The sequence below is a fragment of the Nelusetta ayraudi genome, unplaced genomic scaffold (genome assembly GCF_046127955.1).
Source record: "Nelusetta ayraudi isolate G7.1 ecotype Tasmania unplaced genomic scaffold, CSIRO-AGI_Nayr_v1 ptg000070l, whole genome shotgun sequence".
In the NCBI taxonomy this organism is placed as follows: Eukaryota; Metazoa; Chordata; class Actinopteri; order Tetraodontiformes; family Monacanthidae; genus Nelusetta; species Nelusetta ayraudi.
In genome coordinates, this window is record NW_027466120.1 from 3,723,000 (window position 1) to 3,971,008 (window position 248,009).

At 45.7% G+C, this 248,009-nt stretch overlaps 18 protein-coding genes and 2 non-coding genes across 37 annotated transcripts in view; 7 read left to right on the forward strand and 13 right to left on the reverse strand.

Moving 5' to 3' along the window:
• LOC142898604 (nuclear receptor coactivator 3-like) overlaps positions 1-25,991 on the forward strand; it is a 57,994-nt gene extending 32,003 nt beyond the window's left edge. For 4 of the 5 annotated variants that reach the window (XM_076041619.1, XM_076041621.1, XM_076041620.1 and 1 more), the window contains exons 2-23: positions 1,691-1,805; positions 8,452-8,559; positions 9,722-9,882; positions 11,923-12,026; positions 12,105-12,279; positions 14,229-14,411; positions 15,005-15,091; positions 15,226-15,366; positions 15,707-15,854; positions 16,190-16,800; positions 17,365-18,494; positions 19,247-19,379; positions 19,539-19,697; positions 19,828-20,058; positions 20,188-20,293; positions 20,389-20,560; positions 20,773-21,099; positions 21,358-21,468; positions 21,586-21,841; positions 21,932-22,106; positions 22,460-22,625; positions 23,290-25,991. In XM_076041619.1, the coding sequence (XP_075897734.1) occupies positions 8,471-8,559; positions 9,722-9,882; positions 11,923-12,026; positions 12,105-12,279; positions 14,229-14,411; positions 15,005-15,091; positions 15,226-15,366; positions 15,707-15,854; positions 16,190-16,800; positions 17,365-18,494; positions 19,247-19,379; positions 19,539-19,697; positions 19,828-20,058; positions 20,188-20,293; positions 20,389-20,560; positions 20,773-21,099; positions 21,358-21,468; positions 21,586-21,841; positions 21,932-22,106; positions 22,460-22,625; positions 23,290-23,298 (4,674 nt within the window). In that variant the 5' untranslated portion in view covers positions 1,691-1,805; positions 8,452-8,470 and the 3' untranslated portion in view covers positions 23,299-25,991. The remainder of the gene's footprint in view (positions 1-1,690; positions 1,806-8,451; positions 8,560-9,721; positions 9,883-11,922; positions 12,027-12,104; positions 12,280-14,228; positions 14,412-15,004; positions 15,092-15,225; positions 15,367-15,706; positions 15,855-16,189; positions 16,801-17,364; positions 18,495-19,246; positions 19,380-19,538; positions 19,698-19,827; positions 20,059-20,187; positions 20,294-20,388; positions 20,561-20,772; positions 21,100-21,357; positions 21,469-21,585; positions 21,842-21,931; positions 22,107-22,459; positions 22,626-23,289) is intronic. The other variant, XM_076041623.1, reaches the window with a different exon arrangement.
• A 1,719-nt stretch (positions 25,992-27,710) lies between these two features.
• On the forward strand, positions 27,711-43,206 carry rbm38 (RNA binding motif protein 38). The gene is made up of 4 exons (XM_076041740.1): positions 27,711-28,236; positions 29,550-29,673; positions 32,135-32,189; positions 41,030-43,206. Exons 1-4 carry the CDS (start codon positions 28,015-28,017, stop codon positions 41,385-41,387), a joined length of 759 nt encoding a protein of 252 aa, XP_075897855.1. The 5' UTR covers positions 27,711-28,014; the 3' UTR covers positions 41,388-43,206.
• Positions 43,207-45,841: 2,635 nt separating this feature from the next.
• mipb (major intrinsic protein of lens fiber b) lies at positions 45,842-47,882 on the reverse strand. The gene is made up of 4 exons (XM_076042215.1): positions 47,169-47,882; positions 46,775-46,939; positions 46,602-46,682; positions 45,842-46,511 (listed from the first exon to the last, which is right to left on the reverse strand). Exons 1-4 carry the CDS (start codon positions 47,526-47,528, stop codon positions 46,326-46,328), a joined length of 792 nt encoding a protein of 263 aa, XP_075898330.1. The 5' UTR covers positions 47,529-47,882; the 3' UTR covers positions 45,842-46,325.
• A 2,663-nt stretch (positions 47,883-50,545) lies between these two features.
• Positions 50,546-54,099, reverse strand: LOC142898655 (aquaporin-4). The gene is made up of 6 exons (XM_076041710.1): positions 53,524-54,099; positions 52,986-53,180; positions 52,326-52,487; positions 52,067-52,231; positions 51,706-51,786; positions 50,546-51,360 (listed from the first exon to the last, which is right to left on the reverse strand). The coding sequence occupies exons 1-6, from the start codon at positions 53,536-53,538 to the stop codon at positions 51,145-51,147; spliced, it is 834 nt and encodes a 277-aa protein (XP_075897825.1). The 5' UTR covers positions 53,539-54,099; the 3' UTR covers positions 50,546-51,144.
• Positions 54,100-56,443: 2,344 nt separating this feature from the next.
• baz2a (bromodomain adjacent to zinc finger domain, 2A) lies at positions 56,444-73,105 on the reverse strand. Its single transcript, XM_076041701.1, has 30 exons — positions 72,921-73,105; positions 71,469-71,592; positions 70,427-71,332; positions 67,809-69,635; positions 67,333-67,608; positions 66,865-67,221; positions 66,686-66,746; positions 66,306-66,414; positions 66,047-66,148; positions 65,708-65,930; positions 65,562-65,623; positions 65,269-65,334; positions 64,806-65,183; positions 64,217-64,471; positions 63,916-64,130; positions 63,726-63,800; positions 63,471-63,645; positions 63,304-63,366; positions 62,940-63,084; positions 62,260-62,843; positions 61,579-62,161; positions 61,078-61,233; positions 60,758-60,918; positions 60,110-60,175; positions 59,696-59,979; positions 59,473-59,608; positions 59,145-59,291; positions 58,756-59,054; positions 58,516-58,659; positions 56,444-57,918 (listed from the first exon to the last, which is right to left on the reverse strand). Exons 2-30 carry the CDS (start codon positions 71,590-71,592, stop codon positions 57,759-57,761), a joined length of 8,139 nt encoding a protein of 2,712 aa, XP_075897816.1. The 5' UTR covers positions 72,921-73,105; the 3' UTR covers positions 56,444-57,758.
• A 984-nt stretch (positions 73,106-74,089) lies between these two features.
• ptges3b (prostaglandin E synthase 3b (cytosolic)) lies at positions 74,090-78,187 on the reverse strand. The gene is made up of 8 exons (XM_076041714.1): positions 77,938-78,187; positions 76,509-76,622; positions 76,321-76,387; positions 76,087-76,185; positions 75,863-75,952; positions 75,408-75,464; positions 75,276-75,303; positions 74,090-75,192 (listed from the first exon to the last, which is right to left on the reverse strand). Coding segments are annotated over exons 1-8 (477 nt in total). The 5' UTR covers positions 77,940-78,187; the 3' UTR covers positions 74,090-75,172.
• Positions 78,188-79,346: 1,159 nt separating this feature from the next.
• On the reverse strand, positions 79,347-87,152 carry naca (nascent polypeptide associated complex subunit alpha). 6 transcript variants are annotated; one of them, XM_076041704.1, is made up of 10 exons: positions 87,078-87,152; positions 86,465-86,536; positions 82,156-83,537; positions 81,222-82,113; positions 80,726-80,811; positions 80,422-80,499; positions 80,150-80,296; positions 79,895-80,023; positions 79,676-79,798; positions 79,347-79,459 (listed from the first exon to the last, which is right to left on the reverse strand). In XM_076041704.1, exons 2-10 carry the CDS (start codon positions 86,532-86,534, stop codon positions 79,445-79,447), a joined length of 2,922 nt encoding a protein of 973 aa, XP_075897819.1. In that variant the 5' UTR covers positions 86,535-86,536; positions 87,078-87,152; the 3' UTR covers positions 79,347-79,444. The 6 variants fall into 6 exon arrangements, with proteins under 6 accessions (XP_075897819.1, XP_075897820.1, XP_075897821.1 ...); XM_076041705.1 differs by having other exon boundaries at positions 81,222-81,891; positions 81,934-83,537; XM_076041706.1 differs by having other exon boundaries at positions 81,222-81,558; positions 81,601-83,537.
• LOC142899083 (small nucleolar RNA SNORD59) lies at positions 79,530-79,603 on the reverse strand. Its single transcript, XR_012928687.1, has one exon. It is a non-coding gene; the product is annotated as a small nucleolar RNA SNORD59 (small nucleolar RNA).
• On the reverse strand, positions 80,570-80,643 carry LOC142899082 (small nucleolar RNA SNORD59). Its single transcript, XR_012928686.1, has one exon. It is a non-coding gene; the product is annotated as a small nucleolar RNA SNORD59 (small nucleolar RNA).
• Positions 87,153-87,636: 484 nt separating the features above from the next.
• Positions 87,637-90,872, reverse strand: prim1 (DNA primase subunit 1). Of its 2 annotated transcripts, XM_076041709.1 has the most exons (13): positions 90,637-90,871; positions 90,149-90,306; positions 89,942-90,048; positions 89,783-89,856; positions 89,537-89,673; positions 89,351-89,409; positions 89,110-89,221; positions 88,841-88,930; positions 88,589-88,721; positions 88,437-88,506; positions 88,244-88,350; positions 87,995-88,093; positions 87,637-87,875 (listed from the first exon to the last, which is right to left on the reverse strand). In XM_076041709.1, exons 1-13 carry the CDS (start codon positions 90,743-90,745, stop codon positions 87,856-87,858), a joined length of 1,275 nt encoding a protein of 424 aa, XP_075897824.1. In that variant the 5' UTR covers positions 90,746-90,871; the 3' UTR covers positions 87,637-87,855. The 2 variants fall into 2 exon arrangements, 1 of the variants encoding a protein (XP_075897824.1); XR_012928626.1 differs by lacking the exon at positions 87,637-87,875 and having other exon boundaries at positions 88,244-88,369; positions 90,637-90,872.
• Positions 90,873-94,454: 3,582 nt separating this feature from the next.
• LOC142898656 (rho-related GTP-binding protein Rho6-like) lies at positions 94,455-102,695 on the forward strand. 2 transcript variants are annotated; one of them, XM_076041712.1, is made up of 6 exons: positions 94,455-94,697; positions 95,416-95,503; positions 95,933-95,986; positions 100,107-100,216; positions 100,319-100,453; positions 100,588-102,695. In XM_076041712.1, exons 1-6 carry the CDS (start codon positions 94,578-94,580, stop codon positions 100,831-100,833), a joined length of 753 nt encoding a protein of 250 aa, XP_075897827.1. In that variant the 5' UTR covers positions 94,455-94,577; the 3' UTR covers positions 100,834-102,695. The 2 variants fall into 2 exon arrangements, with proteins under 2 accessions (XP_075897827.1, XP_075897828.1); XM_076041713.1 differs by lacking the exon at positions 95,933-95,986.
• A 4,917-nt stretch (positions 102,696-107,612) lies between these two features.
• Positions 107,613-113,657, forward strand: ddx23 (DEAD (Asp-Glu-Ala-Asp) box polypeptide 23). Its single transcript, XM_076041901.1, has 17 exons — positions 107,613-107,769; positions 108,463-108,620; positions 108,698-108,799; positions 109,052-109,142; positions 109,220-109,285; positions 109,366-109,504; positions 109,583-109,716; positions 109,881-109,993; positions 110,085-110,228; positions 110,316-110,541; positions 110,667-110,812; positions 110,905-111,082; positions 111,174-111,416; positions 111,506-111,657; positions 112,082-112,190; positions 112,450-112,624; positions 112,743-113,657. Exons 2-17 carry the CDS (start codon positions 108,463-108,465, stop codon positions 112,964-112,966), a joined length of 2,400 nt encoding a protein of 799 aa, XP_075898016.1. The 5' UTR covers positions 107,613-107,769; the 3' UTR covers positions 112,967-113,657.
• A 2,802-nt stretch (positions 113,658-116,459) lies between these two features.
• Positions 116,460-129,640, reverse strand: cacnb3a (calcium channel, voltage-dependent, beta 3a). Of its 3 annotated transcripts, none has more exons than XM_076042234.1 (14): positions 129,422-129,640; positions 128,561-128,653; positions 121,819-121,938; positions 121,166-121,288; positions 120,957-121,072; positions 120,778-120,857; positions 120,637-120,656; positions 120,208-120,285; positions 120,019-120,077; positions 119,818-119,918; positions 119,594-119,745; positions 119,422-119,517; positions 118,538-118,708; positions 116,460-116,970 (listed from the first exon to the last, which is right to left on the reverse strand). In XM_076042234.1, the coding sequence occupies exons 1-14, from the start codon at positions 129,500-129,502 to the stop codon at positions 116,548-116,550; spliced, it is 1,713 nt and encodes a 570-aa protein (XP_075898349.1). In that variant the 5' UTR covers positions 129,503-129,640; the 3' UTR covers positions 116,460-116,547. The 3 variants fall into 3 exon arrangements, with proteins under 3 accessions (XP_075898349.1, XP_075898350.1, XP_075898351.1); XM_076042236.1 differs by lacking the exon at positions 116,460-116,970 and adding an exon at positions 118,285-118,331; XM_076042235.1 differs by lacking the exons at positions 128,561-128,653; positions 129,422-129,640 and adding an exon at positions 124,037-124,120.
• Positions 129,641-132,514: 2,874 nt separating this feature from the next.
• On the forward strand, positions 132,515-164,894 carry adcy6a (adenylate cyclase 6a). 2 transcript variants are annotated; one of them, XM_076041625.1, is made up of 24 exons: positions 132,515-132,728; positions 136,166-136,408; positions 136,491-137,430; positions 154,191-154,340; positions 155,110-155,231; positions 155,844-155,955; positions 156,059-156,186; positions 156,303-156,461; positions 156,588-156,729; positions 157,600-157,728; positions 157,839-157,867; positions 157,951-158,098; positions 158,213-158,310; positions 159,178-159,265; positions 159,369-159,485; positions 159,626-159,784; positions 159,881-160,056; positions 160,355-160,381; positions 160,514-160,543; positions 160,644-160,776; positions 160,968-161,231; positions 161,350-161,554; positions 161,661-161,785; positions 162,073-164,894. In XM_076041625.1, exons 2-24 carry the CDS (start codon positions 136,389-136,391, stop codon positions 162,199-162,201), a joined length of 3,630 nt encoding a protein of 1,209 aa, XP_075897740.1. In that variant the 5' UTR covers positions 132,515-132,728; positions 136,166-136,388; the 3' UTR covers positions 162,202-164,894. The 2 variants fall into 2 exon arrangements, with proteins under 2 accessions (XP_075897740.1, XP_075897741.1); XM_076041626.1 differs by lacking the exons at positions 132,515-132,728; positions 136,166-136,408; positions 136,491-137,430 and adding an exon at positions 143,447-143,764.
• Positions 164,895-165,880: 986 nt separating this feature from the next.
• Positions 165,881-168,037, reverse strand: spmip11 (sperm microtubule inner protein 11). Its single transcript, XM_076042042.1, has 5 exons — positions 167,906-168,037; positions 167,573-167,715; positions 166,382-166,537; positions 166,112-166,235; positions 165,881-166,013 (listed from the first exon to the last, which is right to left on the reverse strand). Exons 2-5 carry the CDS (start codon positions 167,655-167,657, stop codon positions 165,959-165,961), a joined length of 420 nt encoding a protein of 139 aa, XP_075898157.1. The 5' UTR covers positions 167,658-167,715; positions 167,906-168,037; the 3' UTR covers positions 165,881-165,958.
• A 186-nt stretch (positions 168,038-168,223) lies between these two features.
• Positions 168,224-177,053, forward strand: LOC142898809 (glucose-6-phosphate 1-dehydrogenase). 4 transcript variants are annotated; one of them, XM_076042033.1, is made up of 14 exons: positions 168,224-168,260; positions 170,227-170,348; positions 171,394-171,420; positions 172,091-172,128; positions 172,251-172,359; positions 173,127-173,344; positions 173,635-173,793; positions 174,090-174,215; positions 174,379-174,472; positions 174,595-174,781; positions 174,885-175,120; positions 175,412-175,488; positions 175,751-175,843; positions 175,930-177,053. In XM_076042033.1, exons 1-14 carry the CDS (start codon positions 168,239-168,241, stop codon positions 176,018-176,020), a joined length of 1,599 nt encoding a protein of 532 aa, XP_075898148.1. In that variant the 5' UTR covers positions 168,224-168,238; the 3' UTR covers positions 176,021-177,053. The 4 variants fall into 4 exon arrangements, with proteins under 4 accessions (XP_075898148.1, XP_075898149.1, XP_075898150.1 ...); XM_076042035.1 differs by lacking the exon at positions 168,224-168,260 and adding an exon at positions 168,301-168,470; XM_076042034.1 differs by lacking the exon at positions 171,394-171,420.
• Positions 176,883-182,682, reverse strand: LOC142898811 (glycerol-3-phosphate dehydrogenase [NAD(+)], cytoplasmic). The gene is made up of 8 exons (XM_076042039.1): positions 182,525-182,682; positions 181,207-181,384; positions 180,830-180,970; positions 180,473-180,611; positions 180,068-180,180; positions 179,657-179,893; positions 179,195-179,301; positions 176,883-179,065 (listed from the first exon to the last, which is right to left on the reverse strand). The coding sequence occupies exons 1-8, from the start codon at positions 182,566-182,568 to the stop codon at positions 178,969-178,971; spliced, it is 1,056 nt and encodes a 351-aa protein (XP_075898154.1). The 5' UTR covers positions 182,569-182,682; the 3' UTR covers positions 176,883-178,968.
• Positions 182,683-184,327: 1,645 nt separating this feature from the next.
• On the reverse strand, positions 184,328-227,460 carry LOC142898834 (acid-sensing ion channel 1-like). The gene is made up of 10 exons (XM_076042075.1): positions 226,245-227,460; positions 222,561-222,756; positions 190,437-190,587; positions 190,221-190,348; positions 189,138-189,288; positions 188,976-189,032; positions 188,704-188,857; positions 188,062-188,153; positions 187,900-187,979; positions 184,328-186,469 (listed from the first exon to the last, which is right to left on the reverse strand). The coding sequence occupies exons 1-10, from the start codon at positions 226,604-226,606 to the stop codon at positions 186,353-186,355; spliced, it is 1,488 nt and encodes a 495-aa protein (XP_075898190.1). The 5' UTR covers positions 226,607-227,460; the 3' UTR covers positions 184,328-186,352.
• Positions 227,461-228,513: 1,053 nt separating this feature from the next.
• On the forward strand, positions 228,514-230,053 carry spryd4 (SPRY domain containing 4). The gene is made up of 2 exons (XM_076041936.1): positions 228,514-228,734; positions 229,438-230,053. Exons 1-2 carry the CDS (start codon positions 228,602-228,604, stop codon positions 229,977-229,979), a joined length of 675 nt encoding a protein of 224 aa, XP_075898051.1. The 5' UTR covers positions 228,514-228,601; the 3' UTR covers positions 229,980-230,053.
• Positions 230,054-231,593: 1,540 nt separating this feature from the next.
• Positions 231,594-240,762, reverse strand: gls2a (glutaminase 2a (liver, mitochondrial)). The gene is made up of 18 exons (XM_076041935.1): positions 240,454-240,762; positions 239,479-239,566; positions 238,643-238,764; positions 236,726-236,855; positions 236,563-236,642; positions 235,928-236,091; positions 235,585-235,643; positions 234,253-234,285; positions 234,102-234,160; positions 233,951-234,017; positions 233,796-233,846; positions 233,118-233,294; positions 232,887-233,018; positions 232,702-232,794; positions 232,545-232,606; positions 232,268-232,344; positions 232,120-232,183; positions 231,594-232,031 (listed from the first exon to the last, which is right to left on the reverse strand). Exons 1-18 carry the CDS (start codon positions 240,666-240,668, stop codon positions 231,887-231,889), a joined length of 1,818 nt encoding a protein of 605 aa, XP_075898050.1. The 5' UTR covers positions 240,669-240,762; the 3' UTR covers positions 231,594-231,886.
• Positions 240,763-248,009: the final 7,247 nt, after the last annotated feature.

The window sequence follows — 248,009 nt, forward strand, 5'->3', positions numbered from 1 at the left end:
ATCCACTTCTCAAGTTTTTGTGGTGAGGAAGGCGCTTTGCCGTCGCACCGTACCTCCAATGAAGAAGAAGGAAGCTCGCTTGTAGATGCGCCTCTCAGTCACACACACACACACACACACGGGCTGCGTTTCCATTAGAGTAAATGAAAGCAATGTTTGCGGTTTGCAGGTGTTTCCATTGAATGGCACATAAGCCGTAATTCTCGTCAAATCTCGTCCAGCAAAGACCCCACTTTGAGGAGGATGGAGGTACAGGACATTTTGAGATAAATCTGCATGGCGACGCTGTTTGCTGCTAAGAATGCTTGTGGTATTTTTTTCTCTTTGCTTACTTAAAGAATATTCCGTCTCCTCCTCCGTCCAAACGTCACTCGCTTGAAGTGAACTGGTCACGTGACCCCGTACATCACGTCCGCTGGCGTGCAAATGTGAATCGCTTTTGCGATATACCGTACCACTATATTGATACGTCTGAGAAACCGCCTCATGAGAGCCCCAAAACCTGTCAGCCATATTAGAGAGGATTTTCAAAGTTGAGGTGTTTCCATTACCAGTTTTTTGTTGCGATATTTAGGTTTTGCACAATTCTAGGGGTAATGGAAACGCAGCTACTCACACAGACATGCACACACGGGTGTGCGCACACACACACACACACTCACACACACACACACACACACACACACACTGAGGCACGTTGATGGATGGCTGAGAGAGCTGCTGGCGGCGGCCTCGCTGATGACAGGGTGTCATGAAGGCGTCCAGAGCGGGTCACCCCAACAGGATTCTCTTTTACGGCTATTGTAACACTTGAACTTTGGCAAAAAGTCACACACACACACACACATGTACGCACACGTAGACACACACACATACACACGAACACACACGCCCACTGAGTTTCTTATCTGGATCTAAATGGACACAAATTAGCCTATTATGTGCTTTTGGGATTAGAGCAGCAGATTTAGTCTAATGGGCCCTCTTTTTTTTTTTTTTTTTGGTGTGGGGGTGGGGGTGGGGTTGTTGTGTGTTTGGGGAGGGGGCGGGGCCCACGTTTGCCAGGAAAGATCCTCCTCCCCCTCCTCCCCCGCAGGGCTGAGAGGTTCACTTTCTGTTTGTTACCTGTTTCCAGTCAGAGCGCCGCAAACGGATGTCAACCTTCAGCTTGCTTTTTTTCTTCTTCTTCTTCGACCGTTTGGCTTCCTGTGAAACGTGTGTCACAACATCCCTTTTTGTTTGTGTGTGCGTGTGTGTGTGTGTGTGCGTGTGCGTGTGCGTGTACGTGTGCACATGGCAGACCAAGCCGTGCGAGTGTCCTGCGCGTCTGTGTGTTTCTGTTTGCGTGTGTGTGTGTGTTTGTGTGTGTGTGTGTGTGTATGCAAATGCACAGGCGTGTTTGCTCTGTTGACGCGCACCAGTAATGAAGACAAAAGCCCTCCCACCCCCCACATGCACACACACACACACACACACACACACACACACGCACACACACAGTTCCCCTCTGCTCATTAGGCAGTTAATGCAGCTTCCTGCGCACGTGTCTCCAAGCTCACTGATTAATAAACGAGTCCGGCTGCTTCATTAATATCTCCGTAATGAACGCGCACTGCGTTGCGGTCGTCCGCTAAACTTTTTTTTTTTTGTGTGTGTGTTTGTTTTCTCCCCTCCTGCCCCTCCCTTCCAGACTCCGCCCACTGACCATCCCGCAGAGGACCACGCCCCCCACCACCCGCTTCCACCGGAGTGAGCAGGGGGAAACGGGGGTATCTGATCGTCCATCATCTTGGCGCCGTCACAAGGTGGGCTCACATCCCATATGGTTGGCATGGTAACGGCCTGCTGGGCTTAGCTCGGGCGCTTTTCCCAGAGACAGTTTCTTATTGTTGCCGCATTCTTGCAACATCCTCCTGACCTGCACATCCACATCGCGTGCACGCATGTTGCTCCTCATTTATTTTGTTTCTTATTTTATTTGATTTTTTTTGTCACCCACACGGCTTTATCGGAGGCGCCCCCCGTCTTCTCGGTTTTCGGAATTTATGTGTCGGAAGGTGGAATAATTTAGTCTGGGGTGGGGGGTTGGAAGGGGGGGGGGAGACTGATGGCGTCGATAACAAGAGGGAAACAAAAGAGGGTCGAGCGAGATGAGAAAATGAAGAGTGGGAAGACGGCTCGGGGACGGGAGGAGAAATCAAATTATTCTTTGTGCTTTACCTGCCACAGACGCTCCGAGAGAGCATTAATCTTTTACCCTTGCCTGCAGGTGACAACAGCAGTGGTGGCTGGGCGTGCACGCACGCACATGCTCGCTCGCACGCACGCATGCTCGCTCACGCGCGAGCACATATGCACAGGCGGGCGAGAGCGTAGCCTCGACCGCAGCCTTCCGTTCACGTGCGGCCCCGCGCATGCTCTCGCAGACGCCGGAGTCAATAAAAAAAAAAAGAAAAAGGGAGCGAGTCAAGTTTCAGGGGAGATGGTTACCGACACTGGGAGCTCCAGGGTGGGAGGGAGGGCGCCGCCGCCGCTTGAATCCAAATGTGCAAATGTTTCGGCGAACGGGAGGAAATGGACGCGGCCGGGGGGGAGTGGGGGGGCGGCGGGGGGGAAACCGACCTCCGAAACTCGCCAACGCCGAGCTTGAATTCCTCCTTCCTGTTAACGCGGCACGTTTGAGAGTGGGCCGCTCAGTCACACACACACACACACAGGAAACTCATATCCTGCGTTCATTATGTTTGAAAGTAAACACGCGCTTGACTTTCTGCACTCTTGTTTTGTTTTTCTTGCTACCATGGGATGCGCAGCTGGCTGCTACGCCGAAGCCTCCGCACTGACGTCCCAGTCGGCGCTGACACTCTCGAACTTTCAGACCTGTGTTGGTTTTTCCTTCCAAAGAATACAAAGCGTGTGTACGCCAAACCAGTGGTTCTCAAATTTATCACGCAGTGCTCAAATTTAATCCACAAAAATAGAAAAATGTCGCAACACGACAGAATGCCTTCATCCAGTCATAATAGCCATGAAAAATAAAGTCAAGGGAAACAAACTGCCTACGCAGCCGCGAGCCGCTCGAAGCAACTCCGAGCGCCCACTTTTGGGTTTGGACCCACCGGTGGTTGAAAGTGTGTGTGAACCCTAACCAGCATTGTCGGCAGTCACTCGTAATGTCGGGGATCATTTGATATAGTGTTGACCGACTCAGACTTTAACTGAGTGAACTCCAATCGGCTTCTGGAGCCAGAGAGTTTTCAAAGTCCCAGGGAAAGCAGTTTGGGAACTGGTCGAGCTTCCTCTATGAAACATCTCGCTGCTCTCCGCACACATGGAGTAACTTTGTTATGGCACGGCACCGCACAAGTATAATTGATGCCATTCAGCCATTTAAGCACGGGTTGACGTGATTAATTAAAAGAAAGCAGCTTTTAGAAAACAAGTATCATGCTGCGTGCTATCGCGCCAGTGCTTTGAAAGAAAACAACCAAGGTTGCTTAGCGAAGCTTTGTTTACCTTGATCACTTTCTGTAATTGGAACGTTTTACTCAAGAGAGGCGACGAATCTGACTGATTCCTTTGTATTGTATTGGTTGTTTTTTTTTCTTCTTAAATAAATAAATAAATAAATAAATAAATAAATAAATAAATAAATAAAACTTCATAAAAGAAGCGTGTCCTTGACCCGTCGACAGAGTTGTCATGTTGTGGTCCAGTGCCGTCGACAAGGCATGGGAGCTTCATTCGGACAAAATAATGCAAATACTTTCTGCTGTTATCAACTATATCACATCTAGTGGATTTTAGGCTGAGTCGTCTGTTCACACAGGGAGCCGCTTGTATTGTTAGTCCCCCCCCCCCCCCCCCCCCCCCTCACTGTCTCGCTCTCTCATCATGCCTCTGCTGTGAGTTCTCATGTCCCAGGCCGGGGCTGCGTGCCTTTGTTTTGACAACACAGATAATGCCCGAGCGAGGTGGCAGAGCGGTTGACGGGTTTGGCCTCCGGCCCCTCCCCTCCCTCCCTCTCTCCTCCCCTCCCCCTCGGTGTCGCCCGGCAGCCAGCACCCTGCCCACGCCCTCCTAAAACTGGAAACAGACGTTTGGCAAACAAACTCACAGGAAGTTTGCTGGCAGCTGGAGTGTCGGCGCTTCTGTCCATGTTTTTTCAGAGGTGCAAACTCACCAATTTTGGCGGGAAACTATCGTCGTTTTGTTTTGTCTTTGTCATTCCATTCACAAACGTTCCTGCGTTCACCTTGAAGCTTTATTGTCCACAACCAGCCACAACCAGCCTTAACGGTGTCGTTTTGCCCCCCCCCCCCCGAGCACAGCGAAAATATGCAATGTATTATTTTAGGGGGTGATATCACGACAGGAAATAACTGCAGACACTTTCCTTTTAAAAAGAACACAAATCATCAAGTTTCCAGGCTGCGCTGCGTTCGCTGCTGTCGCCCCGTGTTGCTCTTTGCGACGCCCTCTTGTTGTTTGTCGTTGTGTCTCTGGTCTGGCGGTGGATGGGTGTCTCCAGTTTGTTTCCTGTCTGCCCGAAAGCCTTGTGTTTGCCAGACGCGTCTGAAAAAACTTGATTATATTGCACTTCTTCCCCTTTTGAGAAAATGACTTACTGAACTTAAACACCACCTGGCTGTGGCAGAAACATTGATGAGTGTTCAGTGGTTTTTGTGACAGTATTAATGGACTGTGTTTAATTTTTTTTTTAGTGAGTTTACTGAAAGTCTGAGGGAAACACGTCATCGTCCAAAACACTGGCAGTGCCAACTACCAGCGACCTTTAATCAGGATTTAAACCCTTCAAAGCAGCACATCTGTTTAGCCTCTAAAGCCGTGAAGTGTTTCCTGGTCAGCGGAGCCCCAGAGAGTTGACTTTCACCCTGTGTGTGTGTGTGTGTGTGTGTGTGTGTGTGTGTGTGTGTGTGTGTGTGTGTGTGTGTGTGTGTGGCTGAACTGTCAGCATGAAGGGGTTCGACCCCTTGGAGTCGCTCAGGTCACGGTCAGGGTTAAGAGGCAGGTCATACGAGGTGTGAGGGTCGGGAGGTCGGCCCACCTGCCGAGGGCACGTCAGCCGAGCAGCAGAAGACCACCCCCCCACCCCCCACCCCCTCTCTCTCCCACCTCCCCCTCCGTGACATCACAGTCAGCTGGGAGCCAAAACTCTCTGTCCTGCTCTGTGTGTTGGAGCTGCTGGTGATTAGGACCCTCTGTGATCAGCAGCTGTCGCCTCTGGCCCTGATTAATATCTGTGATTCGGTGCTAAATGATCACAGCGGATGAAGCCCAATCAGGATTTGCATGTAGGGTGGCGATTGGAACACCCATGGGTGTCTGGAACTTTCTAAAAGAGGGGAACTTCATTGCTAAACTGATGCTACAGTCCCAGGCACTGAAAGACACAACTAGCTGAGGAGGCAAACTTGTAAAAGAAAATGAAAAGACAAAAAAAGCAAATTATGAAAAATATTTGGATGAAATAATGCAATGCTGTGAGGCTGCTCAGTTTTGACAGTGCAGCCTCACAGCATTGCAGTGCAGCAAGTTAAACTGAAGATGTAGAGGTGATGGTATAGTTGGTCAGCGGTCTGGGAAGGAACAGGTTTTTATGAAGAAGAAGAAGAAGAAGAAGAAGAAGAAGAAGAAGAAGAAGAAGAAGAAGAAGAAGATTGATTTTTGAAAAATAACATTTATTTGCCGCTCTCATTTCCATTAATCTGCGGACGAACAGCAGAGGATGTTAAACAGAAGCAGCGACTGGGACGTTCACAGGAAGTAGACGGCGTTTTCTTTGGCGAGACAAAAGAGATTCACACCGTTGCTTTCTTCGGAAACACCGAGTTCAGCGACGTCACTCGCTCCGTTGTCCGTGTTCTTTACTTAGCGGCACCGTCCCTTAACCCCACCCCACCCCACCCCACCCCACCCACACACACACACACACACACGCCGCCCACACCCCCACCTCGCTGCCCTTCCGTCACCTTCTCCCCATTTTCCCTCCTTTTACGCGTCTCACTCCCGCCGCCCCCTGCTGCTCCATTGTGCCCACCGCAGCCCCCCGTTAGCCTCCTCCTCCTCCTCCTCCTCCTCCCCCTCCTCCCCCTCCTCCTCCACCGCCGCCACCAGGCTCCCCGCCGCCCGTGGCGTGTAATTGACTTTCTCCCTGGCGCTGGAAACTCGGGCGGCCCGCGCCAGGCTGGAGGTGACCCATTTCCCTCGGGCATTCAGCAGCCCTCCTAATCAACCATCCTCTGGGGGGCCGCCTCATTCACTCCTCACTCGGGCCGCAATTAGAGCACCCCCCCCCCCCCAACACACACACACACAAAAAAAGTCTGTCAATAGGCCGGCGGGCGGGTCCGAGCTCCAAAGACGGATTGTTTTCGCTCTGACGCTCCGACGCTTCGGCTCTTTGAGTCGCTAAAACCTGCGACTCTGCCGCCTCCATCCTCCTCCTCCAGGCCCACCTTCTCCCCCCCGCTGGTGGGGCTTTCGTCAGAGACCGTGGAGGCAGGTAGACGGAGGCGGAGGAGGGGGTGTGAGGCGAGGCAAGGCAGACAAAGACGACGAGACAGTCAGACACGCAGTCGGATGGGAGGCACTCGGGGGAGAGAAGAAGAACAGAGACGTTTGAGAGGGAAAAGTCAAAGCTTGAGGAGGAAAGAGGACGCAGGCGGCTTCACGGAGCCTCTTTGCGGAGGACGATTCGCGAGTGTTTCCCACGGGGGGTGGGGGGTGGGGGGGGTTGTCTCATGCGGGTGTGTTTCACCCGGTCTTTCACCCCCCTCCTCCCTTCTTATTGATTCAGCCTCAATTAGAAGGTGTGTTCGGAGCTCGGAGATCAGAACCGACCAGATCGGACGTCTTCCGACGCTGGGGCCGAGACGGAGCGGGCGCGCGCTCGCTCACTCAGTCTCGGGCGGGCGGGCGATTAAATAACAGGCCGGCGTCTCTCCCCTGCCGTTAGCCTGATTTGCATTGCAGCAGCAGACGCGGCGCTCTGGTCAGAGGATAACCATGTAATCAATGGAGTGAAAAAGCCGCTCTGGCTGTGAAGGTTAAGAGGGGCGCTGGAGGCTTTTCAGCCCACTCGCACTGCTCCCTTCTCTCTCGCTCTATCTCCTCAACACACACACACACACACACACATACGCGTTGGAAAACACAGCAGACAGTCTGGATGTTGCATCTCCTCCTCTGGCTCCTCCCCCTCTCCTCCCCTCTCACCTGTTCCCTCCCTCCTCCTCCTCCTCCTCCTCCTCCTCCACCTTCTGGCTGCCTCCGACGTGCCTTCATCTCTCCCTCCTCCCTCAGCCTTGCTTACTTTACACCGCTGCCGCCGCCCCTCTTTGCTCTGATTACCCCCTCACACACACATGCAAGCACACACACACACACACATACGTGCACACGCACGCACACATGGCCTTTTTATCCTTCCCCTACATTTTCTCCGCTCATCCTCTATCTTCTCTTCATTTACTCTTCTCCCCCTCCCCTTCCTTTCCTCCATCCTCCGCTCCCCCTCCTCTTCCTCCCCCTCCCTCCTACTCCCCTCCCCTCCTCCTACCTTTCCCCAGTGTCAGCTGCTGTCACTGTGGCAAAGAAAGTGACCAATCACAGCACACTCCACAGCGCCGGCGTCTCTCCCTTACCGGCGCATCTCCTTTCCTCTTACCCTCTCCCTTCTCCCCTCCTCCTCCTCTTCCTCTTCCTCTTCTTCCTCCTCACGTCCTTCCCTTCCTTCCCTTCCTTCCCTTCCTACCGTCTGCCTCTTCTCATCCCTGCAACCTTTACACAGCCCACTTCCTGGAGGAGAACAGACAGACATGCAGGCAGACAGACAGATGGACGGACGGACAGACAGACGGCGGTCTGCCGGGGTTAGCTGCGCGCCGCAGCTTATCATCAGAGACACGGCTGATCCGTGGGTGAGCGCATGCGCGCGTGTTCACCATATGAGCCGATGAACTCATCAATACCGAGGCCCACACGCGCAAACAAACAAACACAACCTCGCACGCTCCCATGCGTTCTCTCTCATTCACTCAAGAGGAGGGGGAGGGGGAGGGGGAGGTGGTATGGGGGGTTGGAGGAGGAGTGGGTGGCAGACGAGACGTGTTTATGTTGTCAGTTTTCTGGCAGGAGAATCAAATTTGCATTCTATAAGCACGTTTTTTTCCCACTGCTGTGCAGTGTGTTTTTCTTTTTTGTTTTAAATCTATTTATCTACTTACTTTTTGCGCCACGTCCGCTCTACAACCTCTCAAGCTCTTGGTGAACTTCAGGAAGGGCCTTTCGTTGCCGTCTGCTCCCCTTTGCAGCTGCCTAAACACAAAGTGCTAAAGGGCTAATAGGGAGTGTGTCATAATCCCTCCTCTGCCTCTGTTGACACCTGATTTATTGTTTCCGCCCGTGTCTGCTCTCTCCTCTCAGGCGCTGATATGTGCACACAATGAGCGGACTGGGGGAGAACTCCATGGAGTCTCTGAGCTCAGAAAGTCGGAAACGCAAGCTCTCCACTTGTGACACGCCTGGTTTGGGGTAAGTGTGGCCGGGACGTGCACTAAAGTGGGCTACTGGGTCAGTGGGTCCCGCTGTCCGCCTCGTGTGGCTTCTCCCTCTGCTTGAACCCCTGAAGAAGTCAAGTCTAGTTCTTCATCCAATAGAAAACATTTCATGGGCTCCATTTTTAGGTTTGATTTTTATGTGTTTTTTGTTCTTTTTTTCAGTTTTTTTTTTTCTTCTGTTGTTTGTGGGGGATTAAATCTCTGGCTAATTGGAAACGTAAACAGAGAAAATCTTAACGGCAATCAGTGAACAGTTTTGTAAGTGTAAGTGCTTTAAAGAGGCATCATTGCCAGCGGAACTGAGAAGAAAACCTGACATTGAAAGTGAAGTTAATGCTACTTTCATGTCTGAAAAAGAGAAGTTAAAGGTCCCACATTTGGTCTCTCAGTACATAAATGTGTCTCTATTGTGCCAGTGAGCTCCCTCCGGCTGAGAAAGCTCCATCCATTAATCCATTACACTTCACAGAAGGTGTGGAACCCGCTCTTTGTGATGTCACAAAGGGCACAGGTATCCTGCTGATTTCTCTCACAGGCCAATGACGAGGCAACACACCCAGCACCTCACAGCCAAAGCTATTTGAGTCCAGAACTTTGCATGCGGGTGCATCAAGAATCAATTTGCAGGAAGCTACACCAAGGCTGCAAACAACAGACTCGATATGTTGTTTTCTTTAGGTCTTAGGTTTTTGAATAACTAACAACTAACCATTAATTGCTCCTCTGCCGGGTCTGGGATCTGAAAATGTGTTAAATACGTAATCATTAGATGCTGCTTTGTTTTCTGTGTTTGTTTGTTTGTTTTTTAAGAGGCAACTAGCAGTGAGCTTATTTTGAGGGCCTTTTATCATGAAATAACTCTCAAGTGCAGCTCTCATAAACACCGCCAGTGTCCTCCAGCTACGACTGGCAACTCTTGTCATCTTTTCAACTAGAACATTTTTTTTTTAAGCCCAAAAGTTTGGAAGCAAGCAAACTTTTCCCCACACGCCCCTCGCAGCCACTCTGCGCCCTTTTTCCCGTTTATCATTATTTTCAGACGGGGGGTTGAAAAAAAGAAAAAAACGTCGGAAACAGTTCAGGAGGCGTTCGCTTCTAATCTTTGCCCTCCTCCACCCACCCGTCGCCGTCTGCAGGTGCGAGCGGAAGCGGCGGGAGCAGGAGAGCAAGTACATCGAGGAGCTGGCCGAGCTGATCTCGGCCAACCTCAGCGACATCGACAGCTTCAACGTCAAGCCGGACAAATGCGCCATCCTCAAGGAGACGGTGCGCCAGATCCGCCAGATCAAGGAGCAAGGTGAGCGGCCGGAGCCCCTCCTCCGCCCAGGGTGGGCAGGGGGAGGGGGAGGGACGCGTGGACACGCCCCCTCAGAGCCCGGGTGCAAGGGCGAGTCAGTCATCTGTCTCACATCCTCCATCCTCCATCCTCCTGGCAGCGCTCTGAGAAGCTGTACTGACCCACCTTCAAATCTCAAAACCCAATTTCTTTGAAAATTTGTTTGCTTTCCTTTAATTTCATGTACGTCTACATTTCTGATTTATTTGTAGTTACGTTTGTATGCGCTATACATTTACAATGTAATGTTATTATCATCATTATTATCCACGTGCGTCCGTGTGGGTTGAATCCGTGCACAGCTGCGCGCCGGCCGCTGCCAGGGACCGTTCAGCTGAGCGCTTCTGCAGGTGGAGGTTGGGTCGGTCCACTCTGCCAAGCTGCCAAATGATCAGTTCAACACAGTCGTCCTCCGTGACGCAGCTCTTCTCCCGCGACACCATTGGAGGAGCTGCCGCAGGTTCAGATCGGTCGGAATTTGTGGCCATCGGTTTTTTGTTGTTTTTTTCTCATTTCGCGGTTCAAGGTGAAAGTCGAGAGATCCCGGGGTTGATGATTTTTTTTTTCGTTTTTTTTTTTTTTTTCTTTTTTCCTTCCCCCTCCCCGTGTCCCCTGCCTGGCTCAATCAGCGTCTGCCACCTCGGCAGAGAGGGGAAGAGGCGACAGCTGGCCCTGACTGGCTGCTGACACGTTGCCATAGCTACAGGAAGTGAAGACAGGAACGACGCGGGCGTCTCAACCGGCGGCGCCTCGCTCTCTACCTGTTCCTCCTCTCCTCACTTTCAGTTGCGCTTTTCTGCCGCTCGGTCCGTCGCTTCTGCTCTTTTGTCTCTGCCTCACCTCTCTGGGCTTTTTGTGCTTTTGCATCGCTCCTCCTCCTCCTCCTCCTCCTCCTCCTCCTCCTCTTCCTCTTCCTCTTCCTCCTCCTCCTACTTTTGGGTTCCTCTGCTGCTTCTTGCTCCTCTTATTCTATTTTTCCCCTCCCTGTGTTGCAGCACAAGCACAATGAGTTGCAGCACCTTCACGTTTCCTCCCAGCGTTTTCGAAGAGAGCCGAGAGGAGTGCGATGTTGTGGTGCGGCTCCCCTCTATCTGCCTCATGCACGTGCTCCTCTTCCTCCTCCTCTCCCTCCCTCCCCCCTGCTCCCTCCTTCCCCTGGTCTGTCTTTGCCACAGCAGCGACTGGCTGGAGGAGGAAGCAGCAGTGGCTTATTTTTCTCTTTGTGTGGGTATCGGTGCCCCCTGGGAGCTAATCAGATAGAATGATTCCTGTAGCCGAGCTCCCGCCTCCTCCTCCTCCTCCTCCTCCTCCTTCTCCTCAGACCAAAACCCCGCATTAATACAACAAGAGGAGCGCCGTTGCTCTCTCTCACTCTCTCTCTCTCTCTCTCTCTCTCTCTCTCTCTCTCTCCGCTCTTGTCCCCCCTCGTTCGCCCCCAACCCCCCCTGCTTTACCCTCAGCCCCCCCCGCCCCCCTCCATTAATTCAGGTGCCTCGGCTCCTGGCCGCCGCGCGCCGCCGCGGCTTCCAGAAAAGCCTCTCTAGCTCTCCCTCCCCGGCGCGCCGCTCGCTCGCTCTCTCTCCCAGCAGCCCCAGCCTACCAGACAGTTCCTCCGAGTCTGACACTGAATATAAAGCGCGAGGACGGCTGCTACCTGCTCCACACGCGCCCAGCCCTCGACTCCTCCTGCCGGGGCTCCTCAGAGGAGCCAGCCTCTCCGTCCACCTCTCCCGCCTCACCTGTAGTTTATTTTTTATTTTTTTCTCTTGCATTTGAAATAATAATAAAGGGAAGGATGATTGGGAAACGCTGCCCCCTGCTGGTTTAGGTTGAGCAGTGAATGTCTGCTATCTCACGCCTCAGGTATCGTTGCACTCACCTTGCTGCTCTGTTTTTTGGAGTCGGGGAGGGGGCGGTCGGTTCTTCGCCACCTCTTTTTATCTTTGTCTTCCTTTAAATGCTTCTTCATCTCTTGTGTTTTTTTCTCTGTTTCCCTCACAGGAAAGTCTTCATACAACGATGACGACGACGTCCAGAAGTCAGACGTGTCCTCGACCGGTCAGGGGGTCATCGACAAGGACCACCTGGGGCCGCTCCTGCTGCAGGTTCGCCGCCGCCGCCACTTCTTCCTTCAGACAGCCAAACGTTGCCGCCGCTGACTACCTGTGTCTGTGTGCTCCCAGGCTCTGGACGGCTTCCTGTTTGTGGTGAACCGGGAGGGCAGCATCGTGTTTGTGTCGGACAACGTGACCCAGTACCTGCAGTACAAACAGGAGGAGCTCATAAACACCAGCGTGTACAACATTCTGCACGAGGACGACAGGGAGGAGTTCCACAAGAACCTGCCCAAGACCAACAGTGAGGAAAAACACACACACACACACACACACACACACACACACACACACACACACACACACACACACAGGCTCACATACTCTGGCACTCATAAAGACACAGGAAAGCTGGGCTGCAAACCCTGCCTGGCGTGTTCCACAGGGCCGGAATGCAAATCAAAACTTTGGAGAGGCGAAACGCGTCAATTCAAACTCGCTCACTCGTGCGTTTTTTCTTTTAAATTCACGCTTCTTCTGTTTTTAACTCTCTTCTCTCGTTATAATGAGGAGCTCGGGGGGGGGGCTGCTCGTGTGCATGAGAGCCTTTCAGAAAGACACACACACACGCACTTGCTGTACGCATCCACACACACCTGACAAAACACACGTGCGCTTGGGAGCAGCCGCCCACTCGGTGCGAAGCAGGCAGTGTGTAGCGCAGCTGTCAGTCACACTCACTGGCCCAGACAGTGTAAAACAGGCCGCAGCTCCCATCTGGAAACGACTGGCTGCTCAATAATGCGACCCCACCCCCGCCCCCCACCCTCCCCTAAATTAACTGTGTGTGCACTGTACATGCGAACATGTCAGTAATTTTGACTTTATCGTTTTGAGGGAGTGTGCGTGGAGCTCTATTTATAAAGCTGATTAATTATGAATACGTGTGCTCAACCGAACCTGCTAGTTGATTAACTCTACTGTAAGCATCCAGAGGAGGAGCAACACGCTTCCTGCCCTGAACGCTGGCCGTCCCTCCGCCTCTCAGTGTCAGGACTCGCCTTCGCGCCGGCCGAGTGTCCCTGGTGTTTCTCCGCTCTCGGCTCTCTCTCTCTCTCTCTCTCCCCCGCCGCCTCATTCATTCTTAATATGGCTGCCTACTAAGATGAATACTGTGGCTGCGATGGCTCCTCGGCTCCCGCCCACCCCTCGCCGCGTTTCGCTCTGCTGCACTGCCCCCTTCATTATCTCTGGGACGGGGGCTGAATGAAACTCTGCTCCCGCTGCACATTCCTGCGGGACGAGCGCTGAGCACGCCGGCTACGGTTAAACACACACACTTGGATGCGAATTAAACCAAAAAAAAAAGTGTTCAATGCACAGCTGTTGTTGCGAACCTGTGTGTGTGTGTGTGTGTGTGTGTGTGTGTGTTTGGGCGTGCAGGGGAGGGAGGGGTTTATTTTATTTATTTTTTGACCCCTTTCTCCCGCCTCACCGTTGGATAATTGCATCTGAGGGGAGAGGCGGGGGCCCCCAGCGCACCACCTTCTCCCCACGTCAAGGCCTCGTTAAGCCTCCTCCCGCTATCAGTGGACTGCCTCGACATCAACATGACCCCCACCCCCACCTCCCCACCCCCGCCCTCTCGTATCCTCCCTGCACCTGCCAGACAAAAAAAAAAAAAAACTCTAGCCGACTCAAGGCCCGTGATAAGGTTTCACGGAAACCTTGGACGACCACTCGGGCGTCTCTCTGAAGTTGGCCTCCGCTATCCTTCTCTCTCTCCCCCACGTGAAGGTGACCCACGTCGAAATGAGAGCGTGCGCGCGCGTCTGTGTGTGTGTTTTGCGCTGTGATGAGCAGTCAGGGCCTAAATGAGGATAGATGGCTGAGTGTCCCTGGCCTCTGCCCGCTGCAGAGCACAGTGAGGGAGAGAGATATTGGAAATCGACACCTCGGCTACATTAATCCCATGGTCCATTTAGCCAGGCAGGCCAAGAGCAGGAGATGCTTTTCCCTCTCAATTTGGGGGAAAAATACACACTGCTGTGTTGTTTGTTTAATTCATTCATTCATATATTTATTTGCCGTGTGTGTGTGGATCGGCAGCAGGAAAGCGTGTGGGCCGCCATGATATTTGATTACAGGAAATCCATTCGCGGCTGCTTGCAGATTTCGCTCCCCGGGGTTTCTCGTCGCTCGTTCCGCTTCCACGCCGCGGCGTCACCTTCGTTGTTTCCCCCCCCCCCACAGTAAATGGAGTGTCCTGGGGAGGCGAGACGGGCCGACAGAAGAGTCACACCTTCACTTGCCGGATGCTGGTCAAGTTTGGCCACGCCCACGGCCCCATGGAGGAGGGGCCAGGAGGGCCACGCTACGAGACCATGCAGTGTTTTGCTCTCACGCAACCCAAGGCCATGATCGAGGAGGGCGAAGGTAGGTCGGCTGGGTCTTTGCTGCGGTTTAGGTCGAAGTGGGTTTACTTGACGTACATTGCGTGTGAAATGCGTGATTGTTTAACTTCCCACAGGGCTGCACAGCTGGAAAAAAAAAATCACCAAAAATGGCAGAACTAGCAGATTTTACAGCAGTGTTGTTTATGTGCACTGTCCAAGTGACAATAACAAAATGAAATTAATATTTACTTTGTTTTTAAGTATTTCTTAACATCTTGTCATTTGCTTTTTCAACATGATTCTTGACAAAATCTTGAAAAAGTGACTTTGCAATACACTTTTTAGTATATCAAGAAATACCATGAATCACTCATGGAAGACTCGCAAATAAAGGAGTGATATATTAATGAGCATGATTGACCGCACGCCTCTGCTCCCTCAACATGCATTCATTTAGCACATCCAAATAGCCACGTTTCGAGCGCAGTGCTCTTCTTCTTAATGGATGTGCGCGACTTCTCTGATTTTTATTAATGACCGTCACCATCATTCTAATCTTCCTAGCGGGGAGGAGAGGATTTCTGACCTGTTAAGGACGTGGATTCCTCTTAAATCTCTTCCTTTCGCCTGCAGACCTTCAGTCATGTATGATCTGCGTGGCCCGCCGGGTCACAGCCATGGAGAGGACGGAGAGCTTCAACACCCGGCACGAGCTCTCAGGTGAGGCTCCCTCAGATGCGCCGCTTAATTTGCGCAAAAGCTGTGGTGCGACCGCTTTGCCTTCGATCGAGTTCCGCCTCGCGACTCTCCACTCATTTCTTCCCCCGTCTGCCTCGGTTCGTTCCTCCCGCCAGGTAAACTCATCCAGATCGACCAGAACTCTCTGCGCGCGTCCATGCGTCCGGGCTGGGAGGACCTGCTGAGGCGCTGCATTCAGATGTTCCTCCAGCACAGCGACGGGCAGCCGTGGTCGCACAAACGTCACTATCACGAGGGTGGGTCAGAGCAGAAAACACACACACACACACACACACACACACACACACACACACACACACACACACGTTAGCTTTGAATCCGTCAAAGTATCTTAAACTCTGTGCTTGTCAGGAACAAGAGGGCAAGATGTCAGAGATGTGGAGATGTTTTTATTTAGATTTTTTCATCCAGTTAGTCCCGAGGAGAGAATGACCTCAAGCACTGACGTGTCAATAGAAATATCACGCGTTAAAATGTCTTTGCAGCTCCCACATTGATCGCTCGTTTGAATCCCTCGCCGATCGACGCCGTGCATCTGGACGTGGTTGATTTGTCATTCCCTCCGTCTGTGTGCAGCCTTCCTGCAGGGTCACGCCGAGACGCCCCTGTACCGCTTCTCCCTGTCTGACGGCACCCCGGTCACGGCGCAGACCAAGAGCAAGCTCTACCGCCACCCAATGAGCAACGAGCCGCAGGGCTTCATCTCCACCCACCTGCTGCAGAGGTCAGGAGCCGGAAGACGCTGGCTCTTCACTCCATTCACGGGCGTCAAAAGAACATGTCATTTACGCTATTGACTAAAAAGCACTTTCAGCGTGCCTGTTTGAGGCAGCCGAGCCAGTCAATAGCTGAAGTAGCGGCTGAAGTGTCTTCTATGCGCCGACATCGGTGCGGCTTCACGCAGGGAACTGGTATTTTAGTTGTACGCTGAAACGCTGCCACTTAAGAATGCAGACTTGGAGCCGAGTGGAGTCAATTGGAGGAGCAGCCTGTTTACCTGGATTTGCATTTATCGCTACCGTTTGTTTTTATCACCGTCTGTCTTTGTTTTTCTTGCAGGGAGCCCAATGGATTCCGCTCGGCGCAGGGCGGCGGCATGATGCCCAACGCCATGAGACAGCAGACCATGGGAGGCCCCAACCCCAATGCGCAAATGAGCATGAACGCCGGGGGAGGGATGGGCATGGGGGGCATGGGTGGCATGAACAGAGGCTACGGCATGAGTGAGCAAGGCCACATGGGTCACATGGGTCCGATGGGCGGCGGCCCCATGTACGGGGGAGGCGGCGGTGGCGGAGGAGGAGGAGGCGGTGGCGGCGGTGGCATGGGCAACCGCATGATGCAGATGAGTCAGATGGGGCAGATGAGTCAGGTGGGCCACATGAACCAAATGAATCAGATGGGTCCCATGAATCACCCGGGGCCGCCCATGCAGCAGCACCCGCAGCAGCAGCAGCACCCGCAGCAGCAGCACCCGCAGCAGCAGCAGCACCCACAGCAGCAGCAGCACCCGCAGCAGCCCCCCTTCCAGAGCAGCGGAGGGTTCGGCCTCAGCGGCATGAGCAGCCCATCAGGGAGCCCCAGGATGGGCGGCCCGCCGCAGGGACTCCTGATGTCGCCGCGGAACAGAGGGAGCCCCAAAATGGGCGGCAACCAGTTCTCGCCTGGAGGTATTTCAGTCTGCGTCGAACCCTTTTTAGCGCCGCGCTAAGTGGCTCTTTTGCTCTGCTGTGTCGAGCCGAACTCTGTTGACTTCCCCCAGGCAGAGGTGGCAGAAGTGTTCACATTATGTAATAAAGTAAAAGTATGGATATTTGTGTCGGGAAAAAAAATACTCTGGTAAAAGTACTGATTCAACTGCTTTACTCGAGGAAAAGTAAGAGAGTACCGGTTCTGCAATGTATAAATGTTGTTGTTTTTTGTCATTACAACAATACATTGCTTTGTAATTATTCAAAAACATTCTGACAGAATGATTTGAACCAACCTGATCAGAGGTCTTGATATGTTACGCTAAATATGATCCAGTTTTACATTTAACTACATCACCGCAGAGTTGAAATAGCTCCACTTCAAGTAACAACTTTGCAAGGAGTAGAAAGTACATTTGTGAAAGTACATTGTGTACAAATGTAGGGAGTAAAAGTAAAAAGTCGTTGGAAAAAGAAATACTCCAGTAGAAATATTTGAAAAATCGACTGAAGCGCTTCATTCCTCACCACCTCTGCCCTCAGGTATGCATTCTCCGATGAGCGGCATTGTCAGCGGCGGAGGCGGCGGCGGAGGCAGCGGCAGCTTCTCCAGCAGCTCCCTCAACGCCCTGCAGGCCATCAGCGAGGGAGTCGGCAGCTCGCTGCCCTCGTCGCTGACGTCGCCCTCGCCGGTCCTGAAGCCCGACAGCTCTCCCAGCGTGCACTCCTCCTCCTCCTCCTCCTCGCAGCCCGGCCCGTTTCCCAAAGCAGGCCAAGACGGCTCCAAGAGCCCCGCGGGCGGCCTGGGGCCCGGGCCCGGTGACCATCACCACCCGGTGCACCACCACCACCACCATCAGCATCTCCAGGCCGAGAGCTCCGCTGAGCGACTCGACAGCCAAGCGGCAGCGGCGAAAGAACCCGGAGAGGGAGGCAACGAGGCCGGGGCGGCGAGCTCCGAGCCCCCCAGGAGGGTCCCCGACAGCAAGGGGCACAAGAAGCTGCTCCAGCTGCTGACCTCCCCGACAGAGGAGCTGGGCGTGGGCGGGAGCGGACCAGCGGGGGCCTCGCTAGCGCCGCCGCCGCCGCCACCGCCCACGAGCAGTGGCGCTACCGCCGGTTCGGACAATAAGGACCCCAGCGGAGGCATGACCAGCCCTTCGTCCACCGGGGTCTCGTCCTCTTCGGGCCAGCAGGTGTCCGGCCCAGGGGGGGTCGCCGCGTCCCTTTCGTCGGTCCACTACACCGGCTCGCTCCAAGAAAAGCACAAGATACTCCACAAGCTCCTCCAGAACGGCAACACCCCCGACGAGGTGGCCAAGATCACGGCCGAGGCCACGGGGAAGGCGTCGCTCGGGGGTCAGGAGGGCGCCGAAGCCTCAGCCGGAGGGCCGGGCGCCGGCGCCGGAGGAGGCGGCGGTGGCGGTGGACCTGGGCTGGCGGAGCCGAAGCAGGAGCAGCACAGCCCAAAGAAGGAGAAGACCCACGCCCTGCTGCACTACCTCCTCAACAAGGACGACTCCAAAGAGCCGGTGGATGTCAAGCCGAAACTGGAAGAGCTGGACGGGAAGATACCTCCAGGACCTGTCGGCGGACCAACCAGAGGAGGCCCCGACGCCGGGCCGGGACCCGATCATCCAGAGAGCAAGATTAAATCAGAGCCACCGGATGATGTAAGACGGCATTTTTGTTCATTAAAACATTGCAACTGGAGTTAGGGCTGAATAACCTTGAACAATTCAGCACAGTTTGCACAGATGGATGTTTCAGTTTGCGCCGTGGTCTGTGTGCATGTTATTTCTGACGCATTTAGTCAGTGCATTTTAAAAAATATAGAACGATGGAGAACAATGAGAGAGAAATAAAGAGGAGGCGTGCCAAGGAAACAGCTCAAAGTGTCAAATGTGTGGGATCATTTTGTGGCGAGACAACAGTGTTTGATTGTTTGTAACTTTAATCAGTGATTGTTGGAACATATGAGCACTGCAGTTTCAACGTCTCAGTCTGAGCAGATCTATGTTCAGGTTACCGTGTTACACAATAGTAGTGCAAGTTGGACATGATCTGGATGGAAATGGAAATCCACATTATTTGCACGTGAAAGCACAGCAGTCATTTATTTTTAGGGACTTTGCCTGAATAGAAACTCACAAATATGTGTCTTTATTCAATGAATGCCTTCAAATGGTACACACTGGCCCAAGGCTAAAGTCATTCAGTGGAAAAACAGTATTTTCCATTCAAACAATCATCTGACAATCTATTGGATAATCTTGATGTTACAAAATTGATTGTGCAGCACCGAGACGAATTGAAAGACATCGGGACTCGCTTAATATCGGGATGATGGAAGTAATGTGTCATTTGTGTGTATTTATATTGTATATTTACACCTAATTTGTCTGAACCTGTGTTTATTGTACAGTTGCACAACCTGGAGTCGATCCTGGGAGATCTGAGGGGGTCGAGCTCTGACTTCTACCCGGACCAAGCTGGAGGTGGAGGGGCCAGCGACGCAGCAAACAAACCCCAGGGTTGCCTTGAAGACGGCCTGCAGGGTAAGAGGCCTGAAGCCAATAATAATCAGAAAGCATAATAATTATATAGTCTGTCTGTATTGTTGACATGTTTTAGGTATCTGCGCTGAATGCTTTGATATAATGCTTCAGTGATTAGGCAGACAAAAAAATGAGTTCAAATGTACTTTTCCCACACAGGGAGTCCAGGCATTGGTCCAGGGCCTCAGGGTCCCTTCCAAAGGGCCATGTCCATGGATGGGAAGCCTCCTGATGGGCCTGGTGGAGTAGGTAGACGGCCTATGCTCATCAAGCAGGAGAACATGATGGGAAGCCCGGATGGCTACACAGGAAACATGGGTGTGTGTTTGGCCCTTTTTTAATTTGCAAGCCACCAGTTTTAGCGTCTTTCTCTCCAGTTTTTTGCAACTGGCTGTTTTTGATCCCACTACCGATCACTCAAACACCTCTGTCATGTGTCTGTTATCAGGCCCGATGAACAGAGGTATGGTTCCTCAGAGGTCTCCCATGGGGGGGTCTGGGGACTGGGGCATGCCTCGCTCCAGTGCCAGCCCCGTCGGCTCTGCAGCTCACCCCTCCATGATGCGGCCTGGCATGGAGTACAACAACAGCAAAGGAATGATGTCCGGCCCTATGGTGAGCCGCTCCAGCAGCGCCCCGGGTAGCAGGTCCATGCTGCAGCAACAGCTCATGGAAATGGGTAAGTCTTCAGTTATTGCCACATTCTTCTGTGTTATGCAACCATCTGCTCAACACCCTCACAGTAATGACTTCAATCCTGTCCAGCTGTTAGCTGCTTTAACTTGTTTGTCTTATTATGGTGTTCCAGGAGGTTCTGCTGATATGGGAATGGGCATGAGTCCCTTCAGCCAGCAGGGTCAACCCACCCAGTCCCCCTCCTGGCCTGATACAATGATGGGCATGGAGGGCGGCAGGTGAGTGCAACAATCCCCACGACCTTCACAGTAACTCCCTGTACCGTGCAGCACCGTGAACGTCCACGTGCCTCTCTGTGGTTTTCGCGCGACAGGCGGCAGTTTGGCAACACACTGGACGACCTGCTGGTGCCTCCAACCACCAGCGAGGGTCAAAGCGATGAGCGGGTGCTTCTGGACCAGCTGGACTCTCTGCTGAACAACACCGACGGCATCGCCCTGGAGGAGATAGACCGAGCCCTGGGCATCCCGGACCTCGTCAGCCAAGTAGGTCACGGGCAGAGACGTTCAAAAAGACGGATCGTCAGCGCTCCCTGGGCTCTGCCGAGTGCAAGGAAAAATAGAGGGATGATAGATGAGCCCTGAGATGGCCGTCCGCGCCGCTTAGAGAAAGACAATTACAGAGGCAACCAGTTGGAATAAATCAATTAGATGAAGAGCTTTGACAAACCTGTCCTCCTCTTGTCCCCTCTGCTCAGAACCAAGGAGCTGAGCCGCAGATGGAGGCTTTTCCCGGCCAGGACCCGTCCATGGTGATGGACCAGAAGCCCCTGTACGGGCAGGGCTACCCGGGACCTCCTGCCATGCCCATGCAGTCTGGCTACGGAGGGAACCCCATGCAGGGCCAGGCCCAGCAGGGCGGCTTCGGGCCCATGCTCTCTCAGATGGGCCAAGGTGGCAGCTTCCCTGGGATGGGTGGAATGGGCGGGATGGGACACCCGCGGGCCAACATGATGAGACCGCGGATGATGAGCGCCAACAAGCCCATGAGGCTCCAGCTACAGCAGAGGCTGCAGGGGCAACAGGTATAGAAGTTGTCCAGATTAGACATTTAGATTAGAGGTTGTTTTTTGTTTTTTACTAGTTTGCAGTTATAGAGGTGTTATAAGCCTAAAATAGTGGAAGAGTTTTCAACATTTTGCAAAGGAGGTTGAAGTTTGTTTTTGTTCGACAATAGATTGTGATTTTCATTCATTTCAAATTGAGACGTTATGGAATGTTTTGTCCTTGTTTTTGTTTTTTTGTTTTTTTAAATATCTCCATCACTCTATTTGCTCCTGCAGTTCATGAATCAGACGAGGCAGGGCATGGCCATGAAGATGGAGAGCATGGGAGGAAACCCCGGCATGAGACCCGGCATACAGCCAGGCATGCAGCCAGGCATGGGAGGACAGGTTAGCTGCCGCTGCTGCTGCTTGGATGCAAAATAATAACGATTGCATTACATGTTTAAAAGTTTGGATTGTTTGTACGCTTGAACCCGGATTTAAATCCAAACCAATTGTTGACAGCAGGGCTTCCTCAACGCTCAGATGATGGCGCAGCGCAGCCGCGAGATGGTCACCATGCAGATGAGGAGGCAGCGCATGATGATGCTGATGCAGCAGCAGCAGCAGCAGCAGCAGGCGGCAGCGGCTGCCGCCGCAGCGGCCGGGGGCTTCAGCCCCCCGCCAAATGTCACGGCTCCCGGGGGCATGGACAACGCGATGGGGGGGCCCAACATGGGCCAACCTGGACCCCAGCAGTTTGGCTACGGCGGGAACTACGGTGAGAATACAGCTCCTACTACCGCTGACTGTGTGTATCAATAAATTGCTCCCCTTTCCCTGACTGCTATTTTTCATTGTGTATTTGCAGGGATGGGTCAGCAGGGCGATCCGTCCTTTGGCCTATCAGGAGGAAGCCCTAACGCCATGATGCCCGGTCGCCTGGGACCTCAAAACCCCATGATGCAGCAGCACCCACAGGGCGGCCCAATGTACCAGGGCTCGGAAATGAAAGGCTGGTCACAGGGAGGCATGGGACGCAACAGGTATGAAGCCAGGCAGCCAGACCAGAAGTATTTCAAACAATATAAGAAGAGGGAAGGAGGGAAGGAAGAGGGCCGACATGGTTTTGCAGTGGTTAGCGCTGCCGCCTCAAGCGCCGCTTATGTGGCCATGCGATGAACTGGTGACTTGTCCAGGGTGTCACTCTGCCTTCGACCAATGACAGCTGGGATAGGCTCCAGCCGACCCTGGAAACTGGATGGATAATAGCGAAGAATGTTTACCTTTGCCTTCTCTTTTCTTTGATGAGAACTAGGTTGCTCAATTCTTGGCCCAGAAATGTGCAGGAACCATGAATGAAAACTCTCTTGCCTCCTGTTTCCCCTTCGCCCCCCAGTTCGTACCCTCAGCAGCAGTTTGGCCAGCAGGGGAATCCAGGCCAGTACGGAGGCATGATGATGAATGGCGGGATGCCAGCCGGCGGGGCAAGCATGGGCCAGATGGGAGGGCAGATGGGGATGAACCCGATGGTGATGGGACGCATGCCTATGGGGCCCGACCAGGTAGGTGCAGATGTTGTGGATGAGTGAGCGCTGCCAGGGGTCAGGGGGCTTCTTCTTTTTTTTTTGTGCAAACTAGATACAAATAAATGAGACAGGTACAAGTAGACGTCATCCACATAATATTTTAAACGCATTCGCTTCAAAAGGGGAATGAATGCGCCCGTAGCCATCACCGAAACCACATGTTTTTCATCATGTGATTTTAATTTTGCTAAACCCTCCGTGTTTAGTGATGACTCAACAATAACATCCGTGACCGCTTTTGATTAAAATTATTTTTGCACTCTCTTAACCATCACTCGAGCTCTCACAGTCGTCTCAGCCCTGTCGAAATTCAGCAAGCGGCAGCAGTTTCTATATTTTCTGTTGATTTGCACTTCTTTGGAATATTCTGTTCACTTGAACCTTGTGGGAAATATTCATTTATAAAAAAACTGATTTAAACCCCATAACGTTGTTTACTCTGAGCCTCAGAATGATGCTGGGACTTAATTTGGACGCAAATGTCTTTAGCTTGAAATTGCTTCAAGACGTATTTTACATTCTGTATCGGGAAGAGAATGATCACGGCAAAAGTGAACTGCTGCCTTGTTTGAATCGAAATGAACCTGTCCGGTGCCTCTGACTCACTCTTTTATTTTTGTTTTCACTTCCTTTACTTCAGAAGTACTGACGAGCTTCCTGACAGAGGGTCAATCTTCACTAAGAGTTCTCACAGCGCTGCGGCGCTGAGGCGTCGGGAGGACCAGGCAGTGTGCGTATGCCCGTGTGTGTGTGTAGTGCTGCACTCCCACCAGATGAGGGAGTGCACTTCCTTTTGGACTCGCTGCCTTGTATAATGGCATTCTGGGTAAGAAAACACACAGCGCTCATAGGAAGCAGAGAGGCCGTGGCCAACCAACCGCTCTGAAACACACGAGACAGAGTGAGATTGAGGTTTTTATACTCCTCTTTTGATGAGCCCCAGCAGTGACACACTCACCCACACACACACACCAGATGGACAGATATCACACTTGGACGTGGAAGGACGTGTCTGGACCTTGAAAGCACCGCAAAGCTGTGCTGACGACTGAAAAATGTCGGGATTTCCCTCTGAACTCTTTTTTTTTTTTTTTTTTTTTTTTTTTTCCATCCCGCCGCCTCTCGGCTGCTCTGGAGACGACTCCGGACGGCGAGCCGTCAGATTGTGACACTCAAGCCGAATGTCATTAAGCAGTAGCACATTGTCTCGTCCTTCAGGACCCGGCCGGGCTCAAAGAACGACTGAAATACTCGTTGGCTGATTGCACTTTAAGGGAAAAGGCCAACAAGGAAAGGATTGTTGCAATACAGAGGCCTTTTTACGCGAGACTTTTATCAATAGCAGCAGACATTTACCCTTTATTTTTCTTCCGTGCGTATGTGCGTGTTCTCAACGTGTTCCTCTGTGTCCGCTGGAAGTGGGCCAACCTTTGTTATCTTTTGCCCCCAAAAGCGGTGAACCATAAGACAGGCAGTAAGCACAGATCTTCCTCATCTGTCCGTCTCGTCTACAGCGATTTGTCTGAGTCAGAGACATTTTTAAATCATTTTAAAAGCAGAACCTTTGCGAAGAAAGAAAAAAGTCCAACTACAGTTATATTTATACAGATGCGCCAGGCGATCATTCCCAAAGGTGAAATTTAAATCTGATTAGTTTGGGCACTGCGCACTACAGATATGTTAATAAATTTGATTAGCCATCAGAATAAATTTGTGTGAGCCCACACTCTAGATGTCAGCGTGGGCAGCTCGCAGGTTTCCAGCAATAAGCCTTCCTGCTGGTTTTTCCTCTGAGAACAAAGCTGAAGTACCACAGTGTTGGACATGATGTACTGTTTGGAGCTCTTTTTTTCTGTCTGTCTGTCTGTCTGTCTGTATCTCTCTCTCTCTCTCTTTGTCTCTGTGAATATGAATTGTAAATATGCTTCAAATGTACTATATATAAATATATATATGCTTTTGTAGGTCACATACTGTTTTTTGCACAGATTGTAAGGCTTGATATTTAAAAAAAAAAAAAAAAGAAAAAGAAAAAAAAGTGAAATTTTCTTAATCCGGTCACAGGTCAGTTTTTATTTTTTCCAGTATACTTTCCGCATTGTTTGGAGAGGAGGGGGATCCTTTTTTTGTAAGCAGCACGTGTAGATTTTCTTACATACAGCGGCTTTCTTTCTCCTCAGAGAGCAGTCTTTTTCTGAGGTCTTAGCTAAAGAGGTGCTAGTGTGTGACTATTTTCCTTTTCAATAAATTATTTTTCTTCTTACAATGAAAAAACAGTGATAATAGAGCATTTGCCTATTAATAATATAAAAAAAAAAAAAAAAAAAAAAAAGAATTGACACATGATTGTGTTTTGGCTTCTCGGGGCCCGGATGTCTTACCAGAATGCACGTGTAAAATGGTCTGAACTGAACCTCATGCTTCCCTGTGCAATTTCTTTGAGTTTCACTCCAGAGTCTCCTTGTGCTCTGTTTTCTTCTCTTTGGCAGACTTTGAAAAACTGAACCCTGCTCCTGGCTTTTCACAAATCATGAGCTTTTATTGCGATATGCTTCATCCTCGAGGAAGCAGCAAAGAATCATCTGTCAAACTTGTGTTTTATTTTTCAGTTGAATTTTTACCTTTGTCTTTTTTTTTTCTTTTTTTTCCAATCTATATTTCCTGTGAAGCTTCTGTTGATGAATCTACCTTGGAACACACGCTCAATCCAAAGATTTTTGTTTGTCATTCTGCAGTGCGTACAAAAAAAAAAAAAAAACGGTTCCTGGCTTCGATCGTGCAAGTGCTCATGTGTGCTTTAAAACTGCTGCACATAAACTCTAATAATATACGTTAAACTAAATATGTTTAATTGCATATATTATATCCACATCTATATGGCATAGATTAGACATGAGTCTAGCTCTGAGGAGGTGCTTTGAGGTTGTTGTTTTTTTTTTTCTGCTTGTGATTGTTTCCTCCATTCTGTAGATTTTTATGGCCAGTTGATTTTGTGGTGCTGCAACAAACGGTTATTTCACAAGCGAATGTTGAGATTTTCTGAGCTTGGAAGGAAGTTTCATAATTGATGTCATTATGTCGCAGATTAAATAGCTCAGATTTGCTCTTTTAAAGTCAAGTCGTAAAGAAGATATGAAATTCTAACCTGCATATATTTAAAGAAAGAAAAAATGTCTGTGTGTTGCTTTAAAAGAACTCCTCACAGTGCATCAAGACAAAAAAAAAATCACATCTGGGGAAACATACAGTCATTATGACAGGATGTAAAATACTACTTCATTTTTCTTATCTCGTTTCTTGATGTTAATATTGTTGTAAATACAAATTTATATTTAAACATTACAGTGTGTCTGCTCCCCTTTTTTCCCCACCTTTCCAGCCTTCTGCAGCATCATGTTCGGGCCGGCTGAATGCAACCAGGAAATATTGTTGTTTGGCCATGACGTTGGTTCAACTGAAAGTTTCTGTTTCACCAAACAAAACCAGCAGACTGTGAAGGGCATCTGTGATCTCGGAAATTAGAGAATCATCTGTTTCTCGTGAGCAGGGGACTTTTTGCAGGGAAGTTGGAAATGTTTGGTTTGCACATTGCAGCAGCAGAAGGGCTCGTCTGAGTGAATCACAAGAATGAACCCTATTGGCAATAAGTGTGAGTGCTAATTTGTATTAATGTCGACCCTGTGATAAACTGAGGACTTGTCCACGGTGTAACCTGCCTCCACCCCGAGTGTGGGAGAAGTGGGTATAGAAAATGAACACACTCGATGGCTTCACCTGCCAAAGTTTAACAGTAAGGGTTTCCTTTTTGGCTCCTTATCTGCCTATAATAACGTTTTGTCAACCTTGTAGCTATTTAATGGTTTGTTTTCACATCAGTCACACACATGTATATATAAAAGCATGGTGTTTTACACCACCGGTTGACAGATGTTAAATGTGTGGTTACAATTGACAGTGTAACATTAACGTTTCACATCTTGCAGATGTTAACCACCCATTAGAGGCTTTAACCACCAAGAGGACCTTTTCTATTCTTTTTTTGTGTGCAAGTGAGAACACAACATGACATAATTTTTTTTGACAGCTGAGTCAGGGGGGTGAAAGTCAGTGCTTGACTGTGGCGATCCCCTTGACTTTCACCAGCAGGGCACTTGGGTTGGTGCATGATACATCTGTACTGAGCTCATTAGAAATAATATCGGCCCTTAAAGTATACAAAGGGATCTTTAATGTTACTCCACGGGGACGTTAAGAGTTGAAGGAAAAAAAAAAAAACGAGTGAATGCTTTCTCATTTTGTCGTGAAGTACAAACCACCTCAGAAATAACTGCGCACAGATCTAACTCTTTCTTCCATTTTCCTCTTGGTGCTGCTGAGATCGATAACATGATACATGAGAGTGGAGGTGGGGAAGTCAATACGCTTCCCTTTCTCTGCTACCTTCACTGAAGTGCTGCCCAAAACAAAACCAGTTTGAAAGACTCTCCATGTTGGGAGAAAAAAAAAATGTTCCGAGCTGTGTAAATGTGACCTGGGAAAAATTATTCAAATGTGTTTTTCTTTCTTTACTTGTTCTAAAAGAGGAAAAACAAAATCGCACTCGATTTCTATTTTGGTCTCTGCTGATCATTTTTCTCTTCTTTCCTGTAGCATTCAAAATCTGCCTTCACAATTAAAAGGCTGTGTCTCTGTCTTGCGAATACAGAGACACTTCAGCAAAGAAACGCAAGCCAGAAATGTGACGAAATGGGAAAATGTAGCCCCCTGTGATGTCACAAAGCTGCAATGTTGTAACCACACCCCCAGCTGAAGGGGAGTTGGAGTTCAACTCCCCTTCCAAACAGGCGGCGAGTTCAACAGTTTTTGCAGGAGGCTGTAAACGGAGGGCTAAAAATCGTGTTTGGCAGCACCGCCGGATTGTGGGGTGACGATTAAAGATCTGAGAAGGTGAAGACGGAACCTGGGGGGGGGGGGGGGAATACCAAGAAAGAAAATTCCCCCAAGTTGTCCGGAGGTGCTGCTCCTCTCTGGGTGGAGCTCAGCAGGAGGTGGGGCGCGCCGGAGGAAAAAGACGCACCGCTCGTCGATTGGAGCAGGCGGGCGGCGGGGGGGCGGAGCCAAGACGCGGCAGGCGAAGCTGAACGACTTCTCTTATTCCGGGACAGGAGACATGAGGCTGGCGGACACCTGTCAGGGGAACTCCACATCTACCTAAACCGCATCCGAGCCAAAGAGGGAGACTGTTTGTTTAAACCATGGACGCGCCGGCTGGGTTGTCATAGCGCCTCTGTCGCTCCCGTTCTCTTCTCTCCCTCTTCCGTCTCTTTTTATTTATTTTATTTATTTATTTTTTGGATCGATCCGCATGAGTTCGCCGCTGTTCCTGAGCCAGCTGGTCGGGGTCCCGTTAGAGATCATGCACCCCACCGCGGAGAAAGACACGACTCACACCAAGATCTTCGTGGGCGGCTTGCCGTATCACACCAACGACGCGTCGCTCCGGAAATATTTCGAGACGTTCGGCGACATCGATGAGGCGGTGGTGATCACGGACAAGCAGACGGGGAAGTCCCGAGGATACGGCTTTGTGAGTTCACCTTTGACTTGCTTCTTCTTGTTGTTGTTGTTGTTGTGTTTTTACCTCATTTTGCCACTTGTCGGAGGTTGCTGACGACCGCCCGGGAGGAGGGGGTGATGAGAACAAACAAACCCCTGAGTTCAAAGGGGGGGGGGGGGGGGGGCTTGGCTAATTTAAAGCACTTTGCCCCGGCGAAAGACTCGCCCGTTGTGTCGGTCGGTCGGCCGGTCGGTCAGTCACATGCTCGAGGCATGAGGAGCAGATTATTTCCTGCCAAGTGTGTCATCAATTATCCTAAAGTGCACATGAGCGCGCGCGGACCTATGAGAGAGAGAGAGTTGTGCATTACAAAGTGGGGGGGTCGGGGGGAAGATGCACACGAGTTGGTAATAAGCTTCTGCATCTGTGGACACCACATCCCTGTGTGTGTGTGTGTGTGTGTGTGTGTGTGTGTGTGTGTGTGTGTGTGTGTGGTCACAGAGGTGTGACATGTCAGTTGGCGGTGCAAGATAAGGCTGCAGCAGTTTCATTTTGACTTCCTCCCGTGCAGCCCCTCCCTCTCCGCCTCCCCCTGTGCCCCCCCCCCCTTGTTTGTATATGGCCATGACTTTGAGTGTGTGTGGTGTGTGTGCGTGAGTGTGTGCGTGAGTGGAAAAAACAGCCGTTGACATTTTCCCCTGCCGTCTAACCAGCCACCTAGCAACGAGCACACAGTCCACAGGCCCATTTACGTAGGTCTGATTTTACATCCCAGAATCAGCAGCGTGGAATCTCAAAAAGCAGAGAATTGAAGCGAGCAAGGTTTACTTTTAGCATCAGGGAGCTGTGGCGGGGTGTCACTTCCTCGTGTAGCTAGCTGTGTGTGTGTGTGTGTGTGTACGTGTGTGCGCGAGTGAGTGTTTGTGTCAAGGCTTATCACCCCTTCCCACTCATATCTGCCCACTCCTCCACTCATTCCCTCAAGGTATCACATCGCTGTCTTAGAAAACCCAAACCTGCCTCCTACATAAGCTCCAGCGGAAGTCTTGACTACACACACACACACACACACACACACACACACACGCTCACACACACAAACAGCTGCCTTCTCAAAATGGAGTCAGTGTCTCCTCACACATCCAGCAAGGAGAAAAAAAATGGAATGATTCAAGGAGAGGCAAGGACGGCACATTCCTCAGGGCCGCCCAGCCTGCTGCATCAGAGCAGCGGCGCTCCAGTTGCTTCATCCAGATTATTACGGGAAGGCGGCTGAAGTGGTTCGGTTTTAAATTTGACTTTTCGTTTTTTTTCCCAAACCTCATGCTGAACCTCGTCACCAGGTGACCATGGTGGACAGAGGGGCAGCAGAGCGGGCCTGCAAAGACGCCAACCCCATCATCGACGGCAGGAAGGCCAACGTGAACCTGGCCTACCTGGGAGCCAAGCCGCGCAGCTCACAGTCCGGTAAGTGTTGTATCAAATAGAAAAGAAGAAGAGAATAGAACAGAACTTTGTTGATTCCCCAAGGGGGGGAATTCATGTTGTTATAGCAGTTCAATTAGCACCCCCTTAATTGAACGGGGCACTGTTGGACAGATACCCTGTTCAACAAATACCTCAACACCAATATTATTTCCCAATCCTACACTGCGTCTGTGACCTGGAGTCTGGAGACATGAGTCCCTGACAAGACAACACACAGTGTGTTGCATATTGCCAAATTCCTCCAGCTGGGCTCCGCAGCTTTTAGGGAATTAATCAAAGTGCATTTAATGAACGCCGCTCTTTTGCCTGCAAATTCAGTGCCCCACCGAGAATTGAAGACAAAGTGACGGAGAGCGGGGATCAAAATAAACCAGAGTCCCCCTGCTTCATCATAATAGCAGGAAATTATCTCACACCGCAGGTCGCAGCTTGCATGTTCCAGATTTGTTGAAACGAGGTCCGGACTTTATTCCAAAACAGGAGGAAGTCTTTTTTAAAATTGATGCTCTGTCTTCCAGGAAGTCAGCTGCTTGTGTAGGCTGGAACAATCCTGGAACAATCCTGGAACAATCCTGGAACAATCCTAACCCTAACCAGTAGTTGCTGTTCACCACACTAAAGATCGTCTTTCATGGACTTATTGATCACATAAATAACCTTTATGTGTGGGATGTTTTAACATAAAAATGTTGGAGGAGGCAACTTACACGTTGTGTTGCAGTTGGTGGGTGTGGAAGATTAGAATGGTTGTCAAATCGTAAAACTAGCGTGGTCTTAGTTTCAATTGTCTATATTGGGCTCTGACAGAACCAGGAAGCAATTGCCATACGCATCCAACTAGCATGGATGCTTCAGGAGCAGAAGCTTTTTCATCGTTGAAGGGCATTTTTCAGTGCATTAGTTCTGTAGCTTTACTCCGGACTGGCTTAGCAACCAGTTTAGGCACTTGGTCGACTTTGAATGTGATTGACAGACATTCGGTCCAATGACTTTCCAGGATTTCTTCTGAAAGTGTCCTTCACAAAACGCTCTCTTGGGGCTTTTTTTCTCAAGACGGATGTGCAAAATCCATCCAGCCAAGCATCTTCTATACCCGCTTCCCCCTGCACTCAGGGTTGCGGGGGGTCTGCCGGAGCCGATGCCAGCTGTGCTGGGGCGAAGGCAGCTTCGCACCCTGGACAAGTCGCCAGGTCATGGCCGATGCGATAAACCTCCCGCTCGATGTGCCAGGTTAGCTGGCAAGGCATCTTGTTGTAACTTCAGACGGTGTTGCTTGTAGATTTCTCTTTTTTCTTTTTGTACAACCTCACCATTTCAAAAGAGGGTCGATGAATCTTTAAACCACAGGTCGCTGGTCTAAAAGATGCAAATACTGCTGGTGTGCCTCGTCCGCCAGCTGTCACCGCCATACGTTCCTGCTCTCCGTGCACTCCACTTAATGCGCAGCTTTCACGCCGCCGGGCTTCTCTGGCTGCAAACCACCGGAGCAAATGTGCTCCTCCCCACTCCTCCTACCCCCCGCCTCCTCGCCAGCGACGTCTCGGCGCAACACCGGCACCTTGACTGACTCGACTGGCCAGAACGCCGTCGAGTGTAGGTGTAATTGTGTTAAAAAGAAAAAAAAAGAAAAGGAAAGAACAACAACAGGGACGACTGTGTGTCCTCATTCCGAGGGGAGCGGGGATGCGACGGCGAACTCGCCGAGCTTGCAGCTGATGGGAGATGGCAGCGCTCGGTATTTTGTTGTTCTTGTTGTGTTTGCGAGAGCGTGCGGGAGAGGAAAGGGGGGAGGGAGGGCGAGAGGGCGAGAGGGGGGTTTCAGTGAGAGAGAGAGAGCGAGCGAAACGCTGCGTGTCTGTCTCCTCTTCTTTTGTGTGCCGGAAACAAAAGGCGAGCGAGCGCTGAGACGAAGGGAGAGAGGAGGACGAGAAGTTCCTCCCTCGTCCTGGGCTGATTCCTCACTCGGCCGCCCCGGAGGTCACAGGTGCCGGTGGGCGATGGAGTGCGGTGGGTCGAGGAGTGTGCGAGTGGAGTGTTGAGCGTGCACCAAGGGAATCACCGGCGACCTCTGATAACCCCCCCACCCCAACACACACTCCTTGTCTCCAGGTCTCCTTGTCTTCTTGTCCCCTCCTCTCCTTATCCCCTCGTCTCCTCATCCCCTCAACTCTTTTTCTCCTTCTCTCCTCGTCTCTTTGTCTCCTCGTTTCCTTGTCTTTTTGTCTGCTCGTCTTCTTCTCTCCTTATTTCCTCGTCCCCTCTTCTCCTCATTTCCTCATCCCCTCGTCTCCTCAACCTTTCATCCACTCGTCCTCTCCTCTCCTCAACTCCCCATCCCCTCATCCCCTCGTCCCCTCGTCCCCTCGTCTCCTCTCCGCCGCCGGAAGCTAAGACGTCTCACCCTCACTGCCGCCTCTCTCTCCTCTCTCTGTGACTACAGGTCTCTCTGTCGGAGTTCAGCAAGTTCATCCCACGTGGGCTCAAAGGCAATACGGGTAAGACGAGGAACAAGATAAAAGTCAGCCTCTCACCTGCTGCATCTTCCCACCGCAACACAAAACACAACCACCTCGAGTGCTCGCCGCTCTTCTCAAAGGTCCTGGCAAAGCAAACAAATCCGTGTCTGCGTCTAAGCTCGTGCATTCCTGTTTTTTTCTGTCTTTTTTCCTCTTCCTTGCCCATTTGACACAAGAATTCTCTATTTCAAACACGCATGACTTGGGCTTCATTCAACCAGCGAGTCATCCAGTCAGCCAGAGAAACAAACACGTCGATGTTGCCAGGAATATTTGTGTCTGTGTGTCCTGTCCTCCGCCGAGCCGTCCTTGGTGTTCCTGCGGGTGTTTCCAGCCTGGTGTCTCAACAGGAGAGGGAACGTTGAGCCTCCCAGACGTTGTCACAGTGGCCTTGAGAATAAAAGAAACGGCTCAACATTTACCAGAATAAGAGTCACAAGGATTTCAGATAAAGAATACACGCGCAGAGAAAACAAACATCGGATGAGTATGTTGACAGCAGTCGGTAGGCAGGCTCGGCTCTTCCAGTGTGCTGCTCCCTGTAGTTTTGGAGGTGTCTTAGATCAAATCAAAATCAAATGTGTCTCGAACAAGTCAGTGAACTGAGTATTGTTAATAATCTTTTCGGAAATATTGAAATATTTTCGATAGTGTCTCTAAGGGTTTTGACTGAAAATAATATCAGTGCACCTACTGATAGATTCCTGTAATAATTGAGGTTTGATGCTTTGCCATATTGATCTAATATTAAACCAAAATATGATTTGTTGAAAACAGACCATTTCATATTAGCGTTTGCAACTGGGTAATAGTTGCAGCTGTTGCAGCAATAGTAGACAAGATTTCCCTTGTATGGCTTTAATGCACTGTGCCGATCCAGATATTTCTGTATGTCTTATCTAAATCCAAAGCAGCTACATTTACAGATGTACCAGAAAATTGGCAAATTAATTTACCAGCAGTAGAGGCTGCATTCCACTCACTCCTAATGCAGCGTGAAGCTGAGTGTAGACGGAGGCATCATGGGAACCGCTTTAGACCTCAGTTTTAGCTTAGTTTTGATGTTGTGGGGATTTTTTTTATTATTTTCTTTTCAGTTTCAGTTTTACATGCGATAGTTCTTCCTCGTTCGGCCGTGTCCAGAGGTTCAGAGTGAAAATAAAACACAACCATGATGACTCGCATCCTGAGTGAAAGAGACGGAGGATGAATCACTGCCGGGCTGCAGATCGAACCCTGGAGATTCATGTCAGCATTGACTCACATATCTGAGAGGGTTTTTCTGTGAGGATTTTTGACAACTGGCGTCTCAGGCTCTCTGCTCTCTGTATGCAGACTCGCCGCCGACTCTGCGTCCTTACACTTTCAAGGCGTTTCCCTGGGCAAAAGAAAACATGGCGTTTTTGGGGGTAAAAACTTCAGGCCAACTCTCGGCAGGCTGAGGGCTCCTTTCCCGCGGTCAGGCAGAAATCCATTAAAAACCTCAACAGTTCTGAGTGCTATTAATATTGCAGTCCTCAATTTGTGAATGAGTGATGAGGGAATTGAGGCTGACCCAGATGAGTCTATGAATGAGTGATGATGGCTTGATTGAAAGTCTCGCGCAGTGAGGGGCGGACGTTGGAGAGAGAGTCTGTATTTTGTTCATCTCTGCTTTGAGGAAGCGCTGCTTTGACACCTTGAAAATCGAAAGAAAGAAAAAATCAACAAAATGAGGACGGGGAAACACACCCACAAAGCAAACACATTCAGGGGGTGGCCCACTGTGCATCAGTGTGGAACCGCCAGCAAATTGCAACAGATGCGTGTGTATGCATTGAGTCTGAGATAGATTTCTTTTTTTTCTGTTTGTTTTCTTGGTTTCAAGGTGTGGATTGAACATAATAATAATAATGAAAAAAGGATTCAATTAATTTGCAGATTAACTGATAAAGTTAGATAGAGCTAGAAAGTTGGAGAGGTCCTACAAATTTGCGAAAAAAGCAAAAAAAAAAAAAATGTTTTCATTGGTCATTGTGAATCAGAAGACTTTGTTTCAGTTATTGCATATTCCACTGATTTTAATATGTTTGATAGATTTTCATTATCGGAAACACTTGAAATCACATCAACCTCTCTAGACTAATCGATCAAAAGCAGGACTTCAGATTGTAGACCCCTCTGAGTGTGGACAGTGACAAATTCTGCACCGAACAACCTGTGTCATCTGTAACTTTACCAGCAGGGTCCACAGTACGATTGTTAGTATTTGTCTTCTGTAACAGACACACTAATATTTTTTAGATGTTGTCTTTCTGTATCTTTCAGGATTCAGAGTACTTGCTTATTTATTTTCAAATCATTGTCAGAGCTAAATTATCTTATCCAGTCCTTCATTCTGCTTCAACCGCTGTGTAAGCAAACGATACGCTACATATTCTACAGTGTCAGATCCTGCTGTGGTTGATCGACACTGTAACTAGATCAAACAAACATGTTCGAGGGGTCACTACCACTGTTCTAAAAAAAAAAAAAAAAAAAAAGGTTGTAGGAGAAGTGATACTCATTTTGTTTGCGCCACCTGCTTCAATCTCTGGGGACCTCCGAACCACACGGCTGCAGATGTTTCACTGTCTGACCTGAACCGGCTGAAACACTTTTGATCCGAGGGCTCGAGCTGTTAGCGCAACTTGATACGTATCACTCTATTAAGCACTCCGGCGAGGATCTCTATCGGAATGCAGCAGGACGACTAAAACGCAGCCTCCCCCATCTCTGTATTTTCTACTCGTCATAAAAAGCAAAGGCCACGTTTGTCCTGCACTGATCCCATGCGCTCCGGGGCGAGACGTCTTTGACGTGATCAGTATGACTGCCGTCACTTGAAGACGTCTCTTGGCCACAGGAAGGGCTTTCATTTTTATTTTAGGAATGTGGCGCTGGGCCTCTCAACATGCGGGATTTAAAAAAAAACGTCAGTCGGCGCCGACGTTCCGTGGTAATATTTAATATCAGCTGGGCTGTCAATCTGGTTTTGGCTGCCTGATTTTTTATGGTCAGTGACTTTTCTAAATCCTACAAAAACCAAAACACATCTGCAGCTCTTTTCGCCCGCAGTTTTCTCCTGCGGCTTCGGCATCGCGGGGCCGAGGGGCGGCGCGGGCGGGGCTGGGGGGGGCGGGGCTGGGGAGGTGTTTAGGTCCGGGATGAGCGTCTGGCTTCTGTCTGCTGGCAGACGCACAGCGAGAAGCAAATAACAAAGACACACTCAAACAAAGCACAACTCTGTCTGCTGCCTCCCGTGTGTTTACTCAGAGTTTTTAAGAGGACAGAGGGCGGGCCGATGCCAAGAGTGGCTTTGAGGTACAGCAGCAGCAGCAGCTCTGGGTGGAGGCAGAGGCCGGGGTGGGGTGGGGTGGGGTGGGGTGGGGGACATCTGCCACCCATGGCTGTCTGTCTGCTGTCTGCCTTCAGCGCCCAACATCAGCACTTGGCAGAAGTGAGATTGGCAGAGTGAGTGAAGCCCCTTTAAAAAAACACACACACACACACACACAGAAAGAGAAAAAAAACAGAAAGCGATCTGGTGTTTATTTTTTGAGACAAAGAAAGGAGAGGAAGGAGAGGGATGTGTGGGGAGGCTGCCGAAGGCGGTGGCGGCGGCGGCGGCAGCAGTGCCGCGGTGGGGGGCGCTTCCTGTTGAGGCAGTGGAAAAGAGAGTGGGAGGTGAAGAGGAGGAGGCGGCGGCGTGGAGGAGGGGCGGCAGCAGCAGCGGGCCAAGCAACGAACGGTGCACCTGTGGCTGCGGCTGCGTCCGGCGCCGTCTCGGTGTGTGAAGTCCATCCTGTGAAAAACCCCTGTTACCGCTTCACTTCCTCCTCCAAGAAAACTCTGTGTCAGAGCTTCACTCTCTGCTGCAAAAGAGCCACAAATGGTGTCAATCTTTCTAACTTGGGTAGCCAAGACAAGAAATCTGTCTATCTATCTATCTATCTATCTATCTATCTATCTATGTATCTATCTATCTATGTATCTATCTATGAAATGAAATGAAAATCTTTATTTTGAACTAAAAATCAAACAAAATAACACAATTAATGAAATCCACAGTATATAAAACAAAAAACAATTATGATTAGTGTTGATGATCAATTATGATTAGAGTAGGAAGTAAACACTTATTTACTTCTACCCTCTTAATTGTATAACAATCATGCTCCAACATATATCATATAATCCCATGATATCTTCATACAGTCTTTTGATATCTATAAATTATGTATGTGTATTATGTATTATGTAAATTATGTACATTAAATATACATGTATGTATTTAAATATATACATGTATTTTGCCCACATAACTATACATAAGCCACATCAAGTAGCCACTTGCTGTACGTAACTATATTATCTATCTATCCATCTGTCTGTCTGTCTGTCTGTCTGTCTGTCTGTCTTTCTATCTGTCTGTCTATCTATCCGTGTATCTATCTGTCTGTCTATCTAAAGTGCAACAGGTGACGTTTTGATCTTCAGTATTTTTCCCCCAGACTTTAGATGTTCTACTCACTCCTTCCACCGGCTTGATGTTGCTCTGCGTGTTCTCTCTGCGTCCTCTGCAACCGATGCACGCGGCCTCGGTTGTATCAGTATATTTCACTCGCTGACATTAGAGCTGAGTGTCCGGCGATGATCCCCTGGCCTTTTTCTATCTCTCACCCTCCCTGAAGCCGTGTGTGTGCATGCGTGTGCGTGTGTGTGTGTGTGTTTATTGTGAGAAGACGGACGGACGGACGGTCACGTGTGTGTGTGTGTGTGTGTGTGTGTGTGTGTGTGTGTGCGTGCGTGCATGCGTGCGTCTCCACCAGTGAGTGTGTGTTTGTCTCTTTGACTGACTCACCCTCCTCTCATCCCTGATCTGAACTATTAAAAGCGTGGCTGTCCTCAGGCATGAGGGATATGATGGCTGATCCTTCACCTCTCCGCGACTCTTCCTCCCACTCGCAACCTCGACCCCTCGGAGAGGGAGAGAGAAAAAGTGAGATGCAGATGTTGTTGGCTCGTTGTTTTTCCTTTCTTTCTCTCCTCCCTTTGATTTTATCCTCCCTTTCTCGCCGGCCTTGCGCGGCCGCCTTGGCCACGAAGGATCAGTGAGGGGGAGGAGAGAGGGGAAGCTGGCTGTGGGGGAGTCAGAGGCAGATAGAGGAGAGGGGAGGGGAGGGGAGGGGAGGAGAGGAGAGGAGGGCGAGTCGGTGGAGGTTATTCTGCTCTCGTGGGTCTGTTAGTGAGCATAAACCCCATGCAGCTGCGCCAATTAGCCCTGCTGCGCCTAACATCCCACACACGCACGCGCGCACACACACACACACACACACACACACACACACACACACACATGCACACCTTTCCATCCACATCCTCTTTGCACACGCCAACAAGTCCTTTTTTTCACTCATTTCTTGCGCAGTTTTTCTTTTTTTGCACACACTATAATGTGCATGCAGATGTGAGTGTGAGTTTGACAGCCAGCGACGATGCCAAAGCACCGGGAGGAGAGAGGCGAGGCGCAGCTCCATCTCATATGATGCCGCTGTCACATTGGATCAGTCAGGCCCCTGCGCAGGCAGGCAGGCAGGCTGGATGGCTCGCTGGATGGCTCGCTGGATTGCTGGCTGGATGGCTCGCTGGATGGCTGGCTGGATGGATGGATGGCTGGCTGGATGGCTGGCTGGCTGGCTGGATGGATGGATGGATGGATGGATGGATGGCTGGATGGCTGGATGGATGGCTGGCTGGCTGGATGGCTGGCTGGCTGGCAGAGGCACACAGCCGTAGGAATGACACGGCACTCCTGCTTTGGGAGAGAGTGACCACACACGATGATGCAGCGGGGTCACGGCTGCATTAAGCATCAGCTCTTCTTTGACATCACTCGGTTTTTTTCTTTGTCATTGAGATTTCTGGTCAGGCCAGTCAGAGATCTGAGCTGATTTTTGTTTAGCTGTTATATAAATAGAAAGCATCAGCATCGGGACTATTGACTAAAAAATCTTCTTGGATACAGTCACAGGTTACAAGTTTATTGTTTTCCATTTTTTGTAATTCATGGCCTGTGACCTTTGCCGCAGCTTCACATTTAGCACACATGCTCTCAAGTCTCATAGACTGTTGTGCAAATAAAATGATAAAGTGCATTCTTTTAACTGAACCCAAAAATCTCAACTATGTAAGACGGAGTTATGAGAACATTTAAAGGTCTGATACATAACTGCTGATATAAAAAAAAACTAGCCAAGCAGCAGGGCCATGGTTATAATGCTGCACATGGTAAATACATTGGTACCAATTTGTTTGCAATATCCTGTGGGGCGAATGAAAGTGTGGCTTTTTTTTTTTTTTCAAACGCATTGAGGAAGAATTTGCGAAAGTGGGACAGTGAGGTTAAAGTTATTATTACTGTCAGTGGCGGCGTGCATGCTGGTGTGTGTGTGTGTGTGTGTGTGTGTGTGTGTGTGTGTGTGTGTGTGTGTGTGTGTGTGTGTGTGTGCTGTGTATACAAGAGAGCGGGTGCAAAACAGGTTGGGCGTCTGTGTTTTTCGTGTAAGCACAACTGATCCCTGGCCAGATTCTGTTGTGGGTTAAGCAGCGACAGTCTGCTTCACCGCCGCTCGGCCTCGCTGACAAGGTTGGCCAGTGGCCTCGGACTGCAGGCGCTGATCACGGGAGTTGCAAGTGTTCTCGTTCGTGCGTCGGTGCTTCAGTTCCTCTGATAAGTTGCCAGTTGTAAGCGAGGAAGTTCAGGTTAAGTGGGCCGCCCCAGGCGAGGCCGTGACTGGATGGAGGACGACAGTTACACTTCTTCTCCCTCTCATTATTGCCGTGGCTGAGACTCTCATCAGCATCACGCTCCGTCTGTTGTGGCAGGTTGTGTTAGAGGGTGCACATCGGGGACCGCATTATAGGAGTGTGTGTGTGTGTGTGTGTGTGTGTGTGTGGGGGGGGGGGGGGGGGGGGGACAATTATTCACGCAGCTGCGATTGAAAGTGATCTCTCGCTACGTACAGTTTTGTCTTTTAATGGCTGATATTTCATCTGGAACAGAGTGGGATTTTTTTTCCTCCATTTTCCAGAGAGTGTGCTAATTAAACTGAAACACGAGGGAAAACTGTCTATTTTAAGGCAACAGTGCTGATAATTGCTTTAGAAAAAAAAAAGTCAAAGGAGGAGTAGGAGGAGGAGGAGGATGCCTTTGGAGGGTTTCAATATTGGGGATGTTCAAGGAAGGACACTTCTGAAGAATTTGCAGTCGCTTTGTGTTGCGTTCAAGAATGAAACTCTGTCCAGAAATGACAGTATGACGCTGAAGAATCAGAAGTCAGAGTATAATGCAGAGTAGCACCGCTAAGCCTGAACACACAGGGGGCGACTTTCTCTGGTCTTATCAGATATTCATGTCTTTGTGTTGCACAAATTGTGATGTGTCAGAAATAATCTGACGCATCGAAAATTTGAAATGCGTCACAGATCATATTTGAACCCAGACATAGTCCATAGTAGGTCAATGCTGAATTAAAAACTGGAAATAAATGCATAAGCAAATAGTTAAATATGTATACTTATAATGTATTAATATATATATATTTTTTTTAAAAGCAATTTATCAGTACACATGTAAGAGTTCCATGCTCCGTGTACCTGCACTGCACCAATGAACTCCTTGACACTGTCACCAGCAACATTAGAGAAACAATCTCACACTGTGAACGAGGTTCTTTGCTCTTTAAAAGATAAAGGACATCAACATTCAAACTGATGCAAGACATACAAACATTGTCATTCAATGAAAATACACTTTTACGTCATTTAGGGATTTTCATTTACTCTTAGCAAATAATAATTATAACCGTATGATATCAAGTACAAGTTAAACACCGAGCTATGTCAAAAAGGTGTATTTTTAATCGGTGAGTGACTGGTAGAATTTCTCTGCGACTCATCCGGCTCAATGAAAAGAACTGGAATTTCCATCGCTACTGCATTGATCTGATTTCATTACTGCTTTAGTTGACAGGTCAGAGATACTGTATGGCTTCGGTTTTACTGAAACAAAAGAGACCGTGTTCTTCAGCCAGCGTGAATGAATGGAATGAGTCAACCTTGAAGAACCTACTCAAAAAGATAAGAAAGTGTCAACAGTCTATATTTATGTATAAACACACAAAGAATGCCGCATCCCTGGTCGGCCCTCTTTTGTGTGCATTAAGTGCAATGTTTAAGAACAGTGGTTAAAGGTCCGGAGGTCCAGGAAACAGGTGCCCCTGGCCATTCACAGAATGTGTTATTTTACTTGTCTGTGTTGTGAAAGGTCTATTTTCTATCACACCTTCTCTCCATCTGGAGCTCTCGCCGTCGGTCGAGGCGGAGTTACACCCCGGACAAGTCGCCAGTTAGTCACAGGACCACATGAAGAGACAAACAACCATTCCCACTCATCCCTCATATTCACACAGCTTGGGACAATTTAGAGTTACCAGTTTTACCAGCTCTGTGAACTGTGGGGGAAGCTTGAGTACCAGTAGTTTGAACAGAACCCGCAGTACTCTTGCAATGAGTCAACTATAATGACTTCTAAGCACTGCACCGGGCCCGTTAACCTGGTAGATGGAAGTGAAAGTATGAACTAAACTTTCACATTTTACTTTCTGAACGTACCTCATTTTCGAGCAACACGAGTTCAGATCTAAGCCGTCTTACACGTCTCATCAGCTCCTCCCTGCGTTGGTTTTCTTGAGAGTCTCTTTCTTCTCTTTGTGACCCGTCTCCCTCTGTGTGCGCAGGCTGGCCCAGCAGTGTGTTTACCCCCAGGCCTTCGTGCAGCCCAGCCTGGTGCTGCAGTCCCAGCTCAGCCCCACGGCGTCGGTGCTCACGCCCCCCTACCTGGACTACAGCTCCGCCTACAGCCACTACACCCCCACCGCGCTGGAGCAGTACCCCTACGCCGCCTCTCCATCGCTGTCCGCAGGCTACCTCAGCTACAGCTTCTCCCCCGGCGCGCCGGCGCCTGCTCTCTCTGCAGCGTCCCCGACCCCTCCGGCCGGCATCCACCCTCCTCCTCTGACCACGCTGGCTGCTGCCCCAGCCCTCCCGCAGGCCTTCCTCCACTATCCACTGCACCAGCCCGACCGCATGCAGTGAGCAGCACCAAGCTGCGAACTCACGGGTGGAAACCGGAGGTCTGCGTACGGGGCCTCATTGTCAAGACGGGACTTGACCACCAGACAGGGATGGTGCGATGTAATCAAAAAGGGCTTTCGATGACTCGACACTCGTCCTAGTTTTTTTTTCTATTGTTATGTGTCACAAAAATGTTCTTTTGCAACTGTCATCAGCACACGATCTGAATGTCCTTCATAAGACGTCGAGGACCAGACAGTAAAATAAAAAAGGCCTGGACAGTTCTTCATTCCCTTCTGAGCTACAATACAGATGTTGCCGACAGTCCTCTGGAGCGGATGGAGCAGATCTGTGACTGCTTGACATGATGCTGCAACTGCAGTTATTCTTTTTTAATCTTGGAAGTATTCAGCAGAGAGTTGGATTTCAGCCAAGCTGAGAGAAAGATCTACTTTGAAGGGCAGGTTCAGGTTCCTCTTGGATTTCAGCCTTCTGCCTATGGCCTTAGAGATCCCCTCCTCTCTGTGCTCACTTTCTGTTTCTCGTTCAATTTTGTCTCTTACGTGGACTGAAATAAGGACAGAAAATAACTGTGCTCCCCAAAATCTGGAGCAAAAGAACGCAGCCTGTCAAAATCTGTTGATAGGCTGCAGATTAAGTTGAAAACAATTTAAATAAGCCATGGGACAAAATACATACTTAAAAGTCCACCTGGTTCACATATTTCCCTTTATTGTCATTTTAGGTAGTTCTTGTCATGATATATATTGTTCATAATCTATTTTATATCAAATATTTTTTGTGTTTTAAGTGTTTCGATGCCAACTCAGGCTTGAAAGGTGTGAGATGGGAGAAGCTGCGAAAGGTATTTTGGCTACAACAGAAGAATCCAGAGATGCATCATCCATCTTTATTTATGCCACTGGTCTCTCTTGTCCTCTTTATTGCATTCTCTATTACTATTCCTTTCACATGGCAAAACATGACTTGCTGATAATCACAGATGAACAGAATATGCAACTAGGTTGAGAAGACAGATTTTTTTTGGATTATTATTATTATTATTATTATTATTATTATTATTATTATTGGTACTGTTGGGACTTTTGAGAAAACTTCAGTTTCTGCTCGATAGTCCTCGTATGACATTTCATATTGTGGTAGGTGTGAGTGTGAGCGTGCCTGTTTGTGCGCACGTGCATATTGTCAACCCTGTAACCCCCCCCCACAACCCTGAGTGCATCATTAGCACTGACAGCAGTTGGATGGATGGATGTTCGCAATTGGTCAATCCAGGAAGCATCTCTTTAAAAAAAAAAAAAACAAGGGCAACAGTAATGCCTGTTACTCTGGCCGTTGACCAGTGTCAATATTTATGGCTTTAGTATGGTGAGATTTAGCAATTTCTTTCATTCACTTTCTTATTTAAACGCACCATGAAGCATTTACTTGTCACGTTTGATTTTTTTTTTTTTTAGAAAGCTCATTTGACAACATGTCCGAGGGACTTTGTGTCAAGTAAAAGTCTTATATTGTCTGAATATGCGTGGGCGTACTTGTTGTTTGTTTCTCAGCGTGTACAAGAGAGAGACGCTCAGAAGCAGAGCGAGGCGGTACCTGCCAGTGTCAGGGTCGAGCCACCCCCCCCCGCCGCCGTCCTCCCCTCGGCCCATTGTGCTGGTCAGAGCCGCTCTTTGTTTTGTTTTCCCAGCTGAGGGCAGAAGCACTGGCGACGCCGGTGGAGTCGCACTGCGTTGAGGCACCACGTCAGCCGTCACACACCAAGCCATAAACCGCATCTGAAGCAGATATGCAAAATAAATAATTAATATTTCTACAACGTGTTTTCATTGCCGTGTTTGATTTACAGGAACAGTGAACGGTACTTGCGGGAAACAGTAGCAGGAGCTGGGGGAGGGGAGGGGCGGTGTTATTTATTATAAATGGACTTGTGGAGACCACTGCTGGTTTTAAACAAACAACACAGAACTGTGAAGGAGGCCGGTAAGTCTGGACTGGGCCTGTTTAGCTCATCTCTTGACGATTACTCCCACATCATTTAGATTGTAAATATTACTGCAATGTACCTTACAAAATTAAATGAAATCACACTTTATTTACAAATGATACATATTTAAGTTAGAGCACCTTTAAAACAGCTTTGTAGTGTAGAGAGTGTGTAGGCTGCAACAAGACATTTTCTTACTCAACATGAAATAAAGTGAAAACTATTAGAATGTTTCTGTATAAATTAATTTATGCTTTCATTTCTATCTTAAAAGCATATTTCACTTTAAACACATCATATAATAAAATTAAAAAGATGGAGAGAGAGATGCCTCATGGTCTATGATTGCACAACAATTAACTTTGGTGGAAATATTGTTGTCAAAGTATTGTTTTTAAAATGTTGTTTTTGTTTTTGAAAACGTTACTGTTTACCGCTGGTCAGTTCTTCAGGTTAATTCAAACAAAACAGAGTGAGACAAACAATAGCTATTTCTGAGGTGTCACGACAAACCAGTGTGCGTCTCACCCTGGCCCAGTCCACACAAACGCTGTTCCAATCAGGTGCCTCAGTTCACGTAACCACAGTCTTCTGTAAAACTAGTATCTTAAGCACACAGTGGAGACATGGCTGCTTGCAGGTGAGCCAGCTGCTCTCTAAATGGAGGCTGCCGCTTGATTGGTCTGATTTTTCCAGAACAGGCTGCACCGATCAGTGCTGGACCACTGGCAACCCTACAGCCAAACCACAGTTCATTCTGCACAGCTGATTGAAGAGGGCTTGAGAAAGGTGAAGGACTTGGGGGGGAGGGGGGCTCACACAAAACTACAGTATTCTGGAGCATCATCATCATGTTAATCTAGCTAGCTCAGTGGTCTAGTGGTAGAGGGATGGAGTGGTTGTGCCACGCATGGGATTGGTAGGGTGTGGGTTCGATCCCTGGTTGGGTCATACTTACGACTGCATTTAGATTTGATACCGTTGCTCCGAAATTCGCATCCTTCAGGGTATGACGATCACTGGGACTTCGACTTTAATCTGAATTGATAAAAAAAATTCGCACGATGCAGACGCGCTTCACCGCTCTTAAGAACAGCGATTTTTCGGATGTTAAAGTATTTTTTGCTTTATTCTTTTATTTTTTTATTTTTTTTATTTTATTTTTATTTATTTATTTATTTTTTTTTTAGCGCTCACCCTCTCAAAAAAACGACGTGTATTTTTTGTCTTGGTGAGACCGTCTCTCTATATATAATATATATATATGTCTATAATAGTTAAGCAACTATTATAGGACGGTCACTTCAGTGACTTTTTGGCTGTAAAGTTTTTTGTTGTTGTTGTTGTTGTTTTTGTTTTTGTGTTGTTTACATTTTTGCCTCCCAAAACAAAACAGCATACTTTAGTAGGTTCTTCTGAACCACTGAAAAACGTTTCCTTTCTCTGTCATTATTCTTCCTATTCATTTCTGGCATGAGAACCTTTTGCCCTCTTGTGGTTGAAATACCTTATTACATATCTAGATCAGTGAAATTCAATCCTTAAAACACACACACACACACACACACACACACACACACACACACACACACAAAAGCCAAAACATGTTTCAATTTTTTAAATGTTTATTATTATTGAAATGTTTATTGAAACGCCTTGTGCTCCCAAATAAGGATCAAATAATAAAAGGAGACTCAATGAAAAGCTTGCACATCCGATCTGCAGTGGAACAGATCCTCTTATCAAAGTCTGAAATACAACATTTGCCTTGGATTGCGCTTGTTCAGAACAAAAAAGCAGATGGTTCATGTAAAAATGCATATCATCGCAAATACCACAGTGAGGGGAGGAGAAATGACCGCGTCTTAAAACTGACAGTTCATGGTACGAAACAGGAGAGTGGTAATGAAAAGAAAACGAAATAAAAAGTACGGTATCTGCAATCTTGGTCTCTCTCTCTCTCACTCACACACACACACACACACACACACACACACACACACACACACACACACACACATAAACACATTCACTTGCACTCACTTGCAAAGGCGCAAACGCAGACATGCACACTCACGCTCACTCGCTCACAAACTCTCTCTCTGTCTGTCATTCACACACACACACACACACACACACACACACACACACGCACACACGGTGCAGTGTGTCCCCACAAACACGAACCCAACAGATAAAATGCAGTGATTGAAAATAGTTAAAACCCTGGTAAAACCTAATCGTATCATACATCCACGTCTTGTGTCTGAAGTGCAGAAAACAAAATGAACCTAGAAGAAGAAATAAAAACTAAAATGGAGATAAATTCAGGTGAATATTTAATAAAGCATGCCCATCATCACTGGTCTAACCCAACTTTAAACAACCGTAAACCCAGAGTGTTGCCCTCTTCGCCCAAAGCCCACCCCCTTGTCTCCACCTGTACCTTCCCCAAAACCGTCTCACCCCTCACTCCTTCACCCTCATCCTGGCCCTCGCTCTGACTGCCCGCCTCCGCAACACCCGCTCCCTTCAACCCTCTCTGCTCATCTTCGGGATTTCACTCCTCCTGGTGGCAGATTATAAAAAAAGGCCTGGCTGGAAAAGGAGGAAGCGGGCAGGGTGGATGGTGGGAGGCGGTGGGAGTCGACAAGTTGCCTGCTGCTGTTTTAGGGCACGTTTATCAAGAACCATGTCCATCGCTGAGCGGACCGGCTGGGTGGAGGAATCTCCTTTTGTGCTGAGGTCAGAGGTTGTGAACCTGTGTGTGTGTGAGTGTGTGTGTGTGTGTGTGTGTGTGTGTGTGTGTGCGTGGGACTTAAAAAAAGGATCGTGATTCTTGCTCGAGTCTGTGCGGCGGCGTGTGAAGGCATGGGGGAGGGCAGGGGAGTGGTGGTTGGCGTTGCTCGGGGCCTCGTCCCTGATGCCTCAGCAGGGGTCGGGGTCGGGGTTTATAGGGCTTGCGTCTTGAGCTCGATGGGCTCCCCCCGGGTGTCCTGCTGGGTCTCGCTCTCAGGGGGCCGACTGCCCTTCAGTGTGGCCAGGCGCTCGGACAGACCCCTCATGCGTGGGAACAGCATGAAATCGTACAGGAGGGCACCCATGGCACCGCCTATCATAGGCCCGACCCAGTACACCTGCACACAGTGGAGATCAAGAGAGCACGGCATTGGGTCATTTCCGGTCCCTGCACAGTTTGAAAACTACAGAGTGCTTTGGGGTCTTACCCAGTGGTTGACAAAGTTTCTGAACAGCACAGCGGGAGCGAAGGACCTGGCTGGGTTCATCCCAGCACCGGTGTAGTACATCTACAACACAACACATTGTCGTCAGCATATTTTGCCATGTCGTGTCATCCCCAAATACCTTTTTTTTTCTCTTTAGGTCCAGGGAAGCTCACCCCCATCAGATGGCCAATAGTGACGGAGAAGCCGATGGACAGGGCGGCAGATCCCAAGCGTCCGTTTCTTCTCTCATCGGTCACGGCGAAGATGCAGACCACCAGCTGCATGGTGAGGAAAACCTCCACGGTGGTCGCCATCCCCACACTGATGCCTGGCTGCAGCTGGAAGTGGACAAGAGCAAGAACAAGAGTCAAAGTCTGAGAGATTGTGAGATCTGGCAATGGCGATTCAAGCCTTAATTTCACTTTAGAGTTGAGTTGACGCTGGGGGTGGTTGCTGATTTCAAAAGTCAACAAGGCTTCAGCTGTCAGTCCGGTGAAATCAAACTAAAAAAATCTCCGACCTCAACCATCATCGCTGTACCCGTCATGCGAATCCGGCTGTTCTTACCGTGTTCATTGCCATGTTGCCTCTCATGTTACCAGGCGTGACGCCGTACAGCACGGCAGCCCCGGCTACGGCGCCCAGGCACTGGGCGGCCATGTAGAAAATGGCGCGGAAGAGAGACATCTGAGAGCCGACAAGGTAGGCGAAGGTGACGGCAGGGTTAATGTGACCGCCGCTGATGTGGCCAATGGACTGGATGAGGGTGGCAGCAGCTAACCCAAAGCACAGGGCCGCGTGGAGGACGTGATGAGGCCCGGTGGTCCAGCGCAGCGCGGCGCCCATGCCAAAGAACACGAAGAACATGGTCCCGAAGAACTCTGCGAAGACCGCTCGCCAAAAATTCATGGATCGGAACTCCCACATGGTGACTGTTCGCTTGAGGCGCTCCACCAGATGAAGGCTCTTCAAAAAAAAAGAACGTTGAAAAAGGTAGACTGCACCTTAGGAGTCCTCTTCAAATGCCCTCCGGGAAAAAAAAACACAAAGGCACCCCCTCTTTGGTAGTCAGCTAATGACAGGACAAGAGTGTCAACAGACGAATCCACCTGACGAGTCTTTTACCGAGCCGCGAACTCGAGCTGGCAAAGTCAACTCAGCTGCCTTCGCTTGCCACCTCTGTCCACTTGTGACAAAGACATAGGTGTGAGATAGTGTGGGAGCGGAGGTCTCAGGTAGGGGCGAGCTGTCAAGAGGAGGTGGGCATCAACACTAAAGGGCAGTTTCTAAAAGAAGAGATGGGGAAAGACAGAGTGTCCCGTGGACCTTTTAGCCTCTCTGACGGAGTGGAGAGGGCCAGGCAGGGGCTTTATAACACCCCCCTAGGGGGCCCAGGTGACGCCATAATCCCCCCCCTGTAGGGCCAGGCGCAGGGGGTTACAGGGTGGGGGTGGGGGTCAACAGAGCTGGACATCCTAAATCAAACAAACTTAACCCCCTCTGTCGCAGAGCATAGCGGACCCGCGGCTAACAGACATCTTAGCGGACAAAGCAGCGAGGTGGCCCTTCAAGTGCTCTCGCTGAGCAGGAGATTCCGGCAAGAACGTGACGTCTTACACAACTCTTCAGGCTTCAACATTGAAATTAAGACTAAAATGTTCTTCTTTTTTTTTTGTCACATTTTTACGGGGGGTCACAGGGGCGTTTTGTCATCAGGAGAGCCAAAGTACAGAAAGCGCACACGCTTGCACAAAGACATGCCCAGGCGTACACATTTACGCACATTCAGATAAGACTGTTGGGGCCCCGGACGGAAGTGTCCTAAAGCTAACAGCTGCTGAAGTGACCCATACACTGAAAGGCCTGATCCTGTGAAACCATTGTCTGTCGCAAGCATGTCGGCTACGCACGGGCAGAGACAAGACAAAAATATCAACTCATAAAACCCTCATCAACTAAGTCATATTCTGAAAAGAAGAGAGCAGCACATTTGTGTCTTTATTATAATTTTGTTGACAAGATTGAAGAAAAGACGACAATCTGGTTTTGAGAAGTGTTTCAGGTGAGCGTGAGCACCGGAACTGGATGTGAATCCCACTTTAGAGTTGACAATGGCAGTGGTCATCAGCACAAGTCACCAGCGACGGGGAACAGAAAACGAATCATAACTCTTTGAACAAAACATTAAGATAATAACATATATCTTTTTTTTTTTTTTTTTTTTTTTTTTAAAGATGTAAGTGTGGAAAAGCACAGGCCCTGAATCAGCGAACCAACAATAAGGGTAATACGTAATGCAGCAGGTGGTGTCTCCATCTTTGGTGACCTTGAGCTTCCAGGTGTTGCTCGAACAGAGATTCGTACTGTGCGTGTGAGTGTGTGTGTTGAAGGAAAAGGAGAGGTTGAGGGGGAGGGGGGCGAGGAGGGGTTGTTGGGTTGCCAGGCAGCACGGGTGGGGGGCGGACAGGGGGGTCGGGGGGGCAACGCGCTGACCAGTCGAGAGCCATCGGCACGGAGGGGGAGGAGGGTGAATGCAGAACGCTGAGCCTGTGGTTTTTACTCCCTTTTATACATGTTAGAAAGAACACACACAATGCAAATTGCTGGCAGCACTGTGGCAGTTATGGCTATTGTGCAGGTGTGTGTTTGTGTGTGTGTGTGTGTGTGTGTGTGAGAGAGAGAGAGTGCACTGTGCATGTGCGCATTTAAATTAGACCGCCTACTGATACTGATTCCTAACACGTATCTTATTTAAAAAGCAGCAGTTCACTGTATGAACTCCTTGAATTGTCTGAACACCACACGGGAAAATGTTTTGTAAAGACAGCATTTATTTTAAAGGGTCAGTCTTTAGGAATTATAAAAAATAACACATGGTTTGCAACGTGCTTTGCAAAAAACAAATACATCCTCGCAAATTACAAATGTTTTGAGTTTGAGTAAAAGGTAGCAGTAGTAGTAGTGCGGAGGACCAATTTCACATCCGTCGGGACGTGACGATCAGTGGGGCTTTAACCTTTAACCTTTAGTATTTGGGTCGTTTGGGTGTTGTCTCTTTTCGAATCGAAACAGAGGAACCTTTTTAAGGGAGGCAGAAATTCCAACCAAAAATATTCAATTGAGTTTCAAAAAAAAAAAAAAAAAAAGAAAAGCCGAAATACACGATCCATTCGAAGAGCTACACCACCTCTCTAAAGAGACTCTTTCTGCAGTGCTACTACAGGTATGAAGGTCCATTTGAGCGTGAACAGGAGTGCGCTGGAGGCGCCGACAGGCACAGACGGCGAGACGCGGCGGAGAGCATCACTGGACCGGCGGCGCAAGGCGGCGATGACCTCTTTAGCATTTCAAAGGCTGCAGAGACGCACCGCAGCTGAAAATGGGGGCGTTTCATGCCCCCCCGCCCCCCCTTAACAGGATTTCAATGAGTCTCCATTATATATTCAAATGACGCGCAGATGTGAAAGCAGCAGCAGCAGCAGCAGCAGCAGTGCGCACCGGCCACATCTTGATGACAGGCAAATGGGACCTCAAAGGTCAGCGCCTACGTTCATTTCATCTCACATGTGCAACAAAGCAAGAGACAAAACACACACACACACACAAAAACCTTTTTTGCTCAGAATTCACCATGAAACAGGATTTTTTTTTTTTTTTCAAGATAAATAAGAGGATACTTAATCGTAAATACATGAAAAGTCCATTCAGAGGTGGCAGCTAAATGTGCTGAGGTGCCGTTCATTTTGTCAGCTCTGCAGCATGCGAGTGACATTTCCCGTGGTCCGTTCACGACAACACACGCGGCGCTGCACACGGAGGGTAGCTTACGCTGCGTGATTCCTTTTACCGCCCTCTATTGTGCCAATTTAGAACAGAATCTTTTGTCATGGCACCGCTACAGTAAGTCTTTATCATAACCTTTAGCAAAGACACGACATGTCATATAATCTATTTATTACACGTGTATTAATTGTTTGGACAATTTCCTATTCACAATAAAATTACTTTTCTGTGTTAAACGTGAATTTTGGATTAAACCACATTCATAATACTAAATGGGTTTAGGTATATAGTTTTTGGTTACATGGTCCAACATTTTATTTTTCACATTACTTACGTAATATACGTGTGACTTGTGGTGTATTGCTTTAATGGTTTGATCTTGAAATATTCATTTCTAACCATTGCTGACGTTTTAACGTCAAAGCGCAATTGAGAAGAAAAACTCGAGTTAGTCACTAAGGGGCTTTGATGCCGGAGTTGCAGTCCATCAGCCACAGTCACCAAGACTTTTCTGATGAAGTTCTGTTATTTACACTTTACACTTTACACATCTTCTGCGTATTTCTCAACTACACTGAACGATTTGGAAATACACAGACATGTTTTGAACGATTCAGCTCAATCATTCGGTGTATTTAACCCCGCCCCCCCCAAAAAAAAAACTATTTTAGAATTCAGTACACGGCTGCTCCGTGTCTTTGGTCCCAGGCCCAATATTGCAATATGTTTCGTGACTGCGGTTCTTTTTATGGCCGTGTCCTCAGTTGTTTTCCTGTTTGTTGTTCTGCTTGGATCTCATGGCGTTCTGTGTCACTGTGGACAGTGACGATCCCGTCATGCTGGTCGTCTCCACAAAATCAATATCCTTACAGGTCAAACACGCCACCAGCTTCTGACGAGATGCGCTTTGAGCAAAGAAGAACTCGTGGGACATTCCGGCCAGCACGGCACCGATCAACGGCCCGATCCAGTAAACCTGCAGGTGGGCAAGAGAGGAACACAAAAAGTAACACGTAAATACTGTGTGTTTTACATTTTTGTAGACTTTATTTCAGACAAGTCAGACAGACAAAAAAAATTACTAAAATGAATAAAATAATAAAAAATGAAATACAGAATGAAGCCCCAGCTGAACCTCTTGTCAGTCAGCCAAATTTCCGGGCGGGAAGAAAATTCTGCTTTATTCTCTATCTCTGTTCTATTAAATATTGGCTGGGCCTTATTCCCAGCCATTAAGAGCCCTAACATTTCTTCAGCTGCGTAAATCTACAGTGGTTATGCGTCATTTCATTTGGGTGTTGATGGTTTTAACGGCGCTCACCCACTGGTTCTCCCAGATGCCACTTATGAGGGCTGGTGCCAGAGAACGCGCAGGATTCATACTGCCACCTGAAAGCCGTGCCTGAGAGGGAAAAAATAATTCAGTATACAGTATCTCCACTATTGTATCACTGTTTTACACTGGTTTTCAATTCTAACCATATGTATTTTAATTCACTGTTATAACTGTTAATTCATCACCACCATTCAATACTTGAATTCAGTTTTCTGAGAAAGTTGGTGAAGATTCTTGTGCAAACCTGGCAATCTGACGCTACCTACACAGTCTCACAACCAACTGACTCTTTTTAATAGCAGAAATAACAACAAAAGAAACATGGGTGGAAAAAAGCCATTCTCACCCCTAATAGCACTCCAGTTGAATGTGCCAATCCAATGGCCAGGTTTCCTGGTTCTATATACTCCCTCCGTTTCTGGTCACATACTGCGAACACAGTGAAGACCATCTGGAAGGTGCACAGAACCTCTATGCCCAGGGCCTGACCTGCATTCAAGTCCAAGGGAACCTGAGCGAGGGGGTCCAAAGAATGGAAATGGTTACACGGTGCCGTAACGTTTCAGAAATACTGAAGGCAATACGCAGATCACTCATGAACTGACCTTGTTCACAAAGGTGTTGATGTGTTCTTTTCTCGGCAGGGCCAAATAGACAGCCCCGGTTCCCAGGAAGGCCCCCAGACACTGTGCAACGATGTAAACCAAGGCCCTCAGGCCGTTCAGGTTGCGAGTTGCAAACATGGCAAAGGTCAGAGCTGGGTTCACCTGATCACAAAGCACAAGACATTAAAATACACCATAAAAAAAAAACAACATAAAGCCTTGATGTGGGTGTGTATGGTGCTTGGGCCCACAGTTGCCTGATTAACATTAAACACTAAAAAAAAACAGTACAACTGTGCTTCATTAAAGTTGTTGTTCTATGCCTCCACTGCACCCACAAGCACAACCACTCCAACTTCATCAGGCTGCACTGACTGCTTTATTTAGGTTTGAATAAAGAGTAATGTGGTTTCCAGAGACAGTCTGGATGCACATTATATTTAACAGTGTAGCATTTTGGTAAATTTCTATAATCATGCGAGTTTGTACATCACCTTTAACTATCAGCACATATATATATATATACACACACACATATATATTCTTTTATTCTTATTGCACAAAGTCTACACTTGTAATATTGTAATATTGTGACTGTCAGTCAGCAGCATTTGCAACATTTGCGTCAAAAATAGGTCAAAGACTTTTCAGACACGTCACCTGCGCTCCACTTATTTCTCCAAAACACTGCACCATCGCCACAATCACCACACCCACTGCCACAGCTGGATATATGGGTCCGACGGGTACGCCATCTGACCCGGGCACCGTTGAACCCAGCACGGTGGCCACCAACACCAAGGTGGCAATGAACTCGGCGAGCATGGCCCGCCAGAACTGGCGACTCCGTAGCTCCTTTGAGAGGACGGGGACAGAACGAGGGTGGAGGGGGGGAAGAGTGGAGGAAGAGGGGGGGACACGTTTAGTTTGTCAAAAAGAGTTTGTCAAGGTGTGTGTGTTTATCTTGCTAATCAAGTCTCATGAAGGTATTCACAAAGCCTCGGAAAAGTCTGATGACTCACTTTGGTCACACATTGAGCTCTCTGATAAATTGATTTAAACATAAAAATCAGTTCACAAAGTATAAACCCTGTACGATAATACAACTCAACAAATGACACACGCAACCCATACCCTGCTGTTTAACACAGAGGACCATTAGGGATTAGGATACTAAAAAATAAATCAATGTGCTTACCTCTTGCCACCTCATTATTTCACTCACAGGGAATGCTGCAGGCTTGCGCTGTAGGTCCGTCCGCCTGTGTGCAGCTGTCAGGTTCTCAGGGGCGGCGGGGGGCTGCAAGGTCCCTGCCTAGTCCCTCATTAACCTGTCTGAGAGTCTGAGAGCTCCTTTGATTGGAGCAGCCTCCCCCCCCGTCCCCCGTCCTCAGTTCCTCTCTCCTCTCACGTCCTCAGCCTGCATCACAGGCTCTAATCGAGAGCCCCTTCTCAACCAAACACTGGTTGGTTGGCGCGACAGCTCCAAGTGCGTCTTTCCAAGGTTGCGAGCGTAAAAAAGCCTCCCGTTTTTTTCCCCCTTTCATAACATGTCCCGCCGACCTAGGGCAATTTGAGGCATCTTCAGAAAAGCGCCCGGTGCCTTTAATCTTCAAGCTGAAGTGATTGGGGGGCCACTTCAGAGGCCGAGAGACACAATGTTCACATGAAAGGTTGACACATCACAATGACCGACACCAAATGATGGAAAAGGGGACAAATTAATGTGGTCGCAGTTGTCGCTGTGACACAAAAGGCGGCGTTCACGACAGTAGTACTTCACAGCTTGCACACCATTGCCAAAAAATGTACATGCAGAGCTCAGTCGACCTACATTTCACTTTCAGGCTGCCAGTTCTCTGAAGTCAATCTGGTAGCAGAATATAGCCACCGTTTAAAATCCAGAAGTTTGACTCTAATCTTCTGATTGTGACTTTAAAAGCGGAGGCTGAATTCTGAGATTAAAACTCGAACCGCAGAGAGGCTCGCACGGGCGGCACCTTTGATCATCGCATACACACGCAGGTGAGGCTGCAAGAAGAAGAAGAAGAAGAAGAAATGGTTCATCCCCGAGCACATCAAGACTGTGTGTGGCTGTCACACATACTTCATTGTACTTGTTTGCCATCATGTCTCGAGGACCCGATACTCAAAAAATGATTTTCACATCATTTTAATGGGTCGCGAGCAACAAGAGCGGACAGCAGTCGGTGCTCAAGGCCGACACGAAACGTGAAGCCTCACATTGAATCTCGCTGGCCAGTTGAAAGACGCTGAAGGTGAAAGATGAAGGTTGTGAACTGGGATTGGACACGTCCAACACTGCACAGCAGCAGAAGACACGACGTGACTACTGAAGAGTGTAAAGACAAAATACTGCACGTTGTCATGCTCCCTTTACTCAGTCACTACCTCCACACACACACACACACACACACACACACACACACATACACACGCAGCCTGCGAGGAACTGATTTGATTACCATGGGGACAAACTCTTTGATGATGCCGTTGCCATAGAGTCTATTGTGATGCTGCGTCTGTGCACCTTTTTCTCTTTTTTTCCCATTTTCTCCCTTTGATACCAAACAAGCCCTCGATCTTGACACTGCGTGCGTCTCTCAGCATAGACACAATGTTCTCGACGGTGTGGAGGCTCTTGGACCCCAACTTCCCTGTTATGCCCACTCAGGGCTCATTTTTGGCACACATCGGGTCCAGAATGGACTGGTTGGTTGAAGTGGGGTCGGGAGGGTGGTGGGGGGGCTGGCATGGTGCATTATGTCGTGGATTACCCCCTCCGCCCCCACCCGAGCCCCCTCCCCACGACTGTTTCGCCGTGATCCCCCCTTTTGTGGGGCTAAACCCAACTGTGTGGAGCGGGACAGGCGGGGGGCACGCTGGAAGCCGCTGGCGTAGGGGAGTTTTCAGCCTCCTCCGCTCCGGAGTGCTGACACTGACACAATTTCACACACACACACACACACACACACACACACACAGGCACACAAGCTCAGCCAAAGTGCCAGCTCAGGGATTTGTGAGGGCAAAGGGAGAGAGGGAGAGAGGGAGAGAGGGAGGGAGAGAGATGGCAGACAGGCAACACGCGCTTTTCATTTTTAGGATTCTGAGCACATATCAATCTTTCACTTGTGTACAGTTGTTTCCTTTTTTGGCCACCGCCCCGAGACAAGTGTGCGAGTGTGACGTACCGAACACGCTGCGCAGCAGCTGGGAGTGATAGTAGGACGTTCCCCCCCCGCCCTCCCCAACTCCCCTCCACCCCTGCCCATCTCATCCCGAGCAGCATGTGCCTCAGACAGGTGTCTCCGGGGAGCTGCGAAGCGCCACCCAGAGACACTCCAGCCACTGCGCCGCCACGGAAAGCAAGCGAGGAGATGATGCAGTGCTTTGGCAGTTTGCACAAGGTAAAGAGGCAAAGTAGAGATTCTCTCTGGATATCATCTGCTAATTTTAGGTTAGGTTTGTTTTTGTGGTTAGGAGACTGAAACCACAAATTGTGCATAATGTGTTACATATCAAAGCATGTGTACTTTTGAAATCTAATTGTACTGCCCAAAACAGGTGCGACATGAATGGGAAAAAAAACCCAACAAAAGGAGAAAGTGTCTCCTAGATGTGGTTTTTATTCGTCTCACAGTACATTCTACAGATGCACACGTGTTACATCACCTTAATACAACAGAGTCCTGTAATACCTCCTCTTATAAATGATGAACTGGTCCTAAAAATATAAAGAAACAAATTTCAAGTCACCAAAACTGTACATTATTAAAAATTCACTGAACACCACATTTGGTTTTCATGTCTTTTTTTTTCTTCTTTTTTTTGAAAAAACGACTGTCCCTTGGAGCATAATAAGGAACATCAAAGTTTATTTCAGATAACAGATTTGAGTTCAGTGTAAGAAACGTGTTTAAATAAAACCCGAACTGTGGATTCCACCTGTCACCTTCAGAGCACAAAAAAAACAACAATCATCAATAAAAAGGAATGTAAGACAGAGATAACCAGACGGGAATGTGCCAAGTGCCTCATTGTAAGAAACCCATTGCAACTGTAGCATTTTAAAAGTGGTGGATTTTTTTTGTGTGTGTTTTTTTTTTATAGCCTTGCACATAAACCAACATCGAACGTGGTCGCCTTCTCGGACGAGGTACAAGCACGAGAGTCATAATCGGCGTGGATCAACAGCAAACACCATCTTGTCTCCGAGGGACAGTTGCACTACAGGGGGACTGGAGAGACTTTCAGTGTGAGCTGCGTTGCAGTAGCATCCTGACGGCCGCTTACAGTCTGTGACGTAGGTCAGGTGCGACTAGTGGGACTACGGACGAGGACAGTGAGATAAAAGACTCGACTCTTGACTGTTAAAACAAAACGACAACAAAAAAAAAAGTCCTCCAGTTTTTCTTCTCTAGAACCCAGTGTCTTTCACACAGCAGCAGAGAGTGGGTGTCTCGGTGAAGTGTTTGTATGTTTGTATGTGTGTGTGTGTGTGTGTGTGTGTGTGTGTGTGTGTGTGTTCGAATATGTGCACGACTTCAATCGGAGGTTACACAATATCTACTCGTGACAAGTCCGACGACAGATTCCTCGTAAGTTTCAACTGGCCTCTTCATAAAATGGTCTAGACATCTCTCTAAGGTAATCTGTACACAATGACTACAAGCTATTGCTATTAAATAATCCCAGCTATTGTAATCTTTATATATATTTATATATAGAATATATAATAAAAAATATATTGAGGGGGAAAAAAAAATTACTTCTCGGCATAAGACCACGTTACATGAAGTTGTTGTTTTGTTTTTTTTTCCCCCCCATCGAGCAGGGTAATGAGAAACAGCCCGGACGAGTGCGGAGAGTCTGGATCCGTTTTTAATTGGTGCGAGCGCCTCTGAACAGGTCCGGTGGGCACCGGTGTGAGCCGCACTTGAGCCTCCTCGAGAGCTGAGGATGGGTTTAGGGGAGTTGGGGAGGGGGGGCCCAAAGGAGGTCGGGCACCGGGGCCTCCGCTACGACGCGGGGATGAGGAGCGGCTGTGACTGCTGGAGGCCAAGAGGCGCTGAGGTGAAGACGCGTTTGGAGGGGAGAGGAGAAGGGTGGAATGGGGCTTTGGGGGTGCAGAGGTTGGGTGGGGAGTACAAATTCAAGCCAGTTCAGCTGTGGGCCTGGCCGCAAAAAAACAGGCCCCTGCAGAGGAAACAATAACAGACAAATAGCCAAAATCTATACATATATACCTATACATGAGAGAATACACACAGCTGGAGGGAGCTGCAGAAAGTCTTTGCGGAAACTGAGAGTGTGTGGCTGGGGACGGTGGCAGCACCAACAGTATTAAAGCCTCCGTGGTGGTGAGGCTGGCTGGCTAGCTGGGTGGGCGGCTGGACGCGACACACGTCCCTATTTGTCCTTATCCGAGTAGAACTCGGCCCAGCGGCTCTCAAAGAAGCGCCTCATGGCGTGGCCGGCCATCCCCACCTCCGACGTGTCCTCGTTGAACAGCTCGCAGTTGTTGAAGATGAGCTGAGCGTCCGCCGCAAACTCCTCGCAGCTGCAGTAGCTGAAACGGAGGAAGCACCGGGGACATTTAAGCAGCGGGACACCAATAGTTCCTTGACTTTTACATCTTTAGATTTACATGAATATTGGTCAAAGTGTCTATTTTGTATATCTGTATCTACAGTTATCTATTCATCTAATCATCATCTACATCAGGGGTCACCAATGTGATGCCCGCGGGCACCAGGTAGCCCCCCCCCCCAAGTACCACATGAGTAGCCTGCAGGACTGTTTGCACAACTTGTTGACCTGTGTCTAAATTTCCATTTTTTCCAACCTTGTTAAGACATTGTTGATTTTTTATTTAAGGCTTTACACTTTTTATATTGCAGTCATGGCAAGATTTAACATGGTTTCCGCTGTTCTGCACTGTTACTTATGTGCGTTTTATATAGCAGGATACAAAACTCCAGCAACAGTCAACGAGTTCGGCAATGTCAGCCTCCCTGGAAGCGTCTCATGTTTCCTACCGAGTGAAAACAGGAAAGAAAACGGAGCGACACAATACATTTTTCAACTTTTCCCTCACAAACGAGTGCACGATGCGGGGAAAGCTAAAGGGACGGCAACGTGAATCGACGACGTTGGGGGGCCTCACCCTCCCTGCAGCAGGCGTTCTCTCATGGTCAGGAAGTCCATGGGGCTCTTGATGATGCGGCGGTAGCCCGGCACCAGGCGGGGGTTGACGGGCTCCAGGAAGGGCCAGGCGTCGGAATGAGCCTCCATCTCCATCAGGATGATCCTGGCCAAGCAAAGAGAAACCAGATGCACGACGTCAACGACTCAGACTCTGGAACCAGAGGCGGTTTGGTGGCGCTGCGGGCGGCTGCAGACGTACTCGCAGAAGGTGAGGTCAGGCTGGTTGCGGGTCATCATGCGGCGACGTTTACTGCTGCTGCTGCTCCCTCCTCCTCCTCCTCCTCCTCCTCCTCCTCCTCCTCCTCCTCCTCCGTCTGCGGATGTGCGGGAAGATGAGGGCGTGGTCTCCTTGTGCCGCGTCATCATGCCGCCGCCGCTGCCTCCACCGCCGCTGCGTCGTGCCGTCGTGACGGCTTCGTCCTCGGAGCTGTCGTCCTCGTACCTCCTCTTCTTCACGCGGCTCCTCGTCTTGGACGAACGCAGCGAGCCGCAGTCCGTCTGCCAGGCGGGAGATAAAGGCCGTGAGACCACATCATTCCTGTACCCTCAGCGCATGGGGGGTGGGGGGGGGTGGGGAACGCCACTGACCTCGGACACGCAGTTTGGACAGAACCAGTCTCCCTCCGGCACCTGCGTGAGCTTGGGTCTCAGGCAGTACATGTGGCAGCCCCGGTCACAGCCATCGCACAGCAGCAGGCACTCGTCGTTGTCGCCCTTCTTGCAAACCTGGCAGGTCTGGAGGGGGAGGGGTCGCAGGAGTTGGCAACTTTTTATACTTTAACTCTCTCTTTTAACTTTTACTTGGTACAGAATGTTAACAGTTTGACGTGTCTGGCGTATTGCTAAACTCCATTAGAAAAAAAACAAACAGAAGCATGCTTCCTGCGGATGGAGTGCAGGTGAAGGAGTGACATACCACTTTGGTCACGGATCGCTCCCAAGCGATGGCCTTTTCCAGCTGAAGCAAACACAGACAGACCTGCGGGGCGCTGCGGCAGCGGTCCAGTGCCTGTCGCCACGTCCTCAGCCGGGACGTGATCTCGCTCTCCAGGCTGGAAGCGACAGACGGGACGATGAAGACGAGGGGTTCAGACCAGAAGGTCGCACAGTCGACCTCGGCGGCGGCAAACGAGGCTCACCTGATCACGTCCATGGGGTGCTCCTCCCCTGGCGTCGGGGTGAGAGGAGCGAGTCGCATCACCTCGGCCGGGTTCCAGAGCGGCTCCTTCAGGTAGCGCCGCTCGATGTTGCGTTCCAGGTTGGCCAGGCGCAGCACGGCCAGGTCCAGCGGGTGCGTGGCGATGCGCGGCAGGCCCGACCACTCCTTCTTTGTCCGCACGATCCAGTCGTCGTGCGGGTCGGCGTCGTGCTCGTAGTACTGCAGGTCGTCGCGCGTTAAGTCAGAATCCGGTATTGTGTAGGGCTACAGGGGGGGGGGGGGAGAAGGAGGAAGACAAGTGAGCCACGTGGTGCTTAGAGGTCGGCAATGGAGGTGCATTAAAATAGAGAGAATAAAGAGAAAATGTACAATTTATGCATGTTTTAAAATTTACCTGAAACTCTGTCACTGGCGTCTCTGTGCTGGGTTCAGCCTCGTTCACTGCGCCCTGGGGGAGAGCCTGGGTGGAGGAGAAAATACTCTTTTCTTAGCTTCTTGTACAAACACACAATATTTACTTCTACTTGACTGTAAGATTTAGATAAACAGATGACAGGAAAGACGGGATCAAGCAAGACTGATTGGATGCTATTAGTGAACCGCTTTGCTCACTCACTACTCTCATTATCATCTTAGCTGATCAGTTTCCTCAGGTTGGGGAAATTTTGGTCAGGATTTACTTGAATGGGTTTGCGTAACACTGACATGAAGCTGTCATAATCATGACATGACGCCTGTCTTGACATGTCATGACCTGTCAAGACACTTTATGAATGCTGATGACGGTTGTCATTAAATGTCATTTGGTAAATTGCGTCACTTTAAATGCCAAGTTGCCATGGTTGGAGGTAATTTACCGAATGACACTTAATGGCAACTGTCATCGGCATTAATAAAGTGTCATGACAAGTCATGTCATAGTGTCGTGTCATAATTATTATGTCATGTCTTATGCACACCCATTCGAGTGAAGTGTTACCAAAAAAATGCTATGCATTTACAATGAAAGTACAAAGTTGGAGAGATGTCAAGACGTCATCACCTTGAGGTGGAGATCGGCAGACACGACTCTCTGCTCCAGGTCCTCCACCCACTTCAGCAAGCTCATGTCGGCCTCCATCACCCTCTCCTGCACCTGCCATGGCTTCTGCAGCTCCTCCAGTAGCGTGTCCTTCTCCTCCACCTTCAGCTCAAACATCGGGTCTGTTGAGAGAGAGAGAGAGAGAGAGAGAGAGAGAGACAGAGACAGAGACAGAGACAGAGAGAGAGAGAGAGAGAGAGAGAGAGAGAGAGGAGCTTAGCTCGCTGTGAGCCGGGAGTTGCAGCGAGCGAAGGAGAGGAGATGCCCGAGGCGACGCTCACCATCAATGGGTTTGGTGCACATCTCCACCAGGGTCTCCATGTGCTTGGCCAAGTGCTTGTGAAGCACCTTCTCCCTGACGCCCCTCGGGTGGAGCGCCTGTAAGGTGATGTAAAGCTCCTCCGGATCCTTGATCCACCACCAGCCTCGCACCATCGCTGGAGGGAAGGAGGAGGAGGAGGAGGACAAAACACTTATTCACTGTTGCCTGCCCTTCCAAGTCCAAGTTAAAGGTTAACGGTGTAATGCTTTGAGATATTGAAGAAGAAACAGCGACATCAAGTGGTTACATTTTAGATTGCAGTGTCTTTCACCCTGTCCCCTTCCTGAGCTCGCCAGTGGACTACAGTAGCCTACGCACCCAAACCTGGATACCTTGTCCACTTTCTTCTTTGTTGGTTTATTTAATTAGAGTAATTAGAGTGGTTCACTCGAATTCCGAAACTTGCTGTCAGGTTAATGTCTTCAGTTATGTTAAGTCTTCCTGTTTCTCAACTACTTACAGGCAGGAATGGGCTTGACCACCAGCTGCGTGAAGTACTGCTGCTCCAGCTCCTGGAAAACGGCGCCGGGGGGCCGGCCTCGCCGCTTGGCCGCCGCGGCCGCTCGAGCCCCCCTGCGGGCGGGGCTGCTCCCTCTGCTCCCCCTCCTCCTCCTGCGCGTGGCCCTCGCCGGGGCCCGGGCCGGCTTGGCGCGGGCGACGGGGGCCGGGAGGAGCTGCGGGGGCGGCGGCGAGGAGGCGCTGGTCGCGTCGGCCGCGGGGTCAGAGTTGGGGACGGGAGCGGGAGGGGGAAGAGGAGATGCAGGAGGGGGAAGAGGAGGAGACGAAGAGGTGGGAAGGGGAGGAGGAGGAGGAGAAGAAGTGGGAGGAGGAGAAGGAACGGAAGCAATGGCTGGAGGAAGAGGCGAAGCAGGAGGAAGAGGAGAGGGAACAGAAGGAGGAGGAATAGGAGAGGAATTGGAAGCAGGAGGGAGAGGTGGAGGAGGAGGAGAAGGCGCAGCAGGAGGAAGTGTGGGCGGAACTTCCTGCGCTGATGAGTCAGCAACAGGGTCGGCAGGATCCGCAGCAGGCGAGAGCTGCTCCGGCTGGGAAGCAGCGAGAGACAACAGACTCATTATTAACACACACAGCCGAGCGAAGCATCACCACGCGGAGTTGCAAATAATTTTCTGCGACTCCATACCTGCACTGGAGGGCTGAGAGCCGGCGTAGGAGGAGGAACCGCTGCCGCCGCCACACTGGGGACCTGCGGGAGGAGTTCCGGCGGGGAGCCGGGCGAGGCGGGCGTCTGGGGCTCGGCCAGCGAGCTGTCGTCGCAGGGCCGCTTGGGCAGCAGGTTGAACCACTGGCCCTGCTTCTCCGCCATGGCCTTGACGCTCTCCTCAGGCCGCTGGCCCTCGGGCGGCTCCTCCTGCGAGTGGCTGAGCCAGCTCTGGAGCGCCACCTGCGTCAGGTCACCGCCGCAGCCGCTGCCGGGCGACCCCGGCCCATCCTCGCCTCCCGACCTGGCGCTGCTACGGCGCCGACGGCGGATCTTGGCGGTGCGCAGGTGGAGCTCCACCTCCGGCTTGATCTTGCGGGGCCTCCCGCGGCCCCTTGGCTGGCACATGAGGGACGCCGTGCTGAGGTCGTCCTCGGGCGAGAAGGGTGCGTGGGCGGCGGAGGGCGAGGTGGGAGGGGGGCTGAGGGCCACTGGTGTCTCTTCGATCTTGGGCTCCCTCTTGAGGAAGGTGACGGGAACCTCGGCGATCAGGACGTCTCCGGAGGCTGCGGGACGCGAGGCGAGAGGGAAAGCGACTTTTTTTCAGAACATTCTCCAAAAAAGAAAAACAAACCTGGCACTTTGTTGAACCCGTCGCTTACCCAGCAGCTCTTCCGGCCCCTCCACAAGAACGCCTCCCAGGTGAGGTAGCACCAAGTATCTGCGGCGGAAACGGTCCTGACCCAACAACGTGGCTCTCATGGAATGAGACGACTGTAGCAGCTTTTTGCAGAAAAACGCTTGGCGCTGCGGAGAAGGAATAGATCCTTAGCCTTCTGTTTACGGCCTCCAGTAAAATGTTTTTAGCTTCTTGTTTTATCTTACAAGGGACGGTTAAAGTTTCAGAAGGTGAGACAAATTCGCTAAATTCTTGGGAATTCGGCGAGACAGATTGTTTTGTCCATTCAGAATGAAACAGGACCTTCGAACGGTTTAGTTCGCTGCATACCTTTTGTGTCAACTTACCTTGGTTAGCTTATCTATCTGCCGTTCAAGTTCTGGAATGGTGGCGGTGGCGGGACTCTCGCCCTAAACAAATGAGACGAGTGTTAAAAAAAAATAAAATAAATAAAATAAAAATAAGGTGGCTGCGATTCCATTTCAGGACGGCGGAAGAATCGGCTGAGACGTACGTCGCTGAGTTTGGGCTCTTCCTTGCGGCCGCGCCGGCCGCCTCTCTCCGGCGACAGGCCGCTCTCCTCCAGACTGAGGTGTTCCTCCTCGGCCACCCGGGCGCTGCGCCTCCTCTCCTCGAAGCAGAGCTCTTCCTCCGAGCGGCCGGTGCGGCGCGCCAGCACCGTCTTCAGCCTGAGGAGGGACGACAGTCGGGGTCAGAGGGCGCGCGAGGAATTCCTTCCTTTGTCGAAGGGAAAACACGACAGTCTGACCTGCGCAGCTTGCTCTCGGTGATCCACTTGTTCTTCTTGTAAGTCGACATGTTTTCTAGCGTGTTGTCGATGTCGCTGAAATAAAGACGACACACAGTGTTAAAAAAAAAAAAAAAATCTGATGCTATTAAACTGTTAACGACTTTCTCTTGTCTTTTTTTTGTTTTTTTTAAAGAAACTCCTTGTCAACCTGGTCACTATGTTGCTGCCGTTGAGCTCTTCCACCAGGAAACCCAGGATTGCTGCCTTAGTGTCGGGCGGGAGCGCGTGAAATGTTTTGGTCCTCATCACGTTGCACACCTCCGTGTCAAAGCCGTGCGACTCCAGAAAAATGCGAAGCGCCTCCGAGACCGTGCTGCGCGTCAGCTGCAACTCGGCCAGCTTGTCCCCGAGGATCTTCACCGACTGACACGGAGCGGAGACAGAGATGGTGATGTGTCAATTGCGTTGACGGAAAAAGAAAAATGTCAGTAGAAGGGCCAATGGCGCACCTGGTAATAGGACGGCAGGCCTGGGTCGTGGAGTGCGGCCTCCGTCAGCTTGATCAACAGGTCCTGGACCTCTCCCTGGCTGTCGCTCAGGCCCAGCAGGCCTTCTTGCAGGGTGGCCAGGCTGGGGATGTCCTTGGGCACATCCAGACCGATCAGCTTCCCGTAGGCGTGCAGGAACTCCACCACGGCCAGGCAGTGTGCGAACGCTGTGCCGGATAGAACCACGCCGGGTATGCGGGACAACTCTGGTAGAGGCTACAGGAGGAAAATAAACACTAGAAATTAGTGGTGGTACCTGATTAAAAATATCTAATTAATTATGTAAATACTTAATCGTAATTAATCGCATATCGATATTAGAGTTTCGGTGCTCTGTAGTTATTGTTAGCTCCGTTGCTCGCACTAGATACTATGTACTTCATATTTAGATGGTACCGGAGGCTAATAACTGAATTAAAAAAATATTTTTTTTTGTGCTTTACTTATCGAATCAACGCGATAAAAGTCCCGGCCCAAGTAGAAATGTCACGCTGGTCCAAAGCCACATCAGTGAGAGGATATCATGTGTGTTGTATGTGCCACGGCTTGCCTTGTGGTCAGTGAGACACATGTCCTCGGCGGGCTTCTTCAGCTCTTCTGCGATCAGCTGCTGCCTCTTGCGCTCCTCCAGGCGCCGCTGAGCCTGCGCCCTCCTCTCCGCCGCCCTCTTGGCCGCCAACGCCGCCTGGGCCGCTGCCTCGGCCTCCGCCTGGGCTTTGGCCAGAGCCTTGGCTTTACTGCGGGCGCCCAGCACCCTCTTCCCCTGGGCGATCCTCTCCTCGTCGGTCTGCTGCGGAGGGGGAGGGGCCTGTGCTTTGGCTGACCTACGGCGGCCGGGCTTCTTCGGCTCTGCGGCCGGGCCTGGCGCCGGTGGAGCGGGCTGCGGGGCCACTGGGTCGGCCGTCTCGCTCTTCGCCTTCTGCTCGAGCTGGAGCCAGGAAACGGGGCGGAAGAGAAGGTGAGGAAGAGGCAGAGCCATCAAAAAGCGGAGTAATGTTGCTGCGCTGCGGTACCTTGGCTTTCCTTTTCTCCGCTCTCATCTTCCTCATCTTCGTATCCTCCCTCTTCTTCATTCTCGCCTAAATAATAAAAGCAGTGACAAGGTCAGAATTAGGGGCAAAGTGGAGGTCATGTGCTACTTATACAGAGCTACAATAATTCATTTTTTTCTCAATTACTGAAACCAAATCCCTATACATTTTTATTGATTTATGCATTTCAGTATATTAAGCTTTAACCAATATAAAAATCATAAATCAGGCCAAATGTTGCACACTGGACCTTTAATCACTTTCTGAATTCTCACCTTTTTCTTCATTTTCTTCTTGATTTTTGCCAGTTTCTCCTTCTCCTCTTCTGTGAGCGCTTCTACACAGGAGGGTCACAGACAATCAGCCGCACTGCAGACTTCTGTGCGTAATTCCTCAATCCGTCAAGAACCCTCCCGCTTACCCTTGGCCTCAAGTCGCTTCAGCAGCTTCGCGTCCACTTTGCTGAGGAGGTCGATCATGTTGGGTTTTGGGGGTCGACCAGGGCGGCGGGCCGGGCCTGCTGCCGCGCCGCGAACCCGACGGGGTTTCTCCTTGTCGGGGTTCGGAGGTCGACCACGGCGGCCGGTGATGGCTATGATCATGGAGGGGACTTCCTCGTTAGCCAGCATCATCCATGTTTTACCCTGCAACAAGTTGAGGGTGAGTTTGCAGCCATCGCTGACGTCAGCCATCAGCCGCATAGCCTAGTAACAATCCTTGACTGAGAATTCAGTAACAGCGGAGAAAGAACTCTGCCTACCTCCGGAGTTTCTCGTTCCTCATAAAAATCTCCGATGGGCATGCGTGGGCTGAAGCTGAAGTGTTCTCTGGTGACCACGCTGTCTGTGTGCTTCTTCAAGTACTGCACCCAGCAATTACAGAATCAAGAAACAATTTGGTGGAAAAAAGAAAATCAGACACATTTTTGACTTCATTAACACCACATCTGTTACATAGTTTGGATTTTTTTAATTCATTTTATTTCCGATTTCTATTATATTCTCGGGATGATGTTTCACCTTGATTATTTCTGGGAACTGCTTCATCCTTCTGCCACAAGGTGTGTAATACCAGGTCTCTCCCTTCATGCGGTTCTCCAGCTTCCTCACGCGGATCTCTCTCCGCCAGCTGCAACAGAAACAGTTGACAAATTAAATGTTGTCCCTGGTTATCCTCTGGCACTGGGTCGGACAGCCTGGCGTCTTCAGACCCGACTCGGCTCTTTGTAGCAGAGATTCAACAGGTTGCCAGAGACAGATGTGAGGAGTTTGTTGCTTTACAAAAAAAATGCCTGCGCCTCGATAAACAACATGTCATCCACGCAGGTAAAGTGTTGAGTAAAACAGGAATATACAGACAGTGGTCTTTAAGGAGGAAATAATGCAGAAGAGGACATTACCCGTGCTGCAGAGGAAACTGGACCTGCTCCTCAGTTGCAACCCTCCGTCTGTTCGTCTCACCTGTTCAGAAAAAACGCACACAAGACGATTGGCCTCACGCTGCCTTACAGCTGAATGATCTCAAACCACATTGTCAACCCCTCTCAGGACATTCCCTCCACCCGCCGCCTCTTATTACCTGCGGTGGAGCTGTCGTCATCATTTTCTAAATCATCGGCAGTTGATTTTTCCCCGTCTTGTTTCTGCGCGTCTCCTTGTTGCTTCTTCGTCCTCCTCGCTTTCTTGAAGGCCGAGGTGTCGATGGCGGCGGCGTTGGCCAGAACGGCTTCGATGGTGGCCATGATGGGATCCATCTCTTCCGTGGCGGTCGCTGCCTTCTTGCTTGCGTCAGGTGCCTCTGTGGCCTCTGCCTTCGCGGGCCTCTTCCTCCTCCTGCCCTTGGTGGGCTCTTCTTTGGTGCCATCCGCTTTCTCTGTCTTCGCCTTCTCCACTTTAGGGGTTCGAGCACGGGGCTTCCGCTGGGTTGCCTGAGAAGCTAATAGAGGAAAGAAAAAGACACGTGCCAAATACATGTTACACATTAAAAAAAAAACAAAAAACAAGAAAGATCCTCAACCACATTTTGAGTTTTGAGGCCGCTGAATACCTGATGCTTTTGTCAAGACTGCCTTTGGAGTTCGAGGTTTGCGAGGTTTCCCTGAACTTTTCGCAGGCCCCCCGTTGGCGGACGCAATGGGATCCGTTACTGGTTGCAGTGGGTGAACAGCTGGGCCATCTGCAGGGGTACTGAAGGCGATGAAGTTCTCGTCCCTCATCTTGAAACTCGGGGGAGTCATCGGGTCGAAAGCTGTGGTCGTCATGCCTGTGCGCCTGGCCGAATCTGGTGTATCGCGTCCTTGGGACTCCCACTCTGCTTTGGGTCCTGAAATGAAGCAGTGCGAAAAATAAAGTTAAAGGCCCAGCGAGCAAGACTTAGCACCATCTAGTGGCAAAAAAAGACTATTGCAAATGGCGTTCATTCCATTTCACAAGTATACAGAATAATGTATAACAATGCATAACAAACGTGACTTTATCAAACTACAAAATGTACATGGGCTGATTAACGTGTTAACATTATACCTGTGCAACTTGGATGCGACTGGGACACGTCACTCAAGTCCACGGAGGGCTCATCCATCCGAGAGGTGTCGTTCAAAGAAGTTTCCAGCATGGACTCGTCCCTCATCAGGCTGCTGTCATCGGGCTCTTCAGACTCCGTCGTCTCCTCTAGCCTGGCGGAGTCCATCGTGTCGTCTCTGGAGTCGTCGGCGAAGGAAACACTCCCTCCGGTTGTCTCGAAGGCCGAGCGCGTGCTCTCCTCGGCGAAGGTGGTGGAGTCGAGTCGGGAGGGGTCTTGGCTCGGGGCGACGCTGCTGTCAAAGTCACTGGAGGCTTCGGCGAGTGAGCTGCAATCGTCGGCAAGGGACGACTTCTCAAAGCTGGAGCTGACGTCAGTCCTGGACGGTGTGGTCAGTGCCGAGTACTCGCCGAACTGTGACGAGTCATTCCAACTTCTAGCTTCGGTCGCACTTTCCGCCCTGTGTTGATGTGAGGGCCTTCTAAGAGGAGTCTGGTCCAGGGCGGAGTCATCTGATCCACAGACGACGCTGCTTTCAAGGTGGGGCTTCTCCGAATCGCTCCGATTTCTCTCAGAGGTCCCGTCGAGAGGGACTAGGGTCCGGATGCGGTGGACAGGAAGCTCGCTGAGGGGTCTGGGTGTGTCGGTGTCAGTAGTCTGCCATGTGTTTCTTTTGTCCGAATCGCGCTGAGCGGGCTGCTCGTCGGCTTCTCTGTTCCCGTTACCATCTTCTGTGCGAACGTGCTCCTGCCGCTGGGAAGAAGACATCATTAGTGCACCAGGAAGAGGAGGACGAGGAGGTGGAGGTGGCGCAGAGTCCGGAGGAACCTCTCCTGAAGTCGCACTCGCTGCAGGAGGCACGGGAACCAAGGCTGGAGGAGAGGACACGGGCGCAGTCCAAGAGGCTTGAGTGGTTTGAAGAGGTAGGGTGGGCAGAGGTCGGGCTGTGGGGCTGCCATGGGCCACGAGGGGGGGCGGGTGCTCTGCTACAGGAGGTACTGAGGCTGGGGAGGCAGTGGAAAGACGAGATTCCGCAGCTGGAGGACTGTACAACTGACTCTGCTTCGGGGTGGCTGGGTCACGAGGGGTCTCCCCAGCTGCTGCCGCCGCCGCATGAGGTGCGAACAGGGCGGCACAGGTCGAGGTCAAGGTCGACGGACCTGACGCCGACATCAGAGCAGGAGCCGCCGCGGCAGACGAGAAGTTTGTTCCGAGGTTCGGGGTTCCCGGGCGGTCGTCCGGAGTGGCTGACGCCATCAGCAGCCGGTTGATGCCGTGAGACATCGTCTGATTGGGCGCCACGCTGGAGGGTGCCGGCACCAGAGCGGGAGGACAGAAAGACGGAACAGCAGGCGGGGGAGCTGAAGGCTTGTTCTGATGAGCGGCGGGTTCCATCGAAGCGGGGGTCGAGGCGAAGGGCGCGGCCGACTTGAGGGGCGACGCGGGTGGGGCGGAGGGAGAGGGAGAGGAAGCCGGGGACTGGTGCGCGGGCCTGGCAGGCGGCGCCTCCTGCCTCGGGGCCGGTGACAGTCTGTGGGGAGCAGGGGAGGGCACGTTGGGAGAGTCGGAGGCGTGCGCGTCGGGAGACTCTGCCACGGCGAGGGGGATCCGAGGAGGCGTCGCGTCCCTGGTGAGAGACGCGGCCGCCGGGGGAGGAGGACGGGGGGGCGTGGCCAACATCGGCTCTCGGCCGGAGGAGGCCGGGTCTGGGTGTTGAGGCGCCGGCTGTTGGTAAGAGTCGCTCGACACAGGCGGCATCTGACCGACAGGTGTCCTGTCTGTGCCGTTGTAGCTCTTATCCACCTCCTTGACGGCGTCTCTCGGATGCCCTGAGAGCAAGAGAGAGAGAGAGAGAGAGAGAGGGAGAGAGGGAGAGAGAGAGGTCACCGTCAAGGAGTTAAAGGACGACACATAAAAAGGGGAAGTTCAGCACAAACACACACATCCTACAGCACCTACATCCAACCAATCAGCCACAAATCAGAAGCAGAAGCAGGCCGTCCAGTTTAACGTAGGCACACAGTGGCACCTGCTGGTTGAATGTAGGTACTGTCTGGCACTGGCAATGAGTCTGGACTACTACTCCAGAGAAGTATGCAGGAAAAAAAATCTATGGCCAATATTTTCTCTTACAATTTTAAAAATTGGTTATATGTAAATTTTCCAGAGGTAAAAATAGTTTTTTGAATTTGTTTTTAACAGATTCACTGAAAATCTGAAAATGAGCAACGCATTTCATTCACTGACATGCATCAATTAAAAATTATACTGTGGGCTTTTGAATTCAGATTGGATTAAAATAGAATAGGTACAATGTAGCTGGTAATTATTGTAAGATTACTATTAATGTAAAATACTTAATGTATTTTTTTAATTGTGTTTTTTTTTATATATATGACCAGAGAGGAAGAAACCCATACGACTGCAGGGCAAATATAAATGGGAGAAATGAGCAGAAACAGATGACAGGGAAATAAAACTGACAGAGCTGCCTGCAAACAAAGCAGCATTGTCAGTTTTCAGAACTAAAACTTTAAAACCTAATGGCAACTGGCACGCCCCTTTAACAGTGGACAGCACAGAGCAGTGTGCATCGCGTCTGGATGAGCCGAGTGTTCACCTGGCATGGCGGCAGAGATCCCTGCGCTGCTCGCGTGCGGGCTCCGCTCTCTGCCATGACCCTTGGGCGACCCTTGGCTCTCCTGCGCGGCCTGCGGTGACATCAGCGCTGCCGAGGACACTCCCACGGGAAGGGGGCTGCCCGTGCCCCCTCTTCCTAGGCCCGGGTGCTGTGGGCTGCCGCGTGGTGGGGTGAAGTTCTGGGCGGCGGGCGGGATAACGGGAGCCTGAGCCTGGGCCTGGGCCTGGGTTGGCGGCTGGGTCTGCTGCGGGGGCGACGACAGGAGTGCATGCTGGGACTGATGCTGGTAGTAGGGCATCCCATTGGGCATCATCCCATAATGCTGAGGCTGCTGGTGCTGCTGGTGGTGATGGGATGGCTGACGGTGGGGATGGAGGTGCTGCTGTGACGACTGATGCGGGGGAGGCTGCAAGGGCGGCTGCTGCTGCTGCTGGTGGTGCTGTGACGGGGCCATCCCAGGGTGCGATTGACTCTGGTAGGACCCGTACATGCTATGGGAATTGTAACCTATCTGCTGCGGGCCCGGGTTGTTCCTGTTCCAGTACTGACTTCCGCCCAGAGGCATGCTTGGCGCAGCGGGGCTCTGGTGGGAGCCTTCGATGCCACCGTTGAGCTGGTACTGCCCGTGGCCCTGGAAGTGGTGCTGTGACTGGGGCCCCACCATCCCGGGCGTCGCAGGCTGCTTCTGGTGCATCCCGTGGCCGGGGGAGGAGCCCATGGACGGGCCATACTGGGGATGCGCCCCCCACAGGTAGTCATAGCCCATGCCGCTGCCCTGGTGGTGGTTGCCCATGTGTGGATAAGGGGCCGTTGGCGGGTGGGAACCAGGAAGGCTGGACCCGAGTACAGTAGTGGCGCCATTCACATTCATTTCGCCATTCATATCTGCAGGCGAGGGAGAAAGAAGAAGATATTTCCCGCACTTGTTTCACCGACACGTGTGTCCACTCAGGCACTACTGTCTTTGACAGAATGTGCAAAAAATATGCATCAACTGACTGCAAGAGACGAATATACTCACTCTTCCCCTGCTGAGGAAAACTCATGGAGGACCCGTTAGTATAAAGTGAATCCCCTGAGGAGAGTTTTAGTCCTGAGTTTGCTGAGGAGTGGGTGCCGTAGTTGAAATGATTATTTGAATCCATCTTTGAAAAAGAAAAACACATGTAGATATAATGGGAGACGGTCAATTGACACATCCAAATGACTCTGCTCAATGTTCATCTAAAACGCTCAGCAGTTATGTAATTGCAATACTTGGGGGAGAGAGAGAGAGAGAAAAATGCCCGTGCGCAACACGCATCAACACACCGCAAATGTATTATTTAATTCATTCCTATGTGCGTTGTGTGCCTCGGTTTGCCGTTTCCACGACGCTGCGCAACGGCTCGGATCTCCACTACGATATCCCTGTGATGTTGTGTTGGGAGCTGCAGCTTGTGGCAGCACCATTTCGTTCCAACAACAACCGTCAAAATGTCGCAGCCAGAAACAGCAGATGCCAGGCCCCTGACGACGCGTGCAATGAATGATTTGGTTACTGCGATGAGAGTATCGCGATCGCCACTGATGGGGCGCTGCTACCGGGGCTCACATCACCCCCTCAATCTTGCCACGATAAATGTCCGGCAACCGGGAAGGCACAGCCGCATCAACAGTGTTCCGTCAGCCGGCGGCCCGTGCCAACTAACAATAGTGGGGGATTAGCGAGAATATTTCACAGTCAGTGCGAGGCCTGGAGGGCTGTTACGGCTCGCTATTTAGCAGTCCCGCTCCCTCGTAATACGAACGTGCCGTCTATAGATAAAGCCGCTTGATTTCCTAATTTGTCAAGGCCGTTGCAAAAGCGAGCTAAGCGGCACTAGCTCCGTTCTCGAACGAACAATTTCACTTTAAAGCGACGCTAGTCAGCTGCGCTAACGTCAGGCGACTGTTAAGATGGTAATTCACGCCATCAGACAGCCAGAGTGCTGTACAGAAGGTTCACTTTGGTGTAAATCATCGGTCGGAAATGTTCACCGCACCAGTTCCAAGGTTATTTCGCCAAATCATCACAATAGAGTGTTGCTAACGCACGCTAGCCATACAGCTAACTTATAGCATCCTTGACGTTTAGCCGGAGTGTGTGCGGCGGTAATGCTCAGAAGTGAGCTAACAGCCAGGTACCGCTGCAACCACGCTGGGTTGGATTCACGGTGCCAATCAGCTATCGAGATCGTGGCGGATAATAATAAAATATCCCGGCTGGTCTTTAGATAATAAATGATGGCGACTAACTCCGACGTTGGCTGTCAACAGATGAAGGCGTGCTCCCTTTTGTTCCCCGGCTAACGTTAGCTAGCAGCCAGATGAAGTTACATTGTTTACGCCGCACGCACACAGGCATTTTTTTTTTTTCGCAGAGCATCATCTTCCTCCGCTGCCTCAATGAAAAAAGTTTCGCTGATGTACCCGTAAAAAAAAGCCAACAAACCTTTTAGACGTTGGATTCCGAAGGGGTAGACGTCCCTAAACCTTCATGTATATGGGTATTCGGGTGAAGATGGCACGGCGGTAAATAATAAACAACTATTCCCTAACCTTTGGGTTTTAAATTAGCAAACATGGCTGGTGTGGTCTAATGCAGCCATGATCACAGAACAGACGGACGGCAGCAGTGTAAACGTTCCGACAATAGCCACGAGTACATCCGGTTTAATTGGGAGAAAATGAAACTTCACAAGAAAATTCCCCCCAAATAACATATTAATAACATGTTACATATTTGGTGTATGATAACTTTACTATTTTTTTTTTTTGTGGTTGAAGAAAGCGTTTTATTTCGTTGTGCAATTAAATAAACTTATCTATGTATCCATTGCATTGTCTTAATTAAACCCTCCTCCTTGATACGGTACGTCAATGCTTTACTGTGCATGTATGAATGGAAGGTCTTGTATTCTATAGTGACGTAAGTGAATAGAACCGTGGCACTGAAACGTATGGAAATTAACGTATGAAAACATTGTTTGAAAAACACAAAGAAAATGTTCTAATTGCCGTCGTTGATGAAAAATACAAAATATATTTCGGCAGTAGAATATTAGTAGAAATTTGGGATGGAGCTTTTCATAAAACAACGCATACGATGTAAGACAACGTTTGCACTTATTTGAATTTAGTCAAGAGGGATAACAGGAAGTTCATATTACATAGCACGGTGGCCATCTGGGGAATAAATAAATAAATAAATAAAAAAACCAGTAGGGAAATCAGGCCTAAAGAGGAAGTATGTAAAATGTTCAGGGCCGCAAAGATCTCTGGTGGCTGGGTCCTAGCGCCGACCAAGAGCATCATCATCCTTATATTAGAATCTGTCAATAACAATATTGCTCATAGCGTGTTCAAACCATATGAGGAACACAAATTTACCGTTCACCCGCACATTAACTTAATCGGTGTACTATACGCCGCTTCCTACTCAAGCGCCACAGATGTACAAGCTTTAGTCCATCTTGACACTCGAGATAAACAAATTCCAAGAAAAAAACAGCAATCGTTTTTTAATATTTATGGTGGTGGCCATATCCAAGATTGTCTGTGGATTACAAAAATCTATAATGTGCAAATGAAATGTGAATTAAAATAAAAAAAAAAAGGCTCTTTTGTAATTCTTAAACAGTTTATTAGAAAGATGTAGACAATAAAAAAAGAATTTCCACTGTAATTTAACATCACTTGTCACTCCAAGCGTTTTATTGACAGTGCAAATTGGATTTGGTCTTTTCACATCGCCTAGCGTTCTGAAACCGCCTCACCTATGATTGGAGGCGTTCTGGATGAATACACGGAAACAAGTTGGGAAGATAGCAACAAACCAGAAGAGAAAAAAAAAAAGAAGCCGAGGCCCGATCAACGTCCGGGTCTCATCGACGGCAAACCCATTTCATCTTTCTTCGGCACGCTCAGGTGGATGTGGAGAGAACAGTTACAGAACCAAGTATTAAACATTTCATTTTGATTACCAAAGCAGGGAATAACTGGGATGGGAGTTGTGAACGCTTCTGCCATTGTTTTAAGTGTTTGTTTGTTTTTTTGTTTGTTGTTTTTGTTTTTTTTTAATGTACAGACATTAAACAGGCATTAGAAGTGAAGGGAAACAGGTACGTTGGATGGTTAGAGCCACAGAAATAAAATGGGCCACCTCGATGTCTAATTTACAGCACATGGAAGGCTTTGAAGGGACCCAAACATTAAATTTAACCAACTCTTCTGATGCAAGTAGCAATCATGGTCTTAACAAAACACTCTGCCATGGGTAACCTAAAAACACAACATTGGGCAAGAGTGGTGCGAGTATTTTTTTTAAATCACCATTAATTTGGAGGGCAGGGGCGCGAAAAATAAAATATAAAAACTGAAGATCTCATCAACATGTATTGCTCAGCTGAGGACACCAATACAGCTTTTCCAACAAATAATGTGCTTACTGGTAATATTGAACAGTAAAACAAGATACCCAAAGGTGCGTTACAGCAAATGGAAGTGGAGATAGCTGCTCTATACATTACCATGCATATTACCCTTCAGTGGACTGGTCGGCCAAGAGTTTGGAGCTGACGCTATGGATTTAAATATGGCTACTGACTCATATGTACACTCTTTTCCAGAACTGCCTTCAATTTCAAGATATACATGTGTTTTGTTTCCTCTTGCTCTTTTCTTTCCCACTTTCCTTCCAGTCTTCTAGTCCAAACCAGGAATGTCTGAGAATGGAAAGAATATTGTAAGACCCAACGTCACAACAAACGCCTTCAAACGAAAAAAATATAGCTTCTGGAGTACTTACTCTCATCGTCGCTATCTGCAGAGTCATCCTAAAGTAAAAAAGAGACAGAGCAAGCTGTAGCATTTGTACACAGGAACCATGTTTAAAAAACTAAATAAAAACAAACTCATGTGTAAAAAATAAAGATCTTACGTCATCTGCATCGTCAACATCTGGTAAATCATCTGCACCTCCCATGTTTTGCATCATCTGAAATATTTACCCAAAGTTAAATCATGTTCTCAAGTAATTATATAACAACCATACTACAGGCCAAGTGTGACTGAAATCTTCAAAATGTAGTAGCTGATATGTCTAATTCCAATTTCTGCAGCAGCAGATTCAAAGAGCCCTTTTAAGAAAACATCAAAAAAGTTCCAAGTCTCGATTTATAGCATAAAATAAATGTTTTTTTAAAAAATGGTCGGTGTATATCAGGCAGCAAAAAATAAATTAAAAAAATTATAAATTCACATCACACTTCAGTTTGATCACACATCAGGTACATGCAATATGGATTAAAGTGCTTTGTGGAGGATGTGGCTCAGAGTGGATTTAACAGTAATTGTAACACAAACTTCCTATTACAATCAGTATAAATGGCTTACATCTGAAAACTGATCAAATTTTTCATTCTCGTCGTCCGAATCGTCCTCCCAGTTTTTCCATTTATTGAAGTCAACACGGAGCCAACTCAGCTGTAAAAGAACAACAAGTCAGCCGTTAGTTGGTTCAGACATTTAACATTATTTAGAAAATAGACAAAATTGCATGAGACAGAATGACACCATTAACAATTCAAAGTAAACAATGTGATGTTACTTTCACTGACCTTAGCTGTTTCCTTTGTTAGTCTTGGCCACACCTTCCCTCCCTGTGCTTTTCGTAGAAAGCACAGCACTGAGCGATCTGTGCGTTTATGTTTGGATTCCTGTATAAAGAGAGAGTGAAATAAATGTTGAGTGTAACAGACTAGGCAGAAAGGTCAAACAATAATAAAGCTGACCAATGTGCCAATTTTGTGGTATTCCGCCAACAACATTTTTAATATTTTTCTTTCACTTACTTTTTCATCAATGGTTTCATAAAGGTCCATTTCATTCTCATGTTTGACATCAGTGTCTGTGAAACAACTGAAGAGACAAAAAAAAAATGTTATAAGTGAGAAGAACAATAAGTGATCTACATCATCTTCGACACAGACAACGTAGATCACAGTAGACAAATAATGAAGGACACCGGGGAAAATCATACCTGAAGCTTAACTTTGTTTTACCAAAATTCACTTTCACATCTTTGCTGTCTGCTACATTGAACTCGATGTAAACATAGTCCCTTGTGTCGTACCAAGATGCAGGTGCTGGTTGCCTGTGAAGAAACAGTGTGAGAATGTTAGCGCTTATAAGGAGCTATGAATAATTCTCCAAAAAAGTGAGAAACAAGGTTTGTCTTCATACAACTACATAGGATATGCCAATGTGATGATTAAAAAAAAAAAATACAATTTCTACCGATAACTCAGAATAAAAAGGGTTGCTGATAATATTGATGAGAGGAGAACCGAGGCACAACAGCCTGTTACGTGAAAAGCCAATGGCTCCGGTTGCCCGCAGCATCCAGTTACACAGTATCAATAGCTCTACAGGTAAAACATCTGTTCAAATTTGAATTTCCAATGAAAGCTAGGTTAGCTTTTGCATTACTCATGTATTTAAGTTTCGTGCCACTGAGTTAGCTTCTACGCTGAGAACTCAAATTCTGTATTTTATGATGTAATCTATTAGAGAGTTTTCATTTAACTATAGTATTAAGTGTTAGTCGGGGGGAATGGATGTGTGGGTGTTGGGGTGCAGCTCAAAGAAAGATGAGGATGGAAGGAATTTGGCCCGAGCTTGCATGTAGCCATTGTGGCCAGAAGCAAATTGAATTTGACGAGAACGCTGCCAGTTTGTCACAAACTTTGCCATCTACGAATACGACTACTACTGTATGACGTTGTGCGCGTTCTGTAAATTAATGATCCTTAAAAACAATATCCCGTTCTTGTGAAACTATTTGGATTTGGAGGTAGCAAGCGTGCTTTCGATTCCTTTTTGTATTTGCGTTTGAGTGATGCCACCATTAGTCAAATCCTCTTAAACATTATTCGAGCAACCCTTGTATGGAGGCTAGCTTGAAGTACAAAGGTTAACTATTAACACGCAGCTGTTTCTAAATCTAGTACCAAAAAAATAAGAACATTAAATAAGCTAAACCATATGGAAATCCAAATAAATGCTAAATCATAACTCCTGGCTATAACTCAAGCTAAACTAATAATGGCATTTACATGATCGGTACTAGCCTCTGCTAGTCGGGCTCGGCTAACAACGTTCACATTAGCCGCTTGCGATCGTAACCATGCGGTGCACCGTGCCCGATTCATTCAAAAAAAAAAAAAAAAAAGTAGCAAATGTAAACACTTTTCAGCTAATGCCAGGACATTGAAGATAGAATAAACAACACAATGCCTTATTTTACATTGTGATATGCTAGGTAGCTCGGAACAGCTAGTTTATACTTCAATGAGGCCAGGCCAACCTCCCGCCTTTGAAAAAGCATGTTGTCCCACAGTTACCGTTAGCTGGCTACACGAGATTTAAGGTTCTCCAACGGACACCCCGCACTAACGTTTGTCACTTACATGTCTTGACGTCAAGTTGGTTTCCTCGATGGACAGACTGATTTTTAAAAAACGACGAAAGAGTTGTATTGCCTGCAAAAAGGAGTGCTGCCACAAACAACCTGTGTGCAAACGCCTCTCTACCGTGACCAGTCCGGATCTCCGTTTCCGTATCTCGCGTCGAGAATTCCGGCGCAGACTCAATTCGAACGTAGCGTTACTCTAGACGTTTCTAGAGCTTTCCGGCAGCACAGCTGCGGGTGATGTGAATGAGGCAGCCGTGTAATCCGCAGTGAATCAAATGTAATGGGATCTACTGCGGTGTACTATAACCCCCGTTTGATCAAATTTCTCCTTACAAATATTTTAGATGTGGCAAATGATTAAACCGGATATATGGTTACAAAGAGTAACGTCAACAAGTCACACGGTAAAAAAAAAAAAACAACGGTCACAAAACCGATTTACTGAGGCGTTGTGCTGTGCCCAGCTAGATATACGAACGGCCTTTAAATTTGGAGAACTATTGACAAATTGGCTATGGGTATAAAAGTAATCTGTATTTAAAAAAATAAATAAATAAATAAAATAAAACTGTGTTCTTTTACTTCAGCACCTTTACACCGACTATTTAATAAAAAAAAAAAAAAAAAAAAAAAAAAACTCGCAGTAATTAACTTTACGGTGAAGTAGCTGTACCAATTAAATACAACATATTAATTGCGCTTTGAAATGGTTCCAAAGTGTTTAATCTTATTGAAGAACTTCATTTCTTTTAAGTGCTGTTAACACAAAAGTGGAACTCGTTTGTTTTTTTCATTATAAGATACACGCCAACACCACAATTAAAGATTTTATTATAGGGCAGAACATTGTGAGCTTGAATTTTTTTTAATTTATTGATTCAACTTCCGCTGGTGTCTTTATAAATCTTCAGTCAGCCATAAGCAAGGTCCAAGATACTCCCAACGTTTGACATCCAAAGTGTTGAGTAACCCCACGGTTTATTCGAAGTGAAAGAGGATGTGAGAACATTAACAGGTAACCATTTGGTAATTAATTAAAACGTATCGGGATTTGCACATTTGAAAAATGCAGTGCAAGGGTACCAACTGCACAAAAATAAAATAAAATTGCAAGTTTCTCAATTTTTGCAAGCTGTGCATTTCTTCACCCTTCATTGAGTGCAAAACTCAACTTTGTTGCAGGACTACATGACCACAACATACCTAGATCACAGCCATTTTCTTTGCAAGAGCTTAATATTTTCACTCTTAATTCCTTTAAAAGAAAAATGTGCATAACCTTTTGCAAACTCAAGTCAATGCAAGGTTTGAAGAGGGATTGGAACACACACTGTCTAGAAAAACACATTATTCATTCATGAGTAAATCCCACCCATTATCCAAAATAAACTGCACGACATCAACTTTTCATTTGTCAAGCCACAACTTTATTTCCATCTCGGGTATAAATTGTATAAATGAGGTTAAATCAGCAACCTTTCTGTAACCCTGCCAGGGTCCCCTCACATTGTCAATTCCTGCAAAGGAAATAAAATAAATGTTAGCATATTTCTTCAGATATTCTTTCTTTCAACTGAAGAGCTTTTCTCCTCTCAGTACAGAAATGTAGGCTTCATAAAACTCAGAAGAACGAAAGTCACTGTGAAAATCATCAAAGAAGAGGTTTTTGTTCCAGCAGATAAAAGTGAATTTAAAACTTTGGTAAAAAAAAAAAAAAAAAAAACACATCTTACCATAATAGCATTGACAATATCGTTATTATTGTTTTTCAGGGCCCGTACAGCCTTCGTCCGAGACACATTTGCTTGTGACATAACGAGTTCGATATCCTTCGTCTCAACTCCGGTCTCATCAACCTTTAAAAAAAAGGAAAAAAAAGAATTTGTGATGTCGTTTTATTCCAATTATTGCACCCTCACAAATAATTTGTCGGACTTTAAAGTCAAGATTACCTCTTCCTCTTCGCTTTCCTCCTGGACTGTTGGTGTCTGTGTGTTTTCCTGAATATTTGATACAGCTTCTCCCTGTACCTTGAATTTTTCTGCGGCAGCCAGCTGGGCTTGCTGGGAAAGATCTTCGATCTGGAGTAGACAGAGTAAAATAAGTAAATCAGTGCAAAAACAGCACAAGAACATTGATAGAACATTCTTGCTGGAATTTTAACAGAAAAAAGTCCCTTGCTGACAAACAGCATGTTTCTGACCTACCTTCGCTTCACCAAAGACAATATATGTGTCTGATGCTGGGCTCTTGTAGACGTCTGGTTTAGTGATGACAAACAGGATGTTCTTTGACTTGCGAATAGTGACTCTGGTTACACCCGTTACCTGCCTTAGGCCAAGCTTTGACATGGCCTGAGGGGTGGGGGGAGAGAAGGTACAATGATTTTATGCAAATGCATATAACAACGACAAAAAAAAAAAAAAAAAAAAAAAAAGATACTTTACTTTTCTTTCCTTCTTTTTGTTTTTTTTTTTACCTTTCTGGCCTTCTTTTCGCTGCGGCTCTGTTTGGCCTTGCTGACCGGTTCCTCATCTATTTCTGCAGCTGCTGCAAGCTATAAAACAGAACATCATATTAGGGCAAGTTGGGGGGTGAGGGGGTTAATGGTGATACAGCACATTTTCTCTTCTCAGGACAGAAAGGCTGGCTTCAGTATACTCAGAAGAACGAAAGTCACTGTGTTAATCATCACAGAAGAGTCATCTATAAAGTACATCTTGATTTTCTCAAAAATCAAGACTTTAAAAAAACTATAACAATAAATGAGGATGAATTTTCACCTGAGCTTGCTGTGTCTGTGTCTGTGCAGAGTCTTGTTCCTCCAGCTCAGGGACAGAGTCATCGCTGTCTGATTCTGTGCCAGATCCTACAAGACAACAGAATTTGTTTATTTTGTCAAACATACCACTTTATGTTTTGCAGGTCTACATAAATGTATGAAGCCTGCATCAACCTAAATGGAAGAAATAGGTCACAACATGTTTGTCATTTCTCATTAAAATACAAAGAATTGAACAATTTCAAAAAGGTCAACATGAATGACTTAAAAAAAAAAAAGAAAAAAAAAAGGAAAACATTCACTGTGGCAAAGAGTGCAAAAGGTTTTGATCTCAGTTGGCACTGCACGTTATTCTTCCAATTCTAGGCAAAGACATCCATAAAAACAGTGTCATAATACCGACCTAATACAGAAAAAAAGTGTACTCTAAAAAGTGCATCTCAGTCTGCAGTAACGATGCAGCAGACCAAAAAAAAGAAAATATAAAGTAGAAATACCCTTATCATTCTTGATCACAGGCTCCATCTTGGCTGGGGTTTTAACTGGAGTAGGGGTAGGTTTGGGTGACGAGACAGACTCAGAAGGAGTTGTACTAATTACCTCGACATCGGGTTTAACAGGTACAGGTTTGGCAACAGCCTCAGCAAATGTAAGTTTACGTGGAGCAGCAGGAGGAACAGTGGACTCAACGGGGGCAGGCTTTGCCTCAGGAGCTGGCTTAGCGGCATCAGCAGGGGCTGGCTTTGCAGCTGGCTTGGAGTCTGGCTTTACCTCTGGAGCCGGTTTAGCAGCCTTCACGGGGGCTGGCTTGGCCTCTGGAGCTGGCTTAGCAACCTCAACGGGGGCAGGCTTAGGCTCTGAAACTGGCTTGGCAACCTCAATGGGGGCAGGCTTAGGCTCTGAAACTGGCTTAGCGGCCTCCACGGGGGCTGGTTTAGCTGCGGCCTTGACGGGGGCAGGCTGAGGCTCTGGAGCTGGTTTAGCGGCCCCTACGGGGGCTGGCTTAGCTGCGGCCTTGATGGGGGCTGGTTTAGGCTCTGGAGCCGCTTTAGCAGCCTCTACGGGCGCTGGTTTAGGCTCTGGAGCTGGCTTAGAGGCCTCTACGGGGGCTGGCTTAGCTGCGGCCTTGATGGGGACTGGTTTAGGCTCTGGAGCCGGCTTAGCGGCCTCTACGGGCGCTGGCTTAGGCTCCGGAGCCGGTTTAGCGGCCTCTACGGGCGCTGGCTTAGCTGTAGCCTTGATGGGGGCTGGTTTAGGCTCTGGAGCCGCTTTAGCAGCCTCTACGGGCGCTGGTTTAGGCTCTGGAGCTGGCTTAGAGGCCTCTACGGGGGCTGGCTTAGCTGCGGCCTTGATGGGGACTGGTTTAGGCTCTGGAGCCGGCTTAGCGGCCTCGAAGGGCGCTGGCTTAGGCTCTGGAGCCGGTTTAGCGGCCTCTACGGGCGCTGGCTTAGCTGTAGCCTTGATGGGGGCTGGTTTAGGCTCTGGAGCCGCTTTAGCAGCCTCTACGGGCGCTGGTTTAGGCTCTGGAGCTGGCTTAGAGGCCTCTACGGGGGCTGGCTTAGCTGCGGCCTTGATGGGGACTGGTTTAGGCTCTGGAGCCGGCTTAGCGGCCTCGAAGGGCGCTGGTTTAGCAGCGGCCTTGACGGGGGCTGGCTTAGGGTCTGGTGCCGGTTTGGCGGCCTCCACGGGGGCTGGTTTAGCAGCGGCCTTGATGGGGGCAGGCTTAGCAGCAGCCTCCACGGGCGCTTGCTTAGGCTCTGGAGGAGCCTTGGCAGCCTCTACGGGGGCTGGCTTAATGACCTGCACGGGAGCAGGCTTAGGCTCTGGAACCGGCTTAGCGGCCTCCACTGGTGCTGGCTTGGGTTCTGGAGCTGGTTTGGCAGCCTTGGCGGAGGTCGGTTTTGGCTCTGGAGCCGGTTTAGCGGGCTCTACGGGGGCTGACTTAGCAACAGCATTGACGGGGGCTGGTTTAGGCTCTGGAGTTGGTTTAGCGGCCTCAACGGGTGCTGGCTTAGGAGTGGCCTTGACAGGGGCAGGCATAGGCTGTGAAGCTGCCTTAGCAGCAGCCTCGGCAGGCGCCGGCTTGGGCTCTGGAGCCAGCTTGGCGGCCTCCATGGGGGCTGGCTTTGGCTCTGGAGCCAGTTTCGCTGCCTCAACTGATGAGCAGTCACATTTCACACAAGCCTTCTCAACAGAGATTGGCATTTTAACTGGCTTTTCAGGTGGAATAAGTGGGGGGAGCTCATCCTCAGCAAGTGCAGAAACAGGGGCAGATTTTGCAACTGTTCCTGTAAATGAAACAGGAGCTGCAGCGGCAGGTTTGGAGGTTACTTTAAAAGCAGCAGGGGCAGCTGAAGGCTTTGTTGCAGCCAGTACAGGTTGCTTTTGCTCAACTGGGGAAGGTTTAGTTTCAAGAACCGTTTGCTTAGGACTTGTCTCAACTGGTTTTTCAGAGACTGCTGCGACTTTGCTCTCCACAGAAGCAGGACCAGGTGTAAATGCTTCTCTTTTTTTGGCCTTTCCTTGTTTACCAGCCTTCACAACTTTGGGGGCCGAACAATTCAGCAGATTAGCAGGGGAGTTGCCAGGCGTGGACGCCAAGGGGGATAGCACAGGTGTAAGGGGTGTGGAAGAAGCAGCTTTTGGGGAGGTAGGAGAAGAGGAAGAGGCAGACAAAGATGAACGTTTTCGTCTGCCAGGGACAGCCTTTGGGGCAGATGAACCCGGCAGATTCTTAGAATCTTTGCCTTTGGGCTTTGCAGGGCCAGAAGCGGCCTGCGGTTGCTGGGTAGAAGCTGACGCAGGAGGTGGAGCTGAATAGAAAGATAGTCTTTAAGAATTTTGGACGAGTTCCTTGCATGCAGGGTGAATCATCACGAATCAAGCCACACACTGCTTGCAAAGTGTTAGGAAAGACACCATAGTCTTGCTTTGATGCAAATTCTCACTCAAAATACACAAAGCCCATGACACAAAGTTAGATTCCTCATCAAGTCCAAACCACAAAAGCCAAAAATGTTTTAGTTGTGCATACATCTTAAATATATCTACTGCGAGACAACTATAAAAATGCTACAATTCTACATTTTTATCAACATTCTTTGACGGAGAACTTTGTCCCCTCAAAATTCACACGGTAATGAGATTAAATTGTGAACAAACCCCACAGGGAACAGCAATCCTATGATTTCTCTACTAAAATATAGAAGCCACCTTTGTCCTACTCACACAGATATAACAACCAACATCCTTCAGAAAACGTACTAGTGGAACTACCGTGCCCAAAAAAACAAATGTCTAGTGGTTTCACCCTATTAGATTTCTAATTGTGTTGACACGTGCGCAAAAATACAAAAACGTGTGGCATGTACATTTTACTGTGGAAAGACCAACCTGTCATGGGTTGCGTGGAAAGAGGTGGGCCATCACATCTGGCATTTCCCTCTGCCTGAACAGCTTTTGACAGACATGTAACAAGTTCTTTGTTTTTAGAATTTTTATTTTGAGTAGCAATATTGCCAATTAAATCAATTGGCATTAACTCATATTGAGTTGAAGCTTGCCCACAATTTTTTGATTCTTTTTTAGTAGATGATGACCCTGTTGCTTCCACCGCCACACTGGTTTCATTGACGTCTTTAGGACCACAATGTACTGGATCAGGTTTATCTTCAAAGACAGTTAGTTGCACAGAAGAATGCTCACTTTTCTCATTAATGAACTCTTTAGCACCCACAGCCATCTCCTTAGTTTGCTCTTCAACTGGGACAGCCTTTTCATTTGCACTGGGTTCTTCAGAGGAGGCATTCAGCATTTCCAAAGAAGAGACCGACTTCTCACATACCAGTGAAGAGGCTGACACCCCCACTGGTTTGTCACTCTCCCCCTGCTGTGCAACAGGTGATTTCAACAACCCAATCTCGTCAGTATGCTTGGTCAGGCCTTCATTTGTGGCAACACCATTTGGCTGTTCACTGGAAGCCTGGGTGCCAGCTATAACACGTGAATCAATCTCTTGACCAGTAACGGAGGGTTCTGTCTTGTTCACAGAGGGATCAGCCACATCAAGAGGGGTTGTGGATACGACTGCAGTTGATAGATGAGAAGCAAGTAAAGTAACAAGTCGAAGGGAAATTTGCAGTGGATGTTTGGGAAAACAATTCACTGAAAACTAAATCACCACGAAGTGAAAGAGAAAGTGCTCCACACATGAAGAAATGTGTTTGTGTAAAACGCACATACATCAAACTTTGATCAAATAAAGTAAACTTTGATGTGGAGGTTTAAGAATATCGCTCCATGCAGCTGTCAAGTGAATAAGTGAGATGTTCCGACTAGAGGCACGCACACCAATGGCAGCACAACCCTAACACAGTCCCAGTGGTTTAATCTAATTACCTTGACACTTGTGTGCTTAGCGCCAAGAAGTGACCCCTAAAACTCATGTGACAAGCATGCCATAAGCAAGACTAGACAGGCTCAGTGTAAGACATGCATATGTTGCAAAATTACAAAGTTTGAAATTTTGGGAATAAACTGGAAATTTACAAATTTGAAAGTTGGCCCTTTTACAAGGAACGTATTTAGTACTGTTGGAAATATTGTAGCATCATCTTAGCTGAAATAAAAATGCACATTTGATTCAGGGAAACTGGAATACCCTGCCATTCTCAGCAATGTCGGAAAATTAGTGAGCCACAGTCTGACATTGCCAGAAAGAATTTGGCAAAAATGTGAAACAGGCAAAAACTAGTAGTAAGACGCTTGAAAGAAGACAATCTTGTTTGACATGTTGAAGGAGTGGTTAGGCCAACAATAACTTAATGTGTGAATGGAATCATTTTTCCCCCCTTTCCGATTGACTGGTTGAGGGGATGAGTAATGTTACTCAACATGTAGGCAATCATTAAAAAAAAAATTCTCATACAATTACAACTTAATACAATTAAAAGGTTCTCAAATAAGTGTTAAAATGCCATGTTTTCTAATTGCATAGTTCTCCGCTTATTAACATAAAAAAATGTTTATGCTTGAATACGATACAGCTGAAGTTTGCTTATATCTCTCCAAATATCCAAATACTACTCTCAATTCCCATGAAGAGTTTCAATATTTCAAAATTGTATCAGTTTAACTTCAAATGGAAACATTCATGTTTGAATACGTATCTGCCTTGCTCCCAGTCAAACATTGCATCCAAATAAACAAGAATAACACAGAGATACATGAAAGTAAATTACTGCTCAAACGGGGTGGTCCATGAGTAATTACATACTAGTAGCAAACCAGAGTAGATCATGCACATATGTTCATTAGGAGCCATTTTATTAACCTTTCTCAAATCCAACAGGTACTGTGACAGTTTACATGTTTCAAGGCATTACAGTGCAAGGAAAAGCAATCTCACCAACATGCACTGTGCGACACACCCAGTTATCTCATGTCACACACTTTAGTGAGTTTGTGTAGTAGAAGAAGGGGGTCCTGGATTGCCCTTTTAAGCAGGAACAAACCACCTCACAGCCAAAAGGTCTGGGGGATGACGACAGGCCTAACACCAGAATCTACTCCAAACAGACCAGATTCAAGTTACCTAATCATTGAACCTAGTCCATTAAAACGACGTCTGCCCAACATGGGCGGCGTATTGCGTAACATCAATTGTGCTCCGAGCTCCAGGACCCCAGTCTTCAATACAAAACAACCAAAACGTGTATGGCAGAAAGTAGATCATACGCACCAGTCTCTACTTGAGGCTGCTGCATCTCCTGTTCGGTAACTGGGACAGTTTCTGTGGCTTCACTGGGCATGGCTGCGAGCAGAAAACAGAAAACACACAATTTGTTAATCACTCACAATGAAGCTTCAAGTCCGGTCGAACGAGTGTAATAGCGGAGACAGAAGACCGATTTTCTAGAGAGGACGAGGTGAACAGGTGACGAGACCCACGCTGTAACTTGTTAGCATCTCGGCTGCGGTGAATTTAGCTTGGTTGAGTTCAGACACACTAATAGCTACCTTTAGCTGCAGTGGGGCAGGAGTCCCCCCGTCTACAGAAACACTAAAACCTCACTCAACGCCGATGTGTAAGCAAACTAGAGAGGAAGTAGAAAAATCTTATGATACGACATGCAAGTTGTTGCGGCCATGGCAGGCTACAAGGCTCGCAACGCTGTTCCCCCATTTTGAGCTGGTAGTAACATCACTTTCGTCAGGAAACGGGAACGCAAAAAACCCGAAATAATCTCAACAGCCGAATAAACCTACTCCAATTTATAAAACGAAAACGTTCTTGGGGGTTGGAGTGGGGATAAAACACTGGATGATTTAAGATTAACAAGGGAGACACTCACCGACTCAGGACGCTGTATCCAAGATGGCTGTGAGAAAGAACTCGTACCACCACTTTCACGGTAATATCCGGTATACAATGATTTTCTGCTTCCGGGTTATTTAAAGCGATATTTCCATTTTCCCAAATAGCGATTACCGCATTATTTTTATTTTTATTATCGTCATTATTATTATTATCATTATTGCCAAGTGAATGTTAGTGGAAATTTATACTGTTCACTCTAGACTGATGAGAAATGTAGCTACACTGGTTGAAACAGGTGATTTTTGATTGTGAATAACAGTGATAATTCTCCACAATGGTAAAATATTAAACACATCTGGGTCGAGACATCATGTGAAATAGTTTGTTTTGCTTACACTAAATGTACATCTTAAATTATTGGAATACATTTAGTACAACTAGTTCTTTGGGCATTTCCATATTAGACACAGATGTCATCATAAGCAGTAGGAAAATATTTATAATATCCTGAGGTTAATTAAATGCAAAAACAACATATTCTCTAAAGTAACAAAATGCCTCTGTTAAAAATCAAACAGTCATTACATTGGAAAAATGATTAAAATACCTCATTTATTTTGACTGTGCAACATGTAGAAAACACAGCAGTCAATGAAATGCACTGTACAGAAAAAAAAATCAACTACCATGTTATATTTATAGCTTAAATATGAGTAGCATATCAAGAAAAGTTAATTTTTTCCAACATTCAACTTTATCCCCAAAAAATACAGAAATGGAGGGCAGTTTTTCACTGATTTCCGTGGGACACTTCAAAATTCTTTCTGAAGATCTGTAAAAAAAAAAAAAGAAAAAACAAAAAAAAAGATTAAATAGAAAATGTATTATATGACGGAAAGGAATTTCTGAAAATGTATAATTATGCAATGTACTTTCAACAATGAAACCCACCACTTTTTTTAAGAAGATCTCCTTTCCATGAACGGGCCATTCCATCCAGAAACTGATCCATGTATTTAATGTACTTTGCCAGGCTTGTTCGTTTGTAATCTGTGGAGAAAAGTAATGTTCAATGTTTAGGGTGTCTCATATTGCAATAAATAAATAAATAAATAAAGTCCTTGTGCTACCCCTTTATAACTTTGAAGAAGTGTCAAAGTTGTGTGGGGAACCACAGTAAAGCTGAAATTCAGATTTCACCTCTGATCTTTCTTTTCTCTGTTGTGTCTTTGTCATTCTCCTTCAGGTCCTCCGACTTCTCATCTTCTTCACCTGTCTTTGGTTGATCGAGCTCGTCACAGACAAAACTGAAAGAAGAACAAATATCTGATCTGGCAAGTGTAACACTATGCACACATTAGAGCAGCAAACAGCCAACACTATTATGACTAACCTTATAGTCGGGACAGCAAAAGGATCAAAGCTATCCAATTCCTTGAGGTCAATGGGAACTGAAATGCGGCCTAGCCAGAGTTTGATGGGAATAAGTTGCAGTGAACGTCAACATTTATCATCTTGATCACATGTTAGCAGACTTGTTGTCACCTGTTTTTGGGTGGACACTGAAGGGACTCTTAAGCAAGTGGTTGACCCCTTTGCTGACGTTGACATCAAGCCGAGGGTAACAGTACTGCAGCATGATTTCTTTCTCAAAGTGTTGGCCCTTTTTGGCAGTGCTCTGTTGGACAAAAGAAACGCTCCCTTTATTATATGTGTAAGAGTTCACATTTACCCCAGTGCTGTTCAGATAAACAAACGCCAACCGTATCCTACAGCATTTCCAGTTGAGTTACACACCTGTTTCCTTTTAGCTTGGTCCTGAATTGATTTCCAAAGGCTCTCTGGTTTTTTGTCATTCTGGAAATCCTGTTGCAGTTCCTTTCTCACATGTAAGCACCCAGTTAAGGTTAGGATTTTTTCAAGAAGGTGGCAACAAGGTAAAAATCAATTGCTATTTGTACAGAAGACTGTATGTGAAAACATCTATCATTTAGAAAGAAAAGCATCACAACAATTTTCTTTACTTTAAGCCCCTATCCGTCAATGTATGACACGGGAAAGAGGATATCTTCAGGCACAAGTGCCAGCACTTTTTCCACAGATTCCTTGCGACCGAGTATTTCCTGATCCTGTATTGCGTACCGAACAAAGTATTCCTTCACAACTTCCAAAGATTCCCTGTGTGGGGAGAACCAGTTTCATTTAAAACAGATTGCAGAAACAAACAACTTTTAATAAAATTGTATATAATATAACATTCAGACAACACTTTTTGTAGACACACTGCAACTTTAAACTAACTCTTACTTGATAAAAGGATGGATTGGATCACTCAGAACAACTTTCTTGATCGTCTCTTCACCTCCCTACAAGACAGCAGTAAAAAGCTGATCACAATGTTTGCATTAATGGGGGATTCTATCTTATGGCTGTTCAGTATTTTTTTAAAATCTGAAATGTGAGTGGGGGGTTACTGAATTAAAGTACGAGTACCTTCACTAGGCTGAGGTATTCTGCAACTGCAGAACGGGCAGCCACAGACAGCTTTCTGGCTGCTTCATCACACACCCAGCAATGCACTCCTCTTCTGCCAGAGTAAACCCAGAGCAGGTGTTGGAATCCAAAGTCATCTTAAAAAAAAAGAAAGAAAGAAAAAAAAATCAAACACACCCAAATATCAATAAATAGTAACTGCATAGAAGTGAACAAATACGTGAAATGTATCCATAAAAAGCAAACCTCGAAGGGCTCTATCCAGGATGCGAATTGCGATGGTCATCAGAGTCCAGCATTTAGAACAAATATCTGCAGCACTGAATAATAGAGTTTTGAGTCATCTCATTGAAATGCAATGAAAAGTGGCAGACATGGTGAAAATAAACGACTAAACTGTTTCACCTGCAGCAGCTCCTGACATCATCATAATCTGTCATGTCGATATCAAACACCAGCTCCTTCTCCAGGGCCTGGAATGTTCCTGACTTCACTGTGTTGTGCTGATTGGGCTGTAAGTGGCAGAGGGAACAATGACACAACAGAACAAACCAAAAGCACACAAGTTGCGTGACTGACACACAAACATAAAAGGAGGGTCCCTGGTCCTACCCTGTGGCTGTAGACTGCTCCAATGTCAATTTTGTAGGGGTTCATCTTTTGCATTTCCTTCTCCAGCTCGTTTTGTGTGGTAAACGACTGGTAGCGGACGTAGATGTCATCTTTAAGTGTGAAGGAGAACTCACGGTTCTGAAAGTAATTCTTCTGCACTGAGATAAAAAAGAAACGTCTGGTATAAATTAAATGCAAATTTGTATTGTCTCAGAAGATCAAAAATTAATAATTAACACATTGTCAAACAAAAAAATCTGGACATGTCTTGCCCCACAATGACAGGGGTATGTATACATTCTCAGAACATCTTAGCGTAGGACTCACTCAGACACCGTTTAAATAAATAACATATTATGCTATAACGTTACCTTTTTCTAATTTAAAAGGAAGTGCTGTAATTAATACATATGCATTGAGAGGCAATGAAAGATTCCGGTAAGCTATAGTTAATTTGGCAATCTGGTCTGTCTGCATGTGATACTTACATCCTCCATAGTTGAGCCATCGGTAGTACTGAGAGAAAGGAAACAGCCGGCGGTAGTAAAGCGGTAACAAGTCCGGTAGAGACGCCGAGTCATAATCTGACGACGGCATGGCCTGGCAGTACTGTAACAATACCCGGTGCGGACGACTAATGCAGAAGAAAACTCTCGGACAGACAGACACGCTAGTTGCTGACAGTTCGGTATGATGTTTTGCGACGGCAGCGCGGGAAAACTCTTGAGGAAAGAAGGAAACCAATAAGGCGTGACTTAATATGCCTACGTCATACGGAAGCCGGGATGTCTTTCGAAACTCAAAACGGCACCTGCTCTTTGCCATGTAAAAATAACAATGTACCATACGTCCGCATAAACTAAAATCAACATCCCTTGACACCTTCAAATTAATTTTAACATGCATCCTAAAATGAAGTTGAATGGGTACGAAAAGAGGCTAATGGGACCTGTAGTTGTTTAAAACTAGCGTTAATGTTAATAGACATTTTACAACAATAATTTAATAGAACGCGCATCTTCTGTGCGGGAAAAATGTATTTTATTGCAATACTGTAAAATATTATAAAACAATAATAATGGGTGAATAAATTGATTGACTGTAGTGTGTTTTTACACCGTTAGAGGGCAATGTAATATCTGGTTTGGCATTAGGACACTCTCAAGGAAGTTTAAACAACTATCTAATTTTTAGACGACTTTAATCTTTAAAAAACAAAAAAAAAGTTATTTCACGTCAGAAACATTCACAGTTCATAAATGAAACAGTCACTTACACAACAACTGTGTTGGTTGTGTCCGTATTCAGAAAATTGTCTTTTCTTTTTAAAATTGTCTGCCTATAAAACTTTTTTGTCTTTATTTTGGCTGTGGTTGATTTCATCTATACATATACACACATCAATACCCATCTTCACCTTCATCTCATACCTATCCATTCACAAACACATAGGTACGAGCAGCATAACAAATAAATATGACATATCAATATTGTCTCTCCACATGATTTTGATTTGTATCCTCATCCATTATTAATCAGCTTCTTCGATTTAATTATTGTCCTATAGGTGGGTGAGAGTAGCCCTACACCAGTGCATAATAAGCCACTATCAATAACATTCCTGTGGACTAGAAATATGTTAATGAGCACATAGCCTATCTTCTGTGCACCATCATTTCATCACACACCCTCAAAAGCAATTAACAGACAAGCATCACCAGTACATTTCCACTTCATGATTACACTTGTCTTCATGGTAGCGCTTTAAATCATTTTATAATCAATTTAATTTACATAATGAAACAGCCCTCAAATATGTTGAATCATACTTGAATTATGTAAATAATTTTTGCTGCAAGCCATTTGGAGATGTAATGAGGTTGTTTCATGGGTCCTGTCTAAGAAATTATTTGAAATGGATCCTTGATTTAAACTCAGCTGCCTACCTCAATTTTGTTTTATACTCTGAGACTCTAGTTTAAGTATATCTCAGCCTGAGTGCAACTCAACATTAGTAGGTTTGAAAGCCAGAATCCCGTGCCAAAATAATATACCTTTAAATATCCATACATCCACTAACACACACTGTTTTATCTCACTCGTTATATTTCACAGCTCATATTGTTCACTAACAACAATGTTAAATGTCAATGGAGCAAGACAACAGAGTAAAACAAGTAGGGTCAGTCAACCAGGATGAATGTAACAACAATGGCATAATGGTTTTTAGTTGCACTTGAGTAAAAATGGTTTACTTTGATAGTTGGACTTTTTAAAGTTAAAATATCTACAGAAAAATGTCTTTGTCCCTCCTCAAGTAGAGTTGTTGCCTTTTATCTGATAAACTTCTGTAAAATGAATCAACCCTGTTTTTCATCGTTGGTGTGATCTAAGGCTCCCGGCTGTTAAAATGATGGCCTTTAATTTACTCACATATTTTGCGCTGCTGATTAGGTGTTGTCAGCTTAACAGAAATAATCAAGGTGTAGATCTGTTTTGATGCAGAAGCGGGCACAAGAGAAATTGGCTGTTATGAGATTTAAGATGAAAACATGTAAACAGCTCCAGCCAGCTGCTTGTTTGTTTTAGATGTTAGTTATATGATGTTATACAATGAATAAGTAATAAAGCATATACCACATCTTTAGCTTTATTGCATCAAGTAGGAAATTGAGCAGTACAAACAAGATAATACTGAAAGTCAGCATACACCAATTAACTAAAGAGAGGAAATGGAGCAAAAGTGAGTCAAACATTGTGGCAGGTTGTGCCTGTCTGCGCCAGGCAGCAGGTGTAACTGATGTCTCAATCAAGGGTTTCACAAAATATGCGTTGACCGCAACCACTGCGCAGTATTCCCAAATACCGTCATCATTTCCCCTCCACATGGCACACACACTCAGTTATGTTTCAGATTGATGAACCCATCGGTCTTCTAGTGGGGTTAGAAACACTTGGACTCACTAACATCACATTATCTATTCTATAGACCCACTGACATATGTCCCAAAACAAAAATACAGAAAAGGCCACATCCTAAAGACGATCATAGTAGGATAGGATAGGACCACAAAAAAAAACACACAAAATAAAGGTATGCTAATCAAAAATCAAAATGCAAATAATAAAATCAAATGCTCAAACTGTGTCTTTCAATGAACACAAAATAAACATATCAAGCAAATATCGCTTTAACTTTTGTGATTGTTTTGGAAAAATGTACACTTCCAAACAACATTCAGATCAAAATGAAAACCTCCTCATCTATGTTATAGCCATTTTTGCAGAGAGTCTGTATTTGTACCCAGAGGCAACAGGTACAGTAAATGCAACAAGTTTTTTTTTTTCTGACAAAGGATAATGGCACACATGGCCCTCTAACCACAGTCACGTTGGAGTTTCCATGAAAGGACATGACAACACAGAAAACCCCATGAGTGGACTCCCACTATCATCAGTATTTACTTAGTAAATATGGGAGGGTTTATGGGAAGTCAATGTTTTCACTTTCCAGAATTAGAGTGCCAGAGTCTCCAATTACAGTTTTATTGGAATGGAAGAAGGGGATCAGAGTTTCCAAATTGTGGTCGGTTCAAAGTGTAGTTCTTTTTAGATGTGATTGAATGTAGTTCTTGTTTGTAAATTGGCGATTGATTTCCATGCAGCTGCTGTCCTGAAAGTTACTGTATAACATGTAAAACACTGTGATGGTTATATCAGTTCAATAAGACTTGACATTTTATAGTATAATAATATAATACAGCACTGGTATTTGAGAGAGAAATTTATCATATGTACAGTAATGACAAGAGCATTTCGGATGTATTCTGTTTAGTTCAAATGAACCTTTCCTGTTGTAAGTGTTTTGGATGTAAATGTCCATCGGATTTTTCAGAGGAAAACTCACCAGAAAGCTTCAGAATAGAAAGCCTAAAATATAATACAATATGTCTAAAACAAACAAAATGTTAGCTATGAACTAAAGAAAACAGATACCAAGTGGAACGGATTGGCTAAGAAGGAATGAAAGTAAAATGTGATATATTTTTTTTCTTTCTTTCTTTCTTTTTTCTTAAAGGTACTTTCTACCGGAAAAGACATGCCTCAGCCACATCAGCTGGCCATCCATCAAGATAAGTTGAGGCGTACTCCCGCTGCATTGCGCAACGCTCATTGGTTGGCGCCACAATATAAAGTTCCGCAGTGCTCCGCTCACTGGCACTGCTGCTGCTGCTGCTGCTGTGTGTGTGTGTGTTGACGTATCGAGTCTGCCTGCCTGCCTGCCTGCCTGTCTGCCTGTCTGCCTGCCGCACTGAATCATTCAGTCAGTGAACAAGACAAAGCTGGTGCCGGGGAGAACTTACACTTAAGACTTATCGGCATTCCGTTCATTCGACTCCTTTATCGTCTCGCCTAATTCCCGTCCAGCATGAAGGAAAGGAGACTCCCGCAGCCGTTTGTTGCGAGGTGCAAGCTGGTCCTGGTCGGGGACGTCCAATGCGGTAAAACAGCGATGTTACAGGTCCTGGCGAAGGACTGCTACCCCGAGGTAAGACATCTGCACTCATCGCAGTCGTGGCCATGCATTGCAATGGATGTCTGTCACGAATTTAAATCTGAGCGAGTTTATTTATTTACTTACTTACTTACTTACTTATGTCATTGGCGTGTGTTGTGTTAATTGTTTCCCTCCAGGGAGAATATAAAATGAATTTCATACTTCCACGTGGAACTTTTAATACGTAGTGAACGTGTTATTGTATAATCTATCTATCTATCTGTTTTCTAACTCACTTGATTACATGTGGGCATTAAACCTGGCATACACGTTGCTTATGTTTCATCATACACATTTTTATTGTAACCTTCCAGCATTATAGCTTGTTTTGATAAAAACAATTTTTTTTTATTGTAGTTGGGAGCCTCTGCCTATGTTCTCTTATGTAGGTATGAGAATCTGTTGCAACTTCAGCAAATAAAAAATATCAATGTTTAATGGTGTTATGATTATGGGTACAACATGCATTCTTTAAAAGGTCTGGATAGAAAACAGACTTTTCCATTAAGTTTTCATCATATTTATCATACTAGGTTGTAGCTCATACCACATGGGCAGCTTCTGATATTTTTTTCAGCAGTTTTTTTTTAACCATGAAACCGTTATTTGGTCCATGATGAGTTGTGAACACATTTTCGCAGCTAGCGGTGAAAAAAATGATTTTGCAATTTTAAGGGTCCTGACTTCTATATCCATTGTCTGTTTCTAGACTTATGTCCCCACTGTGTTTGAGAATTACACAGCCTGTCTGGAGCTGGAGGACCAACGTGTTGAGCTCAGCCTGTGGGACACGTCAGGTGAGGACGGCATTACAAAAAACTTTTGATGTTAGAGTCTTTATTATGGTGTACATCTCTATTGTTATTTTAATTTGTGGGTACCTGACTACAGATCAACTGCAGATAAAACAATTTCAAATTAATCCCTCTGTCCCCACCACATAAACATATGGTTGGTTGGTTGGTGTTTGAGTTTATGCAGACAGTAGACTAGTTTGAATACTGTATTCATGAGCTGATTTGTTAAGCTCCTTTAATCTCCCCACAAAACAGTCTGGACAGCCTGGAGTCGAGCTGCAACTGTAAATTATGCACCAGTCTCATTCATTGTTTTACAAACAGTGCTGTTGCTGTTTACCCAGACATGTCTGCCTGTTCTGTTTGGACACAGTTAAGTGGCTTGTCACTGGTGTTAAATCTGTTGACAAATCTCTCTTGGTGCCACAGTAAACACACAGTGGGGGACAGGCCTGAGCAAAGACCTCTCCTGGATACCCACGGGTCAGCTGCGTCCCCAAGTCGGGTTTTGCAGAAAGTCAAATGTATTGCAAAATGCAAATGTATTAAAAAGGAAATACAAAAAAATGCTAAAGACGCTATTGCAGACAATGGCCTCTGTGAAACATTTAAACATAATTATTAGAAAGAGTGTAATCTTTTGGATTAGCAATAAAACCAAGAGTAGGTGTGAGTCAATGCAAACGTTAAGCTACTGCATGTTTCCACACTTGCTCAGAATAAATCAGTTTCTCCTTGTGCATTATGTCAGTCATACGCATGCATACTATTCTATGTATATGTACATATTTGGATTGTAAAAATTAAACAGACATTCCAGTATTATTTAAATAATTGTTAATGCAACAAGGTTTGCAGTTGTCGGCGATGAAGCCGTGCAACAGTGACAAGAAGGGCTGGGGGTCGGGGAGCCGGTTCCTCTGCTCACCCATGCCTGAAAGAAGCAATAAAAGCGACCTCTTTGATGTCTCTGTGATAGATAAAAGATGATAAAATGCCCTGGAGGACCTTTCCAGAGGACGGAATGTGATGAAATGCATTAATGGTTGCCTTTAGAATGAATAAAAATTGCCTCACATGGCCAGCCTCTATGACAGTGTGGCCTATAATGGAGCAATTCCATATCCAGCCAAGGGTTCATCTGCCACACCTAATGTAATGATTTGTATTGATATTTTAGGGATGCATAATATATATTTTCTTCTGCCAGTACCCGCAAGCATCCATTCAGTGATCATTAGTGCTCCTACTAATACAAATAAATGTGCATTTCAAAATTCAAAATGAAAATGCAGAAATGTAGTGGTCATTTCAGTTTGGTATTTGCTCCTTAAAATTTGTTTTACTTGGTATCATTTAATTATTCATAAATGATAAACAATGATGGGAAGTAAGCTGTTTCAAGCCTAAAAGGCATCTATCTACCTGATATCTAATGAGCATGCATGTCTGTCTGATTAAAGTCGTCTGATATTTGATAATTAACAACGGCTAGCCTAAAAAACGTATCTCCTCCCAACACTACAACATTTAAATTGTAATTGTAATACAATGAAGAAAAAAAGAATGTAAATTGTATTGGTGTTGCTTCATGACATTGGCCACATTTGTAAACTCACCAAATTGAGGAGTTAATCTTTGACTATATATAAATAGTAGTCACAACCTGATTGACTCAGCCTAAATTCATTCTAGCTGATACAGAGCTCATGATTATATAATCACTCTGACCTCTGAAGTCTTTAGAATAGTAGTTTGTCAGTACCAGCGATCAAATGATATCTTCATCAGAAGGATTTAAGTAGAACTCAAGTTTGTGGTTCAAGAGGTTTTCTGCACAAAAATGTAATCTGATTAGTTTTAAATTCATCATTTTTATTTTGCTTTTCTGCATTATATAAAAGTTAAACTACATACCTCACTAACTGTAATATCACAACCGCATTAAAACATTTTGCAGCCAGAAAGATTAATCACCAAAGTGATCCTTAATGGATAAACATAAGTGCTGTTTAAATATCTGTTGTAAAACATTTTTAGGGTTGAACTAATTGTCTCATTGACACAATGACCCCAACTTTACAGAGATTATATAAACGCGATCAATAAGAGCAGCCGTGCGTTTCGATATGGATCCATTTCATAACAGCCTTGGCTGAGGCTTTGTGCTGGGAGGAAGTTGCACACTGCCAGTTGGCCCTACGAGGGGTTTGTTCCACTGGGGAGAGGGGGATGCCTCGTCCATGCAGGGGGTGGAAGTCTGAAATTGTGTGCGTCCTGCCTCACTGCGTGTGAAAAACTGTGCCTAGCGCGTGTGTGTGTGTGTGCGCGTGTGTGGCTTACACTGACTGTGAACAGAAGGCGCAAGTGAGGGAGACTGTGTGAAAAGATATGCCTGACCTCCTCGATGCCTTATGGCGTATGCTGCTCTTATGTAACCCAAAGCAGCTCTGAACTAATGCAGGTTTGTGTGTTTGTCTCCCACGGAGTAAAAACTTTCTGGACAGTCACCCTTTCCAGAGGAAACATTACATAAGGCCGATTTACATTTGCAATGCACACAAACAGACAAATCCCGCCACTGCTGATGCCCCTTTGCATTCTTCGTCGATATCATTTTTACTTAACAACAATTAAGCTCAGAAAAACATTGCAAATTAGTTGAAAACGAATTACTTGTCAGAAGATTGTGAGAACCTTTAAGCAGCTTTGGTGAGTTGTTTTTTTTTGTCATTTTTAAATTAAAAGCTAGAACATGAGTGTTTTTTTGCCTCTTACAGTAACCCATTGAATGATCAGCTTATCATCATTATTTTTTTGTAAGTAATCATACTGTTTATTTCTCATTAACATTGCAACATAGCAATTAATTATATTAATAATTCAAAATGAACTATTTTTCAGTCCGTTGATTATTATATATATATATATAATATATATATATATTATTATAAAGACACAATGCCTCGTCTTGTGTGTGTGTGTGTGTGTGTGTGTGTGTGTGTGTGTGTGTGTGTGTGTGTTTTCTTTTTTTTAGAAACATTCCAACTCCTCTCGTCCTCTGTCTGAATCTTCGGCTGCTTCGATTCACATTTTCACAACTGAGACCGTTGTGTGTCTGTGTGCGCAAGTACGTTTGTGTGTCTAGGCAGGGGGCTGCGAACGTGTGGGAGGCGGTGGGTGCTGCAAGTTGCGTCCTCCTTAGATCTCTCTGCCTCCTCTTTCTCAAGCCTTACATCACCCTGGACGGTTATGTGACAGCCGCTTTGATTCCCGTTCAAAAAAATGGGGGGAGGGCAGGTATTGATAGACGGCTGTTGTGTAAGTTATCCTACCTTTACAGATCTCAGTTTAAGATTTAGATGAACTGATTTAACCTGGGATTGCAGTGCATCATCATGCATCATCACTTATCAAGACAACACGTTTGTGGGTTCTGACAGACGCTCCTATCTAATGTTGGTATAATTAGAACCTTCTATATTTACAACTGGGGCCCCTGAGGAAAGAGCAGGAAATAAAATATGGGTGCTACTGTGTGGGGAGAGATAATATGGAGGAGAATAGACAATAGAGAGCGGACGTCCTGTTGTTTTTTTTGTTTGTTTGTTTTGTTTTTTGCACATTTACCTTCCTGAGAACTAAAACAAAAGATAGTTTTCCGTTATATAATTGTGAGGAAAATTTTGCTTCCTTCACATTGACCTCAAGCAAGGGTCACTCCTGTTTCTAATGCAAAATTAATTATATCAAGAGAAAAGTGGTGAATTGTTTGTTGAATTGTAGGTTGACTCATTGTCATGTCAGTGGATGTGTGATTTTTGCCGGGACACGGCCAATTACCAAGCGTAGTATGAGGCTGGAAAAGTAATTTGACATCTTCCCACTGTCAGCTTGTGGTTGCAGGTTTGTGGGTTCCATCCTTGGCTCTACAGCCTTTACCTCTTGCTTGAGTGTTTTTTCTATCTCTAAATTGTCCCTAGATGTGGATGTGAGTGCAGATGGTTATTTGTATAGGCATTTATATTTCTATGTGGCCTTGTGATAAACTGGCCTCTTGTCCAAGGTTTACCCCACCTTGGATTAGATACCGATACTAGATAATAGAAAATAGAAGCGTAAGAGTCTTGCAATAGTGGCCAAACCTTGCAGTTACATCATGCATCACTCATGGGTCCAAATGTTATTGGGCTATGTTGTGGTGCGTGTACAATAGCCTGTGTGTGAGTGTTCAGGTTTGCTATATTATGACATTTGAAACATTTTTAATACCTTTAAAGGCTTTTGGTGGCTGAATCCACCCATCAGTAACTAACATCATAATCATTAGTTATCTTAGGTAATTGTTGTGTCGTTATCGCCATTGTTGTGTGTGTAATTCAGTGAGAAAGTCACTCTTGACTGGTGCAAAATGTTCTTTTCTCCGGTCAGTCTGGCAACGGTGCATCTGACTCTTGGTGTTGGTACTGTGTGAAAGTGAGGGGGATGATTGCGGTGGAATATTAAAATAGTGTTGGCTGGTGCAACACTGCCAAAACCTTTTGCTTTTACTTCGCTAAAAAGTTTTCTGTTCGTGATCGTGAGCTGTGCTCTTTGTCTCCAGGCTCTCCTTACTACGACAACGTCAGACCCCTGTGCTACAGCGACTCCGACGCAGTGCTCCTGTGCTTCGACATCAGCCGACCAGACACAGTAGACGGTGCGCTGAAAAAGGTGCTCATATTATCTTTATTATCTTATGTCTTTTAACGTGACATAACTGCTTTTCTACATTGGACGACCGCTTACACGACTAACTGGTTCATCTGTTTGCAGTGGAAAGCTGAGATTCAGGATTTCTGTCCCAGCACACGCATTCTGCTGATAGGCTGCAAAATGGACCTGCGAACAGACGTGTGCACGCGCATTGAGCTGTCCAATCAGAAGCAGACACCCATCTCGCACGAGCAGGTTTGTCCAATGACAGTCTCTCGACCAATCTGAATAATCTTGCTGAGCTTCTTGTCTTCTGTCTAGACCTGTGGAAATCCCCTTTGCGCACCAGCTCACACTGTATTTTGGCTGATTTCTCCGTCAACTCTCAGGGATCGTCCATGGCCAAGCAGCTCGGGGCCGAGACCTACCTGGAGTGCTCCGCCTTCACGTCCGAGAAGAGCATCCACAGCGTTTTTCGTACTGCGGCTCAGGCCTGCATTAGCAAAGTGCAGCCTGCGGACAAGCCCAGCCCCGTGCGCCGCCTCTCCAAGAGACTCCTACACCTTCCCAGCAAGACAGAGCTGCTCTCCTCCACATTCAGCAAGGACAAGTCCAAGAGTTGCTCCATTATGTAAATACTGCTGAGACACAACTGGGGGCAGGAAGATTACCAAGGACTTGGCAAGAACTCCAGATGCTTCAGTGGGGTCTTCTTTTTTGCAGATTCCATCCCAGAAAAAAACCCCATCACTCTCTGTCACTGAACTCAGATCAAGGGCGCACAGTCCAGAGAACTAAAAACTGCTTGATGTTGATATTTAATACTAGTACCAAAAAAAAAAAAAATATGGGCACTTTAAGGTGTGGAACTGTTGTGAAGAAACGCAGCGCAAATATAATAATGACGTGCCTGTAAACAATGCATTTAACTGCTTCACCTTTGCTGAGACGCATTTAAAATTCCGATCGCCGTGCCGACGCTCGTCCATCTCTCCACCGGAATGGCTCTTTAAGGTCACAGCGCAGGCTGATCGAAGAGATGAATTGTAGAATCTGTCAGTGCCGCAAAGGGGTTTCACCAGAGATGAGTCGCGGGGAATTTCAAGCGGTGGTACTCGAGGACGTTATTCCCGCTGCTAACCCCTCGTGGCATTTCGTTTGGAAATTAAATCCGACAGTGCAGAAGAAAGGGGAGACAAGGGAGGGATTTGGCAAGCAAGGGAGCTCATTTTCACAAGAAAAAAAAAAGAGGCAGCGCTCGAACTGAGCGCACATGGGAAGGATCCGCAGTGTGACTCAGTGCTCACATGAGCCGTCTTATCAGTTTACAGAAGACGTGTTGTTACAAAAACCAATAAAAAAAAAAAGGAACCAAACTCCAGGGCTGTTATAAAAGGCCGTTATATCGCACCCTCGTCGCCACAGCAGTCTTAAGTGTTCAATGTTATTAACCATAACACTAACTGTTATCTTACTGTTCAGTGAAAAGTGTAATGATGACCAGTTGACACCATTCCAAGAAAATAATGATAAAAAAAAAACACCTTTTCAGGGTGGATTACTTCAAAATAAGAAAAGACAGAAAAACGCCTGAGAAGTCTTTGTTTCTGATGCCTCTGTTTTAGTCCTGAGTTCCAGCCTGGTTTGTTCTTGAAATGTCAGGAAACCCTATAGGTTGAATCACACAAACAGGCAGGTCCTGTGTGGAATAAGGTTTTTTTTAGTTCCCTGTTTTTATGCTTTAAAGATTATTTTTTAATAATTTTGTATTTCGCCCTGAAAACTCCCATTTTCACCATTTTCAAACAGATTCTTTTGTCGGGATGTTCTCACTTGCCTGTGGCTGTCTGTCTGTGTTTTTGTAGCCGTTGATGTTGTTCTATTTATTCACTTGAGTTCTCCGGCTTCAGCATTTGTTGACAGCTCCACTAATGGAGGACCAGATGATTAGTGGATCTGCAGCGAGAAGCCCTCAGATCTCTGGATGTACAGAACGCCAGAAGCCTTCGTGTTGCCTCGCAACAGTGCGAGCAGGGGCAGCCCACAAGCGGGGTCCCTGCTTCGCTCGCAGAGGGGCGGGGAGAAAGGTTCTCCCAAGAGGGCGTCTCTTGTTTTTATTTGTAGCATTAGAAAGAGGCCACCGCCGAGGTGAAGGCTGCGCATTTCAGCGAGCGGCAGACTTCTCACGAATCACGACATGGCAGCGGCTTGTTGGAGACAGAACATGTGGTCTGTAGCTCTGCTGAGTTTTCTCTTGATGGTCCTGTCGGTAATGTGCGTCGCCATCATTTGAAAGATTTGTATACAATTTTTGATTTTTGCTGTACATATGACCCTCCCACCTCCCCCCCCTCCCCATCCCAACCCCAAGTGAATGTGACAGAAGCAAAAACAAAGTGTGTCAAACAGTTTTCTGTAAATTTATCAAATGGATTCTTTGTTACTTTCAAGTGCGTTGTTGTTTAAATTTTATTTAAATAAAAATGTCTGAACTTTATATTAGACGTGGTGTCAGTATTTCTTTCAGGTTGGGTACATTAAGTCTTGTCCGAAGTTCGTAAAGACATAACATGACTAGTTTCCAATTAAAAGGTGAAAGGGCACAGATCACACAGTATTATTGAGACGTTGAAATGTTATACATAAATCATTTATCTTGTTTTTCAAAATACAAATCATATTACCATAGTTTCTAATTTAGCTACCAAAAAAATAAAAACATATAGGGAGTTGTAATATCACCAAGTAAAATTCTATCCAGTAAATTACCTTTATGTTTAAAATACCTGTATGAATTGTATTTATTCAATCACTCACGAATGGCAAATAATACACCATGGCAAAAGCAGGAAGTCAAAAGCAGCTGTTTGCAGCCCTATCAACAACTGATAATTTATTTTAAAATTCAATCATTCCTCCGGTTCCCTCAGAAAAACACATGCTGATAGTTTGGCTGTGCATTGTTTATTTTGTCTTATATTTCATGTCGAGGGCACAGTAACTTAATAAATAAATCTAAATAAGACCATGATAACACATCATTCAGTCATGGCACAAAGTGAGTTACTATTAGCCTGTAGAATAACATATAATAAAAACGGCAACTTAGCTACGAGATTATCTAGATTTTTATTCAAGAGCAAATATGGAAATGAAACTGATTGAGTTTAATTTTTTTACAGGTTAAACAACCACTGAGGCTACAGCCTTAGCTGACAGATGATGTTTCCTTCGCTCGTTCCTCTTATGTAAACAATCAGCTACCCGACCTCCATTACTATATTTGCTTTGTCTCCTGTGCTGCCTGATACGGCCTCTTATCAGACCCTCTCCCTGGCTACGTCCTTCCGTGACCCTTCACCCGCTGATAGCGCAGCACACATGAGGACAGTAGATGTTTGCCATTCCAGACCTATCAGACACAACCACAGGATGCAGCTCATGGCCTTCTTATCCGTCAGTTATTCACTAGGTGACAAGGAAACTATGTGGATATAACGTTGCATCCACTGTCTCTGATAAAAAGCAATCTGTCGCCTGCTCACACATTGATCTCGTACAGCTGAACATCTAAGGATCTTGTTTTGGGTAAAAATGGCTGCCAGCATGTCTGGCCCTGGCCTCATGATTTCTTTTTTTCTGAAGCTTGTCGCCCTGTCTTGTTCTCAGACACACATATATCATATCGCAATAGGTCCGTGCACAGTGGACGTCACCGTAAATCAGATAGCTTAGCCGCAAAGGCGTATTGAGCCTGTCATCCAGGATGCTCTGGGGCATGATTACAGCTCCATACAATATGATCGCAGCCGATGTCAAACTTCTGCACTGCTGATGGATGACAAACCTGCTACCCCAAGGCTTAAATCTATATCTCTTTGTGGTGTTTGTACCATTCTTTTCTACTATGTTGTTGCTGTAATTATGCAAATTTCCCCAATGTGGGATTAATAAAGGCTTCTATTCTATTCTATTCTATCTCACTCCAGCAAAAACCAAAGGTCCACGCACAGTAACCCATGAGGTCAATTGGCAGGATAAGGGCTCAAGCAAGGAGAAACAATTGAGGGAAGCACACGGAGAAAATCTGCAAAAGCAGACAAATGTAAACTATACCTTGTAAAAATAAACAAAAACAAACAAACAGGAAAATGCAAAACGGGCAATAAGGAAGTGGAAGCCACTAGAATCCACATGGCTTACGCATGGCACTGATGTACGTAGACGAACAAACAGGGTCAGCAGCAAGTGATCTGTGCAGTCTCGACATTTGTCTCTTCCTCTCTGGATGGATGGGTGCCTGCAGCTGAGACGGCGACACCGCCGAGGATCAGGAAGTGGAGTGAGGATGATTTAGGGGGGGGGCACGCTGCCATCTGAAACCCACTCAGGGAACTCGGGGGCGCAAAATGGTCGCAGTGCAGCGCGGCTCATTACCGCGTAAGCGCGTCATCTGTCAGACATGGCAGGGCAGAAGCGCATAAGAACACAAGCGCCACACCGCCTCGCACACATTCCCCGCCAAGTCAACCCATCACACAGTCATCTTCAGTGCAGCAGCAGCAGCAGCAGCAGCAGCAGCAGCAGACTTGAAGGCAAACAGGCTGATGAAAGGATGTGGGGATTTTAAAGCTATACTGCCTGCTTACTGATGAGCTATCGGCTGAGTGGCATACAGCTTCACTTACACACACACACACACACACACACACACACACACACACACACACTCACACTCACACACACTGTAACACTGAGCTTTGCCCCAGCTGCTCTGACAGAGTCGTAACTCCTGTCTCTGGGTGGAATAGAGGCCTGTGTGTCAGAGGCTCAGCTGGCGAAGGAGTCACATTCTCCAGTGTCCCATATGGGCGTCTGTCTCTTTGCTTCGTGCTAAATCACTATAATGCCTTTCCGTGTCATCTTTTCATAGAATTTGTCCAAGCATGCCTTCCAAATTCCTGTATCATTTTATTATTCTATTATTTATCAAAACAAAGGAAGCAGACCTCGTTTAACCTTCTTTTTTCTTTTTTTTTCTCCCTTTGCTCTGTCGGCGCGAGCCAATCATTTGCCTCCATCTCGGCCTGTCCTCTGTGCCTAATCTTGAACCATTTCCCCCCAAAACTGCCAATTTTTTTCCCAAATACATCTCTCAAATTCTCTGTTAAAAAACAAAAAAATAAAAACGTCAACTGTCAGAGCTGAATTTCCGTGATTGTGTTGAACTTATTTGTCTGAAGTGTCTTTCAATCATCCTGCTCCTCTGTGTGATTGTTCAGTCTGCAGCCGTGTTATACGACATGGTGAGACAGCAGTGCCGCTTTGTTTGTGTGTGTGTGTGTGTGTGTGTGTGTGTGTGTGCGCTCACTCAATAAGGTGCACATACACAACGCTCGACAGCACAAACCCTGAGGACTAACTCACATTAATATTAACCACTTTAAGCTGCATTAGCATTTACACAGTGGATAATTTCACGATAATAAAACACAGAGATGCTCTTTGTGATCAGTGGTCTTAGTCGCCAGCACTTCTTTCATTCACCTACATTTCTCTTTCTCATCCGTGTGTGACAAAGTGGGCCCATTATCCCCGCATATGTGTGTTTTGTGCGCGATTACTGCATTTGCAGCCATGGTCGTCCACGCGTGACGGCGTACATGCGAATTGGTGTGTGAATGTGTGTCAGTGTGCGTTGTGTATACTAAGCAGTTTATCTTGTCTGCTCTGCATATTCTCTCCCTCCCAGTTGTAGCGAGGTGAGCCACGTTCAAATTGTCACGCAGACACACACACACACACACACACACACACACACACTGCTTGGGTTCGCCTGTACCCCTTATGGCCCTGCCAGAAGTAAATAGACTCCCAGACGGCAACAGTAACCGCCAAGCCTCCTCACTTATCTCCATCCCAGAACCCTGCCCCTCACAAACCCTCTACGTTCACCTTCACCACATGGAAGCCTCCCTCACGACCACCACATACCACGTGGTCTGCTGGCACTCCCTGGGGGCATGTCAGGAGTCACTGCTCTCTTCCAGCGCTTTAATTAGACAACCACGCCTGGCACTGGGGGAACACTGGGGGGAAGGGAGCACAGTCTGGGGCACATAAGGATGCTTGGGATGGGGGTCAACTGTTGTTTAGTTCAGAGTTGGGGGAAGAGGAGTTACAGAAGGAGATGTGATGCGCACATCTGGCCATTACAAGGCCATTTCTGTGCCATCCAATCATGGAATCCCCAGTGGGTGGAAGTCTGTCACTAGAACTTATATATTTTCATTTTGAAGTTGTTGCACCCTCACATACAGTATGCATTTGTCATATTTGAATAAGTGTTACATATCATATTGATTACACACGGCCAGTGTTACCTGTCAACAAAAGTTAAAGAATGTGGGTTTAACAGTTTACCAAGAAGCTGTATAACGTCCTGCAACAGGATGCTGTTATACAGTGGACAAGGGTTTGTCCTTTCCGCATCAAAGACAGATTTTGACATCTAACCCAAAATAATAGCAAAGGTTCTAATAGCAGGTCAGCTCTGAAAAGGATTCTCTTCGTCACGTTTGGCATTTCTCTTTGCACATTAGCATTGATTGTGTGAAAGGAGTATACGTTTATGTGCAGCTTTCATCCTTTTTCAAATAGGGTTAGAAAAGACGGTCAGTGGGAAAAGAAAAATCCCACAGTTTAAGATGCAAAATAAACTTGGCTTTTATTTTCCAAGCTCTCATTTAATTTCTCCTCTTGTATCCTTCTCCTTTGGCCAGTTTAATTAAATTTTTTATACCATCAACTTTGATCTCCTCGCGGCAGCAGTTTCACCTTCAGAAGGTCTCTATAAATCACTCTTGATCTACCCCTGTGGATGAAAAAGGCAGGCCCAGCATATGAATCAGCAGTGAGCTGATGTGGACCGTGGCTGAGCAGAGCAACATCTAAAAGCGTCCTTTATCTGTCAGGAGAAGCACATACACAAAACATGTAAAGATGGGTTACACTACATGAAAATACAGTAAAATATTGATTACAGTGGAGGACGGTGCTTTTTTGATATTACTGTAAATACAGACCAAACATATAATTTGTATGATTATCGCCAACAATTTACAGGTGGCTGCCTTGCACTCTGCATTTTATATTAATTGATTCATTCTACCGTATATATGCGTGTCCATTTTTTTTTCTAATTCAGATTTCTGTAAAGCATTGACATAGCTCGGTCGGCAGGTTGGAAGGCCGAGATTGCGGTTGTTTAGTTCAGTAGCTATCGCACCATTTCCTTGCACGATTGCCCCCTTGTGTCTAAAAAACATCACTGCGTAAACCAGACCGTGAACTGTAGCATTTTCTGTCAGGCACTTAGAACATTCGGGGGCCTAATACAAGGACTCGGTTTTCTGGGAAGTGTAGTGCAAAATGCCCCGCTGTTAACGCTACAGAGAGAGCTCGATACCACGACACCCACAATCCATTTCTGCCTGCTGCTCGTGTGGTGCGATATGGCGACCGCTTAAAGCGTATACACATCGCAAGTGTTTTGCTAACAAGTAATTGAGGTAAACTTGAAATTTATACCTATCTTATGTGTGTGCAATGTACAAGTTAAAATTGTTTGCGCTGGACTTGGGACCTGTTTTATGTATGCAAGCGATCTTCCAAAGCTATATGCTAAGTTGATTAGCTAACTGTGGTAACGAGCTATCGTGTTTAATGGCCATAGCGTTCATAATTATTTTAGCACTTTTCTGATAGTAGTTGTTTTGTTTAATATCAGCCACTATAAATGGCTCTCTAAACCGGTCTGATTAGCAATCTACAACTTCCTCTAACAGTATTACGCTACATACATTGTTGCAGGGAAATTGTCTTGCCTCGATGAGAAACGCACTGTATGTTTATGGAGCAAAATATGTTTTGCAGGGCCATCTCTTGTTTTTCGTTGCTGTGAAATTCATACTTCATACTTTTTGTTTGGCATTTTTCGGCCTTGATGAAGTTGATAACTAATATCTCTTTTCGTTGATAAATAATGAAGGTTCCAGGCAGTGTTTCAAGTATAGTTTTATTGTTTAGTGCATTTAATGCTGAGACTTGGCGAACTATTTATGTGATTACCATTCAGCCATTTGGATTGTTTTAGGTATCCACAGTCATATAGTGTGCAGTGTATGATTGCATCTTGCAAGATGTTGAGATATGCGATGCATATGTGTACATTCTCCTTTTTTTCCCTTTTTTTTTTTTTGCAGATGGCTGCTGATTCCTCAGACAAAAAGGATGCTGAATCCTCAGGGACCAAAGACAGAGAAAGGAAGCGCAGCCGCTCCCGAGAACGGGATCGCAAACCTTCACCATCTCGCAAGAGGCATCGCTCTCGTGATCGGATTCGTTCTAAATCTGTCGAAAGGTCAAATAAAGTTATGCTTTTATTATTACGGTTTCATTTTGTACCTTTACACTGACTTTTTTGGGTGAACTTTTCAGGGTCCGACGGATGACCGACAGAGAGAAGGAACGTGACAGAGACAGAAGCCGCAAGGACCGAGATGGGCATCGACGGGATAAAGATCGTGGCAAGAGGTCCAGGTTTGTGGACCACACATTTTATTTCATTTTTAGCTAAAAAGTGGTCGCATGCTGTCTCAATACTTTTTTCAATCAACTAAATACACAAATTTTGTATGATATCACATTTGAAGTAGACAAACACAGAGCATCTGGAGCATCTACAGAGATTTATAAACCAGGCAAAACATTCTATACAGAGATTTTTTTTTTATGTTTGTTTTTTAATGGTGCAACAGGGGTTCAAATTCATTCTTTCATCCTTCCTAACAGAAGCGTCTCACCCAGGTCACGGGATTCTAAAATAAAGAGGGAGAAGGATATCAAAACAGAAGAGGAAGAAGATCAGAAGAAGAAAGAAAAGGTAGGCGTTGTTCAATTTCATATAATTCCTTTAATCTGGTTGTTTTTTTCTATTCACTCTCTGTTGCTTCTGTCCAGGTCCAACCTTTATCTCTGGAAGAGCTTCTTGCAAAAAAGAAGGCAGAAGAGGAAGCAGAGGCCAAGGTGAGAATGTTTCTGAGATCAAACCCTTTTGCCCTTTTTAAAACTTGGCAACGTCTCACACATCTATCATTGTTTTTCAGCCCAAGTTCCTGTCAAAGGCAGAGCGAGAGGCTGAGGCTCTGAAGCGCAGGGAGCAGGAGACGGAGGAGAAGCGGAAGTTGAATGATGAGGAGAGGAAGAAGAGGAGAATGTTTCAGGATATTGGGAGAAAAATGATGGGTGTGTATCAAACTTTTGAAATGATCAAAATGCTGATGTGAAAGTGTGACGAGTTCTAATTAACACCGCTGGGTGCAGAGGACCCCCAGGACAGAGAGAGACGCGAGCGCAGAGAGCGGATGGAGAGAGAGAACAATGGAAATGAGGAGGATGATGGCCGACAGAAGCTCAGGCAAGAGAAAGACAAAGGCAAAGAGCTGCAAGCAATCAAGGTGAGTCACGACTGTTGCTACTTGACTTCTTTATTTGGATTGGGTTTATGTTTTTCTTAAACACAATTCTGTTTTCATATAGTCATTTCTTCAACTTTGTGAGGAATTAAGGGTTGATTCAATTATTACACCTAGTTGATGAATAAGATGTCTCGTCTCTGCAGGAGCGTTACCTGGGCGGACTCAAAAAACGCAGGCGAACTCGTCACCTGAACGACAGGAAGTTTGTGTTTGAGTGGGACGCTTCTGAAGATACCTCGGTCGACTACAACCCCATGTGAGTGAGCGCAAACCCCACGGTCCCCCCGAATCAGTTGTCATTGCGTACGGCTGCTAATGGGTACGACGTGTCCATTGTGTCTCTGCAGTTACAAAGAGAAACATCAGGTGCACCTGTACGGACGAGGCTTCATTGCCGGCATCGACTTAAAGCAGCAAAAGAGAGAGCAGTCCCGTTTCTACGGTGACCTGATGGAGAACAGGCGAACCATGGAGGAGAAGGAGCAGGAGGAGTGAGTGATGCGACCAGGTCTTCTTCTCCAGCGCCAGACTCAAGTTTGTCTGACTTAAATGCACCCGCTGTCCATCTCGCCTCTCAGGACAAGACTGAAGAAGATGCGCAAGAAGGAGGCCAAGCAGCGCTGGGACGACAGACACTGGTCTCAGAAGAAGCTGGATGAGATGACCGACAGAGACTGGAGAATCTTCCGGGAGGACTACAGCATCACCACGAAGGGAGGCAAGATTCCCAACCCCATCAGAAACTGGAAGGAGTATTCGCTGCCCGCACACATCCTGGAGGTCATCGACAAGTGCGGTTACAAGGTCAGCGTCCCCCTCGACTCCCCGAGTGTCCATCCGTAGCTTTTACAAAGCAGAAAAAATTGATTCTGTTGCTCTCTTTCTCATTGTGTTTTGTTGCTTTTGTGTCTCGTCTGTGCAACTTCCAGGACCCGACGCCTATTCAGCGGCAGGCCATCCCCATTGGCCTGCAGAACCGCGACATCATCGGCGTGGCAGAGACGGGTAGCGGTAAAACGGCTGCCTTCCTGATTCCTCTGCTGGTGTGGATCACCACCCTGCCCAAGAGTGACAGGTGACCCTGCGAACCAAAGCGAACCCCCCCCCCCCGCTGTATTCCCCAAAGACCTGCTTTGCTCACGCATGTCTGTCTGCCGTCTCGCGCAGGATCGAGGACTCGGACCAGGGTCCCTACGCCGTCATCTTGGCGCCGACCCGTGAGTTGGCGCAGCAGATCGAAGAAGAGACCATAAAGTTTGGCAAGCCGCTCGGCATCCGCACCGTGGCCGTGATCGGAGGAATCTCCAGAGAGGACCAGGGTTTCCGTCTCAGGATGGGTTGCGAGGTGAAACCTGCCGTGCATTTTTTCCCACGTCGAGCGTCTAAATTCCCATTCCCACAAAGCCATAACGAACCTCTCAAAACGCTGTGGACAGATTGTGATCGCCACCCCCGGTCGTCTGATCGACGTGCTGGAGAACCGGTACCTGGTCCTGGGCCGCTGCACATACGTGGTTCTGGACGAGGCCGATCGCATGATTGACATGGGCTTCGAGCCGGACGTTCAGAAGATCCTGGAGTACATCCCAGTGACCAACCAGAAACCAGACACAGAGGAGGCGGAGGACCCGGAGAAGATGTTGATGAACTTTGAATCAGGAAAACACAAGTACAGACAAGTGAGTCAAACAGTCGGCGAAAAGCATTTTTACAAGCTCTCGGTGCCCCTGATGCAACTGTTTTTCACCTTTCTATTTCCCACCTTCAGACTGTCATGTTCACCGCCACCATGCCTCCAGCTGTGGAGCGACTGGCCAGAAGCTACTTGAGACGTCCCGCTGTGGTCTACATCGGCTCTGCTGGCAAGCCTCACGAGAGAGTGGAACAGAAGGTGCTGCTCATGTCGGAGGGAGAGAAGAGGTGAGACACGCGGCCTCACACACAGCATCCACGGCATCGCATGAGTGTTGAATCACAGCCAAGTTTGGCCATTTGTCAGTTTGGATCCCTGTGAGTTGGTGCCAAAGTAACAACTTCTCCAGGCCCAAATGTAAAAGAAAGCCATTCAGAAGTGAATGTAAAAAAACATTACAACCCTGACTAATTTACACAGGGTTTCTTGTACTTGTTGGCGCTAGAGTTCTTTCAAGAAATACCATTTTCTTCGAGACATTTGTCAGCTTCTGGTTCTCCTGTAGCTGAGTGAATGACTTTTATCCAGCTTGAAAACATCCCTGAATGAAGTTTTTCTCTTCTAACAGCAACACTAATCGTGAATCATTGTTGTTTGTTGTTGCAGTTGTGGTAGTGGTAATAATGTGTGCGTTTGACTCGTGCATTGCAGGAAGAAGCTGCTGGAGGTGCTGTCGCACGGTTTCGAGCCTCCCATCATCATCTTTGTCAACCAGAAGAAAGGATGCGACGTTCTGGCCAAGTCTCTGGAGAAGATGGGCGTAAGTCTCTGTTCTGGACTTCATTTTTATTTTATCGTGTTAATTTTTTTTATTAACAGAGGAACAATCAGGCGTTAGACAATTTATTATACGTTATAAATAATGAGCTTTTTTCTAAATTGATCAAGAGAACATTTTGCGTCATGCTCATGTACTCTTACTGTGAACATAGCAGCCTTCATTCCACTCTAGTAGCTGTTTGAGTTTAGTAAATTATAAAATTGTATGAGTTTGAAATGGTTGACAAATGGTTCCACAGTACAATGCCTGCACGCTGCACGGTGGTAAAGGCCAGGAGCAGAGAGAGTTCGCCCTCTCCAACCTCAAAGCCGGAGCCAAAGACATCCTGGTGGCCACAGACGTTGCTGGTCGTGGTATCGACATCCAGGACGTCTCCATGGTCCTTAACTACGACATGGCCAAGAACATCGAAGGTAACGGACCCTTTGCTTGGCTGCATCCTCGCTATTGTGATTCAAGACACATTGCACAGGTACGGTCTCCACCTCACTCTAAATGCTTCCCCTCCCCCTTCTCTTCCTCGACCCGCAGACTACATCCATCGTATTGGTCGTACGGGTCGTGCTGGTAAGAGCGGCGTGGCGATGACCTTCCTCACCAAGGAGGATTCGGCTGTGTTCTACGACCTGAAGCAAGCCATCATGGAGAGCCCGGTCTCCACCTGCCCACCAGAGCTGACCAACCACCCCGACGCCCAGCACAAGCCTGGGACCATTCTGACCAAGAAGAGGCGCGAGGAGACCATCTTCGCGTGATTCACCACAAATGATTTCAGACTCTTTTATCTGTGTCGGATATTCAGGATTTGGCCTGAATGTGATTAGAATTGTTTTTACTCCTTTTTTTTTTTTTTTTTTCCCCAATCCCATCGTGTCAGTTTGTTAAAATGGGAGCTTGGAACTGTGAGCTGGACCCGCCTGTCTCTGTAACTGATCTCATCTGTATGAAAGCTTAGCCATCAGGTGAGAAGTAGCCTACCCGCAATGTCAGTGTTGAAGAATAATGAGAGACACTTGACAACCTTTTCTCTTGCTTCACATGCATTCTTTGATTAAAATGACATTCTGCAGATGATGTTTGTATAAAGTAAAAAAAAAAAAAAAAAAGTTACTTTCGACTATTTTGTGGCTCGTCTCTCTCAATAAGTTATTGGGTGGTTTATTCAGAACACGTTTCTCTACAGACAGGTAATTTTTTGAGCCAAAGTGAAAAAAAAAACAAAAAAAAACTGTCGCTTCTGTAGCTGGTTACCTCACACAAAATTCTCTATGGTTCATTCAAAAACAAAGAACTACCTATATTTTTCCATTAATATTAGTTAAATGTATGTATTGAACTACTGTGGACTCAAGCATTGATGTAATTGTGCGGGGGAAAAAATTACAATTGTTCATCATTTAGTGAAGCACAAAGGACCCAAAGCGATTAAAAGTACATAAAATGTCATGTTTATTTAGTTGAAGTCATTTTTTTTTATTTTTTTTTTACTTAGCATTGTAAATCTATTTTCATAGAAAGCATTCTATACAGCATCAGGCAGGAAATGTCTCACTTTTACACACTTGCTGTCTCTTTTGATCGATAGAGGGAAGAGGTGTGTCGGGTCGCACCAGCGCGCTGCGGTCGTCTGGTGGAAACACGGTCATATTTAGTGCAGTTATTGCATTACAAAGCAACAATCCCCAAAAACAAACTAGTGCAATTTTTTTTTTTACTTAGTTTTTTTTTTCCCTACTAGCTCAAAAGAGGAAGTCCAGATGGTCTAAGGCGTTTTAAAGTTTTTCAATGTCAGGCTTAGTATTGCATACAGAATAAGACAGAGGAAAGAAAAAATGATAACCCCTTGTAGAAATTGTGCTTCGAAAATTGAAAAATCTCAACTGCTTTATCAGTTGCTGAATTGGTCCACTTTGAAAAACATACCCTGCCAAAATATAATGAAAATAGCTACTAGGTTAACTAAGACATGCACGGCCTCACTAATTCACTCATTCCTTTTTTTTTTTGTCTTTTTCTTTTTACAAGTTAAAACCTTATAGGCCTGATCAGATCTGAGCCTGGGACCAGTTGTTTTGGTTTTTTTTTTGTTGTTTTTTGCCCCCTTCAAGTGACTTTAAAACCAGCCAATAGGATGTGTAAAATGTGAAGCTTTGTGGATAAATAAAGAGATACTTTCCTAGTAATAGTGTGAGAAGTGAGTAGCCCCAAAGACGAAGACTATCACTACAAGACGACGAGGAGAATCAGAATCGATGCAATACTAAAATACTTTACTGTGAAAAGAAACAATCAAGATTTTCATGCAACACTTGCATAGATTTTTTTTCCTTGTTATTTTTTTTTTCTCTCAAACATGCTGATTTTTTTTTTTTTTTTGTTAACTCTTCAAAATATACAGAACACTAGATAGAGATATCTGGTGAGATAATGGAAGCAGTAAACCTGTGACCCCTAAAGCCGAGATCCAATGATGGTGATGATATGGTTGAGAGCGGAATAGCGCTGTGCTACAGGTCTTTCAGGAGCATGATTAATTTGTAGCATGACGAGTGTGTGTGTGTGTGTGTGTGTGTGTGTGTGTGTGTGTGTGTGCATGGGGGACATTGCACCTGAGGATCTGCCTGGGTCGTGGGGGGAGATAAAAAAAAAAAAAAAAAAAAATCAAATTGACTGTCAAACTGCAGTACACAGACATCATTTGGCAAAGACGTACAAGGGGGTGTAGGAAGTGTGTATGCTACAATCAGTAACGTGCTACAATCGAATTTGTATGTGTGTGTGTGTGTGTGTGTGTGTGTGTGAGGGGGGTATCAGGGTGGAGGAGTTAGAGGTGCAAAAGTCATGCAAGCTTACATTCTCCGAAAGCTGCGTGTGCTTGAGAGATGTGAGACGGTGGGATGTAAACGAGTTGATCTTCGCTTCGACCGGATCCCTTCCTCAGAGTTTGTGTTTACATTCTCTGTGCCCACCTTTTTTTTTTCTCTCTCTCTCTCTCGCCCTTTTAAAAATACATTTCTTTTCAGAGGTGTTCGACAGAGAGTGATTGTGCAACAGCAAATACGAGCGACGCCCCAGAAATGCGCTGTACAAGAGAACCGGAGGTGAGACTGACGCTCTGCTGCAGCTGCTCACAATCGTGACGGCCGCCAGACGCCTGTCCTCGCAGTACAAAGTGACTTGGACATTTTTTTTTCTCTGAAACAACACTGTCCATAGAAACAAAACCAAAAGATCATAGAAGCGACACAAAGGAAAAACCAGGAGCCCATTCAGTATATATGTACATTGTCAACAAATGCACCCCCTCCCACCCCCCTGCCCCAGTAGCGGATTTTAACAGTAGACATTCCTACATTTAGTTTAATCTGTAGAGTTCATTCAGTTCCTGTTCTGACAGTAATGTGCAAATAGTCTTAAAGTAATAACACTCACACATGCAATTGTAAAGAGAGTGGGAAAGTCTTTAAGGACTTTTAAGGCCGGTGCATGAGACATCCTACAAGAGAGAGAGAGAGACGGAAAGAGAGAGAGAGAGAGGGAGAGAGAGAGAGAGAGAGAGAGAGAGAGAAAGAGACAAACTGTCGGCAAAGCAGCTAAAGTTTGGTCGGGGTTCTGTGTACAGCTGGTAGCCTGAAACCTTGCCGGTGCGGGGGTGCGTAGCCCTGTTGGATTCAATCTAAATGTGCCGTTAGCATCTGCCCCGTTCTATTGTTTTGTTTTGTTGTTTTTGTTGTTGTTGTTGTTTTTACTTGGAATTTGGAAATTGTGTTATTAGTTGCATTTGCAATACGTTTTTTTTTTTTTTTTCAAAATGAAAGCGATATTTCTAAAATTTCGACAAAGTATTTGTACATTTGTAGGTGTTTCTATTGAATGGTGTGAACAGGCTGCCAGAGTCCAAAATGGCGGCCCATTTATTTCGGCCACTGGGAAAAATCGGTGCGCCACCATATTGCCAGTCCGGCATCCAAGTTCTTATAATACATCCACATCACATGCGTGTGAAGCGCAAAAGCTTTTGTTTGTTTACGTTTGTTTGCTGTCAAGAACGGTTGTTATGTTTTTCTCTTGGATTTTGACCTCATGAGAGCGTCAAAACCTTTTAGCGAAATTTGAGAGTTTTTTTGCACAATTCTAGGCGTAATGGAAACGCAGCTAGTGATTTAAGTCATTTGGGCTAAATTTGGTGGTGGATAGTTGAAATCTTTAAATCATTGGGGTACTTTTTTTTTTTTTTTTTTTAAAGCTGTGCAGGCCAGATTGCTCAGTGTGTGTGTGATGGGTGACTGGGGGAGGTCCCAGGGTCCCGTGGTGCTGCTGTGGGGGCCCTGCCTGCTCAGTAGTTGTCTCGGGGCCAGGGGCGGCTGCGCTGGCGGTTGTTCCTCTGGTTGTGGCCTTGCTGAGCTTGGCGTTGCAGCAGCCTGTCCTGCGAGTCGTGCCCATTGGCACTGTGGGAGCTGCCCGTGTGGCCACGGTGGGGGGGGTACATGTCCCTGTAAGTGCGCGTGTGGCAGGGGGAGGCGTACTCATCCTCCTCCTCCTCCTCCTCCTCCTCCTCTTCCTCGTTGTCCTCCCCGCCGCCCCTGGTGCAGGGGCTCCCCCTCCGGCCTCGGGACAGGGAGTCGCTGGCCTCGTCGGACGGCATGAGGCTGTCCTGCTCCAGGGGGGAGTGAGCTTCCTCGCCGGCCTCCTCTTCCTCCTCCTCCTCCTCGTCACCCTCAATGCCCACCACCTCCCGGGCCTGCGACTGGTTCTTGTTCTGGAGAATGCAAAGGGCCAACAGTTTACTGGGGTCCTGGCAGCAGCAGGTGCTTGTTTTCCTTCAATTAACAGTTTTTCTGTTTACATGGACATGTGATTGGAAAAAAAAAAAAAAAAAAAAATCAATGCCAGCTAATTGTAAACCTGTCTGCTCAAAGACATTTTACTCTGAACGAAGAAGACAGATTACATTTCTTACTACTCTGCTTGGTGTCCATACAGATACAAGATCAGGACTGTGAATTGGCTGCCCTGATGACTTTAGGATGTCTTTCGTTTCTAAACCTTATTGATCAGACGGCAAACCAAACAAACTCTTTGGCTATTCCGGGAAGATGAAACTGTTCTGCGAACACTGAGGTGGTTTATTCTGATCAGCCAATGCATGTTGGCCATCAGAACCCCATTCATTTATTGTCCATGTAAACAGTTAAAGGCATGGAATCCAATCATAATTTTCACTGAAACTGAAAGTAATGCACGAGTACACATTGAGAGCAAAGGAAGAGAAGGTGGACGAAAACAATGCAAAGACTACATCAACAAGGACTTTGAAAAGATGTTTTAACTTTTTTCTTTAGATTATGCATTTTGCTTCTGCATTTAAAAGTAACTGCTGCAAGTACAACTCCAGAGTGCTCAACAAACTTGAGCCAAAAACAAATATAAGCACCCATCTCCTTCACTGAGGGACCAAACTACTGGGATTACACCCATTAAAAGCAGGACCAAGGGGAAAAAAAACCTTCCCAACTTCTTTTATTTTGTTACGTATTTCAATCCTTGACCAGCCGTCTGTCTCCCTAAAGTCCTTTTTAATGTGTCCTGTGTTTTGCCGAGTATCCACAATAACCCTGAACACTGAACAAAAGTAACAGCCGGTGAAACAGTGAACCGGGCGGTCCGGAGGCTCTGGGGAACAACATGTTTCACTGGTTTGTCACGGTTTTATTGTTTTTATCAAATATGCATTTAGATCAATGAGTTGATCTTATGCGTTAATTAGCAGTAATTACAACAATGTGGTGTAAGCGGGAGGGGTGCACCATTCACAAAGCAGGCCTTTGTATTAACAGAAATCGTTTTATACGGTCCAAAAGGGACATTTTCAATGAAGGAACTGAGGCTGCAATGTGAATTTCCCCAGAAAGCTGCTGGAGACAAAAGACTACAGGAAGCAAAAATACAGTGTGGTTTCTGCAGCGATGCCTCAACTCTGGAGTGCAACTACAAATACATATATATACTGTATAGCATATTCATATACATATATATATTGTTAGTACACACATATATAAACCCTATTACTCACCCTCATTTTGTCTGCGATCATTCAATTAATTCCTGCGTATCAGAAAACTGCAAAAATGTTAAGCATGGATGAGTGAGAGGGCAGACGAGACAACTGGAGACAAATCAAACAAACAAACAAGGTGAGTGAGAATCGGCGATGAGGAGCTGCTGGAGACAGCGACAACAGACAAACACAGCAGGACTCCTGCCACGGCCTCTGCTCACAATTCAAACAGTATCATGGAGCGCTCGCGACGCCGACTGGCCCTGACCTGCAGGCTGGAGATGGCGGAGGGCGGCGTCATCAGACTCTGATCCAGCAGGGGGTTGAGGGGGGTGTTGCCCGGAAGGTGGGTGGCGCGCCAGTAGACCTCCATGTATTCCGCCAGGTGCTCGCAGGCGTCCTCCAGCTGGTTTTCATCCAAAATGACATCAAACATATCCTGCAAGTGGACACACGTCAGTCAGGAGGTGACAGGCGCTGATGCAGGTGCACAGTGCGACAGTGTTGGCCCCGCCTCCTCCACTGTGGCGCTCAGGGTTGACTAGCGAGGCAAGTTAAGAGAGGGCTTGAAAAAAAGTGTCAAAGGAATTTTGCTTAAGTTGGCAGGTTCTACTCTGTCACTTTTATAACAAGGACAAAGTAATACATCCTGAGGTGGAGTTTAAGGTGACGATCAGCAAGCAGTTTATTTTCAAAAATGAACTGTTTAAAATTGAAGCTCCAAAGAGCATCTATTGCTTCCTCCATTATGTTGTCACAGCTTGTGATTTTCCCCTCATGAGTTTCAGCTGTGCCTTGTTAGGTCCACCTAACACAGTTAATATTAAAATAGGTTCATACATGGCTTTACTTTGATTTTCTTACAATCACGAACAAAGCTAATGTCTCGTTTTTCCATCTGTGAACGGTGGAATAACCTGATGACAGCATTACGTCATGTTGCTGCCCACAGACGTTTTAGAAATTCTCTGCCCTGCTGTAAATGAAAAAAACAACAACAACCAAAGCCTATGGGTAACATGAATACCTGCATGGCTGTAAAACAACAACAGCTGGGTGGAAAGTTCTCAGTTCATTCTCTACTTCTCCACAATCTTGATTAATAATCACATCAATGAGCATAAAACAGCAGAAAGGATGTCGCCCACTCACTGGGGGGCACTGAGAGAGTTTGTCCGCTGCCATCATCTGCACATTCAGGTGTTTGCTCTGAGACTTGCCCCTGGATTTGATGAGCCTCTGGAGCACCTGCAGGACACGCAGAGCCTTGAGGTTAAAAAGGGTCAGGGAGGAAAGGGCAGCGCTGCTCTGAACCTCACCGCACCTTCGGCGAGGAGACCTTGACGTAGACAATGATGGGAGCCAGGGAGGTTTTGGCGAGCTGCGCGGGATGGTTGATGGTGTCTGCGTCCAGGATGACCAGCTGAAGGGTTTTGGCGAGCTCAAATATCCGCTCGATCTCGCTCTGGACCTCGGCTGCAAGATAGCGCTTGTTAGGTTTTAGATCAACCTGAAATCCTGTCGTACGATACGACTGCTGGTAGTCACCCAGGCTGGAGCGAGTGTTGGATCTCTCCATGATCGGCCTTTTGTTGAGGACAGACCTCTTGGCCAGAGACAGGTCGGCAGTTACGCGGGTGATTGAGATTCTGCAGTTGGTGGTGGCGAAAGTAAAGAGAGGGAAGGAATTGTACATGAAAATAACCATCCAGTCCCTGGTGAAGATCAACTTGCCGCTTCTTCACTCACCTCCCCTCAAATCTGTGTTTCAGAAAGTCAAACAGGGCTTTCTGCATCATATCTGTCACCTGTGTGGACAAAGCAGCCAGAGTTAATCGCAGCCAAGCCATGTTGCTGCTTAGCTGCTGGGCTGGACAGTCAGAACTGAGAGGCAGAGGGTGGAAGTCATTCCAGAGGTGGAACAGTGGAGAGTCTGACCTCGTAGCCCTTCAGCGACGGTCCCACGAGGACCACCGGTCTCATGGAGGGCACCACATCGTAGGGCGGGACGTGTTCCTGACCGGGGGAGAGGGAGGAAGGACAGAGAGAGAGAGAGAGAGGGTCAGATGACAGATGGAGCCACATGGGTTTATTTGTGGGAAAAATGGGGAAAAACTGAAAAGGGAAATAAGGATTTCTGGAAGAAATTAATGAATTCAAGATTTCCACACAGAGCAAACATACACTGATGGAACCGCAAGTGGAAAAGTCGTTTTTACAGTCGGCTAAAAAAAAAATCTGTATGTAATTTACAACTGATAAATCATCATATAATTAAAAATACCCTTGATATTGGCCTCTTGTGCATGTTTTTGACCCTACCCCAAAAGCAGCGTTTGTGTGTCGCATTGAAGAGCCAACACTTACCTGTTTTTGCTTCTGTTTGGCTTGAGAAGGCAAAAAAAGAAAAATCAATCAATGAAAGAAAACGAGCAGGGAACAAAGACGTCGTTTTTCTTTTATCTTAGTCTCTCTCAGAATAAAACCACAAAGTCTTGTCGTACTTACTTTCACCTGCAGATGGCGGTGTGGTCCTCCAACTCCCGGTCACCATGTCACCTAAACTGGAGGAGTTGCCCCCTGTTTTTCTGCAAAAAAAAAAAAAAACCCCAGACAAAACAACACAAAGTCATTGCGTCTGCGCCACCTGAACAAGTTGTGAGCGAAGCTGGACGTCGTCGGCGCACCTCTGCTTCTGCTCCTGTTTCAGTCGCATCGCCTCCAGCCGCAGGGGGCTGGGGATGAAGGCGATGTCGGCCCCTTCTTTGACCAGCCGTCCGATCCACCAGTCATTGTTGTACTTCTGTGGAGTTCAGCGCAGCAACAGAGTCCCGTTTACATAAATCTGTCTCATTAAAAGAAATTTTTTAAAAAAATTCCAAAGATCGTCACTCACTTCTTTGATGTGCAGGAAGTCTTTGGCATCAAAATTGACTGCAGCTCCCTGGACGGGACAGTCCTCGTCCAGAGCTCCGCAGTAGCTCACATTCGTCTTGACTGCAAACGCTACAGGTTTGGACTGTAGAAACAGTTCAACAGAGACGATGAAATGACTCATCAGTGGTGGTAGCCTGCTCAAAAAAAATGCAACTACTGCTGCCACTAAAACTGCTCAAGTTGCATTTTGCATGCAGATGCCATCGAGCAGTATTGCGCATGGAGCATGGCCCCTTTTCACACCAAAGGAAGCCTGTCACTGCTACTAACTGGCTCCAGGTGGACTGTTGCTTTTGAAAGGAGCCTTCATAGACTCCAGCAGAACCCTGCAACCCTGAGTGCAGGAGGCAGCAGGTGTAGATGGATGGATGAATCAACGGCAACGCAGAAAACGTTGTGTTTGGGTTCAGCAGGAACCTGCTGGTCCTCTGACCGCCGTGTCATTTATTCATTTGTTGTTGCTGTTTAAATCAACATACAAGTCACAGGACCTGATGTAACTAAGACAATCATCAGTTTATGGAACACGTGCGAACGGCGCGGCTTTATTGCGCTCATTTATAACAACTTGTGGCTGATCAGAGACGGGGGTCGCCGAGCTCAGTCACGCACCTTGGCTCTGTCGAGTTGCAGCTGTGCCTGGCGCTCGGCTTCACGCCGATACGCCTCGCGGTCCTCCTCTGCTGACAGGTCTGAATCCGACGGTCTACTGGTGTAGGAATCAGCCGAGCCCTGCCGGGAGAGACAGACAGACAGACTGGGACGTGGATGGTGGCGGCACTGTTGGCGGCCTCGGCCGGAGGTTCTGTGTCCGACGCTAAACCGCGCTCACATCCTCAACCAGATCCGTGTGTGTGTGTGTGTGTGTGTGTGTGTGTGTGAGTATGTGTGTGTGTGTTTGTGTGTGTGTGTCTACACGCAACACAATGCTCTCCCACACCAGCCATATTCTGGTGGACCAAATATAGCACAAAGGACGCTTCCTCTTCTCTCCTGCTTGGCCCCAATCCATTCCATCATCCCCCACAGTGCGGCACATATACATCCTTTATTCTCTGTTTATTCTCCAAGGACGTCTCCTCATTAGCAAAATATATGCTCGCTATCATTTTTCCTGGCGTATGCTTTCAGCACACGTTGCAGGGAAGGTGGGCACATTGTGCGGAAAGCAACAGATAAAAAACATGCGCGTGCACGCGCACACACACACACACACACACACACACACACACACACACACACACACACACACACACAGTGCAAGATGCTGACAACTGCTTGATATTTGAGGCTGGAATTCTATTTTAAACCCGTAAGTGGGCACATTCAGGAGAAATATAATGATTAGGGTATGAATTTTAATCCGTGCTCTCCTCCCCCTACTTGGAATTATCATTGAGTTTAAGGCAGTTGAAAATCAACAAAAATTTATTAAAAAAAACAAAACAACAACAATAAGATGCAGATTCATAACTGAAAATGTATGATTGGCTAAGAAGACAGGAAATATAATAAAAATGTGAGACCCTTCCTGTGTGTGTGCGTCTGTGTGTGTGTGTGAGAGCGAGCTCCCCTAAATTTGGCATCTCTGTGGGAGCTCAGCCCCGAATCTGTCAGTACAGAAAACCGCTGCAGCAAAGACCAAACCAAGTGAGACAAGAGACACAGAGAGGCACGATCCACACCAGAAATAAAGAAATAAAAAACTGAATCCAGAGCACAGCGCGAGAATCCGCTCAGGTTAAAGGCGTCTGCGGCCCTCTGAAGCATCAGCACACAACATACTCTGGCGCGGTGCGGCACATTTCATGCAAAGACACAATTAACAGGCGCGCTTCACTTTGGTTTTCCTCTCCTCCAGAGTGCCGCGACTCAGCGCTGGTCATCCATCTTGCCATACATATACAAACCAATCCTCAGGAGGACCAATTAGCAACAGCGCGACAAAGGGAAACAGGCTCAAAATGCAACAAAAAAAGAAAGAAAAGGAAAAGAAAAGCCAAAAGGAGAAACACGCCCAGACGGAAAACAAGCGGCACCTTTGTCTTTCTCTGCGCCTCGCTTTGCATACATGGAAATCCCAAAACAAATCTGTGTGTCCGCCGTGGCACTTGAAGACCCCCTGAGCCAACAAGCTCGCTCCTCCTTTATGTTTTTTTTTTTGCTCTCTGTATGTGTGTGAGTGCGTTAGATAACAAGATGTGATTTCCAGCACTGAGAGGCTCCGCAAGGCAACACTGCACCACCGCCAGAGCACCCAGAGAGGAGAAAAAGAGAGGCTGAGGAGGAACGAGGTGGATGGAAATGGAAGTGGGGGTGTGGGGGAACCAAACAGAGGTGGTGGCGGAGGTGGAAGGAGCTGGAGGGGGGTCGGGGCAGGTGGGGAGGGGGGATGCCAAGGCTGGCCGAGCCCGAGCGACGACTACCTTTGACGGCGCGCGCCGACGCGGGAGGGATGTTTACGAGGACGGAGAGTGACGGAGGGACGGTCGGAGGGGCGCGGGCGGCGTAAAGCATTTATACGACAAGATAAAGCGAGGTGATCTCGAGGGGGAGATGAGATTAGAACATAATAAAATGCCATGAAGGAGTGGAGGGAGACCCAGATATCCGTCCTATCCAGCCGCGGATACAGGAAGTGGCTGAGGGGATGGTAGCAGGAGGGGGGGGGGAGAGAGCAGAGCAGAAAAAGAGGGCGAGAGGACAGGAAAGAGACACGGCCGCGAGACACACACACACACACACACACACACACACACACACACACACACACACACACGCATACATGCACACGCAAGCGCATAGGTAGAGTCAGAAAGCAGAGGCATACCTGGCTGATTAAGAGGACGACGCTAGAGCCTGACAGAGACATGAATCTGACTACTAAGCGCTCGCCCCGTCTCCGCTGGAAAGGCGCTCAAACAGAGAGACATGAAAAGTGGAATAAATGTGGTGGTGGTGGTGGTGGTGGTGGTGGGCGCGAGGGAAAAGAGCGTTATGTCAGAGAGCCGCTCGGGGGACGTCAGAGAGCCGCCCGGGCTGCAACTGTTCTTCATTATTAATGTTTAAACAGGAAGAGGCTGTGAACTTTTTTTTAATTATTATTATCTTATTTTTTTGCCGCACACTCCGGCGTCACCTGCCAGATGTTGAAAATAAACAGCTGGCAACAAGGTAACTGACTGAAATCCATAGTTTCTTTTCCCTCCTCTGCCTTGCGGACGAAGCCGAGCTGCATTGCAGAGCACAACAAAGTGAGAGCACCTCTGCAACTCCGAATTGAGGATGTCTTGTTCTTTGACTACTTGTGCACCCCCCACTCCAACTCCCCTCCCCACCCCCAGCTCCCCATCCGAGGCGCTAAATTTAACTCGCTTCTGTCCTGTTGGGCTGCTGTGGTCATTATTCGCACACTGCAACGCTGACGGCCTCTCCTCCTGGGGGAGGGGCCGACTAGGATGCCTGTCATCCAGCCTGAAAGGAGTTGAGGCTGGAGAAAGTTTAGAGACAATAATAATTATCACTTTGGTCATGATAATATATATATACATATATATATATATTTATTAAAAAAAAATCATATTTCATCTGTTTCAGCCAGACTTTGGTGTTTAAACTCCTGCTATGTAAGAAATCTTACAGTATGTGAAAAGGCAATAAACATTTCACTGGCCTTTGAACTGTTATCAGTTGTCAGTACTATTGGAACCTGTGACTGTGTTGCAGTCGTATTATTACTATCAACCCAGCACAAAGTCAGCTCTCTCTTACGGAGCAAAGGAGAAGTAGGAGTTTGCCACTTGAGTCTCAGATGAAAATGTGTTTGTTTGTTTGTTTGTTTGTTTGTTTGTTTCCTGGCAACCTAATCACTTTTACCTTGACAGCAGACAACCAGGTGATCAACCAGTAAGGAAACAATGTTTCAACACGGCATGAGTGGCAGAGTGACGCCGACAAACCAATGCTAAATGTGTCAAAAAGGGCCTGGAGAAAGCGAAACGCTGGCACAAGTGACAGGACATCATCCAAACATATGTGAACCATGACCTGCTGCTTTTATAGGTGACCTTCGTGTCGTCAAACACCATGCTGATAAAAATGTTCTCAGCAGAAAGTGTAAATGACTTATTTTCAGAGCTATGTGGAAACTATGAGAAAAGTTGTTAAGTGAATTCATTAAAAAAAAAGTGACTGCGGTTGTACCAGCAGTAGCAACTGGACCCTTGGTAGTATCACGGTGTAATCGTGCAAGGCAGCTACTGTCAATTCATACCATTAAATTTGCAGATCTACCTGACTGACATGAACCCTTCTCTTCTTGGTCTACTTTGGGGGAAATAAAGGTGGTAGCTAGTGCCAGAACATCTACTGCAAATTTCTAAACGTTGGAACAGTTTTTTTTTCCTCCCACAACTGATAATTTTGAGTCATTCAATGAAAAGCAAAGACTGTCGCTAGTGGCTTTTCTCAACTCCTGGCTGGCTTTCGCCAAGAGCACGGTTATATTTTTGCGACGCATTGCACCACATGGAGGCGACACATATGAAGTCCCGCTTCACGCTGTTTGCAACCTATTGCCACACCAGCAGCGAGCCGGTTACCCAAATGGTTGTTAATGAATTGTGAATCATGAATGCAATCTTCAGAAACCTCCTCAAATGTTGTTGTTTTTCTTTTTAAACTCCAAATGCTTGTAAATTTTGGCCATCAGCCCATCTGAAAACATGCAAAGCACATCACGCACAGGTAATATTAAAAGTAAACTATCACCATTACTGTTAGAGCTAACCTCTACTTTCTCTGGCTTATTTCATTGGTAGGATTGTGGTGGTGGTGGTGGGGGTTGCGGTGGGTTCTGCAACACAGGATTATTTTGTCATTCAGGAAGCTGAACAGCTCTCCTTCAGAGCAAAAAGGAAAAAAAAATTACTGCAATCTCTACTGCAAACCGGAGATCTCATTTTGGAAGAAAAATGTTCAATTAACACATCCACGGAGCTCTCTGATACACCAGGCAATAAATCACTCGACAGCTATGTCAATATCAGAGGGGAGATCAGGAGTATTGAATGTCCCATCGACCAGTCGTAATCAAAAAAAAGAAAAAAGAAAAAAAAAGAAAAACGAGGCGGGCGGCAAAATGAGGGAAACAGAAGCATCGTTGAGGAGGAGATACAAAGAAGCGTGTCGGGATCAGAGGAGGAGGGCAAGAAGAAGAAGGAGACGAAGAAGAAGAAGAAGAAGAAGAAGAAGAAGAAGAAGAAGAAGAATTGCTACTTACACTCTGGATGTTGTGATGCTCTCTCTGCCTCCCTCTCGTTAAACTACATGCTGCAGAGCGACGGCGCCGCGTCTCTTCTCCTGACCAGGGATAACCTGCACCGGAGCAGCGGCAACACCTTCTTTTCTATTCTTACCCCACCTCTTCCCACACACACACACACACACACACACACACACACACACACACACTCTCACACACACAGAGCCCTGGCAGCCAACGCAGCGTTTGCGTCACTTGATCAAAGCCCCGATTGATGGATATTCAGCGTGAACAGGTAGCGAGGAGGAACCAGAGAGAGGTGCTGCTGATGTAGCAGAAAAAACAACAACAAAAAAAAAAAAACACTCGACGCTCGAGTACCCCTTCACCCCCACCCCTCCACTCCACTCCACTCCACTCCACTCCACAGCCTCATGTCCTACATACAGTATGATACACATATACGCTCCTATGGCAGGATCCTGCTCATTGTACGCTGCTGCAGAAATGAGTCATACTCCACTGCTTCTCCACAGACACCCCACCCCTATCACAGGCCGGGAAACTATCCGCTCGCTGGGACTCGTCCTCCGCCGGCGTTACACACTTTGTCACCACCTATCGGGTCGAGGTGAGGGAGGGGGCAAGGGTGGGTGTGCGCCAGTCGTGGGCGTGGGCGGGCTAACGGTAATAACTGAAAACGAAACGTGCGGCAAAGCCACACATCACAACGCCCCGGGCCTCCTCAATGAGCGTCATGAATATTTTAAAAGCCGTGCAATATTCTCGGGGAATGTGGAGATTGTCACCCCCACCCCCCCTCCACCCCCTGCACCCCCCCAACCCCCACCCCCCACATCCCCCGCAGCCTCCAACCCCGCCCACCACCCCAGATCCGGATAACTAATGTCCCCCTCTTGAAGAAGATGTCTGCTCAGCCTTTTTTTTCTACCCCCTTCGCCGCCCCCCCACCCACCGCCACGTCCTTTCGACCCCCCTCCCCTAACCCCCCCACTACAGAGGAGTATGATCAGGATTTGAAACAAAGAATTAAAGGGTTTTGGCCAACAGCTGGCGCTGTTCTCCGTGCTGGAATTCCTTTTTTCAATATTTGCTCCTGCATTTAATGTCTTGTTGTGCCTTTTTTTTTCTGTCTGTTGTCATGATGGAACACACAATTGCAATATCACGCAGGTGCCTGGCCACCTGCAGGAGAAGGCGTCACGGTTGGGTGTGTGTTCAGTGGTTTGATTGATTAGGGAAACATTGTCAAGAATGAACTGCATATAACATTTAGGTAGAAGTAAATAAGGTTAAGAAAAATAAAAAGACCTAACTTTTCATGAAAGTTTTAGTTGTGAACAACAAATATATAAAGATAAAGAAAATCTATTTTTATTTGAATGAGTTTTAAATTGTAGGTCAAGTCATTGGTTATTCAATGAAACACAATGACGTGTTAGAGATACTCAGTGAGTCATAGACTGCAGCTATTACAAGCTACATCTTCTTATTTAATGGATGTTTGGCGGATGTGTGTTTTAATGCCGAGCTCATCGCAGTTGTTCAAAGGCCAAAAAAAAACAAACCAAGATGCCCCCTAAACTTTCCCTCCACGGCAGCATCAGAAGACGCTCTAAGAGCATCTAACACCTGATGATGCTTGGAACTTTCCCTCCACGGTGGATCGAGCTCCTCCACCGGGCCTCGCCAACCACTTCAGCCTCACATCCGAACCTTGCACACAGGCTTGAAACCTCCTGATTACGCAGCCTGACAGCGGCTGATGACACATTGCTGTGCGATAACAGCGACGGTGTGATTGGAAGCCCAGAAATCCCTTTTGCTCAGCAGTCTTAAATAACACCAAATCTCCATGTGAGTCTTGACCTGAAAACGTTAATTAAAGCAAGAAAAAAAAAAAAAAAAAAAAAGGTTGTATTGGGATTTTGATACATGCCATGCCTTATGCTTCCCTCTGCTGGTAAACACGGAGATGGGTTTTGTGCAACAAAAAAAAAAAAATAAATAAATAAATTAAGCGGAGGTGTGACAGAGCAGAGGAGCCGGCTGCTGCTGGAGGCCTCTTACCTGCCGCTTGATGAAGCTCGATGTGGTGTCTGAGGACGTGCTGCCATCCGAACGTTTGAAGCGGCTCTTGCGTTTAGGCAACTTCCTGGGCAGCTGCGAGGAAAAGACACACGCCACATTTTTATTTCATTGTATTTTTTTTTTCATTTTTTTTTAAATAACACATTCACGTTTGCCGGAAGGATAGATGACATAGATATTTGCGTGCGTGCGTGTGTGCGTGCGTGCGTGTGTGTTTGCTGCAGGCCCTGTAGATTGAGGCTACAGGTGATGCAGATTTATAGCAGCAGCAGCAGCAGACGCTACAGGTCCAGGAGCGCGCGCACTCACACACACACACACACACACACACACACACACACACACACACACACACACACACACACACACACACACACACGATGATGGAGCACCAATGGAGAGCCAAAAAAAAAACAAAAAAAAAAAACAGGATGCCGACTCTGTGTTGGTGGGAAATTCTGACCGTGTGTGTGTGTGTGTGTGTGACAGACGTGACGGGCATATGTTGCGGCTCTTGTTCCACGATCACACCCCAACAGCCCGATCATGCATCAGTGCGCGGTGAAGGCGGAGGTGATGAGAAGTGTCTCCGTGCCAAGAAGAAGAAACACACACACACACACACACACACACACACACACACACACACACACACACACACACACACACACCAAACCCCGCGCCGCCTTCGTTCCAACAAGTAGTGATAAGACACAAGACACACCGAGCTAATAAATCTGCAGAGCCGCGCTCCTCACGGCGACAACAGCAGCGTGTGGAAAGAAAGGGAAGACAGGGGGGGGGGGGGGGGGGGGGGCGAGTGATGTGTGCGGATCATACCTGGAAATAGTGCGACTGCGAGCCTGTTTCCGCGGCGGACAGCGGGTCTACGGGCGATTTGGACATTTTGACTTGCACCATCTATTGAAAGCGCAGCGGCGAGGCGGGATGCGCACAGACATGGGTAACCGGAGGAGACGAGCCTCTCCGAACACATCTAGATTGCAGTCAGAGGGGGGATGCAGCAGCGAAGCGCCATATGCAGCACACAGAACGGGGAAGGGAGAGAGAGAGAGAGAGAGAGAGAGAGAGAGAGAGAGAGAGAGAGAGAGAGAGAGAGAGAGAGAGAGAGAGAGAAATCCAAGCTCCTCGGGTTTTGTAAAAAAAAAAAAAAAAAAAAAAAAAGAAGTGTGTTACATCGAGGGGGGGGGGGGGCTCGAAATGATAAGACGATCAGCGAAGAATCCCAGACCGATCGGACTGAAGCGTCATCGCTCGAGCAGTGAGCGCAGGTCCGTACTAAGTGCGGCTCTGTGCCGGGGGTGTCAAGTGTGTGGGTGCGAGGGGTGCGGAAACCGATTCACATTGGAATACGGGAATAGAATTCACACCCTTACTTGTTATTTGCTGGGTCTTCCCCAGATTTTCACACGGCGAGTATACCAGTGACTTTGGAATCCAAAGAGGAAACCGGACTGTGCGGAGCATCCAAAGCGGAGATATTCAAACTGGTATCACTGGGAGGGAGATTCAGGGTGCAGGGGGAGATCAGCAGATTGCACCTTTAAATGTATGTATTGCACAAGCACACACAGTATTAATCGAGCGTGTTTTGAAGCGTGTCTGTTGGGATTTAGAGCAACACAATACGTCAACATGGTTTGGATCTTATTTGAGGAATAGGTAAGCTATAGTGTGTACCTACTATAAACACACTCTCAATGCAGCTTATCATTTACAGAGCTCATACTTTGCAGAATTTAAAAAAAATGTAATTTCTATTTGTTTACTTGTTTGTTTGTTTTTACCAATGATCATTGTGTCCCCAGTGCCTGTTAATGAACTCCCAAGAAACAACCCACTTTGATGTCCCAGAGGCCAGTGGTTATTGTCATCCCCACATCAACTCACCTTGCAGATGCTTTTGTTTTGTGTGTCATGTGCAAAATGCATCAGTTTTAACAGGACACTGAAAACAGACATTTCTTGTTGGAGGTCTTAATATTATTCTTTCTTAAAAATATTATAGGGAACGCTGCTCCATTGTACAGAATTCAAAAATATCTGGAAGTGTTATATATGCATCTAATACAAGTTTAGTCTTGTTTATGAATTATCAACAGTACTCTATGATTGCAGCTTTTTATTATTAAGTTCACAGTTTTTAAAAACATGCTTATGGTATGATTTTTTTGATTGATTGATGCTTGTTTTAATTAATCCATACTCTATTGCTAGATATTGTTAGTGTCTGTTTAGTTTGGGATTTTAGATTAAAATCAATTCTCCACTCACTCAATATAACAACAGAGGACAAAAAAATTTAGCTGCTAGAAAGATGGTTCCGCAGCTGGAAGAGTTTGAACAAGTTTGTTTGTGTTCCAAGGTCCCACTTACGCATTTATTGTAGTAGTCCTAAAGCTCTTCTTTTTTTTTTTTTTTTTCTCCTGGGACATTCAAAATTAGTTGTGCTGAACCCTACAGTAGAGACATGTATCTATTAAATTATACCTACTTTATTGTGTGAGTGTCCTTAAACAGCTACCAAGCACAGAGAAGGGTCATCAATTTCCTGACCCCTTGTGACATCCTTCCAACACTCATGTTGATCATAGCATACTGGGATTCACTGCAGTATCATATTACATTTTATATGTTTTGCTATTCCAAATAATCCAACAATGGACGATATGGTGACAAGCAAACTAACAAACTGACTTCTCCTCTCGACTTTTCAGGGCCGTTTACGGCTTCACAAATTAATTATCCCTCCACTTCGCTCTAAGAACAGCATGTCAATATATTTGCCCTCATAACAGCAGCTACATGCAACTTGCAGGTTAAAAAACATTTCATAACGCGAAGCGGCAGCATGACTCTGATGCAACTCTCCAAATGGCCACTAGATGGGGTACGTAAGTTTTTCCTTGCTCAGGAAGCAGCTATTGCTGACACACCTGTTGGGAATCAGTTTGTTTGCTTGCGGGGACTGAAACCTTTACTATGCATATATTGACAAAGCTGTCACCAGCGAACATCTGTATTTGTTTTTGGAACTCGTTATGAGTGTTTGCCATCATTATTATTATTATATATACACACACCACGTTTGGTTGTATTACAACTACAATACCACGACAAAACGTTTAACTCGTCCCAGTTTACCACGTCAACACCAAGCGTGGGGAGGCAAGTTGGAATGTGAAACTCCTTCTGTGTGAAGAGGCCACGCCAGCTGCACGCCAGAACATTAGTTACTAGAATTTAAATGGAAAGCTTTTCTCAGACAACACCAACGACATAAAGCCTCGCTCTACATACCAGAGGAAATGCCCTTACTTGAGCTCATTCGAAACAGGTGAGTTTCTAGTGCTGATGGTGACCAGTTTCGGTCATTCAAAGTCCAAACACTAGAGGGCGCGCCGAATAACAGTAGGGACTGGGAACCGTGTGAGCAACGGCGCGCCTGGACGGAGAAGAGCTGCGTGAAGTTAGCTGACATAGACAGAATGCTACAGGAAATGGATATATACGAGTTAAAAAAATAAACCAACTTAAAAATTACATAATAGTTTCCTGACTATCTATCTATCTATCTATCTATCTATCTATCTATCTATCTATCTATCTATCATTGGTTTTTGCAAGCTTTTCTTCAGACTCCATTCAATTAAGAAGAACAAAAAGAGTATTTTCCAAGATTTTGGATTACATGCAGAAACAGAAAAAAACAGAAAAAAAAGTTTTAATTTCAGAAAATAAAATCGGAAAGTGATTCCCAACGAATATATCGCTTTAAAAAAATGTATGTGCGTGGCTGTAATAAATGGTTGAACCGCTCTTCCGCCATTTCGGCCTGTGAGCGTCTTAATTCGAAAGCCTGAAACAGGAAGTGTGGTCTACACGCCACTGGCGACTTGACAGTGGTGCTTGGAGCCGAGAGGGTCAGGGGGAGGAGAGGAAAGGGAGTGGAGCGAGAAAACGGCAGGAGGAGATCCTGCACAGGGTGACCAACACACCCGGACCATCCTCGGGACAGCTCGGTTCCTGATGGTCCTCCTGGCCGGCCGCTCCGAGCGACAACCCCGCCGATTCGGATCGTGTGCTTGCGGTGCCGTCGGGGAGGCAGAAACGCAAGATGATCGCGGTGAGTCCGTCTTTCTGGCTGTGACTGCTGCTGCTGCCGTTGCTGCTGCTGCTGCTGCTGCAGGCCGACATGTAAAATATGTGCAGCCCTGTCATATAAACTGAACATGATGCATTGAACGTAGACGTCCGTGCAACTTCCCTGTCGGTCCAGCGTTTGTGCGGGAGAAATGACAGGAGGTGCCGGCAGTTATCCAAGGCCTCCTTTCACCCTGGCGCTGGTGGAGGCAGAGGATACACGGTCGGTGCATGTTTCGCACCAGGCGGCCACTAATAACGTGTCTGTGTGGGTAAAAAACAGGAAGGATGAACCGCATCACAGCGCGTTTATGGCTCCAGATACGGCTGGCAAGTCATACAGGGTGAAATTGGGTTAAGATACTGGAGCTGCTGTCCGATGCATGGCGATTTGCACGGGCTGCATCTATTTTTATTTATTTATTTATTTATTTATTTTAACGATAACTTCATACTAAAACACATCTGTTACAATCGCGCCTCTAGCCCTGACACACGCAACTCGCAGGGTGTGCAAATGATGCGTTTTTAGCGCACTGCCGGCTGCGAGTCCTCCATCCAGCGCCTGATGCTGAGGAATGTGCAGCTCATCTAACATGTTTATGTCTGTTTATTTGCCCCCAAAACACTCGTGTCTGTCAGCGCCGCAAAAAAAAAAAAAAAAATCCGCAAGCGATTGTTTTGAATCGGGTCGAAGGACATTTTGCTGTTTAACCAAAAGAAATCATAGTAAATAAACCTCCGCTCCCCACCAAAAAGAAAAGAAAAGGCGTGTTTCGTGCGCTAACTCTGACCACCGGGACGCAGCGGACCTGCTTTAGATGGTCCCTGCTATGGTTTGTCACATAGGCCACGGTGTTATGTAACAAGGAGCCTACGCTGTTTGAATGCGGGCCCTCACGCACGGCCTGTCTGTGCGTGGCATTCACGCGCCAGATCGCCCGTCATCCGTACATGATGAAAAACGGGAATTAGGTAAAAATAAATAAATAAATAAATAAATACAACGCGCTGAATCTCCATTCACAGCGCCCCGTCGCTTTTCTCTGAAATGCCGAATATGCGGCGCCCCCCCACCACCCCTCCCATATCATCTGGATGACAAGTGTAGGGAGGTTGGGGGGGGGGGGGGGGGGGGCGTATGCGCAGATGCACGCGCATCCTCGGACTTGTCTAAGTGGAATAACACCCGCAATGAATGACTTTATCCGCGACGCAACGCCGCTGTAGCTGCTGCCCGTTTGAAAAACGCTCCCTTGGGGATTGTCAGTCAACTCTCCACCCCCCACCCTCTCTTCCCAACCCATCCACACCATCCTTCTCCGAATGCTAGTAGTGGGGCAAGCTGGAGTATAGAGCCAGGCAGGCAGGCAGGCAGGCAGGCAGCATGCAGGCGCACACCGCAGCAGCAGCAGCACCGCGACGTTTGCAAAATGGGTACAAGCTGGTCGACCTTGTGCAGGGGAGAGGGGGACGCAGCCGTGGAGGGGAGGAGGAGAGGCAAGGAAGGAAAGGTGTGTGTGTGTGTGAGAGAGAGAGGGAGAGACAGAAGGAGGTGATGGTGTAGGGTATTGGTGGTGGTGGGGGGTTGCTGGGGGTGCTGGCTCTCCTTGGATCTCGTCGATGTGCTCGCACGAGGGAAGGGATACGGTTCTCCGTCCGACTGACTAAGGCACACGCAGGAGAAGATCTGGGGGAGATACGAGTTGTGGACATTCTGGTTTTCACTCGGCTCCTTCCAGTCCCCAGAGGCCTGGGAAGATCAGCTGGGAGCTGTTAACCGAGGTTTAGGAGGTCCTCCTGGAGGACGTTCTCTGATTACGCTGGGATGGATAACTACTCTGTGCTACAAATGTACAGTTCTGTGTGTGCTAATATACTCAAACTCACCCTAACCCCATTGGCAGCCATATGACTGCGATATTAAAGGTCCCATGTTGTTGTTTCTCCAACATGAACACACTGTGTTTCAGCCAAGTGCACCCATCGCTGCTTTTGTTTGCTCTGCTTTCAAAAAAATAAAAATAAATCTGAGATTAAACACACAGTTTGCTTCGGCCCTTTGTGATGTCACATGGGGTATTGATTCCAATATACGTGACAACTCCCACAGCCAAACGGTCACTCCTTCCTCCGAGAACGGCGTCTTTTTGATCCCTTCCAAGCCAAAGATGGAAGGTGTATCAAAGCGTCGGTGTTTAGCAAGAAGCCAAAATCGAGCTTTTTTTTTGCGGGAGGCTGTAAACACGGGGCTTCAGATCTATCGAAGTGTTCTGTTTGGACCTGGGACAAAAAAATAAATGGGGTCGTCTGCTGATTTTGATTGCTGGGGTCGTTTTCCTGAATGAGGTCGTCCATGTGCAGCTGTTGTTCAGACCACCACTGTAAAAATAGAGACGCAGCTGAACCACTATAGATCTATATTAAAAATGGATTAATGAGGTTTGATGATCGCAGAGCTTAGTCGCATGAATCCGTACCGTACACCTTCAGATATAAGCTGGAGCTGAACACCTCACGTTGCGATCATCTGCATTCGCTTTACATTAAACAGACTGGAGACATTAAAGACTCTGATAAATGATCCCTCTCTGGTGCACGCAGGGCGTATACAGTTCCTACAGAAGCACCAGACTGATACGATTACATGCATGGCTGAGTTATATGTTGTGTAATGCCAAAAGGGAACTATAGCTCGATCTGCTTTGTAATTTATAAACAGCTTTTGGTTTAGTGCTGCAGGGGTGGCATGCTGTGTCTCCAATGACTGGCGCGATATTAGTCTTGACAGTGTCCTGTTGTCCACTATCATTGATCTGTATTTACAGCTTGTCCTTTATCCATGAATTTGTTTAGAACGCAAATTTTTATTTATTTATTTACTTAAATCTTCAGTCGCACCAACTCCAAAGTGCTGTGTTTATACCAGAGGGCGTGTTTTGGCAGGGGGCAGGAGTGGGGAGTGGGGAGTGGGGGGGGGTCAAAGTGTTTCTGTTGCGGTTCACCTTAAAAAACCGAGCCATCAAGCTATTTCTGGTCCTGTCCTCCCCCTTCTCCTCTCCGACCTCTTCCTCCTCCCCTTCTGAGCTCGTTCATCTCCTATAAATCTCTCATAGCTCTGAAAGCAAAGTCTGTCTGGTTGCTATGAAATGAGGTCCATGTGCGTTTCGTGGACAATTGTGCCTTTTACTTTACTGTCGGGCGGTGTGATTTTGAATTGCATATCAAGCTCCAGCCAGTTTCGTTATTATGTGCGTTGCGTTCTTTACACGGCAGGTGCGATGTCCTTAATAATGTCAGAAGGATGTTTCAGGCAAGTTTCCCTCCCGGCTTTGGTTGCTGTGTTGAAATTTTGACGGATTTGTTGTTGCACTGGCTTTTCTGGGTTGTCACTCTACAATCTTTTTTTTTTGTCTGTAGACGCAGCAAAAGCCATGGAGATAGGCCTGGCAGCGGGAACCCATCTTCTCATTGACTTTGGCTTTTGACAACTGACCTCACCAAACACCTCACAAAGTGACGGTACAGGCCCACCCAGCCCTCCGACCCTTTGGTTTTTCATCAACTGGCACCTCCTTGCGTCTTCTAAAATTTGTCCACGTGGATAAATGAGTGAGCCGGCTTTAAGGGACAGGGCTGGGACATGCACCAGAACCCCAACAGGTAGCCACTCCTCTGGACTCACAGTTGAGAGAACTGCCACCTGTCCTTAAACTAAACTCTTGCACTCTCTCTGCTCTCACAGAATGTCCTGGTTCAGTGGTTTCCTAGTCGCTAGAGTGGACGACCGCAAGACTGCGTGGGGAGAGCGCAATGGCAAGAAGTCCAAAAGGAAGGGAGGCTCGTCCCTCTGCAACCCGCGTTACATGAGCTGCCTGCGGGACCCGGATGCTATGGAGCCCCCCTCTGGAGCCCCCCTCCACCAGCACCACCACGGAGGGATGGCCGGAGCGATGGGAGGCGGCGGAAACTTTGGCGTCCGTTGCGGGTGGCAGGAGGACCACTATGGCAAACGGGGAGGGGCCCTGGGGGAAGGGGTGGGTCTGAAATCCGTCGACCTGGGCTTTGAGGACGGGGAGGTGAAGGGCAGGAAGGGGGGCTGCAACGGCGGGAGCGGCGAGATGGGCGATGAGGGTCCCAATGGTGCGGCGGGGGTGTTGACTGCGGCCGACTGCTGGCTCAGGGTGGTGCGCGTGTTCCAGTCCAAGAAGTTCCAGTCCCGCAAACTGGAGCGCCTTTACCAGCGCTACTTCTTCCGGCTGAACCAGAGCTCCCTGACCATGCTCATGGGGGTCCTCGTGATCGTGTGCGGCATCATGCTGACCTTCCACTGTGTCCACGCCCCCCCCCACGTGGCCTACTCGTCCGCCCTGTCAGTGGCAATGGCGCTCTTCATGGCCCTGATGGTCGTGTGCAATCGCAACGGCTTCCACCAGGACTACATGTGGATGGTCAGCTACCTGGTGATCGGAGTCCTGCTGTCAGTGCAAGTGTTCGGGGTGCTCATGGTGGCGCCCAGAAGCGCCTCGGAAGGCATCTGGTGGTCCGTGTTCTTCATCTACATCATCTACACCCTGCTGCCTGTGAGGATGAGGGCGGCGGTGGTGAGCGGAGCCATGCTGTCCATCATACATGTGGTCACCACCTGGCAGATCAACCAGGAGGACGAGTTCCTGTGGAAACAGGTAAGAGGAGACTTGTTAATACTGTATGACTCTTTGCTTTTTACAGCCGAACTGAGCAATAACTCATAGCGACCTGAGTTGGAAGGCCTATTTTGTTTTTTTTGGTTTTGTTTCATGCTTGTGAGATCATAAATACAATAATTCTTTGGTTATACACTTTGGTGGGCATTCTGTACAAGCACAGGTTGTTTAGGTTAGTTCAGTTCTGGCTTTAAACGACCAAAAGACCATAACTGAAAAATCTACAATAGAAAGATTTGCTATGAATCGCGTCTCAGTTCACAGTCGTCCTGTGAGCCGTTTTAAAGGCGTTTAATGTCGTATTGTTTTCTATGGGAAAAAAGCTTTTTGGGCCCGTGGTGTTTTTTTTGCTGCAGTACCACAAGTAGCCACTGGGAAACATCAGCATACCGCCATATTGCCAGTCCAGTCCAGTCCATATTGCTTCTAGTTCTTGTAATACGTCCATGGTTATATTTCACAACACAAAGCTTGACTTCATTACATTGTATAAGGCAGCTCACTGGCCAATTTGAACCTTTAAAGATTCAGTTTGTGTAAAATTTTAAGTTTCTATACGGCGAGGAATACACAGTTACTTCGTGACATGACATGACAATACAAATCTATCGGATGAAAACATTTAGATTTGCTAGTTCTGGGAAATGTTGTTATCTGACCTGCCTACATTCCTTGTCTGCTGTATCAAAGGAAGGGAAAATTTTAAGTCCAAGGAATGCCATATAGCTTTTCCCCTTACTCTGAAGGGTCACATGTGGTGGCTATCAGCTGTGTATTGGGGGTCACCAAGCAATGCAACATGCTCAGCCCTGCTAAAATGAATGTGGAGTTCAGTTCAGGCTCAGTGACTCAGAGGTTCACAGTTAAGATATTAAATTAGGCACTCAGCAAAAATAGAAGTCTTGACAAATATTCATATGTTGTAACCTTAATTAGACTAAACTCAATATACGGTTCGTCTTGGACAAATATGTTTCCTCTGCCATAGGGTTTTTGACAGGGTGATATTATCTACAAAGCTACATTTAATTGCCCTCTGTTTTTTTTTTGTTGTTTTTTTTTAATAAACCATATCAGCATATTCACATTCACTTGGATGGGGTTGCGGGTCTGGCTGTACAGTGTGTTGTTTGTGCGTCATGCCAAGGACTGAGGGGCTGGCTGAAGGTCAGTGGGCTGAGTGAGGCGCCCCCACTGGACGACACTGTGCCTGAGTGCACAGTCGTTGTGTGACAGTGGGAGAATACTATGATATAAAGCAGCATCACTCAGGTCTCTGTGCTCTCACACAAGGGACGCTTTGTACTTTTCTCCAAGGGTGGGGTGACGAGGGTGAGTCCGAGTGGGAGGCGCTGGTGGTGGTGGTGTTGGGAGGGTGGGGGGGGGGACGCACTATGTTGGCAGCTTGCTGTCTGAACTGCAATAGCTGTTTTGAAACTGTCGTGTCCTTTGGGAGAAGTTCTAGAAAACACAATGGGAAGAACACTGCATGAAAACAATAGGGGGATATACTATGTTTTGAATGACTGCGCGCACAATGTGTCTGCCGGTCGCCCGTATGGAATGCATGCGTGCCACTTCCTGCCATGTTGATTTAGATTTAAAAATCTTACCAGATTAGCGTCACGATTCAGTTAAAGCAACGCGTGGTAGTTTTTCTATGTTAGTATGATAGTTCATAGTAGGGATGTTAACAATTAATCAATTATCGATTACAACAAATTCCATTACAAAACAAAAATTAAATATGACCCATTAGAAATGAACTTGGACACTGCATAAAATGCCTTCCACAGTGCCATAGGCCGTTATTGACTTGATCCCACAGGCAGCAATACCCGGAAGTTGTTAGCATGTGTTCCTTTTGACGCTGCAACGCACACAAAAAAACATTCAAATATGAGCTGCAGGAGCCAAGCACGGTGCAATTATCATCCACAATGTGGCATGATTAGGTTACGTGACGTACATGGGCACAGAAACAGTGGGAAGCAATCCGTTATGGACTCTCATGGACTTTGATCACATCAAAAACAAATTACACCACCCCTTCTGATCAGATTGAAATTTTGATCTGATCTTGAACAGTGTTTACATGACACGATTCTCAACAGGCCGACATATAATCCAATTACTTATGGTCAGTGTGTAACCACACCTATTGACACAACGCGTCTGGCTGGCCTGGTGTAAACTGCTGCATTTAGCTGACAACCCAGCTCCCTCTCACTTTGATTGCCTGCCTGGCACCATCTTGCAATCTGAGGCTGTCTAGTCTGAACAGGAAGTTGTTACAAAGTCCGATATCAAGCTGTATAGGCCATGCCATTGCTCCTGTTGCAAATCAGTCTGAAAAAATATTTTTGAAACTATTATTTTGAGAAACTACATAGTGTAGCTTTCGCATACTATCTTCTCTCAGTGACCTATGTCTTATAAATAATCACACTCCTTGATCAGATGTGGAACAAGTAACTAAGGCTGCGTAACATCATTCGTGGTATACTATAGTGTAATCCATCACTAGCGCCAACGCTGTTTACCGACGTTAAGTGACATGAGATCATAAGATCACCGCAGCCGGGCAAAGCTGTTCATTCCTGAGGTCATCTGTGTCCTGTGTCACACAGTAAAAGCAGGCCATTAATCACGGCTTCACGCTTTTATGCAAGTATTTCCTCTTTCTCCAATGACTCATTAACCGAGTTGTTTTTTTTGTTTTTTTTTGTTGATCGTTACTGATCATGGTGAAGTTCTTTACAGTTCCGCGGTGCATTTCCGGCTGCCGCAGAATTAACTGCTGACGTATTTCCCAGTGAGTGTTGACCAATAAAGTGACACAATCAGTGGTCAACGGTGTGGATCTGCGAGCTGAATTGTCTCCATTGTTGGGATAAATGGTTTCATTTTACCAGAGTGGATGAGATGGTAGGGTGTGTAGATGGCTCAATTAGAAATATTGTGAAACCAGGAAAAAAACAAAAAGGGTGAAAATACACTTTTAAAATACAATAATCAAAGACTTACTCACAATATATTTTTTTTTATGTCAAATTATAACTTTGTTTTGTTGATTTACATCTGTTTGATTTGTGTGGGCTCTCTGAGTTGGTACTGGGATCTCACTGAAAGGGGCAACTGGTATATGTATCATAATTATACATAATTAGGAGGATATGCATTATAATTATAATACGTATACCAGCTTTTCTATCTATTTCTATTTATTTGGAGTGATTGACAGAAAGTCAACATTAACTACTGTATGTTTTTCTTTTTCCGATACCGTTGAATTCATTCTGTGTAACACTTTCTTTTCTTGATCCTATTTCTTCTCAATTTTCAAACAGAATCTGTATCATACCAGAGGGAACAAAGGCTATCCAAGAGATCTTGACATTGTCTGTTAAAAAGAAATTTAATTAGAACTGTATGGCCGTTATTCCTTTGAAGTTTTTCAGATCGCACAGTCCATCTGTGCAGCTGAGCTTTGGAATCTGTATTTTTATTCTCGCATACAGTAGAATCCAGTAATTGTTGGCTTTGAAGGTCTTGTACATACAGTAAATTCGGTGTAAGAAGACACAAAGATCCCTGTATAGCTTTTAAAATTGTGCAGCAATTAAAGAGACAGTTCGCTCGAAATTCAGAGTTATTCTCCCTCAAATGTCAGCTCTGGTGACGTTCTCTACTCTGCATAGCTCCACCTGAGTTTCCAGTAGGTTAAGAATTCCACTCAGTGGAGGCCTATGGTGGCCAATGGCACCAACGGAAAGAAAATACAACAGAAGTGAAGCATAACATGTGTCAAGCCCGGAGACAAATTGCACCGCCAAGTCTTATGTACACTTGGATGACAGCACATGAACGCTAAGAGATGGGTTCCCCCCCTCCCCCCATGCAGGGAACCCCAGTCGACTTCTGTGAGAGCAAGTGAATGGGTGAAGTTTGAATTTTGGGTGAACTGTGCCTTTAAATTCGCAACAATAGTAAGTGAAGGAAAGTTAGAAAGTGCAGTTCGATGTGAGCTTCGCTCAACATTTTTGTGGCACTATCTCTGCTATGCAGCTGAAATCCGTCAGCCACAGATGGCAGAATGCACGCATGCACATGTCTCACCCCAGTGTGCGAAACACAGGTAGTAGTAGGCCTCCTGCATATGAAGGAAATTTTTGTTTGGTATTGAGTTACAATCAGGAGGATGGGGACCCTCCCCCATACATGAACATGTTTTAGCAACCAAATTCACAAATTGCAGCTTTACCTGTCTTAAGAATAAGCACGATCATGTCGGACTCCATTGACAAAAGAAAAAAAACCGCGTTATTTCAAACAGACTTCCTCAGCGGAACGTGTATCTGCCGGCTGTGATTACATTTCGCTCCTGCTTTTGCTTTACGGCCAGCCGACAATGGCCGACATTATCATGCATATGTTGTTGACAGAAGTGCTGTGGGAGGTCATAGACGGCTTCCTAAAAATACCCGGCCCTTGGCGTTTCTGTTAACCGTTGCGTCACATGGAACAGTCTTATCAGAGCCTGCGTCAGAGCAACAGGCAGGTCACTCTAACCCCCCTTTTGCTTCTCTGCGTGCACATGGGGGCCGCGTTTTCACCCAACATGAAACGCGACACCGTGCTCTGGCAGACTCCACAGTGCTTTTTTTTTTTTCCTCTTCCTGTTTGTACCTTAATGAAGCGTGACATAATGCATCTTTGACCACAGCTCTACCTCCTAGAAGCCCATTAACCAGCACAGAGAGCTGATCTGGCGTCGTCGCTGACAGTGTCTGGTGACCGTCACCATATTTCACTGTGATCCTCCTGAAAGTATTTCATCTTTTCTTGTTTTTTGATCTTTAAATTCAGCTGATAAGATCCACGTGATATTTCCTTAAGTCGTCAAAAACAGCCTCGCGTCCAACTTCTCTCTAATGGCTTTCCACTCATTTTTTTTTTTTTTTAACGTCCACGGGACGTGTCGGCAGGGAATAAATGCATTTTAATCAGAGCGGCTCTCACGCTCCATCAACTGTGTCAGCTGTTCGCAGTTTCGCAGCAGCCCCCGGTGCCGGAATAACCTTGTGTGCATCAAGATGGAATCTCGGCGGAGGAAGTGTCAGCTCGTGATAATGACCTGTGCAAAGCCGCGGCTATTAAATAAGACACCGCGCGGAAGGGGAGGAGGTGGCGGCGTGATCGGCGGAGAATCCGATATTCTCCCCACGCAGTCCTTCCACAGCCTCCTTGATAAATAATTTGTGCGCCCATCGCAGCGGTAGCCCGTGCACTTTTCTCACCAGCACTATGGGTGTTGACTGATGGGATCTCACTCACACACACACATCTCACATGTGTACATACTAATACGGGGGGGTACACGGGCACATAAAGTGCACGCACGCACACACTCACGTACACATCACACACACAATCACACACGGCACCGCCGCCTGGCAGCCAATCTGTGGACCAATAAGAGCGCAGGAAAATCAGTTTAGCATCACTTCTGAGAATGATGAGGAATAAACAGCATCGCTAAGTGTCTCCCTCAGCGCTTGTGTTCGGTTAGTCCAGAGGTTGCCATGGAAACAGTTACCACTCAAGCTCCCGAGACCCAGTTGAGTTTGCTGGTGTTGGTTGATGGGAGGAGGGGGAGGAGGAGGAGGTGAGAGCAGGGGGAGGAGGGACGGCGGGTCAAAATTGATTTGTGTCACTTCTTCTCCTTCTGAGAATCTGAAAGCATCGGGGGAGGGGTTGGAAGGGTGGGGGGTGGGGTGGGCTGTCCGCGCAGGGGTCCGAGCTTTCTAGACACGGCGCTGTTTGTCCGCCGGGGTCGAGCGAGTCTGGCTTTGTTTTTACTCCCCTGCTGTCCAAATGAGACGGCCGCCATAATTAAACTTGGCGATGACAGAGAGGAGGTCATACGAGTAGAGCTGGTGGGGAGTCGAGAGGCAGGATGTTGTTTTCCCAGTCGCCCGTTATCTCTGCTCAGCTCACTATGACGGTGCATGTTTGCGGCGCCGCTTCTGTGCAGACGGTGCAGGATGTGTTTTCTGACAGGGGAAAAAAAGACCAAGCAGTTTCTCTTTATTGTCACAGAGTATGGATGCACTGTTTGGTTTGGTTTTCTTTTCTTTTTTTGTTAAATCCAGTTCAGGGACCAGATCCAGGTGCTGAATCAGGCCAGTAACCGGTAGTTGATTGAAAAGCAACGTTCAGAGATGATGCACAGGACAGCTGAAGCTCTTTAGAGTTTTTCCACTTTGGCTTTTGCCTTTAGTGGAGGACTTTAATGTTGATGGATGGACAGGTATGCCGAAAAGAAAAAGGACACACATATTGTTCATTTGCTTATGTTATACTCAGTTGCATTAGACATTAGAGGCATGACATTGCCAAGCTTGGAAAGACAAAAGCCAGCAGCTATTGCACAAGAGCCGACCTCTCTGACAGAATTTATATTGTAAGCAAATGAGGGTTGACTTGTATAATAACTCCTAAGTTTACCTTTGTAGCCTCTGCCTAAAGGATCGACTCGGTCTACTATAATTACAGTTCATATGCCCCATTCAAAAAAAAGAGGCTGCAGTTAATTATTTTTCTCAGCTGCCTGGTGACCTGATTTCTTTGTCTCGTCAATGTTGATCAGATTTTGCCCTTTTAATTGGGTTTCGCAGCAATGCTGGCTTAAAATGAGATTACCGTAAGGTGCAACATGAGCAGTATCAAAAAGCTAGTGGCCGGTACTTTCACTTCCGTGTCACAAACACACGACGGGTGGCATTGCAGCCGGTAAACTCCTTCAGCGAGCTGCTCCGACTGACCATTTTTCACTCCTTTGCATTATTCTGTTCAGAAAAGAAAGCTTATTCTGGAAAAGCTTTTTTCTTCTCTCCAGTTTTGCAGATTTATTTCTGTAAGTGGGAACACTTTTGGAACTCTGGTGCCAGTGTGACTATTCTCCTCCGCAGTACTCACACTCGCCTGGCTGCCAACAGAAGTGTGTGCAGTGTTTAGCTTTTCAGTGTCAAGACCCCCAGCGTGTCTGTGCTAATGTTCACAGAAACGGGAGGAAAAATGAGGCTGGACTCGGCCAGTCTGATTATATGCAACTGCCTTTACATTTTAATTGTACCTGTTAAAATCAAAAAGCAAAAAAAAAAAATAAAAAAAAAATCAAAGTTTTTACGTCACTTTTGTTTTGTGTGGAGCCTCCCAGATGCTTTGAAATGTCCATTCCAGCAGCATGGTTTTATTTTAAAGAAACCCGCATGCAGCTGATATATTCACGATATTTAGTAGTCTGGCAATAATTTATTGCCCCCTTCTGGTCCGTCAGCCATCATGATACCGATTCTCCCTGTCTACCCACCTAGTAAGTTCCTAACCTCAGCAACTAGCAGTCCCACAGGTGGCTGCTATCTAGTGCAGAAAGGCTTCATGTGAGTTTTAGTGTATTGACCAGAATTTTTTTTATTTTTTTTTTACCCACATTTGCAAAAGACATACTTTTTTATGAAAAAGAAACCCCTGCCGTGCTCTATAGCTAAACATCAAAACTTAATCAGAGAACTGACATTCTGGGGCTTTTCCCAACGTTTAAAGTGATCAGCCCACCTGTTCATCCTGTTCAGCTGTGAGTCCGTTTCTCCTGTGGCGACGTCCGCTGATCAACATCTCCGCCAGTTGTGTCTCATTCTACGATGCACAAAAAAAAGAGAAATGGGGGGCATGACAAAATGAATGGAAAGTAAGTGACGATCGGCAGCAGGTAGTCAAATGGATTCACGACATCGACAGGGATGACGCAACTGCCAGCTCTGCAACGTTCATCCGTCGTCTGGAGTAAATTAAATACTGCCAGTATTTAATTTAACAAATGAGGGAATTCAGCCTTTGGCCATAAGCTGTGTGAGTTGTCTTGAATATGTTTGGAAGGGGAAAAAAAACAACTTTATTTTTTACAATAGATTCTTGATCCCTTTGAAGCCATTTGAGTGATCTGCTCACTACAGATTCAGGAAAACCACTTTGGGATGTCATATTAGTGATAGTCTGGTACGTATTAATGTGAAACCAGTTGAAGTTATTTCAAACTGGATGTGTTATTTAGACTCCAACGTAGTGGAAAAGTCAAGTTGTTAGAGGAGGTAACTTGGATAGATGCGTTATGTCGTTATTTCCCTCACGCATTGAGCTTGCAAGGCATCTTATGACTCAAGTCTGCATTAAATGCTACCCATAATGTATTGGAGACACAGTCTTCACACCTTGTTTTATTTACTTAGAATTAGGTGGCAACACTGCACAATTAAGGTTTTCATTCAGTACTTTGGTCATTTCTGTAAATCATTTAAACATTTGGTTGGCAGGTCTTACCTCATTGTAGTCAATTAATTATTGGTTGATGAGTCGAGACTGACTGAACTTACCTAACAGTTAATGTTAATGGGAGACACGACCACAGGTGAGCTGGACTCACACCTGAGAAAAACAAACAGGTGAGTCTTTGTCCATCCAGGATAATTGGAAGAACATTGAAGAAGGTCCAGGTTAAGGGCCAGAGCAGAATGTGGGAATTCCCTATTCTGTATTTCTCAACCACTTTTCTGTGCACCTGCATTTCAGTTTGCCCAATGTGTGTACTGGTAATCCTTTAAAATAAATAAATGGATAAATGAATCTATTTTTTGAAGAAAAATGGAAGAAAAGCAGAACGACACAACACGTACGTAGCATGGCCACTGTCATTTGAAGAAATTGGACCATATAAGGCAAAAACACCATTTCCTGACCTGAGTTGCAGACTGTCTGATTGGGTACATAACCTGCTTTTATTATAAGGAGGTTATAAAATAATTCACCACCTTCTCCACAGTTTGCAAGAGTGCAGCTGCTGAGATGGCTGTAAACTGTGTCACGTAAGTGGGTGAATTAGTTGACCTGATAAAGGTGTTTGTGGACGTTTTGAAGTTTCCTGCTGCGAGAGATTTTCTGTGAATTATTTTGGGCTTGACCAGAAGTTGACGGAGGCTTTGTCTAAAGTGTGCTGCCTCTGTTAGAGGAACTGTTGAGTATTTATTATAGGGAACAATGGTTTTTGACAAAGAAAAGGATCATCGGATCTGAGCAGTGTCATGGAAAGTTTCCATGTTAACCTTCAGCATATCTTTTTTTTTTCTTCCTTTTTGTAAGTTTTTCCCCCTGCTATATATAGACCTAAACAAGGTTGTGTGTAGGCTGCACTGTGTCACCGTCCTTCCATGTGAAAAAGTGCACGTTCTGATCTATTTAGCCAAGCTGGGTTTTTTTTCGCAAGTCAACAATATTTTTTGCTGTGTTTATGTGTGAAACTACTATGGTGACAATCTCAATGTCTTTGTGAAGGAACATGAAAAGAGACAGAGAAAAAAAGAGTTGCATTTTGTCAAGAATATAATAGAATAGATCACCTTTATTAATCCTACATTGGGGAAATTTGCTAATTACAGCAAAAAAGTGTAAAGAGAAGGAAAAATTAAAAAAAACAAGATCTTTACATGTTATGAATTGTGATTACTTACAGTCGTCTACATGATGCTTGATATAAATCATTGTTTTATTGCACGTTTGAGTGGCTATCAAGATGTCCACATTTATGTAGGATTTTGAAACAAAAACAAAAACATGAATTCATGAACCTTTTAGACAGTTATTGCAAAAAACAAACCAAAAAAACAAACTCTCTAATCAGTTTGGTGGACTTTTGTTTTAGCGATGCTGCTGACAGACTATAGAGACTAAGAATACTTTCACACAGGGTGATTGATGCTCCGGAAGTGCCCTGGAAAATCATTTCCTGACAAAGGCAAAAAGAACTCTGCCTCACTGTTCATCACAAATTACAAAAATGACAAGGCTGGACAGCGGCCTATGCCTCAAAACATTCCCTGCTAGCTTAAAAGAGGGATTTTTACCTCCACCACCCACACTGAGACCTGCCTTTCTTGATTGTAGTGAGCCTCAGCTGGACGGTGCACACAGACCGCTCGCCAATGTGACGGAGCGGCGTGGCGGGCAGTCCGGCGGGAGGGCGGGGCTTGACTCTTTTATCTGCTGATGTGGTTCTGGTCATTTCAGATAAGAGCAGCGCGAGTTGTGCGGAGACACGAGGCCCAGGCTGAGTACACAAACCCCAGCCAGCTGCCCGTCGCACTCGCTCGCTCGCTCGCAGAGGAACACAGTCTTTCACAAAAGGCTCAAAGTGAGAGCGAGCGCCATCGGACGAGGAGGGGGAGGAGGTGGGGGTGAGGTGGGGATGGAGGAGGAGGTGGAGGAGGGGATGGAAGGAGAAGGGAGGAGGGAAGGTGGGTTTGGGAAAAATAAATGAAATGAGAGACATTCAGAAAAAGATCGACACTCTCGAGGAAAGATAGTGTGTGTGTGTGTGTGTGTGTGTGTGTGTGTGTGTGTGTGTGTGTTGGGGGGGCGGCACTCTTGTGGCTTGTCGCCAGTAACACGGCGTGGTGTTTGGGTGGGAGCTCTGTGTTGTTTTACAGAGCCTGATGCAACGCAGAGCTAAAGCAGCTCCAGATTCTGAGTCTCCGACTCGCACTGGCCGCCGTTCAACAGCAATATCCCATCAGTCAACCCCCCCCCCCCCTCCTTCTCCCTCCTGGGAAAAAGGTCTTATAAATTCCGTGTCTTGTTCCTCGCACAGTTTTCTGACCGGCTGGATGTTTTTTTTCCACGTCAGCATGAAATATCGCTCCCGGTGTGCTCCAGTGACCTCAGCGCTTTTCGAGATCCAAACAGTGGAAGCTCAGCGCCACAGAGGGGGATTAGGACCATTAATTGGAAGTTTGTGTCACTCCTGACTGAAATGGGAATTGTCCAATTAAAAAAATAATCTGTCTTTCCCCAAAACATAAGAGCGGAGTGTGACAATTAATCACACTCCGGTTTATTAGCAGAAAATCTATTGACCCAAAGAGATTGTTCACCCAAAATTGAAATTTCATCCGTTTTCTACTGATCCCAATGTCGTTCCAGGCTCTGGGGACATTTTCGAACTCTCAATACTGTTATTGAGTTTGATGGAGGAAAAGAAATGAAAACAACTGAAGTCACAATGAAAACAAACAATAAAACCCAACATATTCCACATTTCAGTGAATTAGCGAATGAGCTTGTGTGACAACTGCTGCATTTCCATTACCACTAGAATTGAGCAAAACCTAAACATCGCGATAAAAAAACTGGTAACGGAAACACCTAAACTTCGAAAAACCTCTCAAAAATGGCTAAAAGATTTTTTTTGCTCTCACGAGGTGGATTTTCACAAGTATCAATATAGAGGTATATCGCAAAAGTGCCATTGAAACACTTTTTTAGCATTTACACGTCACAGGTCGTGACGTATGGGGTCATGTGACCAGTTCACTTCAAGTGAAAATGGTGCATTATGTTTGGATGGAGGAGGAGACGGAATATTTTGTTGTTGTTCTCAGCTACCCTCATGTCATTGGAAAACCCTTCGTCAAAGCCTGTTTTTTTTTTTTTTATTTGTGAGTGAGTTTAAAACAGTTTTTCCAGATGTCCAGATGATGACGTTCTTTAAAAGCCAATGTTGCAAGTTGAAGCTTGTGGAGGCCAAACAGAAGAGTGTCTTTTTCTGTTTGGCCCATCAAAACAAACTGGAAATTGTTCTGTTTGTTTCCATTAACAATGAGTATAATATCCATTGTATTGTGTGGATTATCCAGTTTATGGCAAGCGCTGCAAAGGGGAGAGGCGGGATTTGTCCAAATTGAGTTGAATTGACTGGTTGGCATTTGAGCTCCTGACATTTAGCATTTCGCAATTCATTGATAAACTCGACAAACGGATGTATCGATAGCGCCAACAATTTTTCCACTGCGGGCAGGGAACGACGAGGTGGCGGCGCATTCAGGCCGCGGCATGTCCGCGTGACGCGAACTGAACTCGTCCGCCCACCCGCCACCCCCCCACCACCGCCGCCACCGCCTCCTCAACCCCGGCGCGGTCCCCACGCTGCACCTTCCTTGAACCTGGGTGGGGGTGGGGTGGGGAGGTGGCGGCAGCCGTTGGAGGGAGCCTGTGGAATGTGGGTGATAGTTGCTAAGTGAAAGCGGCGCTGATAATTCACAGCCTCTGTGGGTGTGAGTCTCGGGCCAACACTAAGCAGAACCTTTCATGAGACTGAGAAAGAAGAGAGAGAGAGGGAGAGAGGGAGAGAGGGAGAGAGACAGAGAGACAGAGAGAGAGAGAGAGAGAGAGAGAGAGAGAGAGAGAGAGAGTGAGAGTAACTCGTGATTGGGTTTGATTGTGCCTTATGATGATGGACGACGGACCTGGATTTGACACACGCCACGCATTGTTACAAAGCGTTTTTGTTTTGCCAACATCAAATGTGAGCACCTGACTAATGGGTCGTGTGAGACAGTGGTGAGTGTTCGCCTGTGAAAGATTTGTTTTCTCATAAACAGTCAGTTGCTGCATTTCCCCTCGCGCCTAGAATTGCGCAAAACCTAAATATCGCAATAAAAAACTGCTAATAGAAACACCTAAACTTCGAAAAACCACTAAAATAAAAAGGTTTTGACACTTCCATGAGGTCAGCCATGTCCTCGGTGTCACGGAAAAAAGAAAAACGCGAAGATGCTCCCCGCCTGCTAATTTGCACACGCACGACAAGCGCACGGGAGCACAACTGGCGCACGCATGCGACACACGCTGGCCTTTTTCCAGTGTCGAGTGTCGGGTGTTTGCTGAGCATTGTTGATGGGGCCTGAGAGCAGGATGAGGGGATTAAAGGAGGGGTCACTTACCGCTGTGTTGTGTGAACGTGCTGTGGAAAGAGAGACACGCTGACATTCTGCCCGACAGACTATCCACCGCGTGGAAACCAGAGACACTTCCAGCTGCCTGGTAATACAGGCAGAGTACACAGTGTTCAGGTTCAGGTTTTACCACTTCCTCCGAACGTAGTGTTGTTGTGTTCCTTAACTTTACATCCGTTTGCAGCCTGCAAGTGATTGCTATGACTAAGGTAAACACATACACTACCAGTCAAACGTTTGGACACAGTTTCTTCTTTATCTTTTTCTTTACATACTGAAGACATCAAATATATAGAAAAGATATGTGGATTAATGTGGCAAAAGAAAAAAATGTTAAATACCTAAATATGTTATGTTATATACAGTATATTTTATAAGAATATATCTAACATATGAAACTGAAATGAAAATGAAAGAAAAACCATGAAATCAGAAGTATGTGTCCTAACGTTTGACTGGTAGTGTATATATATTTATTTTGTTTCACAGTTCAGCAGTTATCCAGAAAATATCAATCATCTCAGCTGTAATGAAACCCCCACCCCAGTAGGGGCACTGTAGTAATATGGATTACTCTTGCATTAGGGTTTCATTGAGAGCGTATGGCCTGTCGCTTCAATTAGTAAAAGAAAAACATCAATAGTTGGTGGTTAAATAGATGTAAAAAAACAAACTGGTAGTTACACAAAAACTTAAAAACTGGGAACGTGGACGTAAAAGCTGTTCGATGAAGAAAGATGGTGCATAGATATAAATAAAAGTACTTTGAATAATAATAAAAGAAAATGAATTACGGTGTGTGTCTTTGTGTATGCCTTGTTGGATTCTTTTGTATGTCCCATTTTTCGGTATTCCACATTGCTGTCACACACACGCACACACACCCACGCACACACGCACACACACACACACACACACACACACACACACACACACACACACACACACACACACACACAGGCACAAAGACACACTTTCCCAGGATGAGACAGACCTTAAAAGTCCATGTTTATAGACTCCCTGACAGGACCACTGACTTCCTCCTAATGTAAATGGCTGCTGCGTTAAATCCATCATAAAGGAGGAGAAAAATTATAAATAAGAGTTTCTGGATGTTCCATTAGCCTCGCTGCCGCCTGCGTGTCCAACTCGAGGGGGGAGGGAGCAGATCGGAGATGGGAGCGTGCACGTCGAGTGGTGATGACGGGGAGCTGTTGCTCCTTGCAGTATGTGAGCCCGGCTTCCTGTTGACCACTCCTTTATTTGAACTGTCTGTATTAAGCGTGATAGAATTCAGTCGGCTGCTGCTGCTGCTGCTGCTGCTGCTGCTGCTGCTGCCCCCACTGGTCCCAAGGCAGCTGGAGCAGGCTGCAGCACAAAACTGATGTATGTTACTGACAAAGACGAATCCTCATTGTAGGACAATGTTGAAATGATCAAGCTTATAACTCATGCATATTATATACAGTACATACGCTCATTTCACCAGCTTTAATAGTCATCAGGTGTAGGATCAATGGAGACGGCCCTCATTGCTCTGTTGTCTGGTCTCGATGAAAAGTGCCCGACATGATTCAAGCGCTGATGTTTCTTTGGATCGTGTTGTTCAATCTTTGCCGTTGTCATGTGGCTGATTCGCCATCATATTAGTAAGTAACATAGTAAATTCTATCAGCCTGTCTATACAACAAGACCTTCTGTTTTTAAACTGAACAATTCTGAAATGCTCACGTTTTAAAGGCCTCTTCGACGTCCGTCCTCCTCGCTCGATGTTGGCCCGCCGCTCGCCTCGTGCGCGCAGCCTCCAACTGTTGGGCTCTGTGCGGCGACGGCGTCATTTCAGTCAGCGCCGCGCCCAGTAGCCGGCGTTGGCGTGTTTGGCCCGTCCTGTCTGGATCAGCACGCCTCTTACATAATGCCATTTTGATATCCAGAGATTAGGCCGAGGTCCTCTCCACAGACTGGCCCGCCCCGGCTCGGGAGGAAATGACAACCGCTTTTATGGCCAAGACCAAATAAACAAAACAAAACAGTGACATCATGTTCGCTGTCCTTCCTCACTACATTTCCGTCACCCTTTAACCACGCTAACCTGGTTGATCTCTCATCGGCTGGGCCCACCTGCCTGCCTGCCAGCGGGCTGAGCGTGGGGACCAAGCCAGTGTTGTAGTGCTCGAGATTGGTCTTTTTAAGGGTCTCGGCCTGGTCTTGGACTGCAAGGAATTTTCACTGGGTTTTGTCTTGGTCTCGGACTGGGCGGACTCTGGGCGGACCAGTCAAGACTCAGCCAACACTACAATGACAGATGATAATGGAAAAGAATCCAGCTGCTGCTGTTTTACGCTCTGTTTGTGACACCCAGAGTGACACACCCCCTTATTTCTTAGTTCTAGTTAATTATTTTTTTAATTTTATGAAGCAAAATGTTTTTTTTTTTTCAAAATGGTTCAAATTTCTAAAGAAAATTATGAAAAGATAACTTACTTACGAACAGAGGTGTTTCTGTTTGATTTAGAAGCAAATTTGAATTGAAAAAAAGATGCTGTTCATTTTTTCCTGTTGTTATTTTTCTTTGATATTTAAAGTCTTGGTCTTGTCTCGAGCCTTCATATTGTCTTGATCCTATTTGGCACGGTCTTGACCACAACACTAGACCAAGCGGCAGAGTTCAGCCAGTGACACTTGAGCGACGAGCGCGTCGCCGTGCAGGTGCAGGTGCAGCAGCTACTGATGCTGCCTCGCTCAGGTAGCAGCGGCCAGCACGGTGCTCCCAGAGAGGCGGAGCGCCGCTGCGTAAACACAGCGACCTGGCTGTGTACTCTGTAAACGCAGCAGCCTTTGCCCTCTTGAGAAAAGCAAGCAATAAGTGGCCAGGCCTGGCGAGCCCACATGAGCAGAGCGTGTGATGGGCGTGCTGATCAAGTCCAAACAAACGGTGAATATTTCCGGCCGTACGGGAGCCGAGGTGTGTCTGGAGTGGCGGGGCGGGGCGGGGGGCTTCACCTGCTCCGGATGCTGCAGGGATCAGCCTTCCTTTTTCTTCTTCTTCTTCTCTTGATCAGTGAGAGTAATGTAAACAGAGGCGAGCGCTCTGAGCCATCTGCCAAATGTCACCGTGGCCCATATCTGTCACACTCTCTTGGCAGGTTTCACTCGCCTGCTCTTTTTTTTTCCTTCCCTTTCTTTTTTCTTTTTATTATTTACTCGTGTCATCCTCACATTGTCTAACTCCCGCTCGACGTCCCCAACGCCAGTATCGGCCCATCTTCCATTTTATGCGTTGTCCATTACGCCGTTCTTTATTTCCCCACTTGCCCCTCCCCTTTGTTTGCTTTCGTTTTGACTCCTCTCTCCATTCACCATCTGCTTCTATTATTGTCTGTCATACTCTGTCAACTCTGTCACCCCGGGGGCACGTTTGGCCCTCTTACATTTTCTAGCCGCCCCTTTAAAGCCTTTATTCGTATGTTTCAGCTCTCCTTGTTCTCGCGTTTACTCGAAGTTTTACACCAGTGTGCTTCATTTGATAAATATTTGGACAGTAGGAGAGACTGAAAGATTTTGACGGTCTTTTTCTCAACACCCGGCTAATTAATCACTTCTGCTTACATCAAGTCGACAGAAGGGTTGAAGCCTATGGAAAAGTGTACACAGAGTATTTAAGCTGTTTTTCAAATCAAATCTGGAAATGTTTCTAAGGATTAGAGAGTGCCTGTCAGTGTCCTTTATATCTCTATGTGGCCTGCAACGCATCTGTTTCCCCATAATCTAATATAAACTCAGAATGAAAAAAAGATTACATTTTCCTTTAAAACAATAAAAAAAAAAGACAGTGTACATGTGAAAGGAGTCATCAGTCAATTAAAATCCTGCTCTCCAACCCTTCCTCCCCAGGTGAGTGCTAATGTCCTGATCTTCCTGTGCACTAACATCATTGGAATCTGCACCCACTACCCTGCTGAGGTGTCCCAGAGACAGGCCTTCCAGGAGACCAGAGGATACATCCAGGCCAGACTACATTTGCAGAGGGAGAACCAACAACAGGTGACCCTGCACACAAACATGTCCATGTATATGTACCAGTCAAAAGTTTCTTTTTTTTTTAACATTTGCAACTTTCTGCACTGCAGAAAGATACTGAAGACATTAAATATATGAGCAAGATATTTGTAAGTCTGCAGCAAAGAAGAACACGTAAAATAATAATATGGTTTTTATGGCTACTTTTGAAGAATTTAAATATAAAAACGTGGTTTAGTTATTTTACACTTTTATTGTTTCCTACATAATTCCATGTGTGTTCATACGTAGTTTTGATGCCCTCAGAGAGGCATTTTTATCTGCTTGATGTTTCAAGCATATTTTTTTTTCTCTCAAAATGTCAGAGAACAAATTACTAATTAATTGTTGTCTATTATAACACAGATTTCTCAGACAGCAGACTGTCTGAAAATCTGTTGACTCCCACAGGTTTTGCTGTGCACATTCCTGTGGATACTTCTTGCTTTGTGAAGCCTGTGTTCAGAATAGAATCAGAATGCATTTATTGTCGAAATTAAATCGATGCAATCCTTAAAGTACAAGGGTTTAAAAAAAAAGAAAAGAAAAAAAAAAAGACAACAATGATGAAAATAAAAAAATAAAAACGTGTGCCACGCATACACTTTCTCATTTTGTGCCTAGTTCCATTATTCAGAGTGAATGATAATAAAACATCAACAACAGTAACCACATATTGCAAGATGTTCACAGCCCACGGACGACTGTAGTTCAATGAACAGCCTTTCCACTTTGCTCCTTGTGTGTTTTCCAGGAGCGGCTGTTGCTTTCAGTGTTGCCACGGCACGTTGCAATGGAGATGAAGGCGGACATCAATGCCAAGAAGGAAGACATGATGTTCCACAAGATCTATATTCAGAAACACGACAATGTCAGGTCAGCTGGGACCGCCGGCCTTGTTTCCTGCACGCCGCAGTGAATGTCGAAGCTCTCCGAGTGATCACGCTCGTCTTCGAAACCAAACGTGTGAACACGGCTGCTGCGAAAACAAGCAAACAAAAAGAGTCATAACATAAAACAAACATTTTTTCTTTCTTTAAATAAATTTTCCCTCAAAATGAGAGAGAGAGACACACACACACACACATACACACACGTTCGCGCGCATGCAAGTGCGCTCAGTCGGAGGAGGGTAGAGTGGTTTGGCAGTGTGGCGGCTAATTAACACTAGTGAGGGAATACTTAATCACCAGCAGCCAAGATAAGATAATCCCCAAAGATGGAGAGCTACTGCACACATTCAATTACAGCACTGAGCAAACACACTGCGCACGGTCCCTCTCTCCCATCTCTCTCTCTCACACACACACACTAAAAACACAGCCTGGCATGGATCCCCTTCACAAGACTTTCAAGTCAAACTTTAACTGCCTGATTCATGAACTTGCCACTGATTCAAACCTGCACAGTGAACCTGCGCTCTGGTGTCTGATGATGGCCGTTGTTCAAGGTTGTCTCTCCGTCTCTCCCACTGCCTCTCGCCTTCAGTATCCTGTTTGCCGACATCGAGGGCTTCACCAGTCTGGCCTCTCAGTGCACGGCTCAGGAGCTGGTCATGACGCTCAATGAACTCTTTGCCCGTTTCGACAAGCTGGCATCGGTAAGGAGGTCACGCGCTCCCTCTCCGTGGCGTGCAGCTTTAAACCAACTTTGTCTTTCGCCGCTGCTGAGCTTTTCTCGTTTTCTCGTTCTTTCTTTCACAGGAAAACCACTGTCTGCGTATTAAAATTTTGGGGGATTGTTATTACTGCGTGTCTGGACTGCCTGAACCCCGAGCTGACCACGCGCACTGCTGCGTGGAGATGGGCGTGGACATGATCGAGGCCATCTCGTAAGTGCAGAGGCGCCCCGAACGCGTGCGACGTTCTTCTTGCAGTTCAGTTACATTTTGAGATGTTTTTTTTAAGACACTGTGTATTTTTGTTTTTTCTAATACGCCCCCCGCAGGCTTGTGCGCGAGGTGACGGGGGTCAACGTCAACATGCGCGTTGGCATCCACAGCGGGCGTGTGCACTGCGGCGTGCTGGGACTGAGGAAGTGGCAGTTCGACGTGTGGTCAAACGATGTCACGCTGGCCAATCACATGGAGGCCGGAGGCAAAGCAGGGTGAGGTCATCAAACGTCAACATGTTCAACAATGAAGTTGTGAAGTGAAAGTAATAAAACTTTTCCCCCATGTATAGCCATACACTATCTAGTTTTTATGACCATTTTTCGTTTGTTTCTCCGTAGTCGGATCCACATCACGAAAGCCACTCTTCAGTATCTCAACGGGGACTACGAGGTGGAACCAGGCTTTGGAGGGGAGCGGAACGCCTACCTGAAGGAAAACAGCATCGAGACGTTCCTGGTCCTCGGCTGCAGTCAGAAGCGGGTCAGTGCAAATCATTCAGAAAAGATATTACAAATAGAAAAACTAATTGTGTCTCTTGACAATGTACCTGCAGCAAACAGTCAGACAGAAAGAAGTTCTAAGTTGCACATGAGCAGCAGATGATGGTGTGTCCTTAGTAGTTTCTCTTACTGCCAGAACGCTATCTGCTGAAGTGAGCATGCATTCCCAACCATTGAAGGGCAGAGAGAGAAGGAATCTGGCAGCTGGAAGCTCAGATTATGTGTTTGAAACAAGTGTGATGAGTGAATGTGCAGGTTAGGCTATTTCCTAAATGCAGGCACAAAGAGTTTTCTCCAGCCGTTTGCCGAACAAATGTTTAGACAAATGTTTAGGCATTTGGTAACTCAATCTTTTTTGCAAAACCTAACGGGTAACAGTTGTCAGTTAGCATTTTTCTTCTTCATTTTTAGAGCCCCATATGTATTTTTTATATTCCTAGGAATTAATTTAGAGTTTGCAAAGGACACCACATGTCACTATCTGGGTTAATTAACAGAGAACACAATGTTTGTAGGGCGTTCAACCATTGAACTAGTGGTTGTGAGTTGCAGGCACTGCACTAACTATCTATACTATAGTTCTGGGAGCAACAGAACCATAAAGGCCTCATCATTAACCGTTAAAAAGTTGACACAGTGTGAATCAAGTTATCCTCCACATCCAAGTGTGACTGTAAGCCTCTGCTGTGGGCGCAGTAAAAAGCCTGAATGAATGAAAAAGACCTCTTCTGGTGCGTCCAGTTTTTTTTTTTTTTTTGTACTTTCTTTCTTCTTAATATTGTCATTCAGCATGTTGTGTTGACTGAGCGCGAACATTTGGCCGAGCCGACGTGTTCTTCCCTCCGAGCAGAAGGAAGAGAAGGCGATGATGGCGAAGATGCAGCGGACGAGAGCCAACTCCAACGAGGGGCTGATGCCACGCTGGGTCCCCGACAGAACCTTCTCCAGGACCAAAGACTCCAAAGTCTTCAGGCAAATGGTGAGTTTTGGTGCAAAGGACAAGCCACCTCACAGTACGACCCAGGCCTCCCTGCGAATCATGACGTCTCTGTCCTCCCTCCCCTCCTCCTCTTCCTCCTTCTTCTTCAGGGGATAGACGAGACTTCCAGCAAAGACAAGTAAGTGCCGGTACTTGAGGGTTTTCTCTCTGCTTGCTGCCACGGCGCACCGATCTGCAGCGATGTCCCTCTTCTGCTTGCAGCCGCGGCGCCCAGGAGACGATGAACCCCGAGGACGAAGTGGATGAGTTCCTGGGACGGGCCATCGATGCTCGCAGCATCGACCAGCTACGAAAAGACCACGTGAAGAAGTTCCTGCTCACCTTCCAGACCTCCAGTCTGGAGAAAAAGGTGGTTACACCCACAGGAGTGTTGTCCGATTTGTCAGCACGTGCTGTGCCGTGTGTGAATCGAGTGGAAAACAACAACAACAACTGAGGTTTTTGTTTCATCGTCTCTTTGCAGTATTCCAAAAAGGTGGACGACCGTTTTGGAGGCTACGTTGCCTGTACCCTCCTAGTATTCTGCTTCATATCTTTCATACAGATTGTTGTCTTTCCACAGTAAGTACAATACATGCACACTTATGATGAATACATAATTTTAAGGATTTTAACAGCTATATGGTGCTTTACTTTTACTGACACTGACTCCTTTAAATATTTTTGATATTTTAATCATTTAAATTCTCATCTAGTTTATGTCACATTAATCATTATGTCTTTGATTTTGCGATTTTTGTGTAATACATAAGCCCTGATACTTACTGACAATCTTCAGAGTGCACAAGTGCTGTGCAGTTTCTGGTGTTGAAAGTACATGTTGCATATTTCCCCCCTTTCAGAGTTTTATTAATCCTCCAGTAGCAGCTGTGCACTTTTAACTCCCCAGAAAACCAGACAAGAGCACATTTAGCCCGGTGTTTACGGCATTCCACAACAATGCCCTGTATTTAGCAAGGATGACGGTGATGTTTTTTTTGTAAATAAAGATGAGGATATCCATGACCAGCGAACACTGACTGTCGAAGTGTCACAAGTTTTTTTTTTAATGAAAGGTGGAACAGAACAAGTACAACTAGTACATTGTCAGACCACAGACACAAATTACTGTTGTAAAGACTGATTGTGTGGGACCCTTTACCATTTGCAGCTGTAAATATGGCCAATTCTTTAGTTCAGCATCAGGGGGGCGATTGAGCTGATTTTCCCCGTTCATCGTTGTACATTTAAAGATGTACCTGTCACCTCTGATGATACAATCAGCTTCAAAGGCTTCTGCCCTGTGCTTGTGCAAGACAACATGCAGCCCTAGATTCTTGCCAACCATCAATAAAGTTTCGCTTTTGATTGCAAACTGGAAACACCCGCCTGTCTTATTCACTAGCTGGAAAATGTCTGAGTAACCTTGTTTCTGGGTTTTCCTCACAGCACCCCGGTCATGCTGGGAATTTACATCAGCATCTTCATCATACTTGCCAACATCCTTTTCATCTGTGCCATATATTCGTGCATCAAGGTAGACACACACAAACACACCCTGTGCGCCCTGTGCTCAATTCAACCGCTGTCTGTCCTTTGTGTAAATCTTTTTTTTTCCCACCCATCTCTCTCCACTGCAGCTATTTCCAGCTGCAATGCAAACCGTTTCCAAGAAGATTGTTCAGTCTCGCACCAACAGCACCCTGGTTGGAGTATTCAGCATTATCCTCGTCTTCATCTCTGCCTTTGTGAATATGGTAGGTGGACGAAGACCGTCTGTACAATCCTGATCCTGATCTGTCCTCACAATAGACGATAGGGGGCGTTGCGGCCCGTCGTCCATTTCTTTTTAAGCGACATGCTAACCGCGCCCGTGTGCTCCTCTGCTCTGCCCAAGTTCGCCTGTGACACCAAGAGCTTGGCGCAATGCGTCGCCGAGAAGCGGAACACCTCCGCCGCCCTGGTGACGCCCTGTCTGATCCGCAGCTTGAATGTGTCCGTCGAAGGGGGTCTCGAGATCTGTCCAAGCCAAGGCCCCTCCTGTCCCTTCCCCGAGGTGAGGGGAAAAACAACTCCAAATTTTCACAAAGTCTCCAGATCTGCCGTTCCTCCAGTTCCTCCCGGTGACCACCGCGTTTGTTCTCTTTGCCAGTATTTTAGCTACAGTGTGCTGCTGACGCTGCTGGCCTGCTCAGTGTTCCTGCAGATCAGCAGCATAGGGAAGCTGGCCCTCATGCTGTTCATCCAGCTCACCTTCCTGCTGCTAGTGGAGTGGCCACAAGTAGCACTATTTGACAACGCAGACCTCTTCGTCACCTCCAATGCCATGTAAGTGCAGCGATGTGTGGAAGTCACTGGATAAATGTTTTTATTTAAATTTTTTCAAAATTCGGACAGAATGGGAGGGACGTTGTTTAAAATGACTTCATTATTTTTCTTTGTGTGGAGATTGCATTACATCAAAAATAGTGTGTCAAGGGGTTCAGCTTGACAATTTAAAAAATATCCTAAACCATGTTTTTATCAGAATTAGTATGGACATCAGTTACCTTTTATTTTGAAAAAAATGAATGTTCTAATTTCAGTAGTTAAAATGTTTCACATCCTGTTATTTTTTCTGTTTTAGTGATTTAAATGAAACCAATGCTGAATGGTAAGAGATTTCATTGAGGTCCTCAAACAAATTCAGTACGTTAATATTCCAAAAACCAAAACAAGTTGTCAGGAAATGATTTTTTCCTTCTTCTTTTTTTTTTTTTTTTTTTTTTACCTTTGGCACTTTTAGGTCCAGTTTCAATGAAACTACAAACCAGTGGTAAGATCCAATTCTGCACTCTTTATTTTGTATACTCTCTTTTTATCGTCATCAGCGTTTCATTAAACTAACCGCTGTTTTCACTGTTGTCACTTTTCAGCCCATTCGTTGTGACCAAAGTGTCCCTGAGGGTCATGACCCCGGTCATCCTCACAGTCTTTGTTCTGGCACTGTACCTGCACGCCCAGCAGGTTGAGTCCACGGCACGTCTCGACTTCCTGTGGAAATTACAGGTACTTTGAGCGTCCACAAGAGGGCGTCACGCAACCGTTGTGACGTGAAAACACTGAGCTTCTACGTTGACCCAGAAGTGAAAGGACGACACAGCTTTTCTAAATGTCATGTGAAGGAGTTTCTGCCCAGACGGGAAATCACAACTTTCCCTCAAAGCAAAGTGAATCTAATGAAGGTCCTTCATTCCCAGGCCACAGAGGAGAAGGAGGAGATGGAGGAGCTGCAGGCGTACAACCGCCGCCTCCTCCATAACATCCTGCCCAAGGACGTGGCTGCTCACTTCCTGGCGCGCGAGCGGCGCAACGACGAGCTGTACTACCAGTCGTGTGAGTGCGTGGCCGTCATGTTCGCCTCCATCAGCAACTTCTCGGAATTCTACGTGGAGCTGGAGGCCAACAACGAGGGCGTGGAGTGTCTGCGGCTGCTCAACGAGATCATCGCTGACTTTGATGAGGTAAAAAAAAAAAAAAAAGTTTGCAAATTCCGACTCCGTTTGAGTTTGTTTGAAGACAGTGAAGGTTTTATTTCCTGCAGCGAGCGCCACTTTTACCTCCGCTCTTATGCGCGCGCAGATTATCAGTGAAGAGAAGTTCAGGCAGCTGGAGAAGATCAAGACCATCGGTTCCACTTACATGGCGGCCTCGGGCCTCAATGACTCCACCTACGACAAGGAAGGCCGTTCTCACATCACCGCGCTGGCCGACTACGCCATGAGACTGAGGGAGCAGATGAAATACATCAACGAGCATTCCTTCAACAACTTCCAGATGAAGATAGGTAACTTCAGCAAGCTCCGACGTTCAGAGGAGACTCCCGTGACGACACATGTCAAGTATGAGCATCTTTTGCTGACGCTTATTATAATTTGTGTCACCGCTCACAGGTCTGAACATCGGACCAGTGGTCGCCGGGGTCATCGGCGCGCGGAAGCCTCAGTATGACATCTGGGGAAACACAGTCAATGTGGCCAGTCGTATGGACAGCACAGGTGTTCCTGATTGCATACAGGTGGGATTCTGGTGTGACGGGTGTTATTACTAATATAATACAATATCAAGTCTTAGTCTACATTTCCACAGTTTTGACTTTTAAACAGATTAACAAAAGCAAAATACACCATTGATTGCAAAAATAATGCACTCGATGGTGTAAAAACAATTCCATTCAATAAATTTGTGATATGATTTGACATTGCTTCATCTTCTCCCTGGTGTTGAGGAATAGTTTGACTGAAATTATCGTCGAATGGCTTTGAGGTTGTTTGATTTTCTGTCTTTATTTAAACATCCCCACAGGTGACCACAGACCTCCACCAGGTGCTGGCAAACAAAGGTTACGTGCTGGAGTGCCGCGGCGTGGTCAAGGTCAAAGGTAAAGGGGAAATGACGACCTACTTCCTGAACGACGGGCCTCCCAACAGTTAGCCGCCAGGGCGAGAGGCCGACGCCGGGACCACGCCCAGTGGAAGGACACAGCAGCACTGAGCGAGGACTCACCGTGCAACGAGTGGCCGAAAAACTAGAGACGCCATCACTTGAATTCCGAGCAAAGAGATGAGGAAAAAAAAAAAAATCTGACTTTTAAAAGACTTCAAAACAGAAAGTGTTCTTGATGAGAGGAAAATGTTCTCGCCGGCCATTTTGGCTCACGTCCATGTTGAAGGACAAGTGTTTTTCTCATGTCTAGCCTCTCTCTCAGGCTTCTTGAAAGATGCAAAGTCTGTTTATTTAAAACAACGCCTTTTAGCCTGTGTCAAAAGAAGATTAACGCTGTACATAAGGCTACCTTTTATTTTGTTCTGGCCGTTCTGTTTCTTAGTTTGTTTTTCTTACAAAACCTTTTTATTTCACATGGATTATGAACAGGTACTCATGTTTTTGTTTGTTGGGTTGACTATTTATTTTGAATCTAAATGTTTTGTGCAAAAGGTCCTTTATGAAAAAGTGTGAATACATACGTGCACAAATATCCAGTTTATTACACGTTTATAAGTGTGTATGTACATGCATATTTGTGTGTGTATGAATATATGTATAAACTGAGGAGAAATATATTGACCAAAGACTAAAGTATTTACTAAAAGCAAGGCAAGACATGTTTGATATGTTCCGGCTAAACTTGCCTGACTGCTGGCAGCAAAGTCTGCCTTGTTGTTTTCATGAAATATGTAAAATATATTTATTTTGTCTGTCGACGCGGCAGCAAAAAGATGATCACTTTAACTCTTAATTATGATATATTGCCCTAAACCTCTAGAGGAAAATTACTTAATACGACAAAGGATGTTTATCAGAAGGTGACATTTGAAATCTCTATATTTTTTTTTCTATGCGCTCTCTGAGGAATAGAAGTAGCTTCAGCTGACATCGTCCTTATTTTCACGACTGATTCCTCAGCGCTTGAGCAGCTAGGTGGTTTCAGCCAAAACAGTGTGCCGTCATTGACTGCTCCCTCCCTCCCCGCCTCCCCGCCTCCCCGCCTCCCCGCCTCCCTTTCAGAGAAGTATTTTTTGGTGCAAATCGAATTGAAGGAACTCAGATCAGCTGGTTGTCAGAGAGCCATCAAGGTGGGAGTGAAGAAACTGGAATCCCAGCGCAGTGGTACCACACGGCCCGATTCTTCCATGAAGAAGAAATAGATGAAGGAGAGAAATATATATTGATTTTGACTGAATACTGTGCTTTGTAATCTCGAAGGGGCATAACTATTTTCACTGTGAGGTTTTTATGATACAGCAAAACTGCTTTCTTGCCAAACATTAACTGCTTTGAAGCATGTCTGATTGTGGTATCTGGTTTTCATTTCTCTTCGTTTCGCCGTAGGGTATTTTGTATCACTTCTGTATCCATCATTTGTATATTCTTAATGTTGTTATAATTCTAATTATTTATGCTTATGATGATTCCATTCCAGTGAAAAGGATCAAAGACCAGCACGCTTTTCTTGTAAAATGCCAGTTTTGAAGCTCAAGCTCACCGGTACCAACTGATCAACTGCGGCCAATCGAGTCTGGCGTTCAATACTGACCGTACGATGCAGTGTTTCAGCTCTGGCAGCGGTTGTGATTGTGTACAGGGCGTGACATTCATTTGCCGCTGCCTTCGCAGCGCAGTGCGAGTGGCGTACGCACGCTCACACAGGCAGATACTGAGGAGTCACTGTGCTTTTTCACAGTTTGGCCACTACTTCAGTATTGTTAGCCAGGCTCGAGGGTAACCTCTAGTTTCCACACGTTAATACCTTTGTACTAGCAATTTGCATCCGTGGTAATTATTCGACATGAAAAGGACAGGGCCAAATTAATAGACCTCAGCGTATTTATCCTAGCGTCCCCTTTCACACAGTTTTTTCTGTTTTGTTTTTTTGGTGGAAGTACTGTACTAGAAAAGTCGAATGCCTTAAGTTATTTTAATACAAATAACAGTCAACCACTGAACAGGAACTGTGCCTGCTTGCCCTTTCTAGACCTCTTATGTTGGAAGACTGATGTGTTCAGGGCCTGTCCAGAGTAATTCTTCAGTCAACTCATTGGTCTCTGTCTCTCCAGCCTCTCGCTTTGTGCGATGTGGAGATTAGGCGTTTGTTCATCATTTCTGGGGAAACTTCTAAGCGGCGACGTGAACAGTTGATCAGGTTTGTACCAAGGCCAGCTCCCTTTATTCGAGCCCGGTGCTCGGCGCACCGGAGGACAACAATGTAACTGAAATCCACCAACTACCAACTGTGACCACTGAGGATTCACTCATGCAAACAAGGTTTTTAGGATGGACATGAGTTTATAAAAAAAAAAATGTGCATTGTGTGTATTTCTTTCTACTGGCTGTCCATAGACTTGTGTTGATTGTTAACTCTTGGGACGTTTTGGGGCCGAACAGGAGAGGGGAGGATGATTGTTCCCCTGTACTACTGAAACAGTGTTTTGCTCAGGCCTGATGAATCCTTCTGTACTTGTCTTTTTTGGTTTTGTTTCTTGTTTGTTTGTTTGATTTCCCCTCAGTTGGAGAAGTTTAAAGGGGAGTGTTTTTGCAAGGTTGAAGGACAAGAGAAGAGGACTATGACAACGAGAAAAATAACATTTCCCCTTGAAGAAAAAAAAAATAAAAAAAAATCAATGGCTGTTTTGTGTTTCAGTATTTTCTGAAATGTGCCTAATATCTGATACGAGTGAACTTTAAAAAAAACATCACACCAGAAAGCATTGGTTCATGTTTCTCTTGGGAAACCCATACAGGGAACATGTTAAGTAACATCCTGTGGCAGCAATTTCAAACGCTCACCCCAACAACTTTCCTCTCCACGGTCGCAAACCGAATTTACACGCAATCGGTTGTGCAAATTCATGCAACTATCCAATCATTCAGAAATGGCACTCGTGTCCATCTGTTCGATTTGTTTCTAATTGTCCTCAAGTTTTCAGTTACTACTCCAACCTAAAAACGATTAGCTGTGTCTGTATTTTCAGTTGCTTTAGTTTTTCTAAAGAATGACACCAGGCCGAACCTTGTATTTTCAGTGTCTTATCCACCCACCGCTCAAGTGTCAGATTTGCTCCTTGCAAACAGTGCTGCAGATGGATGCACAACCTTCAAATCAGGCCAAGGGGACTGAAAATACATTGGCTATATGGTATTGGGGGAGGCTGGGGGAAGAAGGGGGAGGGGGAACTACACTAGCAGTCAGAAGTTTGGACACACCTTCTCATTTTATCATTTTTCTTTCATTTTAATGACCATATGCATAGATCAGCTCAGTTAAAGGGTCAAAACAATGAATAAATGAAACATATTGTAGTATGTAGTGAACAAAAAGGTGACATAACTTAAAAACATTTCATATTTTAATTTCTTCAAAGTAGCCACCCTTCATATTAAACCTTTTGGTTATTTAACAATGTTTTATTTGCTCCATAATTTCATATATATTGCCCATATATTTGAGGTCTTCAGTCTGTATCTACAATGCAAAAGGGACTAAAGATAAAGAAAAAACATTGCATGAGAAGTTGTGTGCAAACCTCTGACTGGTAGTGTCGACCAGTGGTGCCAACTGTAGTGACAATGAGGGCAAGTTTCTCTACACGGAAGAGGAAATAATCAGCACAAGTGAAAGAAAACGTTTTAATCACACGTGTGCTGATCTGAAAACAAAACTCAACGCTGGCTCGGGGAACGTGCTTCGCTGTCAAACGGTGCACAGGCTGAAAGCCCTGTCTGCCAGCACCATTTCTTCGACAAACCTGCAGAGGCACCAGGCGAAGCATGGAGGCCGTTAGACAGACACACACAGTAGTTCACCTTGCGCAAAACAATTGCCACACACAGATTTGTCACCCACTTCGTCATCTCGCTGTTCTTTTTGGGAAACCGCTTGATTTGCATCCACGGCTCGATGGTCTGAGAGACTCTCCATCCGTACTGCATGCTGTCTGTCACGGGCTTCATGTAGAGCTGGTTGGGGGCTGGGGAGGGAAGGGAAATAAAACATTTACCCCTCACGCAGATTTGGTCTCACAGCTGTTTGATTTGCTTAACTCGAGTGTGATGCAGGCAGATGTGATTGGAGTCTTGCATCCTCAGGATGATCCTCGATTTTTATCTTACTCACATGTGGGTGTTTGAACCATTCGGACCATCTCGCTGTAACGCTTCCGGCTCCCCCGGTGTATGTCAGTGCTTTGTGGGAGACGCTGCTTGTGAAGACTGGTTGGTCTCTGTACTTGGGAGGAAGGGGGCAGCGTTGCCTGCACGGTAATCCTTCCATCTGTGACACAACAGGCAACATGCTCATTACTTCAACAATTGCAATAAAAACGTTTCTTTCCATGCCACATACTAATTGAGCTTTACATGCTTTCGGGTACGGTTTGTTCAACATGCATTGAACTAAATTAGACTTGTGGCTCTATATCAAACCCTTTGGCACTCTTACAAACGACCGCTTCCAGCAGGTCCCAACGTCAGGCCTGTCTGTTCAGTGTACTTTAGTACTTTTAAGAGCCATTAGTTTCAACAATTTAACATTCCTGTTTCAGTGTGTGTAGAAAATTGCAGCCCAAACGCAGCAAAATTTATGTCACATCAGCTAAATACTTACTATCAAATTTGAATGTCTTTTGAATTGAAGTTTTTTTTTAATGGATACATCCAAAGAAATCAGAACATTCAAATTAAGAAAATATAATTTAAATACAATTTAAATTTTGTGCAGTTTCCAATTTGAGGATGTATTGTCACGAACAAAAGGTGTGTCCTGCCATGTGTTAAGCTTGTCAGTTTGAACGTCTGTTTTCCCAACAGTGGATTTTTTGAAACAAAGATGATTTGTCTGATTCTGAATTTGTCAAAGCGAAGCCAACCACCGCGCCTGAGTTGTCTGCTCCTCTAAAAGCACTGCCATTAGTTTTATGTAATTATCTATAATCTGCGGAGAGTTGTGCAAGCCTGCTGTCATCACTCCTGTAAGACGTACATTCCCCCCATTGTTAAGTACAAAGCTCTGCCAATGTAAAATATGTATTACAGCTTCCCATTGGACACGTGACAAATTCAAACTTTAAATTCAAACAATCTTTTATATTTCATATAAAAGGGAGCTGTTGGGTTTATCACAATTTGCTTTTTGTTTGACTCACTGATTTAATTATAGGAATCATTGTGAGGTAAAATTGTGAACTGCTCTGTACTGAAGTCGCTGCTTTTCGTAGCTTGATGACAGGTGATGATAGGTTAAGCTACTTGCCAAGCTTAAGTACTGGTTTATAGTTTGTATGTGGCTGAGCAGTCCAGCCGGTCTTACCTTGACACACTTTCTTGGGGTTAACCAACAAGTTATCGCCGATCGGGTCCTGGTAACCCAAGTTTGTTAAACCAAAAAAGGCCATTTCAGAATTTTTTGGCTCAGTCAAATCAGGAACGCAAACAAAAAAAATGCCAATCCACCTGTAAATAAATCACAACTCTTTAGTTTAGAGGTAGCCATGGTAACGATTCACGAGTTGTCTCAGAAAGAAGAGGGTGAAATTAAAATATTACAATTACTTATCAAATATGAACAGTTTGACATTTAATTTTCAGATTCAAGCGTTAATTGTTAGAGCCAATGGTATTTCCGGCCCCTTTAAGTACTCACTAGTTGGTGAATACCTAACAGTCTACGTTCTTTCCTTAAACAAAACACTTGGGTGTTTCCCTTCGATAAAGAAATATTTTAGCACAGGCCTCTTTGCCAATACAAAGTTACATACTACAAGAGCGACCCCGACGCCTCTCAACCTTTTCTTAATGTGTCTTAAGGACAAACCGTGTTTTGATTTTGTACAAGTTTGCCTTTTATCTAACCCTCAACCGCTCACGGTACTCCCAAAAAGGTTGCGCGCGCACGCTCACGCGCGACTGGCGCGGGGCTTGACCACGCCCACCGTCCGCTGAGGCACCCGCCAGTGACGTCACCGACCCGCCTGTGATGGGAAGTCGAGCGAGCGCTGGTGAGTTTCTCCCAAACCAATAAAAATCTCGCAATTTCGCGTCGTCGCGTCAACAGGGAAGTAGTAGTAGGCAAGGCAGCAGTGGCATCCGCGGCTGCTGTCACTGCGACTGAAGTCTAGAGTTCCGTAGTTTAGCGTTGTGTTCTCCAGTTGATCTCTTTGACGGAGTTGTGACGAGCCGTAGTTTGACATCTTTCCCTCCTCTGTGATGTAAGTCCCCCCCCCGTTTTTGGTGTGCTGTAGCCGGCTGTGTGCTAACTTTTTTTCGGGGGGGGGTGGTTGTTAGCGGTAGACGGCGATTCGGACTCGCTGCTCGTCATGTCAGGTTGCCATAACAGCATGTGGAGCTAAAGGCTGATGAAAGGCTGGGTCTTTTTTTCTTTCTTTCTTTCTTTTTTTATTTTTATTTTTCCTCCTCTGTCCTGTTCGGCATGGGAACAAGATAGCAGCGGCATCGTCGCATCTTCTGCTCTAAATGTTGGTAGCTAACATTTGTGAAGCGGTCGCGTCAATGTGTTTTGTGGCGTTGCTCTGTCGCACAGAGGGCGAACCAACGCATTCCGCTCCAGTGTGGTGACAGTGTTGCTGCTGCCGTGGGCTTTAGCCGCCTATATACGGGATTTGGTGGCGGATTTGGCTAATATCATTACAGTTTGTTGTGGGTGAGAGGCTATTTCTGGGAGCGCCGTCTGACAGAAATCCACACCCGTATGTTTCTCACCTGTGTTTGACAATCGCCACGCCACACACAGCTGAATGTGGTGGTAGTTTATCACGTACGAAAGTAACTGGGAGCTGCAGCTCTCTATTCTCTCATCATTGTTAAATCGTTATTGATGCACAATGTGGTATAACCTGAAACAAAGAGGGTAGTGTCCAGGCCACTGTTGGGGAGAAAAAAAAAAAGGAGATGCACTTCCTGTTCCTGATTCATTTTCACTGAGTAACAAGTTTGACCTCATACTTTATTTGCATCTTCTAATGTATGGCGAAGAGGAAGGCAGTCAGTGGGCTTTGTAGGGGAGAGTTTATTGGAGGCGATTCAACAAACCTTTCATTTGATAAGAATAATGTCAAAAATACAGTTCCTTTCCCTTTTTTACTTTTTACGACAACAAATACCAATAGGAAAAAAATATATACAATTATGAGTGCAGAAGATTGCATCAGGTATTAATATTTTGTAAGGATCCAGACATTGCTGGGAATCTATTCATTATTTCCTTATTTTTGCTTGTATAGTTTGTAGTAATTGAGTTTGTGTAGGCTGTCTAGCTTTTTTTTGTATGCTTCCGTATACTTAATCATTGCTTAGTTAACTACGAGTTAGTGGCCATAGATTGGGGGAAAATTATTTGAATTAATAAATAAGTAAATACATTTGAGTGCACAGAGATTGGTTAACGTTAATGAATTGGTTTATTAATTCCTAACTCATTGTGTCAGTTATTACTTGTTCAATGCAAATGAATCACTTCACCATTGAGCAGTGGTATTATTTATAGCAGTGTCTTTTTTTTTTAAAAAAAAAATATAAACTTAATAATGTAGTGATAAAAATGCATTTATCAGTCTTCAAAATGCTTGAATCAAAACCCTAGTGAAGGCCAACGTGTAAACTCCGATTGTCAAATCAGATTTCTGCATATTGGTTGTAATACTTCAGTAAGTTCTTGATACAAAAGTATGCGTCACTCATAAACTTGTTAAACCTGTCGCCAGTTGAAAGGAAGACCAGTTGGCCAACACATTAGGCAAGAGTTGCAATGATTTTTAAAGGTTATGGAGTGAAATTAAGCAGTTTGGCGTCGCGTTCTAACAATTTGTTCTGGACACAGTGGGACATTCCAGCCTAGTGGGTTATATTGTGCCTAGTTGGTGTTGGCTGCCATTTGTTGTTGTTGAACGTTGTGTTGGTGTGAGCGCACGGTTACATTTGTTTAACCAGATTTTCTTGTCTTTTCAGAGAAAATGGCTAACATTCCCCTCTCGCGCTCCCAGGTCTTTGGGGAGCTGAGGAAGGAGCTCCACGACGATAAAGAGTTCCATGAGTCGGATGCTCACGTCTTCATCATCATGGGAGCATCGGTGAGGCTTGTGCTTGTAACGTGTGAAGACAGGGACCAGTAATGCTGCATATTTGTAAGGGAAAAATGTAATGCATTCGCACTTGCACCACACAGTCATTGATGCCTTCTACCATCTGATATTTAGACAGAGGGACCATCCATCTCCCTGATATTTAGTTTTCTGTCCTGGTATGCGAAGGCACGTTGTTGACTTAAAAGAAGGCAAACAAAATAACACTTAAACTGCTGACCTAAAAGGTGTGTAATAGTAAATAGTAATAAAAGTTCATGAAATAAGTTTCATTCAACCAAGAATCACCTTATGCAGTCCGGATTTACGATTTCATACACTGTCATAAGTATTAGTAGTGATTGGTGCACTCGTGCAATGATTATCCAGTCACTTTTATGAGAGGTTGATTATGCCACTTGGTTTCAGTTGACTCTTTCACCACATTCTGTAGGTGTGCACTCCAGAGACCATCTCAGTCATTTTGAAACCTTTAAAGTTTGTTTCCTCATTTGTCTGTTACACAGCACATTGTCCTCTCGTCCTCGATCAGGGCTAGAATCTGCTTAATGTTTCTGTACATGTCCTTCCTGCTTTTTTTTTCTTTTAACCTCTAACATGCTTCTTTCTATGGCATTTCCCCCCACCCCCCTCACCAGCACCACCACCACAGTTCCTCTTCCACCCACGGGAAAAGTTCTTACAACTTCACAATTTAACCATTAGGAGGTATTTTAGACATTCGGCATTTCATTGGCCATGATTCTATTTCTTCCTTGCCCCTTTTCTCTTGGGAGTGGCGAGTGGAGCTGTTGAAATTTTCTGCAGTGTCACTGGTTGTCAGCGTTTTTTCTTCAGCGTGATCAGGGCAGATCAGAAGAAGAGCATGGCTCTGTGCCATTTCTCTGGTTGGGCTTGTTTTATGGATATGTGCCAGGGTGCTTCTTTTGTTTACCTGAGCTGTGTAGGTTGCTCATCGATTGAGTTTTTTTTTTTTTTTTGCACCACTGTTTCAACTATTTTCTCATCTCTGCCAAATTCTTTGTCATTGCAGTTTCAGGATGGTATGAACAGTAAAGCTGTAAGTGTGTACTTGGCAAGTGTCGTTGGTGCCGTAGCATTCCGGAAATGGCACAAATGAGCAACTATGAAGTTTGGCATTAAAACCTAACACCTTTTTTGTTTGGTTCTTGGCGGCGGGTGCTCTTGTCAACAGTTTTTATTTCCAACATGCAGACTTTAGCAGCATAGCGGGGCTATGAGTTATGAATATCTGTCTTCGAGGGAGGTGTGTGACTGTGGTGTCGCCGTTGCTCTGCATTTCATTAAGCTTCATTAGGTTGCAATTGTTGCTCTGTCCTTGAACTGACTCTCTCAGGTCAGAGGTGATTTCTGAGAGCCTCCTGCCAGTGGATCTTTATCTACAGTAAAAAAACAAAACAAAAATCCTCTCGTTGCCTTGTGAAGTATGTCAAACAAAACCTGAAGTTGTATTCTTACCTCTGAGAGTGGAAGCAACAGGTTCTTCCTCAACCCGATTTCAGTAGTTGTTGGACTGGCATGTCGGTGGTTCGCACATGTAGACCGTGGTCTGTTCACATCATGGAATGTAGATTAACGACCACTGGCAGAATGATCTGTAAGATGTTTCCGAAACAGATTTAAAAAGCAGCATTCATTTTCAAACACGGAAATCTTATTTCTACTTTGTCACCGGTCTCACCTGTTTTTGCTTCTGTTCCCACATGCAGGGCGATCTGGCCAAGAAGAAAATCTACCCGACCCTTTGGTAAGTGACTTCCTGACCCCAGTTTAAACCCTGGCCACCAGCAGCTCTTTGTGTGGGAAGATACTGTGGATTATCTGGATTTGTAAGATGCTGAACTTGGACGTCCCTCTGCTTTTGTCCAGGTGGTTGTTCAGAGATGGCCTGCTGCCTGAGCAGACTTACTTTGTGGGCTTTGCTCGCTCCAATCTGACAGTCGACGCCATTCGGGCTGCTTGCATGCCATATCTGAAGGTAAAGCTGAATCTGAATATTTTAAAACAGGATTTGGAAAGATGGGGAAAAAAGGAAATTAAATGTTGGGTACATTAGTAAAATACGCCTCCCTCCATCCATTTTCAATATTCAATATTTTTTATTCCTGAACTCGGTGTCATGGGGGTCTGCTGGAGCCTATTCCAGTTGTCATAGGGCGAAAGTAGGGTGACACCCTGGACAAGTCCATTGGTAAAATATGCAACATATAAATGTTAGATAATATAAAAGTAAAGAATCACGACTTGTTTTTTTAGTTGTTTCGCAGTGGTTAACGCTGAGGTTTCAGTTCTAAGCCCACATGCCTGGCCACTGTAGTTTTCGACTTTCACATTCCAACGTTCTCAATCATCCCGGACACCTTAGTTTGAGTGTGTATCGTTCTTGTTCTCTACTGGATTCTCAGGACCCCTTTTTTGTTTTGCTTATCATGAAGTGGCCAATCAAACAGCACTCAAATTTATTCCACAAAAATGAAACGCTAGCCCACTCACTATTATGTCTGGTAAATAAATAATTGAAATTATTGAATTGCATTGTGTGTCCTGCAAAATAAATGCCCAACATTTTCTCTATAAATAGGTACATTTTAAAATCCATTAAAAAAAAAAAAATAAGGAAAACTGCCCACGAAGCCACGACAAACTCAAAGCTGCTACATGACCCACTTCTGGGTCATCACCCACCAGTTGAGAAACGCTGGTTTAAAACCTACAAAAAAAAGAAGTAACCGCTGTTTGTCTCAGGTGGCGGACACAGAGTCGGAGCGGCTGTCGGCGTTCTTCCAAAGGAACACGTACATCAGTGGGAAGTACGACGACGAGAGTTCCTTCAGCAAGCTCGACACTCACATCACGTCTCTGCCCGGCGGACCTGACGCAAACCGCCTCTTCTACCTGGCGCTGCCCCCGACCGTCTACCACGAGGTCACCAGGAACATCAAACACTGCTGCATGAGCAAAAAGTGAGTTACTATTTCCGTTTACCCTGCGGTTCTGATTACGATCCACGATTGCACGCCAAGTTCCTCATGCAGCGTAAGATACGCCTGGCCTGGTCTGTTGTCCCCTGGAGAACAGACAACTAATAATTGACAAATTATTCTCACAAAAGAAACAACACAACAAGTCAGTTTTGAAACACCTTCATTGCACTTTATTCAGAGTAGAAATAGATTCCAGTGTTAGACTTTCAATTTTATGTATGCATAAAACTCTGTTATCTGTGTGTGTGTGTGTGTGTGTGTGTGTGTAGAGGGTGGAACCGGGTGATCGTGGAGAAGCCATTCGGACATGACCTCCAGAGTTCTGAGGAGCTGTCCGCTCACTTGTCAGCCCTCTTTACCGAGGAACAGATCTACAGAATTGATCACTACCTGGGCAAAGAAATGGTGCAGAACCTCATGGTGCTCAGGTGAGAGAAGCAGATGTACAGGCTGCATGTGAGAATGTGATGTTTCGAGTTTTTTTTTTCTAAAATACAAAAGAAAATGAAGATGCCGATAAGGTTAGCCATTCAGAACATACTAAAATGTACCTGTATATAAATAAAAGTTTTTATTAATTCAATTAATAAAATAATAATTTAATAGTTAGTCATCAACAGGTGTGTGTGTGTGTGTGTGTGTGTGTGTGTGTGTGTGTGTGTGTGTGTGTGTGTGTGTGTGTGTGTGTGTGTGTGTGTGTGTGTGTGTGTGTTGCTGCTTGCAGGTTTGGGAACAGGATCTTTGGACCAATCTGGAACAGGGACAGCGTGGCCTGTGTGGTCCTCACCTTCAAAGAGCCGTTTGGCACTAAGGGACGAGGAGGATACTTCAATGATTTTGGAATCATTCGGTGAGAGGAACGCGGCAGCTGCTTCAAAATAGCTCTCAACAAGTAGATCTTAGCCTTCTGAGGTTACATTAGAAAGTGGTTTTATTTCTTATTATTTCTTCTTATTAAACCGATTTACAAACGACCGTCGTGACAGCAGTCTGCCTCTTTGGTGTGTGATCAGGGATGTCATGCAGAACCACTTGCTCCAGATGCTGTGCCTGGTTGCCATGGAGAAACCAGCCTCCACCAGCTCTGACGATGTCAGGGATGAAAAGGTAGAGATGTAATCTCAGAGAAACCTGAGAAGGCTGTCCAGAGATTTTCCACGTACAAACTGTCGTACGTGCCGAGCGTTTTTACGTTTCAAATGCAACATATTTTGGGTTCCCTTTCGCAGGTCAAGGTGCTGAAGTGCATTGCTCCAGTGTCCATGTCAGAGGTGGTGCTGGGTCAGTATGTGGGCGACCCAGAGGGTGAAGGAGATGCCAAACTGGGTTACCTTGATGATCCCACTGTCCCTAAAGGGTCAACACAGGCCACCTTTGCCACAGCTGTCCTCTATGTGCACAATGAGCGCTGGGATGGTAAGCACTACACGCACCCCCACCCCCTCAAAGAAGCAAATCCAACCACAGCTGTATTTACCTTTTCACCATCTCATTGACTTTGTCTACTGTATCTCTGCAGGTGTTCCCTTCATCCTTCGCTGTGGGAAAGCCCTGAACGAGAGGAAGGCCGAGGTTCGGCTGCAGTTCACGGACGTGCCGGGCGACATTTTCGGAAATCAGTGTCGCAGGAACGAGCTGGTGGTGCGAGTGCAGCCCAACGAAGCCGTCTATGCCAAGATGATGAGCAAGAAGCCCGGAGTGTATTTTAGCCCTGAGGAAACTGAACTGGATCTCACCTACAAGAGCAGATACAAGGCAGGTCCAAGTTGGTTCCTGTAATGAAGTATGAGGGTGAAATTGTTTGGGAATGATGAAAAGCAACCCAACTTGTCTGACAATAGCTGTGTTTTTCGCAAAATCAAAGCAATATTTTAATTATAATTGCGAGAGGTTTTTCAAAGTTTAGCAGTTTCCATGACCAGCTTTATTTATTTATTATTAGTTTTATTGTGATATTTAGCTTTGGCACAATTCTAGGAGTAATGGAAACACAGCTGCCTTTTTAAATTGATAAGGTAATAATGTAAATGTTTGCCTTGCTTTCAGGACGTGAAGCTCCCAGACGCCTACGAACGTCTCATCCTGGATGTCTTCTGTGGGAGTCAGATGCACTTTGTCCGCAGGTCTGTAATGTAATATATGTGTTTTTCCCCAGCTCCGCTGCTCTCATGTTTTTGCTAGTAAACACAGCCTGTGTGTGGCATGCTGAATGTGCTTCATATGAGCTCTTCACACTAGATGGAGACAATGTGCAGCTTTACTTACCCTTAGCATGACATAAAAAAGGCTTGCAGTAGACCGTACGTATCTCACGTTCACCAATCCTGTATAATGAGCTCTCCTGTCGTGTCGTCTCTCCAACACGTTCATTGTCTGTCTTCGCAGCGATGAATTAAGGGAAGCCTGGAGGATCTTCACACCTCTTCTTCATCAGATAGACAACGAGAAGCCCAAACCCACTCTGTACAAATACGGGAGGTAGGGGATGGCCGTGAGCCTCCTGTTGATGAGAACGAACGCCATTTGGAGTGTTGACTGACGTTTCTGCCTCTTCTCCTCCGCAGCCGCGGCCCAACAGAGGCAGATGACCTCGCAAAGAGAGTCGGATTCCGCTACGAAGGCACTTACAAATGGGTCAACCCTCACAGACTGTGATGCGAGTGACAAAGTCGAAGGTAGAGGTGCAGTTAAAGTAATGGGTTAGTTCTGTAATGTCTGTGTCTTTAGGGAAAGCGGTGTCGCCACTTGGTGGATCATTGCTGTAACAGCAAATAAGAGAAAAGCATTGAAAGTGTTACTCAGGTATACTGCTTAATCATCGGAGCTAGTTCATTAGCCATTCAGGGGCGCTAAAACTGTTATGTTTTCTTTTTTTCTTTTTTTTTTAATTTGCACGTTCAGAGAAACTTGATTAAGTTTTATGGCAAAGGCGAGACCAAACAAATTCAGGAGGAAGCAGCAAAAAAAAAAGAGAAAAAAGAGAGAAAAAAAGTCTGGACCAGGACGCTGCAATGCCAGATGAACTAGCTCCAGGCCCCCCCTGCATTCATTAGTTATGTCTTAATTGGTCATAATAATAAATGGAATGGCGTAGAGCGGAGCAATGAACAGCTGCACAGCTGGGTCATGAACACGCAGCACATGTACTGCACTGAAAGTGGTTCTGCACACGCGGCTGGAACATGTATTGTTTTTACTCTGAGCATTGCGATTGTAATACTGTTGTGCTTTGAATGCATTGATCACATTAGGTGTACATTTATTTTTTACTACATCTCCTTTATGACTCTCTAAACCTGGGACCAGGGTTTTTTTTGGGTTTTTTTTTTTGGTTGTTTTATCCTGAATAGGCTCCGCGATGCTAAATGTGCACCGCATGCAGCCACTCTTGAGAACATTCGCACTGGATTAGTCTTAATAGTCTTAAATATGGACAAGCAAAACGGCCTCTATCTTATTTAGTTACGTAAGCTTCCTTCTTCTGTGGTTCCATTTTTTTTTTTTTTTAATATTTAAGTTGTTGATGTTACTTCCAATATTCGAAGAGCAGCCTTGTCTACCACGGGTAAACACATGAATGTATGTCTTTGTAATGATGTACTGTAGGCTGCTGCTCGGCGCGCACACCCATGTAAGGCTAACAACATTTCCACTGCTCGTAATAAACTAGTTTTGCTTCTCAGATAAACGGCTACCATGTTTAATGATCTTTGAACCACTCTGTTCCAAACTCTCAACTAAAGCTAACTCGGGCACCTGTGGCTGACCTGACTGGTTTCAAAGTAAAAGCTCTCTATTAAGCGCATTAATTATGTTTGCTTATTCAACAATTCATACAATAACAGGAATGCACTTTTTTTGGTAACTTTGGTAAATAAATTGAAGTTTGGGGGTTGCAACCTTGTCAATAAACATGAAAATATTATCATAAAGTAATATCTAATTATACAGTTTTTTCTTCTGATTATACTTAATTTGAAAAGCTTTGGACTATGAATGTCAGTTTAGTAGAGTTGAAGCAATGCGTGTGTTCTAGTGAGCATGTCCACGTGTACACACACAAACAGGTCTTTATATCTCTGTGCGGCCCATGTCATTTGACCTAATGGGGACATTGTGAAACTTACACAGCAAGCTCATTCTAGCAGTTTGCTTGTGCGGAGCAGCAGAAATGTCCTTGCAAGCCCTAATGGCCAGATAATAAAGGTATCAAGGGTTGGCCCACACAAAAAAAAAGAGAGATAAACAGACAGACACACCAGCAGCATTCTGTGAAAGATTGTCTGTCTGGTTGCAGAGCAGACCATATCTGCACAAACTGTATCAACGTTCTGTAATCCTGTTGAATGCATTCCATTGTGGCCAGATAACTTTCACAGAACAGGTTTAAGTGCACGTGTGCTTTAATATGCAGATTGGAACCACAGGTTGATGAACATAGTGTGGAACAGTGGAGGTCTGCTCAACAAAAACTCAACAAATACAAAACAAGCTGTATAACAAGTGATATATAATGTACAGCTTAATCTTAAGTATAACATTAAGCAGTAAACGACATATTTGTTAGTTGTCTCTCCAGAAAATCTATTTTAGCATCTCCTTGCCAATATTCCCCATGTTACTATGCAGTCAAAATAAAGATGATTTGCACTTTTAAAGCCAGAGTGAAAAAAGCAGTGATTTCTTTTTTTTTTTTTTTTAAATGACTGAGGTCATTTATTCACAGACAGTGAAATAATTCCAACAAACACGAGGTTAGTGAAAACAAGGGTCAGTCAGGGATACAGTGACAAGTAGCATAATGGAAGGATGCCGACAAGTCTTTGGTTCGACAAAACCAACACAAAGGAGGAGATGATCGTAGCATTATTAGAGCAACCGTGCATTGCAAGGCACTTGCATTTTCGTTAAAAACAGTTGCTGTGTGTGCGTACCACGGAATGTTTTACAGTATAAGACAAAAAAAATATAGTGATTTATTTAAGACACTTACGAACATACAAAGACATCACAGAGTTTTCGTCTATGAGTTCACATCTGGTGATGGACAGGCATCACTGGACGGAGACGTTGAAGAAAAGATTAGAATTATCCTCTAAAGGAAGGCTTGTCAAGAGGCCTCGGCCCTGAGTGTCTGGCCCAGTCAAACCCCACTGTGTGATGTTGGAAAATATAGATGGTGCATGAGCACACCAGTGAGTGACTGACACTAAAATATTGACTGAAACGGGAGTCATTAAGAAAAATAAACTCCCAAACAAATGATTGCATTTATATCCAGAAAAGTCTGGATCTCTGAATTATTTCAAATTTGGCTGATTTTAAAAGTAAGATGCATTTTTTTTTCTCAGGCAAGAGAGAACTACGGGACCGGTGCATAGGAAAGAATTCTCCCCTGACGTTTAGCACTTTAGATATGTCAGACTGGATGTTAAGGACAAAGAGGTTATGGTGATAATGGACGCACACAGGTGCTATGCAACCTCCCCGCCGCCGGCCTGAGCCACCTGGTTGCATGGCAGCGGTGAAGTGGCTGCCTGTTTTCCGACGGAGACAGGCGGGGACGCTGCTCATTAAGAAGGCACTTGGTCAGTCTGCTGTTTTTACATGTGCTCTGGGTGGTTCTGCAAACACTTTATGAACTCTGTCACAGGGTGGCCCTGATAGCAGATCTTATAGACTGCATTGAACAGTGGGAACCTGGAGGGAGGGGGGAGGAGGAGGAAGAGGAAGGGTTCAGAGCAAGAAAAGTGCAGCATGATTCATGGGGTTTTTCCAGCCAGCGCAAATGGAGGAAGCGCCGCCCGGTGGGCCTGATGCGCTACTTACTTGTCGACGAGGTTTTTGTGCTCCAGGATGAGGTGCACCTCAGCAGCTGTGGCCGGTCCCTGCAGCTTCTGGCCGTTCAGCATCTCTTTCTCGAGCTGCTCGATGGACTGAGTGAAGGAAGCAGCGCCACATAAGAAGAAAAAAAAAAAGAGTGAACTTTTAAATAAGAGAAGAATCTCACATTGTAAGAAGCCTAAAACATTTACGCAATGCAAACAAGTATGTTCATGCATTCATTTAGAGTAGTTTCGTAAAGACATATTATAAAATTATGATATAGATAATTAAAAACGCCTGGCAAAAACTGTGTTAAAACACGCCTTCAAAATAACATTTAATTTGAACAATTGTATTATCACCTATAGAAAATTTCCAAATAAGTTAAAGAATTTCAAAGCTCTACTGTCCTTTTTCCTGAACATTAATCAGCACCGTTTGGTTGGACAGCCTTGTGTAACTGACCTTCCCCGTCTTTGCGAAAGCTTCCGCTACTTTGCGGTTGCGACCGCCGTAGCAGGTGGTGATGAGGTCGGCCACGCCGCAGCTCTCCAGGAAGGTTGCGGAGGAGACGGGGCCGGACGTGCAGAAAATGCGGGCGAAGGCGATCATCTCCATCAGGCCTAACCGGATCACTGCTGCCTTGGTGTTGTCCCCAAAGCCCAGGCCGTCACAGAAACCTGCCCCGACGGCAACGATGTTCTGAACGGAAGGACAAGGCGGAAGAGTGTAAAACTATGGCCAGGATTCAGATTTCTAAAAGTCGTAATAAAAACAAAACACTTTTTTCCCCCCAGACTTTCGCGCAGTGCCGTTCCACTGTTGTTCAAAAGCACCATTTCCTGCCAGCAATCCTACGTAGTTCTGCAAGTTCACCTTGAGGGCGCCGCAGATCTCCACCACGTCGTGCTCTTCCACGACTGTGACTCTGAAATTGTTGGTTTGCATGAGTTCCTTCAGGAGAACTCCGTGGGCCTTGTTCTTACAGCCTACAAGACGGCAACACAAAGCTGGTTAATAGATATGGCCTCCTATAGTCCTTTAAGGAAAGTCCTAGAAGGTTATATCTCCAGTCCTGACTCAGCAATGATTAATCTTGGCCAAACGGGTTACTGATTTAACAGCACGCCAGCAGCAAACCCCATTAAGCATGCAAATACAAAGCAGATTAGACTTTCAGGCCACTGCTGAGAAAACAGAAAGCTGATCTCCAGTTAAACTTGCTGCACCCAAAACCTGAACGTTGAAAGCAAAAAAAAAACACGTCACGACGGGACGAACCGATCGTGGTCTCGCAGAACTTCTCGTCGGCGACCTCGTTGGCAATGTTGGCTCCCATCAGCACACTCATGGTGATACCCAGCTTGTCCACGATCACGTCCGAGATGAGTTTGAGACCATCAGCGGTCTCCTCAACGCCCTGGAGACACACACACACACACACCACACACACACCACACACACACCACACACACACCACACACACACACACACACACACACACACACACACACACACACACACACACACACACACACACACACACAGTTGCAAATTTCCACTCATCCTGTCTCCAGGCTGCTTTGAAAGGATAAAAAGTTAAGAGAAGATAAACAAAACAGAACTAAAAGATTTTACCTTTATGAGGGAGATTCCCACAGCGTCACTCTTTATCTTGCCCTTCATGGTGTCACACACTTTGCCGATAAACTGGTGTGGAATCACAAACACCAAAATGTCTGCGTCGCTGGAAGCGTCCACCAGGTCTGGAACAGCGAGCTGAGGAGGACAAAAAATAAATATAAAAAAACCCAAAAAATGATCAATTGTTACATAAAGCTATAAAAACCAACTGTAGCTGCACACCTAACTTGGCCAATGACACAATTCATACAATTCATATTTACAGAAAGTGTGTGTGTGTGTGTGTGTGTGTGTGTGTGTGTGTGTGTGTGTGTGTATATATATCACTTAGTTTCTAGACTGTGACAGTCAACAGACAAACAGTTGCTTACCACGTTGGCCGGCAGCTTGTGCCCAGGGAGGTACTTCACATTTTCGTGCTCTGTGTTGATGATTTCGGTCAGTTTGCGGCCATTCACCATCTCCTCGAACACCCACATTTTTACAACATTGTCGAATTTGGAATTGACTGCAGCATTGGCCCCCACTATCTTCGCTATTGCAGAGCCCCTGAAAAAATAAATAAAAATACTATTACTATTATTACAGGTTCCATTTAGGAGCAGACGGTAAGATGAGATAGCTTTTCCATTAACGCCGGTGGTTTAAATTATTAATCATCCACTATCTCTGTAATAAAGCCTCGCATCATAAACACGGCATTTATTGCCATCATATGACTGCAGATGAGGTCGAAAGTCGCGCAGCTGATTTTTTTGGGTTTGTTTTTATGGATACACTAGTGTAATTTATGAAAGGCTAAGATGCATGTTTTAGGTTTGAACGGCAGATACGACTTCACGTTCGCCTTCTCTTCAGTGTTGGTGCGATTTTCAGAAGTACACCATTAAAAATAAATAAATAAATAAATAAATAAATAAATAAATAAATAAAATCGAATTTCACATTCGACAACTTTCGAATATTTGACAAGTGCTACAACACTAATTCGGTTTAAAATGACACTAGACGCAAATCAAAACATTTTTCAAACGAACACAGTACATTGTGCACCGTGCAAGCTAACGTCAATGATTAATAACGAAGGATGTGCTGCAGTGTAGGCTTTCATAACTCGGACATATTTAAATCGACGCGGTACCTTTAAACTGGAGCGTAATTTGCTAACTGGTGCCAAACAGAGGTAACATCTCGTGATTGCATTCATTTCAGAACGCACCATTGAGCGTTTTGTCAGAAAACATGACGCGTCTAAAACGGCATTTTTGTGGGTATGTGGAAAATATACCCTAAGGAGCTAACATGTTGCTGGCACAGCGCTGCTACATGACGACAAAATCTCATTAATCGTGACTGACATGTGGTCAGTTCTATGATTGGCACTACGTCACGATTAGAGTAGAAATGCAACATAAAAGTCTCGGCTGAGCAGTGGTCTAGTTAAACGGTGCAAGTTCTGCAAAATTACCGCCAAGTTAGCGGCATATATGGAACCAAAACACCATGAAGGTGTGGGGGAGAAATCCCGCTCGTTACGTTAGTTAGCTCCACCGGGTTGCCGCTGATGCTAGCCGGCTATGTAGCAGCGGTACACCGGGTTCATCATCACCAGCCGGGTCGCTCCGCAGCTACTAGCCGCGCTAACGGCGCCACAAGCCCGCGGTTCGAGGCTGCCAAACGGCGACTCACCAGTTTCCAGAGCCAATGATGCAGACTTTCTTCGGAGCTGCCATTGTGAAGGAGTAAACCCGGTAAGTGAGGATGGACGCAACCTGAATGAATTCCTCTGTGAGTGTGTGTGCGTAAACCCGCAGTGTGCTTACGTAACGCCTGGACTGAGCAGCCAGCCAGTGCGTGGCGCTGCTATTTTATTGGTTTGTCCGAGGGGACACAGTGGCCCGCCCTGCACGGTACGGCCCGAATCTGATCACCCGTTCAGCCAGGGGAGGTTAGAGGTTACTAGGTAGCAAGTCACGGGGGCAAAAGTTTCCCTGCTGACTTCAGACTCTGTCGTCACTTCAGTCCCAAGCACAGTAACTGCGTTGGCAACCAGTGGTGAATGGTTCTGTGCACTGCAAGGGGAAGTTCTTACGGCCTGTATGATAATTAAATCTAACTATAATTACACAAGAGGAACGGCGCACAATGAACAGTGCAATCTGGCCTTGTAGATTATCTTTTTTCTGCAAGTAGATGTTGTTATAATACTGTAGGCTGTCCTCGTTTTACTTCCTCTCAACTTATCTGTAATGAAGGGACAGCGCTGAAAACGTGATTTTTCTGTGGTCATTGTATTCTTGTAGTGCTCAGACAGCTGTTTTTCTGTCTCTTGCATTTGTTAGAACCCTCTGTTCTAACAGAAAAGCTGCGTATTACTACAAGGTACTCGTTATATTCATGGTGCCATTTGCAGTAAAATACAGCATGCAGTAAACCTTGTTAAGTTGGCAGTACCTCTTGTCTTTTTGGACTCTGAATGTCAGAGCCAGTATGTTATTGGGAATTTAACCTACTGTATATTTCCCCCCATAGGCGATGAACTTTCCTACCTAGTGCTTTCAATGTTGTTTCATGTTGCTTGTCTCCTTTGCTTTCTCCTCCAAATAATAACAGGATGCAGGTTTTGCCTTTTCCTAGACATATAGCCGACAGCTCGAAAACCATGACTTTAAAACGTTACTATGAGAAAAACGGTTTGGCCTGGAGGACAGGAGTAGAAGAGGAACCTGTTGCATAAGAGTGGCTGAGATGGGGTGTGTGTGTGTGTGTGTGTGTGTGTGTGGGGGGGGGGGGGGGGGGAGAAACAAAACTCCACAGTCAGCTCTCCAAAAAAGCAGACAGCTGACTGCGAAGCCACAAACTGGGACAATACAGTTTCCAGACAAAATGCGTGCAAACTGCAAAACAATGCTGTTATTTTCATGTCACTGCAGTTTTGATCAAGTCCGAATTCAGGTCTTGAGACACACATATTTAATTATTTCTTTCTATCTTTAGTTAGGTTTTTATTTAATTGGTTTGTTAATTCAGTCCTCCATCCAGCTACAATTCAGGGAGACTATTTTATCTCTTACATTAAACACTGGTATCATCAAGTCGTAAAAGATGCCATGCGTGGCAACATCTTAGGCAGATAAAATTGGAAAGCTCATAAGCTGCTTTATTAGTGTTTAAAAGCAATAAAGGACCGTTAGGGTGCTAAAAGGGACAGAGTCAAATTTTGCTCAAATTCGCAAATGTGAAACAAAAGTTGTGTCCACAGTAGCCGCAGAAAACATTCAAAGTCATGATGAGACTGCCAGTGGTGTAATTAACTGAACTGAACTGTTGTTGCTAGCACAGCTAAAATGAGCAAAGGTAATCTGTAAAGAAAAGTTATGCACAGCAGTAAAACTGTCATATATTCCATACAACTGAGCCAAGACTGTACTGACAGAATATGTGGCTGTAGGTTGACATGGGCAAGTACAAACAATCGCAAAAAAATAATAACACAGTACAACTTTTCATTTTAATAAAGTTAGGATAAACTTCGAATTTAATCTTTGATATAACAACTGATTATTTATGTATACATCACTAGACTGAAAGAGTCAGCCTTTCATGTCTCATACGAATGTATTATTTTCAAATGGAGGCAACAATATGATGTAATTTGACCGTCGTAGGACTATGGCACCACCTTGTTTCCACCTACGTCGGAAACAATCCACCTCTTTAACATCATTGGATGATAGATGCATTAGAAGCTGCTGCTAATGTTGTCTTTGATACATACGATTCATATTTACAGAATATGTGTGTGTGTGTGTAACATGTAGAGCATTACACAAATTGAACCAATCTGATACAATAAGTCTTTTGATATTAACTGCCAATGTCGTATTTACATTATGTTACAGTTGATGGTATGATTGTGCTTGACAAATTTACACAGCTACACGTTACAAAACTCCCATATCCTCATTTTAATGGGAGCGAGCACAAGTCTAGCCAGAATATATACACAGAGCACTGACTCAGCGGAATGCTGTGAAGTGGTTTGATTTGAGAGAGTGAGACAAACATTTAAACATTTCCAGATTTCTTCAATCAGCCTTTTTGTGTGACTACAGCGTTCATCGTACACCCGTCAGATAAGCTGTTTGTCTGTGGAACACCTTTTTAAGAGTCCTACTGTAGGCTGCTACGTGGGACATGGAGCCCGGGAAGATGGAAGAACACATTCAAAATACTGTACGAGCGTGCATTAAGTTTAACTTGCCATGGCAACGCAGCTGAAGGCAAAGCATACGATGACTGACACATGATGATCTGCATGTATGACATGCCTCATTAACGAATGAATGACGAAGTCTGCCCATGACAAAAAGGCCTTGTTTTTTTTATTCATATTTAAATAGAGGCCTTAGGGTTTATCATTGGAAACATGTTGTAAAAAAAAATCCAAAGAATGTCTAAATGCACAGGGAAAATCTGGCATCAGTTTCTTGACCATGTGTCCATCCAACGCCTTTCAAATTGAAATAAACACACATGTAAGTGGGCCAATTTGTATGAAAGTGAAAGTTCATCATATATAATATTTTGAAATCTCCTTCCTTGGTGTGTTCTTCGAGAATGCATTAAAACTGAGAACTGATCTTGAATTAATTGTCATGTCCACCAGTTAGTCCCCTCCCCCACCACCACCGACTGGGCTGAGAGTAATGCACTTCTTGTTTTTTTTTTATTAACACAGAGTAACTGCACTGCTGTATTCTAGTGTCACTATATGACATGGCACTTTGACAGTACGATAGCAAGAGACCTCAACCAGAGCTGCTAAATGGATTTGATGCCCACGGTTTAAAGAAGTTTGCTGCACCACAAACACCACATGGTTTCCCTCTTGATTCCACTCCCCCCGCTGCGCTCGGTCCATTTCCGTACAGCGAGACGAGCTTGACTCGGAGTTCCTTCAGGCCACTGTCAATCTTAGAAGATGAGGTAGTACAATACACTTACAAAAATGTGTTTTATTTATTTTTTTTTAAGATGGGCAGACTGTCACAAAGTGATGACGACATACTGTAAATGTAAAAAATGGTAAAGGTGTTGAAAAAAAGGAAGAATTAGGGAGCGAAGGCAGAAAAATCTACAATGGAAAAGGTTTTGCATGAGTACAGTCTGGCTGAATGATAATAAACCTGTTGCTCAATGGATAAAATTACAATGAATAAACCCTCACACAGACAGATGAGCATCACAGCTGCAGTTTCTGACAGATAAGTCTACCCCCCAGCCCCACTACCTGTAGACTTCTTTAAAAGCTGTTTTACAGATGACCATGCAGTCCCTCTTGTTGCCGATCGTTATCTTGTGCCCTCCTGCTGTCCGTGTGGCTCCTCCTGACTACAGCCTTCAGTCAGGGACACGTCACTCACTTTCTCTACTGCAGTCTTAAACGAAAAACTGCAAGGTGTCCCCTAATGACAAGAGAGGGGGGGGGGGGTGTTGCCGTTCTTGCGCTCGTGGCTAGTGGAAGTTGCTGACGTGACACTTGACGTCGTCTAAGCTCAGCACCGTTCCTTGGTCGTTGTTGTTGTGCTGGTGCTTCCTGCCAGAGCAACGGCACAGCTTGTGCTTGATCACCTGAGTGGACAGACAGAAGTGATTCTTTGCGTCAAATGTATAATGCAAGATGTACAAGTCCTCCATACAGGGTCACTTCTCATACAGGGCCCATTTATTATAATTTTTTTTTCACCCATTTTTGTCACGCCATGAGGCAGAGTCCAGCTCTTGACTCTCAACACGTCAGCTGACGGCCTCGCTAATTCCTTTCGAAACACCCACTGGCAAGCGACAGGCACAACATTTAGTTCAGTTATTCAACACATTAGAGGAAAAAAGAAGCACAAGGACAGAACTAAGCCTTGGGGGGTTTTGTACTGAGTCCCACTCCTGTCAAGCGTAGAAAAATTTAATCTAAGACAATATTCAATACATATGAGCAGGGGGGAAAAAAGGGGGAAGCAAAATTAAAGGGAGATGTAAATAGAAGCAGTACAGCAGATAAGGAACCCTAAGAGGCATAGCATGCTAAATAGTCTCCATCAAGAGGAAGACGAATGAAAGATGAATGATTGTTAGAGTGCTCTCAGCGACTGCACCGCCCGCTATCCCCCTTTTCTCCAGCAGACATTTGGAGGCCACCATTACCCCAACTCCTTCTTTCATCCCACCACGCATGAAGCTTCTGACCAGTTAGATTGATAAGAATTAATCTCGTTATCGGTCTGCTGCCCTCGATGCCTGTGGGGACCTTAACTGCATGTGAAAGGCTCACGGAGCCGCGAGGCCTCCTCCACTTGGAGAAAGAGAAAAGCAGCAAATTCCCAGAACAAACTACCAGACGTACCCAATTCAAAGAATGTAAATGACCAAGATGTGTTTATTCATTTAACATTTTTTTCCACTCTCATTAACATCTATGTGACATGTTAAATTGTTTTCCACTGCAGGAAAAACAGTCATGCTTTCTGTATTTGCCGTTTTATTACATTTTTGGTAATTGATAAACCACACATCAAACCACAGAGTCTGCACTCTCAATATTGCTCCTGATCCGTTTCAGTCCTTCAGCAGGCAAACTTGTCTGATTCAGGGCTGTGGCCCAAAATGTCACATCGTTTGGGGAGATTACCATGAGATTCACTGGAAGCCTTATCTGGTGTGTTGACTGCATTTTCTCCTGTCCTGCATCTAACACCTACTGTTTGGATGCGTTTGCTTTCGTTACTGTTTTAAGTAATAAATGGGTAAATAAATGAAAAGGGGGTAAGTTAGTTTAGCCAGAGACACAGAAGTGATGATACTGAAAAAAGTGAAGTAACATGGAGGAATCCGCAAAGAGGAAATGTGACTGTTTTTGCAACAGGTACAACAGTGAGTCATTAGATCAGCGTCCAGGAAAACATCCAAAAGAAATGTTGGTTATTTACAGTGTATACAAAGAAAAAAAAAAATGTTTGTCAAGTTAGATTTTTCAGCTTTTTTCAGAGTAATAAATCAAGTCTAACCTCATAAAGGTAGTCAAACAACTCCAGAATGGTGAGAATGCTTGCTCCAATAAAGAGTCCCATCTGGCCACCAATATCACCTGGAACCAGAAAACGCAAGCACCAGTCATCTCAAAGAGCCAAATATAACACAGCGCACAATAGAACGTGATGAATTTGCACCTAAAAGTCCGGCCACTTCATACGCCTTCTTCTGTTCAATAGTTTCATAATTGAGGGCCTCAAAGAAGATGTCTAAAACCAGGATATTATCCCTGCAAGAGAAAAAGAAAGCAATTGTTTTCCATTAAGGCGACTGTGCTTTCAAAAACCTGCAGTCCAGGACATTTCCATATAAAAGGAACGGTGCTATGTGAAAGTTATTACCAGGCGAGTTCACACAGCGCTCAACTGTTTCACCATTGCATAAATTTGTGTCCCCTTAATGTGATGCATTAGCATTGTACATCTCCATATGTTAAATTATGTGTTATGATTTATGTTTAAAGGTCTAGTGTAAAGAAAAAAGGACATGGGTGGCTTTTCATTATGATCCAATAAATATTACATGCAATGGGAACTTGGAAGTTTCATACCACTGCTGTATTTCCACTGATTATGAACTCTTTCATTTTTGTGTACCGATATGTATATATTACACAGTATACAGTTTATGTATACATATATGCCACATACATATATAAGATCTGTTGATTTGAGTAATTTGATGTCACTTTAGGTTGAAAGAGGAGAAACAAAATGAAACTGGGTGAAATTATTCTTCCCCATTTTATCCGGTGGGCGTCTTCAGAGCCTGGTCCTTACTTGATGTACTGCTCCGACTTGTTGTACTTCTTTGCCAAGTATTTAGCGGAGGCCTTGCTGGGGATCTTGACGAAGGACAGCTCTTTGTTGTAGCGGGTCATGTTGCACGGCGTCTCGCACACGCAGAAGTCGTTGTCTCTCTCCACCAGAAAGTCTGCAGTGGACAAAGTTGAAACATCTCTGTGACTTTGACCCAAAACTGTCAGCCGTCAAGTGTGCGAACACATTAGTTTGCTTAACGTTGGTTGCATACAAAGCCTTTTCATTCTCACCGAGAGCTGGGTGAGCACATTCTTTGTACAGCTCGGGGGTACAGTAGGGCGCATCGCCTGGGGCGCAAGAAACACACGTTCACATGGATCTTTGAAGTTTGCACGCTGTTTTTTTTTTTTCACCGACGTGTCTTTGACACAACACGTGGGAAGGTTTCCTACCCGGCATGTGCACCATGCGGCAGTTGCAGTTGTCCATCAGGTAGCGCGTTTCGCAGTCAATGCGACAGGCGGTGATGCTGTAACTGTCGAAGAAATCCGAATCCATGGCCGTGGCCTTGCAGTCTCCCCAGGGCGGAGGGAGATAAATCAGCTGCAACAGGGACGCGGCACACATCAGGAGCAACGCAGGCTCTTTTCACGCGGTTCCAACAACATGAGTACTTTCATTTGGTCACAGCATGCATAAAATAGTAGACGAGAGGAAATATTCAAGGCAAATCTTTTGTGTAAAATCATCCTTTTTATCAATCGGGGAGATCCTGAGAAAGAAGTTTGGAGGTCAGAAATGATACGATGAATGGCTAAACATCAGTAGTTGCTTATTTAATGAAACAATATTTAAGTTTGCACTGCTTAATTATACATTCAATATGTGCTTTGTTGTTGTTGTTGTTGTTGTTGTTGCAACAGTGCCAAGTGTTTCCACCAGTCAACCCCCTGCATTTAATCAGGCCATTATCTCGAGGCAGTAACAAAAGACTAAGCAACCCTGGACAGGAAATGAAAATTTCAATTTTCAATTTTATTTATTTGTCAAGACCCTCCCATTTTGCAGGGATGTGATTGTACCCGATTTCAGCCAGAGGCTGGTTTACATCTTTCTGTCCTTTGCATCACTTGTCACACGGCAGCTGCTCCTTGCAGTCTTTCCTTAAGAATAATCAGTGATGGGATTCTCAATCAATCATTTCCGAGGTCCTTCAGCAGAGGAACAGTGTAACAACCATCAAACTCTTTTTAGGACCTTGTGAGCACTCACTGAACATCATGATTCTTCCTTCCTCTAAAATATGAAATTGTTGTAAGCGTGGATGCCTGTTTGCTGAGGCACCATTGGAAACTTTGGAAAAGTGCAGATCCGAATGATTTATTTGGCTTTTGTTACGCTCCTTTTTTAGTCAGTCGGATGATGTTAGTTAGTTGAGATGACATAGTTAGCTTGAGCACGCACACAGTTCTTTCTTTTTTTTCTTTTTACCTTGTCAAGAATTCACATATATGATTGAAGCGACGTGTCCGTACCCTTTGTTCCTGACAGGAGACAAACGTCTGAAATCCGGGCGCCACTCCAAACCCAAACTGGTCTATGAAGGAGGGCTCGTCTTGGCTGTGGATCTGAACTTTGATCCCGGCTTCAAACGACGTCTCGTCTGCAGAGAGTCAAACAGAGTCGGGCACTGTGTCTTGAAGGCTTAGCACACATGCTGTGGTCAGCGATTAAAGTGATGCGGCCCTCACCGGTTTCTCCCCAGACGGGCAGGTATTCATCCTGCTGGATGTCCAGCATGAGCTCCAGGCCATTGCCCATCCCTCCCTTGGTGGTGAGGAGGGGAGGGCAGTCGTCGTCGGCTGCGTTGAACGTGTAACACTTCCCGTAGCGGGTGAAGACCTTGAAGACACGGGAGAAATGTTCTCGTTCACGTCACACAACCACAACTGGAAGAAAAACAAAACAAAACCACAGCCTTTCCACTAGGGGGAAGTATTAACCAAATTTTGATGTGTTTGTGAGAACTCGTGTGCAGATGTAGTTATTATGGGATGGAAAAGGAAGGAATCCTCACAGATTTGTCAGCCTAACAGTGAGCCCAGTGGAGTCCGACCGACTTGTGATTTAATGTCCACTCACGCGGTACTTAATAATCAATACTATACATCATTCAAGGGGCTTAAAGTAGACCTGGTGTATTAACAAGAATAATAGGAAAAATGTACAAAAGGGTGGTGAGGCCACTGAGGTTGTCTGGTTTTGAGACAGTGGCGCTGAAGAAAAAATGGTACAAAGGCAATGGAGATTTAAAATGTCATTTTCGGAGTGAGGAATATCTAGTAGTATCCAAAATATCTACTAGATATTTTGGACATGTACAGAGGAGTGATGGTGAATATCATGGTAGAAGGATGCTGAGGTTGGAAGTGGCAAGCAGGAGGCCGGATGGATGCGGTGAAAGAAGAAATGAAATTAGTTGTATAAGAAGAGGATGCTGAGGACAGGGTTAGATGGAGGCAGATGATTGGCTGTGGCCGCACCTGAAGGCAACAGAGGAGGGGCAGAGATGTGTTCATGAACGCCGAACATGCCCGTCAGCAGGAGTCGAACCGCTAGATTTTTAAATTGAAAGCCAAGATACATATGTTGGACGGAAGCTTTTTAACAAGTTTTGAAATGAGAAAATCTGACATGCCACTGTACAGGGATTTTTCTTTGTCTTTTTCTTTTTTTTTCATTCAGTCGCATAACCCAGGCAGTGGGGAGAGAGTGGGAGGGCATTGAGCATCGGAGAGCAAGGATGCAAAGTGAAGGAGACAGAGGAAGAGGAGAAGGGGATGAGTGTGTGTGGACTGCGCTTAGCCACTAGCGCCAGGAGCAGCCTATTGTTCACTGTTATGAAACAGAATAACATGGCTCCAATTAGAGGCAACAAACCGGCCGGCGTAATTGTGGAGAAAAACTGTGTTTTAAGAGTTTGGGTTGTGCCGAGGGCAGTTTAGATGTTTTCGGCCATCTATCAAGGCTGGCCGCAGGAGCAGACATCAATCTCAGTAAGAAAATAACAAGATTTAGTCTTAGCGTGAGAGGAAGATAGGAGAAAAGGTAAGCTACTAAAGATACATGTGCAAAAACAAAACCTAAGGGAGCGCTTCTTAAAGTCGGATCAAAGTATCATTGCAGTGAGAAACGAGAGACAGTTTCCATCCCAACATCTACACAAGACACATTTCCTCTTTGGCTATTGCCACTCAGAAAGAAATGTCCTTTAAATTCTGAGGTTAACCTGAAGTTACACCCAGTTCGAGATATCAGCCCTGCGTTTTCTCAGGCATAATGGAACAAGATGGTACTTTGCTCGTGGGGACAGACCTTGTTATGAACAGATGTTTTATAAGCACATCTCCTTTGGTACAGAAAATAATTCCGACATGAGAGCTCCTCACGACAATGTCTGCACAACTGGGTCAGTCTTTTGAGGCAGATTTGCTACATTTCCCGTCCTTGCTTGCGCGCTGCATTTCATCACTCAGAAAATGACAATTTTGTATTCACACAAACAAAAAGAAAAATGATGGGTCACCTGCGCAGTGGTGAGAAAAGAGCTGCATTTTTATTATTTTCTGTCTGGAACACAGGAGCCAGGCCCGAAATACAAAACAGTACTGAGCTCGCACCATTGGCTGCTCCGGCGGTTTTACATTTTACCCTTTTAAAATGAACACTTTCATTGTCCTCCACAGTCACCGGGTACATTTTCCATGTCCTCGTGAGTAAACCAATCATGTGACAGTTCACAGTATTTCCTCACCAATGTCTGGCTTCATTCGTCATACAGCTATCATGCATTTTCCCAAAGAAGTTCAAGCTTTTGGTGTAAAAGCAAATGAGACATCAGCTTTCCTGTAAACAAGGCATTGTTGACACGCTCACATAAACACATCTCTTAAACAAGTCACTCTGTGTGTGTGTGTGTGTGTGTGTGTGTGTGTGTGTGTGTGCTCTAAAGCTATTTGCATGCATTCATATCCATTTTTAACTGTAAACCGTAAAATCTGTCAATACTGTCCTGTGCTAGCGTCACTGCAGTCCTGCAAACCTGCCTCTCTGCTGTGTGTCTGGCTGTCATGTGATCTCCTCCTCCGTCTTGAACGCTCAATGTTTTTGATCACTTCTTCTGGCTTTGTAGTTGTTCGCAAAATGTGTAGTTTCACCGACTTGTACGCACACTGTGTGGCCAGAATATGTGATTGTGGCCGCTCTCCTTGAATTATCATGTTGGATTCTGCTTGCATCTTGAACTGTTATGTAAATGTGTAACCAGTGTACGCAAACTCTAGCAAAGGAGTAACTTTGTGACTTTTATACTTGTCCAAACCTTGACTCCGACTAGTCACAATCTTGTGTTTTGTGTATTTTCTTAAAACTCAAAAAGAATTTTAAGTGTTGAGATTTTGGCCAAATGCTCCAAATGTTCCTCATTTGCCTCGCAAAAAATAATTACTTGGAAAAAACGACAGTACGTTTTAGAAAAATGTGTGTGGGTGGATCAAATTCCCTGCCAGTGCTTGGATTAAATTATAAAAATTGTATTTCAACCTCAAAAGTGATCTTCATTTCGGTGCCTTGAGCACCCGCAGTCGGAGGGCCACACTGTGAACAAGAGTATTAGTAATGTCACACAGGAAAACCTGTTCTCAGAATTAATCCTTTTTTAATATTATTCAATAAGACGCTCGGATGAAACGCTGCACCCTTTTTTTTCCTCTCTCCTTTCTTCGTGTATCAGCTGTGCCGCAGGAAGTCCTCCCATAATGCCGCTGCCGTTTCTTCCCATAAGAAAGCACAAATGTGTCAGATCTTAGCGCGGCTGCCTTTATTGCACTTCATAAATAAGTCAGCTGTTACATAAGCATTAAACCCGAGTGTGCAAAGGCTTGCGCACTGTTCGGCGGCCGCTTGATCAATAGGGCGAAAATGAGGGGATGTAAGCCGGCGTTCTCCCTCGGACCTTTGTTGAATAGTTGATGTTTTGACATAGGTGGTGAGAAAAGGAAGAATAACATCATCAAACATGTATAATGCAGAAAGTCTGCCTGGCCGGCGTGCATACTGTGGCCGCTCATCCTGCTTGTTATGATGAATGAATAAATTATCGTGCGCGCACAGGGGTGGCGCTCTCTGCAGCAGAAAACATATAGGACATGAGAGAGGACGGGGGACAAAAGAGGGATTCCTGATAGAGACTTCTAGTAAAGGTTCACTTGCGACATGCCCCGGCCTTTTAAAACAGTCCGTCGCCACCGCTAAGGCGCGCTGGAAAAGAAAACAGGTCTTGTTTTATTTAGTTGGGAATTTATTGCGTTACTTTGTGATGGCAGCGCACACTGGCAGCATCCGCGGCGCTCTGTGGTCGATAAAGCTGTCACTCTCACACAGTTTGCAATGTATTGAAAAGCACTCAACCAGGCTCTTCTGTAATTTGTCTTTTTTTTTTTTTTTTTTTTTGCACATGATTATGCATATCTGGTTTTAGAACCTCGCCATATTGGAAAAGAATGTCTAAATCAGAAAGCCACGCACTTCCCAATCCACTTACTGAGGCCTACCTAGCGTGCGTGAAAAGATGCCGCAGCAAGAGAGGTTCAATCCATTAGTGCTCTGTTGTTTTATGGGAATGTTTCCAAAGGCTTAAAAACCGTCTTGGTTAAGTGCAAACACTAACACTGTTATTATGCTGTCTGCTTAAACTGTTATTACAGCCAAAACGCTATTTAAAAGCCGTGTGAGGGAGACCAGGGGAACTGCAGCGGGACTATAATACATTTAAATGTGTTGCATTTGGCTTAATGTAATTTCAAGCTGTAATAGGATTTCAGGTGACCTGGAAAAACTATAACTGGGCACCTCCACGCCTGAATTAACTGCATGAAAATAAATAAAGGCATTAATATTAATGGGGGAGACAGACTATACAGCCACTCTAACTGCTGAACGTTCACGCTGAGGACATTGACAGCGGTCAGCGCGCAATATCTGTTCACGCAAATGCCAAAATGAAGTCCATTTCCCTCATTTTTGGTTAGAAAATGTTTGTTGTGGTGTTGAAATTCAATACATAAAAAAACAAAAAACAAAAAACAAAAAAACCCCTACTAAATTCCTTTCAAGTGGCAAGGCAACAGTCTTTTCTAGAAAATAGCTCTCCGGCCATTGACACAGCGCCCCCTGCTGGCCTGCAACAAGACCATATAACTTTGGCAGGCCTGTCAACCTCTCGCAAAAACAAGCCTTGTTTGAAAGTTCCTCTCCTCTCAAACGTAGAAATCACATCCTGTTGAATCTGATTTCAGTGACTGACTGTGAACAGACTGACACTTTGTTGTTAACTGGCATTTTCTACCAAATTGGCAGATTAAGGTTTTGAGGCTGATCAGTCTGATCAAAGATCATTGCATCATACAACAACAACAACATGGTTGAGCAAATGAATAATAATAATAATAAAAAAAAAACAACCCTGTAATAAAAGCATCAAAGCCAATCCGCCTCCTTCCCTTTCTGAACTGTGCTAATAAACAAACAGGGGTGGAGGAGAGCAAGAAAAGCAAACTACAAGGTAAGATTAAAAGCCAGAGGCAGTGCGAGTCTTCCTCCGACCGTCTGTAATAATGATGCCCGGAACAAAGAATCAAACCCAGAGTCGCTGCTTGTCACAATAAAGCAGTCAAGATGAGAGCCAGACGATGAAGCGGAGGCGAACAGCGGGGCTCCTGATGGGAGATGTCCAAGGCTCAGCTTATTAACTCAATAGAGAGCTGAGGACTGTTTTAGATGCACAGTGCAGACTCACCAGCAGCATTGTCCATCTCTGTGCCTGCGGCGTAGTAGGAAAACCAGCTTGGATATCAGTCATATGTCCCAGGAGACACAACTAACACCAACATGCAGGTACACCTTAAATACACCTTCATTAGCAACGTTTTTAACGTAGTTCCTGTCTTCGTGATCAAATAAGCTATCATTTGATCTGATAGGTTTGGTTTCATTGGTTTCTGTCATCACAGATTATTTTCTCCTCTGCCATCCATCATCCTCTTCTCTCACACCAACTAACTTCTTGTACTTCCTCGCTTCATCCATCAATCTTCTCTCGGCTCCTCCACCAGGCCTCCTGCCTGCTGGTTTCAACCTCAGCATCCTTCTACCCAGACATTCACTGTTCAGGACATCTCAGTCTGGCCTCTCTGTCTTTATCTCCTCAACATCCAACCTGCCTTGTCCCTCTGATGGACTCACACCTGATCCTGGCCATCCTGACCACCGTTTTAATGCTGCCTCCAGATCTGCCTCCTGTCTTTTCATCACTTGGTTTAATTCAAGCAATAAAAAAAGAGTTACAGCAAAGATTAAAGCAGCGACAGACGAGCCTCATTCGCTAGGGCAGTTAGGTGTCATGGTAGAAACCACAAGGAAGCCACTGTTTGTGTAACCAGTGAGTTGAGACAGCTCACCGGTGTTGAGACAGCAGGCTGACCCTGGCAACAGTGAATACATACGCATTAAGAAACAATTGGCTTCATAATTTGCCGTTCCAGCCACATCTCACTCCAAATTGCTTCACTCATCTGCAGTATCACATATATTGACCTTCACCTGCTGAGTCTCCTATTTCATATTCCCCAAAATGTCTTCACTCTTTTGTTCCTTCGATAGCTCGGCGTTTGTGAAGAACAAAAAAAGAAGAAGAAAAGAACAAGAACTCAACAGCCGTGTGCTCACTGTTGAAGACAGGTCAGGGTGGTGTAAGCTGTGAGGTTGTGTAATGACCAGGACATGTTTAGACACCCCGCATTCCTGATGTTACTGACAATAAAAGAGGAAATAGGGGACGGCTTCCGGGGCGAAGGAAACTGTACCTGCGATTACTTTAAATGACCAAATGAAATTCCAAGAAACTATCAATCTCCTTCCCACCCGCTGTTCTGTGGATGGAACGTTGCGTGGCAGGCGGGGAACCTTGCACGCGGACGCGCACACGCGCACTGGAATGATTTCTTTCCTTCCTTTGTTTCCGTGTCCCCGCGGTGCTCTGCCGTTCCCATGTGTCTCAAGAAAATGTGTTGTTCACTCTCCTGCGGACTCTTCTCCATCTCCACCTCCCTGCCCGCCCCTGCTTCATTTGATGAATATTTTACAGGCCAGTAGAGACATTCCTCCTCCTCCTCCTCTTCCTCCTCTCCTCTCATCCTATTCCCAGGCGCATCGTGCTCTCAGTACCTATCACCTCCAGAGAGGGGAGCACCATCGAGGGTCACCTAATGAGGCCCACAGCAGAGCAAGGAGAGCCATGGAGGAAAAATGGCACTGCATAGTACTGAATTGTTACTCATGAATTATATAGTCCTCATCTATCTGTCTATAAATAGATAGATAGATATGTATCTATCATCTATCTATCTATCTAGCTATGCTTGCTGATTTAAAATTGCATTCTATTCACTTATTTTCTATCACCCCTTATCTCGCCCTGATGGTCATCAGGAGTTGTAAATCAAAAGACACAGAATCATTGTAGGTTTCAGCAGTGAAGACATCTGAAACTCTAGAATGGCTGGTCTGGGTGTATCTAGATTCGGAGTAAAAGATTTACAACTAAACCTATTTATTAAGACGACAAATCAACGATGAAAATACTCCAATTATAGAACGTGACACCATCCTTCCCTCATTAAACTGCAGTGCAGTGGATGACCGTTAGATTGAAGAGAGCCCCTTCCCGCAAGATAAAAGAGGAACATTTCAGCTGCCTGTCTGCCTGCTTCAATCCCTGGTCTCTACGGTGGCGAGTCAGTAGTGAACCCCCCCACCACCCCCGTCACCACTACCCCTTGCAGAGAGGAAATTGTGCCCAGTGGAAAGCTCCCCGTAATTCCTCCCTCTTTGGTGGCTACTCATCAGAAGCAGAGAGGCTGGCAATTTTTTTTTTTTCTCCCTTGACCGAAAACCGTTCTCGAAATGATACATCCAAACTCCTCCTGCTGCGGCTGGAGCAGTGAATAATGGAAACGATCTTGTGAATTTGGACCGGCCGACATAAATGTCTTATAATTGTCAGTTCCCATTCACTCAGAGCTGTTCAGAACATTTGTCTCTCGCACTCCGGCAGTCAGCCGCTCGTGAGCTGTGTGTGTGTATATGTGTGTATGTGTGTGGGATGAGGTGGTAAACGGCAGACGCTCACCATCGGGCTTTAATCTGACGCTGTTGCACACCACACTAACTCAGTTCAAGCCGATGAAAATAGCCGCATCCTAGCTCGAAAAATACAAGTCCTGCTTGCAAAGTGTGACTCATAGCCTTCCTCTTTACGTTGTGACCCCAACGATGCTCCAGCAGCCCCCCCCAGCATCCAGCATGGCAGCCTTCATTTCAATGTATTTGCTCACACAGTGCATACACCGGAAAAAAAATTTTCTCTTATAGGGGCCCGTTGTCATACCTCTGTAACTCAGGTGGTGTACCAGGACGCGTCAGCCAATCAAAACGAGCCGAAAGACAACATGCACAACAATTTTATATATATATATTTTTAAAGAGTAAGTCCAGGACTTCAAAAATACCCAATGGAAAGACTTATCATGACCTGCGTTTCAGTTTAGAGGCGTCCTGTCAACTGTTACTGGCATTTATATTTCTACTGTGGTTTATGGGGAAAAATGCTTTTTGGGCCACATTGGGGTTTTTGGCTGCTGTACCTCGAGTTGCCACTGGGAAAAAAATTTGCTGATGAACCTCCGAGAGCGAGTCCTCCAGCCGTGTGCAGCGCCCGCACTGGCACGCCCGCTGCCATGAGACAGGGAGGGATGCAGGGCAGTGGAGAAGCCATCACAAAGCGGCCAGTTGGGTCTTTTCACTCTAGTGTGCGATGGCGCCGCCGCCGCCGCCTCCTCATCCCGCACAGCTGAGTAAACATTGAGGGATAAACAGCCGCGGGCCCAGTCACTGGGGCGCGGGGCCTTTTACTACAGTGGCAGCGCTGTAAGTGGCGGCGAGCAGGGCTAAAAAGGATTAACTCGTCCCGTGTCAAGTGTAAAGGCGGCGCTCTGACCGCCCACGCGTGCAACTATATGGCGTGCGGCTTCGTGGATTGCGCCCCGCAAGAGTTTGAATCGGCCTCCAGAGTCCGTCGGGACGCTGGCCGTGAGCAGAAACCATCGCGGTGAATTACACGCGATTAGCCGTAATGGGAGGCGATCACACACCGCTGCGGGATTACGGCGGCCCGGTGCGCCCTTTAAATCGACGGGGGAGGGGGGAAGTCACTTCGCCGCACGTCTGGTATTAATAACGTGTGGAAGGTGACAATGAGCCACAATCACCTCGCGGCAGGACGGAGGCGAAGCCGCAAAAGCCTGTCGCCGAACATTTCGCCCGGCACTTGAACTCGACCGCTTTCTGTGGGCTGCGTGTTCCATCCGCGCTCGCCTCCTAATTAACGCCGACTTAAAATCCGAGCTGTCTTCTTATGAAAATTAGGTACCCAGCTTTGGTTAGCTTTGATGAATTTTTCTGTCATTCTAAATTTAACGGCCCATTTTATTTTTTAATCCCGGACTCCCGGAATGAATTGTCCACAAAAAAAAAACTATGTAAAATAGTCTACTTAGCCCTATGTTTGCAGCCTTCTGTAAGAAATGCTTGATTTCTAGTATCGTTGTACCTTTCACCAGTCTGGGAGGGCTTAAAAAAAGCCTTCAGAGATGTTGGACCAGTGAGACTGTGCATCCCTTTGTGACATCACACATTACCGATCTCCAGCGGTAGCACGCACCTTCAGAAAAGGGTGAACTCAGAATGGAGGCAAAGGATGGACCTTTCTCATTGACAGATAAAGAGATATATTATGTTTTAGAGAGTAAACTTTAGGAACTTTCAGGAAGCAAAACAAACAAAAAACCCACCACAAACTGCCACAACGTTTCGGGCTGCTGTACCATGAGAATGGACGCATCGGACTGGGAGACACGGCTGGCGGTGCGTCAGTCAGACTGCTTCCCAGGAACAGGCCATGAATAAGTCAAAACGCTGCCGTGTTCTGTGGTGAGACCAAGAGTAAGTAAGGAAGGACATATGGTAATATGTCGGCGCTCCTACATGCACAGATGCTGAGTGATGATGCGCAACTCGTACGTGTCTCCGTCCCCACTGGGTAACGCATGTAACAGAAAAAAAAGCAAAACACACACACACACACACACACACACGGCTCAGCTTGAGTCGGCGGAGTACTCTCCAGTTTATTTTGGGACTTATCTCCAGGATTCAACATCCGAGTGGCTATTATAAAGCTGTTGAGAATCTCTCAGCGGGAGGAGACCAGCGCGTGCGCTGCATCCGCCCCCAGGACGGATAGTGGACAGCAGGCGGAGCTGTCGTGAGCTCATCATCGCTGACCAATTTCATAAGGTGCAACGCAGCGTCCCTGAAGAGGACGCAGAGGAGGGAAACATTAGAAAAACGGGGTGAGGTGCTGCTGGAGCATGCAGAACACCTTTCCGCTTGCATGCCACCACCAAACAAATGCCGTGCATGCATTCTTTACTGAAACTCCTCCCCTCCCCCGGCTTCTTTTTCTATATTGGTGCAGTTTAGAGAGCAGGGAACTGTCAAGACGCAGGGAAGAAAATATCCCCGCGGCCCTTTCCCTGGAGTGAACCTCCTCCGTGTGACAAATTTCACACTCTGCTGGGAGAAATCCGCTGAGGCTTTACATTTCCCCCGGCCAGTCGCACGCCCTCGCGGAACGCCGAGAGATTAATTCATTCTGCAGATGGTGCACGCGCACAGCGGCGTCGCTGGGACGCGTCGCGTTCGCACCGTCACTACCTGCTCGATCGCAAAGTGACAACAAGGGCAAGATTCAAGCTGGCGGGCAAGATAAAGACAGCTCACACACACACACACACACACACACACACACACACACACACACACACACACACACACACACACACACACACACACACACACACACACACACACACACACGCACACACGCGCACACACGCACGCACGCACGCACACGCACAAAGGTCACACTCCCAACCAAATTACTGCCTCTGCCAAATGAATCCTGCATAGTAATTACCAGAATTAAGTCTATAATCAAAGAACAATAATTAGCTAAATATATATTTATATTGAAAAGTTTAAAGCCATTTTAATCAGCATCTCTTTATCTGTCAAATATAAAGTAATATCAGTGGGAAAGTGCCCTTGAAGAGATAACCCCCGTGGTTATCATCTGTCTCTGCGGCTCTTCTCAGCCTTGCAGGACACAGTTAGTTTCCGTCAGGCCCAGTTCAGGAGGTTGTGTAACTCACTGCAATATGAACTTTAGTATCCCGCAGAACGTGCATGGATACAGGCAGTGCGTTTATGCATAATTTACACAAATATACGTCTCAAATTTAATCAATTCCCTTTCTTTGCAGACCTTGTCAGTTGTTTGATCGCAACTTGTTCTTGTTGCCTTTAATCAGCTCCCAAGTTGCAGCTACAGCAGATTCAAACACACCGTTAAGTAAGTTAGTGCTGTCACTTTCTAAAGTGTCAAATATATCAAATCAACTAAGACAGTAATCTTGAGAGCAGTATTTCTGTTCACCTTTGCATCCTGTTAACCTCCTTGAAACGCCGTGGCCATGTCGGTGTTGCCAGGCTGCAGCATGAGATGAGATTAGATGAGTCACAATGTGTCAGGTGGAGATATTTTAACATCACTGCGGTGCTGCGCATTTTATTTTGGCATTGGTCCTTGAGCTTTGTACAACTGGCTTTGAACAGTTTTGTGCTGCTGTTGCCACAGCTGCCAACCGGAGCTAACTCGCGGTGAAACATGGGCTGCGTTCAGACTGCAGGCGAATCTGATTCAAATTCAGATTCCTTCTCAAATCCGATTTTTAGGGATGGGTGTCCAAATGGGATCCGATCTGACAGGTTGCTGTAGCAACGATGTTGGAGCGGAGGCATCGTCCAGCGCGTGTAGTGAGTGACATCATATAACTCTAGTTAAAAAACTATATGGACTTGTTGTGATACAACGGATCGGTGCGTTTGGAGCTGTTCAGACTCTGATCTCTCTCCCTGATCAGACTCTGTTCAAATGCAATTTGAAACTACCTCCCGAAAGTGGTTTCAATCAAAATTTCACATGATTTGTGACTGTTCAGACTCCAAAAGAGCCATCCGGTTTCAATCTGGATGGGCTAAAAATCAGATTTTTGGCTGGCAGTCTAAACAAGGCCATGTTGTCAGTAAGTGCGCTGGGTACTTTTTTTTTTTTTTTTTTTAATGAAAAAGCGACCCATCTCAGGCACAAAATAACCAGCTGACGGCGCCATGGGAGGCCCCAGTGGGTCTGGCTGGGTTTCCGCAGCTGAATGCATTAAACTGCTCCATTCTTTAATGAATCTCCACTTGTCATAAAGAAGCACTGGGGACACATGGTCGCTGTATTTGAATTCTTTTTTCTTTTCTTTTCTTTTTTTTTAAATAAGCCCCTCAGTATCTCACACATGCACATGCCAATGCGCTCTTTGAAGAGAAACAACAGAAAAAAACTCCAAACATTTCACTGTGTTCCACCTCAAAAAGCAGCGAGCGAACGCTTAGCCAGCGTTTAGCCAGCGCTGCGGTGCACACAGTGTTTCAAAGAATCAATCCTTCTGTATTTACCTCACGCTGTGTGTTTTTCTTTCTTGGGTTGGAAGGATGTGTGTGTGTGTGTGTGTGTGTGTGTGTGTTAGTGTCGGAGGACGAGGGCTGATGTTTTTACAGTGGGAACACACTCGCAGGATAAATGGCATGAGTGGCTTTCTCAAAAAAACCCTGCTGTGCTGTGGTGTGGCAGAGAAAATGACACACACACACACACACACACACACACACACACACACACACACACACACACACACACACACACACACACACACACACACACACACAGAAGAAAAATACTTCTCAGCTTCTCCAGGGAAGTGTATTGATCAGATGTTTAGCATTTCACTGAGTGTGTGTGTGTGTGTGTGTGTAAAGAATGACGGGCACAGCGCTGAGTTAATGTCATTTATTAATGTATTTTGCAACTGTACATATATATATATATATATATATATATATATATATATATATATATATATATATATATATATATATATATATATATATATATATGTGTATGTGTGTGTGTGTGTGTATATCCATCCATTTTCAATGTCCGCTATCCCAGCTATCATAGGGGGGAAGGCAGTGTGACACCCTAGACAAGTCGGCAGTTCATCACAGGGCCATACATACAGTATATACATATACATATATACATACGTATACGTATAAATATATCCAGTTTTTTCAATGTCTCAGCTTTGATCAGCAGACAAACCAGCCAAACTAAAACCCTGGAACAGGCCTCCGCAGCAGTTTAGTGAATCTTACTGGTACACAGTGTATTATATAGAGTTTTCATTTGTAATACATTTCAGTGCCAATATTCTCCTCCAGTGTGTGGCAGGCTGAAATGAGTGTTATTTTTTGACCGGCCTTATATCTCTGCACTTCACACAGAGAGTTACTTTGCTGATTAGTGGTCCCATATTTCATTTATTTCCAGATTTTTATGTTTCCACTCTGGATGTCAGTGGAGCCTGTAAAGCCTGCAGAGCCTGTAAATTAAATCAATTCTCCCTCTATAAGAGAGAGGGCAGAAAAAACAGCGTATTTAGCCCTCTGCTTACAGGGGGGTCTCAGGTGGCAGAGCCAACACTTGACATGGGGTGTCGCCGCTAAACTGAGTGTGACGTAATAAAGGGAGTCCCAAAGGTGGTTTTGGTGCATTATTTTCTTAAAATAAAGAAAGGACTTCTCCGAGCTGTTTATTGACAGGCTAATTAAAGCAATTGTGGCAAAATGATTTATTGAAGTTAGTTTTGCACAATATGGTGCCTTAAAAAAAAAAAAAAAAAAAAAAAGCCACTACGTGTTTAACAAAGTTTGAAAGTGTGTTGAAGAGAGAATGACAGCTTATTGAAATGAGAGAATTAGTCAGACTGGTTCACAAAATGTTCAAAAATAATAATAATGGGATGCTGTTGAAAATAAGGAAAAGTCTTTCAACGCCTCCCCCTCCCTCACCACCAGTGCATGATGGAGGGGACAAATTATAAACAGAGACAAACCATTCTGTGACAAATGGATATGAAATTGATTGGTGGTGCCAAATATGATTGGCTCTCGTGAGTTATTTCTCTAGATGCCCGCCCCCCCCCCCCCCCCCCTTCAACAAGAATGGCTATTATGGATTTCAATTCTTTTCTTATCAGTCTAAAACTGGGTGAAAAATGCTTTCGGCTGCGCAGCCTTTTCTTTTCTTCCCTCCACGGCTGATCTAGTTCACTTACCAAATCCCACCGAGAGCGAAGAGCAAGACAGCAGTGTGTGGGCATGTTCGGGTCGGGGTCTGAAGACTCCTAATAGCCTCTGGCTCCCCCCCCCCCACACCCAAAAAACAAACAAAAATAAAATGCAGTCTTTAACTCCAATTCTACCATGTGTCTTCTTTTCTGAAAACCTGGGAGTGCAACCTTCATGCTCTGTAAATAAGGTGTCGTGAAGGTTTTCTACACAGAGAGAACGGGGGAAACGACAATAACCAAAGACAGATGCTGCACTCATCTTTCTTGTCTGAGCACACGGTGCAGCTCTGAAAGACGACTAATGAGCAGCATCGTTCCCGACATCTTCTTTTTTTTCATTGGAAAGACACGACGCAATCAAATGAGTTGATGAGCGCCTTGCTGCTGCACAAAGAAGTGAGGAAGCCAAAGGCACCAAAAGCGGCACACCGCTACAGACGCGGCATCCAGCTTATTGACATTCTGCTGCGGCGTGTGATGAGGAGCCAGCGGAGGGAACGCAGCGCAAAGTTTATATTTGGCTTGCGCCCAAAAACAACAGGCTCCAACGATGAAACCAAGCAAGTTTAAGTTTTTATACTGTTTATGCTATATAATACTGTTGACCGGTGAACCTTCTGGCTTTATGTAACATGGTGTCCAACGAAGAGCCCAAAGAAAAGCATTTGTGAGGAGGGGGAATATTATGCTTATACTGTACATGTATCATTATGGTGTGCGTGTGTGTATGTGCATCACTCCTTACTTTGTCGTACCTGTCATGGTGGACAGTAACAAAGTAAAATTACAGATGTATTTTGACTCAAATCCTAGTTTTAACCAAGCTTTGTATTTTATTGGATTTTATTTGGATGGAGATGGAACGCTTGACCAGGAAGCTGTATACTGACTCAACTACGGGGACTGTGTACTTTGTACCCCCCTGTGCACTTGCTACCTTTTTACTTGCAGACTGACTGAAAGGGCTTTTTATTGACGGTGTGCAAGATCAACAAGTGAGATTTCAAGGCTGAAATTGGAGTAACCAGCTATTTTCCTGCCAACAGAACTCAGTGTGTTCCTGGCAGTCATTTAGCTATCCGTCAGTTTGATACTCCCAACCTCACATTACACTTCCGCCTCTTAGTGTGGATGGCCTTTTGGAGTTTCGAAATACTGATAATCATGAATACATATATAAGGATGTGTCCCCGCTGGTTGGAAAAATTGGGCGGAGTAGCGACCGGTTGGATTGAAAACACAGAAACACACACAGTGCCTGGCTAGTGAGAACATATTTGGTTGGACGGTGTCCCTGGAACTAATACAATGTAACTATAGTATACTGTGCTACTACTAAAATGTACTATAATATTACAAAAATATTAGGGGTGTGAATCTTTCACTCACAAAACGATCCGATTCAAATCTCGATTCACAAGCTACGATCCGATTCAGGGACGATTCATAAAAAAAATAGTTAATAATTTGGTATGATTCGATCCGATTCGGTTCAGTGCGATTCAATACCAATGGACAATTTAACCCCAAGTGCTTATTTTTACTTTACCGATCTTTACCGATCCAGGGCTCCATCAACCGATGCACTCGGGTCTCACACGTCACAGACCGATAACCGATTCAAATCGGTTTATCTTTACACCACTAAAAAATATGAATTAATTCATCACCCATTGCTGCTGGCAACATTGGGATGATAGAGTCAGAGGGAGTCTTTGCTTTGCTGAGATGTTGGAGAAAAAAAATGCCCCCAAATGTATGTTTGTGGTTTAACTTTTGATAAATCATTTGTGAAATGTACTAACAGCAATCATCAGCTGCCCCTTTAATTTGAAGGAGCTTGCCACTTTTTGTTTTGGCACAAAAAAGGAAAATGGAAACTCCCTCCAGTTTTATCTTTATGGCATCACTGCTGCTTCCTTCCCTTGTCAGTATGGTTGCTCAGCACCACCTTCAGTACGACGGGTCCTCGGGGTATTCCAACGCGTGTTCGGATGTTAGCGCCGCCCTTTCCGTGACCCTAATTCAAATTGATTTTATTTTGTCCAATGTAAAAGACGTGCACGCTTCACTTCTCACGAGTGCTGCCTGGTTACACCTCTGCTCTAGCTGAAGATGGGTGCAGCCAAGTTGAGCAATCATGTAAGGACAGCAGCCTCTGAGCTGCAAAGAGTAAGAAGCTATTTTAGGTGCTGCTAGCTAGAAGCCCCATTAATTCTCTCAAGGGATGAGGTCTCTGGAGAGAACAAGACGTGGGGTTAGTGATCTGGGGAACGTCGGTTCAAGCAAGGAACAGACATTCACAAAGAATGTCATTCTTGGTAGTGTAAAAGGAATTGTGAATGCTCAATTTCCTAAGGAATCTGGAAGAACATAACGTAACTAGAGCTGTTTGTATAGGAAAAAAATAACTAAAAAACATGATGCTTATCTTCACATCCGCATTTTTCCTGGACTCTGTTTTTATTATCTTAAAGATTTCCAGAAGTATAATCTCCGGCAAACAGCATATTGACCCCTCGGGTTACAGCTCTCAACAAGTGCGCCGAGTGTTTTACACTCTGCTTTCTGCAGCCCAAATATATTTACTCTTGACATCATAAAGTGTAAAAAAGAAATTGCGAGGCGAACACAGTGTGATGAAAGACTCGCGCTCCTTTCTCCTACATGTGCATTCCCATAACATCAGTCAGTTTTAGGCAAAACATGAATTCGGACAAGTTTGGAAATTTCTTTGCACTAGATGTGCAGCTTTGTTCTTTCTTTCCACTATGAAGTTAAAAATTCTGTGCTGTCCAGCAGGGTCGAGGAGGACGGATGGGATTGATCCCAAGTTTAGAAAACATTGTTTATTTAGAGTCTTGCCTTTGGCCAACAGGAAGGATGCTGCTTAATTGTATTGACGAAGCTTCTGCAGTGGCGCTCATTGCCTGAGGCCTAGTGTGGATGCAGAGTCACTAATAAAGTCTTAAAGTCCCTCACAAAACCCTCTTAGTATTTGGAGCATTTTTTCAGTGCTGTATGTTTAACGCTTTTATTTCCATAATGAATAATACAACAATTATTCTTTCATTTATTTTTACACTCTAACTGCTTTTTATTTATTTATATATATGTCCTATTGTGAAAGCATTTATAATTGCTAGAATCATTACGTCCGGTTCTAATAATGATAATATAGCATGCTAGCCTGCTAACCACATTCGCTCCTGCTGCTTTTGAAGCAATCAGCCCCACAGGGATTTTTGATTAACTGCTGTTTTCCTGTTTGAATTAAAGAAGGAAACAGACTTTTGAAAACATCATCTCTTTCTCTCACTCTTCGCCGTCCTTCCCTGCTGCCGTTTGCCATGCGGCGCATCTCTCCTGTCTTTCCGCTGGAACCTGCGCCGCCCACTTTCACTGGGTGAAACTCATTTGTCTGTCGAAATCCTAATGGAAGACATAATGACTGCCACTCAAAATTATCTCCGCTCGCTGATATCAGTGCATAATTAAAAACAACAGTGTGCTTAATAAGGTGCCAGAGGTGATAACACCGAGCGCCGATAACTCTTGAAACACAAACACATACATGCGCACGCACCAAGTCACTCCGTGCCAAACAATAGAGCCGTAATGAGTGGGACCTTCCTTTCCAAGTGTGAGGAATAATGCTGTGATTGTCCCGACGCCTTTCATAAGAAGGGTATTGTCTTTCGCTATTTACTATTTTAATTAGCTACTTCTTTAAGCGTGCTTTATATGATGCGGCGGCTGCTTAAGCTGCGCTTATGGAAGCTGACAAAAATGGCTGTGTTTCGGATTAACAAAGGATCAAAACGCTGCTTGAATATGAATATTCGACCGAGAGAAAATTACGCGGCAAGCTCTGCAGTGGGCGCTGCTGAGCGAGGTGCTTTTCACTTTGTGTGTCTTTGCATTCCTCCGCATTTCGCTCAAAGCACTGAGGCTGCAGCATCTAGAGGTTAGCTGTGTGTCTATCAGCTCGCTTGTGAGACCGTAGAAGCATCTTGTGGCATTATAATGGGAAGCCCAAGCGCAAGTCGGAGATTATGTGAACGCTTCATTTTAACGAGAACAAAAGTCTGTTTATCTTTCAAATTTTTCCCAAAGTCTCCAAAGCCACTGTTGCAGAGCCCCCTTTTCTCTATATCAGCATTTCGCTCAAATCATATTCCATAGTCCATGTGACGGCACAGGGGGCTGCGAGGACAGAAAGGCCTGATTGACGCGTATCATTTCAGAATGCAGAGATTGTCCGCGAAGGAAATGGTGGGAGAAATTATTTAGAGGCTCTTTCAGGGAGCGGAGAGCAGAATCTGGCTCGTTTTTAGACTTCAGACAGACGGACGGAGAAAATGCTGAGCGAGATGCTGCACAGAGTTGCGGCAGAAAGAGGACCGGAGGCTAGACTGCCTGTGATGTCACGACTCCGACGGTGCACGAACCACTGAGTTCAGGTCATCTCTCGATTCTCGTCTGGCATCGCTTTGCTGACGGGGTCCGTCTCCGGCCTTGAGGAAAATGTCTTCATTTAATAGGATTTAAAAGCAACCGCAAAGAGACGGAGAGAACACAAGGGGTCAGTGAACTCAGCCATGTCAGCCGGCCCCTCCTGACCAAAACATATTGCCTGCCCTCTAAGATGAGAGCCAAAGTGTCGGGAGCCAAGACGGACCAGCGGGGCCGACGGCAGCATCTGCGGCGGCGGAGCAGAGGTGACGGGAGGAGCATAATAAGTTTGCGCTGCTCCTTTAAAACAGGTGCATCCCTGTCAGGCAGAGGACGCGGAGCAAAGAGAGCCAGACAGCACGGCCGCCCCGTCGGCCTCCATTCCACTTCGACTCCGCTCCACTTATCAAAGGCGGCGGAGGCGAATCAGCGACGGCCAAGCCGAGAGTAAACAAAACGCGGCAAGCCAATTTACTCTCTGCGATATATCTGTCACTCGTGTCATCCCGCCGCGGCCACACTTTGCCTTGACTGATGTCCTCTATTCTGGCTGCCGGTCCGGACATCACTCACCGAGCGGCGACGCCCGTTTTGACTAATGCCCGATGTATCGGCGCATGAGTGATGCTTTAATCCCGTTTCATTAGGAGATGAGTTACATCACATTTACCCAGAGTGCATGTCTGTTATGGAGGGAAAAAACAATGACAAATCTCCACAAACTTCACCAGCTTGATACGTCCACCCATCACGGCAATATTTAATCTTTATTGTCTCATTTGCTGTCTCGCGTTAAAAGGCTGGATGGAAAACTTTGCTGTTGCTTGCAACCTTACGTCAACTTTGACGCAGTTCAGCCTCGGCGGAAGCCAAGAGGATGCTGCAGCTGGAGGGAGGACGAGGCATCGCCGCGTGCAGCCTCCACCTTTTTGTCAGAGTGACTGAAGCAGAAACATACATTTTTTTTTGAACTGTTCCCCTCAAAACTGAAGTTTCACAACCTTTTTGACATGCTAGTCAAACAAGCAGACTGTCGTCCCAGCCCGTGGGGGGTGCATCAGTCTCAAATGTCATGTGTGCTGGAAGGTCAGCAGCAACTGTAGCCCGCAGTGCAGGTAGAGCCCACCAGAGGTGGCAGAAGTATTCACATTCTCGTACGGAAAAAATAAATAAATACTCTGTTGAAAGTAAAAGTACAGATTCAACTCCTTTTTAACTCCTTTTTCCAGTAAAATTGATAAAGTATTGGTTTTGAAATGTACTTTTTTGGCAATTTAATGAAATACTGCAAAATTAATAATGCAAAAATAAAAATGCTTTGGTACTCTCGATACTGTACTTTCTTTTTTCTTTTTAACAGCCACAAACCAATATTAACAACAACCAATGTTATTTTCTACAATTGTATTTTTCTCAGTGCTGAGAATGTGCTGACCAGTGACCCCAAAGCCAAGGTACTCTAAAATAATCTCCCTCTAAAATGTGATACACTTGAAACCTTCACTACACAACAGCATAGTGCAAATTCACTGGAGCCAACAACTATAATAAATGAATTACTTCAAACAGAATTTATATTTTTCACATAACGCTTCTATTTGCAGTCTTATGGGTCTCAACAAAACAAACGTCCAACAGCCGTGGCCATTTGACTCCTTTGTTGGTTTCGAGCAGCTCCACGGGGAAATATCTGTGTCTTTAGTTGTGAAAAAAAAGAAATGAAAAGACAGAACAACAGCCCTTTGCCGACCGGCTCCTGCTAACAGCGTGTCTGGTGCTGAGCGCATCCATAAAAACAATCCAAGGCACACGGAAGGAAGGAACAACTCTGCTTCACATGTAGCTGTTTCACCTCAGCACAATGCCTTGAAGGAGGTTTCCGTTTTGAATTTTTTTATTGAGCCCAAATCAAATGTCCCTTTTCCCCTTGCAAAAAAAAACAACAACAAAAAACAACAACAACAACAACCTTCACACGAGCCAAATAAAGTCAGTGTCATCAAAATAAAATCTTTTTTGCAACAGAGACCGAGAAAGGCTTGGCTCAGAAAACCTGGCCCTGGCAATAAACACAATGTGCAGCGTAAACAGGCGGATGCTGCATGCGTTACTCGCAGGACCGCCATTAATGATACATGAACCTCGGCTCACGAGCGCCGGCGTCTCACGTCAGGGCAATTTGTCGCACGGAGCCAGTCGAGGCGGTTTGAGTTCGGCGCCGCTTAATGAATTTTCTTGCGAGATAATTTTTTAATAAGCCACTGTGCATTCCAGACATTATTTACCGTTATTGAACAGACCTCTATCGCCCCCACCACCCCCACCCCAGGCCACCCCCAGCCAGTCAATGTCTCCCTATCTGTCTCTCAGCCTCCTCCGTCAGCTTGAATTGTAGCCACAAAATGTCATAATGATAATCTCCCAACAAAGTGCCGCAGCCAGAGGAGCTCAACAAACTGACGAAACAAGCAAACGCACACACGCACACACGCGCACACGCGCACACGCGCACACACACACACACACACACACACACACACACACACACACACACACACACACACACACACACACACACACACACACACACACACACACACACACACGCCACTGTGCCATCAGCCAGCCCAACTCCTCTATCCGCAGGCCTGCCGTTATTTCCCGCAGACGCAGTAAAAAAAAAAAAGGGGGGGGGGGGGGGAGCGAGAATAGAGAGAAGTGTCGGCCGGCCGATGCTGCGGGCCAAGTCGGAGGCATCGCTGGTTAAGTGATTGGCTGGGTAATTGTGATGGCAGTGCCAGTCTGAGGTTGATATAAAAGTGCAAAGGCACATCCAGGAAATACTAATCAGTCTCTGGGGCTGCCGTTGATCGGAGTGCCACTGCTGCCTGACTGCGGCGTGGTTCTCTGTGCACGCCTGAATCCAAAGTACCCATCTGTCTCCACAGGTTCCCTGAGACGAAGAGTGAAAAAAGTCTGTTTTATTTTAAACTCTTCATATATATATATATGAAGTCCCTGCATATTAAAATGAAGGGGCACTAGAGTCTTTGTTGTTTCTCTTCCTATCTCCCGCTGTTTCATCCTTCCATTCAGAACCTCCTCATTATAACCCTCTCTGTAACTTTTTTTTTTGCGTTAAATCATCAAAACTCTCATTTTTGCAATAATAACATGCCTCCAGCTCATCGTCCTCCTTGTCCCCTCTCCTTTCATCCGTTTTGTCCTTGCCCGGTTGGCCTCAGATCTGCCTACGGTGACCACGCAGCCTTGCCTACATCCTCACCTGTCGCCAAAACCCGCTCCCATCTGTCTTTCCTCACGCCGCTTTGCCCTGCGTCCATTTGCTCAGCCGCGCGGCATACTGAGCGCCCTTCTGCCTGTGTTTGCAATCCACCCGTTTCCCTCCCAGGATCAGAAAATACGTGGAAACGACAGTCTGAGATATAGGTGAAAAATAATAACAATAATAATAATAAAGCTTGTGTGTGTTTTGTTTTTGTCTCTGCCAGCACTGTTTGTACTGTGGCAGGATTATTTGATTGTTTACAAGGTTTAAGAGCTTGTCTGCGATCAGTCAGCTGTGTTTACAGTGCATGTTCCTCCACAAGGCAGGATTATTAGCAAGTGCTGTTTGTGTATGTGTGTGTGTGTCTGTGTGTGTATCAGGTCGAGCCAGGCCAAAATAATAAATATAAATCTCTAATTCTTTCGAACTTCCTGTTCGGCAGCATCCGTTTTCCCCTCGGTTCAACGATAAACTTCTGTGTGTGCGTGCAGCCGTGCCTCGTTAAAGCTAATTCAGATGCCCACTCTGATTAACATTGACATGCAATCGGTCCTGTGTTCAAACAAGCATCGCCTTTTTAAACAGATTGGGATTCATGTTCCACATCAAGCCAAAGGGCACAATGAACAACATGCCAAACCGCACTAATGTAGTGATACAGGAAAGAAATCTGCATCCGCAATTAGTGTGCAGTCTTGTTTAAAATCTCTTTTTTGCATTTTTAAATTTGTTCCACTCGGAGTGATTGGAACCTTGAACAGGTGGCTGTGTTTTGTGTGAATTATTTAAATCCTTTTGCACAATTTTTGAAAACTAATTTGAGAAGTGCGTTTTCGGTGTGCGTGGAGATTTTGTACAAACAGTGCAAATAAAGTTTCACCATCAGCGTCTAGCATTTTTTAAAGCACCCGGGTCTTACTCCACAGTCCACTTGAAGCTCACATATAAAAATAAAAAAAATCTTTCCAAATGCTTTATAACCATAAAATATTTCCACTCTGTCAATGACATACTGAAAAAAAAGAGAAATTTGGCAGAAATTTCTCCACTTTCCAAAAATGCGCGGGCTAAAATACCCTTTCTGAAAAGCAGTGATGCACCTTTCCCTTTATGATGCCACACAGGGAAACCAGCCTGTGCCTGATCGTTGACAACATCCCGTACACAGGTGTTTTTTCAGTCCTCACAGACAACCTCTCATTCACCTTATCGTGTCTATAAATAAAACTGAGCAGGAGGCTGCAAACAGAAGGCCAAACAAATAATGTTTTGTTTTTTTCTGGGGTTCTTGAGAGTTATTTTTTAAGACAACGGCGTGAGGCTGTTTCCCTGGAGTCCAAAATGAAAAAGAGAGAAAAAAAGAGTAGTAAATGCGAGCAGTAAAAGCAGTATTATACAGGAGACTAAAACATTTACAACTGTGAGCTGATTTGCCGTCTGCCTCTCCAATAAAACGTCGGATAAATTTGGTAAAGAAATGAACGGCCCGTCCACACAAACCGCGACTGGCCACGGCTGCAAGCAGCTCCTCACTCACTCCTACTCTCACTTACTCTTAAAAGTAAATATGCTGTGCTGCAGTAGCCAGAGAAGGTCTAAGATTGCGGTGTTTTTCGCGACTGACTGCTGAATGCTCACAGTGTGTCTGGTGGAGGTGGTCAAGCAGCGGGGCAACGAGCTCGGCAGTCTGAACTGCGGAATCGTGCCTCCTCAGCCACACCCCACCCCACCCCCCGCGCCCCTTCAACCGCCCTCCTAAGAAAGTCCATCCATCCGCCAGTCTGACTCACAACCGTTTGCCACGAGGCCTCATCCGCAGCCCGGCCCTCCGGTCCGGTCACCTGCACTAATCCTCCAGATAAATAAACCATGTGCAGAGCGCTGCAGTCGACCCGGCTATTTTCAGCCTTCCCCTCTCCGCTCACCCTTCCCCGGTCCAAAATGTCTTTGTAAAAAGTGTCCCCCCCCCCCCCCACCACCACCACCCCCCTTCCTCTCAGGCCCGGGCAAATAGAGCGTGCTTGAGCAGCATTACTGATCCGTCTAGAAACCAGCTGGAGTCACAGCGATGCCGGGCGGCTACCGTCCTTAAACAGCAGGCGAGGAGAAACCTCAGGGCTGGAAGATGAGCAGATTTGCGTGCGGTTTTGAAAGTGGACTGAATTAAGGCACTGGAAAGACTGACTGGGGCGTTAGTGCTCCGAAAACTGGTGACTGTTGTGAAGCTCGGTTATCATAGACAATCAATTCTGCTTGAAATTTTTGCTTAAAATGACGCCCACTCACACAAATTATTTTTTTATTTTACACAAACCTAACGATGCCTTGAATCCTCCTTCATGGACCAGTTCTCTAAAGTGGCGTCTGTCACAGATTTTCTTCTTTTAATGAATCAAAGATAATACAGAGGAGAGAAACGATGTAGTGCAAACAAAGTCAGATTTTAACACATTTGTTCTGCTCTTTTAAAGCTCAGCCAGCTGACAAAAAAAGAAGTATTTTTTCACATTATAATTTAAAAAAGCAGCGCCGGAGTAAAGTATAAGGAGTCAGAAAGCTAACACCAGATTCTGTGATGACAGGATTCCTTAAAATATTAACATGTTTTTTGCCGTCTTTGGGATTATTATCTCTGCTTCTCTATTTCGCCCTTTTCGGAATCACAGCAGTGGCCCAGCTTGTCGTAACACACACACACACACACACACACACACACACTGGTAACAAAGTTGCTTTTCTTCAACTTCCTGGAAATCTGCTTCGAATTGGAGCGATAATTACTGGAGACTGGGCAGTATTATGTTTTAATGCTCTCGACATGATGGACCGGCAGTAATTTTGAATGACCATCACGATAATCTATGACGTTTATTTTTCCAACGCTGGTGTGAGGGAGGTGAGTGCCTATTAAAGTCTCTCGCGGGGAAAAACACAAGCTGTTCGGAGCCGAGCTGATCTGGTGTTTGTTGGTGTACCGGCTGATGGAGCCTCTCCATTATGAGTCCTGAGCGTTCACCTGCTGATCTGGGGTAATGTGGTTCGCTCTGTCCCCCGGATCAGCTTTGGGGAGGTCAGCAGTAAATAGCCCTTGTTCAGCACCGCCGGACAAATATTAATCCGCCTAAGTGTGTTTCTATGTTTCTTCTGGCGCCGTTGTGAGGTGCGAGAACGGATCTGGGAGGACGCTGAAGTGTTGTTGCCGTGATTAACATCTCATCCTTCCTAATCAAGCGCGATGTTTTGTTTTTTTTTTCCTTCGCTCTAATCCCGACCTCCTAAATCTGGTAGTGCGGTGGGAGAATAAAGGGAAGGGCAGGGGAGCGAGGGAGGGGTACAGTGAGTGAAAGAGGAGAGAGCATGACATGAAAACAAAATGAGGTTTGTCATGCCCGTGGGGGCCGATGTGAGGAAGGCACTGCGCAGAGGTTCCGATGTAGGAGCAATGTTGGGGGTTGGGGGGGAGAAAAAAATTGCGGAAGAAAAAAGAGGGCAGAGAGGGGAAGGAAGAGGGATGATCGGCACGGCCGCGAGAGGGGACGTAACTTTGCACGCGGCTCAGCGGGCGGGCGGGCGTGTCATGTGATTGGTCCCTCGTGCCTCCGGGCCGCAGGAGCCGGAGGACACGCAAAGCCTCCAGTAAGCACTCAGCGTTCTGGCTGCCACCTCTCCCCGAAGGCCCCCCGGCGCGGCTGCGGTTGTCAGCAGAGGTCTGAGCTCATCGGCGCCCTATGGGTTACTCTTAGGCTAGTGGTAGGAGGCGGCTGCACGTTTTTTTTGCTGCTGTTGAACCAGAAATCAGAACAGCGCTGTGGAGCTGTCTGTGGTGGAAACTGGTTTTTGGGTTCTCGAGGGGGCATTTTTTGTAGTAGGTTTTTGGTACCCACTAACCGGGATATATTTTACAGTGTTGCTGGATATTCTCCTGAGCGCACGCCGTCGCATTTCACCAGTGGCGGTTTTCTGTTTCCTTGGAGTGGCCACAGGATGAGATCATCGCTCACACAGCAGTGGCAATAGGTAGATCCCTGAAATGACTGACGCATGACAGATTCGGACTGTTATTATTATTCTCTTCTTTACTATAGTTGTTTGTATTTATAATATATTTTCAGTGTGTTCTTATAACAGTTGGCCTATAAATTAAAAGGCAGCAAATCTTCACTAATGTTAATATTAATAATAATCCTATATCAGCTCGTTCCTACTCTAGGGTCAGCGTTAGGATTACATCAAATTATTTCTTTGAGTGTCTTGTTTCCACCAAGAATAAAATCCTGGCCAATCATCAAGTCAGAAATACATCTAAAAAAAACTACACTGTACATCAATCAACAAAGACATGACTTGAGATGCTCTACTGTGGAAGTGTGGAAGGCCTTGTGTCAAATTATCTCCCCCTTGCCTTTGGGGCGACCACGGCCACCATAGGTCACCGTGCATGCAACGTTTCCTCCATTCCCATTAGCCATCGGATGCAGCTCGGGCGGTGCATATTCTAAAAATCCCACTTCAAACCTTCCATGAGAAGAGCGATCTATAGCTGCGGTGCCTTTATTTTGCTGCGGTTGCACAACCCACCCCCTCTTTGTCTGCAGCGTTTCGAGAAACAGCCATTAAACTGAATTCGGGGATTTATAGCAGACGCACGCAAACCGGAGGCGACTTGAAGGTTTTGCACAGGTGCATTTTCCTCCCAAGACATCTTTCTTTTGCGCACGTTCAGCAACAGCGACGGAGAAAACAACGCTGCACTCAGAGGCCCTGCGCCGTTTCGCTCTTTGCCTCCCGCGTGCCACTAATGCGTGTTGCCTCCGTGAGGCATGACAGCGGCGCTCAGATTACAGGAATTCTGACACGACCGTCACAACTTGGGAGTGCAAGGTGGGTAGGAATAGGAGCGGGGAGGGGGAGGGGGGGCTGCTAGCGCACATCTATTCCCCGGCAGAGCTGTCAAAGCTGGCGTTCGACAAACGAGAGGAAGGGGCAGAGCAGCGGGACGAGGGGTGCGGGGGAGGGGATGGGGAGGTAAGAGTGGGACGCCGTTCTCCTTTGCTGCAGCTCACTGGTGAGTGTTTTCTTTTTTTCTTTTTTTAAGTGGGTGCAGCCGGGGGCCCGCTGCCTGCTTGAAGAATACCTCCGAGTCCAATTAGCAGAGATGATTCGGCTCCACAGTCGAGGAGCGGACGAGGACCGCTGGGTGCTTCTGATAACTAATAACTGCCGGAGCCGTTTATCCGTTGCTCAGAGCAAAAGGGCCACGGCAACTTCTCACTTGAGCCTGATTAACCCCGTCGCCTTCGTTAAGGGGACAGAATCGGGGACGAGTTACGTTACCAAAACGAAGGGAAAGTAAATCACAAGCAATGAGAGAAGGATTCTGCCTCGCCGGCTCGGGAGCGCTGACGAGGTAGAAATGTGTTAAAAGTTTGATATTTTGAGGATATGACACTCCCTTGTCTGTAAATTAAGAATGAAGAAGTTTAATTTTGTTACCTCATTTGTTCTGTCTCAGGCGCACACAATACTGTTGTGATTCTCCTGAGTTACACCATTCTTTTCTTCTTTTTTTTTAAGTTTATCTTCTTGTGTTCCTTACTCTCTGGTGTTCGCTTAGTTTGCCCTCTTTTCAATTTCCCGCTTGGCTCTGCTGTTTGTCCTGACTCGACCATCTGCCCTGATGAGATTCACCTGTCTGGTCTCATGAACCTTTCCTCCCTCGGTTTAGCGCAACCTCACTTTTTGCCTCGGCCAGACTATGTCAGATTTTTTGCTTCAGGCAGTCAGATTAAACAATAAAGGTGAAAAAAAAAATCCAACTGTGAAGATACTCCAAACTCAAAGAACGACCCTGACCAACTACTGATTTGTTCGCAAAGAAAACAATATGTAGTTTTATGGATAATTTGATGCAATTTAAAGGTCCAATGTGTAACATGTATCACCATCTAAAGGTCAGAAAGCATACTGCAAACAGTGTTCATGTTAATCCTCTAAATTGATTTAGAATGACTTTATAACCATGATGGCATTTTGATGTGATGGTATGGATTTTTGTTCCATTTCATCTCAATAGAGCCCTTGCTATTCACTTAGCCTTTAGCAGCTTTGTATGTTGTAATATGGGGCCAATGTAGCAAGCTAACAACAGAAGAACGCTTTTTTTTTTTTTCATAATTTTATGCTTTCAAGTGGTGTCCGTAATGACCGCTTTAATAAAATGAGACTTCATATCAACACAAACACAGAGATTAAACTGTACCTGTGTGGCCCTGAACTGGCAGGATTTTGTTAATGAAATAGAAAAAAAACCAAACATTCTGTGTTAAGTGCAGATAGCTCTCATTTGCGTGAGCCAACGGTAACTATGGCAACCACGGCACACTCATTAGCAATGCCGAACCCTTCCCTGTGTTTCCTTGACACGGCAGAATTTCCATCTGTAAATATCAAAAATGCTTGATATTTACAGATTCAAATCAGGGGCCTTTTGAGAATGTTAACACGTGTCTGCAAAGTACGTTCTGGGTCAGCTGTTTGGTAGGGTCTATTTTTGAGTTAGGGATACTGCTGCAAATAATACAAATAAGGAAATAGAAGCTTGGACTTGTCTAAATAGCTTTTACTTGTCTGAATAAAGACCTACATCACAAAGGACAGATCAGCCGAACTGGCTGTTTTAACAAGGAGTCAGTGAAAGAAGTAAGTGTGGACCTCTGATTTCTGGGGAGTTAAATGACACATACAGCCTTGTTAGAAAGACTCAGCCAGGTTATGGCTTAATATGGAATCTCTCAAGTTTTTTTTAGCGGTGGAAGTTGGCACTTCAATCTTGGAAAGTGACAAATTGTTAACACATAAGTGTTAGTAAGGAAAAATGTAAAAGCCTCAGAAGGAACATTCCATTTTCACTTAACTTAAATTGAAAACCTGTTATGTGACCAATAAACTTTGCATCTAATTCCCTTTATGGGACCACACTCATCACACTGACTTATTATTACAGGCCAGCTCAGCAGAAGAGGATAAATTAACCGCAAAGACAGAAAGCTGAAGTGGTACATTTATAACGGTGACAGGAGATGACAAGGTATTGTCAACTCGCTGTGCGTGCCATCAGTCTTCCCTGGAGGCATCTTAAGTGCTGAATCACTCTTTTGTTTCCCGCATAATATGGTTTGACATTATTCGCTAAAAAAGCAAGAGATCCTGTCAATCCGGGTGTGCACACGATCTGAATGCTCAATGCAGAAATTCCCAGAAAATAGTTTCCTATCCGCGTTTCTTCCTTTTGATCTTTTCTCAAAGAGCAGTCAGTTGGGATACACCTCCTTCCTTATTCATCAAGCACTTTGCAATGAAACAATGAAAAGATTAACAATGCAATGCATCAAAGACGGCCTTCAAAGAAAGTGCATTTTCCCCTTCTCCTGGCTTAACAAAGGGAAGCTGAGAGGAGGGAAATGAAGGCGTTAAACCTCTCCGGGGGGAAACACCTCTCTGCTGCCACTATGTTCTGGCCCGACACACTTTCCTGCACGCTGCAGCCGTCTTCAAAGGGCAGAGAAATTAGTCAGTCACAGGAGAAACGACGGGGAGCAGCGGGCTTCTCCAGCGGGCTGTGAGCTCAAATCACCTACTCAATGATCCAACCCCCTCAAATTGGACAACAACACAAAAAGGGGTCCATTAGAAGTTTACATGGATCCAGGGTGATTACACGCCTGATACGTGTGCATGTCGTAATTTCATATCGCAGTGCCCGGATGAATTATTGAGAACTGAGATGTTTGGAAGGCTGCGCTCACAATTCCGAGAGTTGTCCCGCATCAGACGGGGGACCGACATGATGCAATGTTTGGGCTCAGAAGAAGGACACTCCGCTCAACCAGCAACTGCTGCATCATTAAAGTGCCATAGAGCAGGAACCTCTGTCATCAGTGGCAGGGAGGCTTCTGGCGGAGGGTTTCACATATTCTATTCTGCTTCTGAGGATGAAAAACTTGTTAAAATGGGACTTGGGTGTCTGCAAGGCGGCCTGTAAATTGATCTCTGCTTGGCCCAGTTTGTAACTCTGACACTGAGGCATCATTAAAAGCAATGTTTAATATTAAAATACACACTTTTTTTTTTGGGGGGGGGGGGGGGGGTGAAAAATATTGAAGTGTTGGCCATGAAAAAGTCCTCTGATGCTGTGCTTCTCAGGCTCCTATTTAATGAAGAGCGTTGATGGGCACGGTGACTGGCGTGAAGTAATAAAAGATGATCCATTACAATGAGACCAACGTCTTCTCTCATTATTCAGATTCCAAACGCTAACAAGCTCCCCGGACGACGCGGTTTCAAATAAAAATTGACTTATACCCAGAGATGAAATTACCACAAATGACATTCAAATGCATTCTATACTAGTCCCATAATTTGCTCCCCTCAATAAAACGAATGCAGTCTGAGACACGCATCCGGGCGTCTAGTGAACCCGCAGGAAGGTATATAATGCATTGAAACTATTAATAATGAAGGCGGTGACAAATGGTGGGACATATGGAAATGAGCACAAAGCAGCAAATTCTCACCATGAAGCCCAGATCAGGAGCGACCCGATCATCCATTTCTGTCTGGATTCTGACAGACTTCCAGGCTCTGCAGCACAATTTCGTTTTTAAAATCGTTTTATCTTGTGAATTTGTGAAGTCGGTCAGAATGGATTTGGAAACCTTTTTTTTTTCAGACATGAAAAGGGCTTTAAAGTAACCTTGCTTTTGATGTGGTGGGATAGAAACAGCCACTTTCGGTAATTAGAAAAGAATCACATCAAAGCAGCAGCAACTGTGGCGGCGGAAGCTTCACTTCGCTCCTGCGATAAAGCGACACGTCGCGTGTCTTCAGTCACTTAGAAACTGACGTCTTCTACACCCGGCTTACAGCAAAGGTGAACCAATATCTTCCTTAAGCTCACGCTTTCACAGCGGCTACTCAGTGCTGTGTGTGTGTGTGTGTGTACGCGTGTTCATGCGATCCACACCCGCCACCAAACTGAAAACTATATCCAGCGGCTGCTGGCAACAGCGTGTGTGCGCGCCAGCAGCAGTTCGCTTGGTGGCAGACACATCGCAGCCTCAGAGCTCAGCGCTGCTTTTTGTCTGCAGGGTGAAGCCAGCTGAGCAACAGTCAACAGACAACAGGGTCAGCGTTTCACACACACACACACACACACACACACACACACACACATACACACATACACACATACACACATACACACATACATACACACACACACACACACACACACACACACACACACACACACACACACACACACACACACACACACACACACATTAGATTAGTCCACATCTTTTTTCCCCTCAAAGGATTCATTTCCACAGGAAGCCAACCCTCCCACATTTTGAAGTGGGATGTGAAAAACAACAGCGAGATTAAAGAGTAGATGTGAATGATTGCAGGCAGCCTTTATGGGGATTCGGCTAAATAAATAAAAAGCTCAAAACCCGGATTAGGCACACATTTTTAACAAGGACTCGCTTCAAAACATATTTTACAGGCTGACTGATGGAGACTCACGCTGCCGTTATCGTCCTAAAACCAGACACAGTGAAATCAATCACAGTGAGTGCGAGTCCCACAGAACAAACACTTGCGGGAGTGTAGCACAGACACACAAGTGCTGAGACAAAAGACACAGCATGTTTTTTGCAGCTTGCAGAACTTCTTGTCATTTCATTTGTTGTTGTTTTTTGCTTCATCTGCTGTAGGGGGCTTCATTACTTTTTAAAGCTCTATAAATAGGTAATACTATGACTTATACAGGGAGCATTTTCTGTAGCTGAGTGAGGCTTTATCTCTTTTTTTTGTTCGAAGAAGCGCTTAAAAGTACCACACATATTTCTATTAGAGTTTTTTATTATTCATTGTGAGAGTTACCATCAATGAATCAGATTTTTCAAATACTAACCAGAGATGAATCCTCACTCTCAGTCAAATGTTGCCAAAGATACAGTGACATTGCAGAAGAACCTTTGCACGTTTGCCAAGACAACCTCAGCTCAACCACTGGGATATACTGTAAGTCCAGTTGGAGGAGCCAAGCATGCAAATTCAAATCGACTGGGACGAAAGGATTATACATGTCCGATGTGAGAAAGGGACAGACTGAGCATTTTTGTGTCCTTCAAGATAAACAAAGGTGGCCCTGACATTAGGCCTCCTACACACTGAGGGATTAGCATTTTTGAATTGTCACTGTTTATTATGAGGCCCGTGGAACCCACTTAGTTCCTCTTCACAGCTATCATTGTAAAAAAAAAACAAAAAAACATGACGATGAAAAACTTTAAAAATGACCCCTAAATATGTTATGTTACTCCTTTCAATGGAGACGGTGAATATATCGGTAGAAGGACGCTGAGGTTGGAAGTGTCAGGCAGGAGGCCTGGAGGAAGAGCAAAGAGGAGATTTATGGATGTAGTGAGAGAAGACAAGGAGTGAGTGAGATGGAGGCAGGAGATTGGCTGTGGTCACTCCTGAAGGGAAAAGCCCAAAAGACAAGAAGAGGATGTTGCCCCTTATGGCCCCTCAAGACAGAGACAAGACAGACAGACAGACAGACAGTCCAGAGAGCCGACACTCACCACTTTGAAGTCCTCAGCTCTGCACTCGGTGCCCTGGAAGTGGCAGGACAGCAGCATTTCGTTGATGTCGTGGCCGGTGCGGTCGTAAAACTCCCGCATGTTGAACGGCCGCGGCTTGAAGTTATGGAAATCAGCTTTCACCTTCAGGCTCTCCAGGACGCTCTCCTCCACCATGTGCACGTCCCTGATCTCATACCTGGTTGAAGACACGGACAGAAGAGAGAGACCCAAATGATTTTATGGCGTGACTCCATGAATTTCCTTCGGAGTGAATTCTAAGACTCGGATGATGAAATAGAGTGTATGTTTCAAAAAACAAAAACAGTTGAAACCTTGGAACGTCTCTAACACACCTCTGGCAGATTTATGAGCCGCTGGCAATGAACTTTGGCTCCACTCAAGCAAAGCCATGTGGTCCAGAAGGATTCAGAATGGACATAAAAACGGTGCAGGCGATAGAATACTTTGTCAATAGCTTCCTCTCACACTGAGCACTTAATAGACTGCTGTGAGAGATAGTTGAGATGAGCCCTCATTGTTAATGATCAACCCTCAGGCTATGAAATTACTTTAAAAAAATACCCTCACCTGATTGACAGGAAAAAAAGGAAAAAAATTCCCAGGAAAAAACAGTATCTGATATTCAGAAGATCTACTTCAAATGAAGGTGAAAACATCTTATTTCCCCCTAGTGGCTGGCTGCAGCTATGGCTCTAATGTGGGCAGGACACTGAAATTCTCTTTAAATACATTTTGTTTTCCACGGATGGCTTCCGTCATTTGTCCACTGTGTGTCTGGCTGTATCTGTAGTTGTATCTGTAGTTGTATCTGTAGTTGTCACGTGCGCATGAAGTGCAACTCTCGCGTTTTCGAAACATTTACCACTGCGGTTTAAATGACTCCCTTGTTGTTGCTGTTATATACAGCTAATGCACGAGCAGCTGTCTCGTGCAGCTGCTCATGCACGCCACTTCCGCTGTGCACATTTCCCTGCTGTTGGTGACTTTGGCTGCTTTTCTAAGCTTTCATATCACAAACCCTGGTCTTTTCCTTTTATTACTCCGCTAAGGATAAAGGCCTGCGAGAAGCTGAGAGGGGAGTAAGTCCCATCACGAACCAGGCGTATCGGTGGCGATGAGAAATTTCCTTTCATTTAACGGAGCTCACAAAATCTGCCCATGTTGCCTTGTGTTGAAGGAGAGCAGAATTGCGGCAAATGCACCCACTCTCTAGCCTTGCTGTGATCTCCCGCTGCGCTATTATTAAAAATGTCACCATTTTAATGGACTCGCCAAAGAGCAGATTGCTTGGGTGCATTTTTTTTTTTTTTCTTAAAGAGCGCAGCCTCAAAAGAACCATAATTCCAACTGTTAGGGCATGAAAAGAGCTGGTTTTATATGATCAGAGTCTTGCATCGGTCTTCTGTGTTTCCCTGCACCGAACGCGTTTCACATTTTGCGTTCCACGAACGACTGTGAGATTCAGCGACAGCAAGCCTGGAACGAGGTTCAGCTGTTTCAAACTCTTTTGCAATGAGTGCAAAGGGAGTTGTTGATAACCTCCCTTTTCTGGATTCTAAATGAGTTCATTAGCAGCCGTCCTCTGTGAGACATCACGATGAGGCCGGGTATTGCTTTCATCAGATTTGAGAGTTTTAATGAAAAAAGGCAAACACTGGCCAATTTTTGTCCGGTGTGCGTCTACAAACCTGCCAAGACAACGCTAATGAATCAAAAAGAAAAAGAAAAGAAATCTCAAACGCACCGACAGGATCGGCAGACACTGGCACTTATGTGTAAGCATGTGCTTGGATATCATGCCACAAGTAATTTCTCAGATCAGTGACTCAGAGCTTGGGGAGTGAGTGGAGGCGTCTTAAATGGATATGATGCCCTGAGCACTTTCATCTCTGGCTCAGGGTAACTGCTAAGTATGTCGCTGCATCGCCTCACTACCACGCCAAGGGACGCCGGGAACACTGAATTAAAAAAAGAAGAAGAGGAAAAACGAAGAGGAAGACTTCGGCATTGGTGTGAGGACGTGGGGAATTAGAGCTCTGAATTCCATCTCCCTCAAGTGTCCAACTTTGAAAAAGTGTCCCACATGAACTGCAGCCTGGAAATGTGAGAAGAGGAGCTGAAATAGTCGGGGGTTGGGGGGGAGGCCAGATGGCAAGCGTTGATCACTCACACCAGCATCACATAAAACAGAGATAATTTTAGTGTTCAGTGTGGGACCTTCATAAAAAATTTAGAAAAAGGCTCGGCTGTATATTCTTATAAAAGTGAGTGATTCACCAGGGGCTTTTTGCACTACATCCTTGATCTCTGTAAATGGCAGACTTTTGGGGATTACAAAGACACTTGTTTTCCTTCACGTCTCTTTACTCTGTCAGTGTTTTTACTTTCAACTGGAGGAAATGTCATCATTTCGCTGGTTAGTTTGATTAACCTGTTGGCATTTGTTTCTAACACGAGAACACCTCGGATGACGCAACGTGTTCATCTAACAGCTCCCCGGTGCAGGATTAGTCACAGTCTCACATTCTTTCTCCATCATCCCCTGCAACCTCAGGCAGCCCTCTGTCTGATCTAAATCACCAAAAAAAACGTGCTTTTCATTCCAAACGTTCTTTTTTTCAAACTATCAAGAGCAGTAAGGTCTCTGTCGGCTGGGAGACAAAATGGGCCTCGAGTGCGGGATCGTGTCTCCGCAGCTCTGATGGAACTTTGAGAATTTAAACACCTGACATTTCACTCGCAATCAGCGACTGCAGACTCCCCACATCATTTACCCAGGCGTGCACCCTATATGTGAAGCTGCAGTATCAAGGCCCCTCAGCTGCATCGACAAGCCAACAGGTGTCTGCTGATTGCGCCTGAGCTAATTTGAGAATGCCAAATCCTGCTTTTCAAGCACTCGACTTAACGAGGTGGAGGCGATCAGAGCTCCTTGAGTCAGTGAGGCAAACTTGAAGTTTTTCATAAAGCCTTGAGGACACACTATTGCAACCTAAATTACAGCATGTATTTTATCCCCCCTCTTAATGCCTATTGTATCCATATACTGCACTCATAGTTGTGAGGTTGGCTTATGCCTTAAGAGAGATATCCCAACACTCGCAAGGCAAGGTCAGGCAAGGTACATTCAATCGCATTCACCGACAAAAACTTTCGAGATGTTGCTTCAATTTACATGAATTATGGGCTGAATACACGTAAAGAACCTTCAAAGACACAAGGGAAACATCTAAGCTACATTTGGCTGTCCTGAGGCAAAGATATCAACCAGGTGATAATGCTGAAAGACTTTCATCTCTTTAGTCTTTTGGATCTGTCATTGAACACCAAGGTGCAAGGTGAAATGTGGCCATTTAAGTCAGCAGAGCAGCAATTCTAATGCATTGGATAACAGAGCGTGGCAGAAAATGGAAAATTAAAAGTACAATGCTTTAATTTGAAACGTGCGTATTTGAGTGTGTGTGCTTGGGGACATCTTATACCATTAATTGCAGCTGCTTCAACACTAATGTTCGATGCGCAATGTAATATTGCACATTGTAACCCAATTTTACAAAAAATAAATCAAATGAAAAAATATACATATATAGTTATGGGCAGTATAAAAAAAAAAATTATAGCAGATTTTGGTTTCATTTGATCCACTTTGCTGCTGCTACTCACCTCTGGTTCAGCAGCGCCAGCAGCTCCCCTGCGTGGTACAGGTCGTTGCGGGTCACCCGGCTGAAGCGGAACGCGTTCAGGTTGCAGAAGGTGACGGACGGGAACGTCATGACTCGGGTCGTGACCTCATCCAGTTTGGTGACGTGCGGATACTCGAGGTAGAAGTGGATGCGGTCCACGCACACGTACAGCAGGAAGGTGAGGGACCCCAGGAAAAACACCACCCACAGGCAGCGCTTGACGCAGAACTTCTCGTACGTGAAGATGTGGGAGATGCCGTGCAGGGTGGAGGAGTGCGCGAAAACTTCAATGGGCGCCGGCTGCGTGGCGTCCATTTCTTCGGGTTCCACTTTGAGGTCCATCGTCGCTCAGTTTCGAATGTCGGACTCAGAAAGCAGATTCAAACCGCCGCGGTGCTCATGCGTGCCCCGGTGTGCAGTCCGAACAGGTGCAAGCGCGCGCGGATAACCACCTTTTGACTTTGGGCTGTGTCGCCATCGCTCAGGCAGACTGAGGGCAAAACACTGTGGGCTCTTTCAAAGAGGGAGAGAAACGGGTTAGGCGAGCGAGGATTGAATGAATAAGTAATACATTTCTCATAAGGCGTGGTAACAAAAGGTCGCCGACACACATGGCATTAAACGTGGGTCAACTGCGCTACATCGGCGTTTTGCGGCAAAAGCGGCGGGAGGGTCGACCAAGTCGCCCGGCGATCACAAGTCGAGCGGAGCGCGCGCCATCCTCGGATCCCCCCCCCCCCCCACCCAGGCGACACTTCTTTCGGTTCAACTAAGGAGAGTTTCTGCGGCGCGCAGCGTCGAGCGCGTCCGTTCCCACCGCCGCCTCCCGGGATCTTGTCTGTGGCCGTTCGGGAAGGAATGTCCGGCATTCGAGTCGTGAGCCTGCCAGCGGCAGCGGCAGCAGCAGCAGCAGCGGCAGCGGCAGGAGCGGTTGTGGTCGTCGGCGGAGGGAATCCGACTGACGCTCTGCCGTTCACCTGCGACTTCTTGTAGTTTCACAGCGAGAGGAGGAGGGAGGGCAGGAGGGGAGGTGGAGGGGAGCCTGCAGGGACTTTTAGTGTGCGCCATTAAAGCACGACACTGGCCATTTGGAGGAAGACTTTCATAAAGTAGTGTGTCTCACATGGGGTCGATCATGTAAAGGAAAGGGTCAGGATTTCTGATATTGTGTCCATCTCAAGAGTCTAGCTTTAAAAAAACAACAACAACAACAACAACAACAAGGCACTGCCGTATTTCCCAGGGTGCAACTTCAAATGTAGGAAATAAAGAATATTGCGATGGTCTGTGAGACTAAAAAGAAAGCCCGTATTAAATTTCATGATCGATCGATTCATTATTTGAAGTCTTTGTTGCCCCTAAGGTGATATTTTCTTTGCAGCAACAGTTAGCACAATCGAATGCACAGAATAAAAACAGTTTTTTTTTGAAAGAACACCTACAAATGCAATTAACACTGATTTCATCACGGCATTTTGTAGAACGTTGTGGTTAATATTGATTCAAGTTTAAACCTACATTTCTTGAGATGACCAGTGGGGGCGAGTTTTGTGTTCAGGGAAGTTCCTTTGTTGGTTCTTAGGAAGTTATCTTGGTGGAAACATTTATTATTTTCCATGAAACTTTAATTAGTCTTAAATATCATCAAGTAAAAAAAAATAAATAAAAAAAAAAAAAAAATCAATTTCAGCACTGTTGATAAGTATGCAGCTACTTTATTTGCTCAACCAAAAGATACATTTTTATTATACATTTCACCAACGATTATATGTGAACAAATAAATGCACATTAATTTACTTATTGCATGTTTTTGCATTAGCGATCCAAACTGTGCCCTGCGATGAACTGGCAACTTGTCCAGGGTGTCCCCTGCCTTCGCCCTAAGACAGCTGGGATAGGCTCCAGCAGACCCCTGTGACCCTCAATAGGAATAAGCGGGTATAGAAGATGAATGAATGAATGAATGAATGAATGAATGATCCAAACTGTGATAAAAGCAAGCTTGACATTGTTATTCAATGAGTGAGGTCACTTTTCTTCTTTTTTTTTTTTGGTCCTATCTAATTCACTAATGGAATCCATGTGGCCTCAAACCTGATCAGCAGCTTCACATATATTTTTATTTTCTAATTCTATTTTAGTTTTTAGTTTATTATTATTATTATGTTTTTTGTTTGTTTGCAGGTTGGACTGCTATCCGTGGTGCTGATGCGCCTTAGCCATTGGTCTGCGTAAGTTCTCCTCCGTGCCTGCAGAGGACAGCAGAACTTACCGACGGAAGTGAAGCGATAAGCCGAAGAACTCGCAGCATGTGAGCCGCCGAGGCAAAGAAAAACATGGCGTTGTCCGTAAGTGCTGCTCGTCTGTGTCGCCTGGCGGGACGGACAGTCTGTCCTCTGTCGCGTTCTGAAAGTCCGGCTGCCAGTCTGCTGGCGAGGAGATGCTACGCAGCCACGTCGACGGCGAACGGTAAGTGAACGTAGCTTGTTGTTTAGCGGAAGAGGTTTGAGCTGCTGCGCTTGCAGCAAGGTGAAGTCAGTGGGGCACCAGGACGGGTGGCAGCTTATTGTCTGCAGTTTATGGTTTTCATACCTCCGGCTCAACTTTCACTGATACGACGCTGACGTTGGCGCGACATTCGCCGCGGTACTTCTTAGGTTTCGGGGGCCACCTTAAAAAGAAATTCCGCAATTTGGCCGCTAGATGGCTGTGCTTATCCCAACACTTGTCAACATATAGAATTCAGCGAATCATTATGTCTATGTTGAGGTGGATTTTCTCCAAAATGATTCAGTAGAAATGGACATGTGAGGTATCATCGTAAAGCATGGGAGCTCTATTATCACAATCAGTTGACATCTTTTATGGGAAATCATTTTTGGCCATTTGGGGGGTGGGGAGGGACTCCAAAGCTGACAACTTTGCCATTGCCATTATGATATTTTTCAGTTTTTCTGGTGGATTGTTTAAGTAAGTAGTAAGTGGCCCCACGTCTCTAGGACAAAGTTGACCTTTGACCCCCATAGACTTGTATGGCAATCGGGTTAGCGTTAAGCCCTAGTTTTGGGGTTCTTCACGCGCTAGAAGCCGATGATGATGACGACAATAAGCCAGTTTTGGAGACGCTTGATTAAAAAAAAAAATCACAACTACACTGTCTTTTTCTCTGTAGGCCTGCAGTTTAAGCTTGATGAGCGAACGGCTCACAGCAGTCTCGACCTGTTCAAGAAAAACACAGGCATCATCTACCGCATCCTAGGCCTGGACCCCAGCCACGTACAAGATAACCCGCAACGTTTCCGCGACTGGGCTGTCGTGTTTGGGGACGAGAAGATCAGCAGCGGACGACATTATTGGGAGGTGACGGTCAAAAAATCTCAAGAGTTCCGCCTCGGTGTGGCCGAAGCCATGATGTCCCGGGAGGACTGTGTTGGCACCAACAGCTCGTCCTGGGTGTTTGGCTTCGCCCAGCGCAAGTGGTTCACCATGACCAATAATAAGATTGTCCCAGTGACTCTGGTGGGTAAACCAGATCGATTGGGCATCCTGCTTGACTATGAAGCAGGTGTCCTCAGTCTGGTGGACATAGGAAAACCTGCGGTGATTCACACGGTCAGGGCAAACTTCAAGGGTCCCCTGTGCCCTGCTTTTGGACTTTGGGATGGAGAGCTGCTCACACATTCGGGTCTGGAGGAGCCTGAAGGCCTGAAGTGAAGCAGGATGAACCGTGACAGCGATGATTGTGATTGCCTCGAGAAGCCTAGTGCTTGTATGCAGCGTCAATGCAATGCAAAAGAAAAAGCAATATTTACAGTATGTGGGAATCAGTAACGGAACAAATGCAGTTGGTTAATTCTACATGGTTGATGTTGTCTATTTTCTCAACTCTTAACAATGCAACTTTATACTATAACGTGTCATTCAGGGTTCCAGAAGCACTTCTCATGCATTATTCTGTCTATGTTTACGTCTCATTTTGCCAAATGTGCATTTTGTTTTGTTTTGTTTTTCTTATTTCAAACATTTACTGCCAAGTGTTGTTGTCGCCTCGGTTTGAGCAGAGACACAATGGCAATGCAGATACAATCGCTGCCTCTGATCTCGTGAGTTCCTGGTTGTGGGCATCGTTATGCATGATCCTTAACTTGTGGTGCTACTCATTTCAATCGATCAACAGTTTTTGATCTATATACCAACAGTAATGCCAAGTTATTAATCACCATACTTTGTTAATTCTCAAATTTCACAATGTGTTGTTTGACAAAAATAAATGACAAGGCTTCAACTTTTTTTTAAAATTACAATTAACATATGGTTAAAGTGCATAAAAGTGTGTTTTAAGTGAAAGTAAAATAAAAGTTTTTCCACATGTTCATCTAAATGAAAAATGAAATCAATATTTACATGTAATCAACATATAAAATGTTACACTGCTACTATTATAACTCCGACTGTAATTAGCTGAATTTAGTAAGTGGTATTTAATTGTCAATTGTAATGTCCTTTATAAAGAACAAAAAACATGTTCCAAGAGGAAAATGTTTTCTTTTTTTGTTGTTGCAAATAAAACTTTCCGTCTAACTAGTATGATCACTTATAATTTTTTTTTCATATGTATAGATATAATTTCTTTTCTGCCTCTTCATTAGAAACGGCGCGTTGAATTAAATTCAGCTTTTTTGGCGAAGTAAGTGATAAACCTTCATACAAACAAAAGCTTTATCAATGCTTTACAATTTTAATTTTAATTAAACATAAACCTTACATGAGTAAAGCACCAGAAACGTCTCTACAAGAAACAACAATAAAACACTAGGACATAGGTAGCAGCAGTAAACCTCTTGGTCTATCAGCACAATACAACCAGTAATTCCACAGTATTCTAAGGAGATACGGGAATTTTTGGAGTAATTGTTCATACTTAAACAATTAAGGAAAAGATGAAAAAATATATACATTTCATTAAAACATATCTTCATAAATAAGTGCTACATATTATCTACATCTGAGTATTACCCTTTTTTCTTCTAAGGTGAAACTATTGCAATAAATCATCTCTTTGAAATACATTCACGTGGCTTTGCTATAAACAATGCTTTGTACATACAGTCTTACTTGATGCTGCTAAAACAAATGACATTTTAACGTGCACTGAAAAGCTCTCCAACCGTTTAAATACTGATATTTTAAAATCTTTCTCTATATTATAAAGGCCAAGTGTGACACATTAAAGAGATCCAGCAGCACAAAATACGATAGAAAATAAATGTGTATCTTTTTTTGTAAGGTACAGTCAGACACAGAAATAATGTGTGTTTTCATTCGTAAAAAAAAGAAGCGTTTGTATTTACAAAAAGTGCGGCTATTTTTGGACATCACATCATATCTACAAATATCCAGAATGTAACTCTGCCCTGACCAGAGATTGAGCAGGAAATCTGAAACAAGGACTGACATTCACATTATTTGCAACATCCTTTCTTGCCATTAGATGTATGCTAAGTTCTACTAAACAGACCTTTAAGCAACACTCATTCAACCATTGCTCACGTCGCCCTGTATCTTCTCTGTCAGTCACACATTCACATTAATCTCCATAAACTCCTCCCATCCCCGGTAGCTCAAACTATGCTCTTCGCCGTCTGGACGGTCTTCTGCTCCTCTGCGTCGCACAGAGAGTCGTACACATGCTGGTACTTTTGCAGGATGGCAACAACGACTTCTTGGTTGAACTGTACGGCGTCATCTATGGGTGCGTTGCCCCACCTGATGGACAGTAAACATGCAAAATGTTGACAAATTGCAGAGTTTTCAGTCCCAAGTCACCTCTGTTAGAAATGGCTGGTTTCCATACCTGTCTTTCATGTAGGGATTCACTTTACACACGTCAGTCAGAAAGATAACAGCTTCAACATGACCTGGGAGACAACAAGTAATATTTCATGTTTAAATAACATGGTGGGGGCTATTTCAGGGAAGTATGCGTGGCGATCAAGTGTCACCTTCTGCAGCGGCGATGTGAAGCGCTGTGCGAGAGCTGTAGTCCCTCTGCTCCATGTTCACATGTGAAAGGGCGAGTCTGGAGGAAAGATCAGAGGAGGACATGGTGTTCACATACTGCTGAGCACTTCCTGATTGGTTCAGGCACGCTTTTGGTTTCCTCTTAAACTTGAAAACTATCCTGTTTTGTCTTCTCGTCGTCATGTGTGGATTATTTTGAAGGGCACAATTTCCGATTAACATGTTATGAATGCTTACGTGGCATTCACTCTTTCTTACCTCGTCAGTGTGGCGATGTCACCGTTGTGGGCAGCAAACATCAGTTTTACAGATGATGTGTTCTAATTGATTAAAAAAAAAAAAAAAAGTCAGCATTACCACTTCTGTAGCAATTCAGATTATTTTTAAGCTGAACCCTTTACAACTAACAATTTACCTGGTCGCCGTTGGATTTTCTTCGGGGGTCGTGCTTCTTTGCACAGTGCCTCAGGTTGTCGTAGTTGTGGAAGTTGAAATAAGACACGAGATCCTAGTGAATGAAAATGTGTGAGTAAGATTCCCGAAGACACAGAGATATAAAGTTTAAGGTGGAAAGCATGTAAAGCTTGAGGGACTCCTGACCTGACAAAAATGAATGCCACGGACGCTGTTCCCAAGCCGATCCAAAGGTGGCGACCAACACATCATCCCCATAACATTTGGCACTACCATCAAAACAGCACCAGAAACGCCAGATTTGGCCGGCAAACCAACCTAAACCAGAAGAAAAAGAAAAACACAAAACTTAGACTTAGAGCCTTGGGGATGAGCGATGGCTCTACGCCACTGGACCAAGAGCTCCCATAGACTCACATGGAAGGCAAACTGTCCCGAGAAGTCATACATGCCACAGGAGTGCATGAGGCTCAGGGTGTTGCGGACGGCTTCGCTGCTCAGCACGCGCTCGCCTGTGATCGGACAAATGCCTCCGTTGGCAAGAGTGGCAGCCATCACACTTCCTGACTCACAGTTCACCTCGATGGAGCACAACTGGAGGAAGGGGAAAGCCAAGCAAAGAGGGAGATCACTCTGGTGTGTTTGAGCTGAGGTTGACAAGAGAGAGTCTTTGGGAAATGTATGGATTGTATATTTTTTTTCCCGACAAGATGTGGGACACCAATGCAAAATAAAAAGCAGAATGCGGTCAGCAGTTGGTTGTCGCTGCGACAACCGGACCGACAGACTGGAAACTGGCCAACAACAGGCTTCAGTATAAAGGTTATGCAAACCTGACCTAAAATGTTCCGACCTTTTCTCAAAATGTATCATGTCTCATCTAACCTAGTGAGATCTTGTCAACAGTGTGTGTGTGTGTGTGTGTGTGTGTGTGTGTGTGTGTGTGTGTGTGTGTGTGTGGGAAGGGGGGAGGGGGGAATAAGTGAGCCAAGGAGACTAAATAGAGAAAAATAGGGTGCACCGCCTCTCAAAAGTTCACATATCCACTGGGTTCTTCAAAGAAAAAGAAAATTTTTTTTTAGAAGATGGTCTTACCTGAAAATAGAAGTCCAGGGCAGCCATCATGTCCACATTATCAGGGAAGCACTGCAAGAAAATACATCATTTCCCTGAAAATGTGACCTCAACTCAAGTCTCACTCAAGCACTTCATACCATCTGGTAGAAAACTGAAACAGCCCGGAGACTCACCTTCTTCTCTTTGAGGTAATACCCAATTGCATAATTCCTGTCACCGGTCTCCTTCTCTGACTGGAAACTAGGGCACAAGAGAGGTTGTTTTAGGTCATAAGTTATGTGACACAGGGCAGTGTGACTGTGTTTTCTTGGGCACCGTACTCACGTTGCATTGCAAAAGCCGACATACTCCGCTCCGGACAATTTTTTTAAGAACTCCATCACCTGTCGAGGACCACAGACACGCATTTAAAGGCGACAAATCTTTTAAAAAGGCTAAATTTAAAAGTTGCATAACAGAAAAATTATTGACTTACGTAATCAAACCTCTCCGCCTTATTGGAAAGAGGCTGTTGACAGGAATGAAACAGTCAGTGAGTTCATGTACACTAGGTGGCAGTGTTTCCGTAGCCTGTGACCACTCTTGGGTCTGTGTCAAGGTACAATATGTGCGGTGCCTGTTCCCGCATGGGAAAATGTGCATGCCAGGGCCTGTTTATGGCTGTGCTTGAACTTCACAGACCAGCTGGGAATCAAGTTGCAAAGTTAGCAACCAGTGATGCCGCTCACATTCATATTTAATGATTCTTCCTCTAAAAGGTTGAAGGTTTTATCAAGTATTATTGTGAGACGAAGGGACGACCTGAGGCTAAACCTCAATAAGGTTTTATTTCTCTCCAGGGAGTTCCTCTCTCAGCTACTTCTTCAAGCAAAACCCATAAACTGGGACTTTTTCAACTTTTTCAAGAAAAGCTGCTCACATCAAGACCTAGACCTGAACTTTTCTAGGAACGTAAAACATTTTTTTTTTTCACATTTTCAATTTGTAGCTTGCATATAATATGTATACAAAACCTACATCCGCATCTAAAAACACAAGAGAGGGCAGCTGACACACCTTCAGCTCTGAGGCCTCTGAGTGGCCAGTGACGCTCACGCCCCTGTTGTCAGGGAACCTCCCACTGCGCCAAGTCTGACCGATATATATGACAAGTGACCCAGAATATCACTGCAGTCAGCTGGGAGGCTCTCTGAAGAACCCCGCAGAGGGAAAACAGAGAGCCATGCCTGATCAAACTCCACTTCTACTCGTCTTTACTTTATGGCCAAAGCTCACAGAGGGACTGACAGCCAGTTACTTGATGACTCATAACTATTAGATGGGCGCCGATTGGCCAGCCGTGACGCAGGTTCCCTATCTGAGAGCTGGGAACCTTGCTTTAGGAGTTTGTCAGTGAGCACAAACAAGCCCAGATTGCACAAAAACAAAAGTTTGGGCAGAGCAGTAAAATGACGCAAATCGTCAAACACCAGATAAGGACGAGATCTGTCGTCGTTTGAACTGGCTCCATAAGTGACTAGTTCTGTCATTTACGCGACAAATGGTGCTCCATATTTTACAGTAATCAGTATACAAAATATGAGTATAAGGAATGTTGTGTAGCACAGTCACAAAAAACAGGCATAGTCAGTAATGTCTGAGCTGAACAATAAAGCCTACATTTGTTAATGATGACATTTCATTTCCATTTTTTTTTGCTTTTGGATGCTTTTTCAATGGCAACGGATTTTCAAGTTTGTGGCGAGCGTTGTTGACACGAAAACTATTACATTTAATAAACATTAACATTTATTTCTGGCGATTTTACCTTGAGTAGCGAACTGATGACAATGGCTCCGGCATTCACCATCGGGTTGTGTGGCTTATCTGCACAAGAGCCAGAGACACGTTATCACAAATTGCCCCTAACCACTGAGGCAATAAACTGTTATTAAATAAATAAATAGGATTATGGGGATATTTCATAAAGGGAAGTCCAAATGGTCTTCCCGCGTAATAACCTGAACACACCACTAATCCTGAGTGGCTCAGGTGGGAGCGAGCAATAGCCCAGTAGTGACAAAGGTGAGGTGATGTAATGGTCAACAGCTGTGTTGATATAAAGCAACCCTCTCTTTCAGTAATGTGTCTGAACAACGCCTAACGCTCACCGTCTTCGTTAAGCGAGAGTTTGTTGAACCTGAATCCGCTGGGCTCTTTGCCCACAAAGTGGTGAGTGAGCTCGCTGCCCAGGTCGTTGACGGCGATGGCGTACTCCAGCGGCTTCACACACGACTGCAGACAGAAGGGGACCTTGGTGTCACCCACAGAGTGTCTGTGGACAAAGAAGCGGGGACGCACAACAACAACGAAGCAAAACAATTTGTGAAGGAAATGCACAGGGTGGGCGTTTCAGGAATGACAACACACAGGATACTTTGCACAATATTCTTTGCAGGACTCCAAATATTTTCTATAATAATAATCTCCTTGCCTCAAATCATGAAATATTAACAGAATATAAAAATAAATCAGTAAGAATTATTGTTCACCTGATATGTTAGATTAAATACAATACGGAAAATGAGGCTGCATTCCAAAGGAATTTGTCAGGTCTTCTTCCGACCAGTTGAAAACTAAGCTTTTACAGCTTAGTTTTCACGGCCTGGAGCTTTTACAATGAACCTGTGAGATTTCACACTTTAAATCCTTGTGTGTAAGACTAGACCCATAGATGGGTTCTAAATAGGAGTTCAAATTACTGTCTGGCCCAGTGACCTGAATTCTTCCGTCGATATCACCGTACCTCTGGCCGTCAATGGTGCACAGAGAAACCCCCCAGAGATCAGGGCTGAACTTGGCCAGCTGCGGGATGTAATCAGCCACCTGCAGCAAAACAGCATCAGGCAGACGGTGAGGCGGGGCCGTGACGAGCCAACAAACTCTCACTCTGCGCCAGCTCCACCTACCTGTCCCACTTCCTGCCGCAGAGCGATGTCGTACATTCCGTCGATGTGATGCGTAAACTCTGAAAAGTTGGGGATGATGAACTTTTCCTTGAAAGCCTTCGTCAGCAGCATGATGTTGTTGCCCACGCACCTGCGAGCGGACGGACACAGACACAGGTGGCATTTTGAATCACATCTAATCAAAAACAACATCACGAGAAACAAGAGAAGATGTTCAAAACATGGTTCCAAAGTTCAGTGCCTACAGATAGACAGAGACATGGTGGAACCTGTTTCCCATTTCCCATTGAAAAGCAATAAAAAGCAATCATTTTTTAATGTATGACTTCTGGCGCCCACATGATGTTGCCACACTAGTATCAATGTCAGTGAATGTCTGCTTTTATCTCACCCAGAGGAAAGCAGGGCAAATTAAGACAAATAAGATCACATTGACCAATTTTGAAAAGGTTTGATCCTTTGTTAATAATTTTGATATCTTTTATCTTCTCGCTGCCTTCATTTTACGAAGGCAGGTAAAATACAATATCCGTTGGCAGAGGACAGAAGAGAAAGAGGAACACTCCATACGACAAATCTCTCCGTATTAGCAGATCCTGAACATTAATTACAAATTTATTTCCATGAGTGGATTTAATTAATTTAATTTAATTCTCCCTGTGTTCGAAGCTCCAGACTGCAGCAATCCAATCCAAAGTGATGGTGACATGAGCATTTGTGCCACCAGGAGAGGGAAGTAGTGGGTGGGCTGTATTATTTATACGGTTCATATCCCTAAAAAAAAAAAAGAAATGGTGGGGGGCATGGGGGACTGATGGCTCTCTCTGTTTCTACAAGCATATTTATAACTGAACTCCAGAGAGTTCTCCAGGAAGGAATAACGCTACTATTTTAAGAAAATGTTTTGTTTTTCTTTAAGAAAAAAAAAAGAAAACTGAGCACTGAGTGGACTGAGTCTCTTCAGTTACATAGACGATCCAACCCTTCACTCCAATAAAAAAAAAAGGGCAGGAGTGGGGGGGTGATGGGAAGGACAGGGTGAACTTCTCAGATCATGCTGTTTGGACGGCAGCCTGCGTGTGTCAGTCTCAGATGTTTTCTGGAGCTCGGGCCAAAAGGTGTCTCCTCCGAGCGGGCGGCCTCGCAGGGCCACATTTTCTGCCTTGTCTGGCATGAGTGCATTTTAGTTTTATTACAGGCAGCTGACAGTCAGAGAAGTCAGTTCGGCTCAAATAGCGCTGACCACAGACTGCTCCCCTTATGTAACCGCAAAATACATCGTCTCCTGCCAAATTGTCATCCAGTTCCGCATGCTTTTTTTTTTTTTTTTTGTTTTTTGGTGAACATTTCCAGACGTAGCGATCGGGGGTTCGTGCAGGACGGACAGATGCAGAACATGATGTAATATCAGTAATATCAAATTTGTGGTTCAAAAAGTGTTTCAGTGTCATCGTGGACATGCGGTGGTTCAAGTGAAAGGTCTTTGCTGCAAAAACAGGAGTTTTTTTTTTTCAGCCATTGTAAAGGAAAGAGAGGGAATTCTAACATTGCCTCGTGTCTGCCCGTCATTCCTTCCACTCCACACATTTACACACACCTAATGAGTGCAGTGGTAGCAGAGCAGAAGTAGCGGGCACCAACTGGCAAGGGAGAGTCAAGTGATAGTGCGTGAAACTTCAGATGCACGACAAAAAACCGACATGCACACTGCCGTGTCCTACATATTGTTGCTTTCGCACGCCAATCCTAGTTTAGTCAACGCTGACTGCACTTTTTCAAAGCCTCTATCAGTCTTTTTCAGTGTGCAATAAACAGCAGGAACTTTTAACAAGGTATTGTGATACCATGAGTTTTGGAAATTGTGACACCCTTAACGTCGGACGTTTGCTCCTCATGAATGAACAAAGCTTTTCTCACTTGCTGAACAGTGCCTTGTCCATCATGACCGGCCCAATGGAGTCTTGCGTGGATTTGCTCAGCTGGCGGACAAAGTTGCGCAGGCGAGGGTCAGAGGTCAACAGACCTGTCTTTCTTAAAACCTGTAGGGTAGAGCCGAGACATGGCTTTAGTTAATTACTCGGCGACTAGCTCTGTGTATGAACAACAGCCGTTCAATGGTTGCTGCAGTGTGGAATTGGGGGAAAAAAACAACAACAATACTATAAAAATGTGCATAGACAGAATGAGGCTGAACTTAATGAAACCCACTGTGCAACTTTATGAGATTGACTTGGGAAGATTCCAGAACAGGCCAGCGCTTAATCAAGGAACAATATGCAAGTCACACACAGCCATGCTGCTCCAAGGTTGGTGCTCTTTATCCAAGTCTGTGCCCATTTGCGTTTGTGTGTGTGTAGTTCATCTATTTGCCAAATTACACAAAAAAATGTGTGATGTTTTCCATAAGCCAAAAGTTTCAGCTTAAGGACCGTAGCAATGGCATGTTGAACAGATGAGTAGTTTCCCCCGATAAAAATATATCCTCCCATGCTAAGCATCTGTTTGTGCACAGCAACTACCGAAGACTCATTTTTGCTCACTGTGGATTATGTAAGTGTGTCTATTTCTATAAATAGTCCCCAAGTTTTTTTGGGTCCTGTGACACAGGGTTACACAAGCTTTGAGGAAACACGATACTGTACCGGGCCAGTGCATGTTGGTGTGTGTGGCGTGTGAAGGATCACGTTCATGTGTTTGTCAGTGGAGCTGAGAACAAGAAGTCTTTGGCGTGAGATGAACGAACGGTAACTCACTGAGATGAAATGAGGAAGGGGAACCATATCTTGGCCTTCAGTGATAGTGTAGAAAAGCAGATCCTCCATACTGGACATCAGTCTGCTTCTATAGACACAAACAAGACAAACTGTTCTGTGAGCTTTGCGTTAAGGGCTCGCTCATGTGCGTCATCTCTCATGTCAACAACATTTTCAAAGGAGAAAACGTTGGCAAGCATCCAAGTTTAACAGGAGTGAGTGGGCAAACAATTCTCATTTATGGTAAGTTTAGTGTTTTTTCCCCCCCAATACGATTAATCTTCACCTATAAGACCAACAATACTTTTGATAATTTTGATAATCAGTTTGTATGAAGGAAGTGGCCAAACTGACTGCAACCAGCCATACAGGTAAGCTTAGAATTAAGACAAGAAGCAGCGGGAGATGGAAAACTGGCGTTCTTTTAAGAATAGACAGCAACTAACTAACAATAGATTATTATTATTATAATTATTTATATATTTATTATTTTGTGCATTTCACCTGTATAAAATATTTTTTGAACATTTTCTTTATTTTGTCGTCATAGTTAAACAACAAAAAGTTCACACATATGTGATCTTATACTACTACTTTACTTTTTCAATGGATTGAGGAAACATACACTAAGATATAGCAATTTTTCTTATTGTGATTAGATTTTAGTGTACAGTACATGTAACATAAAAGTTAAGTTGCTTCACTGCTCGCTTCGTATGGATCAACCTTCTAATTTCTTTAAATAAAATAAAGGTGACCTTGTCATTTATCAGAAGAGCACCTGTGACCAAGTAGTGATGCTGAACTTGCCGCTATTGAAGCTACTACTACTGCCTGAGTTGAATTATAAGAAAAAAATAAATACATATTGACACCTAAATATGCCAGCTGGTCATCAAGACCTGATTCTAAGGAATTATGATGATTGATATATTAATCGTGAGTCAGTGGAGGTGGCAGTGTGAAGTCACCTACCTTGCGTATTCGGGGTCCACATCTGAGGCCTTTGTGTCGTGGAAGCCTCTGTGAATGTGCAGTGTTGCTGCTCTGCAGCAGGGCAGAGGAGCGGGTTGCAGCAACCTTCTGAACAAGGCAGAGTTTTCCGCTCCACCTCTGGTACCGATCCCCTCATTTTTCAATAGCTGCAGAATTCTCGGGTTCACTGTCCTAGGAATCTTCAGGCAGTGCATTGTGACAAGTTAGTCTTGAATGAATCCTGCAAATAGTTTCTCTCCCCCCTGGTGGCTTCTCTAGAGTGGCGATTGAAAGTCAGTGTCCCAGGATAGTGGTCTGTGTTTTTAAAGCAGCAGGTGTTTTACGGACGGGCTGTTCCAGGGGGCGGGGTTGTGACATGACAACACGTGGACCGGGGTCAACAACCTAACACGAATGCTTGGGCCGTCAGATGGTTGGAGGGACACACTCAATATTTTCAGACATAACTTTCGGTCGAGGATTCCTCAAGTTCTCAGCTCTTCTTCTTGTATATTCCCTTGCACTACACTGGTTTGAAGTGGATTAACAAATGTCAAAGAAAAGAAAATGCTGTAAGTCATTAATATCACATTGTGTATTTTTAAATTTTATTTGTACTTTATTGTCATTGCAACAGGTAGCTACAACGAAATTGGTTTGGGCTTCCCTCCCAGTGCAATAAAACGTAAGAAAAACAGTCAAGTACAATCCATTCCAAGTTAGAAAACATCAAGTAAAAATCAGGGAAACTGTTAGGACGCACATGCACAACCAACCAAAAGACCCGTGTACATCAGTAATGATGAGGTAGACAGTAAAATAATAAATTAATTAATTAATTAATATAAAAATGCCTGTATGTATGTGTCGGAGGCCACAATGAGACAAACACGTGTCTTACCTTTTGTGTGTTTGTCCCTGTAGCTGCTGTGTGTTTGTCAGTGTGGGTTTGTCTGTGTCAGGTGAAGCACTGAGGCCTTCACAGCTCTCTGGTTGTCAGCGCTGAAGACGGTCTAGTGGGGAGCAACGGTGCCTCCCAATACAGTGGTCACAGGATCGAAACCCGGCGTGGACCAGAGGTACAACACTTGTGCGTGTGTGTTTCTGTGAGCGCGTGTGCGTGTGCGTGTGTGTGTGTGTGTGTGTGTGTGTGTGAACAAACAAACAAAATCAAACCAAACTAAACAGCAAACAAAAATCAAATCAAACCTAAAACAACCAAAACTTGCGTTGCGTCCATCGAATTTCCGAGCATTTCAATCTTCTGAGCATTTGGAATTTCCTTCAACTGAGATCAACAGGAAGCAGCAAACAGGTAAGTGGAGCTAGCTAACAAGCTAGCTCCCCCTTCCTTCTTTTCAAACTCCATTTGAAATCAATTCTAAAAGGGCCAGGGATATTTTTTGGTTGTGTTACACTTGTACAAAGTGACTGGCTGTGTATTTCTCTCTGCAGAGTCCAGCAGGGAAACGTGCCAATGTGAAATCATTGCTCCACAGTCTTCAGGAACCTCGGCAGGTTAGCCCAGTGGGTTTGGCAGCTGACTCTGGTGTGGGAGACCAGAGTTCGAATCCTGGACTCCACCATAAGAAATGTTTCTTTCTTTTAAAGTCAAAGTGAGAGAGAGGACCAAGAAAATACAATGTCATCTCATCAGGACAGGTAGCTCAAGCTGGAGGAAGCCTGACGGTGGTACATGAGGTTGTTAGTTCTAGTCTCAACCAACACCTTTTTTTTTTTTTTTTTCCTCAGAGACAACATCATATAATAAGAGAAAGAGAAAAGTGCACAAAAAAAAAATCACTTTTGCTGAAAAAAACATGTATATATGTATTGGTTTTTCGTTATTTTTCATAAAATTGGTGTCACAACTTGGATTTTGCTGAAAGTCACACAGATGATTCTTCCTTGAATAAAAGAAGGTGAAAGAGCACAAAATCACAGCATTGTTCAAAATGTCAAAAAAAAGGTCAGACTTTACACTTTGGTTTTTTTCGTCTGAAAAAAGGGTCAAGGTCAGAGAAAAGGGCAAGAAAATGACAATTGATCTCAGCAGGACAGATAGCTCAGGCTGCAGGAAGCCTGCCTGTCATGCATGAGGTTGTCGGTTCAAATCTCCACCAACACTTGTTCATGTTTTTGTTTTTTTTTCCATCTCCCCCGGAGACGCCGCCATGAAACAAGCAGGCAAATTATAAAATATGTTGTGACAACTATTAATAGAGCTTTCCACTCAGATAAAGTGGTACCAGCTGGGATTTGATCCCACCTCTGCAGTCAGAGATCTAACCGCCTTATTTTCTTGATGACTGTGAAGGTGAATAACTAACCCTCGCCCTTCGTTTTCTGATTTATTAAAAATAAAATAAAAAATAAAAAAAGTACTTTAATCAGCACCAAACTCACCAAGATGAAAGTCTGTTCATAGTTCTGTTCGTGTGTCTTTTTTTTTAATTTTTTTTATCTGAGATAAAAAAACAAAAACAGAAATTGAAACATCAAAATGTGTTGGATCAGTGTCAAAGGGTTGTGGTCAGTTTTGTATTAAAACTTGGTAAAGAAAGACTTCTAACGGGCCCATTTCTGAGTGAAAACAAAATGCAGAAGACCTACTGTGTTGCAGAGCTGGTCCATCGCTGCGGCCCAGTTCCCCATTAAAAAGCTGGCACTGGCTGAAGCAGCATTACGCAAAGCTGCATTTACCAAACATGTTTAGTCGTGGTTGACCTTGTACTTGAGTTGAACTTTTATCACTGTAGTCTATCTGACAGACCAGATTGTGGCTTTCACTCTCTCGTCATAGTTTTCAAGAGAAGAGTTTTGACTCAAACGTAAAAGAAGAAAGACAGTCATGAATAGAGTTCTGCAACACACTTAGAGTTTATTTATTAATTGCGTTTTCCCATTTATCATGGTTTCCTGTGACCAAATAACTATGTGCTTTATAAAGTTTCACTGTTTAAATGACTTATCAGGAGTTTCACATGGCAGGAGTGCTTTATATCCTTTTCACAATGTTTTGCCACCTTTCTTTTTTATATATAAGGACGAGGCAAAAAAAAACAACAACAACAACAATAGCTTGGCAATTAATAATTCAAACGGGATTCAAATATTATTTTGTTATTGCTAATTTCTTGCTTTGCCTCTTAATCGTTTATGGTGATGCTCATGAAGAAAAAGTGTTGTTAAGAATTAAGTGAAGAACATTAAATTACACATTCGCTATCTAGACATGTCTTCAGTCGCGCCACCGAACCATGTCTGGTGGGAAACATCAAAACGAACCCGTTGGTGAGACGAAATTAAAATTGCAGCAGGTTCTTATTCTCGTCTGCTGTCCAATAGCGACACCCCATGGTGACTTTCCTTCACTGACGCGCGCCGAGGCCTTTACCGTCTTGTCCTCTAGGTGGCACACTCACTCCAGGACCCCGATCTCAGGTAGCTCCGTGTTGGCTGACTGTTGTTTTGTTCAGTGGACACATCACACTGATGTGTCTGAGATGCTTCCTCTCCGCAGGGTTTCTGGCTGCTTTCCCGGCTCTTCAAACAGAATTTATTAAATCATTTCTGATTTCTTGAACCTTGGATCCGACTTCCTGTCTTTGATGCCAGCTGCCGTGTGAGTTCCTTCACACAATGGCTGACTGTTTTAGGCACATTTTGCAACACCACATGAGAGGGAGGATAAAGCATTCGTTTGTTTAACTATTCACCTCACATCCTGGATGTTATTTTCTTTATGTTTCTCGTCTGTATTGTTGCGAAGGCCAATCGAAGTCGTTTCCTTAAGGGCTGACACAGTGACGACCACATTCACCGTCTCACCCATTCCAAGTTGCACATACACATTGAAACCGTTGCTTTCTAGCTTTTCGAGCTCTGCAAACTACCTGGTGTTTCTCTCTTATTTCAGATCGTGACGCTGTATCATCTTCACAAACGGATCATTAAGACCTAATTAGGTTGTCGGGGGTCCCCTCTTTATTACAAACATGTGACTTCTCCAAAGCGGAGTATGCTAACCCATGGCCTTTTTGCATTACCTCTGCCGGTTGAAGCTTCTCTGTTTTCAGCCGAAAATGTTTTCCATTCCTCGGCCAATGAATGCCACCTTTGTCCCTGCATCCTCCATCTTGTGTGAGAAAGCCCCCCTCGCTGCACACACCGAGCCTGCACAAACTTAACCTCTTCCCCCTCCACCTCACACAGGAAAAGAAACATACCGGGCCAGGCGCTTTGATTCAGGCTCAGTAATCTGGAGGACTGGATAAAGCCTTGGCTTAGAGGCCACTTTGGACCGACAGTTTAAAGGGGCTAGCAGAATAGGAAAGGTGCTGCTGTTGGAATCTGATTGGGGTTGAAGCTGTACGGTAATAATAACCAGCGTCACATGTTAATATGTGAATAATAATAAACAGAGTCTGCTGTTGATACATGATTAAAGGAACGCTTATCCTTGCCCAAGCTTATCCTACTGCTATCAGCAGCAGTCACATTTTTTGCATGATTGGTGTGCGCTTGTTTTCCAAATCACTCAAAGCCCCTGAATCTCCAGGGAGACAGTGGGCCCAAAACTGCAAGTTTGATTTGGTTAGAGAAGAAGAAGAAGAAGAAGAAGAAAATCTCAGAACACAGTGTAAAATACAATAATTCACCCACTTTTGTCTGCTTACTTTTTGTACAAGTATTCTTGGAACTGTATAATTGCACCATAAAATATTCCCCTTGCAAGCCCACATGCAAATGTGCCACCCTTTGCATATTTAATAACTTAAAATTTTCAAGAAACAACCATTGACTTATGATACCTTTCATTCATTCATCTTCTATACCCGCTTATTCCTATTCAGGGTCACGGGCTTATGATACCGGTTTACTCAAACCTCGCTAAGCCTTGCAAATCCAACTGATGCAAGCGACAATTCAACGTGTCATTTTCCTCTTTTGGTTTTCAAATGTTCATTGAATAATATTCAACTTTTAAAAAAAATCTTATGTATGGGTTTAATATTTGATACATATATTTCCTAATGGTGTCAGCTAAGATTTGTTGCAGCTGCACACAGTGGAAAAGGGTTTTCGGACCCCCTTAAAATAAAATCTCAAATATTTTCTTTATTTGGGGTGGCCGCATCAGACAGACACAAGCCAATTCAAATAATTTATTCAATACTGTATTCAAAAAACAAAACATTATTCTTGTACTTGCCTCTGGCTGTGTAGTCAGGGGCTTTATCAGCCTTATCTAATTCTGCCCTGAACCGCAATCATGCACAACTAAAAGATTTTTCACTCTGAGATTTCAGAGTTATTCTTCATGCTCTTTGGGCAACAATGCACCAATAACTCATCTAAGGTTGAAATCATCCATTGAACAGCTTCAACAGCCTCAGCCAATTCCATGGTGTCCTGATACATCCAGTAGGAAACCACCCATTGGTCTTATCAAGTGACCAGCACCTTTACCCGACACTGCCCTCGGGTGCCTGTCATGTCCTTTTGCCAGAGACTAGTTATTTCTGCAGGTCATAGCTAGAGATGCACCGAGCCCAGCGGAACTGCCTTCCCTCCCAGGTGGCTGCTGACCACCTTTCCGTGACCAGATTATGTGCGGAGGACCACAGCCACCCCTGTGCTGTGGTCACCCTGCTGGAACTGGAACCTGGACACCCTCTAGACCCCTGGAGCCTCTGTGCAGCCCATACAGTTTTAGAGAGAGAGAGAGTGAGAGAGAGAGAGAGGGAGAGAGAGAGAGAGAGGGAGAGGGAGAGAGACCGCCACCCCCCCGACCACCACCACCACCTCCTCCCCTCCTCCGACACCCCCCTACCCTTCCCCCCCCCCGCCAGCCAGTGTCCCTCGCTGCCATCTCTTCCCGACCTCCAAACCGGACCCCCTCCCCCCCTCGTCCTCCTCCTAACTTCCACACCCTTCCTCGCCCACCAACCCCCATCCTCACCATGCAGCTATCCCTCTGCCCTGCCATCTCGCAGCATTCCGCAGGGCCGTGCACACAGAAGCCTATTGTGAGTGCAGGGAGAAGGCAGCATACAGTCAGAGCAGCCGGAGGAAGGTGAGGTGTGCGGCTGAAACGCACCCAGTATTCCTGATATATGTATTAATACGCTGCGGCAGCTGAACCTACTTTTAGACCCGGTGATGGGGTAACGAGGTGGTTTTCGTGACTTCTCCAAGGTTACCAGCGCTGCTTTTTCTGTTTCAAGATTAGACATCTGCAGCGCTTGTCGCATAATATAAATGGTGCCACTTTTTTGTAGCTTCATGCTGAGAGACGTGACATAATTAGATCTATTCAAATCCGTAACCAAATCCATATCCACATTTATTCCATCTTATTCTCAGCAAGGTTCATCTGCAGTTTGTTGTCTGAACCTTTTTGCTCAAAAGCACAGCTTTGTCTTTTCCCCTGGGTGTCACACCGAGATGACTCGGCTTGACTCAGCAAACTGGGCGCAGTGTGACAGCAAAATGGCACTGTGTACTCCCACTATCTTCTAAAGGCCAATGATTATTGATTCAGCTGGGTGACTGGCTGTGTAAATTCCTGAAATGTTTTTGTTGCTGGACCCCGACAGCATCTTCACCAACTGTCGAGTTCTGCTAAACTGGGAAACTTTAAAAGTTGATTTGAAAGTGCTGCTGCAGCCTTGCCAGCGTCCTTCCTGGACATAATTCAGAAATAACCAAATAACTCACAGACCTGTCAAGAGCCAAGATGGCCGCTTCAAATCTTTCTTCCCTGTGTGTGGAATGAGGGGGGCTGCCTGGGAGGTCATGACCCTGGAATTACTGTGCTTCTGGTGACAAAGACCCCCTTTCAAGCAAACTCACCTGAGCTATCTGGAGGTTAGCGCACGATGTAGATGACAGGCATTTCATTGCTCCTTTGGTTCAGTTCTACAATAGATAATCTATGTATCAATGCTCTAATTTGTCTGGAATGTTGCAATGAAGACAACGCAACACTGCAGGTTGTCCTTTCTGCATGATTCTTTTTTAAATGTGCTCATGAACCAGCACACACGTTTTCTTATGGTGGTGAAAACGTAGTCCTGCGCCTCAAGAAAATTTCTCTTGCAGAAACGCCAGCGGTCTTGATCCAAACAGTGAAAGGCCTCAGAGTGCAGGGAGGACACAAGCGCACTGTTGATTGGTCCGCTCGACAGGCTGTCAGAGTCCGTAGAATTAATCCAGAAGGCTAGACTGGCTGATTAGACTGAAGTAAACATTCCTGCTGACCCAGTTCACATAAACTGTATTAGTGCAACAGGTAGTTTATTGTTCTGGGAGATTTCACATTGTTTTTTGTTTGTAACAGGTTATTTGTGAAGAGTTTCTTTTTAGCTGTGCGTCCACTGTACAGCAGGTTGTTACAACTCCCTTGCTACTTACTGTCCTGACTCTATCATGCGTACCCAGTAGTTGCTGACTCTTAATTGCACGAATACATCCCATCAGTTGCCTGCTATTTGAAGGAAAATATCCCCGAGCTTGTCTAAAAGCTCAACTCCAGTGACACAATGGCGTGT

Bases quoted from the DNA above. Each gene is read 5' to 3' on its own strand.
- rbm38 (XM_076041740.1), top strand. From the start codon at position 28,015: ATGAGTTCGCCGCTGTTCCTGAGCCAGCTGGTCGGGGTCCCGTTAGAG. The intron at 28,237-29,549 runs GTGAGTTCACCT...CCTCGTCACCAG, and splicing joins AGTCCCGAGGATACGGCTTT to GTGACCATGGTGGACAGAGG. The intron at 32,190-41,029 runs GTAAGACGAGGA...CTGTGTGCGCAG, and splicing joins TGGGCTCAAAGGCAATACGG to GCTGGCCCAGCAGTGTGTTT.
- mipb (XM_076042215.1), bottom strand. From the start codon at position 47,528: ATGTGGGAGTTCCGATCCATGAATTTTTGGCGAGCGGTCTTCGCAGAG. The intron at 46,940-47,168 runs GTAAGAACAGCC...GTCCACTTCCAG, and splicing joins GCAACATGGCAATGAACACG to CTGCAGCCAGGCATCAGTGT. The intron at 46,683-46,774 runs GTGAGCTTCCCT...GTTGTGTTGTAG, and splicing joins CTATTGGCCATCTGATGGGG to ATGTACTACACCGGTGCTGG.
- LOC142898655 (XM_076041710.1), bottom strand. The intron at 52,232-52,325 runs GTCAGTTCATGA...CCCCTCGCTCAG, and splicing joins TCAACACCTTTGTGAACAAG to GTTCCCTTGGACTTGAATGC. The intron at 51,361-51,705 runs GTGAGCGCCGTT...GCCCACCTGCAG, and splicing joins GCATCTGGGAGAACCAGTGG to GTTTACTGGATCGGGCCGTT.
- baz2a (XM_076041701.1), bottom strand. From the start codon at position 71,592: ATGGATTCAAATAATCATTTCAACTACGGCACCCACTCCTCAGCAAAC. The intron at 63,646-63,725 runs GTCAGACTGTCG...GTCCCTCCTCAG, and splicing joins ACCGAGAGCAAGCTGCGCAG to GCTGAAGACGGTGCTGGCGC. The intron at 59,980-60,109 runs GTAAATTTTAAA...CCCCCCCTGTAG, and splicing joins CGCCAGTGACAGAGTTTCAG to CCCTACACAATACCGGATTC.
- ptges3b (XM_076041714.1), bottom strand. The intron at 75,953-76,086 runs GTCAGTGAAAGT...GTTCTTTTACAG, and splicing joins TAACAAAGGAAACAGCTAAG to CTGAGTTGGCTCCGTGTTGA. The intron at 75,465-75,862 runs GTAAGCCATTTA...TAAATATTTCAG, and splicing joins AATTTGATCAGTTTTCAGAT to ATGATGCAAAACATGGGAGG.
- naca (XM_076041703.1), bottom strand. From the start codon at position 86,534: ATGCCCAGTGAAGCCACAGAAACTGTCCCAGTTACCGAACAGGAGATG. The intron at 80,297-80,421 runs GTAAAAAAAAAA...CCCACCCCTCAG, and splicing joins GCGAAAAGAAGGCCAGAAAG to GCCATGTCAAAGCTTGGCCT. The intron at 79,799-79,894 runs GTAATCTTGACT...TTTTTTTTAAAG, and splicing joins AGGAAAGCGAAGAGGAAGAG to GTTGATGAGACCGGAGTTGA.
- prim1 (XM_076041709.1), bottom strand. From the start codon at position 90,745: ATGCCGTCGTCAGATTATGACTCGGCGTCTCTACCGGACTTGTTACCG. The intron at 89,222-89,350 runs GTAAGAGTTAGT...CTCCCCACACAG, and splicing joins CCAATCCATCCTTTTATCAA to GGAATCTTTGGAAGTTGTGA. The intron at 88,931-89,109 runs ATCCTCTTTCCC...GGGTGCTTACAT, and splicing joins TGGCACTTGTGCCTGAAGAT to GTGAGAAAGGAACTGCAACA.
- LOC142898656 (XM_076041712.1), top strand. From the start codon at position 94,578: ATGAAGGAAAGGAGACTCCCGCAGCCGTTTGTTGCGAGGTGCAAGCTG. The intron at 94,698-95,415 runs GTAAGACATCTG...GTCTGTTTCTAG, and splicing joins CGAAGGACTGCTACCCCGAG to ACTTATGTCCCCACTGTGTT. The intron at 100,217-100,318 runs GTGCTCATATTA...ATCTGTTTGCAG, and splicing joins TAGACGGTGCGCTGAAAAAG to TGGAAAGCTGAGATTCAGGA.
- ddx23 (XM_076041901.1), top strand. From the start codon at position 108,463: ATGGCTGCTGATTCCTCAGACAAAAAGGATGCTGAATCCTCAGGGACC. The intron at 112,191-112,449 runs GTAAGTCTCTGT...ATGGTTCCACAG, and splicing joins AGTCTCTGGAGAAGATGGGC to TACAATGCCTGCACGCTGCA. The intron at 112,625-112,742 runs GTAACGGACCCT...CTCGACCCGCAG, and splicing joins CATGGCCAAGAACATCGAAG to ACTACATCCATCGTATTGGT.
- cacnb3a (XM_076042234.1), bottom strand. From the start codon at position 129,502: ATGGTGCAAGTCAAAATGTCCAAATCGCCCGTAGACCCGCTGTCCGCC. The intron at 120,078-120,207 runs GTCAGACTCTCC...TTGTCCACACAG, and splicing joins CGTCGCTGAAGGGCTACGAG to GTGACAGATATGATGCAGAA. The intron at 116,971-118,537 runs GTCAGGGCCAGT...TGCATTCTCCAG, and splicing joins CCGCCATCTCCAGCCTGCAG to AACAAGAACCAGTCGCAGGC.
- adcy6a (XM_076041625.1), top strand. From the start codon at position 136,389: ATGCACCAGAACCCCAACAG. The intron at 155,232-155,843 runs GTCAGCTGGGAC...TCTCGCCTTCAG, and splicing joins CAGAAACACGACAATGTCAG to TATCCTGTTTGCCGACATCG. The intron at 158,311-159,177 runs GTAAGTACAATA...TTTTCCTCACAG, and splicing joins CAGATTGTTGTCTTTCCACA to CACCCCGGTCATGCTGGGAA.
- spmip11 (XM_076042042.1), bottom strand. From the start codon at position 167,657: ATGGCCTTTTTTGGTTTAACAAACTTGGGTTACCAGGACCCGATCGGC. The intron at 166,538-167,572 runs GTAAGACCGGCT...GTTGTGTCACAG, and splicing joins CCCCAAGAAAGTGTGTCAAG to ATGGAAGGATTACCGTGCAG. The intron at 166,014-166,111 runs GTGGGTGACAAA...GTGCCTCTGCAG, and splicing joins AAGAACAGCGAGATGACGAA to GTTTGTCGAAGAAATGGTGC.
- LOC142898809 (XM_076042033.1), top strand. From the start codon at position 168,239: ATGGGAAGTCGAGCGAGCGCTG. The intron at 174,782-174,884 runs GTAAGCACTACA...GTATCTCTGCAG, and splicing joins GCACAATGAGCGCTGGGATG to GTGTTCCCTTCATCCTTCGC. The intron at 175,121-175,411 runs GCAGGTCCAAGT...CCTTGCTTTCAG, and splicing joins CCTACAAGAGCAGATACAAG to GACGTGAAGCTCCCAGACGC.
- LOC142898811 (XM_076042039.1), bottom strand. From the start codon at position 182,568: ATGGCAGCTCCGAAGAAAGTCTGCATCATTGGCTCTGGAAACTG. The intron at 180,612-180,829 runs GTAAAATCTTTT...GTGTGTCTCCAG, and splicing joins TGGGAATCTCCCTCATAAAG to GGCGTTGAGGAGACCGCTGA. The intron at 180,181-180,472 runs GTTCGTCCCGTC...GCCGTCTTGTAG, and splicing joins GTTCTGCGAGACCACGATCG to GCTGTAAGAACAAGGCCCAC.
- LOC142898834 (XM_076042075.1), bottom strand. From the start codon at position 226,606: ATGGACCTCAAAGTGGAACCCGAAGAAATGGACGCCACGCAGCCGGCG. The intron at 222,757-226,244 runs GTGAGTAGCAGC...GTCTTCAACCAG, and splicing joins CTGGCGCTGCTGAACCAGAG to GTATGAGATCAGGGACGTGC. The intron at 188,858-188,975 runs GTGAGAATGAAA...TGTCCACTGCAG, and splicing joins ATGTGCTCACCCAGCTCTCG to ACTTTCTGGTGGAGAGAGAC.
- spryd4 (XM_076041936.1), top strand. From the start codon at position 228,602: ATGGCGTTGTCCGTAAGTGCTGCTCGTCTGTGTCGCCTGGCGGGACGG. The intron at 228,735-229,437 runs GTAAGTGAACGT...TTTTCTCTGTAG, and splicing joins AGCCACGTCGACGGCGAACG to GCCTGCAGTTTAAGCTTGAT.
- gls2a (XM_076041935.1), bottom strand. From the start codon at position 240,668: ATGCACTGCCTGAAGATTCCTAGGACAGTGAACCCGAGAATTCTGCAG. The intron at 236,092-236,562 runs GTACGGTGATAT...CTTTGTCCACAG, and splicing joins TGCACCATTGACGGCCAGAG to ACACTCTGTGGGTGACACCA. The intron at 233,295-233,795 runs GTAAGACCATCT...CCCTTCCTCCAG, and splicing joins CCCTGGACTTCTATTTTCAG to TTGTGCTCCATCGAGGTGAA.